Source organism: Hippopotamus amphibius, chromosome 9, assembly GCF_030028045.1.
Source record: "Hippopotamus amphibius kiboko isolate mHipAmp2 chromosome 9, mHipAmp2.hap2, whole genome shotgun sequence".
NCBI classification, from domain to species: domain Eukaryota; kingdom Metazoa; phylum Chordata; class Mammalia; order Artiodactyla; family Hippopotamidae; genus Hippopotamus; species Hippopotamus amphibius.
In genome coordinates this window covers 3,175,004-3,457,713 of record NC_080194.1, presented here as the reverse complement: position 1 = coordinate 3,457,713, position 282,710 = coordinate 3,175,004, and the positions used below count along the sequence as shown (strand labels likewise).

Genomic DNA, 282,710 nt, shown 5'->3' with positions numbered 1-282,710 from the left:
TCTTTGTTGCTGCACACGGGCTTTGTCTAGTTGCGGTGAGCAGGGGCTACTCTTCGTTGCGGTGCTCAGGCTCCTCATTGCTGTGGCCTCTCTTGTTGCGGAAGCATGGACTCTAGGCGAGTAGACGTCAGTAGCTGCAGCACATGGCTCAATAGTTGTGGCTCATGGGCTCTAAAGTGCAGGCTCAGTAGTTGTGGCACATGGGCTTAGCTGCTCTGAAGCATGTGGGATCTTCCTGGAGCAGGGGTTGAACCCATGTCCCATGCATTGGCAGGCGGATTCTTAATCCAGTGCGCCACCTAGGAAGTCCCTTAATTCCAAGATTTAAATGGGTTCAGTGTTGGTCACCACTGTGCTCACCCTGGCGTCTCCATTCTGAACCATTTATTTTGATAAATCCCTTTGTTGACTAGATTTCATCTCCCAGTAGTTTGTGTGTTTCAAGAAGAACGAAGAGGGAATCATTTCCTAGGCTCTTGGATGTTTGGGAATGTCTGTGGCCTTTCTTTGAAGGAAACTTATCTGGGTATAAATTCCCTGGGTCACAATTTCTGTTCTTCAGGATTCTGTAGATAGTGCCTCCTGCCCCTGGCACAGAACGTGTACAGAGAGACGTCTGCAGCCAACCGGATTTCCCCCAGTCCTGTAACTTGAGATTTTTCCCTTGATGCCCGCATGATTCCTTATTTAGCCTTGTTGTTCAGCAGCTTTATTAGAATATCATGCTTGATGCTGATGGTCTTGAATCAATTTTGTGTCTTCAAATCTTAATTTCAGGAAAGTTTTGCCCTGTTGTCAGAATATTTCTCATCATTGTTCCATTTGTTCTATTTTTCTTTTTAGGAACACTAACTGTGCAAATGTTTTATCTCTTGGGTCTGTCCTCCACATCTTTTAGGCTTTCCTATAACTATTTGTTATGGGCTGAGTTCTATCCCCTCAAAAAGATATGTGGAAGTCCTTGCCCCCAATACCTCAGTATGTGACCTTGTGGAGAAGTAGGGGAGTTGCAGGTGTAATGAATGAAGATGAGGAGGTACTGGATTAGAGTGGACCCTTCCTCCAATAGGACAGGTGTCCTTATAAGAAGAGGAGAGACACACAGTGAAGACCAACATGTGACAATGCAGGCTGAGACTGGATTGTGTTACAGCCATGAACCAAAGGATGCCAAGGATGGCCAGCTGATCCCTAGCTCCTGGGGACAGCTTTTCCCTCAGGGCCCACAGAAGGAGCCAATTCTGCTCACACCAGGATTGTGGACTTCTCGTCTCCAGAACCATGGGAGGATACGTTTCTGTTAAAACATCCCATTGGTGGTACTTTGATACAGCAGCCCTAGGAAACTAACATATTCTATCTATAATTTCTTTGTTGTTTTCTATGTATTTTTGTGTACCTCTCAGTGCGCCCTTTCTTGGCTCTAGGCTTCTGTTTATTCTCAGTTGTTCTTCTTCTCGTCAATATATCTTTTTAATTTCTAAAGGTCTATACTTGTTTCTTCCACTTCTTTCCTGAGGGCCACCAACTCACTCTCTTTCTGTCTGTTGCCTTACAAGCTCTTTACGGAACCTTGACATCTTAGCTCATTCAGAGAGGTCCGACTGCCTGGAAGCCAAGTCCATGGAGAGCTGTGCCTGAATCTTCCCTCTGTTTTTGTTAGTCTGTTAAATAATTCCTCTTGTGCTGTAAGTTCCTTTGCCTTTTGCTTACATCCATTTCCTCTTTTTTTTTCTTTTTCCCCCCAGTCCCATAATGTTCCTTTGTGATTACCCTTCACCTTGGAACAGGCCGGCAGTTTGTTGAAGGATGATGTTGAAAGAAACAGGGTAGGTAATCCAGGAGTGATGAAGGTTTGTGTTCTCAACACACTCTTACTAAATCCTTCATTTCCTTTTCTGGGAGCACATCGCCCCCCAGTCTCAGCCCTCAGGGCTCCCAGGCTCTCAGGAAAAGCCTCTGGGCTGCCAAGCTCCAGAGTTGCAATCTGCAGCTTCTACTGTCTCCCTCCTTCTCCATCTCACCCCCTCAGTCTCCTCGTGCTGGGAAGTGCTGGGTCCTGGGCAGGGAGAGATACTGAGTCAGCAAGCTCCCTCCCCACCACCACTCAGTGGTATTGAGCTGGATCTGGACCACGAAGCCTCTGATGCCTCCATGGTCTGTACTCAGCCCAGACCCTGTCATCCACTGAGCAGATCTCCCAACTGTGCCACCTGGAGAGACACCCACTTCCTCCTCGGAGCTCTGTCTCCTCTCTTGTTTGAGATTTTCATAGCATTCAGCAAATACACTTTCTGATTTAATAAAAGAAGGAGGTGAACAGTAAAGGAAGCCGTCAACAAAATGAAAAGGCAACCTACTAAATGGGAGACGTTATTGGCTAATTATATATCAAATAAAGAGTTAATGTCCAAAATCTGTAAAGAACAAATACAACTCAATAGCAATGAAAAACCCCAAACAACCCAATTAAAAAATGGGCAGCTGATCGGAACAGACATTTTGCAAAGAAGACATACAGATGGCCAACGGGCACGTGAGAGATGCTCAGCATCACGTCACCGCGGAAATGCGAATGAAAACCACAATAGTTTATCACCTCACACCTGTTAGAGTGGCTGAAAAAGACAAGGAACAGCAAGTGCTGGCAAAGATGTGAAGAAAAGGGAATCCTCGTACACTGTTGGTGGGAATATAAATTGGTGCAGCCACTATGGAGAACCGTATGGAGATTCCTCAAGAAATTAAGACCAGAACTACCGTATGACCCAGCTATTTCACTTCTGGATATTTACCTGAGAAAAAGGAACACACTAGTTTGAAAAGATACAGGAACCTCTATGTTCACTGCAGCATTATTTACAACAGCCAAGATATGGAAGCAACCTAAGTGTCCATCAATAGATGAATAAAGATGTGGGTTGTGTAGACACACACACACGCACACACACACACACGCACACACACACGCACACACGCACGCACACGCACATGCACACACACGCACACACGCGCACACACGCACACGCACGCACGCACACACGCACGCACGCACACATGCACACCCGCACACACGCACACGCACACACATGCACACACGCGCGCACACGCACACACACGCACACACACACGCACACACGCACACGCACGCACACACACACACGCACACACACACGCACGCACGCACACACGCACACGTGCACACACACGCACACACGCACATGCACACGCGCGCGCACACGCACACACACGCACACACACGCACGCACGCACACACACACACACGCACACACACAATGGAATACTACTCAGCCATTTAAAAACAATGAAACCTTGCCATTTGCAACAACCTGGATGGAACTTGAGGGTATTATGCTAAGTGAAATAAGTCAGAGAGAAAGGCAAATACTACAGGACTCCACTTATACTTGGAATCTAACAAACAAAACAAACAAACAAAACTAAACCAAACAAAACTCATAGATAAAGAGTGGTGGCTTCCAGAGAGGAGGGGGATTGGGGTGAGTGAAATGGGCAAAGGGGGTAAAGAAGTACAAACTTCCAGTTACAAAATAAATAAGTCATGGAGATATAAAGTAAAGCATGGTGACTATAGTTGATAATATTGTATTGCCTATTTGAAAGTGGCTGAGAGTAAATCTTAAAAGTTCATTTCACAGTGTATACAAATATTGAATCGTGGTGTACACTTGAAATTAACATAATGTTATATGTCAATTACATCTCAATTTTTTTTAATTGAAAAAAAAAAAAGATGGAGGTCTTGCTCTTTTTTTTTCCTCCTCCAAATTCATTGTTGTTTTTAGTAGGCTTTGGGTAGCAGAGTAAATCAGCCTTCAATCTGCCATTTTAAATGCCTGCATTCTTTGAAAACTCTCTTCCCTTAGCTTCTAGGACCTGAAATACATGCCCAATTTTCCTCTTTTCTTGCAGGCCACCCCTTCTTGGCGGGCCTTGCTCCATCCTTCTGTATCCAGCCATGCAATGTGGGCAGGATGGAGATGCCTTGCAGCCAGCCACAAGGCTGGTAAGGGGAGGGGCTTGGATTCCAACCTTGGGTACCCTGGCTCCACCACTAAGGGACAGGGTTTCTTGCGTGTGAGCTCATTTCCACCGGGCACTGCCTCACCTGCAGCTCCCAAGGAACTGCTATGCCATCCTTGTTCCCTTCTCAGGCGAGAGTCCTCAAAATAACAACCAGGGGCTCTCACAGGACGAAGGACTCATCCCACCTCCTTCCATCAGCCACAGGCCTGGGAGAGGGAGTCTGTTGGCATCTAGGAATCCTGGATAATGACTCACCTGGAACACGATGGGGCTTGTAGTGAAAGGAACACCAGTTTCCAGTTATAAACAAACTCTCAGGAAACTGTCCCCAGCCATCTGCTGCCATGTGCTCAGCCAAGGAATAGGTAACAGGCCCCTTGGCAATGAGGATGGGGATGAACCCCAGACTCTGCCATGGATGGACCCAAGGGGCCCCTTGGGAACCGCTGCCCTCTCTCACATCCATGTCTCCGTGTGTCTAATGGGCGGGGTGGTCTGGAGGATCCCTGAGTCCCTGCTGGTGCTGATGCTCCAGGATTCTGGGCCCCACGCCAAGCCCTCTCCTGGGGGCTCGCCTTGCTCCTCATTCATCCTGTATCCAGCCTGGGGAACTGAGTGGGGATCATTCCCCGCGACTTCTCTAGGGTGTGTCCGAAGCAAGGGCCGGCTGGGCAGCACAGGGTGGTTGTTTCTGAGGTCCTCAGGCCACCATGATGTTCACTGTTCTTTGTCAGTGGAAGAGGAGCTCAGGGCTTCTCTTCCCCAAGGAGCAACTTCATGGTCGGTGACCTGGGGGTTCCTGAGACTCTGAGAGAGACTTTCTGGCCAAGGACAGCTTTCTGACCCAGGAGTTGGTCCTCTATGCTCCAAAGGAAGTTTCTACTTATTCCAGGGACAGAACCTCAAGTCAGCCTAGAGGCAGCCAGGGGAGGCTACATTACAGGGTGTAGTTGAGAATTGGGCTGTGGTCAAAGATTGGGTGACAAGTGGACTTTGAGTCTTGTCTGCAGTCACTAAGACCTTTTGATCTTCCTGCCATTCTGTTGCTTCTCTTCTTCTATCCTTAAGTTATGAAAGGAGAAGATAGACCTTCCATCCACCCATCCATCCATCCATGCATCCATCATCCATCCATCCATCCTAAGTCTATCTGTCCATTCTCTATACATCATCCATCATCCTCCATATTCTCATCCTTTCACTCATTATCCATCCATCCATCATCTATTCATTCCACCACCCCTCCCTCACTCTGAAAATCCCTTGTTCAAAAACCATAGGCTTAATAACAATACCAATAACAATATTGCTATGGACAGTAATGGCCACTATTTGTTGAAAGTTGACTATGTGTCAGGTGCTGTGTTCATTGCTTTACTTGAGTGACCTCATTTAATCTCCATCTATCCAGAATCTGTGTACAGTCTATCAATGTATCCAATGTTACATTGAGGAAAATGAGATAAATAATCACCTAAGTACCCTCTGAGGATACAAATGTGAAGAAGATACCAAATCTCTAACTTTCAGTGGTCACTGTGGAGTGAAGGAGACTAATCAGTGAAAATACAAGGTCTCCATAAAGTCTAGAAGGTAATATAAATAACAGTTATATATTTACATAGATAATAATTATATATTTACCTACATATATGTGTTTTACAGATTGAACATGTCTCTGACAAACTTATATATAGTTATATGAGGGTGAGTCAAAAATTATCCGCACTCTGGCTGTAGAATTTATTTTAATTAACTTTTAGAAAAGACTAATACATCATTTTTTGACATAATCTCCTTGCTTTTCAATACACCTTGTCAATCTGTCAACAAGCTTTCCTATTCCCTCATTAAAAAATGTTTTAGGCTGAGCTGCGAGCCACGAATGCATCACTGTCTTCACTTCTTCATCAGAAGTGAATCTTCATCCTCGTAGGGCTGCTTTCAGGGGACCAAAGAGGTGAAAGTCTGATGGAGCAAGATCAGGACTATGGGGAGGATGCTTTAACACCTCCAAACAAAGTAATCCACGACAGACTTAGGTTTCAAAAAGTTTGTGCGAGATGGGTACCAAAACAACTCACGGAAGAGCATAAACAGAAGCGTCTGGATATCTGCAAACAAAATTTGGACTGATAGATACTCTAAGGAAGGTGAAAATTTCTTAAAGACAATCATTACTGATGACGAGATGTGGATTCATCACTACGAGCCTGAGAGTAAACAGCAGAGCATGGAATGGAAACACCCTCAATTGCCGGCCAAGAAAAAGTTCAAAAGTCAACCATCAGCTGGAAAATTAATGCTTACAGTTTTCTACGATTCTCAAGGGCCAATATTGGAACATTATCAGGAAAAATATTCAACAATCAACAGTGCTCTTTACAGTGAGATGCTTATTAAAGAGCTGAAGCCTAAACTTCGGATTAAATGCAGAGGGCTGCCATCCAAGGCCATTGTGATCTTGCGTGACGATGCACGTCCTCACACTTTTGCCCACACTGTCGACACTCTGCAAAAACTTTGTTTTGAGGTGTTAAATCATCCTCCCTATAGTCCTGATCTTGCTCCATTGGACTCTCACCTGTTTGGTCCTCTGAACACAGCCCTACGAGGACAAAGATTCACTTCCTTTTTTTACTATATTTTTATTATAAACCTATTTTATTTATTTTCCATTATAAACTAAAATTCATTAGTTACCTGTGACTATTAGTAATCCTGTGCCTATGACAAGAAGATTCACTTCTGATGAAGTGAAGACAGTGGTGCATTTGTGGCTTGCAGCTCAGCCTAAAACAGTTTTTAATGAGGGAATACAAAAGTTTGTTGACAGATGGACAAAGTGTATTGAGAAGCAAGGAGATTATGTCGAAAAATGATGTATTTGTCTTTTTTAAAAGTTAATTAAAATAAATTCTACAGCCAGAGTGCAGATAATTTTTGACTCATCCTTGTTTATTTAAATTATACATTACATACATATATTACATTATACGTTATAGTTACCGACATTGTACAGTAGAAGTGCATTCTATGGTAATTTAAAAAAATATTTGCATGCTTTGGTTTTGATGATAAAATTTAAAAAATGAGTTCCTACACATAAAATATTAAGAATTACATCTGGCACATGGTAAACCCTCCTTACATGGGAGTTATTTTTAAAGAAAAACATGTGTTGCCTTTTATCAAGGCAATGCCTCTCTTTTGCAATGATAATTTACAACAAAAGACAATTTCCTAGACTGAGACTTTGGTTCTTGGGCCAGTATATCTCAGTATATTGGGGCCTGTGGACCTTAGGGTGCCCAAGACACATTTTCTCCTGTCAAAGGGCCTACATACCAGTCAAGTTCGAGTGAGAAACACAGGTTCAGGGGCCCCGGAGATCAGGGACCGTGGGCTCAGGACGCCTCTCATCTCTGCTCTCACCGCTTCCCTGTAGCCGGATGACTTGCTTTTTCCTGAGGTTGGCGGAGACCTTGGAAACACACATACCTTTCCCAGGAAAATGAGTCCCCGGGGAGGCCTCCCGGCCCACGGGCGCACTCTAGCACCTGTGTTCTGTAACGTAGCCCTAATTGAAATCACATTAACATTATGATTCCATTACGGGGAACAAGAGGCTGGCTGCAGGCACGTGCCCCATGGGGCCTAATCAGCTGCACTGGATCATTTATAAAGGGCTGTACATCTGCTTGGAGCTCAGTGTTAAGCAAGGCAGACGGGGGCCTATTCATTATTAACTAGGCTTTATGCGTTCTGCCAGGCAGGACCACAGCGCTGGCCGAAGGGAAGAGTCTGATGGAGGAGAAGCAGTGAGGCACTGACTGCAAACGCCCCATCTGCCTTGCCCATGGGCGGAGCCCAGGATGCCTTCACCCAGATGGAGATGACTCCTATCCCCACGCCCTTGCCTGTGGCAACCCGTCCTGCTGATGGGAGAGATTAAGTAACTTGCCTGAGCTCCCAGAACGACTATGTGGTCGAGTCAGAATTTGAACACAGGCAAGCTGGGTCGAGAGCCCACGAGCTTAGCCAGCCTGCCGTACACAGGCCAGCCCTTGGTAGCTCACACCTGTCCTGGGTTGTGGTCTTGTACCACCCAGCGTTCCAGCAACTCCAGGTCTTTGAGGCTGTGATGTAAAGGGAGGGGCCCTGGAAATCAACAAAGGAAATCAGCAAATGAGGCTGGAGGTTCAGCTCGTCTACTTATTTTATTCATTGCTCTAAGTCCCAATGCTATGACAGGCACTGTGCTCAGGGCAGCAATTGAAAAGGTGAATGGGGACTTCCCTGGAGGTCCAGTGGTTAAGACTCCGAGTGTGCGTCCACTGCAGGGGGCCTGGGTTCCATCCCTGGTTGGGGAAAGAGCCTGCACGCCGAGAGGTGAGGCAAGGCCAAAAAAAAAAAAAGAAAAGAAAAGAAAAAAAAAAAAAGGTGAATGACACCCAGTCTTACTCCAGAGGAGCTCAGAACAAATTTAATATAATACGCAGAAATCATGACCAGAGAAACTAAAGAACTATAAGTACTCCACTATAAAAGTGTATAAAATTAAATACTAAATTAACTAAATATGATTGGAGGTAGTGTTCTATGACGGCTAGGAGTGTCGTCTCTGGAATCTGGCAAACCTCAGTTCTCATCCTGGATTTGTGGCTTCACTGTTGTGTTGACCCCGATGGTGTTATTTGAGCTCTCTGGGCTCCCTGCCTGTTCCTTCTGTCTTGCCGCGTCCTGAGTGTGGGGGACGAGGCTCAAGGACAAGCAATATTGACATCTCATAGGAAGGGCTTTGCACCGTGGTTACAGCGTTGGAGCTGGGGAAGGAAATGTTGGTCCGTAGAGTGTGGTGGTTGAGAGTATGCGCTCTGGAGGGTCTGGAAGGCTCTGAAGAATGGATCTGTTTCCAAATCACGGCTCTGCTCCAATGGCTGTGTGATCCTGGGCAAGTCCTGCGTTAGGAACCTCAGTTTCTACACCTGTAAAATGGAGACAATAGTAGCACTTACCTTACCAAGCTACTATGAGAATCAAAGGAGGTGACGGATGTAAAGCACATAGCACATGATTGGAGATACAGCAAGGATTCAAAAGAAAACAAAACACTTCAGTAATCATTTTAGAGGACTATCCAAGATGTGACGGGAGCATCCTTAGATCTCCACCAGCTCTGTGACCTCAGGTAAGTCTCCTGGTCCACTTGAGCTGGTAGAACGGGGTGATATGTTTTATAAATGGTAACACCATGCACAAATGTGAAACTCTCCTTATTGAGCACCGATTGTATACCAGAACTCAGATATGGGAGATGGGGGAAGAGAGACATAGCCTCCTGCTCTCCAGGGGTACCCAGGTGGCAGTGGGAGGCATCGTGGCAACTCACACGACCCCACGTGTGTGGTATCAACTGAAAACGCAGGCCCTTGGAGGGGAGAGAGTGAGCTGATTCCTCCCCACCCATGGCATTTTCGGGGTGGTCTGTTTCACTGGGCATAAGCATGACCTCTCATGTCTTTTTTTCACCCCCACATTTTACCTTTTTGTTGTTGCTGTTGTTGAGAACATTTAAGTTCTACTCGTTTAGCAAATTTCGATTATACAACAGTATTAGCAACTATGGTCACTGTGCTGTCCATGAGATTCACCCTACAGCTGAAAGTCTGTACCCTTTTACCTACTTCTCCCTATTTCCCCCAATCTGCAGCCCCCGCCTCCCCCAGACCCTAGCAACCACTTTTCTATTCTCTGTTTCTGTGAGTTGAACTTTTTAACTTTCCATATGTAAGCGACACCACGTGGTCTTTGTCTTTCTCTGTCTGGCTTATTTCGCGTAGCCTAATGCCCTCCAGGTTGTCGCAAATAACAGGATTTCTTTCTTTTTAGAGGCTGAATAATAGTCGATTCTGCGTGTGTGTGTATATTTATATACCACCTTTGCTAGATGCCTTCACCCGTGACGGACACTCAGGCTGTTTCCATACCTTGGCTGTTGTGACTACTGCTGCAGTGAACATGGCGTACAGACATATTTTGAGACAATGGTTTCATTTCCTTTGGATACATACCCAGAAGTGGAAGTGCTGGGTCACATGGTAGTTCTACTTTTAATTTCTTGAGGAACCGCCATGCTGTTTCCCACAGTGCCTGTGCCAGTCTGCGTCCCCACCAACTGTGTATAAGCGTTCCCTGTCCCGCATCCCTGCCAATGTCTGTTACCTCTGCGATACCAGCCATCCTAACAAGTATGAGGGGATAACTCATAGGGGTCTTGGGTTGCATCCCTGATGATTAGTGATGTTGACCTGTGTTCCCCTCCACATTCCAGGGGACAGTTAGGTTTCCTTCCCTCCGGAGTGCTAGGGACTCTAATTCTGTCCAAGGAATAATTTTTAAAAGCAATCGACCTTTACTATGAGCTGGGCCCTACGTCTTTACATTCAATGTAACAGCTGTGCTGGGAGGAGGCTTACGGATGAAGAAAGTGGGGCTCAGAGCGGGGAAAGCACTTGCTCCAGATTCCACGGCCTGTAGGTGCAGCCTGCCTGATGCCGGGCTCCCTCTCTCATTCACGATGCTGAACTCACCAGCGCCCCCTCTCTTCCCCAAGGATGCATTTTGTGACCATGAGGGGCATCGTCCCACGTCATTTCTTACTCTGATAATGAGAGATGAAGGACCAGCGTTGGAAGGAGTCTAGCCTACAACAGCCCCCTCCCCAGCTACATAGTCTAGACCCCACCCTAGGTCAGTGGCTTTGGGTTCTTTGTTCTTTCATCCCAATCTTCTCATGAAGTAACAACAGCAACAATAATCCCGCGAGCTGCCGTCCGGGTAGCGCTTGCTCTTTCCTCTGGGGCCATCACTCTCCCCCTCATCATGTTAACCAGAGGAGGTGGATGCGTCACTTCCAGATGACGACGCCAAAGCTTAGAGAGGCTAAGCGAGCCTGGACGTGAACCCAGGCACCTGCCCACAGGAGTTCAGCTCCATTTCCTTTAATGCTCCTCGAGCACGTCTTCTGCAGGTGCCGCGTGTGCTAAGCTCTGCACATACACAGTCGTACTGAAATCCTCAAAATATTCCTTCCAGGTGGGTCTGTTGTTAGCCCATTTCACAGGATGAGGCAATTGAGGTTCTACAAGATTAAATTAAACACACAATTTAAGTGGCAGAGCTGCAGCTAGAACCCCACCGCTTTCTCAGGTCAAAACCTGCAGTCTCCACCTCCCCTGTCTACTTGGGAAGGGTTTCTGGTGACCTTTCTCGTCCTGGGGTTGGACCGGAGGAGCTCCTGGGGACAGGGAAAAGGCAGCCCCACAGGGAAGACAGAGGCAGAGCCTCCATTCAAAGCCACCCAAAGCAATCAGTTGTCTCCACCCAACTGGCCCTGATTAAAAATAGAGCCTGCCAGCCTGGCTGCCCAGCAGCCAAGCCGAGATCAGAAAACATTTCCAGCAAGCCTGGGTCTTTTAAGTTATTCATCTGCCTGCATTTTTCATCATTTGCCATTGATTTGCAAGGGCCCTTCCTGAGAGTCCCTCTGGTGCCCGCCTGGCAGGGCAGCTGGCTCTTTGCCTCCCTCACCCCTGGAGTTCTGCCCCTTTCCCGTGAGGCAGCCCGGCACCAGCTATCCGCCCAGTGGCCTCTGAACCTGGGTCCTCTGTAACCAGAACTGCCCGCCTGAAGGGTCTTTGTTTCCCCCCTCTCCCCACCCGCACCTCCCGACAACACGAGGCTGGGAAGTTCTGGAGCGAGCAGATCTGAACCAAAGTGCCTCCTGTCCTCCTCTCTGGCACCCTCCCCCTCTCCCACTAGTCCAGGCTCTGCCCCTCCCTCCCTGGCCCAGGAGGTCGACCTTTAATAAAGGACCGCATCTCCCAGGATCCCTTACTCTCTCCATCGTGGTTGGCCTGACCTACTGGGAGACACCGGCAGGAGTCAGAGAGCGGGAGGAGAGAGGGGTCTTTCCATCGAGGTCTTGGCTACGCGGGGGTCCCCTCCCTCCCTGCAGCCCTTATCTGGTGCTCAAGGGTGTCTCGGCATTCCCTCAGCTCTGTGCACGCCTCTGTAAAGCCCCTGCATTAAATCCTCCTCAAAATCCGTCTGATGTGACGTCTGCTTCCTTCCAAGGTCCTGAGTGATCTGCCGAACTCCCAGCTCCATGGAATGGAAATTGTGGACAGAAATAAAAGCTCTCAGGGTAAAGCTGCCAGGGACCCAGGAGAGACTCACGTTTATCCCCAGTTAGAGGACACAAGTCACAATCCCCCCACCACACGACTTAAGTGGAACATCTTCACCGCCCTCTCTCTCTTTCTTTTTGGTGGATAAACAGAAAGGCTCTGTTTTGTCAATGCTCTTTTGATAGCTGCTTTGTCTAGAAAGGTCTGAGGCTGGATCTCCTGGATGGAAAGGGCAGAACCTCCTGATAGCAGAGTGGCCTTGGGTCACAAAGCTCCCCACTGCGCTGTGGTCTTCCACTGTCCCTGGCCAGGATATGACTTTAGGCAACTCTATCACAGCCCTCCTGGAGTACCTCAGTTGGCATGCTTTGCCTGCAAGTGATAGAAAGACCAATGGAAATGGCTTGAATAATAAGAAATGTGTTGTCTCACACAGAAATCTCTTGCATTTCTATACACCAACTATGAAAGATCAGAAAGAGAAATTAAGGAAACAATCCCATTCACCATTGCAACAAAAAGAATAAAATACCTAGGAATAAACCTACCCAAGGAGGTAAAAGACCTGTACTCAGAAAACTATAAGACACTAATGAAAGAAACCAAAGATGACGTAAGCAGATGGAGGGACATACCACGTTCTTGGATTAGAAGAATCAACATTGTGAAAATGACTATATTACCGAAAGCAATCTACAGATTCAGTGCAACCCTGGTCAAATTACCAATGGCATTTTTCACAGAGCTAGAACAAGAAATGTTACAATTTGTGTGGAAACACAAAAGACCCCAAATAGCCAAAGCAATCTTGAGAAGGAAAGACGGAGTTGGTGGAATCAGGCTTCCTGACTTCAGGCTATACTACAAGGCTACAGTGATCAAGACAGTATGGTACTGGCACAAAAACAGAAATATAGATCAATGGAACAGGATAGAAAGCCCAGAGATAAACTACGGTCAACTAATCTATGACAAAGGAGGCAAGGATATCCAATGGAGAAAAGGCAGCCTCTTCAATAAGTGGTGCTGGGAAAATTGGACAGCTACATGTAAAAGAATGAAATTAGAACACTTCCTAACACCATACACAAAAATAAACTCCAAATGGATTAAAGACCTAAATGTAAGGCCAGACACTATAAAACTCCTAGAGGAAAACATAGGAAGAACACTCGTCGATGTAAATCACAACAAGATCTTTTTTGATCCACTCCCTAGAGTAATGGAAATAAAAACAAAAATAAATAAGTAGGACCTAGTGAAACTTCAAAGCTTCTGCACAGCAAAGGAAACTATAAGCAAGACAAAAAGACAACCCTCAGAATGGGAGAAAATATTTGCAAAGGAATCAACAGACAAAGGATTAATCTCCAAAATATATAAACAGTTCATCCAGCTCAATATCAAAAAAACAAACAACCCAATCCAAAAATGAGCAGAAGACCTAAATAGGCATTTCTCCAAAGAAGACATACAGATGGCCAAGAGGCACATGAAAAGCTGCTCAACATCACTAATTATTAGAGAAATGCAAATCAAAACTGCAATGAGGTATCACCTCACACCGGTTAGAATGGGCATCATCAAAAAATCTACAAACAGTAAATGCTGGAGAGGGTGTGGAGAAAAGGGAACCCTCTTGCACTGTTGGTGGGAATGTAAATTGATACAGCCACTATGGAAAACAGTATGGAGGTTCCTTGAAAAACTAAAAATAAGTTACCATATGACCCAGCAATCCCACTGCTGGGCACATACCCAGAGAACACCATAATTCAAAAAGACACATGCACTCCAATGTTCATTGCAGCACTATTTACAATAGCCAGGACATGGAAGCAACCTAAATGTCCAGCAACCGATTCCTTATCTTTAAAGAAGCCTGACCGAGATGTAGATTCTGCTAGGAAAAAAGGGGCAAGCATGGCCACTGAATGGTCAACTCAAATTGTCTTCCAAATAGCACAGCTACAGCCTAGAAAGGGGGCTTCATTCTTGTATTGTTTTCTCTCCATCCTCCTCCTCTTCCTCCTTCTATTTCTCTTTCTTCTTCTTCATGACAAGCAGCAGAAACTGGCTCTATTTAGCTAGGCCAACATAAGAAGGAATGAACAAGCAAACAGTGAGAAGGGCTGAAATGTCACTGGATCTCAGGGACTCGAAGCAGAAAAATCAAATGCCACAGGGCCATCTTTTCTCTCTCTGCAGGCTGTGCTCTTCCCTCTCCCTGCAGACGGAGTCTCCATGGGCGGCAACATGGCCAACAAGATCTCTGGAGCCACATCTTGAGGTTCCGTTGCCAGGCAGGAATACTTCCTCCATTCCGGAGTGGAAGGAATCTGATTGGCCCAGCTGAGATCAAATCCACACCAATCAGCTGCGATCTAGGGGTGGGTCTTATAAGAACAGGGCAACTCCTCCTCAAAGCAGGAGATGGAGTTGGGAGAGGGTAGTACCACCAGAAAGAAGGGTCTAGGTAGAGCCTAGGCAGATAAAACAATAGGTGAGCCTTTCCATTCTTTATTGAGACTGGAAAGTGGGCGTGCGGAGGTAGCTTTGGGGGTAAGGATGGCGGGGTGGGGATGATGGCATTCTAGAAAGCTGCTGAGGTCCCAGGCGGTGCCATCCCTGCTTGAACTGCGTGGGTCCTTGTTTTGACGTGTTTTGTGGTTCAGGTGCAAACATCGTGTTGCGGGTGTTTCTCAAGCTGTGCTCTGAGGAAACCCTGGCGGTTGGAGGGGTGGGGTGGCAGTGCCAGAGAGGCAATGCCATCTTTACCTGATTTATCTGTGCTTTGGTTTCTGTATCTTTAAATGGCCAATAATAATAGTAGCTACCTATCAGGTTATTTTTAGGATTAAATTAGATAATCCATGAGCCTGGCACATAGGAATGCTCAAACCTTGCTGGCCAGTGTTCATTATGATTTTCTAATTTACATGAGACATGCTCTGAAATAAGAGTTCTGCGGATAAAGGAATTTGAAATGACTGGTCCATTAGAAAACAGAGGGTCCAGGGGTCCGAAGACCTGTAACCTGGCAACCGTGGTACACAGGGCACATCTTGTTTTCTGGGCCTCAGGGTCCTGTTTGGTTAAGTGGGGGTTACAGCAGCCTGCTTGTCTATCAAGGCAGCTGTGACTGTCGATGTGCTGATGGCTGTGCCAGGGTTTTGAACCTGCTCTCTCCTTGTGGGGAGGGAGTGGAATTATAGCCACAGTGAGGTGACCAACTGAGAGTCACAGGTGATGGGAGAGCAGGGGCTGGGGGAGCGGGGCGGGGCAGGCAAGCAGGGGCCCCGGGAAGATCAGCTGGGAAGAGCTCTTGCCTGACCCCTGGGAGAGGCCGGGGGGGGGGGTCCATCTGCCTCCCTCCACCAGGCCTCACCCCAGGGCCGACAGACCCCATTCATTGGCTGGGCCTGCAGCCCCACCAGAGCCTTTTTATTTTTTTTTGGGCGTACGGGCTCTGCGGCGTGTGGGATCTTCCTGGAGCTGGGATCGAACCCGTGACCTCTGCATTGTCAGGCGGATTCTTAACCACTGTGCCACCTAGGAAGCCCATGCCAGAGCCTTTTAGATGAGGCCTTTGACCTCGTGTTCTGTCCAGGCTGCCAGACGAGGAGGGCGCAGGGAAGGGAAGCGGGGATGTAAAGGTGCCCTACCTCCACCAGCGCCAGGGCAGGCTCCCGTCCAGCCCCTCGGAGACGACGTCCACCACAGGGAGCCCTCCTTCCCTCCTTCACAAACCTCAGCTTTAGAAACCAGATGTTGCCGTCTGGTCTGGGTACTTTCTAGCTTCCTCTGGGTAGGTTCCTTCAACAGCCTAGTGCAAGATTTTCCAAACAAGAATCACCTGGGACACTTGTCAAAATAACAGCTTCCAGAGCCTCACTCCCCTGGCATTCTGACGTAGTGAGTCAAGGCAGGGCCCAGGAATCTGCATTTTACCAGCACTAGAGTTGGAGAGTCACGTAGCCATTGAGATGAGGGCAGCGGGCTGTGGATCCCTTCTGACCTGGGTTGGATGCTGTGTGATCTTGGGCAAATGACTTAACCTCCCTGTTTTCATCTGAGACAAAACAGGAACAACAGAGCACCTACGTCAGAGGGTCACTGTGAAACTTGAGACCAAGCAGAGAAACGGCTTAGAATCTGCTTGGTGAGCGTCAGCCAGCGATAGTGACCATTATTCCTCATGATCATTTTATAGCTAACTCCCGCCTGCACTGGGACACTGTGTCACTTAGGTGAAAGGGGTGGGAGCCCACAGGGCACCTGTACTGGCATCTAGTCCTACGTTGTGCCCCCTCCCAGGGTCCCAGGAAGAGACTCAGCCCTGTCTGCCCTTAGGGTCTGTTAATACCATCAGCTCTCTGGCCACACCCTCTCCTGCGGAGCTCAGCACCCTGGAGCCCCATCAGGCAGCCCATCTGCTTCTCCCATCAAGGCTGCCCCCAGGCTGTGCCCTTTGGGGGTGGAGGCTAGTCAGTCCCCTGTCAGGTGATGAGTGGAGAGCTGCCATAGACCCTGGCTGGGGGCTGGGGAGGGGATGTGGGTTGGGCAGGGAGTGGGTGGGTGGGCGGGGGCTCCCCCCGGATGGCCGCCAGTTCAGGGTCCGCCCTTGGTGCTGGGCCAGCCACTGAGAACCACACTCTCACCTGGGTGGTGCGGACCTTGGGACGAGGTTGCCTGAGTGGAGGGGAGCAGGGTGGGGGGTATGGAAGGAGTCCCCCAGGAGCCTGCGCCCCTCTTTCCCTTGGCCTGGGGGTGTGGGGTCCCAAGATCCAGAAACCAGATGTCTTTGCTGGGTCTGCAGAGGAACTGCCCTGCAGATCTCCCGCCTGGGCAGGACTTCTGTGGGAAGGATGGCTGCTGGGCGGCAGGGCAGGGCGGTCCTGGCAATCGCTTTCTCCCACAGCCTCCAGCCCCTCGCCCCCACCTCAGCCAGTGGAATGGGGGACGTCCCTGGGGGAACTTGCGGAGAGGAGGGCCGGCCGCAGGCTGGGCATTCAGGGTCCTGGTTTCCAGTTCTGACTCCTCCTCCCCCTCCTCTTCGTGTGCTCAGGGCATTGCCCACATCATCTCATTTCATCTTTGCTCAGACTTTGTTCAGGAGGCTGGCTACTACCCCCTCTTATAGCCGAGCAGCCAGAGGCTCAGGGAAGAGAAGGGACCTGCCCACTGTCACACAGCTAAGCGGAGTCAGGCAGAACCACAGGTTCTAGAGCAGGGCCACCTAGGGTCAACTTGACCGACATATTGACCTGACGTTGGGGAGTCCGAAGCCCAAGGAGGTTGGATTCCCTGCCCCAGGCCACAGCCCAGGGCTCGCTCCACGATGCCACCGACAGCCTGTCCTGAACACGCAGGCAGACCCAAGCCCTTCCTCTTCTGATCTCTTTACCTCTGTCCCTCCATATCTTCATCCCACTTGTAGACGGACACAGGGCCCACTTAGGAGCATGAGATGAGGTGAACTTGGGCTCTCACCTGCAGACGCTGAGCACAGTGGCAGGCACGTGGTAAATCTGATAAATCCTCAGTAAATGGAGGTTTTTTTTTAAAAGACTGTACTCTGTGTTTCTCTATCTGTGATATGGGAAGAAGTGAGGCTCAAATGAGCTAGCGGGTGTATTCACACTCTGGAAATCGTAAGATTGAAACAGTCACGTAGAGAGGCTTACCACAAAGCAGCACAGTGGTTAAGAACACAGACCCTGGGACCAGCTGGGGCTCCAGTCCCCACTCTGTCACATAGTAGTATCTTGGGTGAATTCCTCAACTTTTATGTGCCTCAGTTTCCTCATCTGTAAAATGGTGGTAACAGTAGTTGCCACCTTCTAGAGTTGTGAGGAATTAACAAGTTCACCTCAATGTGAAGGGCTTTGATAGGGTCAGGAAATGGTTAGGGGCTTTATAAGTGTTAGGTGTCACTAAAAGTCTGGTTATTAGCCTTCAATCTTTCCAATTAATTACAGTTACAGTACTAAAATGGAACGCGAATGCTATTAACTTCGACAATATAAAAATAAAATCACACAGCCAACGCACGTTAGGGATTGATCCCTGATTTCCTCACCTTGCTTGGCAGGTCATCAGTAGATATTCCCTAAAACAGACACATGAAACAACAAGAGTGTATTTTTAAAAGTTTCGTTCAGAAAAACGAAAAGCAAACTTGGAGTGTTTGGGAAGACAGAGAAATTTATTTTTTTATTCTTTTTTAACCATATGCATGTATTCCTTCCATGAGAAAAAAAAAAGTTTAACAAAATTTTAAGGCCAAATAAATGAAATAAATCCACACAATGGCAAGCAGTTGCTGTGTATGTGCTGCCTTGGAAAGATTCCTCCCCGCAATAGTTAGTGTAAAAACAAACTGCGGAAGATTAGATTCAATAGGATCTGGGCTTCGTAAAGGAAAAGGAAAATTTAAGTGAGTAGATTGGGTGTTCGGCAAAAATGTGGAGAAGGGCACATGCTCAGTTATTAACGATGCCAGCCTGCCTCCGGTTAGTGAGAGAGTAGATGCCAGAGAGAATCCTCCACCCCCCTGCCGCTTGAAGTGCTGTGACAGCAAGCATGAGTTACCTGCAAAGAGAAAGTGTGTAAATAGAGACGTCTGAAGCAAATATGACGATTTTTATTCCCAGCAGAAAGGAGCGTGACACCCAGAACCATGGCCCCCCCACCCCTGCCCCTCACCTCTGATCAGACCCGAACAGGAACCCCCACTTGCATCCCGGGACATCGCAAAGGTCCGGAAGGTGGACGTTGCGCCCGGTCCTTTACTGGCTGGGCCTTCAAATCCCGGGGGCCTCTGCTCGGGGACCCTGAAGGCAGGATTAAATTGTCCTGAGCAACTTCCTGACCCAGGGAGGTGTTGGCCACCAGGACCGAGGAAGCCTTGTGCTCCGCTGGCCCCACAGAAGGTTCTGGAACCGGCAGCAGACAAACCCAGGAGGCCCAAGCAGGTGGTACTATTAAGGGCATTAGAGACTCTCTTTCAACAGCATGCCTCCAGCTGTCCAGTCATTCCCCCATCACATGTGCGGAGTCCTGACGATGATGTCTGAATTCTGACGATTTCATAAGTCTCTGCCTCACTGGGTCTCAACCCTCTCACACCAGACATCTTCTGTTTATGTTAAAATATATTATATCCTCTTTAATACTCTGAAAGGAACCCCACAGATGCTGTAACCTACCTACATACTCCTTTTAAAAAATATCCATATATATATACATGTGATTTTATAAAGTCCCAACTGTAATGTAAAGCAGAAACATAAAGAACATCGTGTAAAATAAAATGCGCAGCTGCTCTGGAAGGCATAATGAAGTTGTCAGGAGCTTGCGGTCCCTATAGAACCACCGAGACGGTCGCTGCTTCGGTTGTGAGGTTCAGAGCGGAGACCCCAATGCTCCAAAAGAGTCACCGTCCAAAATGGAGAACCACTCCTGGCCTGTTCTGAATAAAATGAAATATAGACTTCTCTTGTTATCTAGTTAGTTGCATCCATGGAAAATTCAGTATGTATTCACACTGTGCAAACATGATTTATATTTATATGTAAAACAGAGTTAACGTCTAGAGTTATATAATTCAGAACATTTTTGTCCCTAGGTGAATGTCCAGCAGGACCCATGAAAGCCATGTGGATCTGAGACCGTTCTCCCTGGGCACGGCGGTCCCACCTTTTGCTTCTCACCTGCCTTCCCCACCTACTAACTAGAAGGGTGCTCCCCCCACCCCCAGCTTTGTGACCATCCAAAATGCCGCCGTCCAGTTCCAAAACATCCCCTGGGGACAGTGCCCCCCAATTAAACATGTCATTTAATCAACTTAACGAACTGACGTAAGAGGCACTAACATCATCCCCATTTTACAGATGAGGAAACTGAGGGCACCCACCTAGGAGGGGCTGAGCCGGGACCCTCACCTGAGCTGGCCTTGAGTCCACCCTGTGGGCTGCACTGCCTGCCCTCCTATCAGGTCTGGGCTGGCACCAGGGGACCAAATATGAGAAAGGCATTGCTCCTGGGGAACAGAGACCCCTAGATGCTCCCCCGTACGTCATAGTGGGGAAATAGAGAAACGTGTGAAGGGCAGGGTGTGTGCAGCAGAGGAGTGATCTTGGAGCACTAGGGGAAGGGCGTTCCTGGCATGAAGGACAGGGGTGTGTGGGAGGCTTCTAGAATCAAAGGGTGGTGCAGGGACACGGGCTTGGCAGGTTGATGTGAAGCATCCAAAAGGCGCAGCGGAGCAGTGCGGTCTGGGTCGGGTAGGCAATAGGGAGCCATGGGCGGTTTTAGAGCAGGGCAGCCACCTGAGGGTGTTGGTTTAGAATGATCCCTGGGTGCAGGGAGGAGGCTGAACTGGAGGGTAGGAGGAGACGCTATGGGACCAGTCAGGGGGTATCTCAACAGTCCAGGCCAGGGCTGGGGGTGGGAGCGTGATGGCAGAACCAATTCAGAGGCAGAATCCTCAGCCTCGTGACAGACGGGCAGTGGGGCCCGGTGAGGAGGAGCCTTGAATGACTCAGAAAAGCAGGTGATAGCTGGAGGAGAAACACATCCCAGCCGAGCTGCAGTCTGAGTTGGGACATTTTGATGTGGACCTTTCTCCCACGGCATCTCTCTACCTGCTGCTCTTTCTACCTGGAACCTTCTCTGCCAGTTTTCACCGTGGCCGGGGCTGTAAAAGGCCTCCTCTTGGGAGAGTCTGCCCCCTCCACCCTGTTTAGACAAGCCATCCTCTCCGTTATTTCCTGTCCTAGTGTTCTGCTTGGTCCAGGTTAACACTCACTCCAGTGGGTGGTTATTACTATTCTTGATCTGCTTGTTTTCTGTTCCCTATAAGAGAGACAGGCTCGTCCCTATTCTAGGTCACGTCTGTCTCCCCAGGACCTAGCACTGTGCCCAGCACATAGTACGTGCTTGAAAATGTTTGTTGAGGGACTTCCCTGGTGGCACAGTGGTTAAGACTCCAAGTTTCCAATGCAGGGGGCTGGGGTTCGATCCCTGGTCAGGGAACAAGTGCGTGCTGCAACTAAGGAGCCCACCTGCTGCAACTAAGACCCTGCGCAACCAAATAAATAAATATTTTTTAAAAAAAGAAAAGAAAGAAAGAAAGAAAAGGAAAGAAAGAAAGAAAATGTTTGTTGAGTGAATAAATGAGATACCAGAAAGCCATCAGGAGAGAAATGCCCAGAATCACTCAGAAATGCCCCTGGAGGGAATTTCCTCGTGGTCCAGTGGTTAGGATTCTGGGTTTTCACTGCTGCGAGCCTGGGTTCAATGCTTGGTTGGGGAACTGAGATCCTACAAGCTGCAAGGTGCGGCCAACAAAAAAAAGTGGGGGGGTGTGGGGAGAAAGAAATGCCCCTGCAGCCTAAAAGTCACAATTTGGGGTCTTTTGATGTCAGCCCTGACCTCTCCTCACTTCAAGGTCCTTTAAAGTTGCAGAGGGGGATGTCAGCTCTTCTCTCGGAGCCACGCCCCTAGGAAGGGTGTATCAAGTTTCTGGTGGGAGCTTGGGTGGGGCGGGGTCTCTGTGGACCTTTCTCCCACCTGTTGCAAGAGGACAGTGGCAGGGAGTTCCCTCCATCTCCAGCTCGCTGTGTTCCTGTTAGGGGGGGTGGGTTGTGAGGGGTGGGAGGCTGAAGGGAGCCTGGAGCCAGGAGCCCAGGTCTTTCCTAGAAACCAGAGGCAGGGTGCCAGGGGCAGGTGTTCCCAAGCAACTCCCAGCCTTCGGAGATGCCCTGCTCTCCTGATCCCCGCCCCTGAGCTGCCAGAGATCCTGCGCACACTTTCCCCTCCCCACAGAGCTCTTCAAAATATTCTCTGCCTTCCTGATGGAAGGTAAATGTCCTCAGTTGTGCTGTGACATCCACACCAGCCCTGGGGATGGGCCGTCACGAGCCCTATCTCACAGATGGGGAACCCAAGGCTGAGGGAGGCTGTGAATGAGGATGCAAGAGGCCAGGCAGAGGCAAAATCGCATGCTGTTAGCCGCCCAAAACACGCACTGTCATCACCCTCCCGGCCCCAGGTGTGGACACCCTACACATCTGGATGCCCCACTCTGGCAGAGGGGACTGGCCAGGGGGGCCCTCTGGCCCTGAGCATTCTACCCTGCCCTGGGGCTTCTGAGAGTCTGGCTTCCACCGTCACAAACACTTGCAGGAGGGGTCTGCCTTTCTCTCCCTATCTCCTGGGGCAGGAAACGTGCCAGGAGAGATAAGAAGGAAAGAAAGGAGGGGGGTGGCCTCTGAGGAGCAGGGGTCGGGGGGCTGCTGCCTCCCCAGTCGTCAGGGCAGAAGAATAGAAGGAAATGGCCAGAGAGAGGCAAGAGGTGCAGGGCGCAGGGAGGTTATCAGCTATAAATAACCCCATCTCCAGGATGCCCAGGAGAGGAGGGAAGGGATTGAGGCCAGAGGGTCTGGTGTCTGTGGCTGGAGGTGGGGGCAGCGGTCATTAGCGTCTGCCGGGGCTTCAGATCAAAGAGCCAAACAGCAGACCACAGGCTTGACCCAGGACCCTCCCCCTTGCCTCCCGCTAGAGGCAGGTGCTCTGACCCTATAGTTGGCCAAGGTGGTCCTACCTTTCTGCATTTTCCGTGCATTCCTGGTTCCATCCACCCACCCACCCATTCCAACAGCCACCTGTTCACCACACTCGCTCGTGTATCTGTCTACCCATCCTGCCTCCCTCCTGCCTCCGAACCTTCGCATTTGCTCTTCCTTCTGTCCACAGCACTCTTCCTTTCCTCTTCACTTTGCTAACTTGTCCTTCAGTCCCAGCCGAGAAACAGCGTCCTTCAGGAAGCCTTCTCAGACCCCCAGGTCCAGGGTAAAGAACGTAGCCCATCAACTCCCACAGCCCCGGGGTTCTGTTTCTGTGGCTCTTATCACAATTATCATCTCATACTCGCTTCCATTTCCCCAGCGCTCTGAGGGGGCTTGTAATTCTGTAGCAGCTAGGACAGCAGGGGATGAGGAGGTAATGGGGGTGGACTTCATGGAGGAGGTGGCCCTTGAGCCGGGACTTGCCTGCGTGGACATGGCAGTGGGATAAGGGGCGGGCTCCGCTGGCTCAGGAGACACACAGGCAGGAAAGTGCAAGGTGGCGACAGGGAGTGGGAGGTGTCTGGAGGGGCCTCCCTGAAGCAAGGGAGGCAGAGGGAGAGAGATGAAGCAATGTGGAAGGGGTGGCGGTGGGAAGAGAGAGAGAGAAATAGAGGGAGAGGGCAAGACAACAATACCGAGAGAGACAGACACAAAATCAGAGATGTCCCAAGACCCCCTTACATGCCAGGGTAGGTCCCGAGGGGGCCAGAGGTTGGTCCAGGTGCCTGGATACGGCGTGTCCGCGTCTGCTTCTGAGAGAGTGGACAGACAGCTGGCTCCTAACCTCCTCAAGAGACATGGGCAGTGTCATAGGCCTTAGTGGAGCCGGTGACTCACGGCTGGGGACTGCCGCCCTGTGTGCATGGAGCGGGGGGTACGGCCCGTGCAGAGCACAGCGCCACAGCTCTGGCTCCAGGGGCAGAATGCTGAGCCAAGGCCAGGTGCCCCAAGGTCTGCATACTCCCTGGATGCCTCTGACGGGGAGGGGCTGGCCCCCAGAGAGAGGCCCCGCTGAGCCCACTTCTGAGCCTCTGGCTGGGCTGTGCCCTCCTCCCACGCCCCAACCCCTTCCTCTCTGGGATGAGGGAGGGGGGTCCTTTCCCCTACGAGGGTGGGCTTCTGGAGGCGGGGAGGCGGGGGCAGGAGCCCAAATCCTGGGGTCGCTGCGGGTGCGAGCCGGTCCGGGACCCAGCATGGCATCTGCCGTGTCGTGGATGTCCGCGTGGCCGGGGGGGCCCTGGGGAGGCAGATCAGCCAGGGATATTCCTGCGCTCAGAACAGGAGGGCCACGCCTGGCCTTGCTAGACCTAGATCTTAGCAAACCCCTGTGCCGTTCGTGCTTGACCTCCAGGGAGCACAGGCTTCCCATTTGCCTTCTGGGAGGGCTTAATCATTCAAGTGAAAATGGCTGCTGCTCTTTATTGAGAACTCACTTTGTGCCAGGCTCCAGGCTACACACCTTACATGAAACATTGTGTTTGATCCTCGGAAATGCCTGTCAAGGGGCCCACAAGCATTATCCCCTGTGTTATTAGTTATCTTCTGCTGGGTAATGAATTACCCCAAATCTCAGCAGCTTAAGATCAGACACATTTATTGCCTGCGGCTTCTGTGGGTCAGGAAGCTGGGCAGGACTTAGCTAGGCCTTCTGCTTCGGGGTCTCTGAAGGCTGCAGCCAAGCCATCCGCCATGGTCTCTGTCTCACCTGAATGCTCGACTGTGAAAGGGTCCACTTCCCAGCTCACCTGGTGGTTGCTGGCAGCATTCAGCTCTTTGTGGACTGTAGCCAAGAGGCGCCCTCGGCTCCTTACACGTGGACCTCTCTCTTCATCAAAGTCTGCAAGCTCAGACAGCAGCAGAGAGAGTCTCCTCGCAAGATGGAACTCACGGTCTTTCCTCACGGAATCAGGGATGTGGCCTCCCTCAACATTGCTGTATTCTATTGGTTAGAAGCAATGTACTCAGTGGAGAGGATTACACCAGGCCATGAACTCCAGGAGGCAGGATCGTGGAGGTCTGAGCCCACTGGCCACACCTCCACTTTATAGAGGCAGGAAGGGAACCACAGGACTTTAGTCACCCGGAGTCACAGCTGACAAGTGGCAGGGCCCAGGCTGGAACGTGGATCTGTGGGTCTCCAGTCCACAGCGAGGCTGAGCCCAGGCTCTGGTAACAATTCCGCTACTTGCCAGAGGTTGACCTTGGGCAGGTGAGTTACCACCCAACGCCTCAGTTTCTTCTTCTGTGGAATGGGGTAACCAGAAGTCTAAAGATGGAAAATCTCCCCCCGCACTTCTGTGTGTGTATGAAGACTTCTGGGGGATGGTCACCTCATTCTTGCCAGCACTGTGCAGTGTGATCCTTCCTGTTCCGCCCGCAGCAAGTCACGCCGTGTCTGCCCCACACTCACACTTGTCAGTGGTTTCCCTTTGCACTCGAAGTGAAAGCCGAGGCCTCTCCACGGCCCCTGAGGGCCTGCAGGGGACTCGCTCACCCCCTCCGGCCCCGCTGGCTTCCGGCTGCTTCTCAAACACGCCAAACATGCCAGCGCATTCTTCTCCTGGGTCTCCTGCAAACACAGGTCTCTCAGCCCGGAGTCCCGTTCCCATGGATACGCTTCCTCCCCACCCAAGTGTCATCTCTCGGAAGGCCCTCCTGGACCCCTGTTGTAAACACTACTCTCTCTCTCTCTCTCTTCCACCTCCTTACCCTGCTTTTCTTTTCATCACGGCCCCTGACCGGACATTCTGTAAATACTAGCTGGTTGTTCATTGTCAGTCTCCACCCCTAGACTGTCAGTTCCGTGTGGCCAGGAGCTCTGTTTGGGTCACCACCGTTATCACCAGAACCCAGAGTAGCACCTGCCCTGCCTGAAGGCACTCGATACGTATGTGTTGAATGGATGAGTGCTGGGTGAGTGCATGATGGGTGATTGAACGAAAGCATACGGCCTTGAGGGGCACAGCCGGGAAAGCACCTCTGACCCTCTCTTCATCCTGGCTGCACCTCCTCCTCCGCTCTCTGCCTTCTCCCTCCCAGAAACCAATCAGGGTGAGAAGGAATCCTCTGAGAAGAGCTGAAAAGAAGCTCAGAGGAGGGACATAGTCTGCCCCCAAAAGGCCAAAGCTGCCCTGGTGCCTTCCACCCATCAGCCACCCGCTGCCAGGCCCGGAACCTGGTCCATCCCACCAACCTCCCTCACCCCGAGGAACTGCTGACTTCCTTGCTGCCAAGCAGCCCCACTCAGCTGTGACCACTCCAGGCAAGACCAGAAGGCCAGGGACATCAGGACACCACCACCAAGCCTGGAGGTGGGCCTCCAGGTCTCACCCAGCAACTCAGGCAGGAACCAGGGGCTGAGGGCACATTCCCCATCCTCTGGAAGTTATTATCCCTGAATCCTACCAGCAATGACTCCTCCCTGGCTTAGGATTTTTGTATGCAAACTAATACCTCTTATACGATCTTTTAATTTATTTTAAACAATTCAGTAGAGAAGCCTTCACCTTCCATTATAGAAATGGAGAATACAATTAAAAAAAAAAACCACCCAAGTGTGAATACAAATACAAATAGCTCATGTTTTTTGAGCTCCTACCAGGTGTTAGGAGCTGGAGTGTGTTTTCTCAAATTTTTTATTGAAGCCCTATCCTAACCAGTACCTCAGAATGTGACCTCGTTTCATCTTTAAAGAGATAATAGAAGTAAAATTAGGTCACTGGGATGGGTCCTAATCCAATATGACTGATGTCCTTATAAGAAGAGGAGATTAGGACACAGACACGCACAGAGGGAAGACCATGTGAGGACACAGGGAGAAGATGGTCATCTACAAGCCAGGAAGAGAGGCATCAGAAGAAACACTGCCAACACCTTGATCTTGGACTTGTAGCCTCCAGAATTGTGAGAAAACACATTCTTGTTGTTTAAGTCACCCAGTTTGTGGTACTTCATTATGGCAGCCCTAGCAAACTAAGACACTGGGCATGGAGCTAGAACATATGTGTAATTCTGGCCAATGGGATAAAAGGGGAAGTCAGACCAGGTGCTTCTGGATGGTTTTCCTCTCTCTTGAAAAAGGAACAGCAGGAGGAAGAGGCCCACTCTCTTTGGGTCTGTAGACATTGTTGTTTGAGCATGTTGTACCTGGAGCTGCTGCAGCCATTTTGCACCACGAGGTGAGCATGGATGACTAAGCAGAAAAATAGAGGAAACCTGGGGATTTGATGTTATCACTGAGCATAAATTATGTACTCTAGTTCTAGCCTTCAATTTATACGAGGAAATGAAATGTGCTTACTCTTTAGGCTACTTTGTGTTGGGCTTTATGTGACTTGCATACTACACTAGGATGTAGCATGCTAGTGATGGACGGGGACGCTGATCACACCTGAGGTGCATTGAATTCGTCTCAGGTAGCAAAGCAGCTCTGTGATGTATATTGAAACCCCCACAGCCATAATTGGGATTCAGGGAAATGTCTGGAGGGAGGGATGGCTGGTGTTGAGTTAATGTCATAGCAACATCAGAGCTGCCAGCTTCTCCATCTCTTGACCTTCCCCCTGTGGTAGTAAGATGGGGGCTGGGCATGATTTGGAGGAGTTAACTGGCAATGTCTGCCACAAGACACTCAGTAGCCAGCAAGAGGTTAGGAAATGTTGGAATGTCTTCTATCTTTACCTCTACTCGCCTTTTTTATTCATCTAAGAGCCACAAGCTCCTGTCCATTTTAACTCCATCAAATCCTCTCAGTTTGTCCGCTGCTTGTCATCCCTTCTGGGTGGACTTTGGGCTACAAAGGCTTGGGAACCACAACAGCTCCTAAGTGGTGTCTCAGGTTCCTGCCCATCCCCCTTCCTTCAGCGAAGCTCATGGAATCCCTGTGATGTGTCAGGCACTGGTCTAGGCATTTGGGGTACTTCAGTGAACAAAACAAAGAAGTCTTGCCCTCGTGGAGCTTGTATTCTTGCAGGGGAAGAAGCGATGGTCATGACAAACAAATAAGTTAACCAGCAGGTGGGACCGTGATCCCTAGACGAGGGAGATCAGGGGCACGGGTGCAATTTTAAATTTGGTGAAGTCAGGCTGGGTAGAGTGGGCTCCTACTAGGTCCTTAGAAAAAGAGGAAATTTGGACACAGACTTGCATGTAAGGAGAACACCATGTGAAGAGGGAGGCAGAGATCTACAAGCCCAGGAATATCAAAGATTGCCAGCAAACCACCCAAACTAGAGGAGAGCATGGAACGGATTCTCCCTTACGGCCCTCACAGACAACCAACCCTGCCAACACCTTGATTTTAGACTTCTAGCCTTCAGAACTGTGAGACAATACATTTCTGTGATTTAAGCCACCCAGGTTGAACCACTTTGTTACGTAGCCCTAGGAAACTAACACAGTGATCAGATAGGCCTCATTGAGAAGACGACTTTTGAATGAAGATGTGAAGGAAGTGGGTGTGAAGAGACAGTGAGGGTGTCTGGGGGAACAGCACACAGGCAGAGGGAAGAGCCAGTGCAAAGGCCCTGAGGTAAGCACGTGCCTAAAGTGTTTGGATAAAAGTAAGGAGGCCAGAAAGTAGTGAGGGAGGGGTGCAGTGTTGCAGAAGAGGAGATGGGATAAAGGGGAGATCTTGTAGGGCCCTTAGGTTTGGTTTTTGCTCAGCGCAGGTTGGAAGCAGAGCAGAATTCTGAGCTGAAGAGTAACATAATCTGACTTACATTTTCATAGAATCACTCTGGCTGCTGCACAAGAAGAGACTTGAGGGGGTGGAGGAGAAGAGAGGAGGGGAAACAGTAAGTCAGTGGGTATCGCAACAACCCAGGCAGGAGACGATGGTGTGTCTTGGATGAGGATGGTGGCAGTGAAGGCGGGGAGAAGTGGATGGAGTCCAGGCACTTTTTGAAAGTGCAGCTGACAGGATTTCCTGACGGATCAGATGCAGGAGGGGAGAGAAGGAGCTGAGTTAAGGATGACGCCAGGGATTTGGGCCTGAGCAGCTGGGAGGGTAGCGTTGCCATCAACAGGGTAGAGAAAACCACGGTGCTTCCTGCTTCCTGCAGGTTTAGGGGGAAGGGAGAGTAGGTGGGGAAGATCGAGAGTTCGGTTCTGGGCATGTCAAGTTTCCGAGTCCCAGCTCCTGTTCATCTTCAAAACAGCTGCCAGGGCCATGGTTCTTTAAAAAGCAAATGAACAAATGAATGAACAAGCAAACAAAAACTCTAGGTGGAGGACGTCTCTGGTGGCACAGTGGTGAAGAATCCACCTGCCAACACAGGAGAAATGGGTTCAAGCCCTGGTCCGGGAGGATCCCACATGTCGAGGAGCAACTAAGCCCATGTGCCACAACTACTGAGCCCACATGCTGCAACCACTGAAGCCCATGAACCTAAAGCCCGTGCTCCACAACAAGAGAAGCCACCAAAATGAGAAGCCCGCGCACCACAACAAAGAGTAGCCCCTGCTTGCCACAACTAGAGAAAGCCCGTGCACAGCAAGGAACACCCAACACAGCCCAAACAAACAAACAAACAAATAAACTCTAGGTGGTTAATGCATGCAGTCCCCATGCCAGCATGGATGGGAGGGGTGTTCGTAAAACCTGCCAAACTTATCTTTCCAGGTCTTTTCCCTCAGCCTCTCCATGCTCCTTACACGCTCACACTCCGCTGAGCCTCTGGCAGCTCCTTCCCTCACTCACTCATTCACTCACTCACTCATTCACTCATTCACTCATTCACTCATTCACTCACTCATTCACTCATTTACTCACTCATTCATTCGCTCACTCACTCTTTCATTCATTCACTCATTCAGTCATTCACTCATTCATTCATTCACTCACTCACTCATTCACTCACTCATTCATTCACTCATTCACTCACTCATTCATTCATTCATTCACTCACTCACTCATTCATTCACTCATTCATTCATTCATTCACTCATTCATTCACTCATTCACTCATTCATTCACTCATTCATTCATTCATTCACTCACTCACTCATTCATTCACTCATTCATTCATTCATTCACTCATTCATTCGCTCACTCATTCATTTGCTCACTCATTCAGTCATTCACTCATTCATTCATTCACTCAGCATCTGTTTAGCCTCTACTATGCTGGGCACTGAATTAGGCATCAAGGTTGCAGCCCTCACGGAGCTCGCTGTCACTCCCACTGTCACATTCTACACACCCCAGTGCCTTCGCACAAACGCTGTCATTTGCCTCAAACCCCAGTCACCCTCTTTCTCCTACCCTTATTCACCTTCTAAGGCCCAGCCATTACCCTTTCCTCTAGGGACCTTTTTGATACCTTAGACTCAAGGAGGTTGGTGTTTCCAGGGTCCTATGTCCCTATTATCTGCAGGGTTTTCTCAGAGGCAGGGAGCTGTCTTTATCTATCCTTCTATCGCCAAATGTTTGAATAATTGAATGACTGAATGAATGAGTGTGGGTAAGGATTCCCCAACTTCGATCTTGGTCTGACCCACATTTAGCTAATGGCCTCCTTGTCATGAACTCAGCTGAAATGAGCTAGTCATGAGTCTAATGTCTCTTTTCAAATGAACTGTCAGCAATGTCTTTTTGAGACCCATATGGCCTCCTAGAGAATTATAGGGAGTTCTCCAGGCTGGAATCTCTTGGACAGGAGGAGAGAGGCCTATTGAGGAGGGCCACAGGAGCCAGGGAGGTGCTTCTGGTCCCAGCTAGTCCAAGCCACCAGCGCCAGTCATCCCCTGTGGCCTCTGAGGAGAGCCGAGGTTACCACGGCAACCAGGCATCAGATCCAGGAGTGGAATGGAGCCAGACCCACGGAGAGGCCTGTGGGCCAGGCGGGGCTCCAGGGTCACTGTGTGTGTGTGTCAGGTACAGGAGGAAATGAAGGGGTGCCCCAGAGACCAAGGGGTGAACTGACTGTTGGGAAAGGAGGGAATCTGTAAGGCACAGATTCAGGGCTCTGAGTTGATTAACCATCCTTGTGCTTCATATGGTGCAGGGTTCTTTGGGTCCCAGCCCCGTTCTCTGAGAATAGGAAAGAAAGATGGAGTGAGGGGTATGCAGATAGAGATCGACACTGGGAAAGGAGAGGCAGTGATAGCAGGGAGCCCAATACTGAGAGAGGGAGGGAGGGAAGAGAGAGAGAGAAAGAAACGGAGAGAGAGAGAGATTATTAGGTGGAAGAAGCACAGAGAGAAAGAGGAGCAAGGCAGATTCCTACATAGAGAAAGTACCGACGAAAGACAGAAAGGCAAGGACGCGGAGACTGAGAGACATGCAGAGATGGATGGAGAGACAAAGGGAAAAAGCTAATAAGAGAGAGAGAATGAAAGAAAAAAGAGAAGGTGAGACAGAGCTAGAGGAAGAACTAGACACAGAGAGCAAAGGGAGGCAGAAGAAAAATGGGTCAGAGAATCAGAATCAACAAGAGTGTAACACAGAGAAGGTTGGCAAGAGAGAGACCAGCAGAGGAAAGAAAAGGACATAGAGAAAATGCGAATGACCAAAAATGAGAAAAAGAAAGGAAAAAGAGTCAGAAATGGAGACATGAACAGGAAAGGGACTGGGAGGATAGAGGATGAAAGATGATCAGATTGGCAGAGGGGCTTCCAGCCCCGCCTCTCATAGGAGCTGAGTCCCCACCACATGAGGGACCCAGGTGAAGCCCAATCTGCTCCAGGAAAGGTCATCAGAACTGTGCCCTTGGCCTCCCCAAGAGAACAGCCAACGTCCCAGCGGTTTCCCCAGGCCCAGATGCGATGGGCCCGGCTGTGGAGGGTGGACCACAGGGAATGGCAGCGGTGGTGGCGGTGCAGCAGCAGGTTGGCTGCTAGAGTGTTTCCTGGTGGCGGCTGCGCTCCCCAGGTCCTCCATATGTCCCGCGCATATGTTTAGCAACCTGCCTCCAAACTGGGAGCTGTATTTACACCCAAGGCGAGTGACAGTCTATTGTCAGAGAAAGGAAGCTGGCCGTGTTTTACATCTCAAGGTGTTGTTGCCATCTTTGCAGATTGGGATTCCCAGGCAACCTGTAGATCCTGCCTAGTGGAAAAAGAAGAACTACGGTTTTGCCGCCAAGAGATTAATTCCTCCCAGAGCGATGGTGCCAGGAAAGAGATTTTTCTCTTTCAAAGAACTTAATATGCCTTTTTCACCCTGAAGATAAATGAGAACTACAGAACCCAGTATCTCTTTTTTGCCTTGGCTGCCAGGAAGCTCAGATCTAAATGGTCATAATTAATGCACTTATAACCAGTTCCCAAATCAGAGATTCTTCACTTGATGTCTTTGGATCACCAAGGCTTTCTAAAGCCCCTGAAACTGTATGGAAAATTATTTCATCTGCTCCATAACAAAGCTCTGTAGGCTGGGTGGCTGGAACAACATACATCTATTCTCCACAGTTTTGGAGGCTGGGGAGTTCAAGATCAAGGTGCCAGCAGGTTCAGTGTCTGCTGAAGACCCTCTTTCTGGCTTGCAGCTGGTTGGTTTTTATGCTGTATCCTCATATGGTGGAGAAAGGAAGCTCTGGTGTCTCTTCCTTTTCTCATCAGGGCACGGATCCCATCATGGGGTTCTCCCTAAGATGCTAATAACCTCCCAAAGACCCTACCTCCAAATACCATCACACTGGGGGGTAGGACTTCAACATATGATCTGGGAGGGACATGTTCAGTCCATAATAATCCTGTGTATGTATGTTTTTCTGGGAAGGGGTCTGCAGCTTTCTCAACATTCTCAAAGATGTTCATGACCTTTAAAAGTTTTTAAATAAAAGGGGGCAGTTGGGGTTAGGCTTACACTGTCCCCTGGACAACTAACCCTCTCTTCAAAGCCACAGCTTCTGTGCGATGGAGGTATGATGGTAGGAGCAGCTGATAATTGCTGTCATGAGGATTAAGCCAGCTGACACTTACACAGCATGGTGCCGTCTATACAGTAGGCACTCCATAAACACGTGCCTGCCTGACGTACTATCCGAGCTTCTGCGTTCCCAGGGGCTCTACCGGACTTCCGTGAATATGGACTGAACTAGAGGAATTTGAGAAGAAAGAGCAGGTGTAAAAAGATTTAAAGAAAATAAATCCCATTTCTGGGACTTCCCTGGTAGTCCAGTGGTTAGGACTCCATGCTTCTCCTGCAGGGGGTGCGGGTTCAATCCCTGGCCGGTGACCTAGGATCCTGCATGCCATGGGAAAAAGATAAAATAAATTAAAAAGAAAACAAATCCTGTTTCTGTCTAGGCCCCGCTCACAAATAGACTCTCCCCTCCACACGGGCCGAGCAAGCTCTCCTGTCCTGTCTTTTCTGTCCTTTCATTTACTGTACTGGGGGCTTGAGCCCAGGGTGGGGAAAAGAGGCCCCCAAAGCCACGGCCAGGCTGCCTCACTCTGCCAGGGGCACTGGAGCAAATGATGACGCCTAGAGGGCCAGAGGCATTTGTGCTTAGCAGAGCGCCCTTCCCAGGCAGAGGGAACAGCCAGTGCAAAGGCCCTGGGGTGGGAATATGTCTGGTGTGCTGCTGTTGGAGCCAGCAGGGCTGGAGCAGGATAGCCGCAGTGGGAGATGGAAGGAGACAATACAAGGCAGTGGGTGGGGCGGATCAGGTTGGGTCTGGTATGTCACCATCAGAACTTCAGCTTTTACTCTAAGAAGCAGTGAGGACACGTGGAGCTGCCCTTTGATCAGTATTCTACCTTGGTTCTCAGAGGTCTGCATTGGGGTGGGGGTGCCCTGTGGGAAAACACCTGGTAGAAGTGAACCCCCCTGTGGGTGACAAGAGAAAAGGCCTAATTCAGACTCTGGCAAGCCACAGAATGGCCAGGTGTGCAGAGGTCAGCGGCTACCTGAGTCCCGGGACCACCAGCACTGGCATATTTGCCCTTTGGCTTCTGAGTCCAGCAGCGAAGGCTGGGGTTCCCTCCCAGAACTGGGGTTGGCTGAGTCTTTTGGGTTCGACGTGGCCAGTGGTTCCCTAGGAAACTTGCTTTTGAGAGTGAGAGCACACTTCAGAGAATGACACAGGGTAATCCCAGCATAAGCAGGATCCTGAGTGGGGGGACAACAGGTAGAGGGATGGAAAGGGCAGAGAAATAGAGGTATTTGTACAGACGCCAAGGTCTGAGCTGCAAGGGATTCACAGCTCATCTCATCCAACCTGGACAACTCAGGAACGGCAGGGCCTTGTCCAGGCCACAAACATGTCACTAGTAAAGCTCCAACCAGAATCTTTTTTTAAGTTAATTAATTAATTAATTAATTTATTTTTGGCTGTGTTGGGTGTTCATTGCTCTTTGCAGGCTTTCTCTAGTTGTGGCGAGCAGGGGCTACTCTCTGTTGTGGTGTGAGGGCTTCTCATTCCAGTGGCTTCTCTTGTTGTGGAGCATGGGCTCTAGGGTGCATGGGCTCCAGTAGTTGTGGCACGCAGGCTCAGTAGTTGTGGCTCGCAGGCTCTAGAGTGCAGGCTCAGTAGTTGTGGTGCACAGGCTTAGTTGCTCTGTGGCATGTGGGATCTTCCCGGACCAGGGATCGAAACCATGTCCCCAGGTTCTTAACCACTGTGCCGCCAGGGAAGTCCTCCAGCTAGAATCTTGATCTACTGATGTCCAGTGTGGTGAAACGCCCACATCCCCCCCATCCCCTCCCCCCGGAACCTCCCTGCATCCCCCTGCCGCCTCCAGGTGTTGGGCATGTTCAGGACTCTGTGGCGCCCTCTTCAGGTTTAATTGTTCCCTTGTGTTCTTGTTGGTTTGTTTTAGGGGATAGTGGTTCCAGGCTCCAGAAAGTGGAGTATAAATTGTTCAGTTGGTTTTTATTTCTGTTAATAAAACGCTGATGTTCAGCCTGGCCTCCTAGTAAGTGTGGGGGGGTCACCCACTGTTCCTGTAAGTGGCCTCGGGGTCTTTCCCTGCTCTGGAACATGAGGAGGGACTGGGGCCACTTCTGCCTTCACCAGGCAGCCTCATGTCTAGGGAATCCCAAAACAGACAGCTTTCCCATGATCTGTGAGCATCACAAAAGCAGAGGCCACCATTATATGCGCAGCGTTTACCCAGTATAGCCGTTGGCCTACTGGCAGGACTCTAAAATATTGACCCCTCCGAGGGTCATTCATCCACGAAACCTCTGAATTGCAGGATCCTGCCCCAGGATGCAGCGGCTGTCTCTGACTACAGGGGGCTCAGAGGCACAGATAAGCAGAAGAACACGATCTTTTTGGCTGGGAAGAATATAGTATTTAGTTTTTTCCCTTTAGAGGAATTACTCTTTTAATTGTTTTGCCAAAGCTAATATTTATTGATTATTTGATTCACTCCTTCCATCACTAGATACTTATCAAATTGCTACCAGGTGCCAGGTGCTGTGAGCTAGACAGTGGAAGTGGCTGGTTCACCCACACTCAGTCATGAGCCACTGCCAGTCGCCACAGCGCGATGATCTGAGTGGCCCAGGGTCTTGGCGCAAAGGTCAGCCTCTTAAAAAATGGAGCCACTATGCAAACATTCTGGGGGAGCTTTATGGACTTAATCTGTTTATGCTTGGGAAGCATTTCTACAAACTGCACATGGGGACTTTTATCCACCTTATAATTGGCTCGGGCTCTTCTGCAACTGGGGATAAAATCAGGCAGAAGCCTGGCTCTAGGTTTATTAGAGGTTTACATATTTGGAATAAAAAGTAAGGGATCTGGCAGGCAGTAGCTGAAAAAGAGAAAAACCTGGGATGAAGAAAGAACAGAAGGAGAGAGGCTGAACCAGTGGGGCTTGGCCCTACTTCTGCTGCAAATCAGTGGACGAAAGTGACTGCCATTGACCCCCTGAGATACGTGGGGTTCCTCACCTGCACAGAAAGTCAGCTGGGTAAAATCCCTTTGGGTAAACCATGAAATGTGCCCATCTTCCTCTCTTCTGGGAGTTTTTATTCCCTATCTTCCCTCTCAGGCTCTCACACTTCCTCTTTTGTCAGAATGTTAGATGGAGGTCAGCAGACATCGCCGTGAAAAACTAGAAAAAGTCAGAGAAAAGCTGACCATTGCCCAACGCTTGTTAACTCAGGAACGAGATCCACTCCCTATTTTCTCAGTGGAGGGGTCTTGAGGGTCAGTTCACTTACTGGCACATGGACTAGCTGTTCCCATTAAATGAGTCAGTCACCATGTGAACATTAATTTGAGTAAGTGAATCAGCCTCACTCTGAAAAAGAAAAAAGATGCCACGAAGCAGTGTGGATGTGTAACAACACACACACATTTACACAAGCACAGATATGTACCATTACATGCACACACAGAGACACATACTGTTACATTTACACATGTACACAGATCATAAGCACAGACGTGTCCTCTTACTTCCTTACACACACGCATGCATACGCACACTCAGCCAGAGGGCTAGCCAACCATCCCAGTTCCTTCCATCTCTGAGGTCCTGTGAGCTCACAAGTCCCGTCACCCTGACAACCAGGTGCAGATCTGTCCTTGAACTTGGAGTTGCCTGGCAGGAAGCCAGGTTCTCAGCCCTGCTATCTGTAGCTGACTGGCATCCCAGGGCATGGAATGGACATCAGAATCAAGGATCAGGAGGTCACCTTCTTGTCACCATGTCCAGCACACACCCCAGTGGCCTAAGAGCCCCATATGACTCCTGTGAGGTCACTTAGTTTCAAAGCAGACAGCTCTTCCTGGCTAGAGGGAACTAGTAGCCCAGTCACCTGCCCTGTGTCACAAAAGTCAAGGCCATTACAGTCACAACATCTGGGGTTCTCTCTAGTTCTGCTGCCGCTCTGCTTAGTAAGTTACTCCACCTCTAGAACTTCACTTTGCTCATCTGTAAAATGGGGACGATGCTAATAACCACGGGGTTATTGGGGAGAACAGAGAGACATTGGGTGTGAAGCGGTAAGTCAGGATATAGAAATTGGGCTGGAACATGACTGACTGTCTCTGTTCAAATTCCAGCTCTGCCTCTCACCAGCTGGGGCATCGAGGACAGGCAACGTAATCTCTCTGAGCCTCAGTTTTCCCCTCTGTAAAATGGGGGCAATAATAGACTCTTCCTCATAGGATTTTTGGGAGGAATAAATAGAGGTACGGTGTTTAGTGAGGTGCTTGGGGTTTAGTAAGAGTTCTTGGCTGTGGCCTTTGCAGCTTAGCCTCCCTCTGAGCACACAGTAGGTTTGCAATGCTTTGTGTATCAATGAGCCTTGGTCTGCAAGGAAAATAAATAGAACAGTCTTTGATACTTACCCTGTGCCCGCTGTGAGCACTTGACGTGTGCTATTTCAATGAACCTTCTGAAACCCCAAGAGTTGCAGAGGAGGAAACTGAGCTTCAGGGAGGTTAACTCACAGCCCCGGTCTAACCTGGCCCTGAGTTCAAGAGCTGCAACACGTGGAAACTGCAAGGCAGTTGGTCTTAATCCACATGACTTCCCTGGTAGCTTGACAGCCCGATGAGGTGTCCGCTGCCCATGGGCGGAAGAGCCCTTGGCCAAAGACCCACCTCTAGGGCTTTCTGTGGGGAATTCCTGGATGTTGTCTGAGGCCCCTGATTGACCAATAATGTGCATTGCCACATCTTGCTTCAGGAGTTATTTGCATCAGAGTGCAGAAAGGGTGGACCCAGGCTCTTAGTCTAGGGAGCAGAGCTGTGGGGACTAATAGTTCACAGAGGGAGACAGTTTCTAGCAACTTAGCAACTTAGACACCAAGAGCAGAAAATGAGGCAGGTGGTTTGGTCAAAAGAATACTCATTTGGAAGCAGGACCCAAACTCCCCTACACCCTGAAGTCAGCTTGCTGGCAGATCTCAGATAAGTGGCCCCTGCTCACCCTGGACTTGATGTCAGTGTTTTCATCTGTAAAATGAGAGGGCTATTGCACAAGATAAGTCTTAAATTTAAAAAATTTTTGTTTGTGTTGATGGTTCAGTCATCCAAAGGAAGGTGGGGACCGTACACATTCTGTGTTCTCACTCAGGTTTGGGTGTCCAGGTGTGGAGTTCCTGGCCCACAGCTGCACCGTCACACATATTTACTGGATGGCTGAATCGTACCACAGGGACCCTGAGTTCCAAACATGGGTGACAGGGAGGGGTCAAACCCCCAAACTTAGATTTGTTCCCTGCCTTCTGTTTCCAAAGTCCCTTTGCAGATGTCATCTCCTTCAGTGTTTACAACTGCCCTGTGGGGTAGAGGCTACCATTCCCTTTACAAAAGAAGAGGGAGGTTCAGAGAAGTTAGGCCACTTGGCCAAGGTCACACAGCCAGAAAGGTCAATGCCAGAATGGCCCCCGGTCTCCTGACCTCTTCTCTGCTCACCACTCTCTCCCTGTCTGGTGAGCATAGGGTCCCAAAAGCAGTAAAAAGAGCAAGGTTTGAACCCCTTTTCTTTTTTTGGCTGGGCAACTTGTGGGAGGTCTCTGAGCTTCTCTCTCTGTGAAAAAGGCTTCCTCGCCATCCCTACCCAATGGAGTTGTGTGGAGGCATAAGTGAGCTGGTGCTTTCACAGCCTTATACTGCCTGGCCTACAGCACATATTCCTCCTGTTAGCGATTAGGAGTCTAAAGCACAGAAAGGGAAAGTAACTTGCCCAAAGCCACACAGCTGGTAAACAAAAGAGCCAGGCTTTGAACCCGGGTTTATCTACCCTTACAACCTGAGCTTCTACCCAAGTAAGAAATCCATGTATGGTAGCTCTTAGTGGTTTTTTTTTTATCATTTTAATTTTTTAAAAAATATTTATTTGGTTGCACCAGGTCTTGGTTGCGGCAGGCAGGCTCCTTAGTTGTGGCTCCAGGGCTGCGTAGCTGCAGCTCTCCTGCTCCTTCGTTGCGGCATGCGTGTGGGATCTGGTTCCCCGACCAGGGGTTGAACCCGGGCCCCCCTCTTTGGGAGCGTGGAATCTTATCCACTGTGCCACCAGGAAGCCCCCTCCTTACTATCAGTTAATAAAGAAAATGAAGGTGGTGATGAAGCTGCAGAAGCACCCTTACGTGGCAGGAGCTCTGCCAGGGAGCTGCTGTCTGCAAAGCTGGGCTACATAGCACCCAGAGGAAGCGCGACCCTGGGCCCCTCCCAGTGCAACCATCCAGAATCCACCTCTTTTCCTGCAGAGGGTGGGGGCAGGGAGTGCAGGCCGTGCTTTTCTTCCAGCTCCCAGCCAGCGGCATTCCTGGGGGTGGAGGAGGACCTTGGCAGGCAGGCCCGTGGGCCTGGTGCTGAAAACTCTCAGGAAGACTGGCCAGTGTCTGTGGGTAGCTTGCTGGAGTGAGAAAAAGAGAGAAAGAGGGAGGACCCTGTAACTGGTCCAGGCTGGGGAGGGTCAAAACCAGATTCATTAAAGCTCCAAAGGATGTTCCTAGGATTTGCAAATTTATTTCTCTGACAATCATCTCAAAGATAAACAGATTCAATCATACTCAATTGTACATTTAATGAACTGTCATTTTGGGGGAAATGATTGCAAATTACATATAAAAAGAGACAATTCAGAAAAAAATCAGGAAGGCAATGATTAAATATTCAAAATGCAGACTGTCTTGGAAAAGCTAGATTGGAAGGTCAAGATGCCTCCTGGGGAAAGGATCCAGCCCGGCTAGCATTCATCCAGTCATCCATCCACACGTCTGGGCTCACCGTGGCTGAGCACTTATTATATGCCAGGGGCTTTCCTCGAGACTCTCGCAGCCACCCATGCCAGAGGCGCATTGACAATTCCCATCTAGAAATGCATGAATTCATTGAGGCTCAGAGCGTTTTTAAGTGGCCAGTTCAAGGCGGCACAGTTAGGAAGTGGCACCCAATGTGCCCTGAGCGCTGGCTCTGCCAGGTGCCAAAGGCCTGGAGATGGACAAGGCAGGGCCCTGAGAGGCTCACAGTCTAATCAGCCATAAATTTATAAATGTTAGGAGCAGAAGGTCATCCCTTCTAGTGATTTCGAATTCTTTTTAAGTGAAGGACACTTTCTCCTTGAAGTCTTAGGTGAGACACCAGCAGGCAAAACAGATGAAAAGGGAACCTGCTTCTAGCTAAAGCTGGGAGGGAGGTTTCCCTTCCTGTTCCACGGCCTTTAGGAGTGGGAACTGCCAGCCTGACCTGAAACCCGCTGATCCCCGCAAACATCTCATTTTACAGATGGGAACACTGAGGCCCCGAGAGGGAAGGGAATTGGCAAGATGGCCAGGACTGGAACTTGGGCCTGTGGACTCGTGGTCTGGGGCTCTTTGCTCAGCATTAGTGCCCCCAGGATGCCAATGTGTGGCTGCTCACCCTGGATGTCCTGTGCCAGTGACTGGGTGGCCCAATGGCCACATTCAGGCGCGTTTAGGGCTTTCATGCTAGTTCAACGTTTTTTTCCAGATGACAGAGAAAAATGAAGTTTAAGAGTCTCTTGGAGAAGAGGTAAATATTTTCATCTCTACTAGACCCCCCAAACACCAGGGGAGAAGAAAGGGCCCTGGCCTTGCAGTCAGGAGGCCTCATTCAATGCCCAGCTCTCTGACCACAAGTAGGAGCCAGTCCATGGTTCTTCCTCAGTTTCCCCATCTGTAAAATGAGGTGGTCGGATTACAATGAATTCTCTGCAAGATTCCTTCCAGGGTGGGCAAATGGAGAATCTAGGACCTTCTGGGCCAGGCCACTTCTGGGTTTATGACAACCTAGACTCCATAAATCAGCAGTGGCCTTAACACCATCTCCACTCCCTTCTGGGGACTGCTGGCCCTCATCCGTCCCCCTCCCCCCAAAACATTTTCTCCCTTTCCCGGCCTCTCCCCTCCCCACCCCTTCCCCTCGGTGAAGCCCTCTCCGTCTCTGTTTCCCAACAAACCACAACCTTGGTTCTTCCTTGTTTTTATCAAAAGATACTAAAAGGGACCCTAGAAGCCATTTGCTCTGGCCCCTGGTGGTGCAGGTGACACTGAGGCCAGACAGGGCAGGACTTTCCCCAAGGCCATCCTGTGAGAGGGAGGGAGGCTGGCTCCCTATAACCCGGATCACTTTCTCTTGTCCAGGGCTAAACTCTCGGGGTTCCTGACTTTTGCCAAAAAGCACTTTTGCCTAAAACACTCAGAATTGTGTTTCCCAGTTGTGGGACATCAGAGACCCTCGAGGGGCCCTCAGGACCCTAACGGCCTCCCAGGGAGAAGGCGTGGGCCTCCCTTTCCAACTCTCAGCCCTTTGATCACCACTTGGAGTTTAGGTTTATTGCTGCTGTGTCCTTCACACCTTTTTATCCTTGTTAATCTCCCTTTTCCAGAGAGAGCGGGGCCTCTGGCTCCACACCTTCCCTAGGCAGCAGTATCTTGTTGGAATTTTTTTTTAAACTGTGGCAAGTTACATATTGCTAGAATTTAATAACACTGTTTTATTTCCATTGTATTCATTTTTATGATTACCTTCTTATAGTATCGGGATGCCCATTTTCCATTTATGGTAATGATATAACATTTCTTTGCAAAAACAAGCACGTTGAAGTAAAAAAAAAAAAAAAAGATAAAACAAACAAACAAAAAACCCAAGAGTTGATTTAAAGAAAGTGATTAAGCAAATGGTTCTATCTGGCTTGCAGATAGGGCCAGATGCTCCACAGAGGCAGGAGAAGGGCTGAGGTCTGGGAAACTCTGACTTAGAACTAGAGCTCTCCTCCCAGCTGGGAGTCTGACTGCCCAAATGGCCTGCCCTGTCCTCATCTCCCTGTGCTCCTTTCTCCCGCTTCCTCCTGCCTGCTTCTGCCAGTCCTCTGGATCCTCAGAAACTCTGTCCCTCCCTCCCGCTGCCCCCAGCCTCCACCTCCTGGGCCCCAGCACCCTCGTGGTAGGTTCACGCTGTTTTCCTCTTCCAATTCATGTGGCGCCTTGCATCCAAGGAGGCCCACACAGACAGCCTCTTCCAACAGCATTCCAGAAAGGCACAGCCTGTGGGGTTTCTCAGCGCAAAGGGTCAGCCTCTCCCCCAACCCTGTTTTGGCAGCTGAAGGGGTGAATGTGGAGCCTGAAGCCCTTTCAAGTTTTCCTTGTCCTTGTTTTACAGAAATTGCATTCGTAGTGATTTTTCTTCCCTTGGGTTAAGCGTTGCTCACTCTGGGTCCATTCAAAAACTCTGGATCCAGGTTTTTTTCTTCCAGCCCCACCTCTACTATAATTGCCCCTCCTCAATTTACTCAGTGAAATAGCTGAAAGGACCAGACATCTTCGAAGTCCTTAGAAGGATGTATCCTTTTCCTGGAATGTGGGTAAGAAAGGCAGGGACTTCCTGCCCCTGCAAATGCTGTCCTGTGGCCGGACTTCACCAACATTCCTATCCAAGACTAGAGTAGCTTCAACTCCTATCAGTCACTCACTCCTTAGTGTGAATCAGCTGACAAAGGGGCTCCTGCAGAGCTGGTGTGTGTTTGAACGTCCTGGCAGGCAGGCCCTGGGTGTGGAAGCTTCAGAGCTGGGACTCAAAAAATTGTTGCCCAGGAAAAAGGAGTGGGCCACCTGAGCCCCTCTCCTCTGGGGGGTCAGCGAGCACTTTCTCTTGGCCTGTCTGCTTTGATCTGCTTTCTTGCCCATTTTGTCTGGGGCAGGTGGCGGGTAGCTACTTCACAGGAGAGGTTCAGAGGTTAAATGTCTCAGTGAAGTCATGTGTCAGTGGCTGGGAGGGGGCATGTGGCTGAGGCAGTGGTACCAAGATGAAAAGATAAGCCCTGAGATGGAGACACAGGTCTGGTCTCTTGCAATCAAGTCATGTGCATCTGGCCTGGGGTCGGCGCCCCCCACCCCCGAGCTCCCACCTCCTGCGGCAAGGCCTCCAGTCGCCTCTGTTATCTGCAACCGTCCAAAGCAGCCGAGGGAGGGTGAGTCCCCCCTGGCTTTCTACAGGTCCTTCCAGGGCACCGGGGAGCTGAGGAGCGAGGTCCGGATGGAGGATCATCCCACCGCCAGCCCTGCAGGCCGACCGTGGAGGTGGGGGGCAGCGTGGAAGTTTCCCTGGAATAAACACTCCGGTCTAGCGTGCCCCTCTCCCCACTCCTCCAAAGGATCTCCTGAATTCAGACGAAGCGAGGGCCTGCGAGGAGGCGGGCAGAGGTGAAAGGAGGGGAGAAGGGCACAGGGTGGCCCCAGGGGCCCCCGGAGCGAGGCCTGGGTGCCGGGCGGAAGGCGGGGACCGAGGCCGGGAGGGGGCGCGGGGCAGCGCGCCGGAGGGGACGTGCCTTCCCGGCGGCCGCCAAGGCAGCGGCGGCGGCGACGGGAGACCGCGGGGGGGAGGCCTGGGGAGGGGAGGGAGCGCGGGGGCGAGGGAGGGAGGGAGGGACGGAGCGGCGGCGCGGAGGTGGGGCCGGCGGGCGGGCGGGCGGCTGCAGCTGCCGCCGGCGTCTCGGGGGCTCCAGGCTGCGGGGCGGACGCAGCGCCGAGCGATCCGCCGCGGAGCCGCGCGAGGCCGCCCGCGCCCGAGCCCCGCGCCCGCGCCCCGCGCCCCGCGCCGGCGCCCCGAGCCCCGGCCCCGAGCCCGCGCCGCCGCCGCCTCGCGCCCGCCGGTCCCCGGACGCGCCGCCGCCGGGAAGGCAGCCGGCGCCGAGCAAGTTGCAAGCGCGCCTCTCCGCCCGGGAAAGTTTCCCCCGCGGCCGCCGACGCGAGTTGGCGCGGGGTCCCGCCGCCGCCGCCGCTGGAAGGTAGGGGCTCCGCGCTCCGTGCCCGCCGTGCGCCCCCGGGGACTTGGGGACCCGCGCGCTCCCCACCCCCGCCCCAGGCGACTGTCGCGCACGGTCCGGGGGTGGGTAGGGCTGGAAGGGGGGCATCCCGGCATGGTCCAGGGGAAGCCCAGGAACCAAGTTCTACTTCAGCGGGGCTGGGGAAGGCGCAGGGGACACGGGTCGCCCCATCCCTGCCCCGAATCCGCCGAGGGCCGGAGGCTCCCCCGGGACAGGTGCAGCGCTGCTCGGCGCCCTGCGCGGGTGAGCCGGGGCGCCCGCAGAATGGCGGGGGTGGCAGGTGTGGGTACGGGGCCGGGGTCTCTGCGAGGGCTGCGCCCGGAGGGAGGGGTGCGCGCCGTGCCACTCTCCAGGGGGCAGGGAGGGACTGGGGGTCGGGAGCGAGGATCCGGGCCCTGAGGATGGGGGGCCCAGCAGGGCCGCGGAAGACCGGCCGCCTTCGGGGTCCCTGGAAGCGGAGCGGGGCGGGGCCCCCTTTACTCCGTGCGCGGTGTGTGCGGTCTGGGGGAGCGGAGGCTCCGTGAGCGCTCGGTGGATCGCAGACGCGAGCCTGTGCGCATTTAGGGGGCGCCGCGGGAGTCGGCGGGGAGGGGGGCGGGCGCGGGTGGGTGCGCGCGGGCTGTGCGTCCTCGCTGGATGGAGGGGAGCTGGCTCCCGCCAGGGGCGCCCTTCCCCGGCCCTTCACTCCCAGGAAGGCGCGTCTTGGTTCCTGCGACACAGACACACCGAAATCCAGCCCCGACCGCGCGCGCCCCGCCCTGGGGAGCGCCCCGCCCCAGCGGGCATGGGGGAGGGGTCGGAGTGGGAGGCCGGGGTGCCCCCAGTCGTAACTGCTCCGTGTACCCGAAAGCTTGGCTGTCAGGAGCTGGGGGGGGGGGGGCCCTGGCAGGATATATGGGTGGATAACAAATTCACCCCTAGAAAAACAAAAAAGCAGGGGAACTTCAGCTTAACAGCGAATGGGTGTGGAGTAAGTGGATGGGAGAATTAACTTTCTGAGGTTTCTCGGGAGTCTGAAACCCAAGCTGCTGAATGCGCCCTTTTTGTAAAAGTTGGGCCTTTGTTCCGTGGATCTGGCCAGATCCCTTTCTGGCGTGGGTGGGTTGAGGGTCTTGGGGTGGGTCCCCTCTCTGGGCACAGAGAAGCTGGGAGGCACAGGGTGGGGGTGGTGGAGGCCCCTTAAAGGCTTTAGCAGTCCAGGTTCAAGTGATCAATTTCTTCCTCAACAAGAACCCCTCCTCTTGGAGTCTGGAGTCTGCAGGCCACATTCATCTGGTCATTTCACAATTATTGGTGGAAACCTGCTACGTGTCCCGTTGTGGGACCTCGGGGCCCCTGCGTGTTGAGTCTGTGTGTCTGTGCTGAGGCCTCAGGAGGACAGACGGCTGCTGGTATCTAGGAAGAGGATCATCTTTGTCATGTGGGGGGCTGTTTGACATTGAAGGAACACTGAAGAGACTGTGGCCTCATCTTTCTCTCCAGTTTCCTCCCTCCTCCGAGCACCCCAAGTGAGTACAAGTGAGCAAATCAAAGAGTAGTGGCCGGAGGAAGTTTCCATCTTTCTCTTGGCTGCAAACGTGGTCTCACTGGGCAGCTCCCCTCCCCTCTCCCATGTCCCCAGAGTCCCCTGCAAAGGTGATGGAAACACCGTGGTCCCTGAAAGAGAGCTGAGGGTCTTGCTTTCAGTGTAGCACGTGTTTTTGTTGGATGCTCTCAAATTGCTCTAGGACAAAGTTGCCCCCCAAAAAAGATCAGCATGGTTTTTATTCTGAATAGAAGAGGGCGAGTAGGGAGGAGACCGAGGAAAGGGTGGAGAAGCCCGCTGTCTCCGGATTTGTCTTCAGGACATTCCATGGGGCCAGAAAACAAAAGGAGTTGTTTTATTTTGTTGTTTTGTTTTTAATGACTCTTGTTTTTCTGCCGAGGGAAGCCTGCCCGGAACAGCCCTGCCCTTGGAAGCTGGGAGTGAGCAAGGGGCCCCCAGAGGGCTGGAGCTCTGTGTTCTACCCTGCTCCCGGCCCTCCACTCACACCCAGCCTGCCCGGCAGAGAGGAGGGAATTGAAAGCCCCCAGGGCTGCTGGTGTCCCTGTTTGGGTTTAGAGTATCGTGTGTGAACTCAGACTGCTCCTGGGCTCCCAGGCAAACTGCAAGATCTCTGATGCAGCACAATTTCAGGTCTTGGGCAGTGTCTCCTGGTCACCCCGTGCCCAGATCGATTCAGATGGCAAACCCTTGGGCTCTCTTTACCCAGCCCGAGGCTGAAAGGGCTCTCTATCAGGGAATGTTCCAGGCCACTTTCTAGAAGCATCAGTTCATCTGGAGTTGGAGTTAGGACACCTTGGCCTGATCCATGAGGTACCTCCTCCTTTAAAAACTGCCCTGTCAGCCTGGAAATAGCTCCCTGAATTACTGAGTGAGTGTTTAATGGTCTGGGGCCAGGGTTGGGGTGGGGGAGGCGGGTTGGAGGTGGTGGGCTGGGAAAACCTCTTCCCGGTCTGTGAAATGAGGGTGGTGGCCCAGGAGATTAGGGGCGGGGCGGGGGGAGGCTTGCAACTTAAAGTCAGGAGAGTCTAACGTTTTAGGGCTCTAGGCAGCCCTGCTCTGCCTTCCGTCCAGCAGGGGCCCGTCTCCGGGCCGTCTTCTCCGCTCCGTGCCTACACCGAGCCGTGAACCAGGTGCCTGTCCTCCATCGGGCTGCGGTTGGGGATAGAGAGGGTGAGGTCGGTGACCAGTTCCTGCTGGGAGCCCCATCTCTGTCCGCAAGCTTGCCCGTTACCTGTCTCTGGATGCCTGTCCAGTTTTCCCTCCCTCCCCTTTCCTGGGAAGAGCAAATGGTGGTGGCTGGACTGCCCCTCTTAGGGACCCCCGTTTCCAGAGGGCTGCTCTTCTGGTGTATTTCATCAGCCGTTGAAAAGGAAAATCAGGAACATTTGTTCACGTTCAGCTGGGACACAGCAGAGGGGTGGGGGGGCTTGGAAACCAGCACTTTGGTCCCCCAGAGCAGATGAGCGTTGATGGGGTATTTTTGCAATCTGATGCTATTAAGTAACCCGCCAGCCTGGGCTCCTCCTGCTGCACGGGCTGCCACCTTGGACCCGAAGCAGCACTCTGACTGGGGCGGGGGGGCGGGGGCAGGCAGGCCTGGGCAGATAATGAAACACATTACAAAGAGAGGGAGAGAGAGATGAGCCCTGGTGCTTGCAGCTAGCAAAGCAGGTCTTTCATCTCACACTTGTTATCTTAAGGTCCAGCCCTGCCCCTTGTTTGTACCCAAGACTGCTGGTTTAATTAGTAATTAAACAACTTGGAGATGAACAAAAGCATGTTCACTGGTCGTGTGCGTGTCTGTACATACTGATTGGCAACAGGATGGAGTGGAAAGGTCACTGGACCCGCTGGACCAGAAATAAGGAGTCGTGTTCTAACCCTGATTCTGTTACACATGGAGCTGTGGGGCCTCGAGTGAGTTACGGCCCCTCTCTGAGCCTCAGTTTCCCTATTTCTCTAGATGTAGCATTGTGAGGCAGTTAGGCTGCCTGGGTTCGAACAACGGCTTTCTTCTACTTATTAGCTGTGTGACCTTAGGCCATTCAACCTCCGATGCCTCAGTTTCCTGATCTGTAAAATGGCGCTAATAACGCTCCATCAGATTGCTGTGAAACATCGACGAGATGAAACATGTGAAACACTTAGCACAGTGCCCGGCAGGTGGTAGATGCTCAACACATAGTCACTGTCACCATCGTCGTTATTATTATTGTTACCGTTGCTATTATTGTGAAATGGGAGGGAGCGGCGTTGATCCTTTCCGGTTCTGATATTTTTGGGCACCGTGTGTGTGTGTGTGTGCGTGTGTGTGTGTGTGTGTGTGTGTGTGTGTGTGTGTGGTGTGTGTGTGTGTGTGTGGTGTGGTGTGTGTGTGTGTGTGTGCACGCGCGTGAGCTTTTGAGATGGAACACAAGGGTGAATAAAACAAATTGCTTTTCTTGTTTTTTTTTTTTTTCTTCCTTTCCCTGCCTCACTGAGGGAGTCCCGAGTTAAAATCTTGTGAATATTCTCGTGATAGCCCCATCCTTGTGGCAGGAAGCCCGATGTGACGTCACTGAAAAGATCCTGGTTTCTGGCACTTGAGGGATGATATTTCATCAGCTAGTATATGCCCATCCTTTCCCTTCCATCCTTTGTTTCCCACCCTTAACCATAGTATGAAGACCATATGTGCAGATAATGAGTTTAAGCTGATAAACAACTCCCAGATTCACCCGAATAAAAGGCCGTCCTCCTAAAAGACACTTTCGACTTTAAAATAAATTATCTGGCTCCTCTGCTGCATCACACTCTGTCTGGCTGGCCCTGCTTCCCTCTCTGTGTTCTGCCCCTTGGTCTGTTGCAGGGACGTGAGCCGGGCCAGGTCTGCGGTCTGGGCTGTGTCAGCTGTCCTGGCGGGGCAGCCTCTGGCCGCGCCTCGGCCTTGTCTCCTTCCAGCGAAGGCTGTTCTCTGAGCCGTCCCGGTGATGATCTTCACGATGGCACACGTTTGGGCAGGGCTCGCTGTCAGCCAGGAGCCAGACAACGCTTCCTCTCCCCTCCACCCTCAAAGCTGGTTCAGATATTGTCCCCATTTTACAGATTAGAAAGTTGGGCTCAGAAAAATCAAGAGAGTATGCGGTGGGACTGGAATTTGATCCTAGGTCGATCTGATTCTCCCTCCTGTGCTGGAAACCACTCTGTGATGTTTCCTCTCCCATCAGAACCTCCTGTGAGCCCCAAAGCCCCAGGAAAGATTTCCCTGAGATACGATCAGGCCCCCTCCTCCCTGCTTCTGCTCATCTTCCAGGCTCACAGTGCTTTATGAGAGTCTCTTTTTTCATCCTGCATTGATGACTCAGCCATCCTGGGGACACTGAGGGATAGGGGTTTTTTGGGACAAGGTTGCTTACAGGAAGGGGATGATCTTATTCAGCAACAGAAGGTTGTAATTGAAGGAGGATGTGTGTTGGAGTCACAGATGTGAACATGCATCGTGTTTCTGCCGTCTATTGGCTGCGTGGCCTTGGTCTCCTTATTTGTGAAAAGCAGAATAATAGCAACAATAACAGTGTTAAGCTGAGTAACCCCGGCAGCCGCAGCGGAAGACTCCAGACTCTCAGTGGCTTCACCCTGCGGGTTTAATTCTCCCTCATGTTGCTTCTCTAGCATGGATCTCTGTTCCACCTGGTCACTCAGGGACCCGGGGGGATGGTGACTCCACCATCTTTGTAGCTGCACCTGCTGGGTGAGGCGGCACCCAGGGTTACTGCAGAAGGAGAGGAGAGTGATGGAAAAGGAAAAGGCACACGAATGCTCCGCTGCTTCAGCTGGAGGCGACACACATCACGTCAGCTACAGTCCATTGGTCGGACCTGTCTCCTGGCCCTGGATCAGCTGCAAGAGAGGCTGGGTGTTTACTGAGCGCTAACGCCCTGCGTTTGTAGTTCCAGGTAGAGTACTTTGAGGATTAATTGAGATGATGCACTTAAAGCTTCTGATAGACCTGGCACGTCGTCGGTCCTCAAACTATGGAAGCTTCCTATCCTTAATGACCCCTGATGCGCGTTGCTCTTTAGCGATCACGGAGCATGTACACGCTCTCTGGCAGTGATCTCTGGACAGATCATACAGGGCCCATAATACACAGGAGAGAGCGGGAGCTCAGAGACGCCAGGGGCTGGCCAGTGAGCGCACAGCAAGGGCACGAAGCCAGGCCCTTGACCTTCACCCCAAGGCTCCCATGGCCTCCTTTGCCTTACTTAACTTTACTGCTGGAGAACTTCTTCCAGGACCCTCCAGAACCTGCTTTTTCTTGTATCTCCTCTTCCCAGACTCCCACACCCTCATCAGGAAGAGCTTCTGTATCCATCCCCTGTGTGTGTGCCTGGGGCAGGGGGAGAAGGGCCGGGGGTGGTGGGGAGGAGGCCGCAGGAACCATCTGGAAGCTAAGGGAGTCGTGTAGGGGTATGAGAAGCCTTAGTTTTATTTTATTTATTTATTTATTAATACATTTATTTATTGATTGGCTGCATTAGGTCTTGCTGCGTGTGGGCTTTTTCTAGTTGTGGCGAGCGGGGGCTACTCTTCATTGTGGTGCATGGGCTTCTCAGTGCGGTGGCTTCTCGTGTTGCAGCGCTTCAGTAGTTGTGGCACAAGGGCTTCAGTAGTTGTGGCACATGGGCTTCAGGAGTTGTGGCACACGGGCTCAATAGTTGTGGCTCAAGGGCTGTAGAAAGCAGGCCCAGTAGTTGTGGCGCACAGGCTTCGTTGCTCCGCGGCATGTGGGAATCTTCCTGGAGCAGGGATCAAACCCGTGTCCCCTGCGTTGGTAGGTGGATTCTGAACCACTGCACCACCTAGGAAGTCCCGAGAAGCCTTGGTTTTAAATCTTCCAGGTGAAAGCCACAGGAATGTGGGCCACACATACACTGCTTTGGGAACTGCTGTGCTTTCAAGCTTTGGGGAGCTCCCCCAATGGCATAGAAGGTTAGCTGTGTTTCCTGTCCCATCTGTGCAGCCTCCTGCTGGCCCCTGTCCCTCCTTGTGGGGTTGGGCAGGTAAAGAGAGGGGCCTGATGAGGCTTTCTGAGAACAGTAAGGTGGTCAGACCTAGGTGCGAAACCTGGCTCCTCTACTTAGCCCTCGATCATCTCTCTGAGCCTCAGTTTTCTCCTCTGCAAAACGAGCAGAAGGTATCGGAGAAAAGCTGTAAAGCTAATCAAGTGCCTGGCACCTGGTAGGGTGTCCGTACGTTTGCACATGGCTCCTCGCCCGCTTGAGTAAGAAGGGAGAGGCGCCTTTGGCAAGGGGCCAGCATCCGAGGCTCGGCTCCAAGCGCCGCCCCCACCCCGTCCCCCCACCCCCGCCCCTCACTCCCATCCCTTGGATGGAGAGGCTCTGGGCTCCCGTTCTGGGTGGCCTCCGGCTGGGCCCTCCTGTTGAACCAATATGGCTTCCACTTGAAATGGGAGGAGAATTTGGAGCCCTGGCCCTTGGACTTAGGCCCGTCTTTTCGTGTCTAATTACCGCTGTGGGCACGGGGCCTGGGGTGCTGCGGAGAGAGGCCCCCTCCCATGTTACTGCCTCTCCGGCTGGGACAGATTGCAGCGCTCTCGCTGGCCAAGTGCGCCTCCATCTCCTGGGGGCAGCCCGCCACCACCTGGTGCCTGACATTTCGGGCTCCCTCCAGCAGGGTGAGCCCGGGGTACTCCTCTCGTCTGCGATTTTAGCCCCCGGGGGAGTGAGGCGCTTCTCCAGCCACAATATAAACACCCCTGGAATAATGGGGATTAACTGCCCCCCCCCACAGGAATAGCTGGTGGGCTGGACACCGGGGTGGAAGTGTCTTTGAGAGAGTTTGGCTCCCCAAGATGGGGTTCGGAGGGGGCCGGTGGCTCCCCTGGACATGGTGCATGCTTGTTCCTGGGGGCACTGAGAGACTGGCCCCCGCTGCAGCTGCCACCAAGATGCTCCTGGCTTCTCTGAGAAGCACCGGTGGGAGGCAGGCCAGTTAGGCTGTGAATCGGGCACCATGGGGTCCCTAAAACACATCTCATTCACGCCTGCCCCCAGACCTCAGCTTCTGCAGCCCCTGCCCCGAAACACTGGGGCAGAGCTTCGGAGCCGCTCAAGAGCCTGATGAGTCAGGGTATTGGTTTCCTGGGGCTGCAATAACAAATGCCATAAACTGGGGGCTTCCCATGACAGACATTCATCCTCTCACAGTCCTGGAGGCTAAAAGTCCGAAATCAGGGTGTCAGCAGGGTTCTAGGGGGGGTCCTTCCTTGCTCCTTCCTTTTTCTGGAGGCTGTTGGCAATCCTTGGCATTCCTTGCTTGTGGACACATCATTCCAGTCTTGTCCTCGGTCACTGCACGGTGTTCTCCCTGTGTCTGTCTCTCCTCTTCCTAGGAGGACTCCAGTCATATTGGATTAGAGCCTAATGGCCTCATCTGAACTTGATGACATTTGCAAAGACCCTGTTTTCACATAAGGTCCCATTCATACATCGCAGGGGTTAGGACACGTGGGGCACACTGTCCAGTCCGTAGCAGGTGGGTGCTGTTATCTCTCCATTTAACAACCAAGAAGAGCACCCGAGAGGCTGAGTAACTTGCTGAGGGTCATACAAGTATACAACTAGTAAGTACCTGGGAAACTAATCTCCTTACATTTCAGTTTTCTTATCAATAAAGTGGGGATTATACCCACCTCGTGGCCTAGTTATAAGCATCCAAGGAGTAAGTGTCTGCATCAAACACATTGTGTCCACTGCTAACGTTTTTTAGATGCCGTTTTCCCTGTTTGTTCCCTCCCGACAGATCTGGAAGGGTGCTGGGTGTTCAGTGTGGACTCAAGAAATATTGAGGCATGTGAATTGTAACCAATTGCAGATAGAATGTTTTCTAGAAATAATGACTTGAAAGGACTGCATGAAAGGCACCACTTACATTTTTTTTCAACGCATCTTTCTGGAGGTACCTGTCGTCTCCATCTCCCCTGAGGCTGAGAATGTCTGGGCCAGGTGAATTGTTCTTGCTGTATATCCTGAGTTCACCTGTAGCGCCGGAAATCACTGTGATGTGAGCCATTTGGGTTCCCCTTCCCCAGGGACAACGTCTGGACATCTCTGCACAAGGAGTGGGGGGCCTCGGACGGAATAGCTGAGGCTCCCAGCTCCAGAGCCCATCCCGCAGGGGCCCAGGAGGGTCTGGCGGCTCAGCTGTGGGGGCCGAGGTTTCAGACACACAGCCTCGTCCCCGTGCAGTGAAAGCAGGAGGGCACCTGGGATTAGGAGCTCTGAACGTAAGGGCTGGAGTGCAAGTCCCATTCAGCCACAGTCCATGACCTTCGTTTGGCCTTTGACAAAACACTTCTCTGTACCACCATTTTATCTCATGAGGTTTTTGTTTTTGTTTTTTTTAATTGAGGTGTCATTGACGTAAAACATTATGTCAACATCGTGTACATTTCAGGTGTACAACGTCGTTATTCAATATTTGTATATTTTGCGAAATGATCACCCTCCTAAGGTTTCATGAAGATAAAATAAGGTTAAAATGCATAAATGTGTCTTTTAGGATCGCATGTGGCACTTCAAAAGGATTCAGTGAATGTTAGACTTATTCTAATTATTTTATTTATGATCCGTTTCCCTCAGTGAGGGCGGAGATCTGTCTGTCTCGCTCTCCATGGCGCCTGCAGTGTGTAGCGCAGTGCCTGGGGTTGAGTAGATGTTCGTAGACGTCCAGACACGCAGAATGCGTGAGTGAATGAGTGAACTCTTAGTCGTCGCTTCTTTGGGATCGCATCCTTCCTCGCCGTGCGCCGAGGCCTCCACCCGTAGCCCCCCTTACGTGGGGGCACCGGGGATAGTGTGGGGACAAACCCGTGAGGAGCCAGGGGTGCCAGGACAGATTCGTGAAAGGCACTCACATCTGGGGGAGGGGGGCCTGGAAGGCTGTGGTCCCCAGCACACACAGGCTGTGTGGTGGCCCGGTGGGGAGAGCCCCGTACGGGGGAACAGACGGCCGCGACCCGCAGAGACGCTCGCCCACGCTCTGACCCGCGGAAGGCCAGTCTTCCTCCAGTGTGATTACCTGACAGGTGTATCTCACTCGAGGCGGCCAGATGGGTGAAAATGCCAGCTGGATCAGAGGATCCTCATCCAATTTACAGACAGATTAACGCTCAGATTCCCGTTCCTCCCTACTGCCTTAAAAATAAAATGCAATTTACTGAAGTTCCAGGCACGCACTTTGTCAGGGGAAGCATCTGCTGTGTAATGCGATCATGCTAGCTGCACCCCCCCGCCCCCCCCCCAGCCCCGCTTGCTCTCGGAAACTCTTCAATAGATTCTCACTTGTGTTGAAAAGGCTTCCTTGTGGCGTCTGCCCCCTCCCCCACCCAAGCCTGCCTCCCTCTGCTCCAGCCCACCGGCCACCTTGCTTCCTTCTCTTGCCGCCACCCGCACAGATCAGCTCTGCGTGCTCTTCCCCCATCCCGGAGATGATTTCCCTCCCTCTTTAGCTACCCAGCTCCTCCTCATCCTTTGGATCCCATCACCTCCTCCAAGAAGCCCTCCTGGACTCTCGGGGGACCAAACTCCCCACCTCTCCGCTCTGCTTGCTGCACCCTCCCCACCTTAAGAGGAGTTTGTCCCCATCATCGTTGACTTGTCTGTGTGATTCCGTAACTTCCGTCTCCCTGCTCTAGTGTAACCCTGGAGGGCAGGGACCCTGTCTGTCTTTGTTCATTCCTGGACCCCAGGCATGTGGCAGGTGCTCATAAAACGCCTTCCTCCGTTTTTCCCTTTGAGGACTGGTCTTTTTCCGGTTGTTTTGGGTAATGAACGCAGCGAACATGTATCCATCACTTTCAGTGTGTCAGGCACTTATGAGTCTGATCTCATCCAACAGAATGGTTCACGGTGCCAGCTCTACCACTGGCCAGCTCTGCATCCTTGAGCAAGTTACTCAACCTCTCTGTTCATCACGTTCTCGTTCATAAAATGGGACTAAAAATAATACCTAATTTATTGAGTTGTTGTGAGGATTAAATAAGTTAATTCTTGTCAAATTTATTTTCTCAGTTTTGGAGCTTAGAAGTTCATGATCAAGGTGTTGGCAGATTTTGGTTTCCTCTGAGGTCTCTCCTAGGCTCGCAGAAGGCTGCCTTCACATGGTTCTCACGGGGCCTCTCCTCTGTGCACATGTACCTCCAGTGTCCCCTGGGGGTCCAGATCTCTTCTTAGAAGGGCATTAGTCAGATTGGATTAGGACGCACCATAAAAGCCTCATTTTAATTTAATCATCTCTTCAAAGACTCAGGAAGTCTGAACCCCAAGCCCGCTCTCCAGCATGACATGGTCTGTTCCCGGGCTCTGCTCCTCCCTGGGACACCAGGGTTTTCCCTGTTGGAGCCAGTTCATGTCTTAACAGCCCGACTGGGAGGAAGTCAGGATCCAGGACCTTGGAGGCCTCTCACCTGGCCATTCGCTCCCTTCCAGCCCTTAATCCCCTGTTCAGCCGCAGGTATCAAACCTCTAAGGGAATAGGGACCCACGGTCCTGCCTGTGGGCTGAGGGGGAGGCCGAGGGGCACGGGGAGGCCAGAGGAAGTGGGAGCGTCCTAGGAAGTGAGGGAGATGACCGATGCTGGGGTTTTCTCCCTCTCCATAGTTCATTTCTTTGATTTTCCAGGAGTTATCACAAGCTCTTTGAAATGAATCCCTTTTTCCTGGTGAAAGACCTGAGATAAAAATAGGGTAAACGTAATGAGAATATGGAAGTCGATCAGAAGCATATTCAGTGGAAACTGAGTCTCACGCCAGTCTCCTCACCCAGAGACAGCCAGTGTGAGCAGTCCCCTGTCCCTGCTGAGTTGTTCTCCCAGGAAACGGCGCCCGCCATTCCTACATACCTGGTGGCGTTCCATCCCGTCTACTCTTCATCTTGCATTTTTTCATTTGTTCTGTCTTAGCATGTACTCTTCTGCCTTGGTTTACTTGGGGGTCTCCAAAAGCAGACCCAGAGCAAGGATTTAAGTACAAAGAGTTTGTGTGTGATGAGCGTGGTTCCAGAGAGGGGAGTGGGTAGGGAGGGGAGGGGAGCCAGTGGAAGATGCCCCGCTGAGCAGCCTCCTGGTGTGGGCTCCTGGGGCCCCGTCCTGGGGACCCCCGCAGGGACTGTGTGAAGCACACCTCAGAATCCGCCCAGTGAGTGGTCACCAACTTCTGTCTCTCATTGGTTGAGAGTTGCTCCTGAGGACATTAGCTTCCAGAAACTCCCAGCCTGACTTCACGCCAAGAGATTAAAGAGGGTGCCTGAGTACGGGCTACCCGCATGGGTGGAACTGTCCCCTGAAGCTCTCGAGCATCTCCAGGGTGGACTGTGGGGTAGGGGAGAGGCACAGCTCACGTGTCTGTTACTCACCGTGTCCACTCATGAGGGGCGCCTAGTATATCCCTGCAGGGACAGCCATGATGCTTTTGCCTGATTCCCTGCTCGTGAACTGAGTTGCTTTTCTGGAACACACCTCGTTCTCGCTGCTCCACCAAGCAGATGATCCGTGGAGACCACCTACTGTGGAGTGGCCAACTGGGTCAATGGCCATCTTCTCTCTCCCACAGTTGCTTGGTCCTCTCTGGCCTCTTCTTGCCCCCTGAGCCTCCCTGCTTGCTCCCCAGAGAGGTCATTTGGACCTTTCATCTCATGGGGTCCAGGAGCCTGGGCTAGGCGGGGTCTCTGAAAGACCCCGGGGCCCTTTGGAGAAGAGAACTTGTGAGAGGGAGGCCAGCAGGTCACCACAGAGGGTGGTTTCCACCTTCCTCCAGGGTTGGACGAGGACGTCCGTTGGCAGATCAAAAGGCTTTTTGTTGTTGTTTTATTTTCCTTTCCAGCAGCTTCTTGCTGGGGAAGTAGGCTGCGGAGCCAAGGCAAACACAGCGACCTCTGAGGCCACTGCCTGCTGGTTCTGCGAGGCTGAGGAGGTGGAGGTCAGGCTTCGGTGCTGCAGAGGGGCTGGAGCTGGGGCCACAGGTGGCTGCTCTCCTCGAGAGCCTTTCCCTCCTCTGAGCCCGGAGACCAAACGGGACAAGGGGAGGCTGAGCGGAGAGCCTGATGGACTCAAGGAGGCCTGGGATTTGGGGGAGCAGCGCGGGGGCACCAAGAGGGCTGGACCACAGACTAGACCCCTGAATTGCCGTCCTTGCCTGCATTGCTGTCCTTACTGTCCCTGAATTGTTTTGCTAAAAAGATTCCCTATCGTGGAATCTTTTTGACTTGCCGTCCTTACCATCCTGCAGCTGAAGAGATGGGGAGAGCACTGGGCTGGGAGTCCAGACAGTCAGAACCTAGGGCCAAACCCTTTTTGGGCTCAAACCAGTGCTCGTGTCCGCTACGGGCCTCTGACATCGCACGCACGCACTGGGGAGTGGGGCCTCGTGTCCTCCATGTCTCCTCTGAGTCTAGAATCTCCCTTTAGAGTCTGGAGAAAAGCACTCAGGAAGCCGAGGCGTGGTTGTTGATGGAAGCGGGGGTGTTGTTTAAATAAATTAAAAGTGCAAAAGGAAAACCCATCAGCATTATTCTCAATAGCTGGGATGATATGCATAACATTTCCTCCCTTTCATTTGATCATTTTCTCTTCTCAGAATAGTTCGAAGAAAGAAAATGTCTGGTGATTCGCCACACAATAAGCTCAAATAAATATACTCTTTTAAAAAAGTGGTTGCTGTGTAATTGAATTGAAATAATGGGCAGATTTTGTTTCCAAGCAGCCCTACCACTCACAGAGGTCTTTTCAAACCTGTTGAAGAAGTACGTGTGTGTGTGTTTGTGTGCAAAGAAAAAAATCTCACTACTAAGGAATCTTTTTGGCAAAACAATAATGATGATAATATATTTAAGTAAAGTTGTGTGCATGCCTGCTGGGGAGGAATGTACAGGATTAAAATGAAATGCTCTTCTAGAAGGAAGAGTTCCGAAGGCAGCCTGTAGAGTCCAGGCGGCATTGGAGTGAGGCTGTCCGCCAGTGGGGATTCCGGCTTCTGAATCCCACAGTTCAAATCCCGGCTCTGCCCCTCACCAGCTGCGTGGCCTTGGCAAGTGTTTTATCCTAATCAAACCTCAGTTTCCTCATCTGGAAAAAAAGGGACAGCACACGTGGCCTCCACGTGGTGCTGGGCGTGGAGTGACCTGCCACGCTGGCTCTTTCCTTCCCTTTCCTCTCCAGAAGCACGGAGGAATTCCTCCATGTACCCAGCAGACCCGTATGGGTGATCTCATTCGATGCCCAACAGTCTGACTGTGCTGAGATTTTTTTAAAAAATAAATTTATTTATTTATTTATTGGCTGCATTGGGTCTTTGTTGCTGAGTGCAGGCTTTCTCTAGTTGTGGAGAACGGGGGCTACTCTTCGTTGCGGTGCACAGGCTTCTCAGTGCGTTGGCTTCTCTTGTTGTGGAGCACGGGCTCTAGGCGCATGGGCTTCAGTAGTTGTGGCACGTGGGCTCAATAGTTGTGGTTCACGGGCTCTTGCGTGCAGGCTCAACAGTTGTGGTGCACGGGCTTAGTTGCTGTGTGGCATGTGGGATCTCCCCGGACCAGGGCTCACACCCCTTACCCTGCATTGGCAGGAGGATTCCTAACCACTGCACCACCAGGGAAGCCTCTGATTGCACTGAGATTTTTAATCCTCATTTTATGGAAGGGAAACCTGACGTGTTGAGCTTATGGAATTCCATAGATCACCCTGTTGGCTGGAGGGGTATGAGAAACTGGAAGCGTTTCTCTGAACCATTGCAAGATCCCACCTTTTCCATTGCAAGGGGATCTTCGCCTGGGAGGTCTGTTGGATGCAGAAAGGATCTCCTGGTGTTGCTTGGGGTAGGTGTTCATTCATTCTTTCCTCCATTGTGTGTCCAGTCAGCCCTCCGCATCCACAGATTTTGCATCGGAGGATTCAACCAACTGCGGATGGAAAATACTCAAAAATAAAAATTCCAGAAAGTTCCAAAAAAGCAAAACTTGAATTCGCCACACTCCAGCAACTATTTACGTAGCATTTACATCGTAGTAGGTATTATAAGTAACCTAGAGATGACGTCAAGGATACAGGAGGATGCGTGTAGGCTATATACAAATACGACAGCATTTTAGATGAGGGACTTGAACATCAGTGGATTTTGCCATCCGTGGAGGCCCTGTAACCAGTCTCGAGGGACAACTGTACTAGACTTGTACTGGAGACTTGAGGTAGAGGGTGGTACATCCAGAGGGTGTATAACCGTCCAGCCCACTGCTGCACAATAGTCTTTTCTGGTCTTGAAGCCCCTGGGCCATCCCCACCAGGAGGAACTCTTTCCTGGGCCCCTGACTCAGGCTGGGCCCTCTAGCTCACAATTCTCATCTCCCAAGCTTCCCCCCAGTCTCAGGCCCCCTCTGTCCCTGCCTCTGAGGACACGGAGTTTCTGCTCTCTTGGTCTCACCTGGAGGGTCCCCCGCCCCTTACGTGGGCGACTCAGGCTTGGTCCTGCTACCACACAGAGAGCGATGGGGGCCCAGCCTCGCCCTCCTTTCCTGCCATACAAGTTGCCGTTTGCCAGAAACGCTTTCTTACCAGTCCTGGCGGGGCTCCCAGCCCTCACGCTCCTGAAGCCACCCGGTCCTCCGAGACTGCCTTTGCCTCGGTACCGAGAGGTTCTTGAGAGAGCGGTGTTCTTAAGGGCCCTGCAGTGGGGAGCGGCAGGTCACCTTCCTAGCTCACATCTGCAGTCTCATCTCTCCTGCCAGTTAACAGGAGGCTGTGAACAGAAGTAGCACTTTTCCCCACAACAAAGAGTCCAGGAACTGATGTCACATGTCTGCGGGCCCCCATGTGCACTTGGATGGGTTCTCCCGGGCCCTGAATCTGGGTCTTGAGGTGTCACCAAGGTTCGTTTTGGAAATAAGTGCGATGTTGAAGCCTGCAGGTGACTGTATCTTTGGGATGAGGAAGAACAGCGTTAGGACAAGGTCCATTCTGGCCAGTGTAATAGGTGACGGGAAGGGAGCCTTGTGGGGCAGTGGTTAGAGCCCGGGCCTGGGGTCAGGCCATCGCGGGTGGATTCTGGCCCTGCCACTTTCTGGTGTGTGTGACCTCAGGCTGGTGAAGCCTCGATACTTCTTTCCGTTCTGTGTGAAGCTAGATAACAGCCATGCAGGTTGGTGGGAGGCTGAGTAACTGCGTCTGGCTGCCGCCATGAACGTGAGTCCCCAGAAGTCTGGGGAGAGGTGTGTGCAGGAGTAGGAATTCCCCACATATTGCCCTTGAGTCCTTTTTCCTGTCACATTAGTCCTGTCCCCTCTGGGAGCAGCCAGAAACCTCCCAAACTCTGCAGCCGTTTCTGGTCCTGCCGTCACTTCCCACAGTGGGTGTGGACGGGCGTGCCGGGTGCCTTCCTCAGCCCTCCCTGGAAGCCCCAAAGCTCCACAGGAGGCAAAGACTTGGCGGTGAAGGTGCAGCCGTTCCCGAGGGAGGAGATGCTGTTGTAACACAACCTGAGGACACGGTTTTGGGCATCTTTGGCGAAAAATGGCCTCGAAAGGCAGATGTGCAGATGTTAGGGAACTGTTAGTATTTTTGAGTGATAAAAAAATTAAATTCTAGCATGAGCGAGGGGAGAAGAGGGAAGAGTCACCTGGTCTGGTTGAGGGGAGAAAATGAGATTGCTTGGTTTTCATTTGCAGCAAAATGCGCTGAGTCTTTCTGCACGTGTTAATAAAGACAGAAAGAGGTGAGACCACAGGGCCCCCGCCGCCGGCTGCTGCCGGAAGCACCTCCAGGTTGGAGCCCCTCCCTGAGTGTGTGTAGGTTATCGCTTTGGAAAAGGGCAATTTTCAGGGATGCCGGATCACCCATCTCAGCCGCATTAGGGAAAATCTCTTTCTTAGAGCCCAGGGATCGGCGTGAGGATGACTCCTCGTGGGCTCTCGGCCGCGGCCTTGTCTCTGAGCTGAGATCCCAGCCCGCGGCCAGCCTGGGCGCTGTCTCCACTGTTTACTGCTTAGCGGGGAAGAAGTGAACCAGATGTGATCGGTTTGAGAGGAATGAGGTGACCATCGTGTTTCTGGCTTTTCCAGCAGTTCCTAATTGATTGCCAGAGGCCCCCCGGAGTAGAGTGAAAGAGCCCTGGCTCAGCTCTGGGGAGGTGGTTCCAGTTCCCCTTCGGCAAGGCACTAGCCCTCTCTGGGCTTGTTTGCCCCCCCATAAAACCCATAGCCAAAACCCCAAACAAACAAAAATACCCCAGGGCAGAGATAAATTATCTTCACGGCACGCTTCACAGGGTTGGCGTGGGAATCAGAATCAAAGAAGCTGAAGAATGGGGCCAGGCTTGGGTTTGGTCCTTTCTCTGTTTCTTACCCATCCTGGGTATAAGAAGGCTGAGCCACTTGAGAAGGTCACAAGGGTTTCTGGGGGCCAACACTGGATAGCAGGAGTGGCAGATCCATTTCATCTCAAGTGCCAACCCTGATCGATTTGTAGGGCTTGCCGAAGGGTAGATGAGGCTGGGTTATTCGGGCTCAGCAGGGAGGAGTGCCAAAATCAATTACTCATGTCTGTTACGGGGGGAGAAGGGCAGCGTGCTAGCCCATGGGTAGATTTGGGGAACCCGGGGTGCTAGGTAGAGCCTAGCTGCTGGGGACCTGGGTGCTCTGCTCTCACTGGCGTTGTGCTCTGCGGCCTCAGGCAGCGGTTCTTAATTGGGCTACATTTCAAAATAATCATGCCTGGGTGTCTGCACCCTCAGAAGGTCTGGCTGGTCCTAGTGCAGTGCTGGGCATGTGTGTGTCGAAGAGACGGCTCAGGTGATTTCAATGTAATTTCATGCTCGTGGAGAGACACTCATGGAAGGACAGCCATGGACAGCTTATGGAGGCCTCCTTCACACGTCAGTTTGCTGGGGGGCGGGTATTAGAATTTTCCCCACTGTGTCCTACGAGTTTGTGAGGCACCAAGGAAGATGGTCTGGCCAGTGGCTAAAAGGAGGGAAGCCACAGGCCAAAGGAACACCTGCAGGCCAGATACAAGCTGCAGATGTATTTTCTTTAAGGGACACAATGTTTAAAACATGAAGCTGGCCCAAGGTTAAAATATTGGGCAACATAACTGAAGCGTACGCATACCGTACGACCCAACAATTCCACTCTTCGGTAAACATCCAGCAGAAGGGCGTGCGTGGGCTCCCCAAAAGGCACGTGTGAGAATGTCCACAGCCTCCTCCTTCTCCATGAGAGGCAACCCCTGCAAACAGCTCACGTCCATAAATGGTCGGCTGGACGTGGGAGGACCACACAGCGGAGAGTGAATGAGCTCCTGCGGCTGATGGCGAGCTTGGGGGCATCTCAGAATCCTGATGTGGAACAGAAGACACCGGAGCGGAAAGCGAGCACACGGAACGATTCTCTCTGTGTAAAGTTCAGAGCCAGAGAAGTGAAGCTATGGTGTTAAAAGTCACGACAGTTTTACTGTTTGGACAGAAGTCGGGGAGGGCCTGGAAGGAGGCACGAGGGGCTTCTGGGTGCTGGTCTCTTCCTTCTCTTATTCTGCTTGGTGGTTTCACAGGTGTGTCAGTTTGTGACTATTCATGGAGCTGTACATTTCAGACCTATGGACTTTTCTGTATATATATTTCAAAATTTTAAATTCTGTTAACAAAACAGAAAACAGAAAGAGGATTCTACCTGGTTGAAGAAGAGATGTAGCATAAAACTCTAGATTTCTGCCTTCCTTGACAAATGGGCCCCTGCGTGGCAAGAGCAGTCTGGGGGTGAGCAGGGGCTGTGCCCTCGGAGAGGGTGTGCACCTGACTCTCCCCTTTTGTTTCAGGTTGTTTGTGGGGATTTACCTTCGAAACGCGTAACAAAGCTGCCCTCTGGGACTCCCAACCTCCGTCAGAGAGAAGGGCTTTGTGGGTGAGTGATGGGTGGGGTAGGAGCAAGGTCTCCTGGTCAGGCCAGGTATGTGTGTCCACTTGCAATTTTGAAGACTTTGGGTGAGTTATCTCGTCTCTCTGAGCCTTGGTTTACCCACTTGCAAAGCGAGAAGAGGAATACCCACAGCAAAGGATTGTGTGGGGGTTGGGACGAGAGTATGAGGAGAAGATGCACAGCGTGCCTGGTGGTGGCGGCTGCTTGGCAGAGCAACATTTGCCCACAGCCGGCCTGGTGTTGCCCCTCCTGCCCACTGGGAGCGGAGACTCGGCAGTTACTGAGATGTGGCCCCCTGGATCCTTGTTCCGTTTGCTGAGGTTGAGGTGGGAGATGGGAGACCCGTTCTCTGGGGCCCGGTCCTGTGCACCAGGGCCCGGCTTGCATGGAAGGGCAGAGCCTTCCTCTGGCGGGTCAGGGCCAGGCGCCCAGGTGAGGTGATGACTGCAGCGCCTAGTCGCTAATACCGCCCATCACGGCACCAGGCATTCCCGCAGAGGCAGGCATCTGCTTTGCCCCGTGGGACCGCTGGGAACATGCCATCGTCACTCCCTGCTTGCTCCTTGGTGCCTTGCTTCTCCATCCTGCTTGCAGCGGCCAGAGCAGCCCTGCCTCGTGGGGACGGTTCTCAGGAACACGATGCCTCGGGGAGACGCTTGTTGGTTGCATCTCCGCTGCGCACCACGATTCCTAATCCCAGGAATCACCTGGATGGGGAGGCGTAGGGACCAGGTGACTGCCCCTCTCCAAGCCTCAGTGGCCTGATCTTGAACATGGGCGTTGATCACAGCTGCTTGTCGTGGCTGCTCAAGAATCCTAACTGACCGTGGACGTTACCGTCGCTGTGATTCCTGGTTGTGGGAACGCATTACGTGCACCATTGAGGGTTGACTTTGGTGTAAAGGATGTGGTTTGAAATGGCCTCTTTGTCTCAGAACAATCTGTTTTGATTTATTTGGCTGTGGGAATTTGAAAACGGCCCAAGTGTTTTTCCTCCTCTTGTTCTGTCTCTCCAACACTCAGATTTCCTCTCGCTCACTCATTCACTCCCTCCCTGCTCACAGCCCCCTGGCTTCCACTTGTTCACACTTATCTGCTCACAGCCCAGGTGCAGGTGGGACATCAGATGCCCCGAAGGTTTTTCCTTCTCCCTCAGAGGCTCATGCCCTCACAACTACTTACACTCAGAAGTATGAACGGTCATTCTCACACTCAAACTCCCCTCCCGTCTCTCGCTCCCCCTCATCCCCTCCACCCCCAACCCCCTCCAAGTGCCAGCAGAGCCGTGAGGTCAGGAGATGTGGTTCTTACTCTGTCTCTTTTACCAAAAGACTCTATGGTTGTGTGACGTGAGCCAAGTCATTCAACATTTCTGGGCCTTGGTTTCCTTCCTCACGACAGAGGAAGCAAAGCTACCAGTTTACTTTTAGAGAGATCATCATTTTCTTCTGCCGTATCTCAGATGCTCTGAGATAAGGTTCTTTCTGCGTCTTAATTTCCCTGACTCCGCAAAGGAGTGGATGCGCTCTCATTAGGCAGACTGTGTGCCAACCTGAAATTACTCTTTAGCCTTTTCCTGGTACTGAAGAGACATCATTTTATTTGGATCTAGAAATTAACACAAGGTCAGGAGAAACCAGAAAGTCCAGGAGGATGGTTCCTTCTTGATTTTGAGAGACACAACCTCATAGCATCTCACCGGGTCCCCTTCCCCTTCGTCTTGGTGTCCCCAGTGAAGGTGACTAGGGAATCAGGGATGGTGGTCAGTTGCTGCTGCTGATGGGGGAGGGGCGGTGGACACCAGGACAAAGACCCGATGTGTCCTGCACCAAGCCCATCAGAAGGATCCACCTTACTTTGTGTCCCTGTCCCTGCCCCAGGTTCTGGCTCTAAGAGAGCTGGGATTTATTGAGGATACATGACGCATACTGTCCTGCTGAATCTTTGCAGGGGCCCTACAGGTTATATACGAAAATCATTCCTGTTTTCAGGATGGTGAGACAGGAGCCTGGGAGGCTGGGTGTCACGCAGCGGATCAGTGGCACAGCTGGATCTGTAACTGGGCAGTGGTCTGCACGAAGCCCTCCAAAGCATGCTTTCCTACGTGGCCCAGTGGTGCCAAGGTGGAGTGGAAAGACATAGGATTTCAAGACGGGAGTCTGAGTTTGAATCCTGCTCTACTTACAAACTCATTATGAACCTTCAGTAAGTCCCTTACCCTCTGTGGGCCTCAGTCACTCATTGTAAAATGAAGGAGAGGACCAGCTGATCCCCAGGTCCCCTTCTGGCGTGATATTTGGTGGCTGTCTGGAGCAGTATGTGCGGTGATTTCAGGCAATGATTAAAAGACAGGGTGCTGGGATCAGTCCGAAGTGGACAGTCTGATCAAGTGGCCAATCTGTTTAATGTAGGTGCTGAGTGGTCCTCCTGCCTTTGCAACAGCAGGATGCAGAGGTCGTTATTCAGAATTTAGGTAATCATTTCCACTGTTCAACCTCACCTTTCCTGGGACAGTGCTTATATAAGACAGTCACCTCCTCTTTAAAAAATAAATTCTAAATGTTAGTAACTCTGATCTGTGTGACGAATCTAAAGATGTTTAAAAAGGAGATTCATTGACCATTACCATCAAGGGTCCTGATACAAGGTGATTGTTTCCTTATCCATTGCGGAGATTAACACGCTGAATTTTGTGAGGTTTCTTTTTTAATATAACAGCTGTATTGATGTTTATTTTAAATACCATACAATTTACCCACTTTAAGTATAAAATTCAGTGGCTTTTGGTATATTTGCAGAGTTGTGGGACCATCACCATCATAGATTTTTAGAATGTTTTCATCACCCTGAAAATTAACCCTAGTATCCAGTAGCAGTCACTTCCCATTTGCCCCATCCTACCACCTGCCGCAGCCCCTGGCAACACTAATCTACTTTTTCTCTCTATGGATTTGCCTATTCTGGATATTTTTAATAAATGGAATCATAAAAAAGAGAGAGAGAGAGAGAGAGAGACAGGGTACTGGGGTTAAATCCAGGCTGAAGAGCTGTGTGGCTTTGGGTAGTTTACTCAACTTCTCTGATGTGCAGATTCTCTGTCTGCAAAATGGAAAGACGATGAATTCTGTCGCATAAAGTTGCCTTGAGGGCTGAGAGTGATGAAGTATCTGAGAGAGTGCAAGTGTTGCTGTGTGTGTCCTCTCTTACTGTGCTTTGATGATCTGTCTTGGCAGAGTCTTGCTGAGGATGTGGGCTTGCTACCTGACACAGAGAGCCCGTCTCAGTCAGAGGCATCCCGTCCCCAAGTAATATTATGCGTGGATCACCATGATGTCTTTGAATAAAAACCATTTGCCCATCAGAATGCCTTAGAGTTTCTTAACCAAGGTACCATCTTGGGCATTCCAGACGCTAGAGGGAAACGATCTGGGATAACTTGGTCCGGCGGCATTCGACTTACCTGTAGTCACAGACCTCAAAGAAAGTTCACCATGGAGCCTCCACAATAACGTAGAAGGGAGCTGCCCTGTTGAAGCGGGCACAGGGGGCTGGTCCCCCCTCCCCCTCCCCCTCCCCTTGGGCGTCTCCTGAGGAACCCCTGGGAAACCCATTCTGAGAATCACAGGCCATTCGGGGATACAAAATGAAACTGAGACCCCGAAAGGGGCAGTAACTCACCCAGGAATCAGAAGCAGGCACGTCTGCTGGAATCATTTTCATCTGCAGTATCATTTCCCGTTTTTATAAGAGGGCTCTCCTGTGTTTCGTTTGGCCATTGATCCTAATTAATCACCTAGGGACGCGTCTTTCAATATTGACACTTACTCCGTGGCTGACGTTTCTGAATTATTCTCTCTCCTGCCTTCCTCACAGTCATAGGTAGAGGCTGGATGGATATTTATTGTGAAATCAAGGAAAATGAGGCTTTTTATTTGGAACCTTTTGAAACATAGTGTTTACCCGAACACGTCTGCCTAACTCTGCAAACGTATTTGACCAAAAATTAAAAATAAAATAAGTAAATTGCGACCAGAATGAATCCACAGACGGGGTGATGTGTAGGGGCTCCCAAGAGCCCTATTCAGATGAAGCATCCCTCCCCATGCCCCCTTTGGCAGCCCTCCACCCCAATTTCGTTTTCTAGATCACAAGGTACTCCTGTCTCAAAACCTAATTTCCGCACAGACTTAACCAGCAGTGACCTGCCACGTGAAGAGCTTTAGTGAGAATCAATAGGCGTGGGTCTGTGGCGTGGGCTCCACGCCTGCTGCATATAAAACACCCTGGCAGCAAAAGCGAGATGGATGCTGGCAAAACACCTGGGGCATCATAGCGCCGTGGGGCCCCCTGCCCATTTTAAAGGTAAGGTGACGGCTCAGAGACGCTTGGTGACTTGCCCAAGGTCACACAGTGATGTAGAGTCAGAGCCCATGTCCTCCAGGGTTCCTGGGCCGGGGCCCTTTCCAACGCACTGAACCCCCTCTTTGCTGAAGCCAGGCTGCCCTTTGTTTTATGATCTAGGTAATAAACCAGTCTGTAGTGCCTGTGTGGGCAAAGAGAGAGATGGAGTGAACTATTAATTAGAGGCTGGCTTTTAGAGTCCCTGAACGGGGTTAGCTAGAGGAGATGCTGTCAGAGCAGGGAGAGAGATGCTCTGAGACATTTGCTGAGCATCCATTGTGGTCCCGTCCCAGCCTGATGGGAGGTTCAGGAACGGAGACGAGCGGGTCCCTGCCTGCAAGTGTGGGAAGAGACACACGTGAATTCAATTCGAGGCTGGCGAGGCGCGCGCTTGGCTTCCCAGCACACTGTGCTCTGGGAGTGGGTGGGAACACGGTCTTCTCCAAGCCTGACCCTGGCAGCCTGGCAGATGTGTTTATTTCTTCCTTTTCCACTTGGGAGGCAGGCGTCTGGCAGGGTGCTTAAGCAGGCAGCCCGTGGGGACAGACTGCCTGGGGTTCAGATCCTGGCTCTTACTGTTGAGGTCTGTGCTCTGAGGCTTACTACGTATGCTTCCATTTCCTCATCTGTAGAATGGGGAGAGGAATGGTACCTGTTGCATGGGGTGGTAGGATGTTGAGGCCTTAATGAGATAGTCCACTTAAGGGCTTAGAGCCCTGCCCGCTCCAACAGACTGAATAAGCAAGCAATTTGTAGTAACTGTTAGTTTGGGGAATCTTACCAACAGACTGAATAAGCAAGCAATTTGTAGTAACTGTTAGTTTGGGGAATCTTACATGGGTGTGTGTGTCTCCGTTTAAAAAATAACTTCGGGCTTCCTAGGTGGCGCAGTGGTTAAGAATCTGCCTGCCAATGCAGGGGACACGGGTTCGATCCCTGCCCCAGGAAGATACCACATGCCACAGAGCAACGAAGCCTGTGCACCACAACTATTGAGCCTGTGCTCTAGAGCCCGTGAGCCACAACTACTGAGCCCACGTGCTGCAAGTACTGAAGCCCACATGCCTAGAGCCTGTGCTCTGCAACAAGAGAAGCCATGGCAATGAGGAGCCTGTGCACCACAACGAAGAGTAGCCCCCACTCACTGCAACTAAAGAAAGCCCACGCCCAGCAAAAAAGACCCAACACAGCCAATAAAATAAATAAATAAATAAATAAATAAATAAATTTATATATATAAAAAAATAACGTCTATCCTTTTTTCTGATTATAAAAGTCACTCTTATACCAATGCCAGCTACCTAAAGATATCCTTTGGTAACATTTTGCTGTAGTTTTTTCCATTTTTATCCCTGTGCATTGTGTGTGTGTGCGTGTGTATGTAATTGGGCCTGTAATGTCAAAGTATAATTTTCAAAAAATTATAAATCCTGTAGAATCACATGTACATCTAGAAAGAACACAGGTCAAAGACTGATTTGACCCATGAAGGAGGGGACCAACAGGAGATGCTCACTGGTAAAGCTGGAGAATTAGAGAAACAGCGGATATGTAGCCGTGGGAGAGAGGATACTGGAAGGAGATGGCTGGATTTGCTACACAAAGGTTAATCCTAACCGTTGGGTTATCTTTTCTACCAGACCAAAAACGTCTACAAATTCACAGGTAACTTCCCATGAGTTAAAGTTACATTTGTCTAGAATCCCCTAGATAATCCTCCCTTGGGCGAGTCTGCTAAACAGCGCTCCAGTAGGATGTTGAAAATTTGGTTATCACTTATCTTAACAGTATCTATGCATACTCTCTGATCATAGGCTAGAAAACCACACACCTTGCCTTCTACACTTAAAATCCCATCACATTCATTTTCAAAAGAAAGCTCTGAGGAAGGACCTGGAGCCCCAGCCCAGCTTGACTGAGGTGCCCACCCCCTCCTCAGGGTCCCAGAGCAACTGCATTTTATTGTGTTCCGTCCGTTTCCCTCTCTCTCTCCCCATCTAGATGAAGTTCTTGAGATCAGGGGTTTGGTGAGCTGTATTGCCTTCCTCATCCTTCTCTCACAGGCACCTCATAGGCGGCACACGGTGATTCTTCCGACATGCTTGTCAAGTGAGCGAACAGGCATGTTAAGAGGCCTGGCCTTTGTCAATTGCAGAAGGTGAAGCTTGCTGTTTGGACAAGCAGGGCTCCTCTCCAGGGCTGGCCATGTCCTTCTGTTGAGTCAGAGAAGCTCCCAACCCCCACACAGTGTCACAGCCTTTCCACCGCTCCCATCCCCGATTCTCCTGTTTAATTGTGTTTGGAGGGCTCTACACACTGGGTCTAGAAAACCCGGCTGTCTCTTCTCTGTAGGACTCTTACGACTGAGCTCTCTGAGTTCCTAACTTTCTACCCTAATCAAGATCTTAAAGGGGTAACAAGTTCTCGGCTACCTCCAGCTGTGGAGGGAGAGGTGTGATGGAAGGATTAATCTCTGTGCTATGAATTTTAAAGCTCTCTTGTTCCACGTGTTGGGAAAACCCATCAAAATGCTAATAGGTCTGCCATCTTACCTCCCGCAGACCCTTTTCTGCATTGGAATATATTTACAGGGACTTGAGCAGGGAAGAATTACAAGGAGTTGGGGTGCCTTCTTCTCAGATGCCATCGCAGCCCTGTGGGTTATAAAGTCTGAATTAATAGCTCCACGTCGCAGAGGAGAGCTGTAGTTGGCCGTGGGGCTGGCCCTTTAGTGATGCGTTCTCAGCTTTTGGCTTCCTTGCTAGCGGCAGGGAGGCCAGTTTGGAAATCCCTCTATTACCGTCGAGTGGATCTTTAATACTGCTTCTCTCAGAGGCAGAATATCCTCTGACGGGTGTGCCCATAGGTGTATGACTGACGGCACAGCAGATCCCCGTTGAGTTCAAGGTCTACAGTGTGTCAAGACACATTTGGTACCAAGGTCAGCTTCAGCACTGAGACAGTCTTAGCTCTTCTCGAACCCAGTGCTAGAAGCGCTGGATTGTTCTTGAAGCCTTTGAAACGCCAGGTATCTTTGTTCGAACAGCGCAGTGGCCTGAGAACTTCTCAGATGCATCCTCGGGAGGACGGACACTATGCGGTTAGCCTAGTGCAGGCTGGGCTCGGGAGAAGTGGCTCTGAGACTTTGGCTGTGGACAGAATTGTGGGTCCTGGTCTCCCCTCTGCCTGGTCCAGCTCTGTCACTGCAGACAAGCCGCTTGACCTCTCTGGGCATCACTTCCTTCCTTTGCTAGTGAAGAGGAGAATGCTGGCCACTTGGGGCAGGAGTTACGGGACTCACATCTCTCATTTCTTTGTTCATAGAGATGACGTGGTGGAGCCAGGGCCAGGCGAGCCAGGCTCCATCGTCAGAGGTCCGTCCCTTAAACCATTGGGGCTTGCGGGTCCCTCCGGGACCAAATGCTGGGCGCTTGCCTGGCAGGTCTCCTGGAGCCCCAGCTCCTTGTGAGAATGAGTGAGCTTTACTTAGCAGGCACTGCTGTTGATTCTGTTTCCCTTTCTCCACGAACTGTACCACTGTTTAGACACATAGAAGTCCTGTGGCTCGGGCTCACTTTCCTCCTCAGTAAAGTGGGAAGAGTGGTGATACTCTCCTTGCAGTGGGGGAGGGAGAGGAGTGAAGATCGGATGTAAAGTCAGCTCCGGCTGATGCATAGCCCTTGTCTTTACCCTCCTCAGGTCCCCACAAGTGCTTCCGGACAGGCAAGCGGGGAAGCGGGTGCAGGGCAATGCCCGCTGGTGACGGGGACCTCACCAGTTCTCCTCCCTGCTCTGTCGAGCATCTTGGCGGTGCTGCCTGTGGCCTGTCTCCAGGTACTATAGGGGAGGGCACGAGAGACCCTGGCTGGCATGTGCGGAAAAGCTCCAGACCTGACGGCAGGTGCACAGAAAGGGAGATGATCACCAATGACAGTTGTATTGAGAATAAACAGCTTCACATGTTAATTTATGGGGTTGGTACATCCCTCTTCTGGGCCCTTCCGCCCTCTCGCCAAGCCACCAAGAGCTAATGGACTTAGATTGGGAGTCCCTCGCCCACTGGGCAGACCCTCCAGGGCCCTTGCTAGCAGTGCCAGAGCCCGCTGCCCTGTGCCCCATGACAGGTAGGCAGCGGCTCTCCACTGCCTGAGCAAAAATAAATCATAAGTCCCAGTCTTCCTGAGGACCTCACGGCTCCCACTTCAGCCCCATTGTGACCCCGGGGCACAATTAACAGGCTCCTTCAGGGACTCCTTATGGGAACAGAGGGCGATGGGGCTGAGTGACAGGGCAGGTGGCCCTGGGAAGCGCTCTCCCTCCCCCAGCGAGACACGTGCAGGTGGAGAAACGAGGCTGATGAGCTCAGGCGGCTTCATTAAGGGCTGCGCGGGGAATGGTTGAGACGCGGGCGCGTGCCGCAGGAACTCGTCCTGAGCAAGCCTTGGCTCTTCTCCCTCTCCCCCACCCCCACGCCAACCCCCGCGTTGCTAATTTAACACAAAGCAAAACAAAGCCCCAGCTTTGCTTTGGAGCCATGAACTGCAGAGCTTTTATCCATCAAGAGGCGATGCATCAGGCTGGCAGTGGCCCAGCCTGGATCCTGTGGCCTGGCATCAGTGTGGGGAGGGGGCCCGAGGCTGAGCCGGCCTCTGGGACTCGTTGAGGATGCGGCTGTCCCTTCAGAAGGGTGACTGGTCCACCTAGGGTGGCTAGCGTGTAGGTGGGGGGTGATTTCTAGCAGGAGCTAGCCAGGAAAAGGCTCGTCCTTGAGCAGATCACCTCCTGCCCTCCCTCCTTTCCTTGCTGCCTCTGCCAGGAAGACTTCCCAGCTCTCCACCTCCTCTGGAATCCTACTGACTTGGGATCCTAGGGTATCAAGGGGCCCGAAATCAGTCATCTCCAACATTATCTGGAGACACTATAGAAACGATCAGAAAGTCCAGCTGTTGTGAATTGAGTGGTAGGATGTATATATGGGGTGTCGACTCCATCGTCTGAGTATAGACCCCCGAGGGAGGGAGGAAAGGGTCCGAGGAGTATGACTTGGAATCACTGACCGTGGCCACCACCCTTTTCACAGAAAGCAGCAGAAGTTTCTACGTCACATAATTCCTGGGGCCTCCGAGGGCTCCTTCTCCGCTGAGCGCTGTGGGAATCCCATGCAATCCGTTAGCTCATCTAATCCTCAGCTCAGGCCAGCGAGGTAGGACTGTGATGGTGGGATAAGGAATTTTCCCGAGGCCCGACGGGTGGCAGGTGGCCCAGCCGAGATTCAAACCCAGACCCGTGGGATAGGCAAGCCTGGTCTCTTGACCACGGTGCTCCCTGCCGTTCGATGCTGAGAGCGCGCCGCCCGCCACCTGCCCTGCCCCACATTGCAGAGAGGCAGCAGGCTCTAGGGGGGACTTTGTGCCCACCAGGCCCACTCACAGGTGATCATCCACACGGTGCTATGCTGTCCACCTAGCCTGAGCCCTCAGCCGTTTTAGGGCCCCCCCAAATGGCATCTTTGCAGGGGAGCATGGGACTTCCATCTGCAGTTGGCCTGTCCTGGGCCTGTCGCAAGCTGGCCTAGGGCACACAGTTCGCAAACCAGCTGCCCCTCAGACTGGGGCTTGACTCAGACACAGGACAGCTGTGGTCTCCTGGTGGCACTGTTCTTCCCACTTGGATCAGCCGAGGCCAAGGCCAGAGGTCACGCTGACCCCTCCTTCCTGGGGCCTCCTCTTGTAGCTCCACAGCTAGAGCAAGTGGCGAGATGGGGTGGAGCCGGAGGCTGGCAGTGGTCTGACTGAGCAGAGCACACTCATGGATGCAAGAGGCTCAGCCTCTGGGGGTGCAGAGGAAATTACACAGGTAGTTGAGAGTCATTCATTCCCTCTCATCCCTATTAACCTAGTTCTGCCTTCCCGCTTTTCATTTAACTCATTCTTTTATAGATACATTCACCTTCCATCTGGCCTCCTATTCATTTCTGCATTTCTCCATCCATCCACGCATCTATCCCTCCGTCCATTTCTGCTTCCACGCATCCCTGCATGCTTCATTCATTTACCTCTACCTTTCTGCAGGCGTACTTGCATGTATCCATCCATTCATCATTTTATCCCTTCAACTATTCATCCATCCCTGCAACCAACTATAACCTAGCTCCTCTTTTTCTCTTCTACCATTCAGTTCTTGTATAGATCCATTCTCTACTCATCCATCTATCCATCTATCATAGCAACTATCCATTCATCCAACTGTTAGTTGCTGAGTCAGGAATTGAAACCACAGAGGGAGTTAAGACATTGTCCCCATCCTTCAGGAACTCATAGTCTGGTGGATGAGAAAAATCACATGAACCAAAAAAAGATATTCTGTACTGTGATGCTGACTTTACTACCTATGCACTCAAATTGTTATAGGAGCCCAGAGAACAGGGATTAATCATGCCCATGGAAGTCTGGGAAGGTTTCTCAGAGGAGATACTGAAAGAAAGTTCTTCAGGATGGGTAGGAGTTTGCCAAGTGATTTGAAGAAACTGGGGGGTGCCGCAGTTCAGGATTAGGAAAGGAAGAACGGACTTTCAGGCAGAGTGAACAGCAGCGAGGTTGGGCTGAGTGTGTTGGTGGGGCGTGTGAGTCCAGGTGAGTTCAGTTTGACTGTGGGGTCTGTGCGTATTGCAAGGACCTGAAGATGGGCCTGAAAAGGCAGCTTGGGATCAGATGATAAAAGGCCCCGTGTATGGGCAAAGGGAGGACAGGGAACCCACTGAAGCAGGAGAGAAAGACATTTATGGGCTCAGTCTGACAGCAAAGGAAAGCTTGGAAGGAACAGAGGCTGCAGGCCAGCAGGAGCCTGTTTGCAGCAAACAGATAGGCAATGATCAGGCTGAGCCCAGGCAGGGACCGGCAGGGGCAGTGAGGATGGAGAGTCAGGGATGACTTGGGAGACGTGGGATGGTAGAGAAACAATGACTGGGAGAGGAGTGAAGAGTCTTTGATCTGGGTGTCCCGTGACACAGCATTGTGTGTATATATTCTATTTCAGTGTTAAAATAGAGCAGGAAATGTCAGGGTAGACAGTTAAGTCTCTCATCTGGGTCACCCAGGACACCGAAGTGGCTGTCAGAATTTTTCTTATAAATTTATTTTAAACATGCAGATTTGGTTTGCTTGGAAGAAAGAAGAGGAAGAAACTCTAAGTTTTGAACTAAACCTTTTAAAATGGGAGCACCTGGCCAATATCATCACTAACTACCATTAATTAAGCTCTTACTATGTATTTCATGGATTCTAAGGCACCCTTTTTTTAAACAAAATATTTTAAGGTCTCTGAAACCAAGATGCATCATACAAAAAGGGACATGTCGTCATTAATTAGCTTAACAGGTAGCGTTTCTCTTAGAAGTCCATAAAATAATGGCACAATTAGAACTCACGGAGTTTTACATTCAAGAAGTAGGGTATCGTGTGCCAAGCTCTCGGCTGAGTCCTGCGCACACACTCCTCATGTAGCCTCACAATGTCTTAGGAGGCATCAGTGGTTGTTAGCCCTGTTTCCGAGATGAGGAGTTGAGGTATGGAGTCGGAAGGTCGTTTGCTCAAGGTCACAGAGCTAGAGGTGGACTCAGGATTCCAACCTGTGCCACTTCAAACCCGAGGGCGGCAGGGATCTTTGTACGAAAGGAAGAGCCAGTCTGGGGGCCGGAAGAGTGGCGGCCTCTCCTTTCCACGGCACGAGACAGCCTGGGCAACGGCGACCACGTCACCCAGCCCACCATCTTTCAATGCTGCCTCTTGTCACCCAGCCCTAAACCCTGGGATTCTTTTCCCCGCTCCTGGGAGGGGTCGGGTCCAACATCTGTAGTGACCTCCCTCCCCCACGGAGAGGAGGGGGCTGGAATGAGATCTCAGGGGACAGGGGGAGGACATTCCGAGCCCAGCTGGTTTCCCTCACACAATGCAGATTTGCTTAAATGGGAATTAGGATCAGTGCTGGGTTTTGCCTCTCCTGGCAGGCTGGTAATAAACTAATCTCCTCTTAGGCTGCAGGAAGGCAGAATTCCATCGAAGACAGGAGACAGCTTCAGGCTCAGGAGGACACAACCTGAAAAGTAATTTCGTTATTGACGGGCCTTGCCCACACCGCCGGACCTGCAGCTCCTTCCCGGCGTGGCTGCAGCCTTTAATTTTGCTAATGTGTGACATGCACCCAGGCTGCGTGGCGGACGGGCACACTTGACATTAATACGTGTTCCTCGCGGTCCCCAGAGCTCATAAAAGCTCATTATCAGTTCTGAGCCCGTACATGTAGTTGCCGGCTCAGGTGGGCCGGGAACTGGGAGATGCGCGGGGGTCTATAGAACAGCGGGCGTCTGCCAGAGCCGAGAAATGAGCTCCTCCCTCATCCAGGGGACGCGGCCTCCCAGGCCACCGGGAAGGGGGCAGAAAAGCAACTCTGTAGGCTTGAACCCCGGGTTCTAATTTGCATCCAAGCACAGGGGCTCCTGCCGTGCTCTTTGAGGGGCGTTGATCCAGTATTTGGGGAAGCAGTTTGTCAAGGGTGCTGTGTGCAGAGCCTCTGCTCCGCCATCCCCCTTCTAGGCACCTGGGCTTTGGAACTGCATGAACATATCCACACGGAAATGTGGGCACCAAGGGGACCGTTACCACAAGATGGTACCGGCCCGGAGTGGGAATACCCACCTATCCATGGCGGGAGAGGTGAGTGCCCTGTGGTCCACACCTAGCACGGGATACTGCGCAGCTGTGACAGAGACTCCAAAAGTGCACGTGTGCTCACTCGAAGGGGTAGACATGATATCACGGATAGCGGGGGTGGTAGAACATGCTTGGTGAGATCCCGTTTGTGTAAAAGGTCACACTGTCTGCATGTGGGCCCCCATGGACACATGCTTATACACGTACGTACACACGTGTGATTACGTAGAATATAGCCTACAAGGTCCTATGACAAAGATTTTACAGTGGGTCTGTGAAATAGGATGAATGAGTCTAGAAAAACTTTCGCCTTTGTAGGTAAAAATGAGAATTATGTACATGTACACCCATATCCGCGTGTATATGGGAGTTTACAGACATGGATACGGTGCGGCTGTACCTGTATGTGGATGTGTGTACGTGTCATGAATTCCTCTGTCTGCAGCCTTCGTCTGGCCCGTGACCCTTGAGGTCCCCTGGGCTGACACTGCCTGGGTGGACATCTGAGGCAGAAATAGCCAAATAAGACGAGGTCACATCCTCCGGCAAAGCCCTGTTCCCCAACAGTTAGCAGGGAGTTCTGGGAACTTTTATGCATAGGGTGCACTGGTGTTGAGCTCTACAGGGTAGACCTTGAACTCACTGCTCTCTGGCTTGCGCCTCTCCCATCATGGAGATGCGCTTGCTAGGGACCTACTTCCCACGGACCTGAGTGTTGTCCCGGCTGTGCCCTTTGCAGCAGTATGACCTTGGGCGGGTTGACGCCTCTGAATCCATCCTGGTCTTCAATCGTGAAGTGGCCATGCTTTCGGGACTCTTGTCATGATTATTTGAGACCACAGGAAACGATCGGGCCTTCTGCTGTGTGGCCGGTCATTGGGGAGGCGGGGATGGGGTGCTTGGCCCCCCCGCTCCTGCTCGCTGGTAAATCTTGCCCTTTTGCTGCTGAGCCGGGCATGTGAACAAGCTAGTCCTCTGGGACTGGCCTAAGCCTTGGCTGGCAGGTATGTGGCCTGGACATGGTGAATTTGATCTTCCCCCGGCGACCTGGGACTCTTTGTCAAACGGACGGGGGGAGGCGGGGTGGGGAGAGGGGCTGGACGTGTGGCCCCTGCCTTCTGGGGCTGAGTTGTTTTCTTCACCACCAAAGATTTCTCTGCTTATTACTTATCTCTTCATGGATACCAGATCTTGAAAGTATTGGTCTGCCCCAAAGCCTGCATTCATTAGGCAATGATTAATTCGCTTTTGCACTTTCAAAATGACTCAGAAAGCCTTTTTTTTCTGCCTGAGGAAAATGGAGTTCCCACACCAGGTTGCATATATTCCAGCTGGAAGCAAAGCGTCGCAGTGGCAGCGTGCTGCTCTGATTAGCACGCTCTGTGTCATCTTGGGGGCACTGTGCAGGCTCCCGGGCGGATTTTGGAAGACTGAAAGTACGCCCTGGTCCCTAGGCTCTGGGGTCGCCGTCCTGGGACCCTCTGTGGGATTGGGTGCTTGCTTCCGCCTTTCTCACCACGGGGGTCCTGTCTGGCTTCTGCGTCTGCGGAGGTGGGAGGAGAGGGCGGGTGCGCATCTGGACAGAGTGGCCCCCGGAAGCCACGGGCCCCCCATCCCTCGCCTTTTTAAAATGTATTCCTCTCTTCTCCTTCTAGAGCTTATCCTGAAGCCACCGTCAGGAAGAGACTTCAAGAGAATCTTGACACCCCCGAAAGGAGAAGGCACCCGTTGAGAGAGGTATGATTGGCGACATGGGGGCGTGGATCTTAACTTGTTCAAATAGGAGGGTCTCATCTTCTCTATTCGAGTCTCTTTTTGAGTGAGAAAGCTCTCGGCTCATGCTGGAGGGTGCAGAGCAGGCGAAGGGCAGCTTTCCTCTCGTCCCCGCCCCCGAAGTTTGTTCAGGGAGGGGGAGCAAAGGTGAGGGGTGAGGAGAGAGAGGCTGATGCCGAAGTGGGGTCTCACAAGACTGGGGGCCCACTGACGGGGCGGGGGGCCGAAGGCCGTGGTCGGTCCTGAGTCGATCCGGGAAGTGAGGGTTGAAGGGCTGGAGGGAGTGAGCCCTGCAATGGAAAGCAGAGCTCCTGGGGGCTCACGGAGGTGCCACCTCTGTCAAGGACCCGCCCTGCGCCTCACGCCTGCCCCGCACCCACTGTGGTCTTGGGCCTGTGGGAAGGAAAGACCTTCCTAGGGTGACTCCCACCTCTTTCCCTCCCCCATCCCCTCTCCCCATCCCAGGACTCTCTTTTTGGATAAAGTTTAAATCCACAAGGACCACATTCCATGATGGAATTGGGAATGGAAAAGCCTGGGTCTGCTTCTTGGGCTCTGGGAGCGTCTCGGGCTGCCCGGCACTGGTGAGGGGTTGGGTCGCCTCGTGGAAGGTTCCTGAATGAGGAGCCAGCACGTCTGTCCTCTGCTCCAGTCTGTGCCTCCTGAGTCCTTACAAACCATTTCACTCGCTGGGCCTCATTTTCTCATCTGTAAAGTGGGACAGCAGTGGTTCCAGGACCAGGGCAGGTGTGGGGGCAGCAGGGAGGCAGAGGTCGAGGCGGGGGCTTGGGCACGGCTGTGGGGAGGAGGGGATTTGAAAGCTTTGAGGAGATTGGATCGCCATTCTCGAGCAAAGGATGACTCAGACCCTCAGTGGAAAGACCACAGGGTCTGAGGTGCAGGTGGAAGAGTGTCTTGAGTCCCAGCTGATCAGAAGAGTCAGATTAACCAACACTGAGGTCTTCTCCTTGCCAAGGGCGGGGCTAAGTGCAGTCCCGGCACCAACAGCCCTGTTATCACCTCCATCTTAGAGAAGAGAAAACCGGGCCTCAGAGAAGGTACGTGACTTGCTCAGGGTCACACAGCAGTAAGTAATGGGGCTGATTTTGAAGCCCCTCCCTGAACTACCTAACCATTCTTGTGCATGTTGCTTACCAGCTCTATGACTTGAATCTTAAGGTTAAAAAATCCTTGAAGCCAAATCACCTCTCTAAAATTCATTTCCTGAAAAAGACATGAAAGTGACTTCTTTCCTAGAATTTTTTTAAACTTCGGGCTCTTCGTAAAACCTCTGTGGATCTTGATTTCCTGATCTCTAAAATGGGCACATCACACTAATTCATGGGGTTGTACTGGGGAGAAGATGAGATGAGGGAGCTGCTCCCCACACCATCCCTTCCCTCCCTGCCGTCCCCGTCCTGGGGCTGCTGTGAGCGTGGATGGGGTGTACACACTGTAACGTGCTGGGCCCGGCCTCCTGAGGACGTTTGCAATTTCAGCTGCCTCTGGTGCCCGTGGGTGGGAAGCACTTGGCCACTTTCTGGGTCACTGATCTGATATTCACCTGGTCTCCGAGCTCCCCCTCTTAACTTTGGGTGTGCCCCCTGGCTGGCCGGGATTAGTTGAGGCTGGAATCCAAGGCAGGGTGGCCAGGTCCTAGCAGCAGATGAAGCAGGGCCCCGTCAAAGCCCACCCAAGTGGACGGTGGCGGAGGAGCCGCGAGGCCGGGGCCTGGGGGGCTTCTCTCACTCCCTCGACCGTGTCTGTGTCCCACAGCTCACCCCGCTCCGCCAGCCGCCTGGGCCGTCATCTTCATCGTAAGCCTCCTGGCAGCGGCCGCCCTGATCCCCGCAGGAAGTTATCACCTTATCACAGAGCCTGGCTCCCCCCTGGTTTTCTTAATCAGGGGAAGGCGCTCAAGTGAGACAGAGAAAGCTCAACTTCCCCGGGATCTTTCCGCAAGGGTTGTTTCTCCACCAGGGGAAGCCGTAGGCCCCGGACGAGAGGAAAGAATCTCTTTAAGTACAGAAAAAAGCAGCAAGAGGGCTCTTGTTCTTGGTTTACCTTCGGCAGGGCTGCTGAGGGAGCAGAGTGACTTCTCCTGGCCCCTGTTGTTAGGAAACAGAAGTGTTATAGAGTCACAGGGAGAATACAGACATGACCACGAGCGACAGGCAGACAGACGTGAGCTGCTGTGGGAAACGTTTGCTGGGGGCTGGGGGCCGGGCTGGTGGAGGCTGGGTCCCAGCTCTGCCCTTCAGGAGCCGTTTGACTCCGGGTGAGTGTTTTGAGCACCCAGAGCCTCAGTTTTCTTATCTATAAAATGGGCAAATTACATGCCCCCCCCCCACACTAGGTGGTTGTGAGGGCCAGGAAATCGCCAGTGTGATGCCCCTGTGTGCCTCGAACGAGGGCAGCCCCCTGGAATAATGTGGGTGGACTCCCAAAGTGACCTCCTTGAGGAGGCTCAGGCTCTTGGGATGTGAAAGCTGGGTGTTTGTGACCACACCGTGGGGTTGCCCTGGAGACACATACTTCTCTCTGTGCGTGGCCTAAAAAAGGCCTGAGAGGAAGGGTCTGGGTTGTGTCAGCTCTCTGTTCTGACACCCCTAGGGCACGGGGCCATCTCGGGTGTGAACAGTTCTTCCTGAGCCTTTATCCCATGGTTTACACGTCACTCCTGGTGACCCTTCCCGGACCCTCTCTGTGGGTAATCACTGAGCCTCCCCACGCCCCAAGAGGCGGGGCTTCAAAAGCTCTTTTTTAAGTGAGGACAACGGGGGTTCAGAAAAGGGGCAAATTATTCCAGCGTTCACCTCTAAAGAACAGCAAGGTTAGGACCCAAACACGGGGCTCCTGCCCTGAGGACAGTGTTTGCCATCACACCCCATAGCACCCACAGTGGCCTCAAAGGCACCCCTTCACACCTACAGAGGTGCCCTCTGTGTGTCCCTAGGGACCCCCCCCCCAGCACCACAGTGGCTCCCCATGGTGCCCACGGAGGCGCCTAAGGCATTCACGAAGCACCCCCCGGGACTCACGGCATCACCCCGCAGCACTCCTGGCGGTCCGTCCTCACGTGTCTGCAGGGCACCCCTCACGCCTGCAGTGACGTCCCACAGCTCCCATGCTGCCACTGCTCCTGCGTCCTCCACCCAGCCCTGCATGGAGTTCAGAGCTCAGGCAGAAAGGGGAGTCCCTTGATGTTTTTATCTCCCAGCCAGCCCTCTACAGCAGGCTGAGCAAACGAGTGAAGGCAATGTTTAGGAGGCCTCCGGATCGTCCTCCTGCTGAGATCTGACAGCGGGAAGCAAGCGGCTGGTGGGGGTGGGTGGTGGTGAGGAGGCTGGCTGCCACCCCAGCGGAGCCTGTACCTACTTATGTATGTTTCCTTTTGTTGCTTGTGCTTTTGGTGCCATATCTAAGAATCCGTTGCTAAATCCAGGGTCGTAAAGATTTACCCCTGTGTTTTCTTCTAAGAGTATTAAGGCTTTAGCTCTTATATTTAGGTCATTGATTCACTGTGAGTTAATGTTTGTATTTGGTGCGAGGTAGGGGTCCAACTTCATTCTTCGACATGTGGCTATCCAATTACTCCAGGACCGCTGTTGACGAGACTGTTTTCCCTCATTGAATAGTCTTGGCACCCTTGTTGAAAATCCATTGGCCATAGATGTATAGGCTTATTTCTGGAGTCTCAATTCTATTCCACTCGTCTGTATGTCTGTCCTTATGCCAGTACTGTGCTGTTTTGATTACTGTTGCTTTGTGTGTAACTTTCGGAGGAGTATTAGTATATTTTAAAGCTCCCCAATGTGCAGCCAAGGTTTTGCACTACTGGTGTTTAGAGGAATATGAGGCACAGTTAGGGAGGCTAGTTGAGAGGCTGCTGGAATGATCCAGGGCAGTGCAGGGTGGAGAGGTTGTGGCCCTGAACTAAAGTTTCAGCCATGGGGTTGAAGAGGCCATGATGGAGTTGAAAGAGGTCAGTGAGGGAGATATCGTGATTCTCCTTGATTCCAGGAAGGCTTTGGAGATGCCAGAGGTGAGTGTAGAAGCCAGTGGTCCAGGTGAGCTTGATTAACCTCTTACCCACCCCAGTGTGATTTGCAGGAAGACCTGAGTCCCAGTCCAGCTCTGCTCCACTCTGTGTCCTTGGGCAAGTTGCTCAACCTCTCTGAGCACCATCATTGCCTCTGTAAAGTGAATTGATACTCTCTGCCTGGTCATTCAGAGGGTTGGATGTAGGTCAAATGGGTCAGCTCTGCAAAGGCTGGAAGGGACTTAAAAGCAACCAATGGAATGCTTGGCAGATTCTTACCCCCAAAATTCCTGCCAGGTGGTTTTATTATCTGCCTAACCAGGGACTCGAGTCTCACAGCCTCCACTGCAGCCTGTGCTGCCTTGGGCCACCTTCGGTTGCCTCTGACAGGTTGACGTGTCTTCTTGTGCTGTGTTGAAATCTATTTTCTTGTACCCTCCAACTTCTTGCCCCAAATCTGCTTTGTGGGGCTGCAGGAAACAAGCATCACCCCTTTCCCTCCCAGCCGTTCTCCTGCATCCCCACCCCACACCTTCTCACCTGCTGGCTTCAGGGTCGTGCTTGCCTCCGCCTCCCTCTGAGGATGCAGGTCTGGGTGCTCTCTGGACTTCTTGCTCTCCTGACCCTCCTCCGGGCGGGCTCTGGCCTGAACTCGGCACTTTCATAGTTCAGCCCTCAGAGCTGAGGCCAGAGCTCCAGCTGTGTTGTGAGTGCAGCCAGGATGGGTGGGACCATCTCCTCCCTCAGCCCAGAACTTGTATGTCTGTTCATGGAGCTGAGATGGCATTGGGGTCCAGTGATTCCCACATCCTGTTTGGACTCAAGCTCCCATCTTTTCATTGACCAGGTAGAAAAGAGAGTCACTCTTGCTATTTGCATCACGTTTTCCATGTGTTATTTACAAATCATCATACAGTTTAATCCAGGAGGGAGAGCATAGCTTTGGTATTAGGTGAATTTCGGGGCTGTTTCTTAGCTTGGGTAAATGAATTCAGTTTCCTCTTCTGTTAGATGAAGACGGTTGTTACAACTGCAGTCTTGTGGTCAAAATTAAAGGAGCTGACGGATATCAAGTGTGTAGCCCACTGCCCAGGAAGGAGACAACATTCCAGGAAGTGGTGGATCTCATTACCGGCGTCTCAGTACCGCCCTTTTTGTCCAGTTCTGACTGGTGGGCACAAGCCCTGAGTTCAAGTGCAGGAAGGGGTCGCAGCCCCAGGCCCCGTGTCCCTCCTGGCTCCCTCCTCGCTCTCTGGGACACGTCTGTGAGGGGACAGGATGGCAGGTTCTCACCACCCCAGCTTCCTCCTTACTCAGCTCAAAGTCTGCCAGAACTTTCTGGCCTCGGGCCAGCCCTGCGTCCACATGTGACTCATGACAGCAACCTGGTCCTTCTCTGCCTCTAGGATATTTTCCATCCCAAACCTTTTCCTTCTTTTCTTTGTCAAGTTATTTTAAATTTGCACAGGAAGGTTCATCCCAGGACCACACACCCGTTGTCCCTGATGGGAGGCTTAGCCGGTGGAGTTTTTCCCTCTGAGGTGCCCCCTCTCCCTGACCTGGGTGGCTGTGAGAGCAAAGCTAGGCCGACCTCTCACTCTGTGAGGTGACCACTCCTCGACATCATGGAGACATAATAATAAGTCTAAACTTCCTCACCTAAAGAATGAGAAAATCATTGCCTTTCTGTTTGTGCAGCAAAAATTAGCAAAACATGCCCTTAAAAGGCTTTATTATTTTTTTAAAGTAATGACCTATATCCACATTGTGAATCACAGCTGAAGAACTTTCAAACAGCCAGATGTGGCAAAGAGGGAGGGAGTAAAAACCCCATTTTCAGGTGCATGTCAGCATCAGAGAGGGCAAGTGACTTGGCCAAGGTCACACAGCTGTGAAAGGAGATGGGCTTAGTCTGCGAGTCTTCCGACCTGGACGGGTGATCATTCTGCTCTACCCCGCTGCCTCTTTTATTAGTTGAAAGTGTGAAATAATGTATTTTAATGAATAGCCTACAATTAAAGCCTACACACTGGCTGGCAGTGCTGCTTTGGTGGCTGCGGTAGCCTCTTATCTGCCCAGAGCTGCTGACGTGGGAAGAAATGAATGGGGCCATTCCCTGTGCTTTGGGGTTTGCTGAGGTGCCTTCCCTTTCTGGACCAGGGGCAGGGCCACGTTAGGAAAGAAAGGCACTGTGGAATGGAGGGAGGAGATTGGGCTCTGGACTCGGAAACTTTTTTTTTTTTTTTAAATAGACTGTATTTTCTAGAGCAGTTTTAGATTCACAGCACAATTGAGGGGAGAGTGCAGAGAATTCCCACGTTCGGTCTCTATTCATCCCTACATACCCGTACAGCCTCCCCCACCACTGACATCCTGCACCCAGTGGCACATACGTTACCATTGATGAACCTGCACTGACACATCGTTACCACCCACAGCCCATACTTTACACTGTGGTTCTCTGTCTGTGTTGTACATTCATTCTATGGGTTTTAACAAACGGATAATGACACGGTTCCACCATTATAGTATCATACAGAGTAGTTTCGCTGCCCTAAAAATCCTCTGTGCTCCACCAATTCATCCTTCCCTCCCTACTAAGCCCTGGCAACCACTGATCTTTTTACTGTCTCCATAGTTTTGCCTTTCTCTGCATGTCACAGAGTTGGAATCATACAGTATGGAGCCTTTTTAGATTGGCTTCTTTCACCTAGTAACATGCATTTAAGGTTCTTCCGTGTCTTTTTATGTTTTGATAACTCCTTTTTTCCCTATTTTTTTTTATTGTGGTAAAATATATGTAACAGAATTTAATGTGTTAACCATTTTAAGTGTACAGTTCGGTGGTATTAAGTGCATTCAAACTGTTGTGCAACCATCACCACCGTCCATCTCCAGAACTCTTTTCATCTTGCAAAACTGAAACTCTGCCCATTAAACAATAACTCCCTATTCCCTTCTCTTCCCAGCCCCCTGGCAACCCCCATTCTACTTTCTGTCGCTGTGATTTTAACTACTCTAAATACCTAAGTGGAATCGTATGTTACTATTATTATTTTTTTTATATTGGCTTATTTCACTTAGTGTAATATCCCCAAGGTTTATCCATGTTGTAGCCTATGTCAGAATCTCCTTCCTTTTTAAAGCTGAATAATATTTCTCTGTATGTGTAAACCACATTTGCTGACCTGTTCATGGACAGCTGATGTTCTGTTGGTGGACAGTTGGACTACACCCACTTTTAGCTACTATGAGTAATGCTGCGAAGTTCACTCCTTTTTAGCACTAAGTAGCGTTCCATTGTCTGCCTGGACCACCGCTTGGTCATCTGTCCATCACCTACTGAAGCATGTCTTGTTTGATTTCAAGTTTTGGCAATTAGGAGTAAAGCTACTCTAAAACTTCTGTGGGTTTTGGTGTGGACATAAGTTTTCAGCTCATTTGAGTAAATACCAAGAGGCGCGGCTGCTAGATTATATGGCAAAGGTATATTTAAATTTGTGAGAAACTGCCAAACTGTCTTCCAAGGTGGCTGTACTGTTTTGCATTCCCACTAACAGTGCATGAGGGTTCCTGTTGTTCCACATCTTTGCCAGCGTTTGGTGTTGTCAGTGTTTTGGATTTTGGCCATTTTTAGAGGTGTGTAGTGGTATCCAATGTTCTTTTAATTTGCAATTCCCTGATCACATGTGGTGTAAAGCATCTTTTTATATGCTTATTTTCCATCTGCATATCTTTGCTGAGTTGTCTGTTCAGGTCTTTTGTCATTTTCAAATTGGGTTTACTTATTGTTGAGTTTACAACAATGCAAGTTTACAAATTTACAAGTTCTTTGCATATTTTGTATAATAATCCTTTGCAAACATTTACTCCCAGTCTGTGGCTTCTTATTCTCTTGACAGGGTCTTTCACAGAGAAGAACTTAACATTTTAGTCAAGTCTAGCTTATCAATTATTTCTTTCATGGATTATAACGTTGTATCTAAAAAGTCATTACCATACCCAAAGTCATCTAGATCTTTCTCCTGTGTTATCTTCTACGAGTTTCATAGTTTTGTATTTTACTTTTAGGTCTGTGATCCACTTTGAGTTAATTTTTTTGCTGGTTATAATATCTGTGTGTAGATTTGTTGGTTTGTTTGTTTGTTGCATGTGGATGTCCAGTTGTTCCAGCACCATTTGTTGAAAAGACTACTTCTACGCTGTGTTGTCTTTGCTCCTTTCTCAGAGATCAACTGACTGTATTTACATGGGCCTATTTCTGTGCTCTGTATTCTCTTCTGCTGATCTACTTTTCTGTTCTTCTGCCAATACCACACTGTCTTGATTACTGTAGCTTTATAGTAAGTCTTGAAGTTGGGTCATATCAGTCTTCTGACTTTGTTCTTCTCCTTTAATATAGTGTTGGCTCCTCTGGGTCTTTTTCCTCTTTATAAAACTCTAGAATCAGCTTGCCGATGTCCACAAAACAACTTGTTGGGGTTTTGACTGAGGTCATATTGAATTTATAGATCAAGTTGGGAAGAACTGACACGTGGACAATATAAAGTCTCCCTATCCATGAACATGGAATAGTCTCTAATTGTTTAGTTCCTCTTTGACGTCTTTCATCATTGTGTTGTAGTTTTTCCTCATAGAGATCTTGTACAGATTTTGTTAAATTTATACCTGTTTCATTTCTTTTGGTGCCAGTGGAAATGCATTATTTTTTTAATTTCAAATTCTGCTTGTTCACTGCTTATATACAGGAGAGCAATGGACTTTTGTATACTAAACTGGTATCGTGCAACCTCACTTTACTATAAATGCTTATTAGTTTCAAGAGGTTTTTTTTCATTTCTTACAGATTTTATACATAGACAATCATGTCATATGTGAACAAAACCTTTTTTATTTCTTCCTTCCCAATCTGTACTATTAAAATGCATGTAAAAATTTAAAAAGCTTCCTTCCCAGTCTGTAAAATTAAAAAACCTATGTCTTACTGTATTAGCTAGGGCTTCCAGTACAATACTAAAAAGCAGTGGTGAGAGCAATGGGAGAGTTTTTAGTTTCTCACCATTAAAGATGGTGTTGACAGTAGGTTTTCTGTAGATATTCTCTATCAAGCTGAGGAAATTTCCCTCTTTTTCTAGTTTTCTGAGAGTTTTATCATAAACGAGTATTGGATTTTGTCACATGCTTTTCTGTCTATTAATATAATCATGTGATTTTTCTTCTTTAGCCTGTTGATATAATGGATTACATTAACTGATTTTTGAATGCTGAACCAGTCTTGCATATCTGGGATAAACCCCACTTGGCCGTAGAGTTTAATTCTTTTTATACTTTTTTCAATTCTATTTGCTAATTTTTTTGTTGAGGATTTTTGCATCTATGTTCATCAGAGATATTGGCCTGTAGTTTTCTTTTCTTGTCATGTCTTTATTGGTTTTGGTATTAGGTTAATGCTGGTCTCATGGAATGAGTTAGAAAGTATTTTCTCTGCTGATATTTTCTGGAAGAGATTGTTGCAAATTGGTATACTTTCTTCCTGAAATGTTTGGTAGAATTCACCAGTGATCCCATTTGGGCCCGATGTTTTTTCTTTTTTGAGAGGTTATTCATTAGTGGTTCAACTTGTGTAATAGATACAGGCCTATTCAGATCATCTATTTCTTCTTGTATGAGTTTTGGCAGATTGTGTCTTTCAAGGAATCAAATTTATGGGCATAGAATTATTCATGGTGTTCTTGTATTTCCCTTCTCATGTTTGTGGGAACTATAGTGATGTCTCTTTCATTTCTGATGTTAATAATTTGTATCTTCTCTCTTTTTCTTAGTTAGCCTGCCTAGAGGCTTTTTTAAATTTTTATCAATTTTCTCAAAGAACCAGCTTTTGATTTTGTTGATTTTCTCTATTGATTTCCTGTCCTTTGAAGCATATGTTTCAATCATGAATCTGTCACTAACTATCTGAGGGATCTTGAGGGTAAATCCCTTCTATTCTCTGAGTCTCAGTTTTCACATCTGCAGAATGGGTATTGTGGCAACAATACTTAGCCCAGAGTTAGTTTGAGGGCACATGTCAAATGGGAGTCCACATTCATTGATTCAATAAGTATTTGTTGAGCCCCTACTATGTAACCAGGCTCTGCTCTACATTCTAGGAATATCCCAGTGAACAAAAGAGCAAAGTCCCTGCCCTTCTGGAGCTTGGCTTCTAGTTGCAGGAGACTGAGATCAAACAAATAAACTGAATGTCAGGCAGTACTAGAGGCAGGAAGGGAAAGGGAGCGGCCAGGGCTGTGCTGTTTTGGATAAGGGACATCCTGATCAGATGTCATTTGAGCAGAGAGTGAGGAATGAGTGCCGACTTCATCTGGGGAAGAGCCTTCCCGGTGAGGGGAAGAGCAAGAATAAGGGCCATTAGGCAGCTGGGTGACTGGCATGTTGGAGGACCAGCAAGGAGGCCGAGGGCTAGAGGGAAGGAGGTGAGGAAGGAGAGGCGGCCAGGAGGGAGCTGGCTTTTGACTTCAGATTTCGACTCTAAATGTGATGGGAAGCCAGTGAACAAGGAAGAGACAGGATCAAATTTACATTTTACCAAACTCACTCTGGCTGCGGGATGGAGGACAGACTATAGGGGACAAGGAGACGGGGGTGGAGACTGTTAGAATCCAGGCCACAGATGAGGGGATTTGGAAGGACAAAATGGTGGTGGAGATGCTTCGAAGCCAAAACATTCACCATCTGTTTTGAAAGTAGAGCTGAAAGACTCACTGAAGAGGCAGAATAGAAATAGAGGCATCAAGGATGACCATAGACTTTTGTAAACGGAGGAGCCTGGGTGGCTAGGCTTTGGTGGAGGGTGAGGAGAACGTACGGAGTTCTCTTCTGAGGCATTTTAAGTCGAGACATTTATGCATCCAAGTGGACGTGGCAAGAACACGGATGGGGATGCAAACCTGGGGTTCAGGGGTGAGGTCCTGGCTAGAGAGACAAATTTGGGGGCCGTCAGCTTACAGAGTATTTCAAGCCACAGTCCTTAATGAGATCTCCTGGGGGTGACTATAGATGGAGAAGATGATGCGGGCATGCAGGGTCTTGGAGAACCTGCAGAAGATGCCTGCTGGCTGCGACAAGAGCTGCCCAGAGGGCGGCCCATCCAGGACACCAGGATGAACAGATCTTATTTTTGCATCGTCCCAGGATCTGTCCTGGAGGAGAAGCCAGCTGCACGAGCAAGCCGGCGCTCAGCCTGCCCTGAAGGCGGGCGCTGTCCAGCTATTGGTGCCCGACATAAAATAGAACAGGAGCAGCAGGGCATACCTAGGATACGTGACACCTCGGGAAGATGGCTTTCTAATACCTGTCATCTCCATACAACAAAATTATTTTCATTAATAGCAACAAAATAAAACCAATTCTAATAATGGCCAGAAAAAGAAACAGTGAAACTTTCCTTTCAGTTGACTTCGTATATAGAACCATGCCAGTCCACAAATAAACAAACATTACAGCACTAAAAAAGGGGGGAAAAAAGTAATGGGTTCATACTTTTTGATTACATTAATAGATATTTTGAGAAAAGAAAAATACACAAAGAAAGTTCCAAAAAAGTGAACCCCCCAGGTTGGGAGAGTGAACAGAGGTGGCGGCTTTGGCAACACCCCGTTTCTGTTTCCGCTTCCGTACAGTCACCGTGCTGTCATTGCCAAATTCAGATCTACCATTTACCTGTGAGAGTATCTGGTGGCATCGGCATTGGAACTGTGCCAGGACTCCGGCAATTCTGCATCCTTATTCTCGCCATGAGTGTGTGTAGCAGAATCGGCTTCTGCTGGGGTCTGGCTGAATGAGTGGGTGTTCCTGAATTACCGTCCATGTAAACACAATATGTATTAAAGGTCAAGGAGTAGAAAATGTGCTCATTTGAAGCTTCTACACATATTATTAAAACTCAGCCGTGATTATGCCAATTGTTTAGCACTTGGAGCGACAAGGTTTTTTTTTTTTTAAGGCAGAGTGTTTTATCATTGACATTGTTTAGAATTGTCAGCTTTTAGTCGGTTTTATGTTTGTTTTCAAATTCCTTGCAGACAGTTCATTCCCTATGGCCCACACCCTGTGCAGAAACGCTCCCACCGCGCCGCCCTTTGGAGATGTTTCCGAGGGCTGTTGCCGGGGGGATGGAGGGGAGGGGCCATCCTGTGGGCTGGTCCTGCAGTGTGACCAGCTAGTTTCCAGGTGGGCACAGGTGTCGAAAGGCCTTCTAGGTGTCCAGTACACACTGAGGAGGGAGGCAGGATGGAGCCTGGCGTCCTGGGCGACCCTGAGCAGGTTGGCATTAGGCTCTAGTTCCTAAAAGCCACCCTGGTTCTGAGCCCCATCTGTGCACAGAGCTAGCATGACGGAGAGTCAGGCACTGAAAGCTTCACCCGAGGGGTGACAGTGTGCCCTTTTGCCCTGGTGGATGCGAGGCTGCGTCCCTCCGGGGACACATCCTGCCCTGCCCAGTGGAATCCCTGCCCTCTCTCCCTCCCTTCCTCCCTCTCTCTCCTTCCCTTCCCCTTTCGGCAGAGCAGTCCATGAAGACAGCTGTTCTAATGAAAAATCTCATAAATACCAGGAGTTAAGCATCCAGGACTTTGGGTTTTTATTTCTGCCAAGACTCCCCGGAGAGCCTTCTTGGTAGGAAATATCCCTTTGGAGCTAAGATTTTTTTTCCCAGGCTTCAAAGATGGGGCTGGCTTCTTAAGAACACAACATCTGTTTAAACGGAACTTGAACCTAGAGGTGGGCGCGTCCCACAGGAGGGGGACAGGGCAGACCAGGAGGGTGCAGAACCTGCTCTCTGTCTCTGGGGGAAGCTCCCAAGCCCTGCTCCTCCTCCTGGCGGTGCGTCCCCCTGCTGGGCGGTGGCTTCCGGTAAATACAGAGCACTGGGGGGCAGGGGGTCTCAGACCTCAGGCTGCGCCTTGTGCTGCCTGCTCTCCAAACAGCACCCAGGCCCATGACTGCCGAGGTCTCTGCACCCAGGAGAGGGAGTGAGGAGACCCCAGGTGACAGAGTGGCTTCTCTAGCCTTCGCGGTCCCCCTGGGCCCCAGGAGCCCCTTTCCAAGTGCGGATTTCCCAGCTCTTGGCATTTGTACCGACAAATCCTCCCTCTCCCCCTCCCTTTCTTCCTTTCTTTTTCCCTCCATCATTCACGGACCATCCACTGGGATACAGGGATTAAAAATTCCCAGTCCAGGGCTTCAGTGAGCTCGAAATCTGATAGAACAACCTGATCGCTCTTGAAGATAAGAAGAATCGAGCCCTTTGTGTGCTTGGGTGTGTGTGCCAGGGCACGCTGTTATTGTGAAGGCCGTAAAACAACATTACAGAGAGCTTGGAAAATGGAGGGAAGAGAAATCATCCAGTGCCCCTCTCAGGACAAGAGGCCCATTCGTTTCCTGCCTTTGTTCCCACTCAAGCGCACGTTCAGCAGAGATGCCTCCACAAAGTCCGCTGAGTTCAGCTTCCTGCTTTTCTTTGCGCACCAGCTCCCGCTGCAAAACAGCCACGTGGGATTCCTTCCTGGGCAGCACCGGGCCAGGGGCCTGCGCTGTGGGCATGCAGCTTGCTTCCAGTGTCCACCAATGTTAGATGCTAGATGCATGCCTCCTGCGAAGGGTTGCTAGGTTAGCAAATAAAACTACAGGATGCCCAGGTAAACTGGAGCTTCACATAGCCGGTGAACCACTTTTTAGTGCAAGTGTGTCCCATGAGGATTGGTCGCATGGACTATTTGGAACATAAGCTAAAACATTATCTAGCGTTTATCTGAAATTCACACTTCACTGAGCATCTTAGATTTTATCTGGCAGCCCTGTGCCTGACGTGTCCTGTTGCATGTGTGAGTCAATGCTGCTTTATTTAATGATACAGAAAACTAACTGGCTGCTATGTTTTATTTCCTATTTCGTGGGGAAACACACTTCCTAACTTGAATCTATCCTCTTTTGCTCTTGAGCGTGCCTCCCGGGCACCTCTGATCTCCATGGCTCTGTGGCTTAGCACACTTGGAGGTCAAGGAATCCAGCCCCTGTGATCCCTCTGAGCACATCCTTTCTCTGGCCTCTTTCTGGAAGCTTCCAATGACTGCAGATGTTTGGTTTGCTTTGTGGAGGGAGGAGGAGGGGCTGGTGGGAGTTATGAATTAGCATTTCCCCTTGGGCCCCTGAAGCTGCTTCCTCCAGAGCCCGCCAGCTTCTTTGGGAGCCACGGATGTAAGTAGTGTGCTCACCTTTGCCCTGTTGGAGAGAGCACAGATTTGAGGATGTTGGTCCAGGAGTGCACACCCACAGAGGTTTATGACATCTTTCTCTCCATCAATGAACTTATTTTTCATTCTAAGGCAGCTTCAGGGAATAAAAGTATAAATTGAACTGGCAGACAGTAAAGAAAAAAAAAATGATTGACTGGAGAGTGGGAAGACAGAGTGATGCCTTGTGGTTAAATGGGTTTTCTGTTTAACTGAGGGTTAAGTAGAAGCCTCGTTTTGATTCATCCTCTGCTGCTGCAAATCTTCCTGAAATGTATTTGCCTGCTGCCTGGCTTTCCTAAGTGCACCATAATGACCATAATTGAATCTCTCTGCTAGCAGAGCATCCTGTAGGGCGTCGGGGTGCACTGTTGTAAATGTCAACCCTCTAGGTGCAGCAAGGACTCGGGCTTTAGAGCCTGCAGTGTAGGCTGTGAGCTGTGCAGTGGTCCTTCCTTCACCTTCACTGCCGTTTCACTCTGTCTTCCCAGCCACCCGGGGCTGGGGGCTCAGGAAGGGACCATTTTACAGATGTGGAACCTGAGGTCCACCAGGTGAAGGACTTGCTCCAAGTCACTCTGGCTGGTAGAGGAGCTGCGCCTGAAGCCAGCAGAGGTGGAGGTGGTGAGTTGGTCTGGATTCAGATCCTGGCTCTCACTCCCTGGCTGGAAGAAGACCGTTCAGCTTCATAAGCCTCGGTTTCTCCGTCTGTGAATTGGACGTGATAACCTTTCCTTACAGAGCTGCTGATGAGATTAAGTGAAGGAATCACGTGGGTGGGCTGCACACCTGGGCCTTCATCTATTAAAAGAAAAATAGCACGCACTCTCCTCCGCTGTCAAAGTCCCACACACCCCGGTCCTGGGACCCTGCGTCCAGCTTCTTTCCACTTTGCTGTCCTCCCTGCTCTGCGCGCGAGCCGTTTGTGAGAAAATGGGCCAGAATGTCGGGTTTTGAATCCTGACTCCATCTCTCACTCCCTGTGTGGCTATATTTCTGGGCTTCAGTTTTCCCAGCTATAAAATGGGGATAATACTAAGCTGCCTCCTAGGGCTGCCATGAGGATTAAAAGCAGGAGAGCTTGAACAGGCCCATGCTATGCAAGGATTTGCCATGGTCCTTCTAGGACTTGCTTCAGTGAGTGCAGGTTCACCAAACTCTCAGGATTTGGTCCCTATCCTGAGCATGATGACAGGAGTGGGCTTTGGGCCCAAGCTCCCTGTTGGTGGCCCAGGAGCTTGCACGGTCAGTCTGGGGAAAAGAAAAGACCCCCACCCCCACCCCCCGCCCGCCTTTCTTCCTGCCATCGTCTGGCTTACATTTCCCCAGGTGCTCAGAGAAGGATACCACGAGGGAGCCGTGGTAACTTATGAGGGGCCCTGGTCGCTGGATGGAAGACGTCTGCCCCGACAGGGCCCCTACCCAGAGGTTGTCGCCCTCCAATTGCCTCTCTGTCCGGGACCTTCGCGCTCCCTCTCCGTATGTCATGGATTTCTAGCGTTTCAGGAAGGCATTGGTTTGTCTCCTTATCGAGGGGTCCACTTGGAGCACAGAGGCCTATCTGTGTGTGACCTCTGGACCCTCCCTGGGGTCAGGCGTGGGGGGTGGGGAATAGTATTTGCCAAGCCAAACCCTGGCCAATGAGGCCGCCTGTTCTGGCCTCTGGGCTGCTGGGTCCACAACTCCATGGGTCTCCTGGGCGCATCTCCTCCAGCTCCAGAGTGACCAGCCCTGCCCAGCCACCTCCTGGCTCTCTGAGGCAGCCACTCTGGACACCTTCTGGGACTCTTGCACGAGGGCTGCGGCTAACTAAATAGTCACCCTGGTGTTTTGGGACAGGAACAGCAGCAGCCTGTGTGCAGAGCCCCGGCTAGGCTGGTGTATTTATGCATTTGTCTTTAATGGGAAGGCTGAGCGAAATCGCGTGGCTTGTGAATATTGACAGGCACATGACCACGGGAGGAAATGAATTCATTCTCTGTCCCCTCCCGCTGCTCACGGATGACACTGTGGTTCCCCACCGCCTGCCTCTTGGTCTCGCAGCCCTCCCTTTTCTTGCACTTCCTTGTAGTCCTTACTCCGGCTCCGGAAGGGGCGGCCGGCGAGATGTGTCAGGGTACTTTCCCGTGCACTTATTGAGCATCTACTGTGTTCCAGCCCCGGTCCGGGGTGAGCACCGAGGGGCACACCACACCTGCTGTCCCAGGTCTCCCCGTCAGGGGGCCACGTGGACGAAGAACAGGAGTGTCTGTGGGAGGGAACAGTGGCTTCGAGACCTGTGGGGGTGGGGGGACAGGCAAGATGGGGTCTGTCCTCCTGACTCTGGGGAGGGCTGGGGAGACGGGCTGCCGCTTGTCCTGCGCCTGGAAGGACTTGCTTCCTCATCAGAGAGGGTAACTCGGCAGGGGGAGGAGCACAGGCCTTGGAGGTGTGAAGGATGGCACTTCCTGGGGGGCAGGGGGTCTTCTGGTGGGTGAGACATAGCGCCTGTGGAAGGAAGCAGGAGGAGGGGGAGCGCGACATGTGGGTTTGGCTGGATCATTTCTGGGGTTGAGTTTGGGAAGGAAGGTGCTGAAAAAGGAAGAGGTGGCCCAGAGTTGCCCAGTTTCCAGAGATAGCCAGGCTGAGCCCGCCTCCCGCGGTAAAGGACTAAGTTGGCAAATAATGGCCTCCACTGAGAGAGGGGAATTTTCCCCTCCCTCCCCTTCCCCTTGAGGCCAGGAGGAGCAAATACGTGGCAGATGTGCTGTCGCTCCTCCCTCCCTTTCAGAGACATCGCTGATGGCTTGTGGCACTTTTGCTGGACACCGGAATCCTCAGTAGAGCAAGGGAGGTGGGTACTTCTAACCAGTGTAAACCAGCCCTCCCAGAGGAAAGTGGAGGCCTTACAGTGGACGGCTGGTCCTTAGGGCAGCCTTGGCGATGGATTGGTGATGAGGAAGTGGCTCTTCGGTCCTTAGTTTTCTCATCTGTGTGATGGGGACAGGGATGGCCCACTTGATCTCTAAGGAGCTTTCCTGTGGCTAGCCAGTATCTGTTCCTTCACTCATTCACTCTTTCTCTCCACAAAGCATGTTGCTGTGTACCTGCCATGGCTAGCACTGGGGAGGGGATTCCTAGGAAGATACTGGTGAGTCAGGCAGCCAAGACTGGGCCTCAGTCCTGGTCTGAGCTGACAGTCCTGTGGCCTGTGGTTCTCAGAATCTCGTGTCGAGGTCAGCTGTGACCAAGGACAGGGCTAGGTGCCTTGATTTTTCCAGACAGATGGCAGTCTGCGGCCACTTGTCCAGTGGCCAGAAGGCGTGGGGGTCCCTTGGGACATGGGGCTTGGTCCCTGGGCCCACACACCAGGCATCCCCATGACGGCTGGTCAGACGCCCATCAGCTCCAGCCTGTGCAGTGAGAACCTCGGCCCAGGCTCCAGCCCTGCTGAACCGAAGGAGGAGCTAGTCTGGTTGCTGTGGGCCTTGTGAGGGCCGCAGCCCGAGCCCAGTGTGTCTGTCCTGGGAGTCTGCCCCGAGGTTGACCCCCTGGGCTCGTCTCAGCAGGGAGAACCTTCCATCGTGCTCACTCTCCTTCCAGCTTTGCGTGTTCCTCCTTGACCCCCCTCCCCAGGTTTCCTGCTGGCTGTGTCCTCAGTTTATCTCAGGTCAGGGGAGGTAAGACCAGCCCTTTACTCTCAGGCTTCTGAAACAGGGCCGTGGAGGGAGCAGAGATTTCAGAACTGTCTAGGGCCTCCTCTGGCCTGGCGCCCTTGGATGCTAATAAAAGCACTGTGTACTTTTTGTGTTCAGGGAGGGCCCTCTTTGACCTGCCACGGGAGGGAGAGAGTGGGGCAGGCCAGCCAGGGCAGATCCTGGGGAGGGTTCGCTGGGGGCAGCAAGCTTCCCAGGCTGGGAGCCTTTGGGATCAGGGCTGTGGTTGAAATTTGTCACCTGGGAGCCGATGGAACCCGCCATCGTGGTCTTGCTAAGACACAGATCAGTTGCTTTCAGCGACTTCTAATGGGCGCACACACCTGCTGCACCCATCATCGAGTTCATCGTCCCGCGCACACTGACCACCTGCCTGTGCACACCTACGACCTGCCTGTCCATGCCTCCTCACTCCCACATGCACCGTGCACTCCTGCACGCGCCCATCCATGCGAACACCTTCACACCCCCGCATGCGCCTCTCCTCCACACCCACCCCACCCGCTTCCCACCCACGGCCTTCCTATTCACACTCCGTCCTTCCCACAGAGTCCCGCTCTCCAAACACGTCCTCCCTGCCCTGCCCCACCATTCACACCCCCGTGTGCACACACATGCACGCACACACATGCACGCACACACGCACACAGGCTGCAACCAGACTTCTGGATGATCTTGGTTGTCTCTCAGCTCTTGGCCTGCAGAACTCGGGATCATCTGGGACCCTTTTACCCAGATGCTGAGCCCAGCAAGGGCTCCAGGGAGAGTGGGAGAGTTGAGTCGGGGAATAGTCCTGGGTCCAGTGCAAGTGCCCGGTGAGGCTGGTGCATTTCCTGACCCTCCCTGTTTCACACATCCATCCATCCATCCATCCATCCATCCATCCATTCATTCATTCACGTATTCACCCACCCATCATTCACTCCAGCGCATACTGATAGCAGTGAACCAGGCATTGCCTTCATGGTTCTGAGGTTTGTTAGTGAGAAAATGACATGGGGACTAGATACTTGTTTTTGGACCCAGAAACTCTAGAGTCAAGTTTCTGCCCCTTGCTAGCTGTGTGGTCTTGGTCATGTCCTGTCATGCTGGAGCCTCAGTTTCCCCACCTGTGGAATGGGGATCATGGTGCCTCAGCCCAGGAAGAGTGCCGGGCCCTGTGGACGGCAGCCGTGAGCACCAACTTGGGGACTGCTGTGTCCATCATCAAAACTCTCCTTCAAAACCCTAATGCGAAACGATACGTGCACACCAATGTCTGTAGCTGCATTATTTACAATAGCCAAGACGTGGAAACAACCAAAAGTCCATTGGTAGGTGAGTGGATAAAGAAGATGTGGTATATATACATACAATGGAATACTACTCAGTCATAAAAAAGAATGAAATAATGCCATTTGCAGCAACATAGATGGACCTAGAGATTATCATACTAAGTGAAGGACGTCAGGCAGAGAAAGACAAATATCATATGATATCACTTATAGGTGGAATCTAAAATATGACACAAATGAACTTACAAAACAGAAACAGATTCACAGACATAGAAAACAGACTTATGGTTACCGGGGAGGTGGGGCAGGGATAAACTAGGAGTTTGGGATTAGCAGGTACAAACCACTGTATGTAAAATAGACAGACAACAAGGTCCTACTGTAGAACACAGGGAACTATAGTCAACATCCTGTAATAAACCACAATGGAAGAGAATATGAAAAAGAATATGTATATGTATAACTCAATCACTCTGCTGTGCACCAAAAACTAACACAGCATTGTATATCAACTACACTTCAATTAAAAAACAGAAATCAGGGATTTCCCTGGTGGCGCGGTAGTTAAGAATCTGCCTGCCAATACAGGGGACATGAGTTCGATCCCTGGTCCAGGAAGATTCCACATGCCGTGGAGCAGCTAGGCCTGTGTGTCACAACGACTGAGCCTGCTCTCTAGAGCCCACGAGCCACACCTACTGAAGCCTGTGTGCCTGGAGCCCGTGCTCCGCAATAAGAGAAGCCATTGCAGTGAGAAGCCCGCGCACCACAAGGAAACATAGCCCCCGCTCTCCTCAACGAGGAAAAACCTGCACATAGCAACGAAGACCCAATGCAGCAAATAAACAAACAAACAAACAAATAAATAAAAATAAAAAAAATAAAGCAAAGCCCTCCTTAAAACAGGGATGAAATGAGATGAAATAAACTCCCTGCAACCTGCCGCTTCCTGGGGCTGGAATGAGAAGTGGGGATGTGGGTGAAGAGTTTCCAAGTCCCAATGGGTCTTTGGGCCTGAGTGTGGAATGTCTGCTTTTCAGCCATGGTTGGTCAGTTTCTATGTGTCTGTCCCTTTAAGAGAAAGTGATTGAGAAAGGACTGGCTTATCACACACATTAAGAAAATGCGATGCTCTAGAGCTTTCTGCAAAGGGCAGGCAGAGCAGCCAGAAACCGGTGGCTTAGTCATCCTGCGGCTGCACTGGAGGCCCCCAGCCAGTCGTGCTGTCTGTAGAGACAAGATAGTGGAGACTGTTGAAGGCTCGGAAAACCTCTCTGACGGTTGCATATTGGGCCTCGCTGGAGGGCAGCCCGCAGTCACCAGATCCCACTGAGAGACCCGCTCCCTCCTCGCTTGGCTCCATGCCCCCCACCGCCCCCCCACTTCCACCTGGGGCCTCCTTGACGCAGGTCCAGGTGTTGCAGCTGCCAGAGGGCCTGGGGGCATGAAGAGGTGGCTGAGTGGCTGGGTTTTTTGTTTTTTAATATTATTATAGTTTTAATGGGTTATTGGAAAATATGATGGCGAAGTGAGACATACACACGCACACACAGGCACACACACAGGAGGACTGTGAGCTCCCTGATGGATGGAATGCTGGCTTATCGGCCTTCGTGGCTCCAGTGGCCATAATAGCACACAGTAGGGGTAACAGATCTCTGTTGGATGAGGAATGAATGGAATGTTCCAGCAGCTTGCCAGTGCTTGCGTCTGTCTTTTCTCCCCTGTCCCTGGCACGTTTGGTAACAATGCCAGACTGTGGAGCCTCTAAAAAATGGGGGAACAGGAGAGATTTCGGTTAAGGGTACAAACTTGCAACTAGGAGACAAGGAAGTCCTGGAGAGCGAATGCACAGTCTAGTGAGTGTGGACACCACTGTATTAAAATCTAAGAGACTGGATCTTAAATATTCCCACCTCAAAAAAGAAATGATGATTATGTAACATGACAGAGGTGCTGCCACTGTGACGGCAATCATATGCAGTATATACACACATCGAATCAACATGGTGGACACCTTGAATTTACACGGTGTTATATGTTAAATATACTTCAGTAAGTAAACAAATAAATAAATACACCTGTTTACAAAAACGAATAGCTGAAGGGCTTTTATATACTTTCATCCAGCGAATTTTTTTCTTTTTCCCGCAAAGAATTACAAACTTTATTGAGGTACACTTTATATACAGATCTAAAACGTTCATTGCATTTTCACTTTGTTTACACCCATGTAATCCACATTCCCAGCAAGATAGGAAACTTTTCCATCGGCCCGGAAAGTTTCCCCTTCCCGGTTAACCACTGATCTGCTTTCTGTCACTATAGGTGAGCTGTGTTCTAGAACTTCCTGTAAATGGAGTCCTACAGTTTGCCCTCTTGTGTCTGGCTTCCTTCCCTCAGCTTGCTGTTTCTGAGATCCATACATGTTGTGGCCTGTATGGGGAGCTCATCCCTTTTTTTGCTGCACAGTATACTACCGTATGTATACACAATCCTTTGTTTATCTGTTTGTCCTTTGATGGACATTTGGATGTTTCCAATTTGGGGGCTATTATGTAATCAAGCTCCTGTGAACATTTGAATACGAGTCTTTGTGTGGACACGTGCTTCCTTTTCCCTTGTGTAAATGCCTAGGAGTAGAATGATTGTATCATAGGGCAGGTGTGTCTCTAACTTATAAGAAACTGCCAAGCTGCTTTCTAAAATGGTTGTCCCATTTCACACCTCCACCAGCTGTGTCTGAGAGTTCCAGTTCCTCCGTGGCCTGATCAACACTTGGTATGGTCAACACAGCTTTTTGATTTTAGACATTCTGTAGTTGTGTAACGTTGTATCGTTGTGGTTTTAAGGTGCACTTCCCTATTGGGCTAATGAAATTTATCATCTTGTCGTGCATGGGCTTATTGTCATCAGAGTGTCTTCTTTTGTGGAATATCCATTCAAGTCTCTTGGTCATTTTTTATTGGATTGCTTGTTCTTTTATTACTGAGTTAAAGGAATTCTTTAATTTCTGGAAGAAAACATGGGAGAATAACTTCACGACCTTGTGGTGGGCAGAGATTTCCTAGACGTGGCAGTAAAAATAGGAACCATGAAAGGAAAAATTGATGAATTGGACTTCACCAAAATTTAAAACTTCTGCTCATTTCTGTTAAGAAAATGAATCAGAAAGCCTGGAAGAAGAAAGCCACAAAACACACGCCCAGGATGTACCACAACCATGTGCAAGGATCTGCTTGCACTGGGCACCTGCCCAGTCCTCCTCCCCCACCAGCCAGGGTGCTTGTATTGAAACACCGATCTGATCAGGGTTGAACTTGCAGCACGCAGAGGATAAATCCCGACATCCTGGACACGGCCTCCAGGCTCTGCCCCCTCCCCCTCACTGTCTGTGCCGGTGTTGTGTGAACTGGCCTTCTCTCAGTCTCTCACAACTCTCTCCCCTGGGAGCTCCTTTCACAAAGGCTGTTCCTCGGGAATACACTTATCCTTGCTGTTCACGTGGCTGCCTCGCCTCCCCTTCAGAACTCACCTCCAGTGTGCCTTTATGAGGGGAGCTTCCCTGGAACCCAGAGGCGCAGGCTGGCTCGTTGCCGGGGCTTGGATGGGAGGGGAGGGGTCGGGGTACAGCCTGCCTTGCTGGCTTGCAGGGAGAGATTGAGATGCGATTTAGAACTCCATCCTGGGGCTTCCTAGGTGGCGCAGGGGTTAAGAATCCGCCTGCCAATGCAGGGGACATGGGTTCGATCCCTGCTCCAGGAAGATCCCACATGCCGCGGAGCAGTAAGCCCGTGCGCCACAACTATTGAGCCTGTGCTCTAGAGCCCATGAGCCACAACTACTGAGCCCATGTGCTGCAACTACTGAAGCCCACATGCCTAGAGCCCGTGGTCCGCAACAAGAGAAGCCATGGCAATGAGGAGCCCGCACACCACAACGAAGAGTAGCCCCCACTCACCGCAACTAAAGAAAGCCCGTGCACAGCAAAAAAAAGACCCAACACAGCCAATAAAATAAATAAAAATAAATAAATAAATTGGTAAAAAAAAAAAAAAAGAAAGAAAGAAAACCGAGACTGAGATCATTTAAAACAAACAAACAAAAAAGAACTCCATCCTTTGACTCAGGGGCAGAAGGCCAGCTATTTAATGACAGGTGGGTGCTGGCCCCGACCGGCCGAGGTAGACACTGGTCATAGTGCAGGGTCCCAGAGGACCCTAGGGCAGGGGCAGACGTCCCCCGCTGCGGCTGCTGGGGAGGGCCTGGGGAGGCCGTGGGAAGACTTTGGAGCCCAGAGCAACAGCTAATTACTGAACAGTGCCAGCATACGGCAGGGTTTTGTTCGGGTGCGTGCAGGCGGGCCCTTGGCTGGCCTAGTCGGCCTTCTGTTCCTTGTTCATGCTCTTGCCTTTATCCTGTTTTCTCTAAAGCCTGCTTAGTCATGTCAACCCACTAGCTTTCCAGCAAGCCTTCAGGTTATGAGAATGTGTTCAGGCATTAATGCTCCCCATCCCCCGCCCACAGCCCCTCAGACCTGTGGAACCCTTTACCGTAAGCTCTCTGAGGACCCTGTGCTGTCACTTCTCATATTTTTCTTTCTTTCTTTTTAAAAAATATTTATTTATTCATTTATTTATTTTTAGCTGTGTTGGGTCTTCGTTGCTGCGTGCAGGCTTTCTCTAGTTGCGGTGAGCAAGGGCTACTCTTCATTGCGGTGCGTGGCTTCTCAGTGTGGTGGCTTCTCTGGTTGTGGAGCACAGGTTCTAGGAGCGAGGGCTTCAGTAGTTGTGGCTCATGGGCTCAGTAGTTGTGGCGCACCGTGTCCCCTGCATTGGCGGGCAGATTCTTAACCACTGCACCGCCAGGGAAGTCCCTCATATTTTTCTTGATGTAATGAGATAGTATTATAATATTCTTTGTCCACTGTCTCCATCACTGGACAGCAGCCTCTGAGTAGTCTTCTGCTGTGTCCCCTGCCCTGTCCCCAGCACCCTGGGCTAAGCCCAACACGCAGGAATTGCTCACTGAATACGTTATCAATCAGTGAAGGTTAACCAACAACCACCCAGCAAGATGAACAACTAAGTACATCCTCCCATTTTTCCAGTTGGGAAAGTGAGCTTCCAGGAAGTCCCGTGGCGTGTTCAGGGTCTCACAGCCGCTGAGAGGCAGCATCATGAGTGAAAGGCCGATCTGGTTTCTAGCACTTTCTGCCCTATGACAGATGCATTCCTTCCTTCTAAGTTTAAACCCAGTAATGCAAGTGGCGAATGCTATAAAAATGTGGAGTGTTATATAAATAAAAGGTACCATTAAAAATGTCTCTGGTGACGTTAAGCACCCATAACCACGATAAAGAGACAAAGCATTATTCCAAATATGGGCAGGGTTACTGCTAAAAGCCAGATGTTTCTTAGGCGCTTGATGTGTCTCACGTGTGAATGCTTCTGTTGAATGTTGATGAGATGCAAAAGGATTTTTTTATCAAATAAGTGTAGAGAATCAATTACAACCACACATTGAACACGTGAGTACCCACGGCCCCGACCCAGAAACACCAAAGGGCTCCCCCAGCCTGAGCCGGCTTCTTCCCAGCCCGAATTTTACATTTGTCCTCTCCTTGCTTTCTGTTTTATGGCTTTCCCACATCTGTTATTTCCTTTTCATTGATATATTCATCCAGCAAATGCTTGTAGAGCTCTGCTCTCATGGGGAGCGTTACAGCGTCTCCCGGTCCCACCCCTACTGTTGTTGGAAGAAAGAGATGTGATTTTTTTTTTCCTTTGACAAAAATTCTCCTAGTGGTACGTGCGTTCCCCCACCCCACCTCTCCCTGAAGCCAGTTTTTCCCCTCAAATGCCTCGTTGGTGTTTTGGCCCACACTGAAGCCCACTGTGAGTTTTTTCCACAAAATATTTGTGGCTTTGGCAAGGTGGCTTATACCATTAATAGTGTTCCCTTTGTCCGGAGGCTACCCCTCTCTGTTCCGTTCTGTAGGCATCGGGTCATTGACTGGACTTGGCAAAGCAGAACTTTACTCCTGGGTCCTTTAATTCTATTTATGTTTTATGGGTTTACATTTACTAGCCACATGGGGCTCGTGGCTGCCGTAGTGGAGACTGCAGGTAGAAGGAGGGATTTCCTGCAAAGGGACGTGTTTAACAAGAGCTGGTGGCACCTCGTCGGTGGCTTTGTTTCTCCTGTACCTGAAGAAGCTGGCCAGGATTGAGGACGTCCCGTGTCAGAGCTGATTTTACACTAATTCCCTCCCCACTGCTCCAAGGAGAGGAGAGGGTGAGAGAAAGGAAGAAGCCACGCGTCTGGCCACCTTTGCTGTGCCGGGCGCCTGGGCATCCAGAGAGGAAAGGAAACCTCAGAGGAGCAGAGACGTGCGGCAGCCTTGCAGCACCGCCCTCGTGTCAGTGGCTGGATTTCATTCACCCGGGGACAAGGGAGTGTTGTCGGAACTCATCAATGAATTCTTTTCACAGCTTATGCTTGTTTACGCGAGGCAGAGCTGGGATCTTCAGAAAAGCTGAGGTTCTCACTTCCCAACAAAAATAAGTCACGGGCGGGAGAATAAGCAGTCACCCAATGGCAGATCTTTTAGGGTTCTTCCCATCTTTAGCCAACGCCAGGAGTAAATTGTCCAATTTGGAGCCTTGGAAAGGAAAATAATTCTATTGGCTTTTATATCCGCTAAGAAAAGACCTTTCCATGGTTTGTGTGTCCTTTGTGAGCTTGCTGTATGGCCTAAGATAAGTTACTTAACCTCTCTGAACCTCAGTCTCCGCATCTGACAAAGGTGGGCGTGATACCTTGCAGGGGGCTTGTAGGAATTTGCCGAGACAAAAAGCGGGGCTGTGGGATGACAGAGAGAGGTGTGCTCGCGAGGAGACTTCAAGATTAGTGACGCTGATTCAGGAGTAAGCCAGGGGTGGATCGTGTCCCAGAAACCCAGAATTATGGTATTTGTGGAATGAAAAGAAAAAATACCCGACGTCAGTGGGAAATGAGTCTTTATTTTCATAGTGTGTCAGCAGGACACTGCAAGCATCAGAAAAAGAAAAACAATAATGGTCCATGTTGGAAATGCAGCCCTGGCCCCTCCTCCCAGCCCTTATCTGTGGGGCTATGTGGGCGCACAGACCAGAAGGCTGCACCCCTTCAGGAACCCTCCTCCCATGCCAGAGCCCCTTCTGAGTGCTTTGGGGGCCTGGGGGATGCTGGCTGGTCTTCCAAGGAGCAGGGTGTCTTGGGATTTCATGGGCTGCCAGAAGGATACCCGTCATGCGATTGTCCTTATCCTGTCCCTGAGTCCAAGACCTCAGGCATCATGGATTCACCGCCCTTCGTCAGTCACCCAGGGCAGCAAAACTTCACTGCTGAGCTCTCGGGGCCAGGAAGGTGCCCGGCTGCTGCCTGTGTGCATGTGTACGAGTGTGTGTGTGTGTGTGTGTATGTGTATACACGCTTGCTCTCGGAGAATAGAAAAGGAGATGGGATGCGGGTGTCTTAAGGACCCCTGGAACCTGGTCAAGCAGAGTGAGGTACCCCAAACGGAGGTACTACGAGGTTTGGAACCCTGCATTTCCCTGGGAGCCTCGGCTTCCTCATCTGTAAAATGGGACCGCAGAAAGCTAATTTACAGAGGTAGAGAACAGGTCAGTGCAGGGCCAGGTGCACAATGGTAGCCAGACAGGGTAACCTGGTGACAGTGTCATCCTAAACAGCTTCCTTTTGTGGATCCCTTTAGGAAAGGGCATTTTTGTGTCAGAGGTGGGAGTTTTCTAGTGCATCTAGGGCAGAGTCTCTCCTGAGACCCTTCTCCAGGCCCTCAGAAAATGAAGGCTACCCTGATCTCCATCGCAAGAATCAGCCCTCTGCAGCCCCAAGGCCGGTGTGAGTGGCAGCCTTCTGGGGGGGTTCCATTCCCCATGAGCTTTTGGAAACTGAGCCTGGGGTGACCTATCTCGTCCCCGTCTCCTCTCTGACTGCTGAAACATACACCAGGGACGGGAGGCAAGGTCAGTGGGCATGTCCCGGCAACGCTCCACCACTGGCCAACTCCGGCCCGGGCCGAGGGGGTGGGCACAAGGACCGATGCCATTGGACCCCTGCCCCTCCTCCTTCGGGGGGGGAAAGAGGGAGGTACGCCTGAAATGCATCCATGATAGTTTCCATGGAAACTTTTGAGCTAATGGGCTCGTGTGTTCAGTTAATAACGGACATACTGGGTCCCCTGAAGAGGTGGGAGAGCTTGCATCTGGGTCCTCAATGTGGGGAGGCTGGAAGCTTTGGCGGTGATGAAGGAGCTGGTGGGGGCATCTTTCCATTCTGAAAAATTCCTGCCCCTGCCTCCACCAGCACCATCTCCTCGTGGGCCACGAGAGATGCTCAGAGGTGGCCCAGTCCCCTCTTCTGTGGACCGTCTCCTCCTCCAGGTCCCTGCTGCGTCCCCTGCCATGGAGGAGCCGTCACCAAGGTCTGGGCGTCTGCTCTGGAAAGCGGGGACGGGCTCAGGGGCAGCAGGCAGGGGGCGGTGTTGCTGGCGAGGGTTCATGGTCCAGGCCGGTGGTCAGGCCACAGGGCTGTGGAGCTCAGGGCGCCCTCGGGTGTGTGGCCTTGGGCAAGTCATTTCACCCAGTGAGCTTCAGTGTGTAATAGCACTTACATCAGAGGACTGTTTCTCAGCAGTCGATGAGGGGCTGTGCCTGTATTCATTCATCCAGAAATATTTATTGAGTGTTTCCAATGTGCTGCAGCCACAGTTCTGGGTACTGGGATTACAGCAGTGAACCAAAGTCTGTCTTCTCTGGACCTTATCCTCTAGTAGGAGAGGCAGACAGCAAAATATATGGTCAGCGTGAATCAATTTATGTTATATAAATATTGTATATTTCACTGTATGCCTATCATTAAATGCATATTTATTGTCGGCTCATATATTATATATAAACAAATATATATTTAAGGTAGGGAGAAAATCAGTAAGCGATGATGGGGGAAGCTGTTTTCAGTAGAGGGGTCAGGGAGAGCCCTCTGAGGGGGACATTCAAGCAGAGACCAGAGGAAGCGAGGGAACTAGCCCAGGGCTTCTGTGGCACAGAGGGCTGAACCAGAGGAGCCTCAGGCGCCGAGGGCTTGGGGTGTGACGGGCTGCCTGCTGCATCCCAGGACTGGTGTGGCGAGTGGGGTGTCGGTGAGTGCACGGAGGTGGGGAGGCAGCCGGGGCCGTCATGCAGGGCCTCGTAGGTGTGCTGGAGACCCTGGGGCTTGTCTTACTGACTACTTGGCATAGACTAGATGCTACCCAGGTGCACTTTCGTTCTCTCCTTCTGTGTTTGTTCAGCACTTCCTCAGTGATGGACCCTGCGTGGGCCCGCGGGCCTGTGATGCTGGCGGCATAGCACCTGCCCTGGAGGCTCACAGCCGGCTCTGGCACACCAAGTACATCCTCTGCAAGACAGGGCTTTGGTGGAAGTGACGTAGAAACAAGGAGGTCCCTGTGCCCCTCTGAGCCCCTTCAGCAGTGACCGAGGTCCAGGGAAGGCCTCCCGGGCGAGGGGATGCCTCAGCCAGCCCTTGGAGGGTGCGTGGACCTCAGCCTGGGAAGCAGCCGGGGAAGGAGGCGGCGAGCAGAGTGCCCAGACCAGGGCTTCCTAGGTGGCACAGTGGTTAAGAATCCACCTGCCAGTGCAGGGGACAGGGGTTTGAGCCCTGCTCCAGGAAGATCCCACATGCCACGGAAAAATTAAGCCCGTGTGCCCCCCCCCCCCAAAAAAGTGCCCAGACCAGCGGCACATGCCAGGGCCCTGAGGGTCAGGAGAGCGTGGCTGTGGGGAAAGGCCATCTTTCAGTGTGGCTGAAAGTCCAGGGTGTGCAGGGGATGGGGGAGCGCTGAGAGCCGAGGTCTGGGTACCAGAGCACCTCCCACATGACCTACTGTGTGCCTGAGGTCAGGCTGTCCCGGGAGCAGAGCCTGAGAGGAGGGTCCTGTGCAAGTGGTTTGTCAAGGATCTGCTCCCGGGAAACTGCCGAGGGAGGGAAGGGGAGGATGTCAAGCCAGGGGGCTCCCAGGCAATGTGCCCCCAGGAGGTGGCTTGCACTTGACTCCATGGGAAAGCTCAGAGCTTGTCCTCAGCTGAGACCAGAGAACTGGGCTTTCCTGTCGGCCATTGGCTCAGGGCCCCCAGGCACAGAGGTGGGTGGCTTCGAGCACTTCCGACTCTCTGCTGGGGGGCAGGGCAGCTCGGGGACCCAAGGCCACCTGTGAAGAAGAGTCTCAGGGGTAGGCCTTAGAAGCAAACGCACGGGAGGTGGACTCACCATCCTTTTGCCAGGGACCAGGGGGTTTCCTGGGATGCGGGGCTTCAAGTACTAACACCAGGATGGTCAGTCTCCCAGAGCACCACCACAGCGGCCACTGCCATGACCTCACCTCCTTGAGCCTCAGTTTCCTCTTCTGTAAAACGGGGATCGTAATACTGCCAACTTCACGGGGGTGCTTGTGAGATTCATCATAAATAACCCAAGCAGAGCCCATCGCCCAAACTAGAAGCCGCTCGAGGAATGTCTGTTCTCTGAAGCCTCCCCTTCGCGTACTGGGCGCCGGGTGGCCCCAAGCCTTAAAAGGATAAGAGTCGACATTTCCAAAGCCAGGGATCCTCCTAGTTCTTTGCCTTCCTTCACACTCACCTCCTACCCGCTCCCCAGCCACTTGACAACTGCCCATGGACTGAGGCCCCGAAGAGGAGGAGGCTGTGTCTTTAAGTGTTCCAAACAGCACTGAAATGTTATGACAGTGCATCTCACAAGGGATGCAGTTTCCACGGCAACCCCACACTAAGATAAGCAAGCCGCTTGTATTTTTTTCTGAAAGGTTCAGGAACGGGGGGGAATTAGGCGATCTGTCAGCGGGTGGGACGTGAAAGCAAAAGCCACGTCCGTTAATCCTTGAGCTCTGATTGCGTTATCCAGAAATGAACATGAGCCATTAGAGCAGGGAGAAGCGGGGCCCCTTCCCCTGGCACCCCATCTCATGGGCCAGAGCCGGGGCTGCCTCTGAATGCACAGCAAGAGGAAGAAAGAGAAAGAGCCATGGTCAAGTTTTGTTTGAGAAATTGTAGTTCTCTAGATGCTACTAGCTCCACCCCCGCCAAGTGTTTCCTAGTGTCCAGAGAGTTAAATCCCAAAGTGTGTGTGTATGTGTGTGTGTAGAGCTCGGGATGGGGTGGGGTTAGTTTTTGTTTTTGTCTTGGCCGCACAGCACAGCTTGCTTGGGTTGTGTTCCCCGACCAGGGGATGAGGGGTTGAACCCACGCCCTCAGCAGTGAAAGTGCGGAGTCCTAACCACTGGACCCCCAGGGAATTCTCAGCGGGGTTCGTGTTAAGGACTCAGTCCCTACGCTCACACAGACATAGCTTCAAGTTCTGGCTCTTCCAGTGTCTGGAGTATTGGACAAGATACTTAACCAGTGGAGCCTCAGTTTCTTCATCTGTAAAATGGGATAATAAAAACAACCTGTGTATTATTGTAAAGTAAATCCTGTGTTCAGTAAAACTGTGTCGTGGGATAGGCACGAGATTTTAATGAGAGCATGAATGTATGTAACAGTGCTCTGTGCAGTGCCTGGCACACAGTAGGCGCTTAGGAACTGCTAGTTATGAACATTTATACTTACCAGCTGAATCAGCGGAGGTAAACGGTGCCACCTCGGTTGATGCGTGAAAGACAGATCATAACTGGCTTTGGGCAGAAATTGACATTATTCAGCCTGCTGCTGCTGTACCTGCTGTTGGAACCCTGACCCCAGGGTCTTCCCATCACACTTAAAGTCAGATTTAAATCCCTCCTGTGGGCCGGCTCCTGCCAACCTATCTCCCCCACCCCCAACCCCTCGCTCACTCTACTCCAGCCACATTGGCTTCCCTGGGTTCCTTCAGCACACCAAGGCCAGCTCCTGTCCTCATACCACCTGCATTTCTGCTGGGACCACTCTTCCCTCAGTGCTTTTTTTTCGGATGTTTACCATCATCCAACGGATGCCACTGTCCGGTCCCCTGGTCCGGATTGTTGGCTTCAGGTGATGTTTAAGAGGCTTGCCTCGGAGCCTTCCTGCCTGAGTTCAAGTCCACTGTCCCACATCACCTACCCCAGTAAACATGAGCCAGATCATTTCTCTAAACCTCAGCTTCCTTATCTGTAAAATGGGCATAACGATAGCCTTCCCTCCACGCATTCACTCGTTCTGCTAAACAGCAGGGCAGAGGCGCAGGAGACCGGGTAGGAGGCTGTGGCGATAGTCCAGACAGGGTGGTGGCCGCCTGCGGCACACAGGAGTGAGGACCAGACGTGCGCCAAATTTCCTGTGAGTTCACACCCAGGAGCTGCCATCTTCTTACTCCTGCCACTTCTGGTGGTCTAGGTCCCCAGACCCCATTTCCTGCACTAGGAGCACAAAGAAAGGTGGACTCTCTCACCAGGCCCCCTGGAGGAGTCACTCTTGGAATCTGATTAGCTCCAAGGTGGTTGGGGTCTTAGGCTGTGTAGCTGTGGGAGGCACCTGGGGCCACCCTCAGGCCCTGAGCCCACAGCGGACTTGCCCCAAGGGTCTTCTGTGACTCTGGAGTGAACGGGGACTGGCCGGAGCCCTCCGCCTCGGGAGTGCTGAATGTGCAGTCTTAGCCCACAGACTTGACCTGTCCCCAGCACCGACCGCCCCAAACTGCAGGGCCGCGCCACGTTTGCATACGCACCTGCCCTTCCTCTTCTGTGCCCCCCCCCCCCCATCGCCCTTGAGCCCTTCCCACACCGCAGCCGTCTCTCACGCGTTGTCTCAGTGTCCGGGAGACCCTTCGCCTGTGATCCTCCGCGTTTACAGAACAGCCAGCTGAGCACTCGCAGGGTGGCAAGGGAGGTTCTCTGCTAATTGATTTTGACAACTGTAATTTCATTTTAATTATTTATGCTCACGCGTCGGAGTTCACTGGCAAATGGCTGGGGGGATGTGTTTCGTGTGGTGGAGGAGGCATGGAATCAGGGATTCGTTTTTTAGGTTTTTTGCGGATTCATGGGACAGGTACGCCAGGGTCCTCAGCCTCCACCTTCACCCCGGGGGTGCCCCCACCGTCACTGGAGAAGTATTCTGTCTTCACGCTGTGGAGACGTCAAACAAAACCCCAGGGCTGGGGTCACGTGGGCGGGCTGAGCCCCGTCTCTGTGTTAGGCTGGGCCGCTCCTGCTTGGATTGTACTGCTGGCTTCCTCCGGGTGGGGGGCGTGGTTCCCACGGTGGAGCCTGGAATGTCAGGGGGGGCGGTCTTGGTGATGACGGGTCCTGCCCTCTTATCTTGTGCACGAGAGAAATAATGACCGGAGAGGGACAGGCACACCCACAGCCGCACGGCAGCAAGCACACCCCGGAACTGCTGACCGCAGGCCCGCTGGAGCCCACCCACCCCTCCTCTGTCTGCCCCTGCGCTCCTGCCCCGGCTGCACATGAAAGCAACCACAGCACAGGTCGTTGACCTGCATATGCCTGGGTCCCAGGCCTGAGTCTGCAGGGCTTTCTCAAGCAAATAGTTCCCCTTGAGACACTGGCTTGGTGTGGCCCCTGCTGGGGTTTCATCAGGGCCGTGGCGGGTGGGTTTCTTCTGCTCTCTGCTTTGAGGGTGCCGGGATACCCCCTGCCCCCAAGCAACACACCTCATTTCAGGTGTCACCAGACCTGACAGTCTGCCACGGGAGGGTCTTTCTTTGGGGATAAGCACCGCCCTTGGTACTTTTTCTAAGGTAGATGCCCCTGGGAGGTGTTGCTCTTTAAGGCCAGGAGGGGGTCTGTGATAACGACCCCGTCCTTTGAGCAGCTGCACGGACGGCTCACCTGATTTCTCACGACTACTCAGGAAAGCAGACAGAGCAAGCCTCATGCTGCCCATTTTACAGATGAGAACCCGGAGGCTCCAAGAAGTTGGCTGCTCCCGACGTACAAGGCCAGCGAGTTCACAAACCAGACTCTGGACGTTTGAGCCCCTCTGTACCCTGCTGGGGGGGTGGGTGTTAGGGAACAGGGGAGGACGGGCTGAGGGGCGACTGGCGGGGAGAAGTGAGGAGAGGAAAGGCTTTGGGGGGGCCACCATTGGTTCCCTCCCCATTTTGGCAGTTAGAAGCTTCAGTCATTCATTCCTCACAGCCCCCAGTGGTGGTCTGTTTTTGGAGGCAAAGATCTGTTCGTCATCTGCCGTTTTACAGACTGACTGTGTGACCTTAGCTGTCCGTAGGGGGATGAAACTCACCTCTCAGTGTTGACATGAAGGGTTTGAAACTTACCCTCCTGTGCGTGGACGTGCCTGTGCTTGCTTGGCACAGCAGCGGGCCTCAGCGACAGCTCTCCGAGTGGGGCAGGCTCCTGGCTGTTCGCTCAGGACCTGGAGCCGGGGTCCCTGTCCTCGGGGCTGTGGGTGATGATGTACAGGAGTATTTTCCCAGTTGGACCAGGACCGGGGAGCATCCTTGGTGATGCCACAACCCAGTGACTGTTCCCACCGCTGAGCATTCCCCCTCGCTCATCGTCCTGTCAGCAGAGGCTGCTGGGACACCTACTGTGCCTAGACGTTATGCTAGATGCTGAGACTAGAACAATGCGTAAACCAACCCCCTGTCCTCACCAGGCTTCCTACCTTCCAGTGCAAGAAGAGGGAAAAGGAACGTGGAAACAAGTTAAATAGGAAACTTTCAAATGGAGCTAGTGTCATGAAGGAGACAAACAGGGAAACGTGGGCGCGTCCATCCGGATGGGAGGAGCTACTTTGAATGGGGTGCTCAGGGAGGGTCTCGGGAGAAGGTGGATAATGAGGCAGACTCCTGACATCTGTGTGAAGCTGCAGAGACTGAGCACTGCAGGAAGTGGGACCAGCAAATGCGAAAGCTCTGGGGTGAGACCTGGAAGGAAACCGGCAGGGCCGGAGAATAGTGAGTGGCAGGGTGAATTGCGTGCAAGTTGGTGGATAAGGTAGGATCACGGGGGGGGGGCTTTAGAAGACAGAGCAAGGAGTCTGGGTTTGGTTTCGTGTGAGAGAATGCCCTTAGACAGCTTTAAGCAGGGGAGCAGTGTGATCTACGTCCCGTTAAGTCTGCGGAGAAAAGACTGGTGAGGCAAGAGGGAGCCGGGAGATCAGTGAGGAGGCAACTGCAGCATCCGGACAAGAGATGACGGGGGCTGGGACGCGTGCAGTAGCAGTTAGGAACCGTGAGCCGGGCTTAGAGTTGGGACGCAGGGCTTCGCTGAGGGATGTGAGGGATGATGACCAGGAGGGATAGAGAGTGGCTGAGAGTCTGGGCCTGAGCGTCTGGGAGAAGAGTCCTGCCTTTATCAAAAATGGGTGAGGGGATGGGCATACCCGCAGCGTCTCCCTAATGAGACAAGAAGATTCTTAGGACTGTTTCTGTGCCAGTGCAGCCTTTGATCACCCTGGTGCCCGTTGCACAGCCTGGCGTGATGAGGTTCTCATGGATGGTTTGCGGAGTGCAGACATGAGCGAGGGGAGAGAAAGGGCTCTTGAAGACAGGAACGTGTGCATAAACGAAGTAGGAATTAATAAGATTCCTCGGCCCAAGGTGGAGCAGCATCCGGCCCCTCCCTGAGTGGGTGACACAGAGCGCCAGCCCTTGGCTCTACACGACTGTGACGCAGAGAGGTTTGGGAACCCATGTGTATTCTGCCTCCCTTTCTGGAGATTCAAGATGCAGATTGGGTCAAACAAAGGCGCCGAGGAGTCCCACACAAAAGATCCTATTTAACTTGGGTTTAGCCGGCATTCCCCAGACTTCACTGATCACAGGGTCTTTTTCTGCTGGTGCACTTAACATCTGAACACACTTCAAGCAAGGCTTTTCAGGCCAGCCTCCCTCATATCTGCTCAATCGCTGGCTGTCCCTGAAGAGGGTCAAAGGGCACAGTGCCCTCCCACACTTGGCTCTTGGGAACTCGCTCTCTGCGGTTGAGGATTGTTCTGAAGATGGTGCCATCATTAGCAGCATAATAGTGGCCACTCCTCCCTCCGTCCCACCCTGGACCAGGCGCGGGTGTGAGCCTTTCCCAGGCATCTTTCATTTAAAGCCCTTAATAGCCCTGGGACTTGGATACCATCCCTGGGCATCGCCATCCTCGTTTTACAGATGGGGAAAGCAACACTTGGGCGGATTTGGTGGCTTCCCCGAGGTCCCACACCTGGAAAGTCGTCGAACCAGGATGTAGTCACAAGGAAGGACCCAGAGCGTGCCCCTCCCTTGGCCTGCCCGCTGTCCTATCCTGCTGGGGGCTGGTACCCTCCCCCACCCATCCCAGGCCCTGGGCCAGCCGCGTGGGGGCCCGCAGTTTGGTGTCTGCGGTGCTCGCGTGCTGGGGAGCCCCCCGTGCGCCCTGCCCCCAGCCATCCCCTGGCTGATGCGGAACACCTCAGAAGCCCATGCAATCGGAGAGTTTTAAACAGGAAACTGGTATAATTTTGGTCGGGAGCTCAGGCAAGAGGGAGAATTCTGCCAGGCACGGCCACGTCCAAAAGAAATAGGGAGGGAGGGTTTAGGGTTTCAGGTTTGTGCACTTAAGGGACATTAAGACAAATAAAGGACTCTTATTCAGCCCCGTCCGGGCTTGGCCGTCTCCTGCTTTTCTAGTCTCTCCCGTCCCTCAGTGAACTGAGGGAGACGGGGGTCGACCCGGGGAGCCCCGCGCAGGGAAGCCCACCTCCCAGCCTGGCCTCTGCGGCTGGGCCTGTGGTGCCCCTCCCCGCCCCCTCTGCCAGGCTCCGTCCCAGCCAGGGCCGCCCCCTCCCCACCCTGCCCGCCCTCAGTTGTTTGTGCTCCTGGGAGCTCCCCAGAGACCGGGCCACTGTGGGGCCTGCGGTGCGGAGAGGGCACAATGGAACCCTTGTGAGGCTGTAGACCCCGTCTGCCCCCTCCCCGAGGGGCCTGTGCAGCATTCCTCAGCCTTGCCCAAGACCTCCCTGAACCTTGTCCCCTTGGAAAACCAGACTAAACCGGCCTGGTGGGGAGAGGGATTCTCTGGGGCCCAGCAGCCCATCTCCCACCCCCAGCCCGGCCGGCCCCGCTGCCCTTGCACAGCCCACGCCCACGGTCCAAACAACACAGCCGCAACAGCGCCAGCCTCGAATTTAGTGGTTTTATTAGATCAGCCAGTTCATTCTTCCCTTAGGTTTCCCTAACCTCCATTCAATTGCATTTCAATTCCAGAAACCTCTATGAGCGCCTCACAGACTCGCGAGTGGGGGGGGAGGGCAGGTGACCGCTGCAGGCCTGTTGTCAGGAGGAGCATTTATTGAGTGTCTGGGATCTACACAGTCACAAGAGCCCCGCGAGGTAGCTGCGACTGTTACTCCCTTCCTGCAGGAGAGGAAACGGAGCCAGGGGAGGGATGCTTCTTGTTCACGGTGCCGGGCAGCAAGTGGCAGACTCAGCCTTCAAACCCAGGCAGGAGCGCGGCGCTTGGCCATCCCCCGCGTCTATCAGAAGGCTTTGCAAGCGTTTGTGAGCCATGCATCATCTTTGCCACCGAAACAGCCTCTCTCGAGGGCACGGGCTTCAAGATTTAGGATGCTTTTTCGGTTCGCTGTCTTTGGGAGGACCCTACGGGAATTACAACACCGGTTTTAATGATGGAGAAATTGAGGTTCAAAGAGGCGAGAGGCATTGCCAGAGGCCTCAGAGCCAGGATTGGAACCTCTTCTGGCTCAGTTGCTTTCCATCTGAGCCCTCAGGGTCCGGGTCAACACAACCGTGTGCTGTGAGTGAAAAGTAAGGTTACTGCAGGAGACCAGCGCTCGGGTCTGGACAAACCCCTCTGTCTGTGAGAGAACCATCTACCCAGGCCAGGGCTTTTCCTGACTGACCAGTGGGCTTGTGTTGGCGTGGTGTCGGGAAGCTTTGTGCGCAGTGCCTTTGTGACTGATATACCCGGAGAGCCTCTTCCTCGGCTGCCCGGCTGGACTCTGGGTGATGCCTGCCTGTGGAAGCCTCTGGTTTCCCAGCTTGGACCAGATATCCCCCAGGTCCCATGTGGTCCCCTTCCTAGAGAGTGGCTTCCCAGGACTGGGGATGGGTGCTGGCTGGGACTTAAGGCCGTCTGTCAGATCCTAAATCAGGGCCATTTGCAGAGCTTTTCCCCAGAGGCGCAGTGTCTTCAGGGAAGCCTGTCTCCTGGGAAAGGAGATTTCCAGAAGGCCACGATGGCCCTCTGCCATGCAGGGACCCCGCCTGGGCTTCGGGGGCTGTTGGGGGCCTGACCTACAGCCCCAGGCCACACGGCTGGTAAAGGGCAGGGCCAGGACCTAACCTCAGATCTTCTGACCTCCAGTCTGATGCCTTTTCAACTACGCATGCGTATTTATTTATTTTTAAATAGCATCAGAGTAAGAAGGGCAGGATTGTTGAGGCTGAGCGTTTGGTCCACGGGGGTTCCCTGCGGTGTTCTCTCTGTGTATGTGTTTAAAGATTTCCACAATCATCAGTTAAAGTCATAAACTAAATGTTACCTCCTCAGAAAAGCCTCCTCTGAATGAAAATATTAGATTACCATTCTCCTCTGCAGCCCTTCTTTGCTTCCTCTACAGAACCTAGGATAACCCACAGTTCTTTTGCTATTTGTTTGCGCCTGTCTCGGCGTTGGCTTGTTGCCGGGTGCACCCACGTCTGCTAACACAGAGCTGAGCGAATGGAAGGCACCCAGTGAGTATCTGTGTAATAAAATAGCATGCACACAGCATCTGGAGACGCCATCCTAGCTCCGGGACTCGGTGGGGGATAGTGGAGAAAATAAATATCTCCACGGGCTGAGCACCTCAGGGCAGTGGCTGAGCGTGCAAAAGACAGAGGAAGCCAAGCTCCAGTTTTGCCCATGACCTTGGGGGAGTCTCAGACCTGCTCAAGGCCCCGTTTCTTCACCTGTGGAATGACCATCCTTATGGTTCTAGGCACCTGGCACTTGCCACGTGCTGCCTCCAGGCACGTGTTAATCTCCTCGCTCCAGGTCCTCCGACTGCCTGCTAAGTGACTGCAGGAGCATCACTTAACCTCCTTGGGCCTTCTTGGCCACCTTCACGAAGCAGGGCTGTTGGTGCCTTGTTTATCTCAAGAGGGGAGCTGGACTAGGCTACCTCTCTGGGTCCCAGGCTTTGGGGAAGCACTGCTTTCCTGCCTACAGAAGCTTTTTGTTTCTGGCTTGGCTCTGGCTGAAAAGGGCCCCCACTATGTTTCCCAAAGTCTCTGGCCCACCCTCTCCATGAACAAGGGAGACATTCAGCTGCAGTGGTCCCTGGGAAAGAGGTCTGCAGAGTGCTGAGCTTGGGTTCTGAGCAGGTGAACCTCTCATTGGTGGCGTTCCAGGAGCCACCAATGCCGGGGTCACCTGCTTTGTCCACCACCCCAGGCGCTGGACACCAGATTGGAGCCTGGCTTGGTCTCTTGCTGTCACATGATTTGGCACCAATTTCCCCCACCTCCTAATCTAGTCCCCACTCCAGTTCTGAGAGCTGTTTGTCCCTCTGCAGACCTGAGGGGTCCACCCAGACTCTGATGTGGGTGGGAGGGAAGGAAGTTTCATGGGTGAAGGAGCCAGCTCTGTGCCAGAGGGATGAGGTCTGTGGGATGAGCCGGGTGCCCCCGAGAGCCACACTCTTGCTCAGCCAGACCCAGGGCAGGGCAGTGTCTCATTGATGAGGTCATCTTGATGCCCATGCAAAGATAAGCTCCCATCTTTGTTCCAATTTTATATATGAGGAAACTGGGGCACAGAAGGATGGAGTAACTTGCCCAGACTGTGCAGGTAGTAGAAGGTAAAACTGGGCTCTGAACCCAGGTCCCGGTGGCTGGCTCTGGACTTGAAAACCTCAATATAATCATTCTTAGCACCCATGAAAGTACTGGACAAAGACAGAGCCCCCGCTCTCTCCCCCTTCTGCTTAAACTCCCGTGTAGGTCTTGGAGCTGCCTCCTTAGGAAGGGGGGGAATGTCCCTCAGTGGGTGGAGAAGGCGGGAGCAGGGGGAGCACTGGGCAGACGCCCCCGGTCTCTGTTGGGTCAGGACCCCTCCCGGAGAGGGGACAGCACGCACAGGGGCTCTGAGGTGTGCTCAGGGACCCAGAGAAGCGAAGCCCCGTGTGGCTGGGTGGGTGCGGGGAGAGACTGGGGTATCCAGTGACTGGTGGGAGGCCACAGGCTTCGAAGCCTTTGGGTTTTATTCTAAGCTCCATGAGAAACCTTCAGAGGCTTTAAAGCAGAGGAGCTCCAGGTTCTAATTTGCATTTTAAATGAATCTCTGGCTGCTGCATGGAGAATGGATTACAGGGGCCAAAGTAGGAGCCAAGGATGTGGAGGAGGAAGGGAGACAGAAGTCAGGACTCCCCACCCCCAGAAGGACCTGCTGCCGGGTGAGCATTGCACTAGCGCGCACGCTCTCTCTCTCTCTCTCTCACACACACACACACACACACACACACACACACACACACACACACACACACACACCCCTTCTGTCAGGTGGGCTCAAGAACCTGGGGGAGAGGCAGCTGGGGGTCTACAGGTGGGGGCTCCAGGTTGGGAGAACCCTAGCATCTAGCTGGGAGGTGGGGGCCCTCCGTTTGTCTAGACTGGTCCCCAAAATACTGGGAGGGAAGAGCAAATGGTGAGAGAAAAGTATACTGAGGACTTTACTAGGGACGCTCCCCCTGAGTATGCGGGAACCTAGTAATTTAATTATCGTTGTTTTTACTTTTCATGTTGTTATTTAAACAGTAATTCATAACAAATAAACATTTTTAGTGTTATTTTGTATAACATTTAAAAAATGTTATTATGTTGACATTGGGCAGCTGTGGTCAACTGGTTACACCCCCTTCTTTTTTTTTTTCTATTTTATTTTATTTTATTTTTATTTTTATTTTATTATTTTATTTTTTTGGGGGGGTACACCAAGTTCAATCGTCTGTTTTTATACACATATCCCCATATTCCCTCCCTTCCTTGACTCTCCCCACCTCGAGTCCCCCCCACCCTCCCTGCCCCAGTCCTCTAAGGCATCTTCCATCCTCGAGTTGGACTCCCTTTGTTATACAACAACTTCCCACTGACTATCTATTTTACAGTTGGTAGTATATGTATGTCTGTGCTACTCTCTCGCTTTGTCTCAGTTTCCCCTTCACCCCCCGCCCGCTCCCATACCTCGAGTTCTCCAGTCCATTCTCTGTATCTGCGTTCTTGTTCTTGTCACTGAGTTCATCAGTACCATTTTTAGATTCCGTATATGTGAGTTAGCATACAATATTTGTCTTTCTCTTTCTGACTTACTTCACTCTGTATGACAGACTGTAGTTCTATCCACCTCATTACATATAGCTCCATCTCATCCCTTTTTATAGCTGAGTAATATTCCATTGTATATATATGCCACATCTTCTTTATCCATTCATTTGTTGATGGGCATTTAGGTTGCTTCCATGTCCTGGCTATTGTAAATAGTGCTGCAATAAACATTATGGTACAAGTTTCTTTTGGGATTATGGTTTTCTTTGGGTATATGCCCAGGAGTGGGATTACTGGATCATATGGTAGTTCTATTTGTAGTTTTTTCAGGAACCTCCAAATTGTTTTTCATAGTGGCTGTACCAACTTACAGTCCCACCAACAGTGCAGGAGAGTTCCCTTTTCTCCACACCCTCTCCAACATTTGTTGTTTCCAGATTTCGTGATGATGGCCATTCTGATCGGTGTGAGGTGATACCTCAATGTGGCTTTGATTTGCATTTCTCTGATGATTAGTGATGTTGAGCATCTTTTCATGTGTTTGTGGGCCATCTGTATGTCTTCTTTGGAGAAGTGTCTATTTAGGTCTTCTGCCCATTTGTGGATTGGGTTATTTGCTTTTTTGGTATTAAGCTGCATGAGCTGCTTGTATATTTTGGAGGTTAATCCTTTGTCCGTTGTTTCATAGGCTATTATTTTTTCCCATTCTGAGGGTTGCCTTTTAGTCTTGTTTATGGTTTCTTTCGCTGTGCAAAAGCTTTTAAGTTTCATGAGGTCCCATTTGTTTATTCTTGATTTTATTTCCATGATTCTAGGAGGTGGGTCAAAAAGGATCTTGCTTTGATGGATGTCATAGAGTGTTCTGCCTATGTTTTCCTCTAGGAGTTTTATAGTGTCTGGCCTTACATGTAGGTCTTTAATCCATTTGGAGTTTATTTTTGTGTATGGTGTTAGGAAGTGTTCTAATTTCATTCTTTTCCATGTTGCTGTCCAATTTTCCCAGCACCACTTATTGAAGAGGCTGTCTTTTTTCCATTGTATACGCGTGCCTCCTTTGTCAAAGATAAGGTGCCCATATGTGTTTGGGCTTATTTCTGAGTTCTCTATTCTATTCCATTGATCGTCCTTTCTATTTTTGTGCCAGTACCATACTGTCTTGATCACTATGGACTTGTAGTATAGTTTGAAGTCAGGAAGCCTGATTCCACCAACTCCATTTTTCCTTCTCAAGATTGCTTTGGCTATTCGGGGTCTTTTGCGTTTCCATACAAATCATAAGATTTCTTGCTCTAGTTCTGTGAAAAATGCCATTGGTAATTTGATTGGGATTGCATTGAATCTGTAAATTGCTTTGGGTAGTACAGACATTTTCACGATGTTGATTCTTCCAATCCAGAAACATGATATGTCCCTCCATCTGTTTGTGTCGTCTTTGATTTCTTTCATCAATGTCTTAAAGATTTCTGCATACAGATCTTTTGCCTCCTTAGGCAGGTTTATTCCTAGGTATTTTATTCTTTTTGTTGCAATGGTGAATGGGAGAGTTTCCTTAATTTCTCTTTGTGCTCTTCCATTGTTAGTGTATAGGAATGCAAGAGATTTCTGTGCATTAATTTTGTATCCTGTTACTTTACTAAACTCATCAATTAGTGCTAGCAGTTTTCTGGTAGAGTCTTTAGGGTTTTCTATATATAATATCATGTCATCTGCAAAAAGTGACAATTTTACTTCTTCTTTTCCAATTTGTATTCCTTTTTCTTCTCTGATTGCTATGGCTAAAACTTCCAAAACTATGTTGAATAATAGTGGTGAGAGTGGACACCCTTGTCTTGTTCCTGTTCTTAGAGGGAATTCTTCCAGTTTTTCCCCATTGAGAACGATGTTGGCTTTTGGTTTGTCATATATGGCTTTTATTATGTTGAGGTAATTTCCTTCTATGCCCATTTTCTGGAGAGCTTTTATCATGAATGGATGTTGAACTTTGTCAAAAGCTTTTTCTGCATCTATTGAAATGATCATATGGTTTTTATCCTTCAATTTGTTGATATGATGTATCACGTTGATTGATTTGCGTATATTGAAGAATCCTTGCATCCCAGGGATAAACCCCACTTGATCATGGTGTATGATTTTTTTAATGTGCTGTTGCAGTCTGTTAGCTAGTATTTTGTTGAGGATTTTTGCATCTATATTCATCAGTGATATTGGTCTATAGTTTTCTTTTTTTGTGACATCTTTGCCTGGTTTTGGTATCAGGGTGATGGTAGCCTCGTAGAATGAGTTTGGGAGTGTTCCGCCTTCTGCAATATTTTGGAAGAGTTTGAGAAGGATAGGTGTTACCTCTTCTCGAAATGTTTGATAGAATTCGCCCATGAACCCATCTGGTCCTGGGCTTTTGTGTGTTGGGAGATTTTTAATCACTGCCTCAATTTCCGTACTTGTGATTGGTCTGTTCATGGTTTCTATTTCTTCCTGGTTCAGTCTTGGAAGATTGTATTTTTCTAAGAATGTATCCATTTCTTCCAGGTTACCCAATTTATTGGCATATAGTTGCTTGTAGTAGTCTCTCATGATGTTTTGTATTTCTGTGGTGTCTGTTGTGACTTCTCCTTTTTCATTTCTAATTCTGTTGATTTGCATCTTCTCCCTTTTTTTCTTGATGAGTCTGGCTAATGGTTTATCAATTTTGTTAATCTTCTCAAAGAACCAGCTTTTAGTTTTATTTATTTTTGCTATGGTTTTCTTCCTTTCTTTTTCATTTATTTCTGCTCTGATCTTTATGATTTCTTTCCTTCTGCTCACTTTGGGGTTTCTTTGTTCTTCTTTCTCTAGTTGTTTTAGGTGTAATGTTAGGTTGTTTATTCGATCATTTTCTTGTTTCTTAAGGTAGGACTGTATTGCTATAAACTTCCCTCTTAGAACTGCTTTTGCTGCGTCCCATAGGTTTTGGGTTGTTGTGTTTTCGTTGTCATTTGTTTCTAGATATTTTTTGATTTCCTCTTTGGTTTCTTTAGTGATTCCTTGGTTGTTTAGGAGTGAATTGTTTAGCCTCCATGTGTTTGTATTTTTTGCAGTTTTTTTCCTGTACTTGATATCTAGTCTCATGGCGTTGTGGTCTGAGAAGATGCTTGATATGATTTCAATTTTCTTGAATTTGCCGAGGTTTGATTTGTGACCCAAGATGTGATCTATCCTGGAAAATGTTCCGTGTGCACTTGAGAAGAAAGTGTAGTCTGTCGTTTTTTGGATGGAATGTCCTATAAATATCAATGAAGTCGAGATGGTCTAATGTGTCCTTTAAAGCTTGTGTGTCTTTATTTATTTTCTGTTTGGATGATCTGTCCATTGATGTAAGTGGGGTGTTCAAGCCTCCCACTATTATTGTGTTCCTGTCGATGTCCCCTTTTATAGCTGTTAGCATTTGCCTTATGTATTGAGGTGCTCCTGTGTTGGGGGCATAGATATTTACCATTGTGATATGTTCTTCTTGAATGGATCCCTTGATCATTATGTAGTGTCCTTTCTTGTCGCTTTTAATAGTGTTTACTTTCAAGTCTAATTTGTCTGATATGAGTATTGCTACTCCAGCTTTCTTTTGACTTCCATTTGCATGGAATATCTTTTTCCATCCCTTTACTTTCAGTCTATATGTATCCCTTGGTCTGAAGTGGGTTTCTTGTAGGCAGCATATAGAAGGGTCTTGTTTTTAGATCCATTCAGCCAGTCTGTGTCTTTTGGTTGGAGCATTTAATCCATTTACATTTAAGGTGATTATTGACATGTATGTTCCAATTACCATTTTGTTAATTGTTTTGGGTTTGTATTTGTAGGTGTTTTCCTTTTCTTGTGTTTCCTACTTAGAGAAGTTCCTTTAGCACTTGTTGTAAGTCTGGTTTGGTGGTGCTGAATTCTCTTAACTTTTGCTTGTCTGGAAAGCTTTTGATTTCTCCCTCAAATCTGAATGAGATTCTTGCTGGGTAGAGTATTCTTGGCTGTAGGTTTCTCTCTTTCAGGACTTTCAGTATATCCTGCCACTCCCTTCTGGCCTGCAGAGTTTCTGTAGAAAGGTCAGCTGTTATCCTTATGGGTTTTCCCTTATATGTTGTTTGTTGCTTTTCTCTTGCTGCTTTTAATATTTTTTCTTTGTGTTTAATTGTCGTTAGTTTGATTAATATGTGTCTTGGTGTATTTCTCCTTGGGTTTATTCTGTACGGGACTCTCTGTGCTTCTTGGACTTGGTTAATTATTTCCTTTCCCATGTTGGGGAAGTTTTCCACTATGACCTCTTCAAATATTTTCTCAGACCCTTTCTTGTTTTCTTCTTCTTCTGGGATGCCTATAATTCGCATGTTGGTACGCTTAATGTTATCACTGAGGTCTCTGAGACTGTCTTCTATTCTTTTTATTCTTTTTTCTTTTTCCTGCTCTGTGGCATTTATTTCCCCCATTCTATCTTCCAACTCACTTATTTGTTCTTCTGCCTCAGTCATTCTGCTGGTTATAGCATCTAGAGTATTTTTAATTTCCGTTATTTTGTTATCCATTGCTGTTTGTTTTCCTGAGTTCTTATGAACTGTTTCTTGTACTTTCTCTATTTTGTTATCGAGATTTTGTATCATTTTTACTATCATTACTCTAAATTCTTTTTCAGGCATTTTTCCTATTTCCTCCTCATTTATTTGGTCTTGTGGGTTTTTTTCCTGCTCCTTTGCCTGCATGGTGTTTCTTTGTTTCCTCATGGTTGTCCAAACTTTTGGGGTTGCTTGTCCTGGAGATAGAGGTGTTTATAGAAGACTGTCCAAGCCTCAGACTAATGTCCAAGTATTGGATTAAACAAATGTTAAGTCTAGGAAACACATACATGTATAAGACACACAATTACTGAATCCATTAGGACATAAGGCTCTGGAAAGACCTGACAGAACCCCAGTGTGCTATCAGATATTCAAAGAGAAACCCAACAGAAATTGACAACTGAAACAGAACAAATCAGAGACAAAAGCAAAAGCAAACAAACAAACAAATAACACCTTACACATACAAACATTAATCCAGGGAGATTTTGTAAGCTAGGATCCAATATAGAAAAGAGCCAGAGTACCACCAGAGAGAATGGAGATTCTCAGAATGTAATTAGACAACTGTACTAAGAACTAAGATAAAGACAAAAGCCTAATATTACATACCAAGGCAGTGCGTCATCTGGAGAATAGAGCAAGGAGTCTGAGCAGATTGATAGTGTTGCTTATAAGTATGTTAAGATAAAATAAACTTAAAATGGCTGGAAGAAAGGGGAACAGAAGAGTGTAATGTGGTTGGAAATATGCAAATAAAGAGAAAGGAATAGAAATGTATAAAAGATAGGGATGAAAGAAAAGTATGAGAGATATATTGTCCGTACTACCAAAAACTTAGCGGCTATGTCGGGCTCCCCGCAGCCGTTTCTGGTGTCCAAGGCCGTCTGCTGGTGTTCAGCTGGTTCTCTGTGGGGATTACTGCGTCCTTCCGTGCATTCCCAATGCATCTGTGGAGAGGGATGCACTCCGCGTCTCTCTACTTCGCCGCCATCTTTTCTGAGTCTACACCCCCCTCTTGATGGCAGGGGAGAGTGGTGGGGACAGTGTATGGGGAGAGGAAGAGTGGAGGTAATTTTATTAACCACCCATTAATTGAGAACCTGATGTTTTCTGGACCCTATTGGGTATGAAAAGGTATTCACTGGTCCATAAGACCAGGTTTCTACCCCTAGGAATTCAGCCTCGTAATATATATGTATATGTATAACTGAATCACTTTGCTGTACACCCGAAACTAACACAACATTGTAAATCAACTATACTTCAATTAAAAAATGAAATCTGTGCAATAAGATAACAGATTGTTTTTTTTAAAAGAAGAATAGAAAGGGAGTAATTACAGACTATAACACTAAAGTAGGGTGTGAATGGTGCCAGAAGCAATATCCACAAGGATAGTTAAGACTTTTTAGAAGAAAAAGTGAGAGCGGTCGACAAAGCCTTTATTGAGGTGGCCTTAAAGGGCTGGGGTTGGGAGGATGGCATTTCAGGTGGTGGGGCAGCATTTGGCAACACTTGGACATGGGAAAACATGGGGGTGTATATTTTTAGCAAAGAAGGAATGACCTCTTTTGGTGATAATTCTGGGAACATGTAGAGGAGTAGTGAAATACTAAATTGGAAAGGTAGGTTTGAGCCTGATTATAGAAGTCCTGGAATGCTGAATTTGGATTTAATTGTTCAGCCATTCCAGGGGTGGGGAGACTTGGACATTTTCGGATCAAGTCAGTGGTCTAAGGGGTCTTACTCTGATAGGGGTGTAGAGGATGGACTGAAGAGGTGAGAGACTGGAACAAGTTGCCTACTGCAGCTGATAGGGGTGTAGAGGATGGACCGAAGAGGTGAGAGACTGGAATAGCTTGCCTACTGCAGTGGTCCGAGCAATAGAGGATGCAAGTGTCAGGGAGAACAGGGAGGCTGGGGTAGAGATAAGGGGGCAGATGCAGGAGGTGATGGGAAGACTCTACAGGACTTTGGAACAAATTGGAAGAAGCAAGAGCAAAAATGATGATATCGCTGAGTCTTTGACCTGAGGTGCCTAGGAGATTGTTGGAGCTGCTAAGAAAAACAACGGGAATTCAAAGGATGGGGAGGGAGCTAGCTGGAGGGGCTAGGGAGTTGACGAGCTCAGCTTCCAGCAAAGAGTTATAATTCCTGCTCCATCACTCTTCCTACATCAGAATTCCATTCTAGCAGTGTTCTCTCAGCACTGAGATGGAAGTTCAACCAGCGTTTACTAAGGCTTGAAAATGAACATAGAAGGTTGCCAGCGCAGAGCCTCTCGGTATGGTCTTTATCAGATTATACTGCTACTCATCTTTACTCTGTTTCTTTGACTCTTTCTGCTTCTAGATGTTAGATTCATTTGGGGCCACAAGACAGGGGCCACATCTTTTTTTTTTTTTTTTTTAACTCCTGTGGACCCAGAATACATTCCTGTGTCTGATAATAAAAGATTTCAACAAGTATTTGTGGACGGAAGGGAGGGAGGGAGGGAAAGAAGGAGGGATGCTGTATTCATCTCGGTTCAGCACTGAGCCTAGCCCTCCATCAGAAGCCTCTTCACTAATATTCACGGACCCGTGTGCCGTGCAGGAGTGATTCTTTGCAGGCTGAGGTTTCAGAGCTCCCCCTGGTAGCTGCCATGCTTGCAGTTAATGGTGTGTTTAGCTTTAAGGTTTGTATCTAAATTTTCCTTTCACCTCCAAAGGCACTTACAAACCCCAGCCTGAAACAACAAGTGGACTGCATTTCTGAAGAGGAGGGGTGGTGGGGGGAGGGAAGAAGGAAGGCGAGGAAACAAGAAAACTTTTCCACCCCCGCCCCCTGCTGATTTCTGGGATGGAGGTTAGAGCTATAAAAACAGCTGGGGGTGTTTAAGTGGGGTGAGCAACCAGCCCAGCCCCAGGGGTGCCTGGGAAAGATTCAGGGGGAAGAAATCAGTTTATGGAGAAGTAATAGACCTTCTCCTGGCTGGCTGCATTTAGCAGTGAAAACCACAGCCACCCTGGGGGAGGCGTGGGGAATGCCTGTCTGGCATCTTGGTAGTGGGAGTGGCTGAAGCAGCCCGGCAGCGTTGTCCACCCAGAAGGAACTGCTCTGATTTACTGCTTTTCATAAAAGGTGGGTCTGATCGATGCCTGGGTGGGGCTTCTTGGTAAAGAAAAAAAACCAGCTCTAAGTGGGAGCTGCGGATGTGCACGTCTGTCCAGACAGCCAGTGAGAGCACGTGGAGAGACTTGGTTAATGACAGGTGGCACTTCTGGGCAATTTTCACAGCTCTTCGTCATGCAGAAGTGAAAAAAAACAAAACAAAACAAAACAAGGCTGCTTCCACTGAGGCAAATACAGTCTCAGGGATTTTCCCCGTGTTCAAATTAAAAAAGGGAAGGTTGGGGGTAGGACCTGCCCACCTCGTGTGCCGGCTGCTGGTTTCTAGGAAGCTCCTGTTCCTCTCCAGGTAAGGTCAAGACCCAGCCGGGAGGCTTGAGTTTCAGTCCCAGACCTCAGATTAAGTAATTGTGGGACCTCAGCTCAGTCCCTTGCTCTCTCTGGGTCTCTGCACTCGCCTTCTGTGTTAGTCCTAGGGCTGCTATAACAAATGACTGCAAGCTGAGTGCCTTAAAAAAAAAAGCATACTGTTTCACATTTCTAGAGGATGAAAGTCTGAAATCAAGGGGCCGGCAAGGGCTATGCTCCATCTAGGGCCCTAGGGAAGAATCCTTCAGCTTCTGGTGGTTGCTGGCGATTTTTGGCGTTCCTTTGCTTTATAGCTGCATCACTCCAGTCTCTGCCTCTGTCTTCCTTCTGTGTGTCTATTTTTCGGTGCTTTCTCTCCTCTTGTAAGGACACAATCATTGGATTTAGCACCCTCCCTAAGCTAGGATGACCTCCTCCTAACTAATTACATCTGCAAAGACCCTTTTTCCAAATAAGGCCACATTCTGAGGTTCCCGTGGTCTTGCATTTGGGGGAACACTGTTCAACCCAGTACATCTTCCTCCTTTAAAGAGTTGTATTTTATGAAGTTCAACATATGTAGTTCCTAAACAATAATTGAGTGCCTGTTGGGTGCAGAGTGTGGGGGAAGGAGCCTCCAGGGATGAGTAAGACACTGTTTTGGATTTGTCAGCTTCATTCATAACAAGGCCACGTCGGCTGTACTTGATCTAGGCCTGTTGGGGGCTGGGTGGGTTCCAAGAAGCCAGGGCTTTTCCCCAAGAAATGTAGTCCGCTTAACTACAACACCTGTGCGTGTTTGCATTAGACCATCCGAAACTTCCTTGGATGTCTGAAGAAAATTGTCAGAGCTATCTTTTTTATGTCACTTGTTCCGCTATAAAAAATCTGTCTCCCTTGTCTTGGGGCTGGAAGAACATTTTCTGATTCCACAGACTCAATCCGACAATTGTTGAAATATGGGCTGGATAATCTTAAGAAGTCTTTGGCGGGTCTGAGTCAAACAGAACTTTGGGAGGCCAGTTCCTTCAACACTTCCAGAGCAGGAAGGAAGTACATCAGCAGTTAGTGGCCTGTGACGTGTTAGATGATTTTAGGTGGAACTCACGTGAATTAGAGCACTTTCCATTTTAATGGTTATGTAGCTATTTGAATGAGTATTTGGTGAAATATGTTTCACATCTCCAGCCCATGGTTTCCTGGATAGTATTGCATAAGACAAGTTAGGTTTTAAAAATTGGATTGGTTTTAAGTCATTTGAAAGAACAAATTTCAGTAAAGAATAATATAGGCGGGGTATATATAAGGTAAAGTGAGTGAAGGAAGGTCGTATGCAGCGGGTGTGGAGATTGCACATGTTGTGATGGGATTATGGAAGCGACCCACGTTTGGGGAACACTTGCTGAGTGGATTATAGAGGTTGGCATTCATACCTGGGATTGGATCTGGCTGCACGCTTCCTGGCCTGGTAACCTCGGGCCAGTCACTTAATGCCTTTGAGTGTCGGTTTCCCCATCCGATGGCACAGAGAGGATCATCCCTGCAGAGCACTGGGCACAGAGGGAGAGCTGGTGTGGGCTGGGAGTGGCTATCCAGTCAGAGGTGCCTCCAGTGACATCCCAACTGGAAGACAGATCCAAACTCCAGGCGCCCAAGAGAGGGGGCAGAGTGGGGCTGGCTGAGTTCCAGGACTCTGAGCCGGAGGGGTCCCCTAGAATGCTTGACTCTAGGGAGTGACTCTGAGAGGCAGCCTCCTGCAGTTCCAAGGCTGGAATGGGGCCAGAAGAAGAAACTGAGTAATTCAGGAAGCTTTCATTTTCTTTTTTTAAAGCTCCTACTGTGTTCCAGGAGCTTCACTTGAATTTTTATTACTCCTGAAACAACCTCATGGGAAAAGTGGTCTTATTCCCATTTTACAGATGAGGGTTCTGAGGCTCAGAGAGGGGCAGTAACTTGACCAAGATCTTATAGCTCAGAGAGGTGAAGTAATAAGATTTGTCGCTAGAAGAGGTGCAGGGAGGATTGGAAATCTTCACTGTCTTGCTCCAAAACCCCGCTCCTACCGCCCTAGGGAGGGATATTTCTGAATCTGGATCCAGGGAACAGCTGTGGTGATGGACAGAGCTGGCATAGGAGAAGAGACAGAAACTGAAAAAATCCTACAGCTCTTTGTACATGAGGATGCCCTGACTGAAGGCATCCTACAGGCTTATGCTCTTCATTTCACCCGTCTTTCTAGAAAGGAGACACCGGGGATCATCACATGATCTGAGGCTTTCATATTTCTCTGCAGCATAGCAGCCAGTTAAATTGTCCAAATGCATCCTCTAGAGACCATGGGGTTTGGTGGTGGGGGGAGGGAGGATGCAATCTCATGGGATTAAAAAGCAATTTGAACATGAAATTACTCCCCGGGGCCTGGCAGCTGCACACAGAGGGAGATATAATTTGACATTTCTTGGAAATTGATATTCTCACTTCCCAGTAGATGTGAGTTTGTGGGACCGTCTCCTGGGCTGCGTGTCTCTCGCCATGGCTGGGATAACTGCCCTTGGCTCTCATTCATCCGAGGTTCACTTTTGCACATGGACTTTGCCTTGAAAACAGGCCGGAGTTAGTTTGGCATTAGGATCTACTGTGGTTCACCGGGTGTCTGTCTGAACTTTGTGCCTTAACACCTCCCCAGGCCTACACTCTGCCCGGGCAGAGACCAGGGTGATAATAAGAGTTAACGCGAATCGTATAGCAATTACCACATGTCAGGCCTTGTTCTAAGCACTTCACATGCCCTCAACTATTTAATGCTCAGCACAGCCCACGGAGGCAGGTACAATTAGCCTCGTTTTACAAGTGAAGCACAGAGAGGTTAGGTGACTGGCCCAAAGTCACACAGCTCAGCTGTGACAGAATCAAAATGAGAACCCCAGAGTGTGCCTTCTTGACACTTTGCCACACTGAGTTCCCCGTGAGCTCCTTGGTCACACACCCAGCATATCCTGAGTAGACATTTATCACTGAGTTTGTGATACTTGAGTGTACTCATTCATTTTCCTCTTTTTCTCCATTGTGAGTTCTTTGAAACTGGGGCCTAGGCTTATTCTGTTCTGCATCCCCAGGACTGAGCATGGCACTTGGCACGTAGAGAGTGTGCGATAATGTTGTTTTTGCCAAAAAAGGATTGGAATTGGAAGTTCACTTTCAGGGAAATTCACATCATTGGGTGCCAAGAAATCAGGAAGAAGCCATGTGAGGACCAAAGAGCCCACCGAGGCAGCTGGTTGGTGAGATGTGGGGCAGAACGACCCGGCTCTTTGCTCAGTGCTGAACACTTGCGTGCAGCTGCGGTGGACTCGTGAGGCTGGAGGGGGTGGTGCTTGGTGTTCATCTCAAGCTGTTCTGAGCACAGAATTAGCCAGCCCTCCTGGACAAGGGGAGCCAGAATGACATAGGTGAGGCAGTAGCATCATGGTTGGAGCAGCCTGGGCTTCAGCTCTGGCTCTGGCTCTGGTTTTCTTTAAACCTCATATTCCTCATCTGCAAAATGGGTTTGTTGTGAGAATTAAATGAGGGGGAAAGAAAAAACGATAAATGCTCAGCGTAGTAACTGGCCCATAAGTCTTTGATAAATGGTTGCTTAATATATCTTAATTTTCAAAAATCACTTCCCCATCTAGTACCTGCTGGACCCTCCCACAGCCCGGCAAACCCCCATTCTGTAGAGGGGCAAACTGAGGTCGAGGGAGCACAGAAATGGTTGCCTTAGGTTCCAGGGTTAGAAGAGGTTGTGCTACCGTGGCCCCAGGGCTCCTGACTCGTAGCCCAGTACCCGGCATCATCCTTCGCCTCATCACGGGGCAAGCTCAGGCTTTCCTTAAGTTCTTTAATATTAAAAAAAAAATAAGGAGGGGATACGGGAATATGTGTATAAATACAGATGATTGAACTTGGTGTACCTCAAAAAAATTTTTTTTAAAAATTTATTGGGCTGAAATTCACGGAGTATGCAAGTTACCATTTTCAGGTGAACGATTCAGTGGCATTCAGTCCGTTGACAACCTTGTACAATCGCCTATCTCGTTCCAAAACATTTCTGTCACCCCAAGGTAAAACCCCTCCCCCATTAAGCCATTCCTCTCCGTTCCCCCCTTGCCCCAGCTCCTCCATCTGCCTTCTCTCTCAGTAAGATTTACCTGTTTTGAGTATTTCACATCAATGGAATCCTACAACATGTAACCTTTGTGGATGTAACCTTTCTCTCCCTTAGCAAGATGTGTTAGAGGTCCATCCATGTTGTAACACGTGTCAGTACCTCACTCCTTTTTGTGGCTGAGTGGTATTCCATGGGATGGATATGCTACAGTTTGTATTCCATTGATGGGCATTGGGTTGTTTCCATGCTTTGGTTGTTGTGAATAGTGCTGCTATGAGCATGCGTGTACATAGCCTTGTTTGAGTACCTGTTTTCTTTTTTTAATTTTTTTAATCTTTATTGGAGTATAATTGCTTTACAGTAGTGTGTCAGCTTCTGCTGTACTACAAAGTGAAAGAGCCGCATGTATACATATATCCCCATATCCCCTCCCTCTTGAGCCTCCCTCCCACCCTCCCTATCCCACCCCTTTAAGTCTTCACGAAGCATCAAGCGGGTCTCCCTGTGCGCTGTAGCAGCTTCCCACTAGCCATCTATTTTACATTTGGTGGTGCTGAGTACCTGTTTTCAAGTCTTCTGGGTATATACCACTTTCCTCAAATTTTAAAGGAATAGGCAGATGTCGCTGCACTGTCATTACTTAGTAGTAGTAAATCAGCAGGCATTTATAATTAAAGAATTTGGTTAACATCTGCCTCATCCCCCCAACAACGGACTTCCTCATCTACCAGTGTGGTTTAAATACCTCCACTTCCCTGGTCACGATTTTTTTTTTAATATTTTTATTTCTTTATTTATATTTGGCTGCCTTGGGTCTTGGCTGCAGCATGTGAGATCTTGGAGAGCTTCGCTCCAGGCTGCGGGCTCCAGAGCACCTGGGCTCTCTTGTCGAGGCGGGAGGGCTCAGTAGCCTTGCGGCATGTGGGATCTTAGTTCCCTGACCAGGTAGGTATCGAACCTGTGTCCCTTGCATTGAAAGGCAGATTCTTAACCACTGGACCACCAGGGAAGTCCCCCGGTCACATTTTAAACACATACACACACACACACGCCTGTCTTTTCACACTGCAAGCCCCGCTTTGGAGCTGGTTGCTGTCCAACTGGGAGATTGTGTCTCTGTTCATGTTTATTGACATAATCTGATGTTTGGGTTTATAACTGCCTCCATTAGGCACTCAGCACCGCTCAGAGGAAGTGAGAAAAGAGAGGTGGGAGAACGCATACTCTCCAGTTAGCCTTGGAGGTGGACTCAGAAATACAAGCACAAGTAATCTTCCAGTGATAAACTCTTTGATGGCATGGACCGTATTTTATGCTTTTAACGAACATTTTCTTTCGCTCCAGGTGTGAAGTTGGGGCTCTGCAACTGTTTGTTCAGTGAGTGAGTCACAGCACTATTTTGATATGCTGACAAGCTCCTTAATGAAGACAGCTGGGGGTGAAGAGAGCACCCCCCAGGAGGAGAATAGAAGGGGCCACTCACTTCCTGGGGTGGCAGCTGTCACGGGTAACCCCACGAGTGGGCAGGGCCAGCAGCACTGTGTGTTGCCATCAGCCTGTTTCTCCTGCTGCACCTGGTAGAAACACCCGCCCAGTGATTCATCAAAACAAGCCTCCCAGGTCGCCACCAGATGGGCCTCCAGGCTGGGCATGTTCTGTCCTCCACGGCCAGGAGGGCCTAACCAGGGCAAAGAGCATGTGCTTTGCAGATCTGTAGGCCTGGGTTCACATTCCCAACCTGGCCCCTTCCTGGCTGTGTGACCTTGGACAAATGACTCAACCTCTCTGAGGTTATAGTGACCATGAAATGAGCTTGAGCTCGTAATGTGCTTAGCGAGATGCCTGGCACGGAGTAGGGAGTCAGGTCTGGGATGGTTGTTACTGTGCCCTTTCCTGCCTTCCTCCAGGCTCCAGACATTCTCTGTTTCTGGTGTGTGATCGAAGCTGGGGCTAAAGGACTCCTCTGCTCTCCTGGAGGACAGTCCAGGGGATGATAAGCAAAGAACCAGAATCCCAGAGGGGGTACTGCGTGCTTCAGCAAACTCTGCTGGGGGGTGTGGACCCGTCTTCTCAGAGGGTGGTTCCCTCTCTGGTTCTTGGAGGCTGAATAGCAGTTTGCCTGGTGGAGAAGATGGGCTGGCCTTCCCAGTGAGGGTCCAGCGTGGGCAGAGGTTGGGAGGTGTTTCAGAAAAAGGTGAGCAGCGTGGTCTGAGGTGAGGCGGCTCGAGGTCTCCGTGTGTGCGTGTGTGTGTGTGTGTGTGTGTGTGTGTGTGTGTGTGTGTTTAAAGTGAGATCTGATAAAGCCTCTTCCCACAAAGCCAACGGTGCGTTAGAAGTTAGGCCTGGAAGTTAGGGTCTGTCTTTGGTGTGGGAGGAGCAGTTACTGTGGCTCTTGTTTCCTGCAGAACTAGCCAATCTCAGCTCAAAGAGGGAACTCAAAGAAGGGACCCCGATGACAAATGGGGGCTCAGCAGATGACGGGGCAGCCTCTCCAGCTGCCTGCCCGCCCCGCCCCGGAAGGACGTGGGACATTATGAAGGGAACGTGCCAGGTTCAGGAAATAGCTTCACTGGGCTGGAGGAGGGGTGGCGGAGTCTTCGCCCAAGTGGGCATCTGAGGGAGGTGGGGGATGCCGCCGGCAGCCTCCAGCCCAGTGATGCTGCCGCTGTTGGCACCAGTGGGGCCTCTTGGGTTCCCAGGAATGCCAGGACCTATCAGTGCACGTGTGTGGACGGGCGCGCACACACACACAGACACATACACACCCCTTGCACAAAAGGGCACAAATTACTTGTTTTGCTCTGTGACAGAGAGAAATGCTCTGTGTGTGTGAGTTAATTAGTGGCGTGACGGAGCACAGCCGTGTCTGTCTGCGACGCTCCCCGGCGCCAGGCCTGCCCTTTCGGGTGGCAGCCCCCCACCCCCTTCACCTGGCGGGGGTCTGCTGTCGCTCGGTGCTCCGTTCCTGGTCCTGCTCAGAGTGGCCCTAATGCTCTGATGTCTCTAAGTCCCTGATTTTCTCCAGCCACCCCGGGGCTCCGCAGCCTGGCGCTTCCTGCTTCTGCCAGACAGGGCTCATCCAGGCTGCTTCTAGAGAAATAGCCCTGTGCAGAGAAAGGCCCGCTGAATGCCCTGTGGACGGGGACTTGCAGCCTCAACTTGGGAACAGACACAAAGAAAGAGGGTGGAGCAGATGCGGGTCCGATCCTGGCTCCGCCACCTCGGACTCCTCGTGTGACCACGGGCGGTTAATGAAACCTCCTATGAAAGCCTTCGTGTCCGCAGGGGACAGTGGCGCTCCTGACACAGGCTTGTGTCTGGGGTTGGGATGATGCCCTGAGGTGCCTGGCGGAGCCCCAGCGCGCCACGCCCGGGGTCATGAGCACAGGGTGAGTAAATTGGAGACAGGCTTACGTTTCTCACGTCCGGGACAGGCTGCCAAAGGGCTCTTGAAATTTCCGCTCAGCAGGCACTGCTGTGAGAGAGACCGCTAAGAACTGGCTTTGCGCCTCTCCTTGCTGTGTGACCTTGAACAAGACAGTGGGTCTCGCTAAATGAGGTTAAAAATGAAGGACTCCCCACACTGGGGGCCCCAGATGCATCCATTGCAAATACACCTCAAGTGTGGTTATTTTGTCTTTTTTTTTGCAAGATGCACGAAACCTGGTGCCGAGAGGCCCAGGAAGTAGTGTGTGGGCCAGGGGACAGTGGCCACTGCCGGACCAGCATGAAGGACTGAGCCGGACTGGGCAGAGCCCTTCTGGGTCCTGCAGATCTATCACCCTGGCTCTGCACACCGGGGGTGCAAGCATACCTTGGACTTGGAGGAAAGTCTGAGCGACGCAGGGGCCGAGATGTGACAAGAATCAAGGGCGCAGAGACCATGGGAACAGGGCCTTGGGGATAGACCCTTCAGAGATCATCGAACTCTATAAAGCAGTAAAACTACTTTTTCAAAGGGAGCCCAAAATAGGAAACAGACAAAAGCCAAGGAGTCCTCGGGAGGGCTGATTCTTCATTGTTACTGGAAAATGCTGCATTGTTTCGGGCATGTCGGCAGCGCACCAGGGTGGAGGGGCCCAGACTTCATTTCCTTTACCAATAAAATTACCAAAAAAAAAAAGAAAAAAATTCAGGACTGACATCTGCATCTGATTGACAGCCTCTTCCTGTTGCAGAATAAGGATGTTAAAAAAAGACAACTGCCACCTCCCAGCACCGTTTTTTCACAGAAGAAAGGTTTGCTCCCTCTCCATTCCAGTTAGGAAGCACAGGGCTTTAAAGGCAAGGAGGACACTGAGCTTCCTGGAACCTCACCGACTTGTCTGGAGTTTGCTCACTGGCTGATGTGAAATCTGTAGCAACAAAGCAGCTGCTGGGAACCGCTTCCAGAGGGTTTCTGGCCACACGGTTTGAAGAGTGTTGACTTGTCCCAATGCCCCAAATTTATAGATGTGGAAACTGAGGCCCTGAAAACAAGACAGCTCCTTCATTTTTGATGACACTTCCTAAGTGTCTGTCCCATGCGATGCACCATGCCTGGGTTAGCACCGGGGCTTCAGAGAGCAATGCCCTCTAGGAGAGTTGGATCCCACAGGAAGAATCCATCATTCATTCACTCTTTCATCAATAGCTTTTTGAGCCACTGCAACAGAGCAGCTACACAGAGCCATTAGGTACCACCTAATGGGGTTTCGAGTCTGATGGGACACACAGATAAAAGGAAAACTAAAGCAAGCAAATAAATGAGATGATTCTAGGGAGTGAAAGTGATACACAGATAATGGAATGGGGTAACAGGAGGGAGTGACAGTGGGGTGGTCAGGTGTGCCCCTCTGATGAGGGGATATTTATGTGAAGACCTGAACCGTCAGAAGAACCTGGAAGTGCAAAGCACTGGCAGAGGAACCTTCCAGACAGGGGAAGTAGCAGGAGCCAAGGTTCTGAGGTGGAAACGGGCTTGGTGTGGGGCAGCAGCACACGAAGGTTCCAGCGTGGCGGCCGGAGGTGGTGGCTACGGAGGGGAGAGGAGAGAGGGAGTGACAGCAGGTGCAGAAGCTCCGGTGAGGTGGGCACAGCACCAGAATCTAGAGACCTGAGTTATCGCTGTGCCTCCCTGTGTGACCTGGGGTAAGTCTGCTGCTCACTCTGGGCTTCTGCTCTGCAAAACAAGATTGCTGGACTAGACCAGGGATGAGAAATAGGTTTTACTGTTAGTGCCCATTCAGACTGGTGATAACAGTTGCCAGTGCACTGGGCTGAAAGGATCCTGAGGACTCTTCTGGGTTGATCAGCAAAGAGTATCGTAATCGATTAGTGATGTCTGCCACGGGTGGGAATTAGAAGGTGGTTGCATGCGTGCCACACACCTGCTTTTCCTGCATCACTCGTGACATGCAACCCACACACCTGCTATTCCTGCATCACTCGTGACTAAATTGGCAGGAAACTGCTTTGGATGTGTTTGTGCTTGCACCCATCTTCAGCATCTGTGTGTTTTCCCCTCTGGTGCATCGGCACTGAGTACTTGTGCCTCCACCCTCGGCACAGATCAACATCAGAGAATAGGATTAGCTAATGTGTTAGACCGCCTTAGAGTTTACATCAGGCCCGCGTGCTCATAACCCATGAGAGCTTCCCAGCAACCCTGGGGATGGGTCTTAAGTCTTTTCTCCTTATACCAGGCTTTGAGGCCCTGAGAGCTGATTTCTGGCCAGGCAGCTAGGAAGAGGCCTGGATTGGAACCCATCTCACTGCAAACACCATGCTCTTTCTGCTGTAACAGCCGCCTTCTCCGAGGAGGGGAGGGCCCTGCGCACATTTGGAGACTGTGCCCTGACAGGATCACGTCGGGGAGTGAGTCCATGGGAGTGGACGCTGACTGCCTGCTTCTCCCGTCCTCTCCTGCTCCCCCCGGGCCTGCTTCCTCCCAGCCAAAGTGAAGGTAGATTTACTAGAAGGAGCTGGCTCCCCGGCTGCCTGCTGTCTGGGTGCAGGAGATCGATTCCCAACAAGAACCTGGCAGCTTTCTCTCTGACTGCTGTCTGCTGTCCCTCTTCCTCCATTTCACCTGGGTCTGTCCCTGCCAAGGGAGCATGAGAGGGTGATAAATCAGAGAGCCCAGGCCTGGGTGGGGGCAACCTTTAGGGCAGGGGATCCTGTGGCCAGCTGGGCTCTGGTCCCAGAGCTGGGCTTAGCGGCCTGGATGCAGTCTGATGGGGCTGCTCTAACCAAGGCCCCCTGTCAGGAAAGGACGAGGCCGGAGGGGGGAATGTTGGGGTCTGCTTGGCAGCGACTGCTCAGGGAGCACCTCGCAGGCATCACTGCCTCAGCCTGCTGGAGGGGCAGTAGAGGGCATGCCCCAGGGGGCCAGCCTGGGTTTCAGCCCCGGCTTTGCTGTCTGCCAGCATCGTGAGCTTGAGCAAGTCGCTTAGCCCCTCTTTCTCATAGCACAATGGGAGTTGCATTTGTCATCACAAAAATAGTGCCACGTAACAAATGACCCCAAAGCTCAGTGTCTTAAAGCAACATTTATTCTCACGTTCAAGGACGGTGGGTCAACTGCACCTTGTCTGGGCTGGCCTGGACTCTAGGCTCTGGCTGCAGATTGGGTTGGAGTCTGTTCCATGTCTCTCATTCTCCTTGGACCAGCAGCTTCAGGGGCTTGTGAAGTCTGCTCTATGCGTGTTTATTCTGCAGGCCAGGCTGAAGGGGCAGCGGCTCCTGAGACATGTTCTTTTCATAGCATTTGACCAGTGCCCAAGAGGGCCCTCCCAGCCATGCAGGGACAGCCATGCCTCTGCTTTGATATCCTGTTGGTCAAAGCAAGTCACCCATTCAGGCCCAAAGTCAAGGGGTGGGTGGTCACTGCCCACGTGAGGCCATGACATGGCAAGAGTCTGGATGAGTCATTCTGTTATGGGGGAGGGGAGACTTGGGATCTAACGCACCTACCTCGAGGCGCAGAAGGACTGACACATCACTCCAGCGCAGACCCACCATGCGCCCGCCGTGGTCCAGGTGCGATGCAGAGTGCCTTAGGTGCGTCAGCTGTGCGGTGGCTGTCCCCTGCCATCTCCTTCACAGATGAGGACATGAGGCCCCAGGAGCTGAAATCTCACCAGGCCACCCTTCCCTGGGTCCCAACCCTTAGCCACTGTGCTCCAGGAACTTCCCCCAGTGCCGACTCGCTTACATCCAACCTGGCAATGGTCCCCAGAGGTACCTGTGGTCATTCCTGCTTTGTAGATGGGCTGTCTGAGGCCAGAGAGGGGAGTCCCATAGCTGAGATCACCCATGCATCCAAGAAGCCGTAGGGTCTGTCCACAGACCTCTGATTCTTTCCATGCTGAGTGCTGATAACTGTTCCTTTTAGCCTGAAATATTTATTGGGCTAGGAGGGCAGGGAGCAAGAACCTGTAAGTCAGGATGTCCAGATTTTGCCTCTGGCTAGCTGTGTGATGTGAGCAAGTCTCTGTTGTTTGACTTGGCTGGCGCAGAACAGACGGTGAATGACAGGAAAGCCCATTTCCCTCCACGAGCCCTGCCTGTGGAGAGGACGCTATTTCTATACATCCTCCAGGACGCAGCTCTCCTGGGCGCCGACCCTGCCCTTCCTCTGCCCTGGGCTCTGGGGCCAGGGAGGGCCTGGGGCCCGAAGGCCGGAGGATTTCCTGGCTCAGTCCCACCAGCTAGCCAGACAGCATGTACCAGGGCCCCCACCCAGGCTCCTCGCCGGAGTTCTCTGTTCTGTGCTTCTCAGGGCACACAGGGAGGGTGGCATGGGCTTTTGAGGGGTGACTGGTCCAGTGTCCTGCATTTGTCTAAGGCCTGGCTGGCCTAGGCCTGAGTCCTGGCCCTGCCACTAAAAAGCACAGTCTCATTTCTCTGAGCCTCAGTTCCCTCATTTGCCAAGTGGCCCACCATCTGTCACAGCACTCCTGACCCTGATGTTCTAGAGACGGGCCTGACAGGCCCCGTGGGAGCAAATGTCGCAGGCCTTTGCCTGTCTGAACAGGGGGAACCATCTCAGACCTGGGTTTCACGGACTGTTTAGAACAGGGGTCCCCAACCCCTGGGCCACAGACCGGTGCTGTTCCGCAGCCTGTGAGGAACCAGGCCGCACAGCAGGAGGCAGCAGGTGAGCGGGCGAAGCTTCATCTACAGCTCCCCATCTCTCCCCATGGCTCCCTATCTCTCCGCATCTCTCCCCATCGCTCCCCATCTCTCCCCATCTCTCCGCATCACTCCCCATCGCTCCCCGTCTCTCCCCGTCTCTCCTCATCTCTCTGCATCACTCCCCGTCGCTCCCCATCTCTCCCCATCGCTCCCCATCTCTCCCCATCGCTCCCCATCACTCCCTGCCTTTCCCCATCTCTCCCCATCTCTCCGCATCACTCCCCATCTCTCCCCATCGCTCCCCGTCTCTCCCCGTCTCTCCTCATCTCTCTGCATCATTCCCCATCTCTCCCCATCGCTCCCCGTCTCTCCCCATCTCTCTGCATCACTCTCTGTCGCTCCCCATCTCTCCCCATCGCTCCCCATCTCTCCCCATCGCTCCCCATCGCTCCCCATCTCTCCCCATCGCTCCCCATCTCTCCCCATCGCTCCCCATCTCCCCACATCGCTCCCCATTACCACCTGAACCATTCCCCTCCCCCAGTCCATGGAAAAATTGTCTTCCACGAAACTGGTCCTAGGTGCCAAAAAGGTTGGGGACCGCTCGTTTAGAACATCCGCTGGTATCTACGCTTCTGGTTTCTAGATGTGAGGATGGAATCAACTTGTTCTGAATGTCCTTCCTTCAAAGTTGCCTTAAGACGGACTCTTCTCCTGAGTGATTTGGGCTGGTCTTGCCAGAGGCAGGGGTCTGGACAAGATAATGCTGCCACTTCCTTTAGGCTCCTGGTCTGTGCCCCCCTGTAGGAATTTGCACCCTGACAAGCATCTTAGTGCTAATTAGACAGAGGCGCTGGCAGTTATAAGCAGTGGGGTTGGGGTACCCTAACTGCTGGAGGTGGAGGTGGAGGCTGCACTTCATGCTAATTACAGGGGCCCAGGGAACCCAGCTCTCTGTGTGTGTGTGTGTGTGTGTGTGTGTGTGTGTGTGTGTGTGTGTGTGTGTGTGATTCTTTAAAACTGCTAATTGTCAGGGTGAAAATATTTTCACACATTTGCTCTCCAGGAGAACATTCTTACGGAGCCCACTGGCAGCCTCGTTGAAGTCAAACGGCCACAGTCAACATGGAAATCCTAATTAATAGACGCTCATGCTGCTGTCGGGCGCGGCAGCGGAAGTAATTATCATGATTTAATTGACTTTTCTCCCCTCTGTTACGCATTCTGCTTTTTCCATTTTCTTGAGCTGGAAAGGGTTTTTTTTCCTTTCAAAACAAAAACAAAAACAAAAACAAACAAAAAAACCCTTCTCTCTCTTTTTTTCTCCCTTTTATGCAGACTGTCTCCACACCAGTGCTCTGTTTGTCAAATCCTATTACTGTAAATATTGTGACAGCACAAATCTCTATATTACAGAAAAGTCCAGTGCCTGAGCCAATGGCTTACTTATTAGGAGCGTGTTGGTTTTGTAAAGGTGCAGTCAGACCCAGAGAAGGCGCCTTGCAAGCAGAAGGGGAGTCGATTTGCTCAGAGGTGCTGGTTTCAGGAAGCTCCTTGGGATGGTGGGGGACTGAGGGCCACGCGCTAGAGCCACTGAAGGGAGGTTGCTGTCAAGAAACATCCAGAGTTCAAGGAAATCCAAGGGACACAAATGGGCCACTTCCAAGCTCCTAGAGCTAGAAAACCATCTGAAGAATTCTAAACTCTGCACAGGCCCCTTCAGGGCGGCTCTGTGCTCTCTCGTCTTTGACTAGCAGGGTCTGCTAATTTGGACCCTGACCCTGGGGAGTGGACCCTGTGTTCTCATGGGTTTTGGTCTCATGGCCAGTGCCCTTGGGGCCTCCCCCAGGGGGTCTGAACGTCTTCCCCACCGGGCCATGCCTTAGGCTGCCAAAGGTCAAATGATGGGCTGCCTTGGCACCGGTGTCCTCCCTGGTCCCATCATCTGTGGCAAGGGGGCAGGGGTCTGTGGTCTGCTGTCCACTCCTCAGGAGCTATGGGCAGAGCCTTTTGCGAATAGATGGGACTGTGGGAGGTGCCAACATAGCCCTTGAGAGCTTGACTGCTTGGGTTCCAGTCCTGGTTCAGCCACGTGCTGTGCATCCTGGGGGCAGATTACTTAAACTTCCTGCATCTTGGTATCGTCATCTATGAAATGATAGCCCTTACTTCATAGGGTTGTTATGAGAGATAAAGGACATCAATCTCGTGACGCACTGGATAAGCGCTCCATAAAATGTTCACTTATCAGGAGGGGCAGGTGGACGGGGAGGCAACTCCCGATGTCTGATCCGCAAGTGGGAAAATCTTGAGTCACAGATATTGAGGACTGCAACGAGCCCGCGTGACCACTAGGTTAGCTCTCTCATCATACACAAGGGGAAACTGAAGCACAGAGAGGGGATGTGACCTTTAATAATTTCATAATTAGTTAAATAATTTTAACTCATATGATATTGGGCTATTTGGCATGGAGCTAAAATTAAGACCCAGACATTTCCTTAGGTTTCACTGGGGATGCTTAAGAGTGCTTGACTTTTATTAGAACATTACAGATAATAAAATAAAAGAGAAGTTGAACCTGGGATTATTCAGTTTCTTTTCTTTGTCTCCATTTGGGAATTCTGAGTTAGGCTCATATTAAGGTTTTGGGGGGTTTTAAAAATATATATATATAAATAAATAAATTTATTTATTTATTTTTGGCGGTGTTGGGTCTTCATTGTTGTTCGCAGGCTTTCTCTACTTGTGGCAAGTAGAGGAGGGTTGCAGTGAGCAGGGTTCTCATTGTAGTGGCTTCTCTTATTGCGGAGCATGGGCTCTAGGCACACAGGCTTCAGGATTTGTGGCATGTGGGCTCAGAAGTTGTGGTGCATGGGCTTAGTTGCTCCACAGCATGTGGGGTCTTCCCAGGCCAGGGCTCGAATCCATGTCCCCTGTATTGGCAGGAGGATTCTTAACCACTGCACCACAAGAGAAGCCCCCTCATATTAAGGTTTTAATTTTTTTAAGGAGATTCATCATCTTCGTTGATCTTTTTCAGATGATTCCTGTGTGTTGGGTCAATTGGCAAGATATCGCCAATCAGCTATGTTATTTTAAACACTTAGCTTTTCTGAGCCTCAGTTTCCTCATCTGAAAAATGGGGCTAAATTACCCTACCTTGACTGAAAGCTTCTCAAGGGCGAGGATGGTTTCTTTTTTACCTCTTCTTCCTCTTCTAGAATGTTGTCTAACACATATTAGGTGTCTATAGGAATTTCTAGAAATGAGCTGAAAGATCTCGAGGTGTAGTTAGGGTCAGAAGGAGTCAGCTTTGTAGACAGGCTGTGTGGACAGCTGTGCTCCTGAAAGGTGAGGCCATTTGATGCAGGAATTGAGGTTCCAAGAAGTCATGATACTCCAAACCTTGGTGGGTATAGAGAAGGAAGACTTTTGCTGGTTCTGTTTCTTTGTATGGTTGGGGATGGAGGCCAGACTGGAGGGGGTTGAGAAGTAAGTGGAAGATGCAGAAATGGCGATGAGAGGTGTAGACAACTCCTGTGAGAAGTATGACTGTGAAAGGCAGAAAAGAGAGGGTCATTACTGTCCATGGGTGTAGAGGTAAAGTAATGGGTTTACCAGAGAACTTTTACATGTTGGTGAGACGGGACCAAGTATAGGAAGTGCTCAGTAAATGTTTCCTGAATTAAACGAACTTCTAGCTGAGCCTTTGGGGTTGCCAGGGTCCTTCCCAGCATTCTCAATAATGGTTGTGGGTGAGATGGTTGTAATAAATGAGAACCCAAGGCTAGCATATTGGCTAAGGCAGCGCTGAGTGCTGTATGAGGTAAAGCCTGAATCTCAGTGGTTTAACACAATGCAAATTTATTTCTCACTCAGCAACAGTTCAATGAAAGTGGAAAATGCCAAACAGAATTCAGGGCCCTTATTTCCTTCCATCTTCAACAGGAGGCTTCCAGGGTCACCACGGAAGGAGGAAGAAAAGGTAGAGAGGGCTCATCTGCTTCCTCATCACATTGGCCTAGGAGGGCTCACATCACTCCCACTCCCATTGGTGGAAATGAGTCACATGGCCACATAGGTGCAAAGGAGGCTGGGAAATGTAGTTCCTGGCTGAGCAGCCCTTTTCAAGCCATCGTTCTTCACTCTGGAAGGAAAGCACGCGTGTTTGGAGCCCAGTCAGTCTCCCTGCCCTGGAATTACAACCCCTTTTGGTTATCTGAGGAGCACTTTCCAGCAGCCTGAGGACACACAGCCTATCTAACGGAGATACATATATCTGTGGTGGGTGAGAATCCGCACATCCGCCACAGGGGACATGGGTTCGATCCCTGGTCTGGGAGCTAAGATCCCACATGCTGTGCGTGGTGCGACCTAAATAAATAAATAAGTAATCACCTTTAAAGCAAAATAAAAAAAACTGAGGAAGTGTTAGACCCCAAACGAAGACCAGGCCCCGCTCCTGAGCGCAAAAGAGAGACAAGTCATTGATCTGGGGCTCAGTTTGCCCAACTGTATGATATTAAGTCCCGATGGAGCAGCTCAAGGGGATTAAAGGAGCTCGGGGTCGGCGCAGGCTGGGTCTGAGCACCTGATCTTTCACCCGCCAGCGGGGTGGCACTGGGCAGGTTTCTAAACTTTCTGAGCGGTTGTAAAATCCTCCCTGAGTTGCCGTGAGGGTGAGGAGGACCCTCCGGCCACACAGTCGCCCCCAGCACACGTGAGCCGTGGCTGTGAGCACCCGCGCCACCTCTCCGCCGTTGCATCCCCAGGGATGAGAGGTCCTGACTCAGGTTTAAGGGCAAAGTGAATAGAATTGATGTTGCCAGGAGATCTTTTTGTCTTTGGCACTTTCCATCCTTCTCTGTGACAATAAGAGGAGCTCTTTGGAGTCGAGGAGCTGGGGGAGGGGGAGGAGGAGAAAGAAGTCAGCCCCTGGGAGCTGGGTCCCTCCGTTCCGCTCACACTCGAAGACGCGGGTCGAGGGTCGATGAGGCTTATTTCTCGCTCGTCTCTTAGCAGCTACCGGCGTTCGGCTCTGTGGCGGCTGCTGTACATCAGTGAGAAGGCAAGGCTTGGTGCTGGACCCCTCCCGCCACCCCCTGCCTCCTGCTCTCCGGGGCTTCAAGCCTCCGTGAAAAACAGCTGAAGGCTCGGCGTGGAGGCCTTTGAGTTCCTCTGAGCTGAGCTGAGCTCTGAGAAATCCGGAGGCTCCTGGGGTGTTTGCAGGGCCCCCTCCATGGACTGTCCCCTGCACTAGGGGGGTGCCCCACCCCCATCCCGTGCCCTTCCTAGCGCGCCTTATTCAGCATTCTGAGGTACCGTCCCGGGTACGTCTTCGGTGCGGTATTTTGCTGCATATTCTCCACTTCAGCTAATCAGTTGGCTTCTTGGGGGCCTCCGACCACCAGCCGGCTAGGGATGGGGGCAGGACAGGGGATGTGGTGGCCTCCATGTTTCTGAGGAAACCAAGCTGTGAGGGGGAGGGTCCCTGGGAAAGATGCGAAAGGAATGTGTCCGCAGGAGGGGAGTGGGTCATTCTGCTCTACCTTGTAGCCCGGCCCTCAGGGCCACTCAGTGACCTCCAAACAAAGCCGGGCCCTTGGCCTGGGGCTGTGGGAAGCCAGGCGGGGACAATGGGAGGAAGGAGAAAGCTGGGAGATAAAGCCCGGGGCCCTGGGGTCTGTGCCTGGGATTCCGGAGGCCGGCTTCTCTCACCCCGGTGAGGTGCAGCGTAAACACGGCTGGGCTTCCTGCGGCTACAGGGCCAGGGCCCTTTTCATTGTGCTGTGACTGCTGAGATTATTATTCCACTTCGGGAGAAGCCTAAGCAAGGACGGACTGCCCGGCTGATGCTTCCACAGGGACGCTGCCATCATTCATTCATTCATGACACAGACGTTGATTGGCACCAGCCGGTATAAAAGGCTTTGGTGCTGAGAATACAAAAATCAACATCCACCCACCCCAGTCCTCAGTAAACCCTTCTTTGGTCCTGGAGACAGATACCAAACAGGTCCTCATGGGTCAGTGTGGCCAATAGAACAATAGGAACGCACCCAGGTTTCAGAAGTGATGCTGAGAATGAAGCCTGGCACTGCCTTTTGGGGTGTGGGCACCGGTCAGGGCCTACCTGGGAGACCGGGGTATTCTTTTTTTTTTTTAAAGATTTATTTATTTTTTAATTTATTTTTGGCTGTGTTGGGTGTTGGTTGCTGCGCACGGGCTTTCTCTAGTTGTGGAGAGCAGGGGCTGCTCTTTGTTGTGGGGCGCTGGCTTCTCAGTGCAGTGGCTTCTCTTGTTGCGGAGCACGGGCGCTAGGCAGTGGGCTTCAATAGTTGTGGCACTCGGGCTCAGTAACTGTGGCTCACAGGCTGTAGAGTGCAGTCTCAGTAGTTGTGGCCCACAGACTTAGTTGCTCCGCAGCATGTGGGATCTTCCCGGACCAGGGCTTGAACCCGTGTGCCCTGCATTGGCAGGTGGATTCTTAACCACTGTGCTACCAGGGAAGCCCTTTTTAAAAAAAAGTTTATTTATTTATTTATTTATTGGCTGCATTGGGTCTTTGTTGCTATGCATGGTTTTTCTCTAGTTGTGGCAAGTGGGGGCTGCTCTTCATTGTGGTGCACAGGCTCCTTATTTTGGTGGCCTCTCTTGTTGCGGAGTATGGGCTCTAGGCGCGTGGGCTTCAGTAGTTGCAGCACATGGGCTCAACAGTTGTGGTTCCCGGGCTCTAAAGCACAGGCTCAGTAGTTGTGGTGCACAGACTTAGTTGCTCTGTGGTATGTGGGATCTTCCTGGTCCAGGGGTCGAACCTGTGTCCCCTGCATTCGCAGGCAGATTCTCAACCACTGCGCCACCTAGGAAGTCCTACCAGGGGTGTTCTGACCCGAGCACCCTTGATGCTTCCTGAGTACCAATGGTAGTCAGAGTTCCCTTTTTTGATCTCTATCTGACTCCAAACCAAAGGACTCTTAGAAGGCAGTGAATTAAGAGGCTGACATTTATCCAGCACCTTCCATGTGTCAGAAACTATTGTGGGAGCTTTTGCAGTGATCTTTTAATCCTCAGGACACCCTATGAGATAGGGCTGACTTTTATCCCCATTTCACAGTTGAGGGGACTGAGGCCCAGCCAGGGTAAGTCGCTGGCCCAGTTCACATCACGAGGAAGAGGGCCGCTGGGTGGGAGACAAGGTCTGCGGGACTCCAGGGCCCTCATGCTTCTCGCTGAGTCTTGCTGTGTTATGTAAACCTGCCCCCGCCCCGGGGGCTCACTGCGGGTTCTCAGGCTCTTGCAGAAGCTGAGCCCCACCTAGGACAAGGCTAGTCTTGGCTGACTTGGTGCATTCGAGAGGGCTCCCCTGTGTGTGTGGCAGGGGCGGTGTGTCTCCTGGCAGACCTGCGCTGCAACGGGAGTCAGGGTCTGGGCTGTCTCGTTAAAGGTTTCCGGCAGGTCTCTGGATCAGCCCTGGAGCCTGATAGAAACGCGTCAGGGTGGGTTGTCTATGGGTTTCCGTGTCACCTGGGGCCTGTCTTCCTTTACAAGGCCATTTTGTGGATTCTGAGTTTCCCCGCTTTCTACACAGAGACCCCGCTGGGCTTGTTTTTCCATCAGAATGTTTGGAGGTGGGTGATTTCACAGCATGTCTTACAGAACACGCGGGGTGCCGTGGCCTCGGAAATCAGGCTGTGTGCCCTCGCTCTGCTCCTCTGTTGGCTGTGGGGCCTCGGGCCTGGAGCTTGGAACAATGATAAAATCTCCCTTAAAGGGCTTGAGGAAAGACGGTGGGAGATAGGAGATATAAAACACTCTTTACCTCCCAAAGCTAGAGGGATACAGTAGAAAGAAGGGCTTTCCTGGAACAGGGAAAGCTAAAAAAAAAAAGTTGGCCTCCATCAGGACATGAACGGCGGGCCTTTTTGGATTGTCCCTGCAAATCTCACCAGTGTTAGCACCTCAGCCTCTGTGTGTTAGACGCTTTGCTCAGGGGTCTACCTGCGTCATCTCCTCTCACTAGGTTCAGAGAAGAGGCAACCTACTCACAGAGTGGTTAAGTAACTTGCCCAAGGTCACACAGCCGGCAGGTGGTAGAGCCAGGACTGACAATGGAAATCTGACTCCAGAGCCAGAGCCCCTCATCCCGTGGGTCTGCCTCTTAACGTCTGGGTGGCCTGTGGCTGGGCACACACAGGTGCTTGTGTTCTGAGCAGTGCACGAGTCAGCCGTGGTGCAGGCGGTTGCTCTGCGAGTCCAGGGAAAGGGCATGGTTTTTCCCTCTGCGTCATGTCATTTCTTTTGTCTGCCTTTTTGAAAGAGGCCGTTTGGATCCACCATGCCTCTCTCAGCATTCTGTGCTCCCGCTGCACGTAGAATAAAATCCCTGGCGACAGTCTGCCCCTGCCCTCTTCCACAGGTCACATCCCCTGCGCCCCACGCCGTCCCCATCAGCCTCGTTTCAATTCCTAGGACAGTACGAGCCCTTCCTTGCCTCAGTGGCCCCGCAGCGACTGTTCCCTCTGTTTAGAGCACTTGTCCAGCCTCTGCATGTGGCAAGCCCCTCGCGTTCTTCCGCGTTCAGCCTCCTTGGGGAGCCCTCCTTCCTCTTCTCTCTCATTCCACTCTATTTAGTGCCTTTGTGGCGCATGTCTCAAACTGGATTTACAGGTTGATTTGGATTTAATAATAGTGATTTGATTTAATAATAGTGCAAGTGCCACGGAGGCAGTGACACGTCCGTTCGTCGTTCAAACGCATCCCAGGATCGTGCTGGCTCTTGGCTTAAAGGTGTTGCTCACTATTTATTTGCTGATTGGAGAATGAGGGCCTGGGCCGGTTTAGCTGGACAGGAAAGGGGTGGGAAATGTTTATGGAGCATCAGTTAGGTACCAGCCATATTCTGGTCACATTCATTCAACTTCTTTGGTTTTAGGAGGAAAGATCATTTGTACTTTACCAGTGAGGAAACTGAGGCAAAGGGTGCTTAGACCAGGGATCCCTCAAATTCCTACATGGGCCAAGCAGCTAACACGAAGAAGTGAGTAGTAGGTTGAGTGACAAACGAACAAACAAACCAGGAGCCCGGGCTCAGTGATAAACCATGACTTGCTTGTCTGGGAGACACTAGGGAGTGGTGGGGACTGCGGTAGACTTGAAAACGTACTCCATCTGAGGAGAGAAGCTACCTTTCCGTGCTGGTATTTTCAGATCTTCTGAAATTAGAAAAAAAAGTGAAGTCAAAAACTTGAATTTTTTTTTTAATTTATTTTTATTTTTTAAGTTTATTGGATGCATTGGGTCTTCCTTGTGGCGCACGAGCTTTCTCTAGTTGTGGTGAACAGGCGCTACTCTTCATTGAGGTGCACAGGCTTCTCACTGTGGTGGCTTCTCTTGTTGCGGAGCACGGGTTCTAGGCTCATGGGCTTCAGTAGTTGCATAGGGCAGGTTTAGTAGTTGTGGTGCACGGGCTTAGTTGTTCTGTGGCATGTGGGATCTTCTCAGACCAGGGATCGAAACTGTGTCCCCTGCATTGGCAGGCGGATTCTTAACCACTGCGCCACCAGGGAAGTCCCTAAAACTTGGATTTTTAAGGAAATATTTTCCAGCTGTTAAATATTGCTAACTCATTCAAAGTTTTTTAAAAAAAATGTCACAGTACTATTGCTGTGCTAGACCAGTGGAGCTATGGCTTACCAGATGCTGCTTGTCCACTCTGGCTTAGAGTATGGGAAAGCAGGAGAGCTCCTTTGGAAATCTCAGTCTGTCCTGCCCCGTCAGACCTGTTGAAAGGCTCTCTCCTACCGATGAAAAGATAATATGTGCTTGGAGCTCTGGACTCAGACAGAAGAGGTGGCCCAAAGAAAAGATGTCAGGACTTCATGGCATGCTAGGCTGATGAGTGATGTTACTTTTTTTTTTTGTTCATTGCTTTCAAGGTCTTTCACCCAGGCCTTTGCCAGCCCTGGGGACCCCAGAACTTGGCTTTGAAACAAGCAAGCCCACAAATCCAGACCTGACCTTCACCGTGCTTATCCACACAGCCCGTTCATCACCCCTGGTCCTGCTTAGACATTTGGGTCATCAGAGTGTCTGGGTCATTCATTTACTCACCCATTCATTCCCAAATATATGTTTTTTTAAAATTTAACTAGAGTTGATTTACAATATTGTGTTAGTTTCAGGTGTACAGCTTCACATTCTTTTTCATTATAGATTATTACAAGACATTGAATATAGTTCCCTGTGCTGTACAGCAAATCCTTGTTGTTTATTTTATATCTAGTAGTGTGTATCTGTTAATCCAATACTCCTAATTTTTCCCTCCTCTTTCCCTTTCCCCGTTGGTAACCATAAGTTTCTTTTCTGTGAACATCCCAAGCTGCTCCACTCAGGTAGTCTGTGAGTCTGTTTCTGTTTTGTAAATAAGTTGATTTGTATTTTTTTTTAGATTCCACATGTAAGTAATATCATATGGTATTTGTCTTTGTCTGACTTACTTCCCTTGGGATGATAATCTTAGGTCGATCCACATTGCTGCAAATGGCGATGGTTTATTCTTTTTTATGGCTGAGTAGTATTCCATTGTATACATATACCACATCTTCTTTATCCATTCATCTGTAGATGGACACTTAGGTTGCTTCCATGTCTTGTATGTGGATGTCCATTCTGTGCTGGGCTGTAGTCTCCATGCTGGGGAAACAGTGAACAAACTTACCGTCCGCCTGGAACTCTCCTTCAGGAAGTAACTGGTGGGGCGGGGAGCTGCCCGAGACAGAGTGGTCCAGGAAGCCCTCTTGGAGGAGGTGCTGTTCGAGCAGAGACCTGAATGAAACACGGGAGTGAACTGAGCAAGGATCCAGGATAAGAGATCCTGAGCAGAGGGAGCACCGGGGCCCAGACTCACAGACTACCTGAGTGGAGCAGCTTGGGAGATTCAAGGAATAGTGAAGGGGCCAGTGGTCAAGGAGCGTGGGGAGCAGGAGAGGGGAGGAATCGCTCGCTCCCTTTACTGAGCTGGGCAGATGCCAGCCCGTCTGAGCTCTTGACTTGTGTCGTATGTCACTCATTCAATTCCCCACCTTATGAAATACGCATCAGGAGACTCACTTCTTCCCACGAGGGACACAGGCACAGAGAGGTTAAGTAACCTACCCCACGTTGGCATCCATCCTCAGTGGCCACTGTGTGGGATTCGAAGCCAGGCAGCCTGCCCCCGGGTCTCTTCCTTTTCACAAGCATGTTTTCTGCATCTTGCCGATGTCTGTACATCTAGCACCCAGCGCAGGTCCCAGCAGAGTCCATGTTGTGGGTGAATGAATGAGTGAGTGTATGATTCTCCTGTGTTTTCCTCTCAGTGGAAAGGAAACTTCATTTTTATCCTCAGCTCCCCTCTCTTCTTTTTTCCCTTGTTCCCTCCTGCTCCTTCTGTCCCTCCCCAGCCCAGCTTCTGTTTCCACGTCGCATCCCAGGACCCTCAACTTCCATGTCTGGAGTCTGACCCTCCCCCAATCGGGAAAGAATCTTCCCTGCTTTGAGCTGCTTTTCTCTATGTTCACCACTGAAACATAAACCCAGAGCAAGCCTCTCATCTCCCCCCGCCCCCCCCCCCAAACCACCATTGACCCCGGAGAGATCTGTCTCTCTGTGGCATCCTCATTCTCCCAGGGACCCCAGGGAGGAGCCTCCCACCCCCGCTCCTCTGGCCCCACAGCCCAAGTTTGTTGGTCTACCCTGGCCGGGCCTCCCAGGGCTGCTCCCCGCTCGCTGTTCCCGCTGCCTTGGGCCCCACTACTCCTGCTCTTCCCAGCCCTGCAGCAGCCCGTCTGCTTGTTCAGCTGACGGTCCCCCCACTGGCTTTCCCTCTCACTTATGCAAAGAAACCTCCCAGTGCCAGTCTTCACTGCCGTTTCAAGGCCTTGTGCAGAGGATGGGCCTGGGTGTCCCGGATCCCCATGGGACTTTTGCCGGCAGTACCCCTTGACATCTACCACGTGAGGCTGTTCACTAATACCTCTCTGCACTCCCACTCTGTGCCTTTGCACGCACAGTCCCGTCCACCAGGAATGCCCTTCCTCCCCTCTCTGCCTGCCTAAAGCTTCCACATTTGGAAGACACCTCCTCCAGGAAGCCTGCCTCCACTGCTCCAACAGAAGCACTGTCTCCCAACTTGGAGCTCTACGGCTCCACATTGTCTGCCCCCTACTGTCCACTTCTGTGCCCGGCTGTTCATAACTCAGGGCACAGGGTAGGGTCCTGGACGTGTGGACCTGGGTTCAAATCCTAGCTTTCCTTCCTGTTGGCTTAGTGACCTTGGGCAAGTAGCCTAACCTCTCTGATCCCATTCTTTCATCTGTAAAGTGGAATAGTGAGAGTACCTTGCTGGATTCATTTAATGATGAGAGACTAAGTGAAGCCCCCAGCTCCACGCTGGCATGCCGCAAATGGTGGCTGTGAAATAATTGCTGCTCCTTTGCCTCCAGCTGCCCTGATGCCAAGGGTGTTACTTTCCACTTCCTCCACAAAGCCCTCCCTGACCTCCCAGGCTTAGTCCTTCCTTCCTCTTACGCCACCAGCACTTAGAACAGGTATTGAATGCTTTTATCTTTTATGCTGGATTTGGCTTATGAGGGTGAACGACATCATCTTACGCCCAGGAGCTCTGCTGCAGTGACTGAGTTCACCGTGGAAGCTGGTCAACCCAGAGGGTGGCCAGCAGGGAAGAGGGACGGTGAGCAGGCAGGTCACCCTGCGGAGCAGAGAAGGTGCTGCGTGCAGGAACTGGATCTGATCCACATCTTACCTCTGCCTTGATTTTTCTTTATTTATTTTTTTACTTTGATGAAACTCAAGACCCCACAAGAGACCAGGAGAAACCAATAAGAGGTTGGGGGAGCAGAAGAGTGAAGGGAGAGATGCCAGGTGCCACCCCGCAGAGGCTGCTGCAGCCTGACCCCTCCAGGAACTCTGGGGTGTAAGTTGCGTCTCTGAATTTGTCTCAATTTGAGACAAGAGAGCCGGGCTGTCATCCGCCCACGCCCTCAGACATTGGCTGAGGGCCACTTGGAGCGTGGGGGAGGGATGTCAGCTCCCAGGCACGTCTGCTCCCTGTACACAGGGACAGAGGGCTCCAGCAGCCTAAGGGCAGCCTTCTCACGGGAGCCGCAGGTCCAGGCCTTCCGAGGAGGAAGCACACAAAAGGGGAGCCTGGGAGGAGCCCTGACAGTGCCGCTGCCGTATGTGATGCTCTTAGCTAGCACGTGGTGAGTGTGCAGCTTGTGGTACCTGGGATCAGAGTCACAGGACGATTGGTGAAGATAAGGGTCACAGAGAAGTTAGGACCTTGACCTGCAGATGCACAGCGCATCCGTGCAGGGGCTGGAGTCCGTAAATCCTTTGTCAGATGTCATAGTGCTTTGGAGTTCTAAGCTGAGATCCGATTCTTATGTCCTGAGAGCCTTTCTGTGCCTGACCCGGGGGTCTGGACTGCTCCCAGGGGCCCGATTCTGCTGGGAAAGGGATCTGTAGCGCAGCTCTGATCACGCCCCTCCCTGACTCTGTCGTCTCGTGGCTGCATCCTCTTTCACTGGGTGTGGGTGGAGCCACCACGATGTGTCCTCTCCACTGCTGTCGGGCCTTTGGGTGGAGTGCCAGGCAGAACAATGGTCCCCCAAAGATGTCCATGTCCTAGTGCCCGGGACCTACGAACAGATTTTCTTACATGGCTGAAGGGACTTTGTAGACGTGATTAAGGGAAGGATCTTGAGATGGGGAGATTATTTCGGATGATCTGGGTGGGGCCCGTTTAATCACATGGGTCCTTAAAAGAGGCAGAAGGAGGTTTGACTGCAGAAGGGGAGGGTCGGGGTGACGCAGCCCGAGAAAGACGAGGCTGGCTATGGCTGACCTTGAAGGTGGACGGGACCGTGAGGCAAGCAACGCAGGAAGCGTCTGGAATCTGGAAAAGGCAAGGAAAAGGCTTCTCCCTAGTGTTTCTGGAAGGAACGCAGCCCTGCTAATACCTTGATTTTTGCCCAGCGAGTTTCATTTTAAAGGACGTCTGGCTTCCAGAACGGTGAGATAATAGCTGTGGGTTGCTTTAAACCCCTGCATGCGTGATAATTCATTACCACAGCCAGAGGAAACCATGTTAGGTGGTGTGATGTGTCGGCTTGGCGAGGCTGTAGTGCCCAGTTACTGAAGCAGACACCAAGCGAGGCATTGCCCTGAAGGTGTTCTGTAGACGTGGCTACCATCTGCAGTCTGTTGACTTTAGGTACGTAGGAGGGCCTTACCCAATCAGTGGAAAGCCTGTAAGAGCAAAAACTGAGGTTTCCCAGGAAAGAAGGAATTCTGCCTCAAGACCGCATCAACCCCTCTCTGAGTTCCGGCCTGCCTTTCAGATTTGGGACTTGCCAGCCTGACAACAGCATGAACCAATTCCTTAAAAGAAATCTCTTGATACATACACACACAGATTTATGATATATATGTGATAACCTGCACATCACATATATATATATATATCATATATATAGGCTCTGTTTCTCTGGAGAACAGACGGTGCAGGTGGCTTCCAGTGTTTTAGGCTATCATGGACAGTGCTGCTGTGAACACTGTGGTGGACACACACACAGACGTTTCCGCTCCTTTACCTCCATGGGGGAGCTGCCTGGTGGTTCGGAGCGTTAGTGCCTTGGACCCTGGTCTCCCAGCTCCTGTCCTGCCCTTCCTCCACGACGACTGCCTCCCTGGCTTCCTGCAAGGGGAAGCCACTTCTCAGACACCCTCTGGGACAAGGCCAAATACATGAGCCTGCGTCCGCCTATTTCCTTCTCGTGAGTTTCTCTCTCAGGCTCTTCGTTCCCTTTGCCTGGGGCCTCTGGTCCATCTCTCTCCCTCCCATGGGGCCTCTGGTGTGTCCTTGCCCCTCTGTCTCCCCTGCACATCCTCTCTCAAATCCACATCCCTCTGCCATTCTTCCCCTCTCATCCAGCCTCTCTCTACTCCCTCCCTCCCCGCCTCCTAGAGTCTCTGCCCCAGGGGTCTCTTTCTGCCAAGTCCTCCCCCCCCACCACCTGCCTTCTCTCTGCTTTGCTAATCTTATCTAATTGCTTTCTGGAGCCGAGACTGGCACCATCAGAACGGAGCACGTGATGCGGGGTGGGGGTGACAGCGTGATGCCCCCAGGTGATCAGGGGCCTTTTAGGGGCTGGGGGGCCTTTGGTTGATGGGGAGTAGCCGGAGGGCAGGGAAGGCCAGTGACTCTGCATCTAAGGAGGCCAAAGTGAACACGATTTGTTGATTCCCCAGGCTCCCTGGCAGGACGGCCTCCCTGGGGCCCAGAGCTGGGGCCTCTCCCCCCACGCGCACTCCGCGTTGTGTGCACACTCCTAGATGCCACAGTCAGGGTGGGTGGGTGTGCGCCGCCCCTTGAAGAGCGGATCCCACGGCCAGGACCCCCCCGAGTGCAGGGCTGCCTCAGGAATATGCAGTGTCCTGGGTCAGCCTGGGCCTTGCTCTAAAGGAAACAAAGGTGCCACCTTGGCCAAGTCCTCCACGGGGAGAAAACTTCACCACTACGGCCAGGGAAACTTGAGCAAGGTTACTTGGAGCTCAGTTTACCTGCCTATAAAATGGGGCTGATGGTGATGCAGAGCTCAGTGCTGAGCACACAAGGAGATGTCTGGAGAGGGCGTCCCCCGGTGCCTGGCATGCACTGAGGGCCTTATAAAGACAGCCAGCGTTGGGACTTCCCGGGGGGGCGCAGTGGTTAAGAATCTGCCTGCCAATGCAGGGGACACGTCTTCCTGGTCCGGGAAGATCCCATATGCCACAGAGCAACTAAGCCCGTGAGCCACAACGACTGAGCCTGTGCTCTAGAGCCCGCGTGCCACAACTACTGAGCCCATGCTCAGCAACTACTGAAGTCCAAGAGCTCTATGGCCTGCCTGCTGCAACTACTGAAGCCCACGTGCCTAGAGGCTGTGCTCTGCAACGAGAGAAGCCACCACAATGAGAAGCCCGCACACCACACCGAAGAGTGGCCCCCACTTGCCGCAACTAGAGAAAGCCCATGTGCAGCAACGAAGACCCAACAGCCAAAAAAAGTTAAAAAAAAAAAAAAAAAAAGACAGCCAGCATTGTTATCTGGGGGTGGGGTGAGTGTCCTCGCCTGTCTCACCGGGGGAGGCATCTCTCTCTCTCTTTAGGGGAAGTTGATACAATCAGAGCTAGAAGCTGTGGGACATCACAAGACAAGCCCAGCGCTTTGGAAGGAATAAAGCCCTTTTCATAGGTGATCTCACTTAATGCTCTTAGCCCGGCGGGTGGGGGGTGGGGAATTATTCTTATATTGCAGCAGAGAAGACTCAAGTTCAAAGGCGTGAGGGAACGTGCACACCTGAGGGCACCCAGCTCTGAGCTGGGAGGGAGCAGGATGGCAGTCCAGGGCAGGCTGGCTCCAGAAGGTCCTCTTTTCCCTCCCTGGCCGCCTCCCAGAGGGGCGGGCGCAGACTCTGAGGGGCAAAGAAAACCTCAGGCTCCGTGCGCTTCAGCATCAGCGCAGCTGCACGCTGCTTGCCGCTGTGCAAAGCGTCCCGCCTTAATTATCCCGCTTGATCATGACACAGCCTGCAGTGCAGGCAGGAGATCTTAGCCCCGCTTTACAGACAAGAAAAGCACAGCCTGGAGAGATGGAATCACACGCCCGCAGGTGGCACGGAACCATCTGTCTCCAAGCTCAGGGCTTGGGGTTTGTGACCGTGGGCACATCTCTTCACTGCTGTGAGCCTGTTACCCAACTAATCCCATCTCCGAGGGTTGTAGTGAGAATTAAATGACACAAGGATGCAGAGAGCCTGGCATTGTCACAGTACCTGCTGGGTCCTCTATGCCTGAACATTTTCTTTCTTTGGGAAGTTCTTACATGAGCTCCTGAGAGTGGCACGAGCTCTGGAGTGCTGCCTGAGAGAATGAAAAACTGCACAAATATTTATTGAATGTCTGCTGTGTATATGTCAGAGGGTTTAATGGTGACAGATACAGTGGCTGCCCACATGGAACTTACACTCCAGTGCAGAAGACAGAAAATAAGGAAGCCATGAAGTCATCTAATGACTGCATGTTGTAATCAGTGATATGAAGGTGGGAAAAAAAACCCAAAAACCACAAAGAAGCACTGCTTATCTGGTCAGGCAAGGCCTTTGAGAAGGGGACCTCTGAGCCAGTGCCTAAAGCAGGTGAAGGCTGGCCATGCAGAGCTGGGGAGTGGAGGGTTCCAGGTTGAGAGGGCAAGACGTGCAAAGGCCCTGGGGCAGGAATGGATTCAAGTGTTGTAGGATGGAGGGAAGAGCATTATGGCTGGGGCCTAGTGAGAGGTGAGGGAGAGGTTCGAACCAAGGCCAGGGAGATTGGCAGGGATCTGGTCATGGGTTTGGACTTTATTCTATTCCATAAGTTGAATAAGAAGCTGTAGGGACATGATGTAATTTTGACTTTAAGAAGTAAGCAATTTATAAGCTCATAAACAGTTCTATTTGAAAGGATCTCTAAATATGATCTAGTCCAGCCTTGTACAGTGCAGTGGGGAAACTGAGGCCCCAGAGGTGAGAAGCTGGTGGCCAGTGTCACACAGCACATCAGGGCAGAAGCAGCTCTCAATCCCAGGACCCCAGTCTCCAGCTTCAGTGCTTCTTACTTTGAAAGGCCAGCAGAAGCCCCAGGCCAGGCACCGCCTGTCTCCTTCAAGGACGAGCCCAGCGCGGTCCTGGCCTGACAGCCTGAGGGACCACGCCAGCATCCGTGCCTTCCCAGGTCAAACCAGTGGCCATCCCTTTCCCACGATGACTTTTGTTCCATGGCCACTGTCTCACATCCCTTGACACCAAAAAAACACACGTGGGCCAAGTTTGAGTTTTAAACCACACCCTCAGCGTAGGGATCGCAATTCTGCCTGGATGTACTTGACCCCATGCAAAGAGACATCTGCTAGCAATTCTGGGAATGCAGTTAGCATTTTTGCTCTGTGATGCACAGAGCATTTCCCGAGCATGGCCATGTTTCTCTCTCCTGGAGGGGAGTCCTGGCAGCACGAGCCTCTTTCTGCAGATGGGGTGATGGGGCCAGGAGTGGCTGACTGACTTACACAGAGTGAGGGAGAGAGCATGAGCAAGACAAGGGGCCTCTCTTGGCAAGCGAAAGGGAAGAGAAAGAATAAAAAGAGCACACCGTCTCCCAATTCCAGCATCAGAACCTGAGAATCATTCTCCGGGCTTTGAGAATCGTAAAATGATGGGGCTGATAGGCCTTAGAGGTGGCCCGGTCCGATGGATCCTCTGGCGATTTTTAAAAAATATTTATTTATTTAGGCTGCTCTGGGTCTTAGTTGCGGCACGCAGGATCTTCGTTGCGGCATGCGGGATCTTTAGCGGTGGCATGCGGACTCTTAGTTGCAGCAGTTTGGACTCAGTTGCGGCATGCATGCGGGATCTAGTTCCCCGACCCGGGATCGAACCCGGGCCCCCTGCATTGGAAGTGCAGAGTCTTACCCACTGGACCACCAGGGAAGTCCCCTCTGGTAATTTTTTTTTTTTTAAATCCTATTTAGGAATAATGTATATACAGTAAAATACACACATCTCCAGTATACAGCTCAATGATATTTTTTTTTATATACCAAGTAACCACCATGCAGATCTAAATATAGGTGAAGCCTGGCCATGCCGAAATGGGGAGAGGAGGGCTCCAGATTGAGAGAAAAGATGTGCAAAAGCCCTGGGGCAGGAATGGATCCGAGTGTTGCAAGACGGAGGGAAGAGCATTATGGCTGGGGCCTAATGAGAGGTGAGGGAGTGGTCCTAGCCAACGCCAAGGAGGCTGGCTGAGACCCATCCCATCAGCCCAAAGGCTCTCCCGTGTCCCATCCCAGTTGGTACTCTCCTTTCCTCAGCCCCTTCACCCCCCAGGTAACTACTGTTCTGGCCTCAATCACCATCAAACTGTTGTTCTTGTTCTTTTTTATTATTTTTTTATTTATTTGTTTTATTTATTTATTGGCTGTGTTGGGTCTTCATTGCTGCACACGGGCTTTCTCTAGTTGCTGAGAGCGGGGGCTACTCTTCATTGTGGTGCACAGGCTCCTCATTGTAGTGGCTTCTCTTGTTGTGGAGCACGGACCCTAGGCGCGTGGGCTTCAGTAGTTGCAGCACATGGGCTCAGTAGTTGTGGCTCACGGGCTCTAGAGCACAGGCTCAATAGTTGTGGCGCACGGGCTTAGTTACTCCATGGCATATGGAATCTTCCCAGAGCAGGGCTTGAACCCGTGTCCCCTGCATTGGCAGGTGGATTCTTTACCACTGCGCCACCTAGGAAGTCCCTGTTGTTTTTGTTCTTGAACTTTATGTAAATGGAATCGTACAGCATGAACTCCTCCAGGCCTGGCTTCTTTCCCTCAACACAATGATTTTGTGATCCTTCCATGTTGTTGCACATGACAGCAGTTCTTTGTTTGTTTTTACTGCTGTGTAATATTCCATTGTGTGAAAAATATATATATACATATAAAACAGCTGATTTATCCATTTTTCTGTGGATGGACATTGAGTTGTTTCCCAGTTGGGGTACTTATAAATAAAGCTGCAACGGACATTGTGGTCCAGGTCATTCTCTGGGCATATGCAGGTATTTCTCTTGGGTGTGTAACTGGGAGTGGAAATGCTGAGTTGTCGTGGGTTCGACTTTCGTAGACAGTGCCAGAGGATGGTTGAGCCATTTGACAGTCTGTCCAGCAGTGTGTGAATGTTCTAGTCTCTCCATCTCCTCACCCACGCTTGGTGTCATCCCTCTGTTCAGGTTTAGTCAGCTGGTGGTTCTGTATCTCCTGTGATTTTTTATTGGCATTTCCCTGGTGAGTAATGACGCTGAGCACCTTTTCATATGCTTGTCGGCTGTTTGGAGATCTGCTTTTGGGAAGTATCTTTTCAAGACTCTTGCCCAATTTCAACTGGGTTGTTTTCTTATCTTCTTATTGATTTGTAGGTGTTCTTTCCATATGCTGGTACAAGTCCTTTGTAATACACATGTATTGCAAATACATCTTTCAGTCTGCAGTTTGTTTTCCACACTCTACATGGTGTCTAGGGATAGTTTGAGAAGGAAGAGAGTAAATACTTCTCGAGAGCTTCCTTTGTGCGGACCCAGGTGCTGTGCCCGTCTGTCTCACCGTAGCTGACGCTCTCCACCACTCAGGGAGAGGAGCGGCCACCCCTGCCACCTTCCCACGCCCCCACACCACCTGGCAATAAGGGATTTAAGGAACCAGCCCATGATCTCAGGGTTGGCAAGTGGCTGGGCTGGATTTCCCGGGTCCCAAAGCTCCCTCTTTCTACTTTGGGTGTCAGTCGGAGAGGTAGTGGTCCCACCCCTGTCCTTAGGCGTCTACAGCCTAGTAGAGAGAAAGATCAGGGACGTGCATATGTTGCTTTGTCTTCCCTGGAGCGAGGACTTCCTAATTTGGCCACCTTGTTTTGTTTGAAGTGAATTTCTTGGCATCTTTAACTAATTCACATTCCATTGCAGATTCAAAAGAGCTTCCAAAAGCGTCTTGAAAAGGTTGGCACTATCTGGTGTTTGGGATTATTCTTAATGCCAATACCTTAAATGCATATCATTCCTTTAGTTTAGAAAGTGCTTGCATGATGAATGTCTTATTGCATATTCATTTAGTTAAGCCAGTGAGATAAGCAGGACAGCAGTTATGAGAGAGATCATGTACGGTAGGCTTTTATGGAGGCCAGAGCTTCTGATCTGTCCTGAGCTGCAGAACGTGGGACTGGAGGTGCCTCATGGAGCAAAACATCAGGACTCCGTCGGGGCCTGGCCGGTCCCAGGAGCTGCAGACATTTAACAGAAACAGCCGACTTTGGGTGTGTGCCTGCTGGGGCCAACCCGGCCAAGAGGAAATGGAGTTGCATTTATTATAAACTGTGAACCAAGTCAGGCTTCCTGCCCAGCAGGAGAACAGGTAGGAAAGTGCCTGCTTGTCTGGGAGGTTGGGAGTTTGTCTCTCCCCTTGCATCCTCAGTCGTTTCAGGAGTTCCGCTGGGAGCAGGGCCTGTGCCAGGGAAGCAGAGATAAGCCAGCAGGGCCCAGCCCTTCAGGAGTGAACCCGGCCATTAACAAGCACCACTGATTGAGTGCTCACTGCCTGCCAAGCCCAGAGCAGAGAACTCTGCGGGCTGTAATGTTATTTAAGTCTCACCAGGACCTGTGAGTGTGACGATCCCCTGAGGCTGGTGGGGAGCGAGGGAGAGCCGTAAGCACGGCTAACTCTGGCAGGAGGCAGGAGGCAAAGGTGCCCGGGGCAGGGCACAGGGCTGGGGAGCTCCAAGCAGAGAGGACTCCCGAGGAGATCAGGAAGGCTTTGGGGAGGGGGATGCTTTTTAACCAAGGCCCTTGAGGAGTGGGTAGGATTTTGAGAGCAGAAATGGGGAGAGGGGGCCTTGCTGGCTGAGGCAACAACAGAGGCAAAGGCCAGAGATGGGAAAGCACAGGACAGGCAGCCGAGGACGGCGGCCAAGGGCGCACCCTGAGGTCAGCAAGACCCAAGTGTGAACCTGGGCTCCCCCACTTACCTGCTCGTTGACCTTCAGTGAATTGCATCACCTCTCCCTCACCAGCCTCCCTCAGCTTTTAAAATTTTTGAGGTGTGGGAATTCCCTGGTGGCCCGGTGAATAGGACTTCACACTTTTACTACTGGGCCCCGGGTTCGATCCCTGGTCAGGGTGTTAAGATCCTGCAAGATGCACGGCATGGCCAAAAGAAATAAAAAATAAATAAAATCTCATTTCATTAAAAAAAACTGAGGAGAAATTCACATGACATAAAATTAACCATTTTGAAGTAACATTTCAGTGGCATTTAGCACACAGCGTTATGTAACCCCCACTTCTATCTCGTGCCAGAACCTTTTCTTCACCTCAGAAGAAAACCCCGTACGCATCAAGGCTCCCTCCCCACAGCTGTCTATATGGATCGACCTATTCTAGAGATTTTATATAAATGGAACCACACAACATGTGGCCTTCGGTACCTGACTTCTTTCCCTTCGTGTAATGTTTCGGAGGTTTACCACATTATGGCATGTATCCGTCCTTCCTTTTTCTGAGTGCATAATATTCCATTGGATGAATATATTACCTCCATCTGTTTACCCGTGTACGTCTAGATGGACATTTGGAGTGTTTCCACCTCTTGGCTACTGTGAACAGTGCTGCTATGAGCAGTGGGGTAGAGGGGTCTGTTTCGTTCTGTCTTCAGTTCTTTGGGGCACAGATGCAGGAGTGGAATTGCTGGGTCATATGGTAATTCTGTGTTGAACTTGTTGGGGGTGCATCACCTTTTTGAACCTCAGCCTCTACATCTATAGCATGGGGATGATCATGGTAGCTTTCTCATACAGGGTAGATGGGACAGGGTTTTTGAGGATTAAATGAAGTCCAATGACCAGGGTAGCCAGGGCTCAAGGTGCCTTGGGAGAGGCCTTGCTACCGAGGGCTGGAGGTGGTGGGCAGGAGGGATGAGGGGCAGGGTCCCTGTGCCTGGCTGGGCTGGGCTGTGCCCCAAGCGGTGGACTGCTTGCGGGGCCGCGTGAGCAGGTGGCCGGTGCTCTGGGAATCAGGCCGCCTTCTGCTTCTGGGTGCAGGGAGTCTAGCCTCCCCTGGCCCCCCTGTGCCGCCCTCACCCAGGGAGCTGGCTGTCGGAGTCACGCCTGGGGTGTGGGGCCACTGCTGCCGATGTAATTCCCCCCCTTTGCTGCCTGCCCCTCCTCCTCCCCTCCTCCTTTCTGAGTCTGCCTTGGAGCCTTTCAGGCTTGGCAAGCGGCAGGGGTTCAGACACTAAATTCACAGGTAAAAACCCCCATTCTCTGCCTGCTCCCCGCCTGGCTGAGCCGCGAGCTCTGTGACATAAGGGGAGTTGGGGTCGGGGGCGGGGGAGAACCAGGTCAGTGAGGATCGTTGGAGGGGGAGAGACCCTCAGGCCGGTGAGAGTGGCACCAGGGAAGCAGTCTGCAGCGCCTCCCACTCCCTCTCCACGTTAGGCGTTGCCTCCCCCAGGCTGTGGTCCCTGAGCCACAGGGCCCCGGAGGTGGCAGAGGGGGACAGCGAGCGTTGCCCCGGGGGTGACCCTAACCTCCGGGCATCCGTGCCCTCCACCTCTGCAGATGTATTCAGGTCCCCTTTGTTAGTGGGAGGTGGGTCCTGGGACCAAGCAATCAGGTAGAACTGAGGTCAAATCCAAGGGCGGCCACATAGGAGCTGCAGGTCACCTTGGGCACCTTATAATCTCTCTAGCCTCAGCTGCATCTGCTGCTGGTGTTCAGCGATACCGGGAGGGGAAGAGGGGCGTGCAGCGTGTCAGAAGCCCCTGTCGTTGGATCCGGCGGGGGGGAGCCGTGGTCATGGTCGAAGGGGTCATGTCATATCCGTCTGTGTCTCAGGTTTGACTCCCGCTGGGCGTTGACTCCCAAGATGACAGGAGGATGTCTGTCTCCTTTGTAACTTAGGTCAGGTTCTCTAAAAGCAGAACCTGAGCGGGAGTGGCTGTGCAAGTGAATTATTGAGCAAGGCTCCTCGGGACCAGCGAGGGGAGCAGGAAGCCAAGCAAGGACGGGTTCACGAGCACGCTGCCCGCAGCCGGGTCCCAGGGGGGTGAAGGACATGGCGGAGTGGGGGCCCAGCTCCCACTGTCGGGGGCGACGGGCCAGGCCTGCGGGTGGGGACAGGGGTGCAGCCTCCCGGGCATCGCCGGGTGATATCCAGACAGCCAGAGCCAGCGGTGCCCCCAGAGAAGGGGGGGTGGAAACTTTTGCGTCCAGTGCTGCCGCAGTCCGGGGAGGGGTGCGCCTTCCAGGAAAGGACCCCCACACACGTATTCCTCACTTTGCAATTAGGAAGCAAACTCCAGCCGTGGCCCCTGACGGACTTAGGTGGGAAGCCCCTTTCTACCACTTACCAGAATCATCCACTTCCCCGGGTCTCCGTTTAGAGACCCCTTCCACATGGGACCACAGGAGGACACATCAAGAGGCCAAGTGGACAGTGGCTCCATCCTAGCCCCTGAGCACCTGTTGGGTGGGTGGGGTCAGGCTTCCTGCTCCCACCATCTGCGTGGAGACCATCCCACGATGGGTCTCTCCTGCCTGGCCTGGCCTGGCCTGGCCCGCGAGAGCTCCTTCCCTCCTACGGGCGGGAGGTGGACTAGTGATCTCTAATAACCCCTGTCCCCAGGGCCGGGAGAGGAGAAGGCCATTGTTAGCTCCCTTCCGCCAGGAATGAGAAACACAGCCAGAGCCTCTAGCGTCAGGGTCAGCCAAGGCCTGGGATTTCCCCAGAGGTGTTTTTATCCCTGAGCGATTGGTTTATTCTCATTGTTATTTAGCAAGCGATACATGGATACTTTCCCCTTATAAGAAAAAAAAGGACACATTTCAGGGGAGGTTAGAAGCCCTAATGCCAGGTTCCTCTCCCCACGGCTCTGAGAAGTGGCCACTGTTTGTCCAGAAAACTCATGTTAGGTACAGAGCCATGATTGGGTGTGGCCGAGGTGTGGTCAGGAAAGACCCCCTTCAGGCCGGGGCTGCCAGGGGTCTGGGAGGGACCCACGCCATCCAGCGAGGACCGGCGGCATCCCAGGGTCCCTGCTCACCTGAGGGTGGCCCAGAGGAGTGAAGGAGCTGGGGCTGGAATTTCCCCCAGATGTGGATGGAGCTATAATTATAATACTAACAAAAAACTCCCACTTCATGAGGCTTACACAGCCCAGTCGCCATGCTGGGCAAGCTCCTTGTGTCTTCTCATTTAACTCTGCGAATGAGAAGTGTCATTGTCCCCATTTTACAGGCGAGGAAACTGAGGCTCAGAGGGGTTCACCTTAGGTAACCAATCACATAGTGAATGGTGGGCCCAGCATTTGAATTCAGCTTCAGCCATCAACGAGGCTGCAGGAGCCCCCGATTCTTGTTTCCGTCGGTACCCGCCTGGCTTTCTCCCAGGTGCGGGGTTTGTCATCCTGGGGACTCAGGCTCTTTAGATTCTTCCTCACCTCACTTTTGCCCATCTGCGGTGACTTAGCCCCCTTCCTTTCACTTGTGCATTGAAGATCATTGATTACTTCGCCTCACTTTGTAGAGGAGAAAGTAGAAGCCCAGAGAGGGCACATGGTCTACCCAGGGCACACAGCACAGCTGTCCCAGAGCTGTGACGAGAACAAAGCTTTCTGCCTCGTGGTCGGCATTCTTGATCTTTGACCTTATTGCTTTAAGCCAACACCAGACTTTGCCGTGCGTGCGTGTGTGTGTGCATGCGTGTGTGTGTGTGTGTGTGTGTGAAGAACCAGAACATGTCCGGGGAGGGAGCAGCACAGGAGGCCCACGGGGGAAGGAAGGAAACATCTCTGCTCGGCCCTCGGCCACCTTCATCACATACAGCTGAGCGTGGGCCGGCAGAGCCTGGCTGGGTGAAAACAACTGCATCCTGGCTTGGTGGACCCCTCCCTGCATCTACCTGGAGAGTCACGCTTCCTGTTTCTCATCTGGGTTAATACTGCCTCTGCGGAGGCTGGTGGACAGAACACTTGCCCTGTGGCCTTACCCTGTGGCTGGACATCTCAGGCGAGAGAAACAGATCCCATGTCCCCTGGCAATGTTCCCATCGGCCTCCCGGGAGGGGGCTTCAGAGCTCCAGAGACCAAGGCTTGAACTTCAGACGAAGAAGGAAAACCCTGGACCCGAAGTGGCCCCCATCAGCCCCTCCGTGAATTTCCTTTGGTTCCCCGCTAGCCCAAGCTCTGTCTCAGCGTCAGAGAGACCCGCCAGCTCCCTATCCCGTCCCCTTTCACGTCTCTGCCAGAGCACAGCCTACTAGCTGCTCGCTCCACCTATCGGGCCGTCTCGCTGTGCCCTCTGCTTGGAAAGCCTTTCTTCCCCTTCGCCTTCTCCTTGGACTTGAGCCTACTCATCTAGGAGCTATCTCCCACGTCTTCAACAGTGCTGCCATCTGTTCATCTAGTGCCCAGTGACTGGCAGTTTGCGGCTTTGGGTGTATACAGTGAGTGGTGTAGGACATTCCCCAGCCTCTTCCAGCTGCTTGTGAACTGCATCTTCCACTTGGCCTCACTGCAAATACAGGGAGTCCCTCTGCCCTTCTGCGGCACCTAACACAGAGATTTATACAGTAGGCACTCAGTGAGTGTTTGCTGGATGGATGAACGAATGACAAAAATCACTTTCCTGCCTTCTGCTTTCATGTTCTGCAGAGGCTTCTCCACCCGTGGGTCCGGTACTATATTGCCATGTTCTGCTTTAGGCATTGAGTTTTTATGTTCCCAGGGCTTATTCATGCTTATTATTATTAATAATAAAATAGCTGACTTTGGTCTGGCTCTTCCTACGTGCCAGACGCTGATGAAAGTGTGTGTTCCCTCCTCACAAGAACTCTATTGGTAGGAGCTATGATTGGCCCCATTTTACAATGAAGAACTGAGGCTCAGAGAGGTTCAGGGATTTTCCCAAAGTCACACAGCTAGTCAGAGGTGAGAGGACTCTAACGCCAGCGGTCTGACTCCAGAGCCCAACGTTTGACGTTTATCAAGTAAGTGAATGGCTCACACTACTTGATATTTTTGTCCCTGAAGGGAGTTAAGTCACACTCAGAAGTAGCTGCATTGGCCCTACTTAGTACAAACGAGTGTGTACACCATGTACACAGGCACACACGAACACCCCCGCCCCCAGCTCTCTCTATGTGCCGTCTGTGCTGGAGTTTGTCACCGTGTCCCTTACACATCTCTCCAGCAGACCACACACTGGTCCCTGCATCTGAGGGTCCTTATATAGTCTCTTTGCTCTGCTGGACCTGTGGTTTCTGTGCCCTGAAAGATGGATTGTTCTTAAATGCGGCTGGTTTGGGGAAGATTTTTGTGGGGGAAGAGGGGAGGGAAACAATGGAGGGGAAATGAGCAGTGAGGAATAACCTCCAAGTTGCGGGATAAACCCTGAATCCATGGAGATATGCCGGTTCCTAAATTCTCTGGGACATCCCATCTTGGTGGGTGTGGATGCCTCAAATCTAGCAAGACTTTCATTCATTCACTCCTTCACCATTAAAAGCTAGGTGCTCCTGCACCTAAGAAATGAAGGTGGAATTTGCAGCATTAGTGATCCCCCAGCAGGGGCAGGTGGACCTTGCTGCATAGGCAATGGTGAGCTACAGAAGGTTGTTGAGCGGGAGCGTGGCATGGTCCAGGCTCCGCTCCCTGAGGTCTGTCTCCCCACCCAGTGGAGGATGGAATGGGGCGGGCAGCGGGGAGATCGTGTAGAGGCTGATGGCTGTGGGCCAGGTGAGAAAGGATGAAGGCTTGGATTAGGGGAGTGGGGCCCATGGAGGGGCAGGTAGAGGGGAGGGGCAATGTAAGGAGATGTTTCCGGGCAGATGGGACCCCGCTCTCTATCTGCGGGACAGAGTGGTGTCCAGAACCCTGGATGTTTGGGAGACTCTGTGAGTGGGAGGATTCCTGGAGGGGCTGTTTCTGGGTGGATAATAACAGTGATAGTTACAATAGCCACCACCAGAGTCTGACTCTGTGCCGGGCACTGGCTAAGTGCTTTCTGCTTTCCATCACGTTAAATGCACACAAGAAATGCCTGAGGCGATTACTGTCACCTCCATCGTGCGTCTGGGGAAACCGAGGCACAGTTAACTTGACAGAGATGACACAGCCAGGAGCTGGTAGAGCTGGGATTCAACTCCAGGCAGCTGCCTGCAAGGTGTCCCCAGGTAACCCCTGCCCGCCACTGCCTTTCCATCCGCAGGCCGGCAGGAGGCCGGCTTCATTTCTGGAAAGGACATGCATTTCCAAGCTGGAGAGCTGAGAGGAGAGGACCAGGGGCGACTGAGGGTCACATGAAAACCAGTGTGAGTGCAGAAGCGGCACCCCGGCGGGGAGGCCTGCAGCCTGCCTGGGCTCCCTGTTCCGCGTGCTCGGGACGTCCGCCCAGAAGATTAATGAGAGGGCAGAGGAGGGAGAAAAGGAAGGAAAGGAAAGAAGAAAAAATGCTGCCTGTTATACCTGTCCTTTGGCAAGGCCGGGTAATTAGCAGACCCTCAGCAATAAAATATTTCGTTTCAGTGTAATTGCAGAGTAATTATGTGGTATGGGTTGTGTATTAATCGTGTTGATTAATACCACTCAGGTAGTAATTAAACATCTGCTTCATAATCGAATGTAGGCGGAAGCCTAACACACACGCAGACACGCAGGCAGGCCTGTGACACATGCAAAGCTCCTTCGTCCCTGTTGGTGTGGGGGTTGCTGGTGTGTGTGTGTGTGTGTAAGAGAGAGAGAGAGAGCGCGCGCGCGAGCGAGCCTGGCTGAGTTAAGAGAGCCCTCCCTTCCCCACTGTACAATGAGGCATTTCTGTCCCCAGCTCCACCTGGAGCACAGGGAGGAACTGACCTGGGCCTGGGCTGTGCCTGCCTGAAGCCCCTCTTAGAACAGAACCCTAGGCCCCCAGCGTGTCTCTTTCCTGGCTGAGCTGCCTGCCGAGCGGGTTGGGTACAGGGGCTCAATGGTCCCGTACATACCAATGTGCTAGAGCGTCTTAGAACTCACTTTGCCATCAGTATTAGACTGTTGGGCTTTGAGGGTCCTATCTTGGGCAGATGACTTTTCCCCAGAGCTCGGAGAAAGTTCGTATTATAGGAGCCACCAGGGCTAAGGCCCAGGCAACACCCCTGCACACCCATGAGGACTGGATTTAATGATCTGATCCCAGGCGCTGCACAGACCAGAGCAGGGTGCCGACCTGGGTGCCTGGAGCTTGGGTTCTAGCAGGGATCCCACTCTTACTTGCTGTGTGATCTTGGGCAACTTCTCTGTCCCTCCGGTTCCAGGTCTATAAAACAAAGAAAACGGAGCTTACGGGTCTCCAAGGGCCTTTCCAGATCGCTGTACTCACATTCTAATTTGGTTTGTACTAATTAGGAATCAGAGACAATTTAAATTCAATACATATGATCCTGAGTGAGTAAACAATTGGAAATAATTCCTTCCTTTATGACTTCTCAAAGGCTCACTCGTGAGCAATGAGAACCCAAGCTAAAATCAATAGCTTTTATTTTTCAGACAGAGAAATTGAAGATTCTTGGAGCTGCTGGCCGTTGCATTTCATTCTTGTATTTTAAAATTTTATGTTTATGTTTATGGACTGCCATTAGGTAATATGGATCCATCCTGAAGGTTGATTTTCTTCATTAACTTACCTCATTTTACTTATTAGTTCACATTTATAGCTTGGGTTTAATAAGCGCACGGCACGGAAGTCATAAACAGCCCTTTTCTTTAGCAATATTTTAAAATCAAGACTCTTCTCTGAGTCATCCCAGGTTTATTTGCTCATAATTTGCTTCTCCTATGATTTGAGGCCCAGCACTGCCAATTCCAGCCACTCACTTGACCTTGAACTTCAGTGTCCTCACTTGTAATGGGAGAAGGTCGCCACTAATTAGTAAAAGCAACAAACGCTTACATTTTAGGAAGCAAGCATCCACCAGTCACTTACTGTATTCAGAGCACTTCTCATATTATCTGGTTGAATCCCGCATCTCTTTGAAGTGGCTTGATTTTTTTTTTGATTTAAGGGGAACTGAGGCCCAGAGAGGTAAACTGACAGGCCCGAGAGTACACCATGTCAGTGGCAGAGCTGAGATGCAAACCCAACGTGTCTAAATCCGGTCATCATCTTTCCCCCACATCTGTGTCACCTCCCCACAACCTGCCAGTTTCAGTATCCACCCTCTACCTTCCACACTCCTCCATCATCCCTTTATCCACCCCCACCCTGCCATTAGGCCCTGCCCATCCTCCTTCCATCCTCTCCTCATCCGTTTCCACTTGGCTGGGCTCCTTGCTGCTTTTCAAGCAGCTGAAGCACACCTCTGCTCTGTGACCCTCAGTGGCTACCCACTGCCTGTGGACAGAGTTCATCATCTGTGGCCCGGCCATTCAAGGACCTCAATCCTCCAGCCCCTTCCTATTTCATTTCCCATCCTACCCCTACAGGCCACCTTGCCTCCTGGTCCTGAATACCCGCCTCACACTTAGGCACCTCCTCGCCTTTGCTTACCCTGGTCCGTTTGCCCACGGTGCCCTCCTCTCATCCTCGTGCATTCAAATCTGCCTCCTCCTCCACGAAGCCTTCCCTGGGCCCCAAGCAGGAAGGCCCCTCCTCTGCAAGCAATGTGATGAGCCCTCCTAAGCCACCTTGAACTATGGAGACAAGGGCATCGTCCCTCTTCCCCATCACAGGAGTTCCTCTGAAGGCAGAGTTGGTGCCTCACTCATCCCTGGCACTCCCCAGTACACAGCACGTGTTCACCAAACAAGTGAATGCTCCTGTTCCTTGAGGTCTCTGTGAAATAGAACTCCTTGTGTCTTCTCTGTGGCATTCAGGGCCAGCCCAGCGCAAACCTGGGGAGGGAGTTTCTCCAAGTTCTATCAACTTCCAACAGTTCTGCCTCCCTCCATTCTTGCATGCTTCCTTCTGTCTTCCTAGAATGATCAGACTCCCTCTTGGCCGGTGACTTGAACGTGAAACCATGAAACCTCTCTCCTCCCATCAAAACTCACCTGCCTTGGGCCCTATTCACTCAGCTTACTGCTGCATGAATGGCCTTCTGATTTCTGGCAAATGAAAGCCAGCTGTGTTGTTGATAGCCAATCACAGTGAAGCAAAGGAGACACAGAAGGGCTGAGCATCACTGCGTATGTGAGCCTGGGGACCCTGTGCTTCATAGATGGGGAAACTGAGGCCCAAGGGAGGGGCCGGGGGACTTACAGAAAGGCATCGGCTAGATCCCCAGTCATGGCTCTCTAGGGAACTCCCTACTCATTCCTGGGTTATCTTGGCCCCTGGAATTTGAACTACAGCCCTGTCTGTGGGCACAGCATTTTATAGTTTGCACACCTTTTCCCTTAGGTAGTCACCTCAGCAGCTCTGTGCGGTTCACTGAGGCTCAGAGAGGCAGGTTGCGTGCCCTGATCACAGAGCCAGTGGCTGGTGGCTGGAGTACAGTTCTGGCTGGTCCCCAGTGGGTGCAAGGTGCACTCCCTTGCTGGCTTCCCTGCCCCCTGGCAGCAGCCCCGTGTGTATACTAGGCTGGATCTACAGGATCTGTCCCCAGCTGGGACAGGCAGCCCGAGGGACCGTGGAGGAGACTGAGCCAGGGAAGAGGCTGAGGGCAGGACGTGCCACCCTCCTGGACAGCAGCCAGGAGAGGATGGGATCTGGGGACAAGTGATGCAGGCCAGGCCCACGTGGCAGGACCCACGAGCACAGGCCCATCTCACATCTCACAGAGCAGGGGTTCCTGGGCCGCTTTGGGGTGACCAGGACCTTCTACCTGCCCGGTCCCTCGCCCCATCAGCCGCTTGGCCACGTCCTCCCCATTCAGCATTTCTGGGCCCGGACTTAGGGCAGCAGCTTCCTTCAGCGGTGACCCTCTTGTGTTTACAGTGTACTCACGTTCACACACTGAACTTCCCCACCCCTCCCACGTGGACGCCGGCGTTGCCCACCGTCGCACATCACGTGCGCTCGTTTGCACGCGCTCATGTCACAAACGCTCCTGAATTTCTCTAGTTCTCCTTCTACTTTAAACAGCCTAGACAGCGGCATCCCACAGTTGCTTCTGCTCTTAAATCAACTGTGGGATTCAAATCCAGTCAGGGCTATTTAACAACCATGTGTCTGCTTATAACTTAACCTCTCTGAGCCTCAGTTTCTCGTCAATAAAGTGGGAAAGCTAGCAGTGTCAGAATTAAATGGGAAAATGAGTGGAAAGCACTGACCACAGGACTCTTCCATCTCATTTCCCAACATCCTGATGGGCAGCCTTGGCTCCAGGTCCCCCTGCTGGGTATCTCCATGCCTTTGCTCACCTGGGCCTCCTTCCCACAGTGCCCTACGCTTGTCTCTACACACACATACCTGTCCCCTCTCCCAGGAAGCCTTAACGTGCCTGCCGGGGTCATCAGTGCTGGTGTCACAGGACATCAGAAGAGGAGGATCCTTACGTTGGCATCTCTGCCTGTGAGTGGAGGGGTTTATAGCTGACTTGGAGAGACTGTTGGGACTGATGGTGTGTCTGGTGCCCCCTTTCACAGATGGAAAAAGCAAGGCCCCACATGGGAGGATGTGCCTCCGTGCTCACAGCAGATTAGTGCCATGTTGGGGCTGGGACCCAGCACTCCTGCCTGCGGATCTGTAGGGTTCAGTGCTGCCGCCTCCTCCTAGGAGATGAGATCCAGCCTCCTCCACTGCCATGTTAACTGAGGGGTAGTCTGCTTTCCTCTGCAGCTCTGAGGGAGCATGGGCTGGGGTGGCAATGAAGGATGGAGGCTGGGGGTCCCCCAGAGGAACTTCTTCATCAGGTGTGTGGATGGCTGAGTGGGGAGGAGCCCCAGAGAGGCTGAGACACAGCCATCATCCTACGGGGGCTGAAGCAGGGACCGCAGGCAGCCGTGGTGAGCCCGGGAGAAAGGCAGAGCTCTATAGCACGCTGCTACAAGAACAGTCTCCATTGTCACCTCTTTCCCGCAGCCATTTATTTATTTCTTCATCACACCCTTCCTGGCAAATGCCGAGAATGCCAGCCCTCCTGGGGAATGTGCCCACCCCCCCGCCCTCCGCCCCTCCCCACTTCTCACGCTCCGGCTGCCGTCTGGTGACATGAGCTCACCAGCTTGCAGAGTGCTAATGACATTTGCATTTTGCTGGCTGGTGAAACGTGGGCTGGGGTGCGGGAGCCTGTGGGCAGGTGGGGAGTTGCCGCCCGAGGCGGGGGAGGGTGGAGAGGCAGGTGTGCTGGGCTGGGGACCCTCGCTGGTCCCTGAAGGCAGAGATGGGGACGGAGGCTGGCAGCAGAGGGAGCGAGATCACTGGTGGCATCAAGAGAGTTTTGTCTACAGACTTGCCGAGGGCGCGGAGCCGCGCCCAGCGCCGTGCTCCGGCTCCCCGGCGGCACTCCCAGCACCCTGCACTGGGTCGCCTCCCTCACGTGTCCTGAGTGACTGCTGTGAGCCAGGGGCTCTGCTGGGGCTTCACAGACTTAGCAGCGTCACCTTCTCTCCCTGCAGTCCTCCAAGAGATGCTGTCAGCGTCCCTGTTTTACAGATAAAGAGACTGACGCTCTGAAAGGACACCTGACTTCCCCAGGGTCTGCCACTCCTGGAGAGAGTTTGCCCCAAGGGACCGAGGTCCACCTGCTTCCAAGCCCATGCTCCCAGCCCCCGTGGGCACTGCCTCCCACACCTTGTCCGGGCTCGGACGCGGCCAGGAAGCAACCCTCTGTGCTGGCCTGTGACCAGCATTCACTTGTCAGGCAGGCAGCAGGCCCTGTTCCCGGGCTGCTCCAGGAGTGCGACTCTGACAGCGACAAAGTGTGGCCCAGGAGAGGGCACCCGGCCACGAGCCAGGAGAGACCCGGGGTCTAGGCCTCACTCTGCCAACCAGCTCGCTCTGTGGCTTTGGGCGAGTCACTGCCCCTCTCTGGGTGACGGTCTCCTTGTGAGTGAAATGAGGCCACTGGTCCAGCTGGATGGAGCGTTGCAGGAATGCATTTTCACACGAGGGAGAATCTCTCCGCCAATGCGTGCGAACTCTCAGCGTTTCTTCCCCCTCACGCAGACGTTTAAAATTATGTTTCACAGCAAAGTAAATCGGGAAACATTTGTCAGGCTTCCCGCTCTGCAAAGGGCACCGTGCTAGACACAGTGGGCGTGACGCTTGTGTATTTTTATTCAGGACGTACACATGCAGGCATATGCATGTCTCTGTGTCTTGGAATTGTCTGCAGGCAAGTTCGGCGGGACCTGGACGATGGCTCTCCAATCCTGATGCCTGAGCCCAGCCCCCCACCGGCTGCCCCTTCACACTCTCTCCTCAGGGCCCGGAGCTCATTTCAGACAAGAAGAAGAGCGCTCGGGCAGTGTGAGCTGATGGGGTCTCCCTCCTAGGCAGTCACGCCTGGTTCTGCTTGTCTCTGACAGGTGGGCATCTCCTGGGCAGCCCCGAGCTTGCAGGGACCAGACCTTCCAACGCTGTCATCAAAGCAACGTGAACCCTTTGAATTTGAACTTCTGAAAACGTGGGCACCATCTTTTTCCAGGCTCCTTGACGCTGGCTACCCAGGTAAGGGAGCCCAGGCTGCTTAGCACGGGGCTTCACGCCGTGTTTGCTGGTTGGCTGTTGCTACCAGCGGCCATCAGAGGACACCCATCATTCTTTATCTCCGTGTCCTGTTCTACTTCCTTCATTAGCAGGAGAGTCCAGTGGTTAAGGCTTTAACGTCCGCCCGACCTGGACTGCCAACTACTAGCTGTGTGAGCCTGGGCAGGTTTCTTAACCTTTCTGTGACTCTGCTTCCTCCCTGGTCAGATGAGGGAGAAACAGCACCCATCTCTTGGGTTTACGGTGAAGATAAAATGAGGTAATATGTGAAAAGTGCTTAGAACAGGACATGCAGTGAGCCTAGGACGTAGTGAGATTAGCTGTTGCTCATAGTATTCCCGCACTCGTGACAATCACAGCTAATTCATCCTCGCGTTGATGGGCTGCCTCCTGGAATGTGGGCTCCAGAGGACAGGCCTCTGTCTGTGTTGTTCCCAGTTGAGCCCCCAGACCCCAGCAGGGTAAACTGGCTGTTGTTTGCTGCATGTATGAGTGAGCGAAGCTGTTTTACCTGTGTTATGCAGAATCCTCAGGACAGTCCTCAGAGGTCCTAGCACTTGTTAGGATGATCATTTGGTTGTATGTGCACAACAGTGCAAAATAACGTTCCTTAAACAAGAGAGAGGTTGATTTGTGTCTAAGGAAAATTCTGAGCTAAGGGGATTCTTTGATACAAAAACATTAGGCGCCTAGGTTCCTTTCATCCTGTGGCTCTAACCATTGCTTATCTATGTAATCCACGATGGCCCACGCTGGTCTCTCCATTCAGGTCAGCAAGAAGGGGGAAATCAGAAAAGGAGAGGGTGCCCCTTCCATTAAGAGGGTGCGCACATCACTTCCCGTCATGTCCCGTTGGCCAGAATGGAGTCATGTGACACACCTAGCTGCAAGGGAGGCTGGGATTTAGCGTCTTTATTCTGGGGGACCATCTGCCCCATTAAAATTCTTTTATGAAGAAAGGAGGGGCAATGGATACTGGGGGACCCTCTGCCTTGCCAGATAAGATGATCTCCCCCCACACACCTTTTAAAATCCTCCCTCCCTTCTTCCTCACCCCCAGTAACCAGTGATCTTTTTACTGCCTCCTTTCTTTTATGCCTTTTCCAGAATGTCATATAATTGGAATCATACAGTAGGTAGCCTTTTCAGGCTGGCTTCTTTCACTTAGTAACATGCATTTAAAATTCCTCCATGTCTTTTCATGGCTTAACAGCTCATTCCTTTTTATCGCTAAATAATGTTCCATTGGATGTATCACAGGGTTTTTTTTTGTCCATTTATCTATTGAAGGAAATCTTGGTTATTTCCAGTGTTTGCTGATTATGAGTAAAGCTGCGAAAAACATTCATGTGCAGGTTTTTGTGTGGATGTAAGTTTTCAATCAGTTGGGTAAATATTTGGGAGAATGATTGCTGAATTATATGGTAAGAGTATATTTAGCTATTTAAGGAACTGCCAAGCTGCCTTCCAAAGTGGCTGTACCATTTTGCATCCCCACCAGCAATGAGTGAGAGTTCCTTTTGTGCCATCTTCTTGCCACCAATTGCTGCTGTCAGTTTTGTAGGTTTTTGTCCTTCTGTCAGGTGTATGGTGATATGATCCCCACTTTAAAGTTGAGGCTCCGGAGACTTAGAGGGGGCCGTTTGCCCAAGGTGATACAGCGGGTAAGAGATACAGGAACTCTCCCCGCCTGCTTGAGGACTGAGTGCAGTCACACCCCACTGCCTCTGCCCACGGCAGGTCTCTCTGAGGCCCTGGACCAAAGCCATGGGGTGACTCTTCCCACCGCGAGCTCAGGAGTGGCTGGATTCCAGGGCCCTCATTCACTGGGTAGTGTCTGTTTCTCCCAGCAGAGCTGAAATTCAGTGAGCAGGACAAGGAGGGATGGGGGCAGAGTGAGTGGATTGGAGCCCAGGCTGGAGGGGTCCCGCTAGATCAGCCAAAACAGAACCATAGGTGGAGCCAGACAGCTAGGGAGCCTGGGGGACAGGTGAGCCCCGCGGGCTGCTGGCCTGTGCCCAGTCCTTGGGTCTGAGGGGAAGGCTGGAGCTGCTGCCCAGGTCAGAAGAACCAATAACAGGCCAGAAGTGAAGGTTGGCTGCAGGGGAGACAGGGTGGGGGTGGGGTGGGGTGATGAGAGGCCAGGCAGAGGCTGAACTGAGATCAGGTGCCGCATCGTTTGGGAGCCAACACTCAACTCAAACCTGATTGAATAAGAAGCCAGGTAATTTATTCATTTTTTATTGGTTTGTAATATAGTGGCAATCTGGAGTCTGTTTATTGGTGTCCAAGGCTCAAATGATGTCTAGGTCTGTGCCTTCTGCTTCCTTCCTTGTGGGCTTCAGTCCCCAGCAAGTCTTCCCCACGTGGCGGTGGGGCAGTGGCCAGCAGCTCGGGACTGACATCCTGTTCATTGCAGATCCAATGAAAGGAGTGCTTCTTTTTCCCAGAAGTTCCTACAAAAGTCCCAGCATTGAAGGTTATTGGCTGGCCTCGGGTCACCTGACCATCTCTGACCAATCACTGACACCAGAAGGAGAGAATATGCTGATTGATCAGACTTGGTCAGTGTTGATTGGTCTGTGTTTGGTTGAAGGGGGGGTGTTATGGGTGGGAGGTGTCAGCCTGAAAGTGTGAGAGGGCTGTTCCCCCGAAAGGAAAACCAGCTGTTATTTTCACAAGAAGCAGGAGGGAATGGTGAGCAGACGCAACAACACTTGCTCCATATCAGAGCCATGGCAGGGGTGGAGAGCTGATGTGTCCTCAAGGGATCCTTCCTGTGACTTACCGCGCAGCGCCAGCCTCTCTCTGACAGACGTGCCTTGGTTTCAGCGGACCTGGTACCCGAGAGCCCGATTCACACACACACACAGACACACACACACACACAGACACACACACACACACACACACGATGCACCTGCAGGCGGGGCTTCACTTCCCAAAAGCATCGCCCCCCCCAGAACGTCCTTCCCATAGCGAGTCCTGACGCTTCCTGGTGGCCACCCCTCTATTGCTGCCACCGCTCATCTGGCGGCTTTGGGTTGCCCGTCACTTGCTGGGAGGGCTTTTGCTTTCTTTGCACCCTCTCCCAGCCCCACTCCCTCATCGTTGGGAAAGTTTCTTGAGCCAGTTTAGCGTTTATTTGTCATAAATGGCCTCCCAGAAGGCCTGGCCTATGACGGCCCGCCCGGAGTAGGGCCCCCAGCCCTCCGCTCAGCCACCACCTTCCCGGGGCCTCTCCGAGGGAAGGGGAGGGAGAGGAGGCCTTTGCTGGTGGAGCAGGAGGGGCCCCAAGAGTCCCCGGGTTTGCAGGCCAGCCTCGTAGCCCCGGCTGACATCCACCAGGAAAGCTCTGTTATGCATTTAGGATATGGTGTATGATTTCATTTGAAAAAAGATTGCTCTGCGGAAAAAAAAAGATGGAAAACCACAGGGTGTGATGCTGCCTCCCAGGCAGCTGTGGCCAAGTGCTTTTTAAGATGTGTCCTCTGTTGATTTCGGTCAACCACAAGCCTCCTGGCCCTGCACCCGTGTCTCTCTCTCTCCCCATCTCTCTCGCCTGTGAATTCTGCAGCTCTGACTCACCACGCAGACCAGCTCAGCATTCAGCACCACCCTGCCTTATATGGGATGCCCACTGCTCTTGGGTCAATACGTATTCATTCATTTCTTCAGCCGTTGACGACTGAGCTCCTACTGTGTGCCAGACACTGTTTATCTGCTGGGGATTGGGAGTGGGCAAAGCCGAAAGGTCCCTGCCCTCGGGCATCCCTGCCGTCTCCTCTGTGAGATCTACTGAGGGCTGGACCCTTCCTCTGGGTGTCTTGCCCCCAGCCCTCATGCAGTGTCTCGTTCAATGTCAAACCATAGTTGGACTTGGTGGATGTCTGTCACAGTGATTTGCCACACTATGTTTTAAAGCCCCCACTTATGAGTGATGCTGCAGAGATACTAGAATGATTTGGTCCTCATCCTCTAGGACTTAGAATTTCAGATGCAGCTGGTGGTGGGCCTTGGAGAGGGAGGGAAGGCCACGGTTAGAGATCTGCATGCAAACCCAGTCAGGGGTGTGGCTGAGTCAACCAGAAGAAGAGGCCAACCTCTCCACTCTCAGCCCCTCTCTGTTCATTCAGTAGTTTCTCAGAGACCAGCACTGAGAGCCCCTCAAGGAGCCAGCCTGTTGCAAGGGAGACAGACATGGAAGTAAATCCTGTCATTTAAGGTAGAGAATGGGAGGGTTCGGAGCAGAAATATAAAGAAAGGCTTGGAGGTTCCAAGAGCAGATCAGGAGGTCACTTCTGGGTGGTAAAAGTGGCGGGAAATCAGGGAAAGCAGTGCATTTGAGCCGGGCTCTGAACACTGGGTGGGACATGGGACAGGCGAGGATGCTGGGGGAGGGCATCCCAGGAGGAAGAAACAGTGAGAGCAAAGGCCTGGAGGTGGGAGCCCTGGAGGCTGGAAGACTGAACCAGGCAGGAAGTGAGATGAAGGCAGTCAGCTTCTTCCGTGCAGGCCTCCAGGCTTGGCCGCACAGGCCTGTGGCCGTCTTCAAGGCTGCCTTACATCACAGGCTGGGTGTGGAGTTGAGTGGCTCTTCTATTTTTCCTCTTTTCCCTCCATGCCCAGGAGAGGGAGTTTTGGAGGGGCCCTTTAGAAGACACAGTACTGCACAGGAACCAAGGATAATTAATGCTACCATCTTGAGGTTCTTTACAGAACTAAGAAACCGTGTACACTCACAGTGTTGCAAGCAGCAGGCCTAGCGGCAGACCCTGGGCTGGAAGTAGGGACACTCAGGTTCCCAGCTGTGCTACTGATGACCTCAGCACCCCTCCCCGTCCTGCAGTTTGTCCTTTGTGAAATGAGGGGTGAGGCCCCTTCCAGCTTTAAACTTTTATTCCGAGTCAGACCTGGGTGCAGATCCCAGCTCTGCTAGTAGTACGGCCTTGGCCCTCTGAGCCTCCGTTTTCTCATCTGTAAAATGGGGGTAATAATACTGTGTATCTCACAGGACTTGTGTGAAGATTAAATGAAGTGGCTAAGTGAGGTGACGTGCTTGACAACACGCCTGCCGGAGGGTCAGCACTTTGTGATTGCACTGATGCGATTGGTGTCATTTTTATTTATAGTTTCAGTGTCATAACTCTGTGGGAGGAACCTTCAGTAGAGTCCTTAATATAGGTGCCTGGAAGGCAGCCTAAGTCCATGTCCCCAGAAATTTGGTGACGAGGCTGAGAGTCACACCCCTCCCGTCTCCAAATGGGAGCAGAGCTGCCTTCCTCAAAATCACGTGTATTCATTCATGCGTCAGACATTTATTGAGCACTTGCCAGGTGCCGGGACCTCTGAGAGGCACGTGGGACCCTGTGGGATGGGAAGCCCCAGCTGCCTGCTCTCAGCAGCCCAGGCTGCGCGTGGGGCAGCCTCTGCCGTCCAGCCGGCCCCGTGGACACCATTGGCCGAAGGAGCTCATGGCCAGCACAAATGCACGCACGTCTGCAGGCCGGAGCCCTGGGGAGAAGTCCCACCCTGCCTCCCATGGCTCCTGGAGCTTTGCGTAGCCCCTTCCTTCCGTCTTGGGGCTAATGGATGAAATGCCAGAGAATCCACCACATTTAGGTGGTCTGCCGTTGTCCCTGGACCAACAAGATGGACTGGACTGCCAAGACCAGGCCTGGCGTTATGCAAACTAAGGCATCTGGGAGAGGAAGCCTACCAGTGGGCATGGACTGCAGGGTTGTGTTTTATTCTCACTGCCTGTAATGCTTGTTTGGATCCTGAATTGCAAAGGGTTTGGCGTCTTTCGGGAGGATGCAAAGCTGGCACATTGGAAGGTGCTGAGGGGTTCAATCTGCCTGGTTCTCACCTGGTCTTTTCCTGCTGGCCAAGGGCATCTCACCCTGTCTGGTCTGCAGCATCTAGCAGAGCCGAGCAGGCCAGGGTTTGTGATCGGGGTTGGCGGATGGTTGGACGGGTGGGTGGATTACAGTGGATTCACATCATACACGCTTTCCTAGCCTTGGCCTGAATCTCCAAGGTGGTTGGTGATGCCAGGCCCTGGGTTTGTTTTTCTGTGACAATTTGCTTTGGGCTCCTGTGCAAAACCAGTGGTTTTAAAGTAGTGGAGTAGATGCAAAACGAATGGCATTTGGGCCTGTCAGTTTCTTGGTTTCAGCTGCAGGAGGCAGCGTGGTGTGTGCCCTGACCTAAGGACGAGACCTTGCTGTCTGTAAGACATATGGGAGTTCACAGCCCCCACTCCAAGGCTGAGTGACCTTGGGCATGTTACTTACTCTCGACCAAATTCTGTTTTCTCATCTAGAAAATGATAGCACTAATAGCTTCCAACTCATAGGGCTGTGATGAGCATTAGATTAAATAATAGGTGTTCAAACATGGAGCGGCGCTCTGGGCGCATGGTAAATGCTCAAGAAGAGATGCTGATGGTGGACTTAATGACCCCTTCAGCTCCTGGGGCAGATCTTCCAAACAGATTTTTGCAGACTGCTTTGCATTTTTAAGACAAAAGCTATTTTTGAAAGTTATTATTACAGACAGGATTCGTGCCCCCTAAAAATTCACATGACCTGAAAGGATTTAAGTTGAGAAGCAGATGCCCCCCATCCAGCCTCTGCCATCTTCCAGCTCGTCCCCTCCCCTTCCCCAGCAACATTCTCCTTGAATGTGGAGCTTCCCAAGTCTGGAACTTCTCTCCTTTTGTTCCTCCTTAAGAGCAGAAGACAGGTACACAGTCAGGAGGCAGCAGTGGCCAGGTGGCCGTTGCATCGGATTGTCAGTCAGGCCAGAAGTGCTGCGCCTGGTGCCCCAGTGGTCCTGTTGGAGCCAGGGCAGCTTGTGTCCTTGGCTGCAGTTTGCTCTGAGCCTTGAGGGTCCCCAGTGTTCTGTGTCCTAGAGCCCTGGGGCGGTGGCCTGCAGTGCCACATTCCAGCCAAGCTTGGAGTGAGAAGCTCGTGGACACCACGTCTGGCCTTGTGCGCGTGTCCTCTCTTTTGTCACCGTGCCCCAGGGCTCAGTCCAGCCCAAGCTTTTGTGCTCCTGGCAAGACAGTTGCTCGTTCCTGTCCATGTTCTGACAGTCTGCACTTCCCTGCCTGTGTCCTCTGCTGCCTTTCAGAGGATTCTGATGCAAGCTCAAGTTTGAGAACAACAGGCAGGTGGCCGGGGTCTAATACACTGTGATGCGGCCACACATAGACGGGGTGAAGGAGTCCACGCTGGGCCAAGGGGAGGTGCTGGGGAAGGCTTGGATTATGAAGGACTTAAAGGTAGACAAAGAAATCTGTATGTGACTTGGGGGAGGGGAGTGGATTCCTGGCAGAAGGATCAGGCCATGCAAAGTCCCTGGGACATGGTAGAGCCAAAGCATCCAAGGAGCTCCAAGTGGTGCTGCAGGGGTGGAGTGAGAAGGCGCGTGGAAGAAGGGAGGGCATAATCAGTAGGCTTCCTGTGCTCTGAGTGTGCGCTTTCCCCGGGAGTGCTGGGGAGCCTCGGAAGGGTGTCTGCAGGGGAAAGGTGCTGGGGAGGGGGAATGGTTGTGTGGGCCCCTGGACCACAGCAGGTGACAGGCTGTCTCTGGAGGGCAGGGCTGAGCCTGCAGTGGACAGAGAGAAGGAGGCAGTGTGGGGCTGGGATACCCCAAGTCAGGGAGGAACCCGGCCCTGTTGCTAGCAGATTCCTTCAGGGGAGTGCTGGAGCCCAGGTAGCCACTTTGTGCCTTTCTGACTTAGGACCTTGAAAGGATGCTGTAACTGTCTTGGTGCTGCATGTAGTTTCTGCATCCATGCCTCTACCTCCAGAGGCTCCAGTTATTGTCTCTAGGGTAGAGGAGACTAGAGTGCCTCCTGCATGTCTGGATTCTAGGTTTGGAGTGGAGACACCAAGATAGGTGAGAGCAAACAGAGATTCCCTCTGAGGGTGGAGCAGGGGGAGGCTGGGAGGGGCCGGGAGGGGCCAGGAGGACCCCGCCCCCGCCCCTGCCCCAAGGTGGATGACAGTGTGGGTCAGGAGGGGCCCTGGCCTCCCCACCTCAGTGCTGGCTTGGAGAGGAGGTGGCAGGGGAAGCCCCCAGCCCAGCCCCCTCCTGAGAGGTCCCAGCCTCCCTCACTGTCTTCCCAGGGCCAGGCAGGCACATGAAAGGGAGTCGGGGCCTCTCTCAGGCCCGGGCCTCTGGCGAGCTCATCCTGCGGTGAGTCCAGAGCTGAGAGGATGCTGAGTCCTTGGGGAGGCCAGAACCGGAGAGAGGGAGGGTGGGGTGTCCCCACGGGGCAGAGGTGGAGCAGGTATGAAACAGGCCTCTGGCCAGAGGGCTGGACCGGGGCCCATTTGCCCGGCTGGGCAGCCGCGTTAGGGTGGCCGCTTCTGCTTCCTGTGCCCCCACTCCCAGGACTAGTTCGGACTGAAGCACTGTTGCCTGCAGCCCTGCGATGCTCACCCCGGCCCGGCCCGTGTGTGTTCGAGTGTCATGTTAGCCCCGACCAGCAATGGGTGGTGGTGTGTGGCGAGCACTCAGAGGAGCTGCGGTTCCCGCTGAGGAGGTGCCAGCCAGGCCCTGCCCTCTAGGTCCCCTCCCTCAGGGGCTCAGAAATGGCTCAGGCTTTTCTACTTTCTTCTCAATCCAGACTTAACTCTCAAGGAAAATGACCGGCAAGGGTCTGTGTCCTCACAAACTCACTGGACTGGGAGGGCTTTCAAGGTCATCTGTTTTGACTTCTTGAGACGTATTCATTAAGCCTCTAGTTACATACCTCTAGCGATGGGGAGCTCACTACTAACCAAGAGATCAGTGTTCATCCAGATCACTCCGAAAGTTATTCTCCTGCTTTGCACAGGCCCTGGGTTCAAATCTTACTTCCGCCACATCCTGTGTGGCCTCAGGCAAGGGATGTGGCTTCCAGAGCTCCGATCTCCTTTCATGTTAAATGGATTTGATAAATACCTGCTTCTCATTTATGGAGACGTTTAAACTAGACAGCTTTGCGACCATGAGCACGTCAGATCTGTCTACACCACATAGGCCTGGTGCCCAGACAGGGCTTCTCTGCTGGTCTCCAGGCGCCACGGTCAGTCACATCACCAGGGTGAATGTCCACCCCTCCCTGGCACGTCCTAGGTGCTCAGCTGATGACTGGCTGCATCCCCTCCTCCCTCAGGTGGACCCACCAGTGCCTTACAGACAAAGTCAGGCCAAGTCCTTGGCTTTTATCTTAACTCAGAGACCCGGAACCACAAGATACCCTGAGCTGCCACCCAGTGCTGGTCTCCAAAGGCTTCCAGGAGGCCCGTCTCCTGCAGGCCTTCTCCCTCGTGCCACCCCCTCCCTCGGCTCCTCACCCTTCTGCAGAATCCCACCTCCTCCCATGGCCCGGGGTTCACGGCAGGCTTTTAATAAGGTTGCCGGGTGGGGCTGTTCCACTTCCTCGCATCTTACAGAGCAAAAGATAACAAGGAGGTGCCAGTGTGAAGCCACAGGTGGAGGGGGCTGGAGGTGACCGCAGGCCTCATGACCTCTGACCTCAACCTGCTACTGCCATGCTTCCCACAGGGCGTGGGCATCACCCTCACCACGCCATTTGTTCCTCTGGAATCCTCTTTTATTGGCGACTGTTGTGTTTGTGTTTCTAGCAGCTTTATAGAGGCAAAATTTATGCACCATAGAATTCTCTTACTTGAAGGGTATGATTCAGTGATTTGTAGTTAACTTACGAAGTTGTGCAGCCGTCACTACAGTCTAATTTTAGACTATTTCCATTGCCCCCAAAAGAAGCCTGCTTCCTATTTGCTCTCCACTCCTGTTCCTACCCCCTGCCCCAGGCAACAACCCATCTACTCTCTGTCTCTATAAATTTTGCCTTTTCTGGACATTTTGTATAAAGAGAAGCATGCACCGTGTGTGGACTCCTGTTCTTTATAGCCTGGTGGAGGCGGGTGGAGACCATGTCCACTCAGTGATGTGCCCATCTTCCCATAGCCCGTCGAGGCCAAGTCGTAAGTGTGCTTTTCTTAGAGTTGGAAGAACTCATAAGGACCTTGAGTGCAGTCTTCACTTCGGTGCAAGAAAGAAATCTTCTGTACCCGGTCCCACACTAAGACTCTCTGACATCTGCTTGAATACACCCAGTGTCAGGCAGCTCACTACCCACCCCCAACCCAGAGACTGAAGGAAAGGCATATCCTGATCACATGCCAAGTGCCAGGCTTGTTGATATCTTTTGATCTTCGGTTCCATCCTCTGAGATGAAATCATTTTACAGCTGAGGAAACTGCAGCTCAATCGGTTGAGGCACTCACCCAGAGGTAGGAAGGGGAAACCAGGATTTAAACCCTGGGCCCCTCTGACTTCAGAGAGATGGGGGATACTTATCTTTGTATCAGGGTGAACTCTGTCTCCCTGTAACTGCCACCCATTGTTTCTAGTTTTGCCAGTAAGACCCACACAGACCACCAACCTGGACCTGTGGAGGTGGGAGGGAGAGAGAGTTAAGGAAGACTTCTTGGAAGAGGTGATGTCTGAATTGGGACTTGAAAAATGAGCAGGAATTAACAGACGGAGCTGGTCAGGAAGACCAGGAACTGTTTTAACTGTTTTTTCCAGGGACTCTTTCAGCTGCCGGCCCTTCTCATCTTTCACAGCTGCTTGAGGCTGGAGAGAACTGTTGAAAATATCTACTCTTGCTATTCATTCTTTCTCAGACATTACCGGTAAGTGGTGGTCCAACAGCAGTGCTTGAATACCTTCAAGGAAAGGAAGCTTACCACCTGACCTGGGAAACTTTTCCCCTGTGGAGCTCTAGGCCAGGCTGAACATGGCCTCCCTGTAGCCACAGTCAACCTGCAACCACATAGGACGTGGTCAGTCTGTCTTCCCACCACCAGCTTTCAGGCTGCTGAGCATAGCAGGCAGGCCTTGGAAGCAGCCTAAAAGTCTTGACTGAGATGTGCCCCGTCCCTCCATCCATTCTCCTTGAGGTAGACTGCCCACGCCGCTCAGGCCCACCTACCTACCTCTGGGATGCCCAGCCCATGCCCTTGAACTTGGAGGCAGGTTCAGATAGTGCTTGAGTCTGGACTCTGTAGCCAATGCCCGGTTCACATCCCAGCTCTGCCACTCACCAGGTGTGACCTTGGGACAAGGGCCTTAAGTTCACCATGCCTCATTGTTCACATGTCAAATGCGATTAAGAATAATATTACAGCATATTAGTCAGCTAGAGCTGCCATAACAAAATAGCACAGGCTGGGGGCTTAAACAGCGGACACATTTTCTCACGGTTCTAGAGTCAAGAAGTCCAAGATCAAGGTGCCAGTGAATTTGATTTCTGGCGAGGCCTCCCTTCCTGGCTTGCCGGCACCCCCCTGCTCACTGTGTCCTCACGTGGCCTTTGCTCTGTGTGTGTGTGGAAAGAGAGAGAGAGAGAGAAATGTCTGGGGTCTCTTCCTCCTCTTATAGAGACACCAATTCTATTGGATGCGGGCCCCACGCTCATGACCTCATTGAATCTTAATCACCTCCCTAAAGGCCATATCTCCAGATAGAGTCACACTGGGGGAGTCAGGACTTCATATGAATTTGTGGCGACACAGTCCAGTCCACAGCAAGCACCAAATTCCGAGGGTTGCTGTGAGATTAATTGAGTACGTGTGTGTAAAGTGTCAAGCGCAGTGCCTGGCATGTGGTAAGAGTTGTACTAGTGGATGCTACTGTTGGCTACATGTAGCATTAAATTAGGGGGTGAAAGAAACCCTGTCCATCCTGATGCAAGTCTAGACTCTGAAAACCTAATGAGTACACACATTTAATCATAGCAGATATTTACATTCAACCATAAAAAAGAAGGCGATCTCACCGTTGCAACAACATGGGTGAACCGAAAGCATTATGCTAAGTGAAATAAGTCAGACAGAAAGACAAATAGTGTATGATCTCAGTTATACGGCGAATCTAGTGGAGCTGAACTCATGGAACTAGAGATGAGATCGGTGCTGGCGGCTTGGGGAAATGAGGAGATGTTGGTCAAAGATACAAACTTCCAGCTGTAAAATTAATGAATTTAGCAGATGAATGTACAGCGTGGTAACTATAATTAACCATACTGTACTGTATACTTGAAAGTTGCTAAGAGAGTAGATTTTAAATGTTCTTACCATAAAAAAAAGGAAAAAAAAAAAAACAGCATCTATTTCTATAATGCTTATCAAACCAGGCTACATCTAAGAGCTTTACATAGCTGATTTAAGCCTCACACCAGCCTTATAAGATAGATATTCTCAGCATCCCAATTGTGCAGATGAAGAAATGGAGGCACAGAGAGGTGAAGTGACTTGTCCCAGGTCAAGTCAAGTACATTAATAGGCAAGTCCCTAATAATTTAATAGCACACAGTTATTTATTCAAGTCATATTCATTAAGGGTCACCTGCCATGCTGGGAACTCAGCCCCTGCCCTCCAGGAGTTCACAGGCTGGTGCAGGAGACAGACCCATGGCCAGGTAATGGCAGTACTGTGTGTTGAGTGCTCTAATGGGGCGAACGCAGGGAGCTGTGATGGAACTCATGACATGACATCTGTGCTGTGGCATCTCTCAAGGGCCAGGGAGACACCAGAGAGGGCTTCCTGGAGAAAGAAACATTTAAGCTGCGATGAGGAAGAAGTTCGGAAAAGAGCCTGAATAAGGAGCTGGGAGTGGGAGTGTGCAGGCAGGGGCTGTCGGAGGCTTCATAAGAGGATAATTTCCATTCTAAGATATTCCAGCGGTGCTGTGACAGCACGGGGGTTCTCTGGTGGCCCAGGGTCTCTGACACCGCAGGGTTTCTACACGGCCTAGACTTCTTGGAGCTGCCCACCCCATCATGGCAACCTGGGGGTTCCATGCTGTCGGGGAATTATGTGGTGGCTCAGAATTTTTTCTGGCATGCAAGGAAGCTGTGTGGTCTTGTGCGCAGTGACAGCCCAGGGATCTGGAAACTTCCAGGAGCACTGTGGCAGCTTCTGAGGGTACCAGACATGTTGTAGGGTTCTGTGACAATCCTGGGGGTTGCATGGCATCTCCAGCATCCTGTACCCTATTCTCTATGGCTGCAGAACAAAGAATACTCACACTCATAGTAGGCAAGCCCTTTGGGGAAAAGAAAACAGCATGGAAGGGTCTGAACCTGGAGGTGCATTTGCAAGGCTTAAGCAGGCAGCATGTCTAAGGAGGTGTGGCTGAAAGCCCTCTGCCTCCAGAAGCCTGGGAGAGCCAAGCAGTCTGGATTCCTTATGGTTTATTTCCTTCCGGAAAGCTGAAAATTAGCCACCTCGGGAAGGTGTGCGGGGAGCGCTGTCCTGACTTGCAGGCCTGTGACTTGGAGAGGACCGAGGATGCACCTGTTGCCTGGATACGGAGGCACCACTCCTCAGACCCCTCCGAGCAGGTGCATGGTACAGGGCCCGGAGATTGCGGCTGCCCGTGGGGTGGGCACAGCTCCACTTACAGATACGCGTTGGCCCCTCAGCAGGCTCCTCTGAGCTGAGCCTTCCCAGACCGGCATCCCGGGGCTCATCCCAGCCCCACTCACTGCCCCAGGCCAGCTGGGAGACTTGCCTGGGCTTTGGCCCCGTGCCTGTGGAATAGGGATGACACTCCCGCGTGTTCCGCAGGGGGTGAGGTGTAAAGGAGCCAAGTGGGATGGGGGAGAGCCCTGTATGAAAGCATGAGGACATGCTTCTGCTTCACCACGGGTGCTATGCAATCCTGGGCAAACTCCTTCATACCACGGGCCCTCAGTTTCCTCATCTGTAGAAAGGGGATGGACCTAGCACAGTGTAGGACACACGATAGTTTCTCCACCAGTGCTAATTCTACCCCCAGCTCCTCCACCTCCAAACAGAGACTGCAGCCAGGTACCCTGGGTGTGGGAAAAGGGCGATTCTCTAGCGGAGGGGCCCACCTGGCCTCGGGAAAGTCAACAGTCTTTGTGCCTTTGCCTTTGAGCAAAACTTCCTTTTTTCTTTACCCCGGGCAGAGCCAACATGAGAGCTGCCTTTGTCAGGCGCTGGGCTGAGAGCTGTATACCCATGACCTCATGTAGTCCTCCTACAATACTATGAGATAGTAGTACTGATTCCATTTTACAGACAAGCAAACTGAGGCGCAGAGAAGGCAGCTGAGATGCTGCCCAGCATATGTCTTGATTGCAAAGCCTGGACACTAATCACCTATCTTCCCAGGTATCCTTCTAGAAACAGCCAGGGGAGGAAGAGAAAAATGATGAGATGGGAACCAACTGGAGAACTAGTTGAACACTTGGCGCCTGGGTGGGTACATTGTTTGTCCTTCCAGTCTAGGGCTGGCCTGGCTGGTTGAACCCAGGCTGGCTCCTGGAACCATCTGAGGATCCCAACCCTCAACAGACTGGACCTTTCCCCTCTAGTGGCCCTTTTTTAGAGAAACTGCTGGTGGAGGATGTCAGAGCCTCCGGTCTGAACAAGAACCAGTTCTGCCCGCACTTCAAAGGTCTTCCTCTTGGCAGGAGGGAAACAGACATCCTAACGGGGAGAGAAAGGAGGGCTCTGGCAGCCACTGACCCCTTTTGCTCTTCCAGCCAAGTGGGACTCGGCCTCAAACAGGAGGGCAGGATTCCCTTCCCCACGCCCGCTGCAGCTGGATCTGCCCTGGGGCTGGGGTCACAGGCCCCGTGCGGAAAGGGGACCCCAGGAACCAGCCCCTGTGCCCCAGCCTACATTCTCCCCCATGGGGCCCCCCAGCCCAGCGTGGGCCTGGAAAGCCAGCCAGCCTCTCCGATGCCACTGCCAAATACCAGACCACTTATCGGGCTTTTCCAGAGAAGCAGTGTCCCCAAGCAGGGCTCCAAGCCTGCAGTTAGGAAAGCAGCGAAGGGCTTGTTCTCTGGGCTGTGGGCTTTTCCGTGGGAAAGATCAGCTTAGTCTGGATCAAGCTGGAGGGTGAAATAGTATTTACTCTCAAACAACACTCTGTCTAGGAGCGAGTCTGGGCCCTGGGGCTTCTGGGCGTCGGGGTCACCAGGGGGTCTGCCATCTCCTGCCAGGTCCCCAGAAGTCTCGCCTCTCTACCCACCGTCAGCCGAGCTGGTTCCACAGCCAGCTGCCTGCAGGGCTTGCTCTCATTATGAAAGGAAAATGAGAAGAAGCTGTAACGTTTCGTGTGTTATTATCTGCAGAGCAGTGGGCCTGTGCGATTCTCTCCTCCAATCCGTATGACCACCTTGGGAGTCGGGCTTACTGAGCTCTAAACGGATCTAGACTCAGGTCCCAGCTCAGTCACTTTCTAGCTCTTGACTTTGACCAAGGGGCTTCATTTCCTGTGAGCCTCAATGTTTCACCTGTAAAATGGGAGTGATAATCGCTGCCTTAAAGTGTGGTCATGGTGCGCCAGGGTGTGTATAAAATACCTAACCAGGCCCCTGTTCCCAGCAGTGCTGAATAAATGAGTTTGTTTTAGGAAATGTTAGTATTTCTGGTAAAATAAGCCTCAGAGAGGGGAAACCACAGCCTTTTTCACTGGCAAAGCTGATATTCGAACTCAAGGCGACAAAACATGGCCCTGTGTGAGCCGGGCCTCCAACCAACCACAGGGAGGGGCCCAGGGCCGGAGGGGCTGGGCAGGGAGGCCCTGGTAGGGGTGGCCGTCCAGACACAGCCTCGGCAGCAGGAGGAAAGGCCCCCGTGCTTCCTGCCCGCCGTCCCCTTTGTGGAACAACAAGCAGACCATTCTCTGCTCCTCCTCCCGGTCCTCACTGATTTGTGGCCCTGGAGGCCGGGAGAAGAGCACCCTGCCTCATTCCCGAGGAGAACAAAGACAGAGGTCAAGGCCATCTCTCCGACAGGGCAGGCTCTGGCTCCAGGAGGGAAGGGAGAACTGAGACTCAAGTCGGGTCAGGGCCAACCTCCCCCTCCTCACCCCCAACCATGCTGTAAAGGGAGTCCTTCTGGTTCCAGTCTGGCCTTCATCACCTGTGACCTAGCTGTGTGGCCTGGGGAGGCCCCTGCCCCTCTCTGGGCCTCACCCTCTCATCTCCAAAATGAGGTTCTCAGAAATAAACAGAAGGTTAGCAGATGCACACTAATATATGTATATAGGGTGGATAAACAAGGTTCTACTGCACAGCACGGGGAACTATATTCCATCTCCTGTGATAAACCATCATGGAAAAGAATATGAAAAAGAAGATACATATGTATAACTGAGTCGCTTTGCTGTACGACAGAAATTAACACAATGTTGTAAATTAACTGTACTTCAATAAAATTTTTTTAGAAAAGAAATAAACAGAAGGGACCACTGCCTATGCTGGAGAAATCAGGGAGGGCTTCACGGCTGAGGAGATATCAAGTGGGGCATTGAAGGGTGAGGAGAAGTTCTCCAGGCAGACAAGAAAAGAAAAGGTATTCCAGACCCAGGTTGCAATACTCACAGAATCCCAGCAGCTTCAGGGTGTGGGGTTCAAACGGCCCTTTCCCAATGATCTGTTTTAATTATATGAATCATACATGTTCCTAGTAAGAAAAAAAGTCCATATAAAGAATGAAAGGAGAAAAACCAATAGGCAGTTGGTATTTGATACCATTTTCAGCCCTTTTTAATATGAGTAAGAAAGGGGCCTTTAAGCTCCCTAGTATGTGGAGAATCTCAGATTCTAGGCAGACAGGGAAAGAACAAAGAACTGTCTTCTGCAAGTGGAGCCAGGCCCCAAACCCTGGACCGACAAATGGACGGACAGCGTTTCCTAGGGGTGGCGGCTGCGAAGATCACGCTGGTGCGGACAGACACACAGGCAGACACGTGGGGACGCGGGACGCCGCCGGCGCCTGCTCCCCACGGCCCCTCGCCGCGCGGCGCCCGCAGCGGGACCCCCAGGGCTGAGGAGGGGAGGCCAGGGGAGGGCCCTTGTGAGCGTGAACGAGGCTGTGGGGAGGGCCGGCGCCGCAGCTTCTGGGCAGCCCCTGCGCCTGTCAGCCGGCAAAAGCGGCCGTCCGGCCGCCCAGCCGCGGAGGGGTCCCCGTGATGGCGTAACCGCGGTTTGCTAAGCCGCCTGGCGGCTGGGGAGGGGCCTGATGACACGGTGAAGTCACCGCCGTGATCTTCCAACTCTTCGGCGCCCCCTTTAAAGTCTGGTTCATCCTAATGGGCAGGGGCTGAGAGGGGGGCGGGCCGGGGCAGGGTGGGCGCCCAGGACGGGTGGCCTGAGCGGGCACCCGTGGGTCAGCATCCATGCAAGGCGGTCTGTTCACGCCTCCATCTCCGGGTCCAAGGCCAGGCTTGAGGTCTCTTCCTGAGAAGCTCCAGGTCTTCCCTGGACGCCTGCCTCATTTCTCCCCGCCCCCAGCAGCAGCACGTTTTCCCCAGAGGCCTCACCCAGGCCCTCCTCACCTGCTTGATGCAGTGAAAACAGCCCATCATGGAGCCCTGGCCCCCCACCTCCGTGAGACCATCGTCCTGGGCGGCCTGGGCCCCTGGGGTCCCTGGGGGGCCTTGTGACTGGGGCAGGGGGACACAGTGACCACCTGAACCATCGTCACCTTGGCTATGAAAATGGGACGGGGTGTTCCATGTCCTCCATGGCCCCTGTGAGGTCTGTTAGCAGTAATTATGAAGTTGTGAGGAATTCCCAGTCCTCCTAATTAGTGTTAATAGGGGCTGGTGAGCTAGTCGTGGGAAAATAGATGTCTTTGTTTGCGTGCTCGAAATTAGAGCACTGCGTCTGCCTTCAGGTGTGATTCAGCTGCCTTCTCTCCTCTCCCCTCACCTCTTAGTCCTATCCCCGGCATCAGGAACGTACACACGGTGTACATGCCCGCCGACCATCGCACACACAGACACGCACATATACACACGCACACATACACCAGCACAACACTGCAAGTCTTTGGATGCTGGATGAAGGCATTTTGCAAAGCCGGCACCAACAACCAAAGAGCATTTCAGCCACACTCCCAGCCCTCCTTGGCAGTACCATTGAAGCCCCCTCCCCCAGGCCGAACCCCCACCCCAGAGAGCCCCGTGCGCCGGCCTTCCCCAATTAGATTGTATTAGCAAACCGTTACGTGCAAACCGTTACGTGTTCCCATTAGCATGGCGAGTAACCCTGGCTGGCTGAACAGGGTCATGCCGTTCTCCTCTCGCTGTTAACAGGCCGAGGCACATTTCCTCAGGAGGGCGGCTCCCTCCCACCGCCCCCATCTCTGTGGGAATAATGAGATCTGTGGAAGGCTCCCTGCCATCTGGGTCTGGGGCTATCCTGGAAGAGGTTTCCTTTGGACCAAGCGGGAGGGAGGCAATGAGCGAGGGGCTGAAACTAACGTTTATTGTGCAGTGTTGGCTGTTGAGCCTGTGCTAGGATCTTCTACCTAGGCTGGTGTTTTTTCAGCTGCGATGTGGGTACCCACCGGGCCAGAGGTACTCCTCCCCGAGCCGGGGGGTACACAGAATCTCAGGATCAGCCCTGTGTGTCCTAGTGGAGCATCAATACACCCAAAGATTTGGAAGATAATACTTTATTTCTATGTTAAAACAACTGTGGGTGTGCGTTGCAATGAAAAAAAAATACGTATAATATACATGGCATGAATATGTGAGGTGAACTAGGAGATGTTTCAGGCAATTTTGCTCTCCCACTTTCTTCTCTGGGCTGGGTCTCTGGGTTTCCAGATGTGCGCGGATAACAGGGTTCCTTCCATAGCCACTGCAGGAACCGAGGAGGGAGAGTGCGTGAGGCCCTGAGCCGTAGCACGGTGCTCTCTGATCCTCCCAGCCCTGAGCGGCACGATGGACGTGCGGGTGACACCTGCCCAGGGGCAGCTTCACACGTGTGCCACCTGGGCAGTGGCACAGAGCCTCGCACTTGATTTGATGCTGTGCTCTTGCCATCTGGAAAGTCTTAATAGCTTTTGAATGAGACCCCTCATTTTTACTGGGCCCCACAAATGATGTAGCTGGTCCTACATCTTCCGATAGCGTTTTAGCAAGAGTTAAATCAGAAATGCGTGAAAGAGGCCCGTACAGAGATTGATTCCTCCCTCCCTCTCTTCTTTCTTTCCTTCCTTCCCCAAACATCCGTTGAGCACTCACGCTATGGCAGGTACTCTACCAGATGCTGGGATTCAGCAATGAACCAGACAGACAAAGCTGCTGCCTTCCTGCATTCAAGGGAAGGGGGCAGAAGAAAAATAACCAGAAGAGCACTTTGCTGGAGATAAGTGTCGATAACAAGGGGATAGACGGTGACTGGGGGAAGAGACTATTTTAGGATGTTGGGGGTGGTCAGGGAAGATACCCCTGAGGCATTTGATTGGAGACCTCAGTGAAGTGAGGGAATACGCCGTGTGGGATATCAGAGGGAAAGAGAGTCCCAGGCAGAAGGACCAGCAGGTGCAAAGGCCCTGAGGCAGGCATGTGCTTACCACGTGGAAGAGACCAGTGTGGCTAGAGCTGGCTGGAGCAGGGTGAGGGAGGGGTGCGTGGTCGGAGATGAGCTCAGCAAGGTGTGGGGGGCCTCATAAGCTGTTGTGAGGATGTGACGGGGTAAGGAAATGACCAGGGGCTGAAGGATGCCTTCAATCAGAGCTGGTTGTTTCTGGTCCCCCATAGTTGGTACCTGGATGCCAGAAATGGCAGAGGGAAGGATAACGGTGTCCCATGGTCCTCTGGAAACTGGGAGACAGGTTGTCCCTGGGCAGGGATGAGCGGCAGCCCCTCTGCTGTTGGTGAGGGATGACTCCTGTCTTAGCTCTCAGACTCCTCCTCTGACCGGACAAGACCTGTCCTGGTCCCGGGCCTCTGAGGCTCCATCTCTGACAAGCTGTGCAATCAAAAGGCCAATCCAAGGCGCCCGACGGTATCTGTGCCAGAAGAGCCTCCAGGGTGGCCACTGCAATGCAGCTTCATAAGCCTTGTCCCCTTCCTCCAATGAACTCTGAGATGTGTCGTGTGAAGGCCAAGGAGTGGACAGCCAGGCAGCCTCAGGCTCCAGGTCCCATGGGCAGAGCTGGGAGCCGTCCTGTGCTGTGCTTGTGGATACGCAGAGACCCTTACTCCCTGCCAGTGACCTCAAGGCTCCTCTTCCTCCAAGCTGTGTGACCCTGAGGAAGGCGTGTCCCCTCCCCAGGACCCCACCTCCTCATCTGTAAACAGGGATACTAATATTGATGTGAGGATTAAATGAGAGGGCACTGAAGCACACAGAACACGGGAAGTACTCACTCCCTGGGGCCTTTTGGGAGTGGGGACCCAGCCCGAGTGTCCCCTCCGAGACTCAGCCACTGACCACAGGCCACCTGAGAAGTGAACTGCACAGGGTGAAACAATCTGAAGCCCATGACGCTGAAGCCCTTTAGAATGTGCTGTGTGACTGGGGGCAGGTCCTCGGAGCCATCCTCTGAAACGTGAAAAGGATGGACTCTAGGACCTCAGGGTCCCCTCAAGCCTAGACATTCTCTAAGATGGGAAAATGATGGAGTCCTCCCCCAGAACCCATCCACCAGGACACCACTCCACTCGGGGTGGGGGCAGCAGACTGCAGGCTCCGCATTCACCTGGTGGCCCTAGAGGGACAGGCCTGCAGGCTGGAGGCTCTGGCTGTCAGTCCTTCTGCAACTGGCCTGGGGCTCCTGCTACCACAGATGGGAGGGGGGTAGTGTCAGGCCGTGGTCACAAGCTCAGACTCTGGAGTCAGCCCTGCTGCTTTCTAGCTGTGTGGCCTTGAGCAAGTGACTTAACCTCTCTGAGCCTCAGTTTTCACAGCTGAAAAATGGGGGTAATAACAGCATCGACCACATAGGGCTGCGGGAGCCGATGAGAACCGTGTCTGGCCCGTGCAGCTCTGTAGGCATCCAACACGTCCTTATTACTCATTCTCTCCTGGTGAACTGGTTCCACAGCTGAGGGCGAGGGCCCTCCTTCCCAGGCCCTGGCTTCTCAGACCCCTGCCACCCTCTGGACCTCTCCCACTGCCCGGGAGGGCCAATCCCTCCTGGGAGCAGCTGGGCAGATGTAACCTCATGACAGGGTCAAGACATCCTGAGAAGAAAGGATTTCTTTGAGCATCACTGATGGAGTTGGGGTAAAGGATCCCTCAGTCCATATTTTGGAGGGAAACGTGACCTTAAAAGGGTGTGAGGTAACTGAAAAGTAGCAGAGAGAAGCGCACAGGCCTGGGCTTTAGAACTCACACCCTAATCCTGCCTCCCACTGCTCTCTAATCCTTCAGGGTCTTCATCGGAGTTTCCTCATCCATGAACTGAGGACATTATACTTGCAGAGTTGTCAGAAAACTTCAGCGGGATACATGTGAAAGTCTTCTCCAGCCAGGGCCCAGCAATGGTGTGGACCTTCGCAGAGGCCCCCTGTACCCCAGGCCCTGTTCGAAGCGTATCCCGTATTTCATTCAACCCACTTGATGGGGAGGCACTGGTTGCCCCGGGGCGGAGCTAGGAGGTGGTTTATCCCCACCTCTGTTGCTTCACTCAGGTAATGGTTTTCCTTTGGGCTTATCTCCTACTGGAACATTGACCTTGGAACCTCCAATATGAGTCCTCTACAGAAGATCCGTTTCCCACAGGATCTCTTTGCCAATAATATTTACTGTTCAGAATTACACCCGGGAAGAGATGATTGGTGGAGTGATGGCCTGAGGCAAAATTCAGAACCATCTTGCCAACACTCTCCTCAGCTCCCCGTATATCCTGGCCACCTAGGTCTGCCTGGACGTGACCTAGGTCTGCACAAGTGGTCAGGGCCCTGGTGGCTCTTGAGTCACCTTCGAGGAGCTCAGAAGTGCTTGCTCAAGGTCACATGAGCACCCAGGGATAGGCTCAGACTGGAGCCCAGGATGGCCTCGCCCTAAAGCCTGCTCTGTATACCCACCCCCTCCCCACCCCCACAGGGTCCCTGGGAAACCCCAACCTTGCCCCTTGAACTGGCTGTCTTCCTCTTTCTTAATTATTGGGCAGCCAGGGGGAAATGAAACACCTGCCACGTTCTTCCTTTTCTCAGCAAGGAGGCTCCCCCAAACCCCCCTGCTCCCAGCAGGGCCCCGGCAGTCCTGAGGCTGCCTTGGGCAAGCAGGCTTTGTACACTGGCTCACACGTGCAGAGCCTCTAAATTAAATGTGGCCACCGCCCGCTGAGGGTCACACTCCCAGGGCAGGGCCACGGGATTTACGTCCAGGCCCCTGATGAGGTGGGCTTTGAGAGAAAAGTGTTCCAGCCGCCATAAGCAGGTAGCCTTCCACCCCTGCAGGAAGTGGTCACAGTGTGCATGTGTGTACGTATGTGTGTGTCTGTGTGTGTGTGCGTGTGTGTGTGTACGTGTGTGTGTGTGTGCGCGCGCACATGTACGTGCATTCAGAGAGGGGAGAGAGCGCAGACAGAAGCAGAGAGTTGAGACTCGGAGACGCGGAGGCAGAGGGAAGCCTGGCACGCAGGACCTGAGACAGAGACGGGGGCTTGGTGCAGCCACGGAGCTCGCTGCGGGTCGTGAAGTCCAAAGCGGAATCCAGATCCCTGGACCTTTTATCCTTATATCCTCTGGGGCTGCAGAAAAAGTCCCAATTTGCCCGACTGGAGCCTGGCCTGGAGCCCCCTCCCTTAGCCCTCTTCTGAGCACCCCCTCCCCGAGAAAATAGGGGACACACAGGCAACCAGCACCATTGTGCGGTGTGCTCTGCAGGGCAGCTGAAGCAGCTGTGACTGGCTGCGTGGCCTCCCTCACCGCCACGCTCAGACACACCCCACGCACCCAGAGACGCACGTTCACAAGGGGCGAGACCACCTGCCCTCCGCCCCCAGAGTCCTTGTCCCATCAGGGCCCCCTTAAGCCCTGACCCCTTTGTTTTGCTGATATTTCTTAGCTCTGGGGGCTACGGATAGGGCTGTTTTATGTTTTTAAATGATGAGGTCTGCTCATCAGCTATTCAGGCCACCATGTCCACTTCTGAAAGGACAGTGAGTGAATCCTGTCCACCTGAAGTGGAGCCAGTGACACCCAGGTGTTTGCCCAGCCCTGGCGCTGGGAGCCGCAGAACTGTGGCTCAGGGCCTAGGGTGGGCGAGCAAGAGGCACGGCTTCTAAATGAGCCGTGAAAACTCCCACCGGTAGAGCTTTCCACGGCTCAAGCAGCACAGTCCCATCAACGTTCACAGGACCTGGCAAGACCGCAGGTTCTTTGACGCTCAGAGGGGCCAAGGCCACAGGGGTAGCGAGGGGGGCAGATGGTTCCACCCGGCCCTTCTGATGCCTCTGGCCGAAAAGCCCTGGGTGGGGGTGGCGTAAGTAACTTGCTCGATGTCACGTGGTTGGTTCGTGGCAGAGCAAGTTCTCGACCCTGAGCCACCCAGTTCCCACGGCAACACTTTTCTAGCGGGTTTCCTGACTCTGGAGAGCTCCATGGTTTGCCCCACACACTTCGGGACACCTTGGACACCCTCCAGGCCCAGATGCTGGAACTACCTGCCTGGGTAGTTCACATGCTGGCCTGATAGCTGTGTGACGCGGGGCAAGTTAATTTACCTCTCTGTGCCTCGGTTTCCTTGTCTGTAAAATGAGCATAATAATGGTACCACTTCACACATTATTGTGAATTCGAGGTTAATAATATGGAGCATTTAGAACTGGGCCTGACACGTGGTGAGCACTCTGTAAGTGTCAAGCTTTCTCATCACCACCATCACCTCTGCAGCGATGCAGAAGCCACGGCCGCCTCAGATGCTCCCACACTGCGCACCAGGCTCCCTGCCCTTTCTAATTGCTATTGGGCCTCAGCAGAGAGGAGGAGGGGCCTTCCAGGCACAGCAGCCTGATCCAAGGGCACATCCTTGCTTGTAATGTGCTCTGCATGGGTCACCTGTCATCCGCTGGAGCCTCAGAGGGGACAAGCCTGCAGCCCAGACCCCACCGGCCCATTAGATGAACAAGGTGGGGATTTCTGTCCCCCTCTACAGATGGAGAAACCAAGACCTGGAGAAGTTTTATTTATTTTTTATTATTATATTATTTTGTCAAAAGGAAATAGAAATCCTCTCCTGCAGCTCTGTAAGATCCGAATACTTGCTCATCCGTGCAGCTTCCTGGTGGGACTGCCCGCATCCTTCCTGGCCTGGAAATCGTTGCTGTTTGGTGGCTTCTGTGAAAGGGTGAAGCCCTCCCTTTGTCTGAGCCCCGTTCCTGTCTAAGCCCAGCCCTTTCCCTACCTCCACCCCTGCCCACATCTTTCTTTAAGGCTCCTAGGAGCAGCTGGGATGATTTTTTTATGGGGAGGAAAGGAAATGGGTCTCTCTGACTCCTGCCTGTTCGTCTCCCCAGGCCCTGGCCCCGGATCTTGCCTTTGATTCATTTCCTCTCAGGATCTTCTCAAGCCAGGCAGGACTCTCTGTCACGGTCTCTGCTTTTCCATTGTTTCTCCTCCATAACTTGAGCTCCAGATACCTGTCGTCATCCCTCTTACGGGAGGGGGTCGTGGCCTCCCTAATTCGGGCCGGGGGACTAGAATCAACTGCAGTTGCCTGGGGAAGACCCGTGTCTCTAATATTGACTACCAAGCAAATGTAAGCAGGGCAGTGCACCCTTTGGGGTGGGGCTTGGCTTCTGCTCCGGTGACAGCTCCTGGGCCCTGGGGAGTTGAGGGAGCCTGCCCTGGGGTGGAGGATGCTCTGAGAAGGAGCGGGCAGCCTCACCAGTCTGCTCTCAGCACAGGAAGACTCCTGTCAGGGGAGGGAGGATGCTGGTTACCTCTGTGTGGGGGAGCTTCCGGGATCACCCAGTTTTGAGAGGCCCCCACCCCTGGCACTGCACCTGGGCATCACTCAGGCAGGAGGGAGGCGAGCCAGGGTCAGTGCGGTCCCCTCACTGAACACTGATAGGCTGAGATCCAAGGAAGCTCATTGCAGAGAGGAGAAGACAAAGTGAAATCCATGGGACATTGACAGCATCTGGTGTAGTTCAAGGTGCCGTGAAATCAGCAGCGTCCAACAGGAGCTCTGTCATCTCAGGCAAGCTCCTGAACTTCTCTGGGCCCCATTCCCCATAAAATAGTAGCATCATCTCTGCTCTGTATGACTGTGAGGGTCAATCAAGAGCTTAAAAGCAGGAGGGCTTTGGGAGCTGTAAAGCAGAGTATCGATGGGAAGGGTTGCATTGTGATTAATGTAAAGCAGGAGGGAATTTGGTTAGATGCCAAGAAGAACTTCCCTACTTAAGGAGACATCAGAATGCAGTTGTGGGGTTTGTCCTCCTTCCTTACGGTCTTTAAGAATAAGGTCAGACCCATTAGGCTGTCTGTAATAGTCTCGAGGTTGGCAGAGGCGTTAGCCAGATGACTTTGGATGTCTTTTCTGTCTTTCCTGACACTATAGCCAGTTAGTTCAATCAGGCAGAAAGTGACCAGAGGCCACATCTGTGTGTGTGTGTGTGTGTGTGCGAGCGCACGTACCTGTGTAAGTGTCAGTACCTATGTGTGTATGTGTCTGTGTGTCTGTATGTGTCTGTGTGTTGTACTTTTGTCTATGCGTGTCTGTGTGTCTGCAAGGCTGTGTCTATGTCGTTGCCTATGTGCCCATGTCTTATGTGTAGAGCAAGTTGCTGAAGCCAGAAAACCTCAAGGTGACTCATCTTTATTACTAAGTAGTTGGACGAATTTCCTCTTGCCGTCCTATCCGTCTCGGGAGGATGTGGACAAAACACCAGGGTGAAAAAGGGTTTCGAATCTGATTTCTATTTATTTGTTGTTGTTTTGTTATACAACGTTGTAAATTTGGACTAAGAGCTAGATTAAGAACACCAGCTCTAGAGTGTTCCACTGAGGCCGGAATACAGGCTTCCCTGCTTCCCTGTGATTTTGGTGTCTGACCTCTGCTCTCGAGGCCTCAGTTTCCACACCTGTAAAATGGGGGCAACAGTGCCTCCCTCACAGGGTCATTGTAAAGGTTAAGTGAATGAGAGCCCGTAAAGCCCTTAGCACAGTGCCTGGCCTGTATAAAGGGCTTCATATATGCCCGCTCTTACGGGTATTAGCTCTCAGCAGTGTTTCCGGCCTGCCTCCTGGTAGGTGTCGCTGAAAGAGCACTGGCTGTGGAGCCACCCCGCCTTGGGTTCAAGTTTGCCACGCAGCAGCTGTGTGGCCTTGGGCGAGTCAGTTCACCTCTCTGGTCCTGGTTCTCAACTATAAATTGGGAATAATAATATCCCTGCCCCATAGGATCACAGTGAGGCTAAACGGAGAGAATGTGAGACTTTAGCACAGTGTCCGCTGCACGGTAGGCACTTAAGAAAAAAAGCCCACCTGCAGCAGAGGGATCCCCCCGGCCCCCTCCCCTCCCATCACCCCCGCAGTGGAGTTCTGTGTCTCACCCACTGCCCGGGTTCCTGTTTTATCCTGGCAGACACTAAGTACAGCCGCAGAAGCCTGGAGCCGTAGGCACCCTTCTCTACGGGGTTGTTGCAGTGGTGGGGGGCGGGGCTGCTCTGGCAGGAGCTGCCAGGGCCCCCTCCCCCCTTCCTCTTAGCCCAGCTCAGACCTGTGCCCTTTCCCGCCCAGTTCCCAGGGCCCCTTAATACCCATGAAGCCATTAAATATTTAAATCCAGACTGTGTGGCAGCCAGGTTGCCCCAGCAACAGCCCTGCATATTTTGGGATGGATTACCAAGTCTTTTAAAGGGTCTCCTGCTGTCCAGCCCAAAGGGGATGAGAAGTGGGAAGGCAGAGCTAGCGGTGGCAGGGGTGGGGCTCCTGCTTCCCACTGAGGCCGGAGGACTCGAGGGTCAGGGAGAGGGCAGGCTTCTCCCCAGTTTTCAAGCGTCTGGACTTGAATCCAGGGCTCGTGCCCGCCGGCTTGTTCTCTTCACTTGCTTCCGCCTTGTGGGAGTGTTGTCTGGGTTGGGGTCTGAACCCCAGTTCTGCCCTCACCAGCTGGGCCACCGTGGGAAACCTACTCCCCTTCTCTGGGCCTGCGTGTACTCCTGGGTAACTTGGGGATAATTCGCCCATCTCAGGTGATGGTGGAACGCTGCTCAGCGCTGCTCCTGGCCCACCTGAAGCAGGAGCAGTTATTATAGTGACAACACTGCACCCAGTACCCCCTATGCCCTGAGGGGCCTCACAGGAAATGGGAGACACAGCCCCGGCCGGCGTCAAAGGCTTTTATCTGGGGGGGTAGGTCTTGCCGCAATGGTACGTTCTGAGGACGCGTCCAGTGTTCCCTGTCCCTGTCCCCTTCAATCCTGGTGTGAGTATGCGGTGTAAGGATGGCCGCTGAATCCACGCTCACCTTTCCCAGGGGCCTGGCCTTGCCTGGGGTGCGTTTTGAGGCCGGCTTCCAGCATGCAGCAGGGAGCACCCAGGCTGGACTGGGACTGTGCCGTCCAGCCCGACTCTCCTCTGTGTCCTTGGGCAAATCCCCACCCCTCCGGATGCCAGTCTCCGTGGCGGCAGGATGAGGGCGACTGAGTCACTTTCTGGGGCAGCCTCCCTTTCCAGCTGGCACAGCTGCATCAGCAAACTGTAAGGATGGCCTGCCCCACCCCCACTTCATCCTGTGCGTGCCCCCTTAGGAAGTGAGCCGGAGGGGATGAGGCCAGTCCTGTAAGTTCCTTCTGATCTCCACGTGGACTCTGCTCTTTAGTTCTCAGAGCACCTCCTTTCCTATATTTTACTCCATCTCAAAGCCCTGGGGGAAGCAGAAGAGACTGCAGCCTCTCGCCCCAGCCGCAGGCTCTCTCCAAAGGCAGGAGGGTTTCCAGAGAATTAAAATCTCCACTCCAGACACTCTAGACACGTGCTGGCTGGTCCCAGCAGCAGGCTGGTGGTGTGGAATCATTGTCCGGTTTTCTCCCCCTGCAGGGAAGGGGGAGAACGGGCGGCTGGGAGGAGGCCCCGAGCCACACGCTAGATGCTGGGTCCCGTCGGAGACTCTGGGCTTCTGCTGCCCAGGGTGACGGGGAGGCCACTGGGCATCTGACCTGCAGACAGCCATTGGCTGGCGACGTGGGTACCCTCCTAGATTTGGGGAGCATGATTTTCAGCCTGCCTGGAGCCCTGGCTTCCCAGAGAGACCTCGGGGCGTTCTCACCTTGAGGTCTTTGAACCTGAGGGCGTAGACCACCCCCGCCGGGGATGGGTCAGAAGGAAAGACGACGGGTGGCCCCTGCGTGAGCTCACAGAATGCAGATCTCAGGGCTGGAATCTGGACGTGCGAGGGCTTCACAAACTCCCCAGGGGTTTCTCAGACCGGCTGGCTCCCTGGCTTCCCCCTCCATTCAGGCGGGCTGGGCCTGCCCTGGGCCCCTGCTATAAACGTTCTGCCCCTCTGCTGGCGGGGGGGCTGGGGGGAAAGGACATCCTCTGTGTGGGGAGGGGTGGCGATTGTTGCGTGACAGACTGGCAGGATGAGCCACAGATGGGGCGGGGCGTTACTGTCAGGGAGGAACTGTGTCTAAGGCCGGAGTTCCCATCCCGGGATCCATGGATCACATGGGACTTGAGGAGCTGGTGAACTTGGGGGAAAAGAGTATATCTTTACTTTCATTAACATTTAACTGAACTTGAGCGTTTCCTCCAACTAGGAACACAGGCAACCAGCCACAGTACTCTTAGCTGTGCTCGTTCTGTTGCCCTCGATAGAAGCAGATATTTTCACATCGCCCGCCAGCTGTTGCAGATGTCTTGAAATTGTGATAGTTATCAAATCTGTCGCTAGATCTTGAATTTAATGTGTTAATAAAGAAGTATTTGTGTATTAGAAGTGTTTTTTTAAGTATTCTGATAACCATATTTTAATATAATTGGTTTAATCCTATGTATTTTATTTTACGTAGGGGTGGGGGGAAAGTGAGAGACCCCTGCTAAGAGCTCAGCTTTGGGGTCAGGCCAGGGGGCCCCTGTAGCCTGGCTGAGTGACCGGAGGCAGGCTGCTCACCGTCTCTGAGCCCGGTTCAACCACAGGTCAGTGGGGAGCAGACCTACCTCCTGAGATTCTTGTGAAGATCTGTATGCCATCAGTTCACGGCCAGGTATACAGCAAGAGCTAACTAGATGCGGGCTCTGGTTAGCATAAAGTTTAACAAGAGCTTCCGGAGGCGCCCCGGAGAATAAGGAGACTCAGCCAGGTGAAGCAGAGGTGTTGCCGGAAGCCATGGCTTGTGCCAGGCTGGGCAGGGAACCCACGGCGGGCAGAGGGCTGCCTGGAGGCTGGGGACACGGTGACACTTCCCAGCACCAGAGGAGCTGCAGAGACAGTCTGCTGACAGATGCCCAGACCCAGGGCACCCAGGGCGCCCAGGGCTGTGGGTTTCCCCCGAAGGCCGAGGGCGCTCACTAAATGCGGGATGAATGAAAGAACATAAAAATGAATGAACTGCTTTCTGATGTAAGTTACCACAAGAATAAAGGTTGCTGAGAGGGAGATTGCTCTTTGCTGATCCGGGGAGGCCGTGGGGTGGACGCTTTCTGGATCCTGTGGAAGCAGCCAGGCTGCCCACCAGCTTTTGGTGGAGGGTGCAGAGCCTTCCCAGAGGCCTTTGCAAATGGGCCATCTCAGTGCAAAGGCAGGAGGGTGGAGCCGTGCACCCGTCCCAGGAGGCGTCGGAGATGAGCGCCTTCCGTGGCTTGAGTCCAGTCGGGGTCCGTGGGGCAGGGGGCAAGGCTTGTGGTAAGGGTCACCCTGGGGACCAGCAGCCCAAAGTCCCCGGGGCCACACCTCTGAAAGAAGGCCAGGGCAGAAGGATGGGAATCCTGCTTTGTCCCAGCAATTTCTCCAGCCTTGGGCCAGGGATTTCGTCTCTCTGAGCCTCAGGTTCCTCATCTGTAAAGCAGGAGTGTCTACCTCCTGGGGTGGTTGGGAGGATTTGATGAAATAACGTGTGTAAAATGCTCTCAGAAGTCGAAATAAATTAAGATCTTAGTCTTAGGGGTCTGTCTTGAGTGGCAAGAAGAGCAGTGGGCTTAAAACGAGGAGCTCCTGGTTCTGGCCCCGCTGTGTGACTTTGGGCTAGACCCTGCCCCTCTCTGGGCCTCAGCATCCCTCAGTGTGAAAAGAGAGCGCTGCAGTCAGCCCTCACTAAGGCTTCCTTCTTTGAAGATGCTCTGATGGCAGAGGAGAGGGCTTGTGGCAGGAACAGGCAGTGCCCACACCTGGTTCAGCTCACAGACTAGAGGCCGTGCTTCTCCAGATGCTGCAGCCCCTCTGCTTCCCGACATTCAAGACTCGGAGTGTGGAGGCCGGGGAAGGCTGTCATGTAGGATCTGCTACATCCACCGCAGGCTCTGCCCCCGGGAGCCTAATGAGATGTTATCCTCCATCAGCTGTGTCCGTGTCCCGTGTCCATGCTATCACCAGGCACGCCAGGATTTCGGGCCAATGGCTTGTTTATGAGACCGTCTGTCTTGGGAGGAGGCCCAGCAGGCACCGCCAGCCAGCAGATAAGCCCCCCTGCCCCTCGGCTTGGACCCCGACGACAGGAATCATCGTTATTCTAACAAGCCTCAGCCCCAAGTCCTGATGAAGGAGCACGTGGGTCTTAGAGTCCGGCACAGCTGGGTCAGTTCCAGCTCTGGGGCCTTTCTAGCCCCTCTCAGCCTTCGTTTCCTCCTCTGTAAAATGGAACGATGGTAATTCATCTAATCTGCAGACCTCTTTGGAGGAATGAGTAAGATCATTTTAGGCAAACGTCCATGACGCAATGCCTTGCATTAACACTGAGGCTCAGTGAATGTGGGTCCCTGTCCTGTCCTCCCCACACACAGGCCCCCCGGCTTCCAGGCTCCCCTGCAGCCCCACCAGGCCGTCAGCATTTGTTTCCCCGCCCCGCCCTGCTCGCCTTTGGTTGATGTGGTTCTCTGAGGCCCGGGTTCTTAATTCTCACTAGACTTGAGTGAGTCCTTGCGGGAGGGAAGCCGCTGGTCTCCGTGCCTTGGACCCAGCCCAGTGCTGGCGCTAGCAGGTGCCTGGCGCGCACAGGAAGGAAGGAGCTGGATGTACAGCTGCTAAAGTGCTTTTTCCTACACCATCTCTTTCAATCCACGCAATGACCCTGGGAGTCAGATCTGGGAATGCCCATCTCACAGATGGAGAAATTGAGGCTCAGGTGGTGAGGAGGCTGGCCCACGTCTTACAGCGTGTTGGGGGTGGAGCCTGCACTGGTTGAGACCCAGGTGAGGCTGCTCCCCTGGGACCCCTCCCACCCCCCCCCCCACCCCCCACCCCCACCCCCACCCCGAGACTCTGCCCTGCCCCACAGCACGCTCACCTGACCGGAGTACATACAAGACCTTTCTCGGCTCCCACCAGCCTAGAATCTACATTTGCTTCCTCCAGTCGGGGTTTCTCCATTGCTCCTGTCCACCTGCCTTATTTTCTCTCTCTCCAGAAAGCATGCCCGGGGGCCTGGGGGCAGTGAAAGTAAAAGGAGTGATTTATGAACTGAGCTGCTCTTCTTAATCAGAGAACCCCTCCTGGGCCTGCTCTGTGCAGATGGGACAGAGCCGCCATCTGGAGCAGTGGGAGAGGCAAGATTAATAAAGCCGTCTGGCCCAGGCAGGGGCCTGCAGAGGAGAACCCGGGGGCGCTGCGTGACCTTGCCCTGTCTCTGCCCCTCTCTAGGCCTCAGGGCTCCCATCTGTCAAGGGATGGCAGGATGGGGTCATCCCCTAGAGACCTCCAGCTGGCGTGGGGGAGGATGCTAGCTGGCTCCCTGGGACACTGCCTGGTTGCCTGGTTGCCTGGTTCAGGGCAAAGCAGCTCTCCGTTGGAAACTTTGGAGATCAAGGCATAGCACTCCCTCTTTCTGGTATCCTCTCTCTTGTGCCACGTCCGTGGACTGGTGTCTTATCAGATGCTCTGGTTTGGAGCCTAGCAGACTTAGGCCTGATTCATGGCCAGGTCTTACTAACCATGTGAATGAACCCAGGCCAGTTAATTATATTCTCTGAGCCTCAGTTTCTTCACCTGTAAAATGGGATAATAATGATACCTACCTCCTAGGTGAAGATTAAATAAGAGAATGCAGGAGAAATGCTTAGCAGAGTCTGGTACATGGTAAATGCTCAATACTACTAGTTACTATTAGGCTCAGTTATCACAAAATTGAAGTAACTAATTTGACTTTGGGACCATTTTAAGGAAATATATCCATCGTGACCAAGCCATATGTCCATGGTCTGCCCCACCCCCACCTCCACTGATGACCAGTGAACGTGCTTTGGGCATCCACCTCCTTTCAATATATGAGGATGCTGATAACAATTCCCCATGGGGAGAGTGCTTTGCGGTTTTGCAAGTGTTTTCACATCATATCACTTCATTTCATGTGCTTCATATCATGAATTCTGACAACCACCTTTGGCTTCAAAACTGAGAATCACAGTTTTCAGAGGAGAACCTAGCATCTCAGGGAGGGTAGTGACTTTCCGAAGGTCTCCAGGGAGCTGGCCAAGGGAGTGCCGTCCCAGGCTGTGCAGAGGCAGCGGTGATGGCTGAGCAGGGCAGGCGACCCCCAGGCTGTCCTTGCCCAGCTTCCCCTTAGTGCAGATCTTCGCGGGGTCAGAAGACAGTTGAGGAAGGGGCATCCCGGTGAAGAGGAGGTGGGGAGACGCCAGAGGTGCATGCGGAGTTCAGCACCTCCTCCCTGCCCCTGGGTGGGCCTCCTGCATCACCCAGGCCTCTCCTCCCAGCCTCAGTGTCCAGAGGAAGGTGGTCTGTGTCACATTCAGGGCAACCACCAGCCTGAGATGCTGGGCAGAGAATGGTGCTGTTGGGGGCACCAGGGCTGGGTTGGGGCAGGGGAGGGGCAGGGGTAAGAGAAAACTATAACCCCCTCCCTGCTTTCCTGAGCCCTGGGGCCAGACATGGGGTGCAGCCCCTGAACTAGATACTGGGGCTCCCCTTCCTAAGGCGGCAGAAACCTGAGCTCTAGGAAGGACCCTGCGTTGGCTTCATCTTGCCCAGGGAGCCATCGCTGGACAGGGTTCCAGCCCAGAGCTCCTTGGGCCTTGCCTAGAGCCCGGGGGCTTTTCCCCTCGGATGGCCACCTGGATCGCAGAGTCCTGCCTGGTAGTGACAGTGCCCTCCTCTCCCCGCACCCCGAGGTCAATTTCAGGGGATCCATCACTGTCCAGATGGGGCTGGGCTTCTGCCCTCTTCCCCACTGCTGGACCCCAACACAGTTTTTCTAACATCTTGCCTGGAGTTTTAGAAAGAGCCTTGAATCTCAGCAGGATGCTCAGCTTTGCCTCTTACATCTCTAAGCCTCAGTTTCCTTCTGTAAAATGGGGCAATAGTCCACCTTGCCAGTCTGTCTTGAGGATGCACCAAAATCACATGGGCGAATGCAGCCCTATCCATGAAAGCGCATTTTGATTCTGACTCCTAGGTGTGGATTCCTGGTCCACCACTAACTAGCTGTGTGATGCTGTACAAGTCACTTCCTTCTTCAGGTCTTGGTTTCCCCGTCGTAAAACGGAGGTAATGGCATGCTATGTACTTCCTAGGGTGGTTTTCGGCATTTAATGATCTCACACATGTAAGCACACAGCCCAAAGCCATACAGCAGATACCGAGGCAGGTGGCCGATGAACTTGTCACATGCGTATGTTCAGACCAAATGGGGTACCAGCTCCCCCGTTTGAGAGCCTCAGAGAGTTCTCAGGAGGAAGGCCCCTTCTCCTGCCTTTCCATCTGCCCATCCCCACCTCTACACTCCCTCAAGACTTACTCCCCTGCATCATCCCCTTCCTGGCGAAACCTCCCCAATTGCCCCCAGTGGAGTTGCCCCCAGCAAAGAGTTTGTCCTTCCTGTGGGTCCCCAGCCCTATTGTCATCCCTTTCCTTGCCTCCTCCAGTCTCTTACCCCCACCACCACCCATGTGTGGGTTGGTGCTTATTTGCATCTCCATTCCCTAACACAGCACCTAGCACATAGTAGGAGATGCAGAGCAGACAGATGGATGGATGGATGGATGGATGGATGGATGGATGGGTGGATGGATGGATGGATAGATGGATGGATGGATGGATTGATGGTGGGTGGATGGATGGATGGTGGATAAATGGATAGATGGATGGATGGTGGATGGATAGATGGATGGATGGATGGATGGATGGATGGTGGGTGGATGGATGGATGGTGGATAAATGGATAGATGGATGGATGGTGGATGGATAGATGGATGGATGGATGGATGGATGGATTGATGGTGGGTGGATGGATGGATGGATAGATGGATAGATGGATGGTGGATGAATGGATAGATGGATGGATGGTGGATGGATAGATGAATGGATGGATGGATGGATGAATGGATGGATGGATGGATGGTGGGTGGATTGATGGATGGAATGATGGAGAGGAATCTTTCACGTACCACCACCACCCCCTCCCAACTGATGAGAATGCGAAGGAATCTGAACAGGCACCCGAGACCCAGAAATTCCCCCTTCCTGCCCATGGGAATGCCCACTGCAGACCAAGCTTCCCCAGGCCTCAGATTTTCCCTGGAAGTGTTTTCTATCACAGTGTTGGAGCAGGACCCGGCTGTGGAATTCCCCACACATGTGACAGAACGGGAGTCTCCATCTGGGCCCGTTTCACTGCTGAAACCACACCCTCATTTGCACTGCTGGGAGCTGGCTCACTAAAGGAACCTTCTGGCAAATCCTTATGCAACGCTAAGAAACCCTTTCCAGCATCAGATTTCTCTCCCCTGGGAGTCAGGGTTTCTGGGGAGGGAGTTGGATTTACAGGGCTCTGCTGGCACTCTCTGCTAGGCATCAGTGCAGATGCCCAGGTGGCATCCAGGTATGCGGGCCACCACACCCTCCCTCTCCTCCCCGTTCCTCAGCCGCACGCAGTAGCGTGTCGGCCGAGATGAAGCCTACGCCAGAAACCACGAGTCTCTTGAAGATGTGGTTCCCCACGCGGCCCCAGCAAGGGCACCAGGAGCTGCCCTCTGGGCAGAAGGCGGGCACGGGCGGGCGGGCCTCCCCAGCTGGAGTGCCGCAGGTGCTGAGAGCTTTTCATTAGTGCTAATGGGCGCAGATCAGCAAGGCACTTGCCCCGAATGTGCGTGTCCGAGGGGCGGGCGGGGGTTTGTAAACAGCGTCTTGAATGTGGCTGCTCCTTATTGGCCCCCTAGAGTAAATGGATATTTTCTCTTACAGGACAAGCTGGGCCAATAAAGGAAATATACAGGAGCCCCTCTGACCTGGAGACTCTGTGCTGCTGACGTTGGAAGAACTGCCCAGGTGACGCGTCAGCAGTCGCTCCTCCGTCCCCCTCCCTGTGCTCCTCTGCGCCGTCCCTGATACCACCCTGTCTCGCCAGCGGATCCGTCTCAGTCTGTCTGTCCCTTCTGTGTCCCTTCTTCTGCCTCTCTTTCCCTGCCTCTCTCCTTCAGTCTTTCTCCATCTTTCCCTCTCTTTCTGACCTTTCCATTTCTCTGATTTGCTGAGTCTCTACTGTGCTGTGCCTGTTTTCTCTTTTTCCACCCTTCATTCATTCAGACGTAGGAATTGAGGACCCACGTGCGCCAGGCACTGCTCTGGACACTAGGAATGTGGTGGTGAACAAAGGAAGTCCACGCCTTTCTTTTTTTTAAATTTATTTATTATTTTTATTTTTGGCTGCATTGGGTTTTCGTTGCTGCGTGCAGGCTTTCTCTAGTTGCGGTGAGCCAGGGCTACTCCGCATTGTGGTGTGCAGGCTTCTCATTGCGGTGGCTTCTCTTGCTGTGGAGCACGGGCTCCAGGCGCATGGGCTCAGTAGTAGTGGCGCACGGGCTTCGTTGCTCTGCAACATGTGGGATTCTCCCGCACCAGGGCTCGAACCCATAACCCCTGCGTTGGCAGGCGGATTCTTAACCACGGTGCCGCCGGGGAGGCCCAGCCCAGCGTTCTCTAAGCGTCCATTCTAATAAGGGGAGGTGCGTGCTGCCAGAATAGAGAAGTAAAATGTGGAGTGTGGACAGCAACCTCTAGGCGCTGGCCTGGGCTTCAAGACAGAGGGCTCCAGGCCCAGATCCTTCACTAACTGGCTGTGTATCTTGGCCACACCCCCTTGCCCTTCCACAGCCTCGGTTTCCCCATTTCCACCGTGGGGGCTTTGGGCCAGATCAGTGCTGCCCCTCCTTTTCTCCATCAAGAACTTCTTTTATTGAAATGCTGGTGACGTAAGTTATGCGAGGGCTGGACTCTAAATCAGGGCTTATACGAACCGTGGTGTCATGTCAAAGTTCCGCTTAAATCCCATTAAAGCCCTTAAACACCTGGCTTTGTTATACATGAAACAGTCAGCTGCATCCGGGGTCACGTTGAATGGTAAAACACCGGTCTGTGAGCCCCAACCCTCGGGGGCCGGGGGTGGGGGGGCGCTTGGCCAGCACAGGAGTCTTGAGACCATGAGGTCCGTGGCAGCAAGTCCACGGCTCCCACCCGGGCTCTCCCCGGGGCAGGTGCCTGCGTGGAAGGGCCGTTGGAGCCACAGCACCTAAGCTGCTTCCCCAGTGCCTGTGGGATTTGAATTCACACGAGGTCAAGTTTGCCTGTGATGCTGACTCCTGCATTTCATCTCTCTGGGCCCCAAGATTTAAAGGATTTTATCTGCCAAACAGCACTTCCTTTACCAAGTCATCATTTAAGACGTACATGTTTGTCCTCAGTTCATGCACTGCCAAGTCATACGAACCTGGTAGCTAGAGCTTCTGAGAAATAGGGTCCCACCCTGGGGTGGTTTAATTGCCCCAAAACCCAAGCCAGCTGGTGGCGACGGGATGATTTCTGAGATGTTATTTGAAACACTGAAAATGGGTTTAGGACATTGCTAGCCTTGGGGAACCTAGTTTGAGAACCACTGACTACACGCCTTCTCTGGGAGCGGAAACCCTCTGTGTCGGAGTCCTCCCTTCTCGGGGTCTGGGAGAGCAGGGCGAGGGGCCTCCTGGGCGCTGGGCAGCAGGGAGGAAGGAAGGGATGGAGCCCCGCGTGTCAGGCCTGGCGTGAGGAGCCCACATGCGTTATTCATCGCTTCATGCTCCGTCCCGTGCTGTCCTGAGCAGGTCAGCACCCCGGGCCCCATTCTGCAGACGCAAAAGCAAAGGCCCAGGGAGGCTGTATGACTTGTGCACTTGTCCCGAGGCTAGAAGGCAGTGGCCCCGGGGCCCCTGTGACCCCGCAGCGCCACCGTCACGCTCCCCTCCAGGACCCCGTCGGCCCCGTGGAATGGGGAAGCCTCCGTGCGCCTGTCACCCCGGGCCCCAGGGAGGCCACGGCATTTCCGTTCAGCAGAGGGCCCCCGCCTCCGTCTCCTTCATAAGTGCCTGTTGAGCACCTTTTCTGAGGGACGGCTAAGCCTTGGGGCCTCATGGTCTCAAATTTCTTCTCCATCCACCTTCCAGAGGTTTCATTCCCCTTAGAGGTGAGTTAGGGAACTGCGTGGTGGTCCGCTTAGCTTCCAAAAGGCTCCGTGGATGGGTGGAGCTAGCACCCAGATCCAGGCAGCGATTGGAGGGGCCACGTGTCTGTCACTCTTGTCTGGGAGGTTGTTCCCTCATGCGGAAGCCCCTGTGGCTGGTGGAGCTGGTAATTGTCTGTCTTTTGATTTCAGCCTGGCCTTGGACGATGACCCAAGAGGCCGTTGCTTCTGGCCACTGGGAAATAAAGTGACATAGGAGGTGTGAAGAGGGGCCTGACTGTGGGAGGAAGATGGGTGAATGGGGCAAGGAAATTAGCATTCACTGCAAATGATGGTTTAAGAGTTGTGGCTCCAGACTGAGACAGACCTGGGTTCAAATCCTGGCTCAGGCACTTCTATGCTGTGTGACCTAGGCAAGTGATTCCACCTCTCTGAGGCTCAGTTCCCTTGCCTGAAAAAGGGAAATGCCGTTACCTACATCCAGGGGCCTTATGGGGATTAAGTGAGCCCGTGCGTGTTCCTTGGCGCCTAGTAGGAACTCGAGGGCAGCGAGCTGCTGCCGCCTGCCGCCATCATCAGCTACCCCGTGCCGAGCTCTGTTCTCAGCATCTCCCGTACATTATGCGGAAGGCATTTTTTTTTTAATACTAATTTTAAAGACAAGGAAACTCAGATGTATGCAGTTCAAGAACTTGCCCCAGGCCACCTGCTAAGCAACTGGGCTGTGATCCTCTGTCAGGCTCCAGAGCCCTCTGTCCACTCTACACTCTGCCCTGGAGCTGGCCGGGCTTCCCTGTCTCCATCCGCCCTCCAGCGCCCATCATCTCTTTTTCTACCTGCCGCACCTTTGAGGTTGTCAGAGGCTCTTCCCAGGAGATATGTCTCCTTTTACTGCCCACGTCTGGGAGCCCAGCACTCTGTAAGCCACCCATTAGACGTGACCTCTAGTGAATGTGGTACCTAATAATACAGGTAGCCCTGTTTATGAGCTGCCATGTTTATTATGCCCTTTAAATGCCAAACAGCCAGAGCCAGCTGAAGCCAGATTCGACCCTGGAGAACAGCTTTGCCTGGGTGGGCAGAGGGGGGCCGCCAGAGCCTCACCTCCTGCAGATTTCTCAGCATCTCACTGGGGCCGCCCCTCCTGCGCTCCAAAAGCCCACCCAAGTCAGAGCCTGATGGCAGGAACTGACAGCCCATCAAACTCCATCTTCATCAGATTTTTTGCAGATGAAGACACTGAGGCCAGAGAGAGGAAGTGACTTGCAGACCCCCAGTCCAACGCTCCTTCCGCCCTGCCGTCTGCCTGAACGGCGGTCTCTGGACCAGGCGGAGCATAGGATCTGGAGTGGGCTGAGGGGCATGCTTACAAGCTCCAGGACGTCGCGCGCCGCCCCCTCCCCGAGCCTCAGTGTCCTCATCTATGAAATGGACACGGTGCTTCCTGCCCCAGGAGATTGTTGAAAGGTTCAGGGCAGTCACTTCACGGAGCTGGCATGTGGCTGGCAAGGAGTCGGTCCTCAGTGGGTGTTCTTTCCTGTCCTCTTCCCGCTTTCCAAGGAGCACCGGCTCTCAGCAGATGTGTGGAGTTGCATCAGCCAGTGCCCACGGGAGAGGACTCAGCATGCAGTGCCTCGGGCGCAGGTCATCGTCCTGGGGTCCTGATCTCACGGGCAAGGACAGCCCAGTGATTCACCTGTGGCTGTAAAGTTAGGTGTGTTCCTAGTGAGAGCCGTCCACGCTGCTCTGAGCCAGGTGCCGTGGGGAGCGCTGACGTAGGACGTCTCGTTTAATCCTCACAGCACACCACCATCTAGGTCCTAAATGCCCATTTTCAGATGAAGAAACTGAGGCTCTAAGAGGTTAAGTCACTTACCGAAGACAAAAAGATAGAGAGGTGTGATGAGCCAGGATTGAAGCCCAGGTGTGTCTGACTTCAAAGCCTATGCTTGGAACCACTGTGTTTAGAGGCAGGGTAGATTCTGCTTCTAATAGAAGTTCAGAGATGAAGGAGAACTGGTGGTTTGGCCCGGGGACATGTTCTGGAGGAAGAGAGCCTGGGCTTGGGGATGATGCAAGAGACAAGGATGACCCATCGTCAGGGATAATGATTTAACAACTGGAGGGCGTGGCACGGACCAAGAGATGCTAGCTAGACAGGCCTGCCACACCCACGAATGCCCGCTGAATCTCAGCCGTCCGCTGGCTGCTGGGAGGATGGGGCCTGCCCATCCTCTCTCCAGGGATGTCCGGAAGAAAATGTGGAAATGTTGAATCTTGTATATTGGATATGACTGTGACTTGTGCACCTTGAAGGCTGACTTGTGATAGCGGATGCTGGCTGCTTCCCCCAGGTATGAGGGAGGGCTTGTCTTCAGGCCCCAGTGCCTGGCATCCAGTTGGTACACAATAAATGTTGGCTGAATAGAATTGTATTCACTGACCCACTACCATGGGCATACTCTTAAGCAGGGACAGGGAATACTCCAGGGGGAGGTGGGGTGCTGTAGGTCTCACGATGGGGGTGGTCAGGGCAGCGGAAGGGTCGGGCCCCAGGAGCAGGGCTCGGAGCCCCAGGTGTGCCTGCACGTCGTTCCCCCGCACCACCTCTCCTCGCTGGGCAGGTCCTTCGGGTCGGAGGGCGTGTGGGGTGGCAGGAAGTTTGTCGGGCTCAGGTTCCGATCCTGCTCCATGACCTTAGCAAGCCCCTCAAGGCTCTGAGCCTTAGTTTCTCATCTACCGAATAGGAGGCTCGTGTCTGCAATCAAGTAAGGTCATGGTGTCCCCGCTCTGAGCACCCGCCACGTGGTGCTAAGCATGTCCCTGCCTTATTTCAGTGAATCCTCCCAACACCGCTGGGGAGGAAGCTTCTATTTTTAATCCCCATTTTCAAGTTGGAGAGAGCAGGACTCAGAGGTGGCGTAATTTGCCCAAGACCACACAGCAAATGAATGGTAGAGAGCCCAGGCTCACAAGTTCTCACTCCCGACTCTGGCTCCACAGGGCAAAGCACCAGCCCTGTGATGAGGGAGTTGTTATCAGCTGCTCTCTTCCCCCATCGGCTACAAGGGCAGGCTGGCCACCAGGACCCTCCACGGGGGAGGAGAGGGAGGAGCGGCAGGGGTTCTTTCTGGACGGGGTCCCCCGGCGGGGAGACTGAGGGGGCCTTGCTGTTTTGTAGGGGGAGCACCATGGAAGGCGACTGTCTGAGCTGCATGAAGTATCTGATGTTTGTGTTCAATTTCTTCATATTTGTAAGTATTCCTGGAACATCCTGGGGTCTCCCCAGGCCTCTGCAGGGAGGGCGGAACGGACTGCTGCTTGGAAAGTCACATGGGGCTGAGTCCCAGGGACAGGAATTGGGGCCAGTGCTAGAAGCGGTTCTACCTGCCCAGCCAGGGGCTCGTGGCAGGGAGGCCCCCCCCGCAGTGCCCACCCAGCTCCTAGAGCCCACTGTCACAGGAGAGAGTCCTTTTTTTTTTTTTTTGCACAGCCCCTGGGATGCTTCAGCTACTCTTTAAAAAAAAAATGGTAGGGGCCTTAGTCCTGGTTACTATGTTGGGGTCTGACCCCTGGTAGGGAGTGGGGGGGGGTGACCAGAGGGCAGCAGGGAACCCCACCCAGCCCCGACCCCCAGAGCAGTTATGGAAATCAGAGCCGGACGGGTGAGCTGATGTTGCCACCGGATGAAATCTGAAACCTCTCTGGGACCAAGAGAGCTGGGTTCAAACCCCACGCTGCATCTCACCAGCTGTGTGATCTGAAACACATTGCACCTCTCTGAACCTCAGTATCTTCATCCCTTAATCACCTACCTCCACAGGTTTTTTTGAAAACGAAACAAGATTAGTTTAGGAAGTGCCCAGAATGCGTCAGCTGTCCGTGAAAGGACAGAGGCCCTGGGGGCTCAGGTGGCCAGCCCAGCACCCGGCAGCACAGCCCCATCTGCTCTGCCCAGACCCCTGGCCTCTCCCAGGAGCAGAGACAGGCTCCTTGCGCGACCCCACCTCAACCTTTGACCTTAGTGCAGCCAAGATCTGGATGAGTGAACATCCACTAACGCCCCCCAGGGCAGGGTCGCTAGGAAAGAGAGGCCCCTTCTGGTCAAGACGGACTCTGTTGGTCTGTCTGTCGCCATCTATTTTTTGCGCATTTCAGCAGCTCTCCTGGATTCCCTCCCCTGCCCCTAATCCTGAAGAGCAGGGAGCCCCACAGACTGGAATTCTAGACCCAACTTCCAAGCTGAGGGACCCTGGGTAGCCTCAGCGTCCCCACACGAAATGGGACCAGGTCACCCTGGGCCACTCAGCTCGTGCCTGAGCCCCTAGAAGCAGAAATCAGCACACGTTTGCTGAACCCCCAAACCTCCAAAACCCATGAGGAGGGACACAGCTATGGGGAGGTTTGCCCGGAGGTTTCTGGGGAGACCAAGGGGAAGGGCATTGCACAGCAGATGGCAAAGCTGTAGGCTCTGTTGTCGGCTGTCCCTGAGTCCCTCAGGCCTCTCTGCCCCGCTCCTCCCCGCCACTGCACCTGGAAATATTGCCTCTTGCCCCAAATCATCCAGCTCTTCCCCCAGCCTATAGACCCCCTCAGCCAAGCCAAAGCTCAGCGCTTTTCTGTTAGTCCTCAGGGCCTCCCACCCCAAGGGGATTTCAGACACTTCCCAGCCTTTAAAATCTGTTGATGCCAAATGGTTTCTCCTGCTGTAGGTCCGTCTCCCATACGGGTCTTGCCCAAGACCAGTGGAACGGATCTTTGTTGAACTCCGCGAAGCACCTTCACATCCATTCTGTCCTTTCTTCCTCAGGGCCATCTTGGGAGGTGGGAAACAGTATCCTCTCGGAACCATGAGAAAGCTAAGGTTCAGAGAGGTTAAGCCACTTGCCCAAGGTCACACAGCTGATAAGTGACACAGCTCTTTCTCTGGACTTAACTGCCTCTCTCCAGAGATAAGTAAGGCATGGAGACGTGGGCCATGGAGATGAAGACATAAACAAGAAGACTTTCTAGGATCAGATAGGAGAGTGGGGAGTCCAACCCAACTGAGAGCTCCTGTTGAGGACAAACCGGATGGCTTTTGTCTGTGTTTTCCCAGCCCCTCACACGATGCGGGCACGGCAGAGCTATTAGAGCACGTCCACGCATCTGGTAAGGGTCCTTGGTGCTGGAGTCTGGGAGGCCTGGGGTTCAGCCCGGGCTCTGCCGTGAACTTGCTGTGTGACCTTCGCTAAGTTCATCGGCCCCCTCTGGGGCTCCGTGCGGAATCAGAGGGTTGGCCTGAATGACCTCCTTACCCAGCAGCTGTACCACTGAAGGAGAACATGAAAGTGGCAGATGAGCTCTGCAGCACACGGTGCGGGGCAGCCCGAGATGGGCCGCGGGTCGGAGGCTGGGTGCGGAGGTGGGTGCCGCACCGCAGGTCCGGGCACGCAGGGAGCTCCCGACCAGAGGGAGGCACTGCCGGGGCGTCGTCTCGGGCAGCCCCTGGAGTTTCTGCCCAGTTCACGGGCGCTCGGCGCCGCCAGCCCGGGCCTCGCGCAGGGCGGCGCTGCGTGTGCGGCGAGGCTAACCTCCTTGTCTGCCTGTTTCCTCTCCCCGCCCGAGCAGCTGGGCGGGGCCTGCCTGCTGGGCGTCGGCATCTGGGTCGTGGTGGAGCCCACCGGCTTCCGGGAGATCGTGGCCGCCAACCCCCTGCTCATCACGGGCGCCTACGTCCTCCTGGCCATGGGGGGCCTGCTGTTTCTGCTCGGCTTCCTGGGCTGCTGTGGGGCCGTCCGGGAGAACAAGTGTCTGCTGCTGTTTGTGAGTAAACCCACCCCACCCCGCCCGTGGGGGCCCCGGGGCGGGCGGGGGGTCCTGGGTCGGCTCCCGAGGGCTCACCCTGCGGTCGGAGCCCAGGAGGCCGGCCTCCAGGAGCGGGAGCGCCGCCACCCCTTTCCGTATGCCTCTGCGCCCGACCCACGCCTGCGGAGGGGGGGGACCTGCGCCCAGCTGGACGGTGGCCTTGGCCTCCAGGTCTAAACAGCCAGGCCTCTCCAAGGCAGGCTCAACGGAGAGCTTTCTACTTGCTTTCTTCTAAGAACTCAAATATATTACTCTGTGGTCAAAGAGCTAACATAGCCGTGGGATAAATCATTCAGCTTTCGCATTGCCACCTCTGTAACAGACATGATATGACCTCTGTAGGTCCTTTATCCGTTACATAAATAGTCTTGACCGGCTCTCACGGGCCACATAGTTCCCCAGGTGCTATAGATGCATCAGAGCCAAGTGTCCCTCCCTGGTTGGGCAGGCTTGTGGGAGGCAGGCGAGTCCACGAGGATGGGCTGGGCAGGCCTGGGTTTGCGTGTGCGCTCTGCTCGGTCCCGTAACGAGTGATGTGACTCTGGGCTAGTTTCTTAACCTCGCTGAGCTTTAGTGTCTGCTTGCTCAGTGAGGGGCCAGCCAGCTCAGCTATAGGTTGGAGCCAAACAAGACAAGCAGTGGATGTCCTGTTTCTCTGGTCTTCTGTATTCACACGGGCTGTGGCCCTTCGGTGATGGGGCTTCCTGGCCTGCGAGGTCCTGTGCCCCCAGGGCTAGGAAAACTGGGTTGAGCGCAGTGCTGCTGGAGGGTACGTTAAAAACAGCCCAGCTTAGAAAAGTGTGCATGTGGATGGCTGCCCCTGGTGGAGAGCTTCTCACGGGTGAGTGGGTGGGTGGGTCGGGAGTTAAGTGATGGGAAGACGTGGGCTGGTCCGTGATGAGGTCTCGCAAGGCATCTGTCCCCTCCTGCCCATGAGCCAGCACCCGTGGCTTTGGGAGGCTGAGATCTGGCGCAAAGGCCTCATCCCCAGCGGACTGTACACTCCCCATTCATGTCACACAGAGAGAGTGAAGTCAGCCGTGATACGTGACACGGGGCGTCCTGGGTCCCTCCGGTCCTGGGCAGCAGGGTAAGCCCTGCAAACTCTCCCTCTGGACAGAAACAGAGAAACCCGTGGGCGCCCCCAGGTGGAGAGCTCTGTGCAGTGTCCGGTGGTGCAGGGAAAAGTCTGGGTTCGGGGAGCTGGCACCTTTGAAAGGAGCTGAGTATGGGTCCCAGGACACACCAGACCTCCCTCCCTCCACCCCCCCACCCGCCCACCCTGCACCTTGGCCTTCAGGGCTCATCCAACACGACAGGAAGCCAGGCTGGGCATCTGGGCCGGGAGCAGGCTGGGGGCCTCGCAAAGCCCTCTCCAGCTAAGTGGCTCCCTCGGAGCCTGCCAGCTGGGCAGGAGGAGGTTTGCTCCAAGTCGAGAGAGAGAGAGAGAGAGAGAGAGAGAGAGAGAGAGAGAGAGAGAGAGAGAGAGAGAGAGAGAGTAGAGTCCTGGCCCACCGAACCTTAGAGCTACCCCTTCCCATCCCTCTCTTCTGCCTCCTTCCTCCCTTCTGTCTCCTTATATCTGTTTCTCCCTTTCTTTTCTTGTTTTTTTTTCTGCCTGTGTCTCCCTGTCTCTCTGTCTCTGCCTTTCTCTTGAACTCTTGGTTTCTGCTCCAGCTGCCTTTCCTTATCCTTCTCCTGGACGCCCCCTTGCCTCTCCCCGCACCCTCTTCCTTTACGTTCCCTGCTTCCCCTCCTCCCTTCCTCTTCCCCCCTCCCCCCCCCCCCAGAGGCCTAATACACATAACCCAGGGGTCACAGCACAGGTCAAAGGCAGGGGAGTCTTGGTCTCCTGCCTCTCAGACCAGGGCTGGTCCAGGGACTCCGAACCTGGAATAGACTCACGTGGTCCAAAACTCACCCCAAATTATGTGCAAAACATTACATCAGGGCCTCTGTGCGTGTGCCTGCACCTGTGTGCTGTGCGTGTGTGTGGTGTGCATGCTTGTGTGTTTCTGGGGCCACCACCGCTTCTGGAAGGTTTTCAGAAAGATTCGTGACCTGCGAAGTAGGAAGAACCACTTTCTCTTCCAACCTGGACTCAGCCGTGTGGTGGTTGCAGCTGAAGAGGGGCCCCAGGTCTCACCCCTCACGGCCACTGGGTCCTTTCAGAAGCCTGGGCTGCCCCCTCACCCTTCGGGGAAGGAGGGAAGACTTGTCTTGAGAGAAGCTAAGAGAGTGACTTCAGTCACCTCTAGAGCTGTGGCTCAAAGGCCTGTGGACAGAGGAGGCCAGGGGAGGGGCTCAGCTGGGCGTCGCCTCCCCCTGCTCTGAGGCTAAACCCCGCGAGGTCCAGGGACACTGAGGCTGGGGCCAGTGATCCGACTGTCATGCAATGATCAACTTTTCTAAAGACACATTTTCTAGATGCCGCTGTTGACCGATTTTACAGCACTTTCACATACCGTGGGACAATTTCAGCCTGTTAGTGACATTTTGGGACATCCCCTTTTTCCTAGTTGCAAACCCACGAATGTTTTTAACCCATTTGTTGAAGGATTCACATATTTTAAATATGTTATAACCAAGGCATGCCAGATTGGAAAAGAGAACAGCAAAACGAGATGAGTGTCATTTAAAAGCGATAAATGAGCTGAATTGTACGCGAAGTATGTAAATCTGGTAAATATTATTAGAAGCGAGAACTAAAAGCCGTTGTGCTGTAAGCAGATGGGTTCGAAAAGTCTGGAAGTGCTCGTGAGTAGGCAAAGTAGCAGCTGTCCCCCCTTTATTAATCTTCTGACCCTCAGCAAAGTGTTGTGAATTTCATGTTCCGCAATTACTGGCAAACGCGTCCTTGGGCGGATGAGATGAGGTCAGGTTAACTCAAGGTGAACGCACCCTGGGAAAGGCCCTGGTTAGGGGAAGCCCCAGGAAGCATCAGCCCTGTGGCCGGGTCCCGGGGGAGCCCCTCCAAATACCCTGTCAAGCAGGAGGGAACTATTTCACGCCGGAGAAGCTGGCCGAAGTGACACTGTTACCGATGTTGGTCCCGCAGCCCTGCACGTTCCTTCAGGTGACTGACACTCACACACGCATGTCACCCCTCCGTCCCCACGCGTGGGGAGGCCTGCTCCAGGTGGGAGCGATGGCCAGGAGCTCTATAGAGCGCCTTCCTCTGGGGAGGCCCGCTCTCCCCATCAGTGCGTTACCAGGCTCGTTCTTTAATTTCATCTCATGAATCTCGTGCTTTCCATCTCATGAATTTCATGTCATGAATCATGAACCTTGGCTCGATGGAACCTCCGTGAGGAGGGGGACCACATCTGCCTCGTGTGTATTTGTTTGCCGGTACCTAGCACGGTCCCTGGCACATTGTAGGTGCTCAGTGAACGGCCCTGGAATGAAGGCGCAGAGAGGCGGTGGTCTTGGAGGTGTGGGTAAAAGCGTGGGCTCTGGAGTCAGAACAGCCTGGTGCTCATCCCTGCTCTGCCACTTCCTGGCTGTGTGATCTGGAGTCAGTTACTTAACCTCTCCAAACTTCAGGTTCTTCATATGTAAAAATGAAGATAATAATACCTCCTTCCCAGCTATAATGTTGTGATCAAGGTTCAGTAAGAAAATGGACATTTTGCTTAACTATCTTCCTGGCACGCATAAGCATTTGATAAATGTGAAAGCAAAAGGATTGGTGTCAATGCCCAAGAGACCCCGCAGGCCATCCGAACGTCTTAAGACCTGGAGGCTTTTCTGGGTTCCAGGGTAACATGGAGTTAGGAGGCTGTGTTCTAGAATCACAGTTCCTGTGTTGATCTCAGCTGTACCACTTTACCAGCTGGGCCCGCTTGGTCAAGTTCTCCCCTCTCAGGGTTCCCGTTTCTCCATCAGCAAAACAGAAGTGTTGATAACAGCAGCTGCTTGGCCAGCCTGCCCGGAGGGCTCCGTGAAATCACCCGTGTGAGATCCACAGGGCGTAGGTGTTAAGTGCTCCGTGGGTGGTAGCTATTGTTATTTTTCTGAAGGTCGCCCATGCCAGCGCTTGTCTTCAGGAAGGTCATGCTTTCCCTCGGTTCTGAGCAACCACCTGAGCCGTTCTCACGTCGTGCCAGCCTTGCGCACAGGGCTTCACCTGCATCGTCTTGCTGACGCGGTGCTAAGTCCCCTGGAGAGTGTACGCAGGCTCCCAGAGTGGTGAGCGCGCGGAGTTCACGGGCTGTGTCTCATCCACCGTTTATAACTGTCTAAGCCGCGGTCGATAGGCAGAGACAGCTCCATCGTGGCGCTGGGGTGGAACGCATTTCCGAGGCCACTCTTTGCCGGCCTGAGGGCTGCCAGCCGCTGTACCGAGAGGGCAGAGGGCAGGGCGGGGCTCTGCGGAGGCCATGTGAAACAGAACCGGTGACCATCTGTCACCCGCCAAATGCAGCTGCCAGGAGCCCTGCCAGGACCCTCCATCACTGTCACAGCGACGAGAGGCTGCAGAGGTGGAGAACACACCTCTCAGCCCAAGGACCCGCTCGTGGAGGTGGAGGGGATGGGATGGACGTTGTGGCCGGGGCCAGTTTGCCCGGGGTGCAGGGGGCCCTCTGGCACTCTCACGGGGAGCTCTGCCTCTCAACCTCAGTCCAAGGTCGCCCTGCCCAGCTGACCACAGCAAGGCTGCCCCTGACCTCCCGGAACCAGAGCCCCAGGGTTCAGACGAGCCACTGCCGGGCCATCCTGAACCACGCTCTTCAGCAGAGAGAAGGGGTCGCGTGGTGCTCTGAAAGTTGCTGGATTAAGAGGATGGGATTTGGTCTCAATGTTTTGAGCTGTGCACCTTTGGAAGGAAAAGTTATTTTCCTCCTCCGGCTTCTTCCCCACCACCTCCTCCTCCCCAGTGGAAATGGGGGCTAAACGGAAAAGAGACCATGAGACAGGCATCGGGTTCTGAGGCCAAGCAAGCCTGTATGAGACCAGAGACCATGAGCTTGAACCTGGCAAGACCTCGCGCCCACCCCTGCCCCTGTGGCTGAGGAGTGAGCGATGCACACCTCGTGCTGGCTGGTCTGTGAATGCCAGGGGCTCTCCTTGGGTTTGGACATTTAAAAAACAAAACAAAGCCTTTGGCAGCTCAAGGAGACGTTTCATGTCTGCATCCTGGACGGGCCATCTCGACATCCATCCTAAGCTCTCTCCGAAAGCGGTCCGTAGCCCACGGAGTTTGGAGAAACCTCAGGATCTCTATGGGGCAGCTGCCGTTAGCGCTGAAAGATCAGGAAGGGAAAGTGACTGTGGTCTTCCTGGGGTGAGGATAAAGCGACAGAAATCTTCTGACCCGAAGAGACAGTATCCAGGAGAGGGATCCCCGAGGAAGTCGTCAACGGCCCACACGCGTGTCTGTGAGGAGCCGGGATCTGGAGGCTCGTGGGAGGAGCTGCACGTGGGCTGGCTCCTGCGTTCCTTCTCCACTTGTAAGAGCCTCAGCGACAAGCTCTGCTCCTCCTCTTTGATGACACACCGAGCTCTCACCCACGACGTCATCATTCCCCACGATGACCCTGGGAATGGATGCTGTCATCCCCATTTCACTGACGAGAGAACAGCCTCAATGGGGTTTGAGCGATCGTCCCAAGTTACACAGAGAGAGGCAGGGTGGGCTGAGGTGCGGACGCCCAGCCCAGGACCCTTCCAGCACATGCAGTGCAGGCCGATGGTTCCCAGGGCCGTGACACAAGCAAGGGGCCAGGTCCCAGGGCAGCCGGCTGAGATGGCTGGCGTCCGCGTGCGCCGGGGATTCAGACCCCTGCTGCTGGTCTCCAGGTGGGGTGGCAGCTCCAGTATTGTCACAGTGTATGGGACCAGCGACGCTGAATTATGAGGGTGCGGCCACGTCCTCTTTCTCCTGCCAACAGCCGTCAGCCCAAAGCAGCCCCCATGGTGACCAGGGCGCAGAGGTGGCCGACAGGAAGGTCATCATGGCAAGTCGGTCACGCGTGGATTCATCCGCTTGTCTGACGGCCGTGTACCGACACCCGTGCTGTCCCAGCGTCGGGACGCAGCCCGCTGGGTCACAGCCTCTGTGCTGATGGCAGTGACCGGCAGGGAAGCAGCCGGTGCCGTGCACCCCTCTGCGGGACCCTGTGATGTGGGGGAGCCAGGAAAGGCTCCTCACCCGGAAAGGGGCTGGGGCTCAACTGGGTCTGGAAAACAAGATGCAGGTGGGCGAGGAAGGGCCAGGGCCTTCCAGACAGAGGGAGCCCGGCGTGTGAGGGCCCCGAGGCTAGAGGTATCCTGGTGGATTTGGGCAGCGTGGAGAAATGCGGTGAGCAGTGCAGGGGAGGCTCTGTTAGAGTCCAGAGTCCCAGCCCCCAGGTTTTCAGATTTTGGTCATCACTCCACCTTCCCTCCAATCATGCTCCTTTATCGCAGCTGAAAATTAGCATCACCGGCCCACTTCCTGTGGGAACGAGAGGCAGTGGAGCAGGGAGAGGTGGCCCTGGGGCTGGTGGGGTGGGGACAGCCAGCAAGGGATCCCCAGGGACCTCAGGATTCCCACCGCTTGGACAGTCCCCCTGGAGGAGGTCCAAACAGTTTTCAACACATCTCCTTCGAGGGCTGCCAAGTAAGGTTGTTCAGACTGTACACTGCACAAGAGGCCTCGTCTAAGGGGTGCCATTTGCACAGAGGCACATTTGTGTGTTTACTTTTTCCATATTTGTGTTACACCCTTGTTGGTATGTTTACCATGAAAAATGTCTGGCTTCTGGCAGTTAAGTTCTTCGGTCTTACAGAATCAGTATGTTGCATCGGTTGTGACAGATGCAAGGGGACCTCCGTGAGCAGTCAGCTGTCCCCTCCCACCCGCCCTTGGGGCTCACGAGCCTGCCCCCTTCTCTCTGCAGTTCTTCCTGTTCATTCTGGTCATCTTCTTAGCGGAGCTCTCGGCGGCCATCCTGGCCTTCATCTTCAGGGAAAATGTATGTACCCGGCCCCGTGTGCCCCGCCCCTTTCATGTCCAGCCCCTCCCTCCCCAAAGGGTCTCGCAGAGTCAGCACCCTCTCATCCCGTGGTTGCCGCCCACATCACGACCCACTGCCCCAGCAAGGCCCCACAGCCCGAAGAACGACCTCAGTGAGCCTCTCCCTGCAAGGGCTTTTCCAGAAGGTCAGAGTCGGAGGGCCCTAAAGGGTCTCTTCCCAAGCATTTGGTGCAACCCCACACCTGACTCTAGAATCTTCCATTTCACACCTCGCCCAGCAGTGGCCCAGCAGTAGTCATTTCATAGTCTGAGGATAGTAAACGAGGCTGTCTCCCCAGCACACAATCTGTGCCAGGCAAGGGAACAGGGCAGAGCCCTCTTGGGTGAGGCCCTGGCAAGTAGGCAGTTTGGGCAACGTGCCCCCGTAAGCCATCTTATTGCAGAGGCTCCAACCACCGGGGCCCCACCCTTCCCTGCAGCAGGGAGCAGGGTGGTCAGACCTCCGGGGAGGATTTTGAGGGTAGCAGCGGCTTCCAAGGGCATCTCTGGAAACTGCAGATGTGCAGAGACTGCCTGCTGCCCACGGTGGCTTCTTCAGGGCCTGAAATGTAGTGCATCCGCTTGGCTTTGTCTGAGGAACAGCTCAGGGTGGAGGGGGTGGCATGAGGGCCGAGCCCCCCACGGTGGACCAGCCCTCCCTCCGGGCTGGTGGAGGTTCCCGGGGGTCCTGGCCTCAGGCTTGCCGTGGGTAGACTGCGTTTTCATGTCGGGGATCTGACGATGCAGGGAGGCCGCAGGTCCTGGGGTGGGGCTGAGGGCCCACCCCAAGCTAGCTGCTTAGGAGGGGGATCCCTGGTACCTGGCCTCTGAGGCCTTCCCCCTCCCTCCCCCGGAGCAGGTCAATGGAGAGGCTGGGGGTGGGGGGTTCTGAATCAAGCTGCCGGCAGATCTCAGCCTGCCCCCTCCCTCTGCCTCCAGCTCACCCGCGAATTCTTCACCAAGGAGCTCACCAAGCACTACCAGGGCAACAACGACACGGACGTCTTCTCTGCCACCTGGAACTCCGTCATGATCACGGTGAGTGGCCCCAGGGACGCTCTGAGCATTCAGAGCCCTGATGCCCACGGTAGCCCATGTCTGACCTCCAGAGCCCATCTTGCTCATGGACCTGTGCAGACATCAATAATCAATCAGGCACTGATCCATCCAGCCCAGGCTCAGACTTAGAACTGGCATCCACGTAGCATCCCGGGCAGCTGTTGCCTGTCAATCACAGTCCAAACCCAGGAGGAAACCTGTTTGCTATCCTGTCTTGAGTCCTCAAGCAATTGCAACTGTCATCCATGATGGTAAGCATAGCAAGTATTTATTGAGCGCTAAGGGCCAGTGGAGTAGGAATTGTTACCACCACCCTCACTTTACAGATGAGGACACTGGAGGCTCAGAGAAGCTGAGTGACTTTCCCACGGTTGCACAGGAGGAGCAGGTGCAGCCAACCCACACCTGGGTCTTGACTCCGCTCTGCCCCTGTGCTTCACGGTGGCCTTTGGAGAGGCTGTATGTCTTGCTCTGCACCCTCATACCTGCGTCCAGCTCCCATCCCCCTTCTCTTTGCTCTCCTCCTAGTTTGGTTGCTGTGGGGTCAATGGGCCCGAAGACTTTAAGTTTGCATCAGTTTTCCGACTGCTGACTTTGGACAGTGACGAGGTGCCAGAGGCCTGCTGCCGGAGGGAACCCCAGAGTCGGGATGGGGTCCTGCTGAGCAGGGAGGAATGCCTCCTAGGAAGAGACCTGTTCCTGAACAAGCAGGTACCAGGCCCTGCTCTCCCTAGGCAGGGGAAACCAGCCCATCGGGACTTGGGTGGCCAGAGCTGCGTGAGTGGCCTTGTGAGCCCAGAGGGTCTGAAGGCACCCCAAGAGTCCCAGGGAAGTGTTGGTCACGATATGGGGTTCCTGAATGGGGACCGAGGAGGGCTCCAACCTGAGATGGATGACCCTGAGATCCAACCAAAGAGGGAAATGATGAGGCAGACAGTCTAGTGATGGCACAGGCCAGAGGAGTGGGCATTTTGGCTGGGGTTCAAGGGTGAGTAGGAGTTTTCCATTGTTCCCAGTAGAACGCTCCCTGAGCTTCTGGTAATGCAGGTCTCAGGAGCCAGAACCGGAATTACACAGTGGGAGCCCCTCCTCAGCTGTGCATTTTATTTGGGGGGAAGCTCACCTTTGCCATGTGGGAGCATCTCCAGACCCCAGGGGAGCAAGGTTTCCCTGACCTTAGCCTCCAAGGTCTGGGAAACTCCTGGACTTCTTGGCTTCTTTTACAACCCAGGAATTTCATCTCAGTCTCAGCAGAAGCCCTTTCCCTTCCCGCTCGTGCCACCTCTGGGGGCCACAGGGCCCCTGCTTTGCTCCCTCTGTGAGACAGGCAGCGCCCTTGACCTTGATGCCTCTTCCTTCTGGCCAGTCCCCACAGCCCTCGGGTCTGTGTGGGAAACCAGGCAGTGGGGGAGAGTGAGGGCGAGCTGAGCCCCGCGCCCCTCACTGGGTTCGGCCTTTGACGGGGCTCTCACGGGAGCGCTGCAGGTGCGGGCGCCACAGCAGCGGACCGCAGACACGGCCCCCGCTCCCGCGGGGCTCATGGCCTGGCGGCAGGAAGCAGGTGATTAGCAGCAAACGCGTAACAAGTCATAATTGCACGTGAAATAGTAATTTCCCTATAAAGAAAATAAAACTAAATGATGATTTAGAAGGGACTGGGGCAGGGGCGGGGCTCGAGTTGGGCAGAGGCCTGCCCCTGACCATCTGATGAGACTCTTTCCAGCCTCAGCTTTGCCTCATGAACGCAGCACCCGCATCCCCTGCACCTGCTCATGTCATGTCGGAGGATCCACCGGGCCCCAGAGCCACATTCCTCTACCTCTTATGGTCCTGCCTCCCTGCTCTGGGGGGAAGAGATCTAATAAAGAAAGAAACAAAGGTCCTGGATCAGGCTGCTATAAGCTGGGGGCAGGGCAGCCACCCCAGGGGTTAGGTCTCAGCCGTGAGGAGAGGCTGCAGGGCATGGGGGGAAGTGTCAGGCTCTGATGTCAGGCAGCCCTGGGCTGTTAGCAGCTATGTCACCTTGGTCAAGACGCTCTCTCTGGACCTCAGATTCCCAAGACAGGGGCAGAGACTGCTGGCTGCCCCCATGCTCAGTTCATGCTTCCTCCTTAGAAAGAGGGGGTTTATAGACCCCATGACCACCAGGTGGAGCCACCCTTCCCAGCCTCCCTTGCAGCTAAGCCACATGACCAAGTTCTAGCCAGAGGGAGTTGAGCAGAGGTGATTTGAGGAACGGACTCGTGTCCTTGAGAGAAAGCACGGTGCCTGCCCCTCCGCCCCCCACCCCCCGGCTGGTGGTGGCAGCCATCTTGGTGACAGCCACGGTGACAGCCGTCTCAGACCGTGCAGAGGAGGGTGGCCCCCTAGACTGTCCGGGCATCAAGAGAGAAGGCACCTGGGACACCAACAGCTCCAGGGAGCAGGGCGGCCAGCACAGCGTGTGGACTGACGAAGGCAGACTTTTGCTGTTAGGACTGCCTGCTACCCACAGCCGAACGTGCGTCCTAAGGCCGCTTGTGAATTGTTCAGGGAGGCTTCCCCTGGGCCCTGTTCCTTTAGCACTTCATCCCGACGTGCTTCACATTTCTGGACTCATCCTCCTTTGTGATGCCTCCGTGCATCTCCCAGGTGTGGCTTTGAAATTGGAGCTCCTCAGAGAGGTCCCTGTGCAGCCGCGTCAGTTCTTTGCAATGACTCCTCCCCAGGTCCTCATGAGGATGACCGGAGATTGACTCCTGGGATCCCTTTTCTGAGACACTGGCATCCCTCCTGGGCCTGCTTCCCCTTTAAAAGCCTCTGCTGAGGGACTATTTCTATTTGTTTTTTCTCCAAAGCCCACTTCCCTGGAGCCCAGGATGCATTTCTGACTTTGCCTCACATCCTCATCACAGTCTTGAGTCAGTAAGCAACATGTTTGATTCCAAGTAACTGAAAATCTAAACTAAAAGGGCTTAAGCAAATGCCTTTGTGTTTCACACATGGCAGAAATTCTGGAAGACAGTGGCTTCTCAAATTTATCAGTGGCTCCATCATGTCAGTCAAGGCCCAGTCTCTGTGATCCTTGTGGTCTTTCCTTTTGCTCAGTACTTCATGGTGACAAAATAGCTGCCATGGCTCCAGACATCCCACTTATGTTGAAGACAGGAAGAAGGTTAAAAGGTGTCACCAGCTTCTTTCCCAGAAACCCCCATCAGATTTCTGCTTAGGTCTTACTGGCCAGGACTCAGTCACATGGCTGTTAGGAGCTAAGGCAGAGGGCACTCATCTGTGGGTGTTGAGTCAGACCACCAGCCCTGTTTACCATCGAACACCAATGAAGAGAAATGAGAAAATCCCCGAAGAAGGTGATTCACGATGAATAATCAGGCTCCTCCCTTGGTATGAGTTGAATCCACCATGGCAGCTTCCCCTGCTCATTCCTCAGCCTTCCCTGGGTCAAGATGGTCACCCAGGCAAGTCCAGAATGTGTTCCCCTGCTGGAAAAAAAATCAGGGGTTGTCCCAGGAGATGGTGACCTTGCTAGACCTTGGCTTCAGGCCAGTGCGGTGGCCTAAGAGGACACCGTCCGTTTTCCCCCTAGTCAGGGTGGTCTTAAGTCTTCCCTCACCCCACAGCATCACTGATTCTCTGCTTTATCCTCAGTGCTCCCCACCCGCTTCCTGGTGGGTTGCGAGTATGAGTGCTGCTGTGACTCTCCTAGATGTAAAGTGCTATGCTCTCATCCTTCCGACAAGGGAAAAGTACTCCAGCCAGAGAGTGAGAGCAGCCTGTGCAAAGGCCCTGGGGTAGGAGGTAGCATGGTGTGTTCCAGGAACCAAGAGAAGGCCAGTATGGCTGGAGCACAGTGAATAAGGCAAAAGTGGCTCAAGGTGAGGGTATCAGCAGGGCCAGAACACACAGTGTTGGTGGGCCCATAGCAAAGATGCTAGAAAAGCAAAGAAGCCAATGTCAAGTTCCACGTGGGGTTGTGGCTATGCTGGCATTCTGGCTGCTCAGTGGCCAGGGATTAGAGATGGACCTGAGTGGATGGCAGGGATTTTTACACTGGTCCCAGTGAGAAACGATGTTGGGTTAGGCCAGGATGGTGGCAGTGGAGACGCAGAGAGGTGTATGGACCTGAGAAGTGGATCAGGAGGTACTATGGTGGTAGGGCGACTTTGGAGAAGGGAGGATGAGGCGGTGGTGAGGGTCACTCCACAGGTTCTGGTTTGGGGGAAGATCTCAGATCTGGTCTGGGGCATGCTGAGTGTGAGGTGTCCTTGGAACCTCCAAGCAGAGGTACCCAGTGGACAGTTGCACTTACAGGGCTCGGGGGAAGGTCCACGCTGGACATATAAATGTGGGCGGCCTTCATGGTGGCACTCCTGGCCCAGCTGCCCTCTGTTAGATTAGGTTGGGGGGCAGCTGTGGTCGGGAGCCAGGGCTGGGGGATGTTCCCTCCACGCAGAGACGGAGGATGGCGCTGGTGACAGCAGCGCAGCTAGGGGACTCGCAGGCGGCGGGGGCAGGCCCAGGAGGGATGGTGCCCTGCAGCCTCTCGCTGGGTGCGGTGGGGGGTAAGGGGCAGACCTCTGCCCTGTGGGTGGGGAAGAGGCGCTACCCAAGGCTGCAGCCGGGGCTCGGGGCCCAAGCCAGGACCCTGCCCGGGCGAGAGAGAACCAAGTCTTCGCGACGCGGCTCCTGGGAGCTTGGACTCCCCTCTGTGTAAACCCACTTGCCCGCTTCCTTGGGTGTGACCTTGAGCAAGTAGTCAGCTGCTCCGTCCCTCCTTTCCTCTTCCCCAGGGGCTGGAACGGGGACTAAGTCAGAACAAGCACACGCGGCCCCAGCAGAGTTCTGGACAGAGCGGACACTCGCCAAGTGTTGCTGGCATCTTCCGCCACCCTCTGTCCTCCCTCCGAGGGCATCTCAGTACCAGGGCCTCCATCAGCCAACGGGCCTGCTTGGTCCAGCCCAGGGACTCAAAGGGTCTTTGGTGCCAGAGCCCAGCAGAGGGCAAATGAGCAGTTAAGGCCCCAGGCGCCCCGCCAGCAGCAAACAAGGGGCCCAGGCACCTCTTCCCTCTGCTGGACAAGGCCCCCCCCCAGCCCGGGCAAGGCACGTCAACGTCAACTTCCAGTTCAGGAAGGGATTTACTGCTCTTCCTGTCCCCTTGTGGTATGGGGTAGGTGGGTGTGTATGTGTGTGCGTGTGTGTGTGTGTGTGTGTTCCCTTGATCCCCAGGGCCATAGAGGGTAAACCCATGCGCCCAACTCTGCACTCAGACATTTCCCACCATCCAGGCTGTGCTCTGAGGAACACAGAGAGAGAGCACGTGGTCCTAATGGGACTGAGGGCTGGCTCCCTGCCAACACTGTTCAACATGCTTTATCTGTAGCATCTCATTGTATTCTCACAGCGATCCTATAATGTAGTTAGTCTGCACAGCCCCAGTTTCTGGATGGGGCAAATGAGGTCTAGAAAAAGTAAGTACAGGCCCACCTCGGAGATACTGTGGGTTTGGTTCCAGACCACCGCGATAAAGCAGGTTACATGAATTTTTTGGTTCCCCAGTGCCTATAAAAGTTATGTGTACGCTACACTGTAGTCTATTAAGTGTGCGATAGCTTTATGGGTAAAAAAAACAGTGTGCATACCATAATTCTAAAATGCCTTCTTGCTAAAAAATGTTCACCATCATCTGAGCCTTCAGCGAGAGGTGGTAGTAACATCAAAGGTCACTGATCACAGATGCCTGTAAACACATCTAATAGAATGAAAACGTTTGAAATATGGCGAGAATTACCAAAATGTGACACAGAGACATGAAGTGAGCAACTGCTGTTGGAAAAATGGCAGCAATAAACCCGCTCAATGTAGGGTCGCCACAGACCTTCAGGTTCTAAAAAAAGCGCAGTATCTGTGAAGTGCAGTAAAACAAGATGTGCCTGTCGGTTCACCCAGTGAGCAAGTGGCAGGTGTGACCTGTGTAAGCCCCACCTCTCCCGGGGTTGATTGCTGCTTCTTGTCTGGACGGCCCCTCAAAGGGCATTACACACCCAGGCCGGTCAGGGTGGAGGGGTGGGGTGGAGTATTGGGGGGGGCGGGGACAATTGGCAGCCTGAAGGGACGACGGGAGGCCCGCAGCATCCCTCCCAGGCTTCTCCCTGTCTCCCTTCCCCTCCCTCCAGAGCAGGCCAGCTTGCTGCTGCTCTTGTCCTATGTGCTGGGGGTCCAGGTGCTTTAAAAAGAGCCGAACAGAGCAAGGGGGGTGGCGGTTTGAGTTCTGCCCTGACACGGGTCTGCAGGCGGGTCCAGGATGGTCCCTGGCCTGGCCGGTGGATGGGGCTTCCCTGCCGGCTCTGAAGCCGCCTCCAGCCACGCTGGCTTCCCGACCAGCTGGCCTGTGGGAGGGCGCCCTTAGGGCTGCAATCGCACAGCCCTTGGCTAGGCTCCCGGTGGCACCGCTGAGACAAGGCCCCAGTTCCGCTAAGACCACGTGGTCCTCGCCAGACCTGGGGTGCATCAAAGCCTGGCCATGGCGCAAGCGTTAGGAATCACCGGGCGCGTCTGCGCGTGAGGTAGCTTCCTGGGCTTCTCAGCAGACCCCCGATCCAGGGCCTTGCAGGTGAGGCCTTGGCATCTGCCTTGTGAACCACCTCCCAGATGATTCTGACACACGTCGGCTCAAGGGCCCTGCGGGGCCCCGTCATCGTGCTGGAGGGGTCTGTTTATCTGGGTGCATCCTATTTGCTGCCGGGCGCTCAGAGCGAGGCCCGTGGGAGCCTTCCCTGCCCAGCCTCCAGCAGCCTCCAGCAGGAGGGTCCCATGCCATCCAGCCGGCCACTCTGCCTAGAGCAGGTCCTGCTGTCCACCTGCCTGGGTGCAGCCTCACGGGGCGTCTTTTCCATTTCCGGCCAAGGAGGCAGGGCTCCTGGGTGGTTGACAGTGGGTGTGAACACCCAAGAATCACCCAAGAACCTCAACAGAGCCCAGAAACAGCCAGAGCCACCTAACAGGCACCAGGCATGATCCCCACCCCTACCCAAGGGCTCTTTCCCTTGCTGGTCCTCTGGCCGGGCCCAAAGAATATGCGGGTTCTCATAAAAGAAAGAAAAGTCTCCCTCTTTAGAAAACATACGTCTCATTCAAGGCAACTACCATGCCTCAGTCTCTGGTCAGCACGGTGCGGGGGGAGGGAGCACAGACACGACCATGACCAAGAGGTGAGGCACCCAGGGTCCAACGGGGCTGCAGTCACATGCTGGCAGCTCCTGGCTTTGCTCACGTGCACGCGCCTGCCATCCCTCTCTTTCTCTCTCTCTCTCTCTCTCACTGGCTCCATCTGCATCTCAGTCTGTACATTCTGAGGACTGCTTGAGAAAGCAGTAATAGCACGGGAATTCAGTCCATTTAGAAGGGGCCCTGTGAGAGCTGGGCTGGTCCTGGAAGAGTGCCTGGAGGAGGTGAGGTATGTGCTGAGTCTTGAAGAATGGGCTGTGTTTCCTTAGGGCAGCGGCTGCACCCCAAAATCCAGCTGCTGGGCAGGAAATGAGAAGGAGGAGAGAGGGTGGGTGTGGAACAGTAGGGCATGGAGGAGACGGTGGCCCCTCAGGGAGCACCTGTCCCCGGGTGCTGCCACGTAGAACGGATGGCCTGCCTTGCTGGATCTTCTAATTTTTTGAGAGCAGCAGGGGGTCCAGATATTTGTTGGAAATTTCCCAATATTCCAGTCAAAAAAGGAGAAAGGGTCTGTGGCTAATCGGGTGGCCCTCCAGCTGACAGTTCTCAGCCCTGCCTTGGAAGGGTCTGTGGTGTATTGCTGCCAGGTTGCTCCGTTTATGGGCCTCCTGTCTCCCACCGCCTCCCCACCAGCGGTGTGACCGGGTAGGCCCGCCGCTGCCTGAGCTCTGGGGCCACATGCCAGTTCCCAGGCTTCACGCCCTAACCCTGAGGCCGGCCTCTGCCCCGTCCCTCCCGGCCACGGCCTTACCTCTGGTCCTCCCCACAGGGCTGTTACACGGTCATCCTCAATGCCTTCGAGACGTACGTCTACCTGGCCGGGGCCCTCGCCATAGGGGTGCTGGCCATCGAGGTGAGTAAAGGCCCCCACTGCTGCGGCTCCTCGGAAGCGAGACGCCCACGCGGGGTCCGGGGCAGATCCCCCGTGGCCTGCAGCCCCGGCCCACCTCCATCTCCAGGTCCTGAACCCAGGACCGGGGGGTCCCCCACCGCGGACGCGATGGGGTGGTAAGCCCAGCCGTGTCTGTCTGCTTCCTGCGCGTCATCCGGGACTTGGGCACACCTGGGCAAGTCTCCGGGCAGTGGGGACGGACAGGCTCTGAAAGTCGCCCCCCACCCAAGGTCCGGGGTGAACCCTGACGGAGGGGTCAACGCTGCTGATTTGAGGGAGGGGCGACAGCCTGTGCTTCTAGATCAGGCCCTTTCTCTGTGGGGGTGTTCAGGACCGGGGGGGCCTTGTGAACCTCGCAAGCGCAGGTTGCGCCCCAGAGGTGGAGACAGAAGGACCCCGAACCCCCCAAAAGGAAGGCAGCTGCAGACTCTCGAAGCTGCCACCAGGGGGCGCTTTGGCCAAAGGACGGAGCTGCCAGCTTCCTCGTGCCACCCTCTCCCGGACCTCAGACCCGCTGCCCGGGCGGCTTTGCCCACGCCTGCCGGTCCTCGGCCAGCGGGGACGTGCCATCAGGCAGCCCGGTCCTCAGCCTCCCCCCGCCTGGCACCATAAACACGGCCTTGCCTAGCTTCTTACAGTCCTACCGCTGAGAGCAGTTGTGCGGAGACTGCTGGGGGTGGGGAGGGGGAGGGGCCATTCATTCATTCGCTCATCACTCATCAGGCACAGACGGAGCCCCTGCTGCGTGCCCACCCTGCTCTAGGTGGGCAAGTCCTCTCCTGGAGGAAACAACGAACGGGAAACAGAGCTCAGTGCCAGGCCCCCTGGGAAATCGCGGGTGTGGGTCCCCTGCAGGAAGAACACGGGCTTTCAGAGATCAGCTCGCAGCTCTGCCTCTCCTCACACGCAGGATGCCCAAGCCACGGTCTCCTTATCTGCAGAACGGTGCTAAGAGCTTGCTCTGAGGGCGTCGTGGGGATTACAGGGGGTGGGACGACGTGCCTGGCGTGTGATGGGGACTCGTCGAGCAGCGTCCGTGTTGCTGATCAGCTTCCCTCACACCGAGGCAGAACCCTGCTCTGAGACAGGGACCTTTACCACGTGCCTTGTGCTACTTGCAAGATCTCTGGCATGGGGGCACCAGCCAGTCGGAATAAGTGGGCATCCCTGAGTCGGGCTCTCTGCACACCCCACCACCCCAGGGCCCTTAGGCAGGTGTTCAGCGGTTGTGCTCCTCATCTGGGGAAGGGCTGCATCTTCCTTGCCTGTGAATAATAATCCTGGTGACCTTTAATTAAGCAGCTACTATATAACCGGCCCCATTACATTGTTAGTTGCCTTAGACGTCAGTCTCACCTCCTTCCTAGGAGCTAGAAGGGGGGAGTGCGGGTCTATGAGCGTGGCCCCTGGAGTCAGAAGGCCTGGACTCCAGTCCGGGATCCTCCGTTGTAGCGGTGTGACCTTAGGCAGGTTACATGACCTCTCTGTGTCTCGCTTCCTGGTCTGTGAAAATGTTTCTGAGGAAGCACTTAGAACGTTGCCCAGCACACGGTAGGCTCTCGAGGCATACTCAGGCCCAGGGAAGAGAAGGGTTTGGCCCAGGTTTTCTGCTGGTAAAGAAGGGAGCTGGATTTGAATGCATGTCCAAAGCCCCCTTTTTTCATGACCACATTGCATGAAGGGGACCAGTGGCTGGCAAGAGGGGCTTGCCCCCAGGACAACATCAGGAGTGCCTGCAGCAGGAGTGTGCTAGGAGTGGGGCCTGAGCCCCCTTCCTGTACCAGGGCAGACAGCCCTTTCTCCTTGGTGGGGGGGGGCAACCCCCTGGAGGGCTGAGAGCCCAGCCTGACACGCCAACTCCTACTCTCTTCGCAGCTTTTTGCCATGATCTTTGCCATGTGCCTCTTCCGGGGCATCCAGTAGAGGGTGTGGCCTGAAGCTTGAAGACTGACCCTGCCCACCACTGCCCGGCACCCAATGCCCTCCCCTCCCCGGCATCCCTGCCCTCTTGGCCCCCGGAGGGAGGAGGTGAGGCCATCATGAGTGGCTAGGAAATGCGGCAGAGGAAAATAGCTATTTTTTTAACAAAACAAAATGAAGACAAAAATATGGACTGATGTAGCCCATTTGGACTCTGGAGTGGGCGCCACAGGTTCTCTGCAGGGGCCCGGACACCTGAACCCAGGATGCAGTCTGCACTAGAGACCAAAGCAACACCAGGGCCAGGCCCCCTCCTCGGACCAGCCAGATCTGGCAGCCCGGGACCTGGGCCCTCGACTCACAGCTTCAGGACCTGGTGCCAAGAAAGTAAGGATTTAGGCGAGAAGGAGGGAAAAGAAAATTGTGGAGCAGGCAAAGCTCAGGGGCCCTAAGGAAACCTGGTCACCACGTCCTTGAGGACGTGGAACCTACTTGGACTCCCTGGACCTCCGAGGATAGAGTTGTCGCTGCCTCAGGCTGGGGCCAAGAATGGGATGCAGACACTGGATCCAAGAATGGCCCAGCCAGTAGTGTCCATGCTTCCCCATCTGTTGGACCAGATAATCTGGAAAGCCCAGAGAGGCGCAGTTTCTCATCCATAGTCACACAGCACATGCGTGACAGTTCTGAACAAGAACCTCGTCGTCCCCAGGCTGCCTGTCCCTCCGCCCAAGGCTCTGCTGGCCCCAGCAGGCCTGCGGCTCACACCCCTCCCTGGCCTCCGCATCCTGATTTCCCCAGAAGAGAGCGGGCAAGCCGGTCAGGAATTGCCTCTTCCTGGCTCCGCAGCTTAGAAAATTCTGGACTCTGCCTGCCTTGCTCTCCCTCCCACCTCCCCACACTTTTCTCTAAGTCCCTGGAACTCACACATACACACACCACAGCCCCTCTTCCCCACTGCCCACCTTTCCTTCACCAACTCCCTGGCCCCCAAGGCTGGAAGGAACCCCCAAGATCATCTGGTTCTCATCTCCTCTTGGATGTCTTCCACAAGATCCCTGCCAAGACTTCATCTTCTTGCACACCTCCAAGGACGGGGAGCTTACTACCTCCTAAGACAGGCTTCTCTTTGAACTGCTCTCACTTTAGCATCAGCTCAATACATGGAAGAGGTTTCTACGTTTTTCTGTGGTTCCGTCCATGGCATCCCACTCACGCTCTCTCCTCCCCAGAGTGTTAAGGCCATGCATTGTCACCCCTGAACCCTGTGATCTCCAGTCTAAAGAACCCCAGGGCGCCTCATCATTTCTGTGATGTGGTTCCCTGTCCCTTCGCCGTCCATAGCACATTTCTGAGAGTTTCCTCCAGGATCTGGCAGGGAGAGGTTTTCCCACAGACTCACACCCACACAGCACCCATAAATCAGCCCCTCAGATGCAGGTCTCTAATTCTAGACCAGCGCTGACAACTGTATTGCAAGAGGCCCCGACCCTGATCTATCAGGAGTGGCTGCCAGAGGCTGTGCGGAGGATCTGAGGTTTGGCCTGGACTCGGTGGGGGTGTAATCTTGCATAGTGATGTCTGACAAACAGCTCAAGCTTGATTGGTGATATCTGCCACAGGCATGGATGGGTGTGGAAGGGGCAGTATGTTGCCTGCTCTCCTCTTTTTTCATTGTCCCTCTTCAGGGTCTGGGAAGAGCCCATTCCGTCTCACAGGCCCTGTGCCAGCTTCCAGCCTCCCCTCCAGCTTCCCAGCCACTGGGAGACAGAGCAGGGGCTTAGAGCCCAGTGCTCCCTTGCTCTGCCACCTGCCTCCTCCTGCGATGCAGCCAGAGCTCAGTGCCTGCTGTGAAGATTTGGCTTGACCCTCCCCCTCCCCCCATTTCTCGCCTCCCCCCGGCACCCTCCCTGCTGTCCTCACCAATACTGGCCCGTTCTGGGCTGGGTCTTTCCATGCTGTCCCTGTATCAGTCCACCCTGGCAACTCCGTAAATGCTGTTATGAGCTTCCTAGTGGCTGGGCCACCCCAGGACCCAGGGATCTGTGCAGCTTGTACCCCAGCCCAGGTCTCTAGACCCACACACAAGCTGGCTCCAACTTCCTGGCAGAGGCAAAGGACTAGTGTGACGTTGACCAAAAAAATAAAATCAGGCTGGCTAGGCAAGGCTTAGGGTCAAATTGGGCAGCTGTGTGGCTTAGCTCCAGGGGCGTCCCAGGTGTCAGGCCCCACCTGGTCCCCACTGCCCAGGAGAATCTGGGGCCTTCAAGGTAAAAGAGTAGCCGGGCATTTGGCACCACCCGCTCTGGGCCCCCTGAGAGGAAAGGCTGGCCGTGGAGGAACCCCTGGGTGAAGTGAACACCTGAGTGAGGTGGGTTTAAGAGCGGATGTGACTCTCAAGTCCAAGGGCTTTCCAGAAAGGGCCCAAGGAGTCCTCCTCTGCCCCCACTGACCACATCCCGGGGCTCGAAAGGGGAAGCAGGCATCTGCTCTGTGGCGTTAACGCAGGCTGGTAGCTATTTGCAAGGCTGCCCGCAGCCATCCTGAGAAGGCAGAGCCCAGCCCCAACAGCCCATGGTAGGTGCAGGCGGCAGTCTGGGGCTGCCGGAGGGGGAAGGTAGGAAGGGTCTTTGCTGAGACGTCCTGACCCCACGACAGGCCACGTGCCAGGGGAGACCTTGCACTTGCTCACGTACTCTGCCCCGTGCTCAAGGCCACCCTCCTGCTTGGGGGCTGGGGCCCCTTCCCCGCGTCCCATGTCCCCTCTCTCCTCTCCATGCCTGAGGGGCCCAGACAGGATCCCCCCAAACCAGCGGAGGCCCCAGCACCCCCATCTCCCTAGAAACCCCTTCTTCCCTTCCCCGGTGGGTCCTGTGTCGAAAGTCTATTTTGAAAACTGTAAGTGTTCCTTGCGGTAGGTAGCAGAGCTAATGTATCATGTTTATGTCCTGTGAGCCTCCCTTTTTTATATTCTATATCAAGAGGAGTTTTTGTAATATAAACCAAGACGCCCACACTGATGGTTTTGCACTGGGTTTTGTGACTGTTTCTTACAAAAAGAAAAAGGAACGAAGAATAAATAGTGACCGTGAGGCGAGGTGGTCTTGATTTGGGGTGGGGGTGGGGAGGCTGGGCTGAGGCAGGAGACTGACAGGTGAACCAGGGAAGGGGCATTCTGGGTCTTCCCGGACCTTTAGGAGGGACGGGCCCGCATCACCACCCCCCGGGGCACCGTCCTGCGCCCCCGCCTCCCGCCCCGCGTAGCGGGCTCCGCCCCAGCAGAGGCCTGGCGCGAAGCCTGGCTCCAGTGCCTACACGTGTCCCTCCCCTGCCAGTCTCCGTGGGGCTCCATCCGTCACGCCCAGCAGGCATTAGGACAAACCATCCACCGCTTGTGGGTGTGTTAGCCGGGCCGCAAAAGGCGTGGGTCAGCTCAGAGGACACGGCCTTGGCTTGGGGGCACGGCTCGCCAGCCACCAGCACCCCCTCCCAAAGGCTGCGGTGGCTCCAGCCTGCCCAGGGCTTGGCAGTGGGGGGCACGAGCTTCAGTCTCAAGAGATGGCGGCCAGGGGAGAAGGGCCCCTCCTTCGTGTCCGGCTTCCCTTCCGCTCGGCCGCGGTCACCAGCGGCACCGCCTTGGGCGCCCGACCCACCGGGCCTGTCTCCTTGGCTGTTAACAGCGGCGGTGCCGCGACTCCGTGGGGCACAGGCCACATCGCAGGGACAGCTGGGGAGGGGGAGGGCAGGGAGGCCAGGTGTGGGCGGGGCCCGGGGCCACGAGGCAGCTGCCAGAGCTGCGCGGCACCCGAGGACCAGCCATCTCACCCCGCCACGCTTTCACGGTGGGAGCAAGTCTGGGGCCGGGGATGCTTCTCTCCACATCTGTCCCAGGATGTGGGGGCCGCCATTCCCGGTGTGCTGGAGGGAAGGGGAGTGTCGGGGAAAGGACGCGGGGGGCGGCCAGGCTGCTGGGCCTGCAGGGGTCTTCAGCTCTGACGGAGCCAGCTGTCGGCCTCCTCCAGGGCACGTGATGGGGGGTGGGTGTGAGAGGAGGTGGCCTGCTGAAATATTTCTATGTTTTGCCCCTGCTGAGCGTGAAGGGTAACCCAGTCCTACGCAGCCAGGCCTCAGAGGCAGCCCGGGCCAGAGGGCTGGAGGGCAGCACCCTGGGGAGGGGGCGAGGGTGGACCGGGGGGCTGGGCCAGGTGCACGTCAGACCCTGGAGGACACGCCCGGTGATGAGGAGACGCTTCTCTCTCTTCCTCATCCCCAAACCCCATCACGTACAGGGGGCCTCCATCCGGGGTTATCTGGGTGTCCACCTGTCAGGGCCGGCCTGTGGCTGAGGCCCCTGGCAGCCTCTGGACCCCGGCCAGTCGGGGAGAGAGGGCGCCTAGGGGCCTCCAGGAGCTGGGGTGGAGGCAGAGCAGCCGACAGCGAGGCCCGAGGAGGGGCCGGGGCAGCCAGGCCCGGGGCTGAGGACAGGGCCCTGCTGCCTGCGGCCCAGCTCACAGGGGGCGGGAAGGGAGGTGCCAGCTTCAAGACGGCCCCCCTGCCCGCCCGCCCGCAGCCGCGCTGCGTGTTTAGGGGGCAGGGGGGCCCCTAAACGTGTGGACGGGGCCCGCGTCGAAGGGAAGGGGCCCAGGGTCAAGTTCTCAGGTTTTCCAGGCGTGGACAGAAGCCACGTTCAGCTGCTTGGGCGTTACATTGGCTGGGGGTGTAGCAGGAGGGCGGGGAGGCTGTCCGCAGCCTCTCAAGAAAGAAGGGTCTCGTGACAGAGGGGCGGGAGCCTGGCCTTGGCCAGATGCCCGTGACTTAGACTCTCCTGTGAGTGTCTGTCCAGGGGATCCAGAGGCTGAGAGACCCAAGAAAAGGAGGCGTCACTGTGTGGGGGAAAGGACGGGGTGCAGAGGCCCCATCCCTCCCCAAACCTGAGGGCCCAGGAGATCACCGCATTCGGGGAGCACCCAGGAGGAGAGGAAGGCGGTCCCCCGTGCCTGCCTGGGGCAGGGTCCCTCCTGCCTTCCGGAACCAAAGGGAAACCGAGGTCCCGGGGGCTCCCTGCCCCAGAGGGGCCCCTGGCCCAGCGGGTGGCTAAACTTTCTTGGGTTTTCGGCCAACTTGGTAATAGTAGTAAACGCTGACGGCGACAAAAAGGAGGCTGCTGGCCAGGAGCAGCAGGATCCCCAGGGAGACGAGGCCCGTCTCGGCGAGCGTGGCAGTGACCACTGCGGGAGAGAGGCCCGGAGGGCACAGAGGTCAGAGGAGCGGACGTGCCTCACCCCCAGCACGGATGCCACGGGCCCCAGGGCGGCTGCCCGGCTGACCCCCCGCCCTGAGCTGGGGCGTCCTGCCCGCTGCAGGTCCTTCGTGATGTGCCCCACGTGGCAGGTATAGGGGGCGAGCGTGTGGGCAGAACGGTGTGTGCCGTCACACCTGTGCTGGTACACACGTGAGCGGTGGGCTGGGGATGCGCGCACGTGCGTTCAGGAAGACACAGGCGCGAGTCAGCCGTGTGAGCACAGGTGTGCAGGCGCACAGGTAAACCCGGCCCCTCCCACGGGCTTTCATCACTTCCCGGACACCAAGTGGCAAGAGGCGGGAGGCCAGGGGCCAAGCTGCCCGCACCGCGCGCCCCCTCAGCTCCCCCCTCACTGCCCACCTCGGCACTCACCCAAGAACTGCACGGAGAAGTAGCAGGCTTCGGTGAGCAGCGTCCACCGGATGATGGCCTTCTCAGCCGTGTAGAGGCCGTTCCACATGATCAGGGAGATGCCTGGGGTAGGGGACAGAGGGGAGTAGGGGCGGGGCGGCCTGATCCACCCGCCCCTTTGGGGCAGGGGCGAGAGGCCTGGTCCTCCTCCCTTTGGCAAAGTAGCCAGGATCCCAGACATCCCCCACGCCCACGCCCACTCCTCAAGTTAAAACTCATGCGTCATCCAACCTGGTCCATAACCCCATCACACTAGCTCTTCCGCTGCGCGGCTGAAGGGCCCGACGCTGCCCGAGTCCCCACCCTCCACCCCCACTCCGGAGGAATTGGCGCTGCCCTTGAAGGTTGAGTAGGAGTGCCATCGCTACAAGACTGGGGAAACCAGGTGTGCAAAGGCACAGAGGCCTTCTGAAACCGGGGACTGGGGCGCAGGGGGTGCGGCGGGAGTACAGGGCCCCCCGTGGCGCGTGGGGGGAGGGAGGTTTGGGAAGCGGGGCCGGACCCACCCCACAGACGACCCTGAGTGTCGGAGGCGGGGAGGAGCTGGGACTTCAGTCTGCAGGCAGTAGGGAGTCACAGGATGTTTTGGAGCAGAGGAAGGACGCCCCTGGCGCTGGGTTTTGAACGCTGCCGTTCAGCTTCCTAACTGGCACTGCTTGTGTGTGACTCAGGTTGGAGGGGAAACAGGTGGTTCAAGTGAGACCCAAGGGTGAGGGCTTTACAGACGCTGTGTTGATTTCGCCTCCTCCTCGAGGCTGTGAGGCCCTGGGTGGCAGAGCCTGGGCTTCCTCATCTCCCCGCCCCGGTGCCCAGGTGACGCACCACCCACAGGAAGCACTCCACGGGCGCTTTTGTCCCAGAGGATGCCCGGGACTGAACCCCACCCGCTGGGGACGTGCCGCCAGTGGCCACAAGGTGGCAGCACAGACAGCCTCATGGCGGAAGGGTGGGCTCTGGGAAGGGGAGCCCCTGCACAAAGAAGGTTCCCCGTGTTCTCTCAGCCCCTACTGGCCCCTCAGCTGCCCGTCACCTCCCCAGAGCCTGCCCCAGCAATACTCACTGAGGAGGGCGCCACCGTAGAGGCGGGTGGGGGTCTTGCTGGTCACCTGGGCTCCATCAAAGACCTCATCGTAGAGGTGGTCAGGAAAGGTGAGGGCCTGCGGGCCGCGGGCGGGAGGCTCACTGATGAAATTTCCCCTGGACACCTCCTTCCTTCCTCCAGCAGCAGTCCAGGGCCAGGACCCGGACTGCTCCCCACCCCTCCACGCCAGGACAGAAGATCTGAGATTCCCGGGACACGGAGTCAGGGCCACGGACCACGGGCCACGGGAGCTGGGATGCTCCCGGGCAGGCACAGGTGCGGACGAGTGTCAAGAGAACAGGTCCTGGAGGCAGCCAGAGAGGCTGGACAGACGGGGCTTCCGTGGGATGGCCGTGAGGGGTCCCGGGGCAGGGGAGGGGGCCGGGTCCCAGGGGTGAGGCAGGGACTCACCATGATGGCAATGCCGGAGAAGAGCACAGCAGAAACCAACTGCCAGAGCCTGGGGAGACGTGGAGAGGAAGGTCAGAGCCAGACCCCTCGCTGCCACCCCAGGCACCACAGGACCCTCCCCTTTCCAGCCAAGACGCCCCGGGATGGCTGGTCTGGGGGGAGGGAATGAGACGGGATGGCACAGGGCCCCTCCCCATAGCCCTGCCCCCACCAAAACACTCGTCAGTGCTCACCTGAGCCCCAAAGGCTCCCGAACAGCAAACTTGATCTCATTGCCCAAGACCTGGCTGATCTGTGGACACAGAGGGGTCAGAGGCAAACAGGCTGAAGGCAGCTCTGCCTGCCCAGCCCGCTCACCCCTTCCCAGAGCCCCCCTGGATGCCCAGGGACCCACCTGGGTGGCTCTGCTTAGTCAAAGGGTCACCCAGGCTGGGAGGGTCACACTGAGGCCACCAGGGCTTACGGGAAGCTGAAAACACAGTGGCTGAGAACGAAAGCTCAGAGGTCTGCCAGATATGGGCTTGAAGCCTGGTTCTGGTACTGGTGTGGCCCCGGGCAAGTCCTTAACCTGAGCCTCAGTTTCCTCATCTATAAAATGGGTTAATAAGATTAAATAATGCTTATAAAGCAGCTGGTGCCACAACATGCAAGTATAAGCACGCAACTCATTCTAACGATCCATTTTCATCACTGTTACTATTCCTCTGACGTATCTATTAGATTTCTAGAAGCTATGAGCTAAATCCGGGGGCTCCCTGCAGCTATAATGGGTCTCAGCTACTCTCCTCCCAAAACGATGGGCCAGGCCTGCCTCCCCAAACTGATGCCCAGAGGCAGACCCCCATGCGGCTGGTTCAAGGCCCCTCCTCCGAACGCCACCCACCTTGGAGCGGTGGACCTCCCCATCGTCGTCCTCCCCGCCTACACCGAGGATCTTGCGGGTCTTCAGGCGGCTCACGAGGTCCGTCTGGCTGTGCTTCTTCATGAGAGGGGGCGGCTGCTTGGCTGCCATCTTGTCCTGGAGCCCGGCCTCTGCGGGAGGGCTGGGGGGAGATACCAGCCTCAGCCCCCGGTTCCTGCCCAGCTTCCAGGTCTCAGAGGCCTGCCAGACCCCAGCCCAGGGCCTGGGGAGGCCTCCCCGTCAGCCTGGGGGAGCAGGTGGACACCGAGGGTACTCAGTACTGGGCTCCCTAACCACCCGGCTGTGTGATGAAACAGGAAAGTCACTGCCTTTTCCTGGCCTCAGCTTCCTCATCTATAAAATGGGTTAGGGCGGATGCTCCTAAGGCCTTCCAGCTCTGTCAGCCCGTCTGGCCTAAGTGGATGTGGCACGCCCCAGGTGAGCAGGCAGGAGGGAGCCTTACAGACAGCCCTGGAGGAGGCGGGGGCCCAGGACTAGGCATTCAGGCCTGGATAGAGACCAAAGGCACCCAAATGTACCCGGGGACAGGGTGTAAACTGGGGTCCAAGTCAGCCTTGCCAGAAGAAGGAAGGGTCTGCCCAAGCCTGGGTAGGGCTCCTGAGTTCTGGGGTCCAGGCTGCCTCTGACCTTTTGCCCAGACAATTCCTCCTGCCCAGCAAGCCCTCCCACCCACCCTCCCAGACAACCACCCTTCAACCCGCCAGCACAGAAAAGAAGGGGAGGACCACAGGACCCCGCGGAGCCAGAGGAGGGACGGCCGGGAGAGCTGGCAGGGCTCCGTGGCAGCCGTCCGGCCCTGCCCCTCCCTGCTCTGCCCCCCCCCATGTCTGCTCCTGATCCCCAGCCTCCCCCCAGCTCCACCTCAGGCCAGCTCTTGAGCACCTACTGTGTGCCAGGCGATGGAGACGCTGACGTGAGTGGAGTGGCCGTCCTTGCCTTCAGTCAGCACAAAATCTATGCAGAGGAGACAACAGTGTAAACCATGGTGAGGTAAAGGCTTCCAGAAGCTGTCCCTGAGGGGGCTCCTGTGATCACAGCCACCCTGCAGGATGGGTACTACTTACACCCATTCTACAGATGAGAAAACCAAGTTCAATGAGGTTCACCAGAAGACGAGGCTGGAAAATGGCAGGATCCCCACCCTACCGCGTGCCCCTTCCCCCAGTGCTGGGTGCCTCCCGTACTCCTGCACCTCATTCCCACCCACACCCACCCTCCGGCAAGGCAGGGAAACCACCCCAACAACAGACAAGGCTCAGAAGTTGCCTGTCCCTCGACCAGGGACCCGAGGTGGGCTTGCTGGACCCCCCCCCGACCAGACATCAGAATCAGGTCTTTGTGTAGCCCCTGGCAAGTCTCACCCTCCCAGCCTTAGCCAGGGCTGCCAGAGGCCAGGTCACCTCCAGTTCTCCAGCCTCCCAGTGTCTTAGAACAAAATAAAGCCCCCAGCAAATAAAATCAGAGCAAAGAATCAAACGGTGGGGTGTTTGGATAACATGGCTTTGGACGTGATGAACGGGGCAGGGAGCGTACCAGCTCGCGTTTGGAAATAACTGCCAAGGTCATTACTGGAGGTCTTTAGTGAGTGAAGGCCAGGCCCCCCTGCCCTCCCAAGCCCCCTGGCCTAGCTCCTCATCTGTGAAACAGAGGCAGCTATGCTTTCCACTCCCGCGTATACACATCCCTGGGGAATGGGAGGCAGAGGCTGGCCGTGACCAGGAAGGCAACGCCATGCCTGATGCCGGTCTGCAGGGGCGGCTTCCCCGGGGCAGCCACGGTTGAACGGGGCTCCTCGGGGGGCCCGGGCACTGTCACAACACCTCAGCCGCTCGCTCCCACCTTCTCGTGAATCCAGGTAGAAGCTATAATCAGCCTGGCGTCCCTCCTGCTGCCAGGTGGGCCCGCAGGCGGCCGCCCACGGGAGCCGGGGAGCCACTGCGGAGGGCAGCGCAGAGCTGGCCCCTCACCCGTGGCTCCACGAAGGAAGCCCCGGGCAGCCTGGCCGCCACCCTTCCTCTTCCGGCCTCCTCTCCTCTGGCCTTTTATGTTTTAATTTGCATACAGTAAAATGAACGTTCTTTGTGGTTTGCAGTTACGTGAATTTTAGCACACGTACAGACCCAGATAACCACCGCCTCCAAATCAGGACACGGGACAGCTGCATCGCCCGTCAGACCCTGCCCTCACCCCCAACCCCCGGCAACCGCACATCTGTGGTCTGTCACTATAGTAGTGCTGTTTTCTCGAATGTGTCGCATAAACGGGATCATATAGTGTATAACCCTGGCCACCGGCTTCTTGCTCTCAGCATCACGTCTCTGAGACTCATCCGGGCCGTGTATACGGACGGGCCCTTCCTCACGGCAGGAGAGTGGTATCCCCTGGCGTCATGTACCAGTTCGTTTACCCCGTCACTCACTGCGGGACTTCTGAGTTGTCTCCAGAGTTTAACAATTATGAATAGAGCTGCTATAAACATTTGTGTGCAGGTTTTGGGGTGACCGTGAGCTGTCATTTCTCAAAGGTAAATACCTGGGTGTGGGATGACATGGAGTTATATGGTAAATCTACGTTTAACTCCAGGAGAAAGTGCCAGACTGCTTTCCAGAGCAGTGAACCACTTCTGTTTCTCCAGAGTGCATGAGTGTCCCTGTTCCTCCCTGTCCTCACCAGCACCAGGTATGCTCAGACGTTACTTGAGCTCTTCATATAGGTCTCCCTGGCATTTTAACCCTTCTCACCCAGGCCAGCCAGGCTGCCTGACGCAGTCCTGCTGTGCCCCTTACTGGCTGTGTTTAGTGGACAAGTCACACTGCTCTGAGCCTCAGTTTTCCCCATCTGTGAAATGGAGCTGTAATTCTCAGCTCCTAGAAATCCAGGGGCAAAAAGAGAAGCTAGGTCAGAGCACGCAGCACAGCACCTGCACATTTAAATGAAAGGACTGACTGCATTTAGTGAGGATGTGCTGTGAGCCACGTAGTGGGTGGTGGGACCAGGACCCTGCCCTCAAGTAGCTTACAGTCTAGATGGGGACAGGGACACTAATCTGTCATCCAGGAACCAGAGCAAATGGCTTCTCTGAGCCCCAGTCTTCTCATCTGTGAACTGGAAACAACAGTCCTTACATTTTCCTTAGGGCTGGTCAAAGGAGAAACAAAATGATGCCCAGAAAGTATTTTATAAAGCGCCAGCTAACTGCTAAAGCCGGAAGAGCTTAGCTGCAGAAGCCATACTCTCCGAGTTCAAATCCCAGGTCCACCACCTCTTAGCTGTGTGCCTATGGGCACGGCACTTCACCTCTCTGTGCCTCGGTCGCCCCATCCGTCGTTGGGAAAGCAAGGGGTCTTCCCTCATAGGGATGCTGTGAGAATACAAGATGTGACCCCCGTGAAGAGCCGGGGGGCAGCGCCTGGCCCTGCCGACTGCTCAGTGGCGATGGGCCCTTGACACGGACACCCGCTGTCCCCACCTCCGCCGTGTGGCAGGGGCTCTGGGGCAGAGGCCAGGAGGGATCAGGAGGGGCCTAATTAGCATTTCCTAATGTCTCCACCCCTTGGGCGAAGCCTCCAGACCTCGATCCCACGGCATAAGGTGGACGCCCGGGCCACAGCACCCCAGGCCCGGGCTGTGTCAGCCACCGCTGCTCAGAGGGCCAGCTGCCTTCCTCCGCCCGATGCTGCCTCCCCAGCACAGACACAGGGCCCGCCTCTGCCTCACAGGCCTGTGGCTGCTGCAGAAGGGGGGCTACAGTGTCCTGGGCTCCATCTGACATCAGGCGCAACTCAGGTGGGACAGGCCTTACCCACAGGCAGGACCGTCAGCTACCTGGGCTGGGGGGGCCCCCTGCCTCCCAGAGCCCAGCCCCGGCGGCGCGCTCACCCCCGACAAAGGGCCCTACGGACTCCCAGAGAAAGGGAGATCTTGACCTTTTGTCTCCAGGGAGCAGGGTTCCCAGCACTTGGCCCTACAGAGTTAACTGCTCTGAACCCTGAGTCCTGTGGCTCCTTGACCCGCAGGACTGGGCCCCCGCTGGAGAGGGCAGGCGGGCAGCGGCCACACACACACACACGCACGCACACGCACGCACACGCACACGCACACCAGCCCCTAAGCACCCCACCCCCGAGACACACCACACCCCCACTCTGATCTGCCCATGAACTTTCCTCCCTTTCAAGGCCACTCCAGGTGTTTCTTTTAAAATTGGGCCACCATGTGAACCTGAGAGAGGACAGAGGGCAGCTCCCCGACTCCCACCTTGTACCCCAGCTGAACACTGGCTTTGGGACAGCCAGACCTGGGTTCGAATCCTGATTTTGTAAGACTCCGCAGCTCTCCCAGCCTCAGTTTCTGCCCCTGTGCAGTGGGGCTAATGAGAGGGCCCCCTCTGCAGAAATGTTGGAGGAGACAGACAGACAGACAGACACAACAGGCAGTGCCTGTGGCAAAGTGCCCTGCCCAGGGCTGGGCGGGGCCCAGCTCCTTCTTCCCTCTCCTCATTCAGCTGTGTACAGTGGAAAAAGCCTGCCTGTCACAGCGGTCACGCTTCCTTTCCCAGGCCTCGCTGCCTCCTTGAAGGGCCCCCAGGGCTCCCCCCAGGTGCCAGGCTGGTGCCAAGCTGCCCGAGGCTAGGGGAAGGGCTGCCCCTCCACCAGATGCTTGCCTGGAAGGCCCTGCTAGGCAAGGAGAAGGGACAACGCGGCCTGCAGCCCCAGCCCCAGCACAGGCGACCCTCGGCCTCCGCCCCGGCCAGCCTCTCCTGACCTCGATTCCCAACCAACTGGCAACTCACTGGCCTTCGAACAGTTGTTCCCCTTCTGAGCCGCTGCCCTCCACTCCCTCCACCCCGATGCCCCCTGTGCCTCAGGGTCTTTGCACGCCCTCCAGGGGGGCCTCCCAGGGCACAGTGCCCCTTCTGGCCCATCCTCCTCATCCTATCAGGGCCAGCTGGCCTCCCCGGGACACAATCATCCAAAGGCAGGGCTGGTAATGTGCCCACCTGGGAACCTCCCCACTGGCCTTGGACACAGAGCCACTGTATCAGCAGAGGCGAGTGAGGGACGGTCGGGCCAAGGCAAGCAGGTCTCCCTAACACCACCCAGAACACTCTGGGTCCCCCTCAGTTAGACCTGGCAGGGCCCGAGGGAGGCTCTGCTCCAAACACACGCTGGATGGGGCGGAGAGCTGAGGCCCAGCGCAGGCAGGGTGCGCCCCAGGCCACACGTGAGCTGGTGGCACCGGAGAGCAGGGAAGGGGCTTTGCGGTCAGGCAGAGCTGCGTTCCAATCTGGTACCTCCTCTGGCCAGGTGGCCTTGGGCAAGCAGGGCAGGGGGGTGCTGAAGACTGCAGAAGAGTAGGTGGGGTTTTCCCTGGCATCTGGGGTGCCCAGGAAATGGCTGGAGGTTGGGTGAGAACATGGGGTGAGACCCCACCACCACTGCAGAGAGCTGCAGCCACCGCTAGGTGAGTGAGGGGCAGGGGTTACCGATGGCTTTGTTCACCTGGCCTGGACAGCTCCAGGCATGGAATTAGCTCAAGGAAAATTTGGGACAGAGGAAAGTTGGGGGAAGGGTTTCCAGGCCCCCTGCTGGCCAAGATCTGAACCCCTGCAGCCCCTTCCTCCTTCCTCATCTGAGGCCAGAAAAAAACATCCCCAAAGAGCTCCCACTGGCGGCAAGACGGAAGGGACCATGGCAGGACAGAGGCCAAGCAAAGACCTGAGACTGGACCAGGAAGGGAAGGGCTCACGGAGGGGCAGGGGGAGTGTTCCAAGTGTCAGGGGAGGATGGGCGGCGGGCACATACCTAATGAGGAGGCAAACTTGGGTTCAAACCCCAACCCTTTCTCTTAATTGTGCTATGACCTCAGGAAAGTTACTTAACCTCTCTGAGCCTCCATTTCCTCATTTGTGAAACTACACGATGACTTCTTAGCTCACAGGGCTGTGATCAGACAGACTGAGCAAAGGCAGCGGAGGGGCCCGGCCCTTGGTATGCTTTTCCCAAAGGACACTAAATACTAAAGGGGTGGCTGTCCAGGCCCTGCCCCGGCAGCAGAACCAATGGAGCTGGGACATCATTCCCATGTCGGTCCTGGAGGACCTCTCCTAACCCCCCTGTTGCCTTCCCAGGAAGCCTGGTTTCCATAGAAACAGATGGACTGCAGAGCTGTCCCCTTCATGGAGACTGTGCCCCCACAAGGGCTGGCTTAGGAACCTGACCAGCAGGGAAGGGGGAGAGGAAGGGACCTGGGGCTCAGAACACCCACCCGCTGCTGAGCCTCCAGTGATTCAGGGGGGAGTCACTGCTGTTGAATGTCAGCGCCGAGAACCACTTCCTTTTGCACACCAGACCCTCTACTGGAGGGGCAGCGCACCTGTCCCTCCCCATCTGATAAGGAGAAATGGCCCGAAAACATCCGCCCCAGGAGAAGAGGCAGGGGAAAAGTACTTCCAGACTAGGAATTCTGTGTAACCTGCAGAGCCCTATGAGAATGGCTGAATTATGACTCCCATTTTACAGGTGAGGAAACTAAGGCCCAGGTGACTTACGTATGCGTCTCTTGGGGTGAGTGGCAGAGCTGAAATACGAACCAAGTTAACTGTGCCTAACTGGATATTCAGAGAGGGGCTGGGGGGGGATGTGTGTGTGTGCATGCTCGCACACATGTACACATGTGTGCAAGCACACATGTGCATGTGTGTGGTGGGGGTGTGGTGTGGTGAACGTGACATCCAAAAAAGAACTAAGTTGCAAGCCACCTTCCCCATCACATCTCCCCTTGAAAGTCCCTGGCAGGTTGCCAGCATCTAAACCCCTCCCTGGGGTCCAGCCTCCCTTGGATGAAGGCCCTGTGACTCCAGCAGGACCTGGGAAGGGCTGCAAGGAGACCCATTGTTCTGTTATCACGTTGGTGCAAAATAGCTGGAAATGGGGTCTGGGACACGCAGCACAGGAGCGGGTGCAGTGAGAGACGGAGCCTCCCAGCCCTGGGCAGAGGGAAGGGGAGGCAGGGAGAGCCCCAGCAAGGGGACCATGGAGCTGGAGGGTCCAGAGCCGGTATCATCCTTTGTGTGGTCCCTTCCTGAGGCAGCCCATCAGCCCCTTGGGCAAGAGGGGGTCTAAAGACCCCCAGCCCAGAACCCTCCACTTGGGCCCTCAGGCAGAGCGAATCTCAAATCTCAAGGGTCCAAATCTCTGGACTCTGCGTCAGTGGTCCTGTGTCTTTGGGCAGGTTAATTTCTTGGAGCCTCCATCCCTTCCCTGTAAATGGGGTGACAATGCCTGACTTACTACGTTGTCAGCAGGGTTGGACTAAACCAGGAAGTCACACAACTGCATCAGCGACACCATCACCGTGGCCTCTGGGGAGCAGGCTTTGCGGGGTGAGGGGCTCCCTCCCGGCACACGGGCTAAGGGAAGAAGCCAAGGCCAGGCTGCCACGTGGCAGGGCTTCCTTGCAGTGTGTCCCTCGAGAGCAGAGCGCGATTATTCTAAAGGCCAGCCTGCCTCAGGCGGCCATGGCTCTCCAGTAGCCGGTGAGCCCGTAGAGGCAGGGCTGCATCACGCATCTCTCTGGGTAGTAGCAGCGTCACCGCAGGCTCAGGGCTCTGTGTCAGTGGCGAGGATGACAGAGCAGGACTGGCGGGGGAGAGGAAAGAACACCATGCAAATCCGGCAGGCGCACGGACCAGTCCCCGCAACAAAGCTCTGTCATCAAGAAAGGGATTCCGCACCCCATTTCCAAGAACCTCCAGGAACACAGATGCTGGCAGTGGAGGGTTTGACTGAAGCTGGAACGCTGAACCTTGAGTCACTGGGCTGGGAGACAGGATAGCTGAGGTCACCAACAGATTCTGCCATCACGGGGAAGCCAGGGCCTGGCTTTGAGACTCAGTTTCCTCACCTAAAAAATGGGAGTGTGGTCTCCAGGGCCCCTCCTGGCTATGAGATTCCTGATTTGGCTTCCAAACCCTGTCACTCACCAGCCACCCTCCAGCTCCAGGAAAGACACCTCCCTCCGTCCCCCCCACCCTCCCACAGGCTGCCCCGCCCCCAAATCCCACCGCCTCTCTCACTGGCTCTGGAAGCACACATTTTTGTTCTCTCTCTACTAGTTCTCTTTCTTGTGAAGCTGCCTAATTTCCAGGACAGAGGAAAGCCCACATTTTCATCACAAACTAACATCTCCAAGGCCTCAGGGACAGAAAAAATAAACATTCCCTGCTGTGTTGGAGAGGATGAGAGGGCAGGGCAGGGGGCAAGAAGGAGGGGGCATCCCGGGGGGCTCCCCCCGAAGCTGCTGTGTGGGCCAGGGGGTCCAGCCTCTGATGGCCATCCACGGCCACTCAGAAGTCACTGCGGGGGGCTTCTCTGTCCCTACCGTCATGCACAAAAGGCAGAACACACGGAGAATTCCTGTCCTCTTCAACGCAGGAGTGGGTCAGCCTCCCCCTCAGCCCAGAGACCACATCAGGGCCCTCAAAGGCAGCTGGTGCTTCCAGATCCCATGAGGCCATGGTCATTCGGACAGCCTGGCTTCTAGATCCCCAAGGGCCATGGTCATGGGGACAGCCTGGCTTTCAGAGCTCTTGTGAGAAAGCAGTGGCCACGTCCCTCTCCCTCTCATTCCTCCCACCTCCGCAAGCCCTGCAGATGCTCAGAAACTTGGAGGGGGAGAGAGAAGGGCAAGAAAGGAGTTTCCGTGAAGGGATGCCCCACTATTTTGAGCCAACTTTTTCAAAAGCAAGTAGTTACCTGCCCTTTGGGTGGGTTGGGGGAGGCAAGCAGAAAGGTTCCTGTACTTTTCCCAGGATGCTGCTGGGCCAGAACCACAGTCCAGAACTAACCATCTCCCCCAGGGTTTGGGACTCTGGCATGACTCAAAAGGCCTGTGCTGAAACCTTGGCTCCACCACTTATTAGCTGCATGGCCTTGGGCCAGTGACACCACCTCTCTGGGCCTCAGTTTCCTCATCTGTTAAATGGGTGTAATAATGACACTCACCTCCCACTGATGAGAAGATGCACCAAAAAAACCACCTAAAACAGTACCTGTTTATAGTGAATGCTCAAAAATAATGCTGCTATTATTTTCAGAAAAGGAAATTCAACTCCTTTGCCTCCGTTTCCCCCTTGGCCATACCAGCTTCAGAACAGGTCCCCTTGTAGGGACCACATGTGGATATAGAGTGGGCTGCTCACGAAGGAGTGGCCACAGGAAGGAAATGGGAAGAGAGAGAACTAGGGTCACTCTGGCTCAGGAGCACGACGCTGCCTGAGTGTAGGGACCACAGGTGGGCAGGGAGAACCCGGGGAGGGGCTGGCAACAGGCTGCACAATACGGAGCCCCTGGGGCACTGAGCCTGGGTGGCTCCCCTCCACGTCCCCAGCACTGGGCCAGGCACAGCCATGGAGGGGCACCAGCACTGCCGTGCATAAAGGGTTGACATGCACAGTGAAGGGAAGATGTCACGGGCTAGGAGTCAGAACATTCGGCACCCCACCCTGCAGCTGCCCCTCCTGGGCAGCCTGCCCTGCGGTTAATTACAGGCCATCTCTGAGCACCACTTCCCCCATCTGTGTATCGGGGAGGCTTATTCCCTCTTGGCCAGCCGTGTGGCCTATCTCTTCCCCGCCCCTCACTCTACCCTAGCTGAACTGGCTCCTTACAGTTCCTCAAATAAAGCTGGCACATTCCAGCCTCAGGGCCTTTGCACAGGCTCTTCTCTGCCAGATCGCTGGTCCCTGAAGCTATTCCCACAGCTCACTCCCTCAAAAACTTAGCTTGAAAGGCACCTCCTCAGGAAGACCTCCCTGACCACCCTACTTAAAATGGCGACCTCACCCCTGGTCTCAACACCCCCCCAGCACTCAACTTTTTCCCCTCCCCTCCCAATACACTATATAATTTGCTTGTTTGCCCCGCCCCCACCCCCACTTTAAGTGTCAGCTGTAGAAGGGCAAGAATCTTTTAATTTTGTTCACAGCGTCTCTCAGGGCTTAGAACTGTATCGGCACTTTGCTCATTAAATCGTTTTTGGCCTAGCCCTCCCAAACATTTTGTTCAATAAATGAAGGGCTGTGTGAATATCACAGGTCACTGTTAATTCCACCGTCCCTTCCATCTGCAGCCCCTGGCCTGGCAGGCCCTTCCTCCAGCAGACAGAGAGGGGACCGTAAGACTCGGGGGAGGGGAGGCAGTGGCTTGTGGGATTGGAGAACCTGGGCGGGGGTGGGGGGCCTGGGGACAGGGCCCTGCAGAGAGCAGGCCTGGCTGTGGACCGGCAGGTGTTGACAGCCAAACATGGGTGGAGCGCTTTGGGCCCCAGCCCTCCACTCCATATTTAGGATAGATTAAGTTGACAGCACGTGGGCAGAAAAGGAGAAGCCTGGGCGGCTGGTTCCCAACACAGTGGGGCCGGGAGGGGACCTTGGGGGCCAGAGGGTCCCTTTTACAGGTGGGATAACAGAGGCTTGGGGAATCCGTAGTCTTATTTACTAACAACGCAACAAGAAAAATCTGAGCTCCCCCTGGGCTAAGGGTGAGGCTCGGCTAAACAACGGCCTCTGTCCCCTCCTGGCTCTCCAGCAACCCTCTCACCCCCTCCCATCTCCCTCCCAACACCCTGCACCCCGTGTCCCTGGCATCTGGGGGCCGGAGGACGAGAGTTCCGTCAGCCCCCCTCTCCGCAGGTCCCCAGGGCAGGAGGTCCAGGCGGCCCCTCCATTGGGGTGAGCATCCCTGCAGCCCCGGCGCCTCCTCCCCGCAGGCCGGCCCCACCAGGAAAAGTTTGTCTGGAGGAAATCAACCAGGAAGCGCGGGGCGGCGGGGCAGCCTAGGCGGTCGGCGCCGGGCTTCGGCTCCGGAGGAGCCTCGGGGTTCTTCTCGGCTCCCCGCCCCACCGGCGCCCGCCCCCGCCGCCTTCGCGCCCGGGTAGACACGCGCCCCCCAGGGCCCTCGGGGCGGCGGCGGAGCCCGGGACCGGGTGGGGGCGGGGAGGGCGGAGAGAGAGGGCGCGCGGCGAGCGCCCACCCTTGCCAGGGGCGCCGGGGATGGGCGCGGCGCGGTGCCCGTTCCCCTCGGGCCCTGCGGGGCGGGCGCGCGGGTCCCGGCCGAGGCAGGCCGTCGCGGCGCGTCCGGCGCCAGGACAATGGCCCCGCGGTGCTGAGCGCGCGGCTCGGGACAGAGCGGGGCGCGTCGCCCTCCACCTGTGCGTCCCCCGCCCCTCCCGACCCCTGGCTGCCGCGGCTGCTCCCCCACCCGCTAGAGACGGGGGTCTCCCGGCCTCCCTGCCGCCTCCCCTGTGTCCTTTAGCTCCCAGCTCCAGGCACCCACCCGCTTCCCGAGAGCCGCGTCTGCGGGCTGGGGGCTCCGGCCCACACCCCCGCCCGCGCGCTCCCCCGAACCAGAAGGTCGGGCCAGACTCGGGGGCAGCGCGAACTCCGCCACCGCCCCGCCCGAGCCAGCGGGGGCGAGGAAGGCGATCTGCAAGTTTGTGCCGCACACGGCCCGGACCCGGGAACAATGGAGGGAGGACGGGGCGGGGATGGCGGGGGGAGGGGACAGAGAACCGAGCGCGGGGACCCGCTCAGACCCCAGGGACGGAGACACTGCTTTCCGCTCGGTCTCCCTCGCTCCGGGGCAGAGAGCGCGAGCCCGGGAGGCGGAGGCCGAGGGCGGAATCAGCAGTCCCAGAGGGAGGAGACGGCGGAGGCGGGGAGCCGCGGCAGAGGGGGAAACCGAGTCCGAGGAAAGGGCAGCGAGCGCAGAGCGCGGAGGAGAGCACCAGAGGGGCTGCGGGATGGCGCCCGGCAGAGCCGAGCAGGGGGCATCCCTGAGGTCCCGGCAGGACCCGCCGGCCCCAAGAGGGGCTGGGGCGCCCGGCTCTCGCGCGCGGGCGGGTGCGCACTGTCGCCGGCGGTCCCCGCGGCCGCGGGAGCCCCGCTGGGCTGCGCTGCGCAGCTGGCGGCGGGAAGGGACCGTGCGAGGCTCCGAGGCGGCGGCGGGGAGCAGAACTTACGGTCCTAGAGCCTGCTGGCGCCGGCGCTGGCGGAGCTGGGGGGCCAGGGGGACGCTCGGGCCCTGGGGCGCCTCACATCGCGCCGCCCGCGCCGGGCAGGGCAGGGCAGGGCCGGCTGGACTGCGCGCGGCGCCCCGCTCGGCCGGGGTTTGCCCGAGTCTGGCGGCCCGAGCTGGTCCCTCCTCTCAGTTCCGCGCACAAGCCAATGGCGCGCCGTCCCCTCCCACGCGCCGGGCCGCCTCGCCCCCGAGGGTGGCCGCCGGGGCGGGCGGGAGAGAGGGCTTGGGGGGACGGGGCCCCGGGGCTCCCCAGCCGAGGCTTTCCCGGAGATCGCCTGCGTGGGGCGCGCGCACGCCCCAGGGGAAGGCGGTTGGGAACCCGAACCGAGGGCCCGCGCCGCCCAGGGAGACTTTCGTGGCACGTTCTCAAGACTGCGCCCCTTTCGTGAGGCTGTCAGCACCCCCACAGGCTGGCGAGCCACCCAGCCTTAAACATCCTTGGGGTATCCCCTGGGGCCTAGGCCAGTGTCTAAAATGGAAAGGACTGCTTTGGCTGGTAGATACCCAAGTGTGTAACAACACGGTTACACAACAGTGGTCCCCGTCTGCTGAGCGCCCGCTCGGTGCCAGGCACCGTGCGCTGCAGGAATTATAAGTATTAACTCGTGGTTCTCACAACCACCTGTGAGGCCGGGATCATGGATCCCATTTTACAGATGGCGGTCATGAATGTTTGATTTCATGTAGCCCTCTGGCTTCCGGCCCAGGCTTACCCTTCTAGTCCTCGCCTTGCTTGGTGTGACTTTGTCGAGTCACATGACACCATCAGCACCCCCCCGCCCCTCCCCCCACACACACCTTCATGCTCCAGCCTAAAATCCAGCCTCAGCCATGTGGCCATAAATTACACTGTCAGAGGACAAAGATCTTCTCTGGGGCTCACTGGCACCTGGGGGAGGGAGGAGGCACGGTGGTGAGACCTTTTATGTCTGCACATCCTATGGGGGTTAAAGGGGGTGAGAATGGAGTTTGGGCATCCCAGAGGCTCTCTGGAAGCCTCTCGGCCTGAAACAACTAGATGCCTACAGCAACCCCTCGCCCCAAGATTCTGCACTCATTTCAATCCTTTGTGACCTGTAATGTGTTTCCCCACCCCAACTCCCAGCAACCTCCTTCCTAGAAGAAACACCTGCCTCTCTTTATCTTGGCTGATGGTCACAGTGGGAGGGGGGTAGAGGGAAGAGGATGACAAGGTGGATGACAAGCTCCATTAAACAAGATAAGCAAAGGAGGCAGAGAAAGATGAGTGGTTCCCCAGGCTTCTAGCTAGATGGGCATTTCGACTCCAGCTCTGAGTTTTTTCTGCACCAGTTCCTTAAGAGCTGATCAAGCAGGCTCTGGAATCAGACTGCCCAGGTCCAAATCCTGGCTCAGGCTTTTGGAAACTGTGGCCCTGGGCAAGTAACCTAACCTCCAGGTGTCTGGTTTTCTCAGTGTGCAGAAAAGGGGCAACCAATAGTAGGAGACCCCTGTGGCTGTTGTGGAGGTTTCAATAGCAGCAGCTCACGCTTCCTGGGTGCTGACTGTACCAGGTGCTCCGGGCTGGCGTGCCAAGCAGACTCCCGTTGCCCTCCCCGGAGCTGGGACTAGGCAGGAGAGGCTATGCCCTCTACAGGGAAGTAAACAGGAAGTGCCTGGCTCATGGTAAGTGCTCGGTGACAGTTAGCTGTCTGATTACCAAGGTAACAACTCTGATCCTGAGGCAGTGCTGTGGCCCACCATCCCTGCTCCCAGCCAAGTGCCTGGCTGGTGACAGCCAATAAAGAATGAATGAGGGAATGAATGAAGGAGGGAATACGACTACACATCAGGCTTGTTCTTAGCTGTGTTGAGTGAAGCACAACCCGAGATACACCTGACTTGAGTCTCGGGGTTGACAGTCATCTTTGTGACAACTTAGAGTCTCAACTCAGTGCCTCAACAGAGCTGCTCCAGCATGGCCCGCTTTCCCAGCACGCTGCGCTCTGGGTTGCTGAAGGGCGGGCACCAGCCTCACTGGTGTGCACTGTCGCCCCTGATGGCCCCCCTGACTTGGAGACACTGCTAGTGCTCCCCTGGGTGTGACTACTGGATATAGCCGAGAGCCTGACATATCAATAGAAGGAGAGACTTTATGACAATCGCTGCAAGATCTCTAACACAGAAGGAGCTGCCATAGCAGTAGTGAGCACCCTGTCACTAGCAGCATGCAAGCAGACGCCAGGGAAGAGTTGATGAGGATGCTGGAGGAGGGGTTCATGTCTTAGGTGGTGTTTGATGTGGGTAAACCTTGAGCCCTGGGTGACTTGATCCTGTGTTCTCATTTCCCAAGCCCATCAGATGGGAGAGTGAGAGCACGAGCTGTCCCATCGTCCTTCACAAAGGAGCCTGTGTTGACTGGTCCCTTCTTGTGTGCCAGGCAAGGTGCTGGCTGCTAGGGCCCCAGGCCCTGTCCTTGAAGAGCTCACAGCTCCTGGGAGACAGATGCACATACAGGAAGCCAAGAGCAGCAATGGAAACAGCTCACAGTAATGGCCAGAGTGCTTGAGGGGCCGGTGGAGAAGGAAGAGACATTCTCCATTACCCGTGGCATCCACTTGCCCCAAAGAGCCCATGAAAAGCTCTGTTCTCTTCCTTCCTATGCGATTTTCTGGAGTGATGTGCTTCTACTTCAGGGACATTCTTTAGACTGCCATTCTGCACTTAACATTTCTGAGTTACCTCATTTTTACATTGGACATAAATGTAAAGAGGATAAAAACTGACACTTGGAAAGTGCTCCCCCAATCTAGGCAGGAATAGATGCTTGACACGTGGTAGCTATGAGCTGTCATCATTATTTGCAGTGCAGGACAGGGACTATTAACTGAGAGGGTGGGAGAAGGGGGTTAGGACACCGGCTCTGCTCCTAACCAGCTGTCGGACCCTCTGCTGCTCCGGGAAAACAGAGCTCATGAGAGTCAGGTGAGCTGATGAGCTGCGAAACGTTTGCAAACTGGAAATGCTGATTCCTGTTATTATCATTATTAATGTGACTCTCCTTATTGTGAAATGTTTCCCCCAAAGCCCCAGGAGGGTGGGGGTGGGGGTGGGGTGGGGGTGGAGCCCAGGGCCGCAGGCTGGGGGAGGGTCACTCCCCTCCAGCCTCCCACAGGAGCCGGGAGCAGCTGGGCCTCCCTCTGCCCAGGTCCCAGCCTGCAGGGGCGGCAGCACCTCCTGCGTGCCCGTGTGTCTGTGTGTGTGGCTGTGCAGGTGGGTGCTGGAAGGTGGCGTGCGCCCAGGGAATGCCAGTGTCTGTGGCCAGCAGTCACTTGTGGATTGTGACTCCCTGGGGAAGAATCAGATGCAATTAGATTTCAGAGATGCTAGCAGTGGCCCTAGCGCTGGCACCCAAGAGATGAGGAGAGTGCGCGTTGGGCCTAATCTTCGGGGCTAGGGAGCGGGGATAGGTCTCACCGGTGACCCCTCCCTGGGGATGGGGGCCCTGTAGAGGAAGAAGATGTTGTCGAGGCCTGTGGTGGTTGAGCCCAGGGGTTTTGGAAGAGACAGACCTAGGTTCAAATGCTAGGTATGGGCCAGTGATTTCATTGCTCTAAGCCTCAGTTTCCTGGTCTGTAAAATGGGGATAATAGTAGAGCCTGTCTCCTAGAGGTTATTGAGAGCTTTAGAGAAAGGATGCATTTTAAGCTCTCACCAAAGAGAAGGCACATAGTAAACTATTGTTGCTGAAATTATTAGTAAGAAGCCCAGCAGAAGGAGCGAGGAGAGGGCCTCGGAGGTGCTAGTGCTTTGTAAACTGGGAAAGGTAGCTCCGGGGTGACATCTGTCAATCCAGGGGATGGTGGAAACCGCCACAAGGAGCACCACTTTGGCCCAGGCCGAAAGGGCCACTGTCCCAGGACACGGAGTGCAGCAGAGGAGCTGGGCTTTCATAACTTCTGCCACTCCCCCTTCCTGGTTCCCCTCACTTCCTCTAGAGCGTCTTCCTTCCCTATGAGCCTGTTTGGTAAGAAGATCTCTGGGTCTTTCCTCTCCAGTCCTGGTGGGCCCAGGCTAAGCACAGCTTTGGGGCCTGGGAGGAACAGCTGGGAGCTCAGGAACCCCGAGACAGGCCTCCCCCACACCGCCTGGCCCCTGCCTCCAGCTCGGGGAGACTGCCCAGGCTCCTTCCCTCCACCCCCGCCCTCCCTGGGCACGCAGCTGGTGCCGCTCTAGGACCACAGGATGTCAAGCAGCTCCGCACCTGTGGGAGAGACAGCCCATTAGGATGGGGGCGGAAGCAGTGAGGCTCAGGCCTTCTAAAGGAGGGACGTGACAGCTCAGCTCTGGGACCAGAGGACCACAGCCAGCCCTTTTCTGCTTCCACTGGGGCGAGCTCAAGGTGGCAGGTGAGAGCAGAACTTGGGAGTTAGACCATCCTGGATTTAGGGTCAAGGCCCTAGTCTTCTGCTAATTAGGCCTGTGGCCTTAGTCGAGTTAGCCTCTCGGAGGCTCAGTTTCTTCGTCTGTCAAATGGAAAGAGAAAAACCATGACGCGGCACAGAGAACTTGGAGGAGTAAGTGAGGCACAACCTGAAAGTCCTGAGCTCAGAGCCTGGCTCACAGTAAGCACCCAATTACTGTTCATTGACTCAATGAGTGAATGAACGTGTGGAAATGGCAGTGAGTGGGGTGGAGGGAGGTGCCTGTGAGTGTCTTCCGCAAAGTCAGCCTCCACAGCTGGGTTGGGGGGAGGGGGCGTCGTCTGCGAGCCCAGGACACCTGTTGCTCTGCTGGTGTGAAGGAGGCAGCTTCCAAAACTCAGACAGACCGAACCCTTACCCTTGTGGGTTCAGCTGACACTCCGGCAAGTCAAAAAAGAGCCTCAGGCTGGGTGCAGACTCTCTGAAGGTGCTGAACCCTGCCTGACCAAAAAGAATTGCTGTGAGGTAGGAGAGCAGCAGATAACGGCTTTTCAGCTTGGGAGACCCCCAGAACCCCTTTGCATACAGCAGCCACTCTGGGCTGTGAGGTCGGGACCTTGGACCCTGGGTAGGCAGCTGGGGCCATGGGCAGCACTTCACCTGCCTCCTGCCTAAGGGGGATGCTAGGCCACTTGGGTACCACACCCTAGAGAGCTCTATCATCATCTCAATAGACAGCTTTCTGAGCCCTTACCATGTGGCAGGCCCTGGTCTAGGTGCTTTACATATCTTAACCTTAACAAATCTCCTGAGGCTGGTCCCGTTATTAGCCCCATTTTATAGATGAGGAAACTGAGGCCCACTGAGTTACATAACTTGCCCAAGGCCACACCCCAGAGAGTAGTGAGGTCAGCATTGGAACCCCAGGCCCAGTGCCCCAGATGGCTCTGGCTCTGCTGCTGACCGGGGCAGGGATGGCAGATCCTCCCGCAAGGCTGAGCCTCCCTTTGGCCTGATCTCTCCCCAGTGTAATCATCCAGGTTTGGGGCAAGGGCATCCCCTTTCCACGTATAAAGGTGATGTAGAAATGGCTTTTGAGCAGTGGTTCTCAAAGCCCAGTTGCAGGAAGTGTTAGAAATGCAAATTCCTGGTCCCACCTCAGGCAACACAGAATGGAAACTCTGAAGCGCTGGGGTCGCTGGTGCAGCAGTCTGCATCTCAGCCAGCCCTCCCCGTGATTCTGAGTCGAGCTAAAGTTTGAAACCCATCGCTTTAGAGTCTGCAAAGCAAACTAAGTTCCTAGATTCTCTCATTTAAACGGACACTTTGGTATTATTCGGCCCATTTTACAGGTAAGGGGAACAAGTCTCCCTTTGCCAGATATCACCTGCCACGGAAGTGTAAGAGAGGGGCCTGGGCCCCAGTTTTTCTTTCTGGATTTTTTTTTTCTTTCTTTTTTCCTTCTTGAGACCAGACTGCTGACCGAGGTGAGGAGGGGGAGGGACTCTGAGAAGAGGAGCGGGGGCGGGGGCGGGGGAGGGGTGGAGCCCGCCGCCCTCTTTCCCACGGGTGGGGGCTGGCCGTGTTTATTATTCTTTCGGAGGGGCCCCTACCCAAAGCGACATAAATAAAGCCCAGCCTGGCAAGCCGAGTGATCGGTGTATTAATACTCGCGGGGCGCTGCCGAGGCGGATCTCCATAACAAAGGCGCCCCGCGCATCATTATGTAATTGCTCCGAGGAGGCGCGCAGGGCTGGGCGTGCCCGAAGCTGCGGGCGCCCGCGGCCGCCGCCCGTCCTTGGTAGGCCGGGGTGGGGGGGCCTCTGCCGGGGGGCGGGGGGGGCTCTGCCGGCGGGGAGGCTGCGCTCCGGGGCGCCGGGGTTCCGGGCGGGGCGCGGGTGCAGGGAGCACCTCCCGAGGAGTCCTCCCCCCCGCGCTCTCCTCCCACGCCCGAGTCTGGGGCCGCAGGCGGGTTAACTCCCGCGTGGCCGGGTGCAGCCCTCCGCTGCGGGGGAGGGGGCCCCCAGAGGCAGAGCCCCAGGCCTCCTGGCACCCGGAGGCTGAGCCGCGGCCTCTCCACCCCCGCTCGCTGCCGCCAGCCCGCGCCCCGCCCTCGCTCGGAGTTGGGGTAGAGAGAGAAAAAAAACAACACGCTGGGCAAGCTGTGGGTGCAAGATCCGTGCTTGCGTATAAAACCTCTGCGATGGGGCCCATTTTACAGATGGGGACCCGGGGCCCAGAGCGGGCTGGCTTCATGCACCAAGAATTCCACCCCGCGAATCTGTCAGCTCCCAAACCCGCTGTTTTCCCCTGGCACCTCACAGGGGGTCTTTATAACCACGGTGGGTCAGTTGCTGCCTCCGTGTCCCCATTTAGGGACCAAGTGCCGGGGTGCTGGGGATGGGGTGGGCCTCCCCATTAGCGGCCTGGGGAAGGGGTTCGGCACAGGCAGCGCTGCAGCCGGGATGCTGGTGCTCTTTGAGCAGATGGTGCCAGGGACACGCTGTGGCTGTTGGGGTGCGTGGGGGTAGCACAGGAGGCCCTGCCCCCACACCCCCACCCAGGCCAGACCCTGAACACTCCAGGGCTTCAGTCCTCCTGGCCTTTGGCGGGGCTGGGCCTTCTGCCAGGAATGCCCTCCTTCCATCCATCAGGCAGTCTCGTTTACTGAGAGTTCCTTCCTAGCACATCGCCCCCCTCCCGCCACACGTGTACCAGGAAGCCTTCAAGGCCGTCTCTTGCAGCCCTGGGAGCACCTGGTGACTGCACCTGACGCACTGCATTCCAGGAGCAATTGTCGTCTGTCAGCCCCCTTGAAGCCCTGCGCCCTGGGATGGCCGCTCGGTTGCTCACAGAGCCGCCCGTCAGGCGGGCACACAGTAGGCCTCTCCCAGCACTGGGTGAATCTGAGGTGAAAGGCGCACCCCTGAGATGAATTTAATACTTGGTGACCGTCCTCAGACCCTGGCTTCAGATCCCCACAGCCCTGCTCTGGCTCTGCCAACTCCCAGCGGTGTGGCCCTGGGCACATGTGCGGCCTCCCGCAGCCTCTGTTTCCCGTTAGTAGAGGGATGAGGGTGACCCTGGTCTCATGGTGCCAGTTAGTGCTCACTGAGCACTTGCTATATGCTGGGCAACTTCATGGACTCTGTAGGCAGCCTCGAAGAGGTAGCTGTTATCATCTCCACTGTGCAGATAAAGAACTCTCCCAAATCACCAGCTGATGAGAGACAGAGCCTGGCTTCAAACTCTAGTCTCTAAGTCTCCTGTGTTTCTAATCTCTCTGTTACAGGATTATTTTGACGACTGGATGGGAAATAGCTAAGGGCCAGCATACAGTAGGTGCTCAGGAATGTGTGTGCCCCTCCACTCTAGCTCCCGGGACAGGGCTCCCTTGGCCCACTGACTCCCCGGGGCATTCTGGGAGCCCCCCTGTGGGGGTGGGGCTGAAAGAAGGGGTTGCAGGAGGACCTTGGCAGAGGAAGTGTCCTGGTTTCTGCGTATGAATGAATTGTTGTTTTATATGCTTGTGTTAAGAGAAGGGCATGTTGCGCATTTACCAATCTAAACATGTCGAGCTGCAGCTTCTGTGTGTTTTGCCAATCGCTAAAATGCATTTTCAGCCCAAGGGAGTAAACAGAAGCCCACTCTGCCCGGCTGCTCCCACAGTCCTGGGGTGGGGAAGGACATCTGACCCCAGGCAGGACTACAGGGAGCGTGGGTGTCGGTGGGGACCCTGAGGCAGGGAGAGAGTTCCTGCGGGTCCCCTCCAGGTCGTGAGAACTTCAGCAGGACTCTTCACCTCTCTGAGCCTCAGTTTACACAGCTGAAAATGGGCCTATTACTAGTGCCCTGTCGATGTCACGAGGTGAGAAAAGTGGCTGTAAAAGAGCGTTGCACTCATGAATCATCGTATCACCGTTGTTGTTATTCGTACTGAGAGCAGTAACAGTACCCATCTCCAGTTTGCCTCTTCAACTCAGCTCCCAGCACCCACACAAACATGCCACCCAACCCTAACCCAAGCCAGTATCATCTCCTACGGGGACGGCTGTCTTTCCTCCTAACTGGTCCCCCAGCTCTTAGCTTTGCCTCCTCCAACCCCCTCTCCACTCAGCAGTCCAAGGGAGCTTTGAGAAGGTTGATCAGAGATTATGAAACGTGGCTCTCCCTGCTGCTGCGAGTGAAATCCAGACTCATCCCTGTAGCCAGCACGGCCCTGCATCCTCTTCCTCCTCTCGTTCCCCTCGCCCCAGCCACACCACACCCACCTTTCTAGCTCTTTTTTTTTTTGGCCGCACCATGTGGCTTGCGAGATCTCAGTTCCCCGACCGGGGATTGAACCTGGGCCCTCCGCAGGCAATGAACGCGCCGAGTCTGACCTACTGGACCACCCGGGAATCCCCCCACCGCCTTCCTAGTTTTGTATCCACTGAACTTGTTTCCACTTTGGGCCCTTGGCACATGCCATTCCCTCTACCTGGAATGCTGTTCCCATCAGGCCTTCCCGTGGCTGCTTCGCTCTCTCACCTCACTGGTGTCAGCTGACCCCTGTCACCCAGCTGCTTCCCTTGCTCACTACCTTAGAGCATGTGTCACCATCTAAGATTATCTTCCCATTTTCAAATGTATCTGTTTCTTTTATCTGCCTCCTCCTGGGGATAGAAATGTCATTTGTCTCACTCACCATTGTATTCCCAGCACTTGATTCTGTACATATTACAGAAGAGAGAGCGAGAGGGGGAGATTAATAAGGGTGTTGAGAATAATTACTAATAAATGATAGCGCAGAGCAGAACCGCTGGGTTTTACTCCTATTGCAGAGGGAGTGTTGCAGTGCACAGCCTGTGCAGCAGTACCCAGCAGCCCAAGGGGAAAGGCCATCATAGACCTGCCGCTTCATTTTGCAAGATTTTAAATGAACTTATATTGTTCGAGCTAAAATGAATATAGGAATATACATACATAAAATGAGTGATTTTTTTGCATCAGAGAAGCTTGTAATCTGATGGAGGAGACAGACGTCTGCGCAGATACTACTCCCGGCTGCCCTCTTGTGCATCGCTGTGCCCTGCGTCTGGATCTGTCTTGCGTGCCGTTCCCCCCACGGGGATGCCCTTCCCTCACCATACCCCAGTCTTCATCTTTCTGCTTCTCTTAGCTCAGCTCATTTCCTCTGGAAATTCCTTCCTGACCTCTCACCTGCATCTCCCATACTCTAGCCCAAGGTTGGACTTCCAGAGACTGCCCCCAAGCCAACCCCAGCAGCAACCTCAGTGCACTGGTGGATCTGAGAGCTAGGTTCTGAGTGCCCGGGGCTGGCTGGGAGCTGTTTCTGGACAGGACTGTGTCTGGTCGCTGCTGTACCTTCAATGCCTGGCACAGTGCCGGCTCAGGGCCGGTGACTGAGGAGTGTGGGGCAAGTGTGAGGGGGTGAGGGGCAGACTGTGAGGGCGGGGATGGTCTCAGCAGCGCCCCTCCGACACCCACCCCGGCCTTAACCCCTGGAGTCCAAGGAGCCTGATTAGAATCACCAGGGGAGGCAGCTAACCTTGAACTACACCCCGCCCCCCCCCGCCCCTGCTGTCTCCCCACCCCTGCCCCGCCCCCTCCCCTGCTTTCTCCCGCCCCCACCAGGGGTCCAGGGCAGCCCAGGAGACGGGAGACCGTAAGAAATCCGGCAGCCACCCTGGCCTCAGCTCTGTCTAGCTCTCCCACCCCATCTCTTCTTCTTTCTTCTCCTTCTGCTTTGCTTCACACTCAACCCGCTCCCCCGGCCTGGTGAATGCAAACTGAAAAGAAAAAAAAAAAGTCCCACTCAGCAGCGGTGGCGTCAACAGTGAAAAATACCCAATTTAAGGAGTAATCGCTGTTGCCACGATTGCCAAAGCCCTGAGTCACCACAGAAAATCAGGCTGAGGCTCCGGGAGTCCCAGGCTCCCTGATGGTGCCGCTTGGGTTGTTTAATACCCAGGACTCAGTGTCTTCACCTGTAAAGTGGAGGGAGGAACAGTGGCCCGGAGGCGGTGACAGAGGGCTGCCTCCGTCTCATGGCTCTCCTGGGGGCTGCACCGCAGAGCTCGAGGTGGCACACGCAGCCAGGGCGGGAATCCCCGTGGGGCACAGTGGCAGGAATGCAGTGCTGGGGCGGGGGTGCCCGGAAAGGCTCGGAGCTTAGGGCTCTTGCGAAAGGCTTCCTAGATATGGTGACATTTCACTAAGCTGGGAAGGACGAATGGGAGCCGTGGAAAGTGGTGGAGTGATGGAGAGTCAGCTCTGGAAGGGACTAGAGACCTCTTCTGGCCCCATACTCTCATTTTACAGATGGACAAACTGAGGCCCAGGAAGGCTGTGGGAATTGCTCTGAACCACCCACCCATTAGTGGCAGAGCCCAAGACAGGATGCAGGTGCCTTGACTCCTGTTCCAGTGCTCTTTCCTCTGAGGTCACTCTAGCTCATAGCGACCGTGAGGTCCGTGTGTTGAATGCTTACTGTGAGCCAGGCTCTGTGCTAAATGCCTTCTCTGTGTGTGTGTGTGTGTGTGTGTGTGTGTGTACTGTTTCCTTTCATCTTTGAATAATCCTGTAAGGTAGAATTAGAATATGGGTCCTGTTTTACTTTAGTAGGGTTCAGAGACGTTAAATGACTTATTCAAGGGCACACAGCATGGCTCTCTTAGCCCCTGAAGTCCCTCCCAGCCTCTCCATTCTCCAGTACTGGCTAACACCAGTGGCCCCAAGAGGAGAGAGGGCAGCTTGTAGGCTGTATCCCTGGGAGGGCTGCCCTTCTGTCTCTTCTCTAAAGAGGATTAGGGAGAAGCCCCTTCCCCAGAGCGGGAGGAGGGAGCCTGGGTTTTCCCTCAAAGCCCCCACAGGAAGAGAAGCCGGATGGTCAAGGATACAAGAGGAATACATTTCAAGTCCCCATCAATGAGTGTCTGCCTTGCCAGGGCCCATCTGAGATAGATGCCAGGCTCCCCTGGTGAGTTCATTCCAGCTTTGAGGGGAGGAAATTGGGTGGAACTGGGGGAGGTGGGGAGGTGGGGATGGACCAGGCCCAGGGATGAGAGGGCAACTCTCAGTGGCCAAGCGGCCCCTCATCCAGACCCCACATTGGAAAGGGCACGCGGGACAATGTGTCATCTCTTAGGAAGGGAGGGTATTGCTCTGGGAGTGTTTTTAGAGAATTCAGTAATTTTTAAAAAATGCAAAGTATTGTCATCATGGGATTTCCTTACAGTTATTTTAGAGTTTAGTGTTGTTTCTATTTAGGGTTGCACTGGGGATGGGGGAGATACCTTCATCTTTTCAGGACATGGGGCTTTAAGTGTTATAAGTGGGGGGAGGGGAGAAGTGGGGGGAGGGGAGAAGTGGGGGGAGGGGAGACGTGGCGGCAGTGTCTCAGGGCCATGCCTGCTCTCCCCTGGGGAGATGGCAGGGGACAGTTGTCCAAAAGCCACTAACTAAGGAGCCGGAAGTATGGAATACCAGGCCTGGCTCTGGCAGGACCTTACTGTGCGAAATTTACTTTGTGAAATCGTATGCTTTTCTGGGGCCTCAATTTCTTTACCTGGGAAATGGGAATAATGACTTCCCTGCGTCACAGAACTTTAACTGCCATTCAGGCTAGAAATAACCAGGAAGACAGGCAGGATGGCGGCACTTGTGAGGCCTTCTGGGAATTGCCTGGAAAGTTCATCAAGAATGCAGGTTCACAGGGCCCTGCCTAGACCTTCTGGGTCAGAATCTAACCACCCTTCCCCCCCTCCCCTCCCCAAGTCATCCTGAGGCCCGGCAGGCGGAGGACCACATCTGTGGGGCAGCGAGGCTCACCAGGAGCCAGAGACTCAGGTTCCAGTCTTGGCTTAGCTCCTGAGGAGCTGTGTGGCCTCAGGCAGGTGGCTGGTGCCTTCTGTGTGGGCCCAGGGGCCTGCCCTAGGTGGTGTCTGAGGGTGTGGCCTCACCATCACGGTGCCCTCTGAATGGGTAGAGGTGGGCCTGGCTAGGCAGTGGGAGGTGAGGAGGGCGCCGGGCCTGGCAACAGAGGCCCAGTGAGGGAGGGGCCCAGGACCTAGGATCGGGTGCTGACCACTTCTGTAAGAGGAGGGCAGACCCCACCACCTCCGGCTTCCAGCTGGGCCTCAAGGCTTGCCGGCCTCCAGGGAGGGGTGGCAGCAGGCCATCTGCTCAGGCCTGGGCCAGGGGAGGTGGGGAGACACAGGCAGGGAGCGCTGAATGGCCTCTCTGTTGGGACCAAGCCTGAAGAACAGATGGCCCAGGGGCCGCTGGCGGGTAAGGGGCAGGCAGAGGCCAGGCCTGCCCCCTTCGCCCTTGCCAAGTCACAAAGTCCTCTCTTCCAGGGAGAGGAGGCTCCCACAGGCCACTCTTGGAGACAGTGGCCAGGAAGAAGTGGGTTTAAGCGAGATCCAACAGCAAGATGCCGTGGGAGAGGCCTGAGAAGACATGTGACCCCTGCAGCCTCAGCTAAAGCCAGGATGGAGGGCACCCAGTGGGGAGGGGTGGGGCTGTCAGAGCCCTCTCTGGCCCAGGCCAGCTTGGGGTTCACTCAGTCTAAACCACTCCCAGCAGTTTGGGGAACTGAGGCCTGGGAAGGGACAAAGAGCCCACTCCACACCACGCAGCAAGTCAGTGGCAGAGCCCCGAGTGGAACCCAGGTGTCCTGATACCTGCTTTGAGGCTCTTCCTGTGATAGCCTCCCCTTTCCCTTCCCACAGCCTCCTGCCCTCCCTCCTCTCTCCCTCCGCTGGCGTCAGGCCCAGGCTGCCTCCCCAGACCTGGTGCTGGCCTGCCCACCTGTATGTGTGTTCAAACTTTTCCTCCTGCAAATCCGCCAAGACCCAAAGCAAGTTCCCTCTTTTGGGGAACCTACCAGCCTTCAGAGCCTAAACTTCTGAAATGGGAGCCCTGTACTGTTGGCTTGGGGTGATGAAGGCCAATTCCCTTCGTGGTAAAGAAGTAACTGAGGGGCTTCCTAGGTGGCGCAGTGGTTGAGAATCCGCCTGCCCATGCAGGGGACAAGGGTTCAATTCCTGGGCCGGGAAGATCCCACATGCCGCGGAGCAACTAGGCTGGTGCACCACAACTGCTGAGCCTGTGCTTTAGAGCCCGTGAGCCACAACTATTGAACCCACGTGCCACAACTACTGAAACTCACTCACCTAGAGCCTGTGCTCACAACAAGAGAAGCCACGGCAATGAGGAGCCCGCGCACCACAAAGAAGAGTAGCCCCCGCTCACCGCAACTAGAGAACTTCATGTGTGGCAAGGAAGACCCAACACGGCCAATAAAAAAAAAAAAGAAGAAGAAGAAGTAACTGAGACCCAAAGAGGAAAAGGTGTTTAGAAATGGTCCCCACCACGTCCTACCCCAGTCATTCTCCTGGGCTTCAGATTTCTTTAAAAATATATTAAAAAGAGCTTCACTTCAGCAGAGGCTGTCAAGGAACCTGGTGAAACAGGGTCCCTTTGGGTCTCTTTCTTGAAAGGAGAGATTTTCTCCTGCTTTCTCTCCACGCTTTCCCAGAGGGTCAGATTTCGTTTCTTTTCAGAGGCAGGCGCTGAGCGGGAGATGCTGGGGTCAGTGCCAACCGAGCAGCCTCACCTGCCGACACCCAGGTGAGGCCAGCGACTGTCCCTAACCCGTGTGCCCTGGATGCCCGAGTCACAGGGCGATCCAGCTCTGCTACAGCCTCACGACGCTGGCTTGCAGAGCGGAGCTGTGGGGGGGGAGGGGAAGGGCTGCCACCTTGTGCCTGGAGAGACCCAGGTATGGTCCTGGCTCCCCTGCTTACTACTACCTGTGTGAACTTGGACCCGTCTTTGAGCCTCATCTGTGCCTCCCTGACCAGCTGTAGGGATGTCCCACCAGAGTCCCAGGAGAGACGTGTGAGCACAAACTCCAGTGCCCAGAGAGGCTGAAGCCAGGCCTCAGGCCCTGTCCCTTGTAGGGGCCCAGCCCAGGCGATGGCACCCCTGCCCTCAACAGCCACACACCTCCCAGGTGCCTCAGTCCCCTGAGCCGAGAGAGCGCCAACTGTGTCTCCACCTGCGTCCCTAGCAGTGCACTCTGTCCTAGCCTGGCTGTGTGTCTGGGTGAAACCCTACGCCTCTCTGACACTCTGACTTTTTGGCCCTTAAAGGAGGAGAGTGGACGCCTTGCTCTTTGGGCCCTGGAAAACCAACCCAGGCTTTCTCTGAGGACTTGGACAGGTGCGGATACATTTGGCCTCCCCGAGGAAGGGGGAAGCTGATTCCCCGTGTCGTGGAGCTTCTAGCCGTGGCCGAGAGACAACCCGATCCAAGAACACACTTGCAGATTTGTCCAGACCTGATTCCTTCATTTCATTATTCATTTGTTTAGTGAGCACCTACACTATGCCAGGGACCGTGCTGGGCTCTGAGCTCACAGCAGTGAAAAAGGTGGACGTGGGGGCTCCCCAGTGGTCCCCAAGCTTATCATCTGGTAGAAGAGACAGCAAACAGAGTCCACGAGCAGATTGACGTCGTGACAAACTGTGATTGTTGCTTTAAAGGTCATGAAGGAGCGCAGAGACAGAGAATGATTGTGTGTGGGGGGGGTGATTAATATTCTTTAGGTCAGGGGCTGAGCCTGGCTTCTCCGAGGGGTGACCTTAGAACTGAGACCTGACGTGTGAGAGGGGGTCAGCCACGTGTCGTCTTAGGTGGACACGGATGACTGAGGTCAAGCGGCTCCAGGAGGCCCTCATGGCAGAGGCGGCGGGAGACAGCATGGGGGAGCTGGGGGATGCAGGGGAGGTGGGCAAAGCAGCCAGATCTGGTAAGAAGTTGTACTTTTTCCCAAGACCCAGGGGAAGCTCATAAGATGCAAGGAGGGGGCGGTGACTTGATCAGCCCACATTTTCCACATATTCATAAGCTCCTGCCAGCTCCTGTTTGCAACAGAGATGGTTAGGGAGTGAGGGCGGACGGTGAGGAGCCTGACAGAGGTCTCCAACGTGGGGTGCAAACACCCCAGGAGGTGTGCAAGGTAATTCTCTGAGGGAAAAGGAGTATTAAAGATTGTTATTTCTACTTCCATTTAATCCAAAAAAAAAGAAGGGAAAGAATTCAGTTTTACCAGTATTTATAGATTGACGCTGATGTCCATATTTGGTCTTTATGTCAAATGTTACTGCACGGAAGATTGGGCTGGCAGCTGGGCTTTTTTTCTTTGCTGTCAGCATTTTGAAGAACTTCTCTCTTCATGTGAGACCAGTTGAGCAGATTTCCAGATTAGAACACTCTTCCACTGGTTTTTCACCAAGTGGACAGAGGACTTAAAAAGAAAGGAGGAAAAAGAGGGACAAAAAAGTAAGAAACTCTGAACGTAACGCGTGCGCTCGAGTCCAGAACGAGGCACAGTTGTGGCCCCTTCACTCCCCGGCATCTGCCCGGACAGCCGCAGGAGAAGCAGACATTCTTATCATCCAGTGGGGTCTCACAAGCAAGCGGTCCCCAAAGTCCAAATATGAGTGAGAACACAATTTGCAATAAGAATTTACATCCACTATTATGAGTAATGAACCTAACTATAGGTATAGATTTTTGGTTTGCAATCTTAGCGAAGGATGACATAAAACCATTCACACTTATTAAAACATTTAAAAATACTATTTTAATCTGATTGAATTGAATTTAACTTGATATTTTTGTGCCTGTTTGGCAATATTCATGATACATTAGTACAGTAATACATGATTATTATTTATAAATAAACAAATGTGTTCAGTAGGTGTGCTCAAAACTTTTTGCGGTGTCAAGGGCGTGAGCAAGCTTGATGCAGACCCCTGAGCCACGGTATGAGGCTTTCATCTGGGAAGGTTTTTTTTTTTAAACTTCCCAAATGAAACAGAAGTTCATTCCCTTAAAGGGTAAACGGCAGATCCTGGCAAGTCTTTCTGCCTGTTTACTCACTGGCCAGTAATAGAAGTGAACACACATCCTAGCTGGAGGAGAGCCTGCTTCCGGTGGCTGCAACGGGGCTTGAGTCCTGGAGGCCGGGAGCTTGCCCCCTGCAAGATTTACTGCCAGCTACTTCTACGCCAAGGCTCACTTTTCTGGCCTGACCTCACCGGCGCATCATGGCTGAGTATCTCTCTTTGTAGCATCCTGGAAAGGTGCTAGTGATGCTGGCTGTGTGTGCAGAGGGTCTGCTGTGTGCCCCGGGCCTTGCATTTCACACGTGCCCTCGCTGTTTCGCTCCGTGGGAGCCTAGCACGCGGCTGGCAGCCCCTCTGGGGAAAGATGCCTCCTGCCTTTCCCGTTGCTTTGGGGTCTAAGATCCTCCGCAGTTACAGCAGACCCAGGGGAAGATGTGTCCAGCTGCCTACAGCTGGGCTAAGCCAGGCTTCCAGCCCCAGGCAGCTCCAAGCCCTCTGGCTGGAGGGTCAGGGCACCAGTTTCCTTCCCATCCACATCCTCCCAACTCTCCTTTTCCCAAAAAGGTCTTCACAAACTCCAGAGGTCCTCGGATACCCCCAGGGGCGCTAAATTCGGCCATCCGGCTGCCTGCCTCCCTTCTCCCCCAGATCCCTGTTTCTCCTGTGGCGACGATCCAGCCGGAAAACTCCCCAGAGCCTGCTCCCACCCTTGTTCTCAGGCAGCAGTTTCCATGTTGTTGGCATCAGGACACATTTATTAATAAAATGAGCAAAGTAACCAAATGCTTCAGCAGCTCCTGGAGTTTGCCAGAGGCTGTCCCCGTGCCCAGTGCTGCCAGAGGGTGGAGACGGGCCCCGGAGAGCATGTCTGTGGGGACCCAAAGGGGCCAGGTCCCTGAGTGTCGGTGAGACCTTCCAGGACGCCCAAGAGCTGACGGGCCCACCATGCCGTGGCTCGGGTGGCTTTGGGAGCGGGAAGCCGTGATAGGGGCAGAGCGGCCTGCCTGTGGCTGCTAGGAGGACCTTGCTCCAGAGAGCCCCACCCAGCCCTCCTCCTCAGAGAGAGGGCCAGGCCAGAACCGCACCACCATCCCACACCCCGCCAGAGCCCCAGGGAGCAGTGGAGGGTGGGTGAACGCCCACCTGCCGGTGGAAGTGCTCTCTGTGTAGATGATGCTACTTCTGCAGTCCAATCCTGCCTCTGTGGGGCTCTGCCAGCTCACCCAGCCCAGCTCCCCACTTCCAGATCACCTGGGATGCTACAACATATTATTGCATCCTCGGGCCCATCCTAGACTTAGGGGATCACCTCTACAAACTCAGGAACGGGAATTTGGTTTATCATGTGTTCTCCACGTGCATTTGTATGTGGTCAGGTCAACACTCAAGAGCCACAAATTTAACCTCTCAATTTTCATCCCCTGCCCCCCAAAAAACCCCAAAAACCTGAGGTGAGGAAGAAGACAATTGTTCTAACCTTTCAGGGTCATTATGAAGATTAAAATGACAAATTATACCAAAAAAACCCCCAAAATCTAATCATTCACTAAGACCACTATGTATGAACTCATTTAATCCTCATCACAACCCTAGGGGGTAGGCACCATATTAAGCCCATTTCTCAGATGAGGAGACTGAGGCTTGGAGCTGTTAAGTAATTTGCCTGAGGCTGCACAGATGGTAGTAGCTGGGATCCATATAAACTGCTTGGCACAGGGCCTGGAACTTAGTAAGTCCTCATTAATTGGTGGTTTATTTAAAAGAAAAGAAAAGGGGGAGCTCAGCTCAGTTGCTTAGTCTTTGGGAGAGGGTGCTGTCCCTGCTTTGCACCCAGAACATTCTTTGTACCCCTGCTCAGTGCAACCCCGACCAAAAGGATCTCGTGGCAGAAGCGCCCTGACTGCCCAGATCTGCAGGCAGAGCCGGCTCTGCCTTGGTCCCAATCCCTGCATCTCCAGGCCCCAAGGAGAATCTTGAAAGCTGATTTCAGCGTGATCCCTCCGGCACCCAGTGCACCCACTCAGCACTCAGCCGTTTTACCCTGAGGTCCGTGGAGCCTTTCTTACCAGGTGGGGGAGGGAACACGCGTTATGCTTCCTCAGCTCACGCCTGTGCATTCAAGTTCACAAGTGGTGCTTTTCTTAGAGCAGCGCGTCATTTATGCTAGAAGAGTAAATCTGACATGAGGGAGGATTGCAGGGGGAAGGAAGGAATGTGTGGTAAGCCAGGCACTGGGATGGGACTTGGGCATGTTTTCTCTTTCTGTCTTCCCAACTGCCCTGTTCAGGATACTTTTTGGACGCTTACCCCCATTTCACAGCTGAGAAAACCGAGGCACAAAGATTAAGCAGCTGTGTTGGTAATAAATAATGGTTCACGTTTATTGAGTGCATCACATGTATCGAATTAAGGGTCGTCCCTTAATTCTCACAAGGACCCATGGAGGCATTGCCATTGTCCTCACAGAGAAGATAAGTAACTTCCCCACGATCACTAGGAAGTGACAAAGCCGGAATTGAAACCCAGATTGGCGTGGTACCAAAACACTTTCCTTTGTCTCTAAATGTCAGTGTCTGAGCATCTCATGATTTCTTTTAGACACTGGAAACCTGTCCACAGGTTCACTCAAATCCCCTCTTGCTAGGAACCCTGGATTTATTATAAGGAGCATTGAGTTTGAGCCTCCACTTGCTGTGTGACCTTGGACAACTTGCTTCACCTCTCTATGCTTTGGTTTCTTCATCTGGAAAAGAGGAAGAGTGATCCTTGTCGACATTACTGACTTGTGGGGATCTACCTGGAGAGACACTGCACGTACAAGACACAAATAAATGGCCTGTAAAAGGACTTGGTCTCATTCAGCTGCAGCTTAAACCACCTTCCTCCCACTCTGGGTCACCTTTACTTACTATGTTTCCGGTCAATTCAAGATATGCTAGTTGCAGCCACATGTGCTCAGCAGCGCTGGGTTCCAGGGGTGCAGCGGGAAGTAGGGCCCGCTGGAGTCTGGTACCTGGTGCCCGCCCACCTGCCCACCTGCCCCAAAGTCTGCCCTCGTGTTTGCCCTGCAGCCAACCTGGGCCACCACCCAGCTGTCTTCACACGGGCCCTGCCAATGCAGCTCTCTCTCGCAAATGCCTCTTCTCCACCGCCCAAATCTCACTTGTCCTCTGAAGCTCAGGTTCCACCTTCCAGAAAGCCCTCCCTCATGGATCAGGACCTCTCTGAGCTCCTCTTGTGATCTCCTCCAGCCGGGCCACAGCCGTGTGCTCAGTCAGTCCCGGCCATGACTTTGTTGTGTGCAGGGAGACTTTGCTCCCTAAGCAGAACCCCACGGCTCTGTGCCCGGCAGGCTCCAGCGCAGAGCGGAGCCCACCCATTCGGAGGGCTTCAGTACCAGCCCTGCCAGTCCACAGGGATGCTGGCAGGTTGCTTCACCTTTCTGTGCCTCCGCTTGTAATTCCATGAAGTGAGGATAACTACAGTATCTGTCTCATGGTGCTGTTGCGAAGGTTAAATGAAGTAATCCGTGTGAAGGGCTATGCCCTGTGCCTGGAACATAGGAAGACCTCAGTGACGGGTCGACAATGATGGCAAGGGTAGAGGTGAAATATTAACTCCGTTGATGGGATAGAGCTTTAGCTGGTGAATTACAGATTGCTTGAGACCTAGGGCCAGTGGAACATTTGAAAAAAGGTTCTTTGTGGGCGTTCAGTCAGGTTGGGAGTGGGGAGAGGGGAGAAGGTAGGGGGTGGGTGCAGAGGTGGGTCTCCGGCTGCAGCCATTCCTGGTCTGCACAGCCTATGAGTGGAAGGCCCCCCCGTCTCTAGGGCAACTCCTCCCTCCCCATCCCCGAGGGAGGGGTCCATCGTACTGCTTGACCCCACCCTCGCTGGGAGTAATTAGACTCAGGTTGGACCTGTGACCCCATCTGGGCCAGTCAGTTCCCTCTCTTGAACACTGGGATTTGGGGAGGGAGGGACATAGGTGGTTGGTCTCTCCGTGGGGCTAGGCTGGAACCAGAAGAGTGGTCCCAGTTGGTTGGGGCAGCCATGGCCTCTGAGGAATGGAGACCGCTGTTTGGCAAAGAGGGAGAGGACCAAAGCCAGCTGGCAGAGGGGAGCTGAGAGGAGGAGGGGGAGACGGTCCCGGTGGCTCCCAGCCCAGCCCTCGTCTCCCCAGACCTGGCCCCTCCTGCTAGCCCAGTGTGGGCCATCTGGAAGACACCACCAGCGCTTCATAAAGAAGTCCCCCTTTTTGCTGAACCCCGCTTGAGTTGGCTTCTCTCACTCAAAACTCTGAAGCCCAACCAGTAGAGCCCTACCTCCATCTAGGCCAGAAAACACCCAACGGAGGGCCTGCATCTCCAAGGTGCGCTCCTCAGACCGTCAGGGAGAGAAGATCTCCGAACGGGAGTGTTTGCTCTCCTTGGGTTCTGGGGGCAGAACTGGGGCTCCGTAACCCAGGGAGCTGCCAAGGTCGGGGCTGCCCTCTCGCCGTCTGAGTCTGGGGCCGTGGCTAGAGCTCGTGCTTGCTTTGATCTGGGTGGTGTGGCGCCATTTCTGAAAACTTGATCCCGAGACAGAGCCCTCACTACAGATGCTCAATAATAACCCGACCATGGTTCCCATGTATTCAGCCCTTTAGATGTGCGGATTGCCTGGTCAGCCTCTGGGAAGCACTCCTGGACCTTCCCATCAGACCAGCATGGTCTTTCTCCTCCGCATCTTCGACATCCTTCTGCTGTGGCTGTCGCTCTGCCCGAAACAAGCAGACTGCGGATGAGAGCAGAGCACATGTTTTCGAGGGAAGTAAGGTGGGTTCGAATCCCAGTCCTACCACCTGTTTCCGTTGTGAAATGGGGGTGGAAATATCCCCATCGAGTTCTTTTAAGGAATGTATTACACCATATACCTGAAGAGCACAGTACAGAGCCTGGCACTTAGTGAAGTTTCAAAAAGCCGATTGTTACTGTGATTTAGTTTGCTCATGTGTGTCTATGTTCCCCACTGGATGGTGCTTTGAAGAGAGAGACGCACCACATGTGCCTGCAGCCTCCCATCTCGCAGCGCCTGGCACACTGTAAACACCTGCCCCGTCACCAATACTGAGGTTTAGATCCACAAGCTTCCCTAAGAGTCCCAACCCCCAGTGGGATGGACCAGGCAGCATTCCTCCTGGGACCCGAGTGGGATTCGAACCCAGGTCCAGCTGAGCTCAAGCCCAGATCTAGTCCCCATTTTGCCAGGTGGTGTTTCCACTCAAGATCAGATGAATCCCAAGTTCATTTGAAATGAGACAAGCTGCGGGGCCTGGTGTTTGTTCAAGAATGTACACTTCCCGTCCCTGACTGGGGTTTCTCCATCAGGCTGAGCCCCAGCAGGGGACGGGGTGGGGGGACATGGCAGCCTTCCCTGGAGGCAGCCCAGCCATGGCTTCCCACCCCAACTGGCCAAGGAGGGCTTTGCTGAGCTGTAGGGGTTCCGTGCTCAAAGTTTCAGAGGAGTCTGGGATTCCAAGATTCTCAGCATCACTCACCCAAGGGTCCCCATCTCAGGGCTCAGGGTCCTACTCTTTCCCGAGTAGGGCTCTGACTTTGCTTCGAGATCTGTTAGACTGTGCACCAGCCTCCTTTGCAGCCCTGCCCCGCCTCCAGTTCCGCCCTGAGCCTGATCATCAGTACAGTGTGCCCTTTGGCTGCAGAAGGACAGAGTCTTCAAACAGTACCAGGAAGGGTTTGGGTCTTGCAACATACCGTAATTAACACTTGATTGAGCTGAACCAGCTATTTTCTTTCTTTCTTTCCAAAACAGTTAACAGGAGCCAGTCAACCCCACAGTCCTTATCATCGCCAACAGTCTTAACGCCTGTGATGCTCAGCTTGTCACATCCCCCATCCCACTGCAAGCAGTCCTCACTGCATCTCACCAAGTGGTCCAGGTCCAGAATCCCACCCTGTGCTATTGTTCTTAGGGTCACTCTAGTGCCAGATGTCTTGGCTGAGAGTCCCGTCAAAATAGGACCCAGTGCACAGACATGTGTAGAGGGACTTTATTTTGGAGATGATCCCAGGGGGCAGGAATGAGGGACCGATCCGACTGAAGAAAAAAAAAAAAAAAGCAGAAAATCCAAGGTAACAGTGCATCACCAGGTCTTTACTGTGGGCGACTGGGCCTCAATGCTGCCAGGACCTTCCTAAAGCAGTGTATGGAAGGACCCTCCAACTTGGCGACCAGATGGTGAGCTGGCAGGAGCTTTCATCCCTAAGCTCCCAGGCCCCACTGGTTGAGGTTGGCCCAGAGGAAGCCAGCTTCCCTCCACGTGTCCTCACACTGAGCGTACTCCTGCCAGCAGCCCGCGTTGGGCACTGCACAGGCCCCGGAGCAGAAAAAGAAAAATGCCTTGTGCTCACATGAGGCGAGATGCTGTCAGTGCAAAGTGAATTGAAGCCCGCGTGGAACTGTTTGCCACAGCGTGGCTGAAAATAGAGGTGCCGCTGCGCGCCTGGGAGGCTGTGAATATGGGCTGTCGAGCCAGACTGAGTTCAGATTCTTTTACTGTGCTTCCTTTTCCTCCACTGATAAAAGAGGGAGTACTAAGAGGAAAACACTAGACTGCGTTGTTATGAGATTAAGGAGTGAAGGCACACAAGGTGCTTAAAAACCGTGCCTGGCACATAATAAGCCCTTAATAAAGGGTGATGTCTATTACCCCATTTTAAAGTTGAGGAAACTGAGATGTAATTTCTAAGGGATGGAGAGAGAGAAGAGGAAGAGAGGGAGGGAGCAACGTCATTCAGACTCCACTCAACCTCCGGAGAAGCCTCGGTTTGCAACTCGCAGAAAAATGCGTTTTTTCCCAGCAGACTTCCTTGCCCTTTCCGTGTGTCTATGCCCACTTCCCCATCACATGAGGGACTGCTGGAGGGGAAGCAGGTGCTCTTTCTTGCCCTGAACATGCATTCATGCTTCCTCTGCTCCAGCTAAAGGGTCCGTAGCTTCCCTGTGATGTCACAGCTGGTTGCTACGGAGACCAGGTTGCTGTGAATGTCAGTTCGGGTCCACAAGGAGCACAGTGAGCAGCATCCCAGCTGGGTCCAGCGGGAGAGGAAAATGAAGCACCCCGGGAAGTCTCATAAACACCTCTCCCCGCGCCCCAAACACACAGACACACACAGTGGAGCCAGCAGGTCCCCCACACATCCGCTGTCCAACCTGCTCGGTTGAGATCTGACAACATATGCTTGGGGGCAAACGATCCCAGCAGCCAGGAGCAGGGTGACACACAGTCGACATCAGCCATTGTTCCCTCCCACTTACCCTCCCTGCCACCACTGGCAGGTGGCAGTGGCATCCCTCGCGTTCCCACGGCAACACTGAGGTCAGACTTCGGTGCGGTGACCTCACTCTGGGGCCACTGGGCTCAGGCTGGGCCTCCGTTGCCACCAGGGGAAATGGAAAAGCTGTGAAGATGCTCCCCCAAAAAAACGAATCTCCCTCCTAGGACAATGGCTCTGGGTGAATGCATCCTAGGCCTCCTTTGGTTTCTAGTGAGGAACCACTGCTGGGCTGGGGACTGGTTTCTCACAGGGCGCAGTTGGGCCCACAGGAAGTGGCTTTTCTGCCTCTGAGGACAACAGACAGCCTCCTTGAAAAGGGCTCCCGTCACTCCTTAGCTGTGGGTCCCCGGGTGGCGGTTGCTCTGAGATCTGTGCCTGGGGAAAGTCTGCTGGGGGTTGAGGGCAGAAGCGAGGGAGCACCCCCTGCCCTTCTCTGGATGTCAGGGGGGCTCCCCCCACACTCTAGCCAGGCCTGCCCCCTCCCTGGACCGCGTCTCCCCTGCTACTGGTTCACCACCCCCCTGCCCCATCCTAGCTGGGCCCCTCCTCCTCCCCAGCCCAGTGCCCTGCTGCAGCACCTGCGTGTGTAAGACACTGCTTCAGGAGGAACTCTCACCTTTCTTGCGCTGGACCCTCAGAGGAAACAGGTCCTCTTGACCTGGACCTTGACCCTGTAGCTAGGGCCCCTCAGCCTGCTGAAGGCAGGAGAGAAACCACAAAGTTGTGTTAAGACGCAAAGCCCATTGCCACCCCTTTCTAGAAGTGCGGCCTTGCCACATCCCCTCTCTGAGACCCTTGTTTTCTCCGGGTTGTTGAGAGGACTAGACGGCCCCATAAGTGTTCACATCCTACTGTTAATGGCAACTTGGGGGTAAACAGGCTCGGAGAGGGGAGTTAACATGTCCGAGGTCACACAGGCGTGGTAGGCCTGGGATTGGAGCCCAGGGGTCCTGGTGCTGGCAGCTGTGCTGGTCCTCCCCTGCCAGGCTACCCTGCTGGAGGGAACAGCAGAGAACCTGCCAGAGGGCTAGAACGGAGGGAGGGCTGCCGGGAGACCGGGAGGTGGCCCAGGCCGGGGCCAGGAGGACCCAGGGGCGGTGGGGAGGGGGAAAGAGAGGGAGAGGGAGACCTGCAGAGACTCCGCACGTCCTGCTCTAGCTGAGTCCAAGAGAAGGAACCGTGGCTCAACTGGGCCACTGGAAAAGCTGGGCTCTGCCCAGCTGCACCCCAAAGGCCCCCACTTCCTCTCGCCTAGGTGAGCCTGAGCCCTTGTAAATCTTTGAATTGACTGTAGTCACGCGAAGCCCTTAGAAAGTCGGGAGCTGCCACATGGGCCCGCTTCCTCTTTAGGAAGCCGGGAGGATAACGGGACGTGGCTTCTCTTCCCCACTCCCAGACCGCAGTCCCAGCGCCACGTCTGGCCAGCGAGGGGATCTTGGACAGATGACTTCCCCTCCCTGAGCTTCAGTTTCCTGATCTGTAAAATGGGGACAATAATAGCACCTAACCTTTTGCTGCTGGTTCGGGAGGGGCCCGTGCTATCACATTTATGCGACGGGTTAGCTTTCCACCCAGAGGACATCCCGTGGCTGGAGCTATTCTTTCCAACTCTGTGCCCTTCGACAAGGGCCTTGCTCTATCTGGACCTTGTGTCACGAGGAAGGTTGTTACGGGGAATGGGGGAGTTCACGGCATGAAGTTCCTAGCCCAAGGCCTAGGCAGCGTGGGAATTCGGGGCGTGGAAGTCCCCACCCCCGCCTGACGCCTGTGGACCGCAGCTGACCCTTCTTGCCAGAGCGTCCAGAATACTGCTTGCGTGCCCGGGATGGGCACTCGATGTGCCTCTGTAGTTATCTTGGGTGGAGAATTGGAAGCCCGCAGATGTCTTTGCTGGTTCCTGGGAGTCTCTTGGGACCAGAAACCTGGCCGTAAGAAATAACTATCAGGCATACAGCCAGCAGACACATAAGCGGATTTTCACCTTGTTCTTCCTACCAAATCATTTTGGAAATGACAGCGGGTCTTGGCTCCGCTGAGGAGAACTGAGAGAAAGGGGATCAGGCCAAGCCGGAGGCCACGGTGTTGACCACAGTGACCACCCGAGGTCGGCATCGCGGTGGCAGCAAGACGGCAGCTACGTGAGACCTCGAAGGAGGCACGAGACTCAGCAGGACGTGGTCAGATCGCTCCCCCATCACGCCTCCCTGTTCTCCTCACAGCTGGGTCACAGGCACGCACTCCCATTTACACACACGTGCCTGAAGACGGCCGGAGGCCCCGGCTCCCGTGTTCCCCAGAATCGCACGCTCTGCGGGGCTCTGCAAGCTTCCCCTCCAGAGTGCCTGACAGCAAAGGAGAGCTAGGCCCCAGGTGGTGGTGGTCCAAGCGCTGGGTCCAAGGCAGCCTGTGTAAACGCAGAAAATGTGCCGAGCTCCACACATTATCTCATTTAATCTCATTAGCAGGAAATGCCTTTGAAGCCTTGTGTTTGAACGTAAAAACTCCTGAGCTGCTTAGCCCTTGATTAAGCTGAGCTTCTTTTGATTTGAAATCAGGCTGAGAGATCTGTAGTGGTGGAATTCCCTGCTGGAATTCTCTTGGCTCAAGAGGGAGGAGGGTGATGGTGGTGGCGGCCGTGGGGGGACCAGAGGGACATGCGAGTAACGGAAGGTGATTCAAGGGAGATGTGGAGCATATAAGGAGGGAAGTAGGGGGTTCGTGGAGGGGGGCAGGGTCTAGGAGAGGGGAGGCTGAAGCCAGTGATGCTGGGACTGCTTTCGGGAGGAGGAGGGGAAAGGAAAGAGAAGGCCCTGCCTGTGAGCGGAGGAGCCAGCAAAAGCAACAGTGGCCAAGTGGCTCCTGTTGGGGCAGAAGATGCGCTGTGTGGTGTGCTGCTCTCAGCAGTGACCTTGACCTCTTCGGCCGGACCTCACTGTGTGTCTGTGTGCCATGGGCGTTGCTTGGTTTCCTCGGCACCGGAGCCCCTTCCGTCTCTCTTTCCCACGAGGCTGTGACAGTCCCAGGGGTGGGAATGTGTGGCTTCATCCCTGAGCCTGGGTACCGCCCAGCGCCAGGACCGTCAGAATTGTCAGCGTCACAGGAGCACCCGCAACCACGCGTGCACGAGGGCCCTGCAGGTGGATTTGGAGCTTTTCACTCTTGGTTTGTTTTCTAGGTTAGTTTCATTGAACAAAGGAGGTGGTTCAGGTTCAGGCCCAAATCCTCCCCCGCCCGATTTCGGTTTTGCCTGGAAGATGGACTGGCCGAGCTCCCTCAGGTTGGCCCAGTGCCCAGCTGAGTTCCTGGGTGTGATGGGAAGTGATGAGGGGCTTCCGACCTAACCATTGGGTTGCCTGATGGGAAGGAGGGTGACGTTGGCAGCTGCTGAGAAGGCAGAGGGCCGAGGGAACCCCTTGTCTCGGCAGCTGGTCCAATTCTGAGCTGCTCTGTCTGTCCCGGGCTTCTGAGCCGCAAGAAGGGAGAAAGATGGACCCCGCAGTCCAGGCCTGTGAATCCATTAAAAACAAAGGTAAAAGCCCCACAGCTGCTGTTTTCAGTACCAGAGGTGTCAGACGGAGACCCTGAAAGCTGCTTTGTCCATTTGGGCAGGAATGCACCCGTGCAAGTGCATGGAGTCACGGGAGCAGCAGGGCTGTTCCCAGGACCTCACGGGGAACCTCTTGCCTCCTGGGCTGGGCTGCCACGTTAGACCGTTCTTTGGGAAGAAGACACAGCCCCCCTGAGGGTCCCCGGGGTTGGTGGGCCTTCAGAGACGGCAGGCCCGAGCCCGCCGGAGCTCTGGGAAGGTAAGTGCCTCTGGGAAGGCTAACACGCCCACGTGGCATCACAGCCCCGGCTCTGAGTCACCACAGGTTAGCTGGGCGTGGGTGGGGAGCAAGGCAGGTGAGGCGTGGGTCCTCGGGTGAGGACAGAGGCGGGTAGAAAGGATGTGTTTGGGGTGAGAGCTGGAGGCATGAAAAGGCCCCTAGAAGGTGGAAGGGGTAAGGAAGCTCCACGCTTTTCTCAAAATCAGCTCCGTTTAACCAGCCTGAGCCCAGCAGCCAGCCCGCGGGAGCCCCGGGGCTCAGCGGCGGAAGCCGGAGGGCTGTGGAGGTGTGGGGAGGTGACCTTCACGGCCGGGGCCCGGGAGCTCCAACAATAGGACAGCTATTGTTTACTGAACACTTATAATGTACTAGGTGCCAGCCAGCCCTTTATGTAGGTGATAACAAGGGCACTTACTGTGTGCCGGGTACCCTTCTGAGTACCTCACCTGTGTACGCACACCATTCCTATTACCTGAGGAAGGAGCAGAGAGGTTAAGTGACTAGGCCAAGGTCACCCAGGACTGGGGCTCCAGAGGCCATACTCCTGAAGCCCCACAGTAGCCTCTCAGGATGCGGAGTCTCTCTTCACTGTGACTGCCCTGCAGATCTTATTATCCCATTTTACGCGTACAAATGCAGAAACTGAGGCTCAGCAAGATTAGCGGAGCAGGCTCTGTCCTAGCCACGTTCCCCTGTGTTACTCCTTTCACCCAGGACTATGATGAAAGTCACAAGACTGTTATCCTCAGAGAGGATATCTCACAGAGGAGAAACCAAGGCAGAGAGGGAGAAATCATCTGCCCGGATTTGGCTGGAGAACCTATGTGAAGCCTGTGTGAGTTTCAGCGATGGATGGCTTCACGAAGCCATGGCTTTGACATCCAGTTCCAGGGTCTGACAGTGTCCCTAGGCCTTCCCCTCCCCCGCTGTCCCGTTGTGGGGACCTAGGCTGGGGCCAGAAGGTTGAGATGGACAGAGACCCACAGGGTCCCTTTCCTACAGAGCCCAGCTCTTTGCTCCCAACCACTTCTGCCCCCAGGAAAAAAATGCAGACAATCGTCTGCAAGGACTAGGGGAGCTGCCAAGGGGAAGGTGGCATTTGCAAGGTGGTAGGGTTCGTGGATTAAAGCATCATCTCCTGTGTCTGGATTCAGATTCTGGCTTAACCCTTGTGGTCAAGAGCTGGTCAGGGCCTCAGCTTCCGTGTCTGTACAATGAGAAGCGTCATCCTGCCCACCTCCGGGCGTGATGGTGATGACCCGATAGAGCAGGCTCCTGGCACGGGGGCCCTTGGGCTGGGCCCCCAGAAGCAGAGCCTGAGAGGAGGGCTCCTCTGCCATGCGTTGCTCCAGGGGAACCGGGGAAAGAGAGGGAGTGGGAGGCAGGGCGGGGGGAGGGGAGCCAAGGTGCCGTGTCCGGGCGCTCTCCAGTGTGGATCACGCCTCGGAGTTGGTCAGACTCCAGGCAAGGCCATCG

The 282,710-nt window shown here is 53.5% G+C and overlaps 2 protein-coding genes and 1 long non-coding RNA gene across 10 annotated transcripts; 1 reads left to right on the top strand and 2 right to left on the bottom strand.

Annotated features, from left to right (window-relative positions):
* The first annotated feature begins 43,391 nt into the window (after nt 1-43,391).
* Nucleotides 43,392-234,234, top strand: TSPAN18 (tetraspanin 18). 7 transcript variants are annotated; one of them, XM_057750105.1, is made up of 13 exons: nt 43,392-43,555; nt 76,860-76,941; nt 172,008-172,149; nt 207,369-207,452; nt 209,809-209,875; nt 211,177-211,330; nt 212,798-212,870; nt 215,227-215,421; nt 222,348-222,422; nt 223,403-223,501; nt 224,051-224,233; nt 231,516-231,599; nt 233,514-234,234. In XM_057750105.1, exons 7-13 carry the CDS (start codon nt 212,808-212,810, stop codon nt 233,559-233,561), a joined length of 747 nt encoding a protein of 248 aa, XP_057606088.1. In that variant the 5' UTR covers nt 43,392-43,555; nt 76,860-76,941; nt 172,008-172,149; nt 207,369-207,452; nt 209,809-209,875; nt 211,177-211,330; nt 212,798-212,807; the 3' UTR covers nt 233,562-234,234. The 7 variants fall into 7 exon arrangements, with proteins under 7 accessions (XP_057606088.1, XP_057606089.1, XP_057606090.1 ...); XM_057750106.1 differs by lacking the exon at nt 211,177-211,330; XM_057750107.1 differs by lacking the exons at nt 209,809-209,875; nt 211,177-211,330 and adding an exon at nt 169,964-170,049.
* LOC130861326 (uncharacterized) lies at nt 136,344-137,144 on the bottom strand. Its single transcript, XR_009055567.1, has 3 exons — nt 137,007-137,144; nt 136,736-136,859; nt 136,344-136,593 (listed from the first exon to the last, which is right to left on the bottom strand). It is a non-coding gene; the product is annotated as an uncharacterized LOC130861326 (long non-coding RNA).
* Nucleotides 234,235-236,555: 2,321 nt separating the features above from the next.
* TP53I11 (tumor protein p53 inducible protein 11) lies at nt 236,556-253,957 on the bottom strand. Of its 2 annotated transcripts, none has more exons than XM_057750112.1 (8): nt 253,707-253,957; nt 242,568-242,639; nt 241,647-241,806; nt 240,997-241,055; nt 240,764-240,812; nt 240,332-240,428; nt 239,233-239,334; nt 236,556-238,786 (listed from the first exon to the last, which is right to left on the bottom strand). In XM_057750112.1, exons 3-8 carry the CDS (start codon nt 241,773-241,775, stop codon nt 238,653-238,655), a joined length of 570 nt encoding a protein of 189 aa, XP_057606095.1. In that variant the 5' UTR covers nt 241,776-241,806; nt 242,568-242,639; nt 253,707-253,957; the 3' UTR covers nt 236,556-238,652. The 2 variants fall into 2 exon arrangements, with proteins under 2 accessions (XP_057606095.1, XP_057606094.1); XM_057750111.1 differs by having other exon boundaries at nt 242,572-242,639; nt 253,707-253,950.
* Nucleotides 253,958-282,710: the final 28,753 nt, after the last annotated feature.

What these genes read in the sequence shown, in the direction of transcription:
- TSPAN18 (XM_057750109.1), top strand. Translation starts at nt 212,808, where the DNA reads ATGGAAGGCGACTGTCTGAGCTGCATGAAGTATCTGATGTTTGTGTTC. An exon ending in TGTTCAATTTCTTCATATTT is followed by an intron (nt 212,871 to 215,226) that starts GTAAGTATTCCT and finishes CCGCCCGAGCAG; the next exon opens with CTGGGCGGGGCCTGCCTGCT. An exon ending in ACAAGTGTCTGCTGCTGTTT is followed by an intron (nt 215,422 to 222,347) that starts GTGAGTAAACCC and finishes TTCTCTCTGCAG; the next exon opens with TTCTTCCTGTTCATTCTGGT.
- TP53I11 (XM_057750112.1), bottom strand. Translation starts at nt 241,775, where the DNA reads ATGGCAGCCAAGCAGCCGCCCCCTCTCATGAAGAAGCACAGCCAGACG. An exon ending in TCTCCGGCATTGCCATCATG is followed by an intron (nt 240,429 to 240,763) that starts GTGAGTCCCTGC and finishes CGCGGCCCGCAG; the next exon opens with GCCCTCACCTTTCCTGACCA. An exon ending in CTACGGTGGCGCCCTCCTCA is followed by an intron (nt 239,335 to 240,331) that starts GTGAGTATTGCT and finishes CCCCTACCCCAG; the next exon opens with GCATCTCCCTGATCATGTGG.